General features: G+C 40.4%; 9 protein-coding genes across 17 annotated transcripts; 6 read left to right on the top strand and 3 right to left on the bottom strand.

Moving 5' to 3' along the window:
- The first annotated feature begins 50264 nt into the window (after positions 1-50264).
- On the top strand, positions 50265-118544 carry LOC121187582 (galactosylgalactosylxylosylprotein 3-beta-glucuronosyltransferase 1). Of its 2 annotated transcripts, XM_041046890.1 has the most exons (9): positions 50265-50704; positions 84286-84518; positions 101559-101732; positions 104726-104868; positions 107496-107567; positions 107673-108184; positions 114224-114520; positions 117329-117437; positions 117753-118544. In XM_041046890.1, the coding sequence occupies exons 4-8, from the start codon at positions 104757-104759 to the stop codon at positions 117413-117415; spliced, it is 1080 nt and encodes a 359-aa protein (XP_040902824.1). In that variant the 5' UTR covers positions 50265-50704; positions 84286-84518; positions 101559-101732; positions 104726-104756; the 3' UTR covers positions 117416-117437; positions 117753-118544. The 2 variants fall into 2 exon arrangements, with proteins under 2 accessions (XP_040902824.1, XP_040902826.1); XM_041046892.1 differs by lacking the exon at positions 107496-107567.
- A 2865-nt stretch (positions 118545-121409) lies between these two features.
- LOC121187581 (beta-galactosidase-1-like protein 2) lies at positions 121410-140566 on the bottom strand. 2 transcript variants are annotated; one of them, XM_041046888.1, is made up of 19 exons: positions 140150-140566; positions 139338-139523; positions 139025-139093; positions 138500-138595; positions 137606-137714; positions 136983-137075; positions 136705-136786; positions 136289-136353; positions 135830-135914; positions 131931-132074; positions 131044-131124; positions 128568-128674; positions 126787-126933; positions 126299-126370; positions 125862-125940; positions 125619-125706; positions 124397-124511; positions 123385-123501; positions 121410-122290 (listed from the first exon to the last, which is right to left on the bottom strand). In XM_041046888.1, exons 1-19 carry the CDS (start codon positions 140251-140253, stop codon positions 122204-122206), a joined length of 1926 nt encoding a protein of 641 aa, XP_040902822.1. In that variant the 5' UTR covers positions 140254-140566; the 3' UTR covers positions 121410-122203. The 2 variants fall into 2 exon arrangements, with proteins under 2 accessions (XP_040902822.1, XP_040902823.1); XM_041046889.1 differs by lacking the exon at positions 140150-140566 and adding an exon at positions 139868-139933.
- Positions 140567-142111: 1545 nt separating this feature from the next.
- On the top strand, positions 142112-147317 carry glb1l2 (galactosidase beta 1 like 2). The gene is made up of 18 exons (XM_041046625.1): positions 142112-142293; positions 142532-142600; positions 142712-142807; positions 142894-143002; positions 143116-143208; positions 143319-143400; positions 143540-143604; positions 143774-143858; positions 144063-144200; positions 144318-144398; positions 144556-144662; positions 145248-145394; positions 145511-145582; positions 145775-145853; positions 146157-146244; positions 146618-146732; positions 146984-147100; positions 147207-147317. Exons 1-18 carry the CDS (start codon positions 142130-142132, stop codon positions 147315-147317), a joined length of 1818 nt encoding a protein of 605 aa, XP_040902559.1. The 5' UTR covers positions 142112-142129.
- Positions 147318-148053: 736 nt separating this feature from the next.
- ilvbl (ilvB (bacterial acetolactate synthase)-like) lies at positions 148054-155217 on the top strand. Its single transcript, XM_041047246.1, has 14 exons — positions 148054-148460; positions 148922-149123; positions 149456-149583; positions 149764-150014; positions 150396-150495; positions 150667-150764; positions 150913-151049; positions 151201-151335; positions 151762-151876; positions 152087-152256; positions 153011-153081; positions 153182-153253; positions 153444-153549; positions 153702-155217. Exons 1-14 carry the CDS (start codon positions 148347-148349, stop codon positions 153878-153880), a joined length of 1878 nt encoding a protein of 625 aa, XP_040903180.1. The 5' UTR covers positions 148054-148346; the 3' UTR covers positions 153881-155217.
- Positions 155218-157147: 1930 nt separating this feature from the next.
- On the top strand, positions 157148-166913 carry fam118b (family with sequence similarity 118 member B). 4 transcript variants are annotated; one of them, XM_041045847.1, is made up of 8 exons: positions 157148-157699; positions 158361-158450; positions 158708-158960; positions 163270-163497; positions 164315-164443; positions 164668-164965; positions 166030-166095; positions 166390-166913. In XM_041045847.1, exons 2-8 carry the CDS (start codon positions 158368-158370, stop codon positions 166401-166403), a joined length of 1071 nt encoding a protein of 356 aa, XP_040901781.1. In that variant the 5' UTR covers positions 157148-157699; positions 158361-158367; the 3' UTR covers positions 166404-166913. The 4 variants fall into 4 exon arrangements, with proteins under 4 accessions (XP_040901781.1, XP_040901779.1, XP_040901780.1 ...); XM_041045845.1 differs by having other exon boundaries at positions 158651-158960; XM_041045846.1 differs by lacking the exon at positions 157148-157699 and having other exon boundaries at positions 157742-158450; positions 158651-158960.
- Positions 166914-167323: 410 nt separating this feature from the next.
- Positions 167324-173724, bottom strand: srpra (SRP receptor subunit alpha). 2 transcript variants are annotated; one of them, XM_041045843.1, is made up of 15 exons: positions 173656-173724; positions 173388-173525; positions 172995-173078; positions 172686-172849; positions 172239-172402; positions 171978-172140; positions 171611-171761; positions 171361-171479; positions 171150-171271; positions 170966-171052; positions 170251-170423; positions 169760-169973; positions 169492-169655; positions 168841-168939; positions 167324-168680 (listed from the first exon to the last, which is right to left on the bottom strand). In XM_041045843.1, exons 2-15 carry the CDS (start codon positions 173508-173510, stop codon positions 168552-168554), a joined length of 1956 nt encoding a protein of 651 aa, XP_040901777.1. In that variant the 5' UTR covers positions 173511-173525; positions 173656-173724; the 3' UTR covers positions 167324-168551. The 2 variants fall into 2 exon arrangements, with proteins under 2 accessions (XP_040901777.1, XP_040901778.1); XM_041045844.1 differs by having other exon boundaries at positions 173666-173723.
- A 744-nt stretch (positions 173725-174468) lies between these two features.
- LOC121187458 (toll-interleukin 1 receptor (TIR) domain containing adaptor protein) lies at positions 174469-177405 on the top strand. Its single transcript, XM_041046712.1, has 3 exons — positions 174469-174826; positions 175048-175641; positions 175814-177405. The coding sequence occupies exons 1-3, from the start codon at positions 174820-174822 to the stop codon at positions 175993-175995; spliced, it is 783 nt and encodes a 260-aa protein (XP_040902646.1). The 5' UTR covers positions 174469-174819; the 3' UTR covers positions 175996-177405.
- Positions 177406-180756: 3351 nt separating this feature from the next.
- On the top strand, positions 180757-202335 carry st3gal4 (ST3 beta-galactoside alpha-2,3-sialyltransferase 4). 2 transcript variants are annotated; one of them, XM_041045810.1, is made up of 12 exons: positions 180757-181101; positions 186054-186121; positions 188635-188706; positions 189607-189688; positions 190013-190102; positions 191423-191520; positions 192009-192072; positions 193566-193661; positions 195506-195695; positions 196178-196315; positions 201233-201385; positions 202216-202335. In XM_041045810.1, the coding sequence occupies exons 3-12, from the start codon at positions 188685-188687 to the stop codon at positions 202303-202305; spliced, it is 1023 nt and encodes a 340-aa protein (XP_040901744.1). In that variant the 5' UTR covers positions 180757-181101; positions 186054-186121; positions 188635-188684; the 3' UTR covers positions 202306-202335. The 2 variants fall into 2 exon arrangements, with proteins under 2 accessions (XP_040901744.1, XP_040901745.1); XM_041045811.1 differs by having other exon boundaries at positions 187731-188706.
- Positions 202336-227966: 25631 nt separating this feature from the next.
- kcnj5 (potassium inwardly rectifying channel subfamily J member 5) lies at positions 227967-244353 on the bottom strand. Of its 2 annotated transcripts, XM_041047120.1 has the most exons (4): positions 244345-244353; positions 240970-241044; positions 237842-238706; positions 227967-230095 (listed from the first exon to the last, which is right to left on the bottom strand). In XM_041047120.1, exons 2-4 carry the CDS (start codon positions 241030-241032, stop codon positions 229710-229712), a joined length of 1314 nt encoding a protein of 437 aa, XP_040903054.1. In that variant the 5' UTR covers positions 241033-241044; positions 244345-244353; the 3' UTR covers positions 227967-229709. The 2 variants fall into 2 exon arrangements, with proteins under 2 accessions (XP_040903054.1, XP_040903053.1); XM_041047119.1 differs by lacking the exon at positions 244345-244353 and having other exon boundaries at positions 237842-238715; positions 240970-241032.
- Between the last annotated feature and the right edge of the window lie 16114 nt (positions 244354-260467).

Here is a 260467-nt window from a genome sequence, read left to right as displayed (position 1 = left end):
TTTATTTTTAGCAAATGATAAAAAGCCAGATAAAAGCAGAGAAACTGGAGAGGGATTTAAGCCGTGATTTAAATGCATCATCTGTGTGCAGTAGTTATTTTCATAATATTTCTGTAAGCTCAGTTGAACCATCACCACTCTCCTAATGAGCAGCTAATGAGTGTGAAACAGAGTGTGGAGTGCCAGATGCAGTGCCCCTTTAACCTAATAACTCATAATTATGGTTCATACTGTAAATTACTGCATCACATAAACTCATGATAAGTATCAATAAGATGCCTTAAGGACTTTTCTACCCCACTTTGTCAATTAGCATACCTGATTTCACAACTGGATTCTCTTTCATGCAGTCAGTTTGGCATCAGTGTGCTGTTTTCACAGCAATAATGTAACACCAAAGACATTTATGAGGCTGAATGGAAATCCAGTGTCCACACAACATTAACTTGATATCTGGGGACATATGGTGCCTTCAAATTACAGTTTGTCTGTCATATATCAATACACCATTAGGGTGTGTTCAGCCTGGCATTAATTTTGACAATCATTAATTAAGGAATCAAAAAAAACCCCAAACTTTTCAGTGTTGCCACAAGTAGAAAGGGATTGAAAGATAGAACGTGATACAGGAACCCTGGGTTATCATGACAGCATTCATCTGGTTTTTTTTTCCTGTATTTCAGTACAGAAATATAGCACTTTCTGCACACCACAGGGTATGAAATCAAAGCACAACAAAAGCACTTTGGTTAGGGTTAGTGAAAGATTGTGGTTTTGGTTAAATATAAATAACCATGTCTGAAGTCACTGTGGATTTTTTTAATGTTTTAAACAAGACCACGATTTTTCTCTAAACCTTATCCAAGTGGTGTGAGTGCCTAAAAACAACTGTAAGACAGTTTAATAATGCTGTAGTCTCTACAAGTGGACTTTGTACTGCAAGATCTGATATTTTGCTGGAAAACAAATACGTTGTCTGCAAACATTTTACTCTCAGTATCAACATATTTTCAACTTGCCAAATATGTAAATTAACATTTCCTTATTATGTTTATAGAAAACATAATCTGGCTGTAATCACATTTCGTACAAAACATATTTGCTGTTCCAGTTTAGTTGTATAAAAAAGTCATTTTTAGAAGTCAGGGGTGAAAAAAAAATGAAATAAATGATGAGGATGTGTTTTATGATGCAGTGCGGTCCAACTAAATGCAGTTTTACCATCATATCACAAATTAATATTGTCCACTTTCATGTAGTTTGCATTTAACTGTTGTGCTGTGCTTTATTGTAACTTCCTTAAAGTCAAAAATGGGCAAGATTTGCCATATTTATATATACACTGGCCTAAAGAGCAACTTCTGCTGTTTTTGCTGATCATTTTTTGGAGCTTTTAGACAGTACAGTCTCTTTTTATTTGGATTCAGCCATGATAAATCATGTAAAATGTGTTTACTAGTTTGTATTGTTTAGGGTTCTGTATTTTGTTTATCTGCTGTTGGTTCAAGACGGAATAATCAGCATTTGCCGTTTTGTGTTTCTCTTTAACTAAGACATAATATATGGATTATTCCTCATGTTTGAATGCCACCTATTTGATCCTTTCAGTAAAGCTGGATGAAACAAGCACAAGGGATTACTTGCAGGTCCAGTATGACCCAGGTCTTGTTGACGGTCATTACAGCTGTCGGGTCTGGCGGTTGTCGACCTTTTCAGATTTTCAGAACTTCTATTAAAGCTTTCTGTGTGAGTCATTTCAGGACATTTACTGGGATTTAAGTCTGCTGGCGCTGTCATTTGCAAACTGAGCCCTCTTCAGCGAGAGCGTTAAGCTGCTGCGAGGGGAGCATCTGCACAAACACGGGGGGGTGGGAATGGGGGCTGCTTACACGTATGTGCTGCAAGACATTAATGGGAGTCATGTCCTCACCTTATTGCGTCTGACCTGAGGGCTTATCAGGGACCTGTGGTGATGCAGGGTCACCACGGTGAAGGCTGCCTCTTTAGGTTTCATTCAACTGATTTTCTGTTTTCAGCTGTGCGAGCACATTTGTCTTCAAATGTGCCTCCCATTGTCGGGTGGGCACCCAGTTAGCCATTTAAGCAGAAGCTGTAAATGCCAGCAAAAAAAAAAAAAAAAAAAAAAAAAACCAGAGCAACAAAAAAAAAAAAATGGCTCCTGTTTGTGAATGGCTCCAGCCAAGCCACTGCAAACCTCTGATAAACCTTTAATGGCCTTTGTGTTGGTGTGTTTGCAATCGCTGGGGCACACCTACACATTCACCCGCATTAAGGAGCACTTTATGAGTGTTTACTTTGGCTGATAACCTTCATGATGTCTGGATAGTTAATGCCTCTCAGCCATTCTGAAAAACCACTCTCTTTCTGTTGTTTTCTCTGTCATCCTGCCATTCTCTTTGGCCCCTCATTTTGCTTCTGATTACGGGTAACACTTTGAGGCTATTAATACCACAACATAATAACAAGGGAAGGAGATTGAGATTCAAGGTCACGAGATAAATAAGGAAGCAAACAAGGACAACAAGCAGAAGAGACAACATTTGACCCAGCCATGCCTGGGCTCCTTTTAAAGGCAGGCACAACTCTGAAAATATACAGTACAAATTATGCTATACATTACAATTAAATGAAAAAGTGTATGTTAAGGATAATATTTATGGTGCACCATATACTTTATTTTTATGTCACTTTATGTAAGTCAAATCAGTGCTTACTTGTCATCGTTATCTTGCCCTGAATTTGTCTGACGTGGCGATTTTATCGTTAACATGAGCAGCATTCACTCCACATCTCAGCTTGACACATTTTCCATTTCTCTCTGTGTTACAGCTGCACAGCCAGTCAAAAAAAGGAGGCATTTTCAATATCAGCTGCAACAGGCCACAAGTTTGATGTAGATCTATTTTCTAATCAGGTGAAGGCCCACGTTGTCAAGCTTGCGCCCATGGACACAGCTTTCACTCTATGGTAATATCAATTCAGATAGTAAGAGATTTTCCACTTATCAGAGTGCACAGCCTAATAAGTCAGTTTGTACCTCATTTACTCACCAGAATAGATTTTATTTTCCTGTAGTTATTCAAAATATCTTTATTTCACAGATATGACAGATTTTTGGTGAATGCATCACAGTATAATTCTGTTGTTATTTAGCATTTATGTCAGGGAAGTGTGAAATGGTTATTTCATGGATCACAACTCCTCAGTGTTCTATTGCACGGTGGTGCCTACCATCGCACTTAAGTAGGAGAAAACTGATTTCCTTAATGGGGATGGGGGTTTAGAGAAACCAGATTTCCCAGATAGATCTCCTCAGGAGAAAGCCAATATTTTGGCTGTGCATCGGCATAACCAGGTTTCTCATTGGCTTTTCAGATGTGAGCATGTGTATTGCAAAGACTTCACACAGGGAAATTATAATTGTGACAGCAGTGCAGCAGGATAAAAGGAGAGATCGCAGCATGTAGCCCAACAAAAACTGAAACTAACACAACGTAGCCCCTAGAAGTCCATTTAAACTGCTGACTGTGAAATTCAGACCCTGAGAGCTGAGTCCATCCTGATACACACTCACACACTCTCTCTCTCACACACACACACACACACACACAAAACAAAATAAAAAACATCAGGAAGCAGCTTCTTGTATCACAAATAGAATCAAATGCTTCCACAATTTTGGTGGTCCAACATTTTTTTGATTGGACCACTATCATCGTCAGTAAGCTTAAGAAACCATGTCCAGATATAGGAACATCAGCTCTTGTGTCCTCACTGAGCTCTTAAAAAGCAAACCCATTAAGCATGAAAGAGAAGAGAAAGCGCCCATCACCTTCAAGAAAGGCAGGCGTGACAAAAGACGATCAATACAAAACAAATGGCGCTGGGGCAGGGACCTCAGATCACGCTCTTTTTGACAAATGAGCCCGGCTTTGTAAAACAGACAGTCAAAACAAATACTCTACCTTCTGCCTTGGGCACCGCAATTCTGGAGGTAAGTGACATTCCTCGGAATGAGCGGAGACAAAACAAAAGAACAAAAGATAAATGTGTTATTGCACAGAAGAGAGAGCTTGGCATGCTCACAGCTAAATGTAACTCTCGACAGGAGGTAGTAATGGAGAAGACAAGTTTTTTTTTTTTTTTAAGACACAAGATCTCCAGTACAGAATTAGTCCACACTGGACAGAGTAAAAACAATCACCTCCTGGGTCATTTGTGCTTGTTTTTAGTTATGACAGCTTTTAAAACCAAAGCAAAATTACTATCATTTGAACATCTTCATTTGGATATCTCTTGTATATATACAAAGCAAGGGGTAACACATCTCTTCACAACTGAATCTGTTCCTTGAGGCTTTGAGGGATCCTCCGGCATGTTTGTCACTGTCCTCGCTGCCTCCTTCTTTCAAAGCCAAATAAAAATAAACCAAAACAGCTGGTCAGAGGGATGACATTGCCACAAGCTGCCTGATTTTGTTCCCCCCATTCGATCTCTTTGGTGTTTTGCTACAATTCCTCCACAATCCTTTACACAGAGAGCAATAAATTCTGTGCTGTCAGTCAGGCAGTGTGACACTCAAGGTGACTGACGGAGAACAAACTGCATTACTTGGGAACTAAACAGTGTATTGACAAAGAGCGCATTCTTCCAGGTGCTGCAGACACGGACATAAACCTAATCTCATCATCAACTAGTCCCTCGGCTTGTCCGTGATAAAATTAGTACAGGGACATTGAATGTAATGTGTTGATAGGCTTATTTGTCACTTTAATGAGGTTGGATGCAGGAAATTTGCGAATGTTTATTGTTGCATGCAAGCTCTCGTGTTGACACTTCTGTCTCTTTTCTTTCTCTCTTGTGCCTCTGTAGATTTCAGAGATGTATGCATCTGACAGGTGTTGTTGTTTAACGGCGTATCTATTTTTAAAGCAGTTAAGGTCAGGGATTTAGTCGTTCTACCGTTCCTCTTCATCTCGAGAGGACAGGGACAGATTGGCCATCTTAAGCAATACATGTATAAATCACTTACTAATTTGATTTATACTGGATAAAAGCTATTTAACATGTTAAAGTCCTCTAATTGTCTGCCTCTCAAGCATCTGTGACTGGTACCCAGAGGGCCAGCAAACACCTCCTATCTTCCAACAACACCATCTCATAATGGACTTTTAATGGTAGTATAATAGCTTTTATGGAGTAATGAATTTACTGTAATTGTTACCCTGGGTGGCAAGAAAACAGCAGCACAGTACAGGAAACCATTTCAGTTGGTCCCCCTTCACAGTCGCATTTGTATTCTTACTTTTGCAAAACAGACAGGCAGCAGTTTAAACAGAAAACACTCTGCTGCATGTACTGTATGGCGTAAATATATAATAATATAACAAGTAAACTAAAATAATGCAGGTCGTCTTTAACAAATATCATCCATGATCGATGTCAAACAATAAAACGGTGACATGCTGCTATGGGTATATTTGGAAGAGAAACCTGAAAATAAATTTAGGTACATTTTTTTTCTTTAATGTCAATGTAACAGTCCCCTAAAGTTACAGTAACAGCTGCATATGATTTTGTTGATCTTTTTAATTATGTCATCCTTAGTTAGTTCTGTAATGTTATGTAAAATATAATGTATGTTGCTGTAATGTCAGCCAGAGTGGAGAATTGCATACAACCTGAAATATCATCTCTTTGCAGTAAGTTGCAGAGCACCATGGTGCCTCATATTAGTGTCTCCTACCAGGTTGGCTGGTCCTGATTAGAGTGCTGCTGGTTTCCACACTGACTCTGTTAATCCGTGTGATGAGACAGATGCTGTGAGAGCTGATTATGTATCCCCAGTGGCCACATAATACAGTCTGCTGAGCCTGAAGGGGTTGAAGTGGTCACCTGCTTTGACTTCAGTAGCAGGATTTGGCCGCAGATAATTTCAACAGAGATTAAATCCATCTTTGGATTAGCCCTTTATAATGCAAAAATGATATTTTCATAAGGCTGCTGCTGGTGTATTTTAGTAGATGTACAGCAACACATGAAATGAGAAAGCAACACTAGAAAGAAGTTGAAAATTTGTTAGGAATGTGTGCAATTTAAACATGAATCAGAGAAATATGCAACTAAATGTTAAAAAAAAGTCTCAATATTTTACTGTACATGTCTGTAGAGACTCTGAAATTTTACCTCGGGGAATAAAGTTTGAGTTTCCTAAAACGACACTGTAGTAATTGTTTCCTTCATTGAGAACATATTGTAGTGATCAGAACATAATGCAGCGTAGAGTGAACAAGAGAGTAACTCCACTGGGAGAATTAGTATACTGCATGATGAGGCTTCGCTTCTATTATAAAAAAAGAAAGAGTTCCTTAGTAGGTAAGGAGGCTGGAGTGGGTGTGCTCTGAAACACAACTGAAAATTTAGTGTTTAGTTCAGAGCTCTGACGACCAGCTGTGCACCCATCTGGTTAATAGGCAAAAGGATTTTATTTTCTAGCTGGCTGCTTCGTTTTCACAAAACACATAAATGGAAGCAGGAAGCTTTAACCGGGTGAGGCACTCTGTTGCATGGTGGGGGTACACCGCCCTAACCCATACTGCATCTATACATACAGCGAATGCAGGTTTAGATGCAATGGCAGCTGGGACTCCACCTGTCAGTGATATGCATACATATTCATACATTTTTAATGAGTGAATAATTAATAAATGTTACAAAGTCTGACAAGTCTTTAAATTGAATTGATGGGAATCCTCAATGATGCAACAACACTCTCTATATTTTTGCGAAAATGTAAAACAATTGTGCAAAGCAAGAAATAATGGCATACAGTACAATCTGCAGCCCGTGGCAGGTGAAATATCTGTCATAATATAAATTTACCTGACTGACATACTGCATACATACATACATGATCAACAGCGGGAACTAAATATTGTGAGTGGGGTGAATGGGGATAATTTTGCAGTAGTGAATGGTCTTGGAAACTCATCTTTGAACTGCAATAATAGTAAATCAGGAAGTTGTAAGTGCACTTATAAACAGATTAAACAAATACAGTCTCTAGTCAAACAGATTTGCCTAAAGCCCAACAATGCAATCTCAAATCAATATGTGTAGATTCGGATTTGATTTATCATCAATAGTACACATAATACCCTATTTAATGTTTACTTAAAGTTTACTTCTCATCACAGTGTTTTTGTCTGTATGGTCCAAATAACTCATTATTGCAATGACACCTTTAATTTGCAGTTGGAAATTCTAACAGATTGTCACTAACCTCAAGAATTTAGCAGGGTGAGATGAGCATATGCTTGAAATTGATCCCTCCTAAAAATACTTTCATGAAGAGCAGGGCCACAAATGTTCTTATTTGTTGAACAACTTTTTTTTGGCACTAAAAAAAGGAACTTGTAGGATGCAGCATTTTAAAATGTATTCTTTAGGTAAGACAAGCTCCTGCCTGCAAGAGAAGGATTTTTTTGTAATGCGTGAGTTACATGGCGTTTTGAAAAACACAAAACTGAATGAATGACTAAAAGAAGTACTTCAACAAATACTTAGCAGTTTGACAGCTGCTGTGAGGCCCACACAGTTAGTGTAAGTACAAGGTGTAGCAAGACAACGCTTATCATTTCAGATCCTACACGCACGGCCAAATAGTTCGTCTGTGTAACATCTCTTTCATTTGCAAAACATTATAACATTTGCACAGGACCTTCTCTGACAGAGTAACTGACAAAACATTCATAATATTCCCACACCCCCAAACTAATTAAAATATGTGCTGTCTTTTGTGCTGCCTTCAATGACTCCAGTGACAGCATCTCATACTAATCAACCTTTGTAGTAATTATGAACAAAGTCGGGAAGAAAATGTGATTATACATGCTCCACTTTGCAGGCTTCTGATGTCAGGACAACAAACTTTCAATGACATGCAGTGTTTATGTTAACTTATAGATGCCCTGGTGTGACAAAATATTAAATATCTGGCAAAATATTAAATCTTAACTGTCAATATTTTCCCTTGTATGTTAACATACACGGAAACATGGTTAAAAAAAAATGTCTATGGGTTTGCGTGACGTACAGTGTGTGCATACGGTATACATGTATACATGTATGCATGTATGCATAGACCCCCACACCACCATGTGTTTTCCCAATGGAAAACATTCGAAGCTGAAGTGTGTGGAACATCTGCCTGTATCACACAGCTGTACCCTGTGGTATTACAGCACTCCATGAGGCTTAACACCCTCACCTCAGCTAGTTTACTTTCTCTCAATGTTGACCCACCTGAGCCTCATCTGGTCTAATGTAACCTCAATGTCAGCAATTTGTTTGTAATCTCAGTTACGCCATAAAAACTTTGTGTAACAGATTTTTTAATTACTGTGCATCCAATATTCATGTCAGTTAATTATCATAATAGAGAGAAGTAGAGCAGTGGGTTTCTGTGGGAAATATTTTACACGTAGTTGCACTGGATGGCTACATACGTGATATCTTGCTAAAAGACTAAGGCTAAAGCTGCATGTCACAGGCAAAAAGTCAGCAACCTCGCCTGATCCAGAGACCCATGTATGAGAATGGATAAATAAAGGAGCGGCTTTGGTATTGTATTGCAGTGTTAGTTGATGTCAGTGTTATACACATGATATGTATGATCTGACTTGGATTTCATTCTAACATAATCCTGTTTGGCTGTTTAGTTTACTTGCTCAGACATGAGAGACTTCTGCTCACTTATGTAAGAATTATGCTTTAAAAAATGACCAAATGCTTTGAATTCCCTACCATTTCAGTTCATACTTTGACGGGTTTCTTCTACAAGGATCATGCATATTGTAGTATTTAGACCCATCTGCCGTGCCATAGTGAGGGACACAACATGATTTCCCAGAAACAGAGTTAAAATAATTAAACCTGATACTCATACCATAAATCTATTGGGTCGTTCTCACTATAGAGTTCTGTGTTTCTGTCTTAGGAGACAGTATGGATACAGACCGAAGAAAAAAACTGAAACTGCGACACACTTTGCAAATATCTGCAAGAAACGTCAAAATGAAATCTGCCACTTATCGAGTCACTAATAATAAGAGACCCACCTTTGTCACTTAACACCACAGCACAGGCAATGGATCTTGGATTTATCTTATATTTATTAACGTTATTTTCAGTGCTGATGCTGTCTCTTCAAACACACACAAACACAAAAATCAAACAGCTGTTGAAAGGTATATTGTGTATGAGAAGATATTTGACTTCAGCTTCAGTATCTTCTAAAAGACTCAGACACTTACAAGCTGCACTTGAATTAACAACACTGTACCAACAATGGCATGAGCAGTTACTTAAATTAATGTTAATATGAAATCCATTAATTAGATAAACTGCGTTTCCTATCTGAGTCAGATTCATTTGTTTCACTTACACGACTGTGGAGAGAGAAAACCGTGAGCAGAACATTCGCACAACTCACAGCCCGACAGCAGCTTCTAATTTAAAACTCAATTCACCGACTGCACTGAAGCGTTGCTGTACTTGTCAACAAAAGGTGAGCAGTGCATATTTTTAGGGCTGGAACTTTTCCTCTCAAATCATCATCTTTGGTGTTTTCCCCCTCTAATATTATTGATAAAGCTTGGCACACTCAGGCAGCTGCTTTTTAAGAAATTGCTGCTTTTGAAGTAGAGCTTGTTGATATTGATTAGATTGGATATTGACTGGCTCACCAATTTCCTCTGGTCCTTCATATAAAAACTTGATTACCACACAGGCAATCATCGTCTGGCCTGATTGGATCAGGTCCTGCTAACCGCCCCTGTCTCTCTCTCTGTGCCCCTCCTCTCTGTTCTCTATCAGGCCAATTGATTTCTTTGTCTCCACATCCTCTGGACCCCTCCGTGTGCCTCAGACCAGAAAGCAATGTATTAAGTGCTTGTTTGGATCAATCTAATGTGCAGTGATAGCACATTTACAAACTGCTGACTGGCCAGCAAAACTCATTAATTCACCATACACTGTTTTCTGAAGAGCCCAGTGCTTCATTATATACATGTAACATCCACAAACTGGACACCTGCGAAGCCTACTGATGCAGTTTCAGTGCTGGGAGAACATATTAATGTTCAGAGGGTAATTAAGGGATTAGACTTGAATTTTCCAACCATGTGTGGAAATGTATTTTTTGACTCAAAGCGAGTACAGTTTACAGCACATGCACAAAAATAGAATACAGAACAACACAGTGCACACGTGTGTCTTAGCCACTGACATGAGATAAAAGAAAAAAAAATCTCTGGCTTTGTATGATTCATGCTTCTGATGGGGGAAAAAGGCTTTTATTCTACGTACTTTTGATATTGTTTTCCAATTTCGAATGGTCAGTGCTATCACTTGCTCCCACCACAACACATGGAAAATTAAGTGCTTGTCAGATCATTTAACACTGTCTAAAACAGCCAGGTGGTGTAACTGAGGGATAATTTGTCTGACAATTTTTGTAACTTTCTGAAACCACCCGCTCACTTTACACAGCAACTGGCTGAGTGCTCTGAGGTGTGAAAGTAAACAGGGATTGAACTTTTCTCTCAAGCTCCCTTTTAGCATTCTTCACACAACTTTTCACTTTTCATCTCTTCAGCCTAATCCAACATCATGAATGCCTCCGAGGAGAGACTGTCTGAACGTGTGTGCCGCTTTCCCCATTTGTACCATTCATACAAAACAAGAATAACAGGCATGCAAAGGGCAGAATTCTTGAAGAAAGACCGAAAAAGCAACGAGATGCAGCCAGGAGGAAGCTGTTGAATGCGGCCATTCAGAAAATAAATTAACCCTTTTGCCTTCAAATCTGGTCCAATGACATGCCATGCAACTTGGTTTGTCTGAATCAAACTGAACCCTTAACATGTGGAAGGTTCAATCCCCCACTGAGCAAGTTGCAATTGCAATAACAGGTTGCAAGCTAGAATCCTTGCTAACCTGCAACCTGCAAACATCACCAGTTGTCTTTATTAATATTCACAACCAAGTGGGAGAAACCAGCTACTGGCCCAGATCTTTCTATTGGGGTTAAATAGGTACTTTACCTTTGCATCACCTATGCACTCAAAGCAGATTTTAAAAGCAAAAAATTCAGATCACACTGTGAGCTTGATGATTTGATCAGAGACAGTATAAAATAAAATACAGACCATATACCGGGATTTGACTGTCACCTTTGGCCCGCACCAAGACATTCATTGTCTTAGTGTTTTCATTTGGCTTTCATTTGGATTAGCCTCAGTCAATATCTATCCATCAAGCACAGTATCTTGGATACCACTGATCAGGATCACAGGGATAATACTTTGGGTGAGTGATGCAGCTTGCTCCGTTTTTGCTGAGAGTTTTGAGAATTACACCAACTGGACCAAAAGGGTCACTTCAAAATTGATTTAATTGCTGTTCTTCACAGACAATAGCCCACTCTGCTGATTGGCTATTCTCAACGCCTAACGAAAGGATGCATCATCACTCCCTCCTCAGGGTCAGTGTGTTTAGCACTGATCTGAACAGAAGGGTCACATGGTCTGTAAAAACTGAGTGATTTTTATCACCTTTACCTGGTAATACAGTATATTATTTTAAAAAGTGTAAACATAAAATATAAACATGCAATTTTTTTCATTCCCTGAAAAATATTCATTTCATATATTATTTGTTTCCTTTTTGTCCAAATATTCAAACAATTTTCCATATAATGCTTAAAGTGACCACACAACAAGCAAAACCTATGTTATAGACAGCTTCAGGGTAAAGCTACAACATAATTTTATTTAATTGTTGTTGTGGGAAAATCTTTTACATTCCAATTCCAGTGACTTTGATATTTTAAGATGAACTGGGACATGCATGTTTGTATGAAGGTTAAGAAAGTGATCATGGATCTTGTGAAGCACATCAGAAATAATGCAATTTTAAAAAGCAGAATTCATTGAATAGTCTCACAGTTCTCAGAAATGTTTTCAGCAACGCTTGCAGAACCTGTTGAACAGAATTCACTCACTATGGGTTTCAAAACCATTTTAGTAGCGGCAACAGCAGTGACCTCTGTGCTCATCTATCAGCTGAAAGCATGTTGTCCTATAATGCACTATATACAAGCTAAAAGACGGTGCCCTTTGAGGTTGTGCTTGGTGCTTAATAAACAGCTTCTGTGACCCAGTATTGCTTTTAAATGCTCAATTAAACACTTTGGTGAGACATACAATGAAAAGATTAATTTTCTTTACCATGGTAACCAAAGCAGCACGCAGTATTACCCGAGAGACCTTCCATTACTAGTTTATCCCGAATAAAGAATATATCAGCAAGTGAAAATAGCATCATACATGCACACAATTATTGTGCTTCCTGTATTTCATCTCTCCTGAAACAGAGGGACACTTTATCTCACTTAGTCTTCACATTAAGAAGACCTACTTGTGCTGAAGGTGAAAAAGCTCGTGGAAGCATTATTATTTAAAGCTTGTATAAGAACTGAAATAGAAATAAGGATTCCTTTTTCATTTAGGTCGTCAGGTATGTAGAAATACCAAGTGAAAGACAAGTGACTTAGTTTGTCTTAGCTACTGTTACTACACTTGTCAAAGTTAACACTTAACAAAGCTAACACAGATTTTCCACTTGAGATTCTTAGTAATTCCTGAAACAACGGGTCAAATGTTTTACAAAAGCAGGCTTTTCATTTGTAGGCTACAACCATCGATACTGCTGGCTGAATTGGATTTGCTGTTTTAGTGTTGAAGATGCAGCTCCTCTCTGCTCAATAACCGTTGCTCTATTTTGACACAACTGATAGCCTTTACTCTGCTTTCAAACCATCTCTCTTTTATGTTATCTGTCTTTAGTCATTTAGATGGAGGTAGATGCTAATCTTTTTCTTTGCGTTTTTTGTTGCTGTGCATTTATCTGCTAATGTACATATACAAAGTTACATACAGATGAGTGCTGGTCATTAGAATGGGTTTAAGGCTCCCCTTTCCACCTCCTCCAGTAAGAAGTATGTCACAGAGGAAGACAGTGGTGAACCCATGGTCAGCTGTGTTACTGTCAGTGGAAACCATCATTGTACTTGAAGTACAGTGAGGCAAAGGTCAAGCAGGATAGTTGATCTGGGCTGAGATTTGTTCTTCTACCAAGGCTTTTATTCAGAGGGTGCACAAGTGCTTCAGTAATTGGTGTATATTTCGAGTTTGGTGTCCCTGTTGGACTCAACCTATGAATCAGCGTCCAAGTGATGGAGATAATATACTGTATGCAGTTCTTGTGTTGAGCTGCCTCTCTGTGTGCAGCCACAGATCTGAACATTAATAGATATGTTAATCATTTCACGTGGAGATTGAAATCAGGATGAGAAACAAACACTGAAAGGGATTTTCAAGGTGCTGCATCTCCCAGTGTTCAGTTTGTAGTATCCTCCACCATCTTTATCACCACATCAGGCGATATCTCACTGCCTTTACAGCTGGTGTGAAATCTTTCTGATACCAGCACAGACGGCTCCTGATACCAGTTCTGCAGTGACACTTTTCAAGTTGAATGAAGATGTGCTGTATGTCATAATCTAATGGTACAGCATAAATGGACACAATAGCATCAACAGCTGTACTTGTTGTACAGTCAATCCTGCAGCCTGGTAAGAAAAGACATTTGTTCAAGCTTATAATGTTTTGTCAGAGAGGTGTTAATTCAACTTGCCCTTTGAAGTTCTTGTTTCCATGGCTTTTGTATTGCATTGTATTTTATTGTGTTCACCCTTTGTGGGTGCTGCACAGACACACATTTTATAACCTTTCCATAAATTTGAAAACTGGTGCAATGGTCTCAGCCCTAAAGCCTTCCCTTAGTCACTGCCCTGCATTCAACCATAACAGAAGCTATCTGTAAATCCACAGTTTTTGGTTTGATTAGAATGGATTCATGATTTTATGTGGCTTTTATGTCCTTGAGGCACTTTTAATGTTGGCCATCAGTGATGATTGTATAAAAGGAAAGATGTAGATAATGTGCGTCACTGTCTAGACAGGAAGAAACACAAATAGCGACTCTGAGAATTGTACAGAAATGTTCTTAAACAGATGGAGCTAAAAGAGAGAGGGTCAAAGAGTAGCTATAATTCCTGTCCATTATTTATTTTAGCTAGTGGGTGGAAACAGCGATTTTTGCATAGTGTAATGCAGTATAGTGTTCAGCTGACACTCTATGTTGTAAAAATGTGAGGCCTTTGTTGCATTGTTGTTGTATGTAATGGTATTGGGTGCTCACACAGTGACTATTTCAAGTGTCAAGATGTGGGTCACTTGACTCATCTAGGAAAATATATCATATCCTGTGTCAGCTTGTTTAAATTGGCTCCCTGTAAAAATCCAGAATAGAATTTAATATCTTGCTCCTCACCTACAAAACACTCAATAATCAGGCAATATGATATCTTACAGAGCTCATAGTACCCTATTACCCCTCTAGAACACTGCGCTCCCAGAATGCCTAGACTGCCGGGGGACTTCCCATGATGCACCGAGATCCTTTCCCCTCCTCTCCCTGTCCATCTGTACACATTTAAATGCCATTAATGCATCTTATTAGACACAGATCCTGGTTATCCTTGAGGTTTCTACCTGTTAAAAGGGAATTTTTCCTCACCTTTGTCACCAAGTGCTTGCTCATGAGGGAATGTTGGGTCTCCGTAAATAAAATTATAAAGAGCACAGTCTAGACTTGCTCTCTATGAAAAGTGCCAAGAGATAGCGTCTATTGTGATTTGGGACTATATAAATAAAACTGACTTTACTTGACTTGATTCATGTGATGCTCAAGACAGCTGGGCTGAAATAGTATTTTTTTTTTCTTTTTTTTGCAAAATGCTATTTCAGCCCAGTCCAGTTGAAACTAGGGCTTTTAGCAGCTATGAAAGACAGAAAATGATCAGGTGAAGAGATAAACGCACAAAGACACATACCATCCAGATAAAAACGCATGTAATTTCTAGCCAGTCAGATCTTGTCCAAACATGAAATGCCTCCAAAGGTCACTGAAGTGATCTGGCTAATCATATTCATGATACAGACTGACCATCACCCCCTGATGAGTGGAAAATGGTTTGCACCCTCCGCCTTTTTCGACTGGTGCCAATCAAAAGAAATTACAGGCGAGATAAACCTGCAAGAGTGGAAATTGAAAAGAAGTGTGTTTTGATTGAATATGCCCATCCCAATTACAATGTACCTCTCAGGCATCCGAGTTCTCATTATTTCACCATCAGAGTGTGTTTCTTCATCAAGGGAGGCGAGTCAAGTGTTGCAGTGAACGCTTGAATTTCATTAGGGGGCTTATTTTTTTGCTCATCCAATTTTCAAGCCCGTAGTGTAGTTTCCAGAATGGAAATCCAGTAGTCAGGTAGGGGGAGGTTTACCTTACCAGGCTCATTGATCCTTTTCAGTTTGTTCCCAGCTGTGAATCCAGTCGTGCAAGGCATGCTTGTTGCTATAGAGTTCCTAGAGAATCTGAGAGGGAAATATGGCCCAGCAAATTCTAAAGGACTGTACAGATATGGAAATTTTTATAGTCCATGCGCTGCACATTTTTAGAGTAATAATGTTTTTCACTAAGAAGTTCTCATTCTAAAAAAAAAAGTATAAAAAGAAGGAACTCTTGCACACTGCCTGACAAAGACTGAAATTTAGCTTATTTAATGCATTTCGTGTTCGCAGTGTGTGCAAGTTTCTGATTTTTATCAAATTTCATTCACAGTTGAGAATTAGATTACGTGCAATGACAGCTGAAATTAAGTTGTTTAATTTTAATTCTAATCTAAAATCTTTCCACAAGAATTATTGTTAAGTTAACTGAGAAAGGAACAGGCTGAAACCCAGGATCTACTGCATGACAGACATTTTTCCGTGTTTAAAAGCAAGCATTTGTAGGTATAATTTTTTCTTCTTGAGGTCAGGCAGATATCAAAGGCTCATGTTTCCTCATATAAAAGACAAACGGACTCACTGGTACAGGACCTGTGAGGCCTCTGATAATGTGTCCCACACAATGGTGAGAGCAAAAAGCATCATTCGAGACCTCTCTGCCCTCCATTCAGGAACATTTTTCACAAATACTGCATCTGTGAATTCTCTTGCATTATCAAGGACCTCTCTACAATTTTTCCACTGCCTCTTTGTTCCGCTGCCATCTGGTCGGAGGATTCGCAGCCAGGATGAGCAACGGTTTCTTTGCCAGGCTGTCAAACTCCTAAACCCCCAACTATCTGTGCTGTCTGCCCTTTCCATGTCCCCTAAGAAGGTTTGTTATTGTGTTTTCAGATCCTGTTTTTACCGTGGTGCACTTGGTGAGGTTTTATCCAGTTGATTTTATCAGGGTGCACTTCTTGCCCATTTCTTTTTGCTTTTGTTTCACTGTGTGAGTCTATACATAGAGTGTATATCTGTTTATATACAGTGTTTCAACTCTGCAAATTTGTCTCTATACTACTAATTTGCAACAACAAAAGTTTTACCATAGTTCATAAATCTCACAAGCTGAAAATTGGCAATACTTGACATTTCTGTTAAATGTTTTTTCTACAATATTCGATTGAGATTAAGATAAGATCGTGGTCTTGTTTAAAACCAACAAAATGTCAGTGGCTTGAGGTATGAGGCACAACATACTTTAATTTAATTATAATTATTTAATTAATAATCTTTTCTCAGGCTTAACCAACATGCTTTAATTGCCTAAACCTAATCACACATGGTAACTCAGGATGTAAAGTGCAGTCTCCTGGTGTCAAAGTCCTGCAATTTGTTCAGAAATTCTCCACAAATTCTGTGTGGCACAGAAATGTCGCACCTTGTTTCCTGAAGACAACTTTCCCACCAAATACAACCATCATCAGCGTTACTTTTCCCTCACAGTGGATTGAAAAACAGCTTAATATTGTATAAATGTAATTTTAAAGACTTTAAAATAAATTTTTATATTTTAGCATCCAATGTAAAGCAAATGCTCAGAGTTGAAGCCTCCACTTTGTAACATATTTATTTGTGGTTCAGCCTGCAGGATGAGCTTCAGTTGTTTACAATGGTTTGAAGCTATTATTTATAACCCATATTCTATGACACTAGATGCTAGAGATAATTATCCAGCCTAGTATTACAAGGACGTTGGTGAGTCATTTCACTTTGATGACCTCCCATATTTATTTCAGCCCAAATAAACCCAAACACACAGAGGAGGACCAAAAACAACTGCAGGAGGATACGTAAAGAATGAATGAAGCAAAAAAATAAATCAAAGGACAAAGCCTCTTGTAAGACAGTGCACTTTTCTTTATCTACAGAACTTAGTAGACAACAGCCCATCCAAAACAATGAAGTACTGTAGTACACAATCTATGGAGCTAGTGAGTAACATAATATCATAACTGACAGGAATTATGATCAAAACTATGAAAACATGATTCTGTTTGAAAAGAAAATTACAATTAAAATTTCTGAGGCTGTTGTGTTTTGCTCCACTCTTGCTAAAGGAAAAGGCCTCTGATTAAGCCAGCTGCCGAGGAGCATTTCATCTGTCCTTACTGTTACTGTAAACCCACCAATGGAGCTAATAGACAACTCAGTCACCCATTGCTTTAAAGGTTCATCATATGCTGGCCAAATACATTTATTTATCTAGACTACTACATTACCATGATAAAGAAAAATCTTTATTTGGCAGAATAGGGAGGTTTATAGGATTATTGACGTTGGGATGATATTTCATCTGTCATCAGGCCAGATTGTCCTTATTGTGAGATGCGCTGGTAAAAAGGACTGTGGGTAGATTTACACCCTGCCCTGTGTATAAGAAACAAATATAGAGAAGAACTGAGTTGCTGCCTTCACTCTTTTGTTCTTGTCAGTGTGGGAGTTTGAATGTCTTCAATTTACTCCCAGAAATAGTCAGCGACAGTCTGTTATACAGCCAAATGGCTTTTTTGAAACATTTTGTTCAGAACAAACTGCAATACAAGTGAACTGACATTGCTGACAGTTTGTCTATTGCATATTTTACCCAGTGAGGACGACAGTGGAGATCAAATCTCAGATTGCTTATTGACTCATGTACCATGAATTTAAACCACGATGCATTTCAGGCCACTGTGTTGGTTTTCAGTTGTTGGGAGGGGGTGAAGGTCATCGAGTTGCAAAGTTTAAGTCTCATTTAAATCAGAAAAACAAAAACACACAGTACCTTCCTCCCACTGGACTGGGATGGGACAATAGTACAGATGTTAGTCTCCTAAGGCCAAAGCCAAACAAGTGTGGGGCTGTCTGATTTAGGGTTTGCACAAAATGGCAGTTTCATGATACCAAATTAATGGAGTGAGTGAACCACCTTGGTCTCCCAGTGATTCCAATAAGACAAAGCAGTCAAGTGAGAAAAGTAACACAGCTGGTAACATAAACACGCTGAGGAAGGAGTTTCAGCCCCCTGACCTGAGGGATGTTCAGTGTTTACCAATTGCAGCAACGGATTACATATACAGTAACGGACGTACAGTGAACTAAGCGGTAAAATTGGTGAATGTGATATATTGGATTACCCTAAAACTAAATCAGATTAAAATTATAGTGATCAATAAAAAGGGATTAACTATACAGATATTACTTCATTGCAGGGGATAATATGTTGTGCTTAATTATACCAACAATGACATTGTACACTTGCCATTTTCAAATATGTGACTGAGGGCTTTTTGTTGCTCTATACCAGATGTCGATTCATACACTGTGTTACTTGCTGTATGAGTGCAATTTTCCTTGAATTAAAGTACCAATATGGGCCACCACATTCCATATGTTATTTCTTAATTTTGAGAAAGCAATAAAAGTCTGTTCACTACATCTGACATTAAGTTTGGATTTTAAAAAAAATGAAAGGAAATGTGGCGAGTTTGCAGACTGATAAGTTCAGTCAGTCGAAAGGCTCTTAATGAAATAACGGATGCCAACTGGCACAGGATGAGTACACACTTTTAGAGATACAGTGGTGTGATGCACTGCCAGACCCATCCTTCTGTAGTTCTGATGAACAGAATACCTCTGTGTGCTCCACCACAGGCAGCCGGTTGGCGTTTTAGGAACATGCAGGCTGACAGCTAATGTTTCATATTGTAGTCTTTAATGAGGAAAATGTTTCATTGTAGTTTCCGTCATCACGGTTTTCATTCTAAACAACATTAAAATAGTAATAAGTCGAGCCGAGTTTGAATGAACAATTCTGTGAAGATCTTTTCCTGAACCTTTCAATACATTGATCCGTACAGACTCTGAGAAGAGCAGGGCCACAGTTCTGTCAAAAAGCACTTTCTTAGATGTCCTGCTGACTCAGCTGGATTCTCGTCAGGGTTGTAACCTTTTTTCTTTGTCTGCAGGAATTCATCTCTCACTGGGAACTGTTAACTAAAACAAATACTGAAAAAATATATTTTAAAAGGGCACGTCCCTAGAAATGCCAAGGGGTTCTGGGAGCACACACTGCTTCCCAGGGAGAAATCTTTAACAATTGACTCACAAACTAAATTTCCAATGAGTTTAGTGCAGTGGCATACAGTACATTACCCTTCAAGAGAAAAAAAATGCATTTTTGATGTGCATTATATGAAAGAACTACTTTGAAAAACATATTTAGAATGAAACAAAATACAATATGCTGTAAGTAATAAGAACATGAAAAAACATCTTTTTGTTTCTTCAACATCAGATGAAGGAGCATTCAGAACATATTCAGGTCAAATTTCCTTTTCACCCACAGATGCACTGGCCCATACTGAAGTGGTGAAATGTAGAGTCTTGAATGGTGTAAAAATCTGACCACTAAATGAGGTTTGTCACATCGTCTCTATCAGAAGGATAGAAATGTGTTGTAAATCATCTTGCAAATCTCATTTTCCATTTTTGTCCAATTTGATCTGTTTAAAAGACAGGTAAGACACATTCAAGCAACAGCCTGCAAAACAATTTACAGACTAAGCTTTTAGCTGATCATTTTACAAATGTAGTTTATGTGTTTCAGTCAGGCAGTTAGGACTACAATCCAAAGGGAGTCACAAGTGTGTACCAATCTATTCAGATTCAAATATTGATTAACTTTGTTAAAGATACATCAAATTTCTTAGTTTGTTTTTATGATGGAGCCAGCAGAGAGGATGAGGCTGTATATAATGTGATTTTACATCCCGCGAACCTCATAACGTAACATAGGTACGTGACAGCCTTTGACCTACACAGCTAAAAGCAGCTTTCACGTTCAAGGTTGTGGGGGTCAAAATCTGAATGGTTTAGTGGCTCAGCATATAGCAGAGCTAAAAGGAGTTTCCTTTTTTCCTCTGGCAATCAAGATTTTTTTTTTTTTCTCTAATTTATGCTCTTATCATTCCTCATCGCCCTTTCAGTCACAGCCACTTAATCACACCCACAAGGTTTGACTGAGCGGCTGAAGTCCTTGGGCAGGACAAAAAATATTTTTGTCACTTTGAAATTGACTGCTACAAACCTGGGATTTCTGCCTGTCTCCCTGCCTGCCTGTCTCCCTGTCTGCCTGTCTCCCTGCCTGCCTGTCTGCATCCATATTCCAGGTCCTCAGTGCTTTGGGCCTGTAGATTAGTCCTTGGGAGTCTGCTGCTCTTTCTGCTGCTGCTATGATTATCATCATTCAGTCCTACAGACTATCTGCTTTCATTATAAGGCCTCATCAGAACACGATGTTGTGTACTAAAGCGCCATGGCGCCCATTACCGAGTGGGCCACACTGGAACACGCAGTCTTAAAAATATGCATCAAATATCTCTCTGCTAATATAATATGATTCATTTCCACCCATACAGTCGAGAATGCAAGGCGCTGCGCCAAGAGGATAATATCAGCAGTGTGCCTGCATTCACATAATTGACAAGATCATCAAAAACATATTCAGTGACTCTTCCAGGACAATTGTTTGTTCTCAGTATTGCATTTTCTGACATTAAGGACGGCGGGGGGTGGGGTTGGGGGGGGGGGGGGGGGGTTCATTGAAGCCTTAAGCAATCTACGATATATTATCCTGGCACTGGTATGCACTCTGCTTTCCAACATAACAAAGATGTTTCTTCACAGATGTAATGTGTTTCTGGAAACAGAACAGGAAGAAATCAAGCACATGATTGTCTTGTACCATGAATGCCCATTCAGGCAACAGCATACTGATTGTATTATTATTATTATTAGATGAAAAGCAGTGAAGTGTATATTGATGGTTTGCGGACGCAGAGTTGTGCGGTCAACAGCATCAGGACAAGATGCACAATCAACAACCAATCTAAGCAGTGAAGTGTGAGCCTTCATGACAGTTTTCTTTGAATGGAAGGACCATCAACGTACGAAACTGAAGAATATTGAACGGCCTGTTAAGAACCGCAGACGTCATTCAATCATGAAAGAGACCAAGTATGCCTGAGGGAAAAGTACCACACGCTCCTGCACCCCCGCTATCCTGCTCCAAATGAACTGAAAACTTTCCTTTTAGTGATGTTCATCGGTGCATAATGAAAACCATCTTCACCACATGGAACAAGAAGTTCAGTGGACTGAATATACAGCTTGTAAAGCCAGTGCACAAATGCAGCATATGAAATATGAATCAAGAAAGGACACATCTACATGTGTTTTGTCTTAAGGAAAATGTCTACTTTGATAGATTTGAGTCCTCATAAATAACTAGGGAGCTTATACAGGCTTTTACTTCTTCTGCCTCGCCCGTTGTTGTGTCTTAATAAATGAAAGTAATCTTGTTGAAGCAGGAGAAAGCTTCAGACATTCCTGCACAACACTGAATATTTCATTAGGGTTTCCAGTGTTACCATGCAGCAGCTAATGATGAGCCAAGCCTCCCCTAAGCCTCTTCCATCCCCAAAAAATACTTTCACTTCAGTTTCTCTCGGCGTCCGGGGAATAATAAGAGAGCATCATTACGGCCCAATAAGCTACAGCACCAGAGAGCTTAGTGGTACTGGCCCACCATTCTTTGCTGCTTTGCTTATGAGTGCCTTGCATGCAAACAGGATGTTTGGGTGTTGGTACATCATTAGAGGTGTATTTGCCTGTTTTAACATGAAAAAAAAATTAATAAATGGACTTTGAAATGTAAGAATCATTACATAAGCCATCCCTAAAAAGCTGCCTAAACGTGGCTGTAGATAGACAGTTGGACAGATGGATTGATACCTAGAGGGACAGACAGCAAATTGTCTGTCTCTCCAGTACCAAATTTTGTTTCTATGTAAATGTCAACTTAAATTCTGCATTGCACAAGAATATCAGTCGTAAAATTAATTCATTTTGGGTAAATAGTAATTAGAAGTTTCATTTTCTCCATGTTTTCTCTGTGCTAGAAAAAGGTTGACGATTCAGACAAAAAAGAAATAAAGGGGAACAATCTACAACAGCCACCATCTGTCAAGTTTCCCAGCCTTGGGCCTTTTTTCTACAAGAAGCGATGGGACCATGGTTTTTCCTCAGACACTTGGTCTTGTGTGACTGTTTTGTCCCAAGGCTCTTGAACATTCACATCCTCTTGGTTGTGAGTTTCTCTCAGCGTTTCTCCGGACTGTAATAATATTCAGGCCCTTGTGGTCCTTGTTGGAAACAATCCTCTTTCAGAATCCACTTTGCACTCCTGCCACTGCGTTTCTACACTTTCTGCAGCGGTGGGGCCCGGTGCCCCGCTGACAGGTCTCGACCCATCGCCTGACCACGTGCTGTGGTCAGGATCTGAGCGGCGTGGGCAGTTCAGGGACCGAGCACGCCGCATTTCTATTTTCTGTCAGAAAGATTAAGATCATTGAAGATGATGTTGGCACAAAATCGTTTTGTGGCAGACTTAGCATATAAATGGAAAAAAGATGCAATCGCCAACAACTAAAGAGTCCATTGTAACTGCCTGATAGATTATGCTACACAGCATGCACAAGAGGAAAAATGCCCTTCGTTGGCCTTTGTATGCTGTTCGGCAATTAAAACATTAATCTTCTGAAGTCTCCAAATGGTGAAAATTTCACTTTCCTGCAGCAGGCATTTAAGAGACTGTTGCTGCTGTTCCCTCTGTTGACCTCTCTATTGGTTGCAAGTTGCCAATTTGCAGTCTTTAAAGGCAATGTTTCTCTAGAAAGCAGAGTGCCTTACAGTCAAGTGTGAAATTTAAAAAGATTAAGAATCTGTAAAGCTTTGAGAGAGCACATTTTTACCTTCACCAGGGCTGCGCAATCGTCTGGATATATTTCAGTCATAAAACATGGTTGGAAGTTTTAAATCTGCAACTGGATGAAAAGTCTAGCTTTTCAGTCTGTAACCAAGACTGTGATCTTACCTAATAAATAAAGAAAATAAACTGGGACTTGTATCTGAACACACAATTTTAAAGAGACAACAAAGGCAGCAAAAAGCTAAGGACTGAGAAAACCAGAAGAGCACCGTATCATTCTGGACCTTTTAATGTAAACCATAACAATGTGAACCAAATGCCAAGTGAGTCATCTCAGGAAGCTGCCACCTTTGGATGGCATATGATGGCACCTTTCAGGAATGCCGTTACAGTCATTCATTGTGCGTTACTGTAGCTGTCAAATGGCAATATCGTAGAGCTCGGATGTTTTCACCTTTTGTTGCTTTGCGAAGGCATTTGAAGTCACTCCTTTCTCTTCCACCTGTAGACAGAAATCAGTGGGAAATTTATTGGTGCTTTAAAACAGCAGCAGGCAGGTCAGTGTGGCTCTCTTTGATGTGTAGATATTTCACCTGCTCATGCTCCAGCTCTGTGTGTGTGTGTGCATATCTGTATGTATGTGTGCAAGCACTGGCTTAAGGCTGTCACCAGAGGCTGTGCCTGAGACACGGTTACCATGGTAACACATTCTCCAATTTGATGACAGGCATGAAAGGCATGTTAAGAGATTGAATGTTTCTGTAAGGGCGGACACACACATGTAAGTTTCACCCCAGAGAGAGCAAGCGAGGGAGATTTGTGAGTGTGTGTATTTCCAAATGCAGTGCATGGTAGCCTTTTCCAACCTATGTGCATTTTTTTGGTTAGCACAAATGCTAATTTTGCACATTTATTTAAAGCTCCATTGAGATTGCTATGTTTATAATACAACACAATGCACCTTCACTGTGTGCAGTGTATGTGTAATGAGTCACTGTGATACAAAAAAAAAAAAAAAAATGTGCATCTCATCACAGCCAAAAAAAATGTGGGCACATCCACACTGAAATCAGATCAATGAAGGCCATGAATAATTATTCACTTTGATTAAGGCTTAGTCAATATGCATTTGCATTTCAGAGTGCCTTTTTGTGTGGCTCACCAAACTGAACTGTTACATTTTCATAACAATCGAAGAGCAAAAACTGAAAATAGCCAAAAAAAAAAAGTTATGATTAAAGTTTTAGAAACATGGAAAGGATGCATGCAACAAATTTGCAGCTTGAATTTTTATATATGGATATTTCTGCTTTCTTGCTGTCAAATTAAGGACAAAGACTCAACAGACAGAAAAAGATAAAAGACAAGAAGATTGTCCTGCATATTTAAGTAATGTCTGCTCCTAGATCTTCACATTTATTTCATGACAATTTGAACCAATCTTAAAAAATCCGACACCCTGACAGCGAAAAATCCCTTTAAGTGCCTATCTTAGTTCAAACTTAAAGGTGCAATATGTAAGTTCTTGCTATTGCTACATTGCCAGTATAGGCATTAGCAGCTGTTTACTTACTTTTCAAATTCAGGTGAAGTTTGATGCTGAGCTCACAACATTTCTTCTAGACTGGTAAGTAAATAGGTGTTAATGCTAATGTTGGCTTTGTAGCAACAGCAAAAACTTACATATAGCACCTTTAAAAAGTCTGGAAGAGTAGATTTGAAAAGACTTCTGAAATATAAAGAGTCAGCACTTACAGGACACCATTTGAAATTAGTAATAGCTTGAAAAGAAGGAGCCAGGAAGATGGAGCTTATTGTCATCTCAGGTGGGCTGCATGACTGGCATGGGAATTTGAATCACTCCGGATATGAATATGAATATGCAAGCAGATATGTAAATTTGGGATGCTAATTTGAGATCTATGAAGTTGCTGTCTGTGCTTTGGAGAAAGCCGAGGTTCAACTGGGTTTTAAAACCTCAGCTATAGGCCACAGTCTGTTTCTCAATTATTCACGTCAGCTCATAAAGCTGCATCTCACATCACTGCGTTTCACAAGGAGCAGCTAAATCACTGGCCATACACAAACACTGAGTGTGTGTGTGTGTGTGTGTGTGCGTGTGTGTGTGTGTGCGCGCACATGTCCATACTCACATACATAGGGTTGGCTGAGCTTGTAAATTCACATTCTGACAAGGGCGCTCAAGAAACAGAGACAGCGGTGGGAGTCTGAGACAGCCTTCTTTCTGTATCAAGGTTAATTCAAGGCATTACAAGTGCAGTGCTGAATAAAGTTGCACACAAATCAAACCCAGTGTGTTCAAATGGGTGGTCTTTAGAGGCACACAGCTACGCCCCGTGTCAAACTTAACTAAAAGGAGGTCATTCTCAAGCTATAATTACTTCACTCCGCTCAGAGACCTCTGCAAAGAACCGGAGACCTTCAGTCTTCCGGCTTTTATGAAAATGTACATTTTTATGAAATGAAAATTGTTATGTTTTAAACCACTCATTGTTTGGAATTGTGTCAGACCTCTCAAGGGCATTTATCTCCACCTATTGTATGTAACAGGAAAAATACCTGGTTTGAAATAGTCTGCAGTGCATTAACGGATAACACAGAGCTGATTTCAGTTTCATGTGAGGAGGAAATACAATAAATGTGCTGTTCAGTGAGAGGCTGACAGTTGCAACCGTGCAGTCTATGGCTGACAACAGTGAAAGCAAAGGACTTCTTGGAGGAAAAACAAACCTTGCTACATTTAGATTTTGCGAGAGCATTAATGGAGATGCAGATTATGATCACTCTAATAATTAGGTTTGAGCTTAGATTCAGTATTGATCTGTTCTGTGTCTCGGTGGAAAACAGTGGAAGGCTGTGTTTGTACCCGACAGCTCTGCAAGTATGTCATGAACAAACAGAAATGCTTGGAAAATGTACAACTTCCCAGAAGTGATACATACATCATACACTGCTTCAAGCTTCTCAGATGTGAAGATTTGCCGCTTTTCTCTCGTTTATTTCATTGTAACGAAAAAGCTTTTGGTTTAGGATTGGTTGGTTACCTGATGGTGTCACCTTGGGCCCCTGGGAAATTATGATGAGCAATTTTCACTGTTAATTGTACAATCAATTACTGGCAAAATAAATAGAACTGATCAATAATGAAGATGAAGCCAGAGAAAATACCACTTTTAAATTAGTTCCTGTTTGATTTGTATATCCTCTCTTCCTCCTGATTACCTGCATGTCCCTTGTTTTGTTGATACTGCACATCACAATAATCATACTCTGTGCTATGTGGGCTACTATTTATACTTCTTTTCTGAGAAAATTGGGCATCAGTCATGTTCTTTAGAGGCATCACTGCTGGGAAGTGATTTTATGGTTACATCGGTAAGCAGCAGCCAAGAGAAATGACTGTTTGATACCTTATGGTAATACATTTACATTACCAAACAGTGTCTTTACAGTTCCTTTATATTTCCACATCGAAGTGGCATGTTAAAAGGAGCATGGATGACACATTCAGCGCTCCATCTTTCACACATGAGAAGCAAGTCTCCTCTTGGGCTTCATTCTCCCTAAGGATGTCACAGCCTTACAGTGGAGTCACTTGAACACGTCTTGAACACACAGGTAAAAATAGTAACTGTAATAGTAACTGTAGGCTCCTGTATCCTGTGTCGTTTCAAGCCACATAATTTCTCTACTGACTAACTCCTAACCCTAACCAAAAATAATGACCTTAAATAACACACAATTAGTTTAAAATATGAGTAAATGAGCTTTTCTCAAAAAATTACAACTTAATACCCAAAATAATACAACTTCTTCTCATCACTCCATCCTTATAATTAATTTGATCTTCACATTGGTCCTAACACTCAAAAAGAGACCATGAAATAATATAGTTTAAACTGTCAATATCTGTATGGCTGTACACGTCTGGGTTAAGTGGTTAAAAAATGTTTTTACACTGAGTAATCTAGGTGAAATTACCCTTTATTCTTGGCTGCTGTGGTGTAGTGTTGTTGTATACGATACAGTACGGTTCATATACTAATGTACTGACCTGAATCTGTGGATTGTGAAACACTGAATCATTCATCAGTGTCTGACCTCAGTGAGGCTGGACACAGTGATGTATGGAGCCTGTCTCGTGTCCCTCCCCTTTTAGATGAAAGAGTTTAAAACATTTAGCTGTGCTGTATCTCACTTTCTCCTTTTATATATGTCTGTTTTGTTTCCTCCATAGGTCATGATTTTCTGGCTTTTCCTAAAGGTTTTTGTTTTTTTTAGTGTTTAATGCCTAATATAGTTCTAGTAAATGTGGCATCTAATTAACTGTCAGGACTTTGCCAGAGAGAAATGATGGATAATGTGGAAGGGTTGTATTAATAAAACCCAGCCAAGCAGAGTAAAACGTAGACAGGGGAATAGGGACGCCTGGGCTCTGGGGTACTATTGCATGCAGTGGGGCTTTGCAGATGGAGGCGTGTGTGTTTCAAGTTTAAATGGAGTTAGTCGTTGTGTGAAAGGATACTCGCTCACTCCTGGGGTGTAGCGACTGGGGAAGAGTTTAACAGCGGTGTGCAGTCACTGTCATGCTGCAGAGTCATCTGTGATTTACAGTGTAATTGGTGCATAATTTGCCAGCTGGTACATGTTTAATTTGATAAATTATGTTTCCAACACAAGAAGTGAGAGTTGAATCAAATTTTCTTTTGTCATCATTGTTTGCGCCTCTCCTTTGCCCGGTAATTTTGATGAAATTTACTCTGTAATTCTATTTCAGAAGTTAAAAAAAAGAAGAAAAAAAAGATCTGGATTAGACATTAGAGCAGCCACATCTTATGGTAACTCTTATAACAATATGCACTCTTGACAAACATCTTTGAGTTTAATATTACACCCACATTGCCCCTCTTGTTTGAACAGGAGCTCTGTGCCTGTAAGGAGTCCACACAGGACACTGATAACAGCTGAGTAATAAATCAGTTTAAAATGTGGTGATTCTTCCATGTAAGGCACCACACAACGCCCAAACAATGGCAGGAATATGCTGTGCTGCTGTAAGGTTACCTGTGGAGCTGTTTGCCACCACTGAGCTCGGCTGTAAACAGCAAAGTACAAAGTCAAATCACAATACAGTAGCAAAACATTTCACTGCCTCAGCTGGCGACAAAGTTTACAGCCACAAACAGGAAAAAACTCTTTGTCACCCAGCTTAGAACTTTTGAAAGGAGCAGAGAGGGGACGGTGCTCTTGGCTCGTACATTGGTGTGTGTGTATGGGTGTGTGTGTGTGTGTGTGTGTGTGTGTGTGTGTGTGTGTATGGGTGTGTGTGTGTGTGTGTGTGTATGGGTGTGTGTGTGTGTGTGTGTGTGTGTGTGTGTGTGTGTGTGTATGGGTGTGTGTGTGTGTGTGTGTGTGTGTGTGTGTGTGTGTGTGTGTGTGTGTGTGTGTATGGGTGTGTGTGTGTATGAATGTGTCGCTTTTGAGGAGAAATTGGTGCAGCTGGGTTTGATAAGAGTGCAATCCATGCCCCTGGAGCTGTCACAGACCCGGCTTTCATTTAACATGCCCTTTCCGGCGTGAATCAGTCTGTCTCGTGTCACCGAGCTTGACGCCCACATCTTCTTCTCACCCTTTTCCATTCCTCGTGTCTCCCTTTTCTTCTCTGTCACGTCCTCTCTGTGTCCCCCTCTGTGATGTTGCACCCTCCCCCCTCTCCACCACCACCACCGCCGCCATCAGTACCACCACCAAGTCTGATTCACTGTCCATCAGGTCCATCTGCTGCTTCCTCGCCAACCGTTTCTGGGTATTTCAGCTCGCGGCATACCAACACATTTGGGACAGGGGTTAGAAAAAAGGTCTAAGTTGCTGTGGGGGCTAAAGAGGGGGAGGGTTGACTAGTGGAATTAATTTCTTGAAAGATCCACGGCTGACAAATGTAACAGGGACTGACTAAAACTGAGAAGATCATGAAGAGAATTAATTTAAGGGTTTTTTTGTGGCCCTCCTCCGCTCAGGTTAATGTTGCCACCTTAAAGTTAAGCTGTCAGATATCAGCCTGTGCAAATAAGTTATCATGCTCTTAATGTGTACACTAAGTATGACAAAGATGCTGTAATGCAAAACGTCTCATTGCTGTACAGTATTGAGAGGCAAGATGGATAGGACAAGTCATGGTACAATGATTCAGCATTAAAAGTCATGTCATCAGTCCTCGGGGTAATGAATAGTGAAATCCATTTCCATGATAGAGCTATAAATGTCTTCTCCTTTCCAGCTCTGGTGCCTCCCTCCTATAATTCATCTCTCACCTAGGGATGTATGCTGACATGTACATGCATGAACTATGTCATGGTCAGTTTGGATGAAAATCACGAGCCTTCCTAATCTTTGTAACTCTCCAATTTCATTGAACTGATATTTAACAGTGACACTAGTTAGCGAATGAAAATGCCCATTGTTAATCTTACCACCATCTCTTTTATTGTAGAAGAAAAACCCAGTGCAGCATAGTAATGAGTATGACGATTTGGGGAAACAGGGAGCTCTTTTACCAAGATTTAATAAAATATACTCAGAAAAGAAGGGATATTGGAAATGAAAAGATGATCTTGACCTAAACTTTTGGAGTTTCTATGAGAGTTGAGGGCAACATGCACAGTAAGAAGCCATATGCTCGGCATGAACATGCAATACACTAAAGGTTTTAAAGCAGCCCTGAGGTTGTGTTTATACTAGCCACTACTTATAATCTCTAATGACTCTTTAATTGACCTTTATTTAGCACTTCCAAAAAGGAAATGATAAATTAAGGTGTGGGACTTGAGAAACCTTGGTTTCAGAGTGAGGATTAAACAGACACACAGCAGCATCAGCACTGGCACAGAGGATGTTGCAACAGAGAGAAATGTTTACTCCAGCATATCCACTGAACGCACTTCATACACTTTTAAGAGCCCATTGTCCTCTGAGATTTTCTTCCTGGACGATGAACTGGAAAGTGCCATGTTATATAAATAACCTGAAATTATATAGCTAAGACTTGATTTTAGCCAAATACGTGAGATTCGAAGTTTATTCAGGTGCCTTTATTTGGATTTTCCACACAGTTAAAGTTAGTGAATTCTCTTATAATAAAGATTATTGATTTCCAGCAGAGAAATCTTATTATCAGGCAAGTCCCAGCAAGGCATGTTTATCTCTGTATACAAGCATGTAGCATGTTAAGGCAATTAAAATGGTTCTGCGAATGCATGAAAATAACTGCAACTAATGATTAATTTATTGATTACTCTGTCAGTTCTTGATTAATCGATTAATCATTTAGTCTATCAAACATAGACTCAAAATAGTTGACTAATCATTGTTCTAGTACTATTTTAGTAGCAACTGGTGCATTAAACTACATCATTAATTCGAGCCAATCACATTATAGATACTAATTAAAAGATGAGAAGTCCAGTTGTTTTACACCCAATCTAAAAAATCTGGATGAATCTGAATAATTCAAAAAATGATATTCAGTGTCCATTCCTGCCCATTTTTCATTAAGAAAAGGGAAGTGAGCACTACTGGTGAAGTGTGAGCTTAATGAGCTGTTAGTTTGGAGCATACCTGTAGGCAGATGTGACAGGCATGGGTATAATGCCTGTAAAAATGTCCGCTAATGTCTGCTTCTAAATTGTCCTGCTGGTTTAGATTTTCTAAAAAATAATACACTGAAAAGAAAGCTGAGAAAAATACATTCATATTACTGGTATAATGAAAACTTCCTCTTTTCTTCATGTGCTTATTATCATTATCATTAAGTGTAGCGGCAGTGCTATGGAAGCTGCATAAACTGACACATCATCTGGACGTCTGGCCGGCCGCTGGTCCCCCCTCCCCCCAGATGTTGAGCCATATGTGTTGTATCACCAGAGCGGGGATAAAACCTCAGGATTTGACAGTATTAAACTTGTTTTATCTCAGCTTTGCTGGGAGATTATGCTTCACAGAAGACACTCACCATCTGTCTGTTAGGCCAGAAAATAGAGGACATTTCCCTACATCTTTATGCATGAAGGGATAGATGTCGCACAACAACTGCAGAGCTAACACTAGCTACGACCCACCTCCTGGGTCAGGAGGTGCAGCGTGGTCAGAAATATAGCTACTCTAGGCCTTTATGTGCTGGGGCCATACAGACACATTGAGACTGTGTAGTTCACTTGTCTGACTCATAATCAGTTTACAGAACAACACAGGTCTCAGGGTTGTGTGAACACATTTGTCAGTATTTTTAGATCAACAGCCTCTCAACAGAGAGGCAACTTCAGAAATCAAACAAGCAAATAATGAATCACAGATAATGAAGCCATACTGAAGCTGATTTATAAAGCCCTTGTTTTGACTGCAATTATTTGATTTTTTTATTCATACATTTATTCATTTATTTTTTGCTGTACTTTGACATTCTATTTTAATCTTTACAATTAGTCTTCTGACTTACGTCGCTTTGATGATCTTGAAACCTGTTACACACAACGCCCCACAACTGCCAGCAACGCTCAATAAAATCCACACAAACTGCTCAACTTTCATTCTGCTGTGCTTGTAGAAATAAAATCCCGACTTGCAACTTTGTTGGCATAGCGGATGCCAACAAGGTAACTCTTGATTAAATATTCATCCTGGTTCCCTCAGATCCCCTGTCTGGTGCCATTCCAACAGAAACTGTCACAATTTATTCAGTCCTTCATTCATTATCTGCTGCCCTCGCAATATCACTAACTCTCCCGCCATTTCAGACCCTGCCACTCCCAGCTGCTCTGCAATAACCCTGGCTTTCCCGCCTTGCAGCCACCTGATTCTTCCCCCCGCCTACCCGCTCACCTGTTCAAATCCCCTTATCAGCTCCTCGTGTATATACCGTTCCTTCATTCCTGCCAGCCTGTTCCTGACCTTTAGACTGCTTTTGGGTTTTTGGATTTTCCGGCTGATTACCTGGTTTGACCCCTTGCCTGTCAAGAAAGGTTTTTGACGTGTCTTCACAGCACTAAGCACAGGGCTGTGACATTTGGATTTCCCTTTGGTACAAAAATGAACAGAAACCAACTCATGTTTTAGTTTTATTTTTACATTTTTATGTCATTATGTTTATTTTCACATGTGCTTGTGATTAAAAGTGAATCACTGGAGCATTTGTCATGGTCCTGGCTCCCATGAAACTGTAAAAAACAGTTGTCGCACACAAAGGTTACCTTTATTCATCTGAGGTTTCTGCATTTATCAGGCACTGATGATATGTTTGTAATCAGCAGCCACTTTTGCAAATCCTATCCCACCCTTTGAGCTGCTGAATGATGAGTGTGCTTACCTCTCTCTCTCTCTCTCTGACGGAAGAGTTCAGCCCCTGCATCTTTCAGTCCCTCTAGACCGTATTAGCTTGGAAAATGGTCATTCTCCTCAAATGCAGGGTGCAGAGGTGAGTGAGCAGCAAATGACTTGGAATTTTCTTCAATATCCTGTTTGAAGGAACCTCAGTCATCACTGGCCATTACCTGGTGAGAGCAAGGAGAGCAGGGAAGTCATGGACAGGGCAAAGTGAAGTACCACAGATATTTGTGTCATCCATCTTTGTGTTGGAATCACATACAGTCCACACTTAGTAAACACTTAATACAGTGATGTACTGCACAAAGTTGAATTCTTGACTGTGCGAAAAGGTCAAAAGTTCAATTAAATGTGATGCTTCTTCATACTTAGTGGTACAGATGATGCATTTATGAAATCACTTTAAGGCCATTGCCTAAATCTGTCTAAAATGTTTCAGTATGTTCTCTGTTTTGAGCCGAAAACATTTGTATTTTTAAGCCATCAAGTTAGCATGAAAGCTTTTAGAGGACAGAACTATCTACCATTCTGGAAATTACTATATTGTTATTCCAGCATCAAAATTTGTTTTAGATATCCATGGTTCCCGGAGCATGAATCCTTCTGTGCTTGGAGATTTCTTGAGTTTTCCTCTAGTGCCAACATGAGGTTGACACTTTGACACTTGACACTTGACACTCAGGATAATCTAATTGCTTTGGTGATCCTTACTTTCCATCTGGCACAATCATGTCTAAATTTTAACTTGTCCAAAACTTAAAATTTAAAATACAAAACTAATGACATCCCCATCAGCCCCAGCTGTGGTATAACTGAAGCAGTCCACTCTTAAGTACTCATCCATCTGGGATCCTCAGGGTGCTCACAGAGAAGGGATTCACTCCATCTTTCAGCAAAGATGGGAAACAAAGTGCTGGTAAAGAACAAAGTAAAAGAATCCCACCGTGGTGCATTGGTGAGCATGGTGGTTGTAGCAAATATCTCTCCACATCAAAACACTTCAGTTCTTGTCCTGTTTTTAATAGAAATCATATTTTTACTATCATACTTTCATATGGTCACACACTGCATGTTTGAGAAATTGGGCAAGTTAGACGGACAGAGCATGTTCCTTTTTTTAACAATAATGTCTTATTTTATGATTATATTATTGTTTGATTACATAACAACCTGCTCTGCTGAAGTAGACAAAATGCCCTCAAGCCTTTTTCTAATGTTTTCTTTTACAGAATACAGATGAGCTGTTGGGGAAGAGGAGGTAGCAGGAGCTGAGCTCCCTTAGCGCTATCAAGATGTCTTTTTGTGGGATGTGTGTAAATCTCATTTGCACAGGAGGGGGGGCATTTCTGGTGGGGTGCAGAAATTAAACATCTTGAACTAGGCCTCTTTTGAATGGGATGCTCTGAAAGCTCAAAGACAAAATCAAATCTTTGCCTGCTCTATCCTGATTTCAAATGCAAGCACTGGAGTCATGACGCTAGCCCCTCGGAAACATGCAAATTAGACTGCACAGGCTCATATAATCTGATAAACATCCTCTATTGAATACCAAGTGCCTAAACACAATTTCTGCAGGAAATTATATTGCTGATGAGCAGGAGATATGTCGTTATAAATGGAGGTATAAAAGCCCATCAGGGATCTGCAGTCACAGTCTTATTGTCTTTGAAAAATATCCTCATTGCGGCACATCCCCTTGTTGTGGAATTACGAAAAAAAACAATTTTACCCTCTAATTAGCCAAATATTCTGACCCAGATATGATCGACTGGATTTGGAAATAGAAGACGATATGCTTGCAGGCACCGTGTCTCCGAGGGCTATCTTATCTGTGAAAGCAGAATCCCAATAGAGTCGACCCACAATCAGCTCTCTCTCCTCCCCAGACAGATCATAACCAAACTGTGCTGTCTGCTGAAATCCAACTACCAAAGTCCTTGAAAGCAGAGCGGGAACCAGGAAAAGGAATTAAAGCCTAAAATTAGCTTCAGCTAATCGCGTCACTAGATTCAGTGGTAAATTAAAGATGGGGAAAGTTGTGTTAAGAGGGCAGCTTTGGCAATTGGTGATCTCTATTTTTAAAACAAGGGATAGAGTAAATTATTTATATCCCAGCATGTGTATCTGGAGCAAGTGGTTCTTAGCTGCAGTTTTCACCTTGGAAGTGATGATGAGGATTTGTTCTTTGCCGTATCGATCCGGTCAGAGATGCAGATCACATTTTGAAGGAGTGGCTGCTTGGATAAGGGCTAAGGGGGCTGATAAGTGTGACTGCCGGCTGACATTGGCTGTGCGGACTGTATCTGAACTCATTAGACTAATGAATGTGGGAGGGGGCAGTGCGAGATGCTTTGGGAGGAGAGGAAAGGAGAAGGCCGGACAGACTGACCTCTTTGAAGATTGAGGAAAGTGAAGTATGAGAGACCCAGGTTAGCTGTGTCAGCAGCTTCTGCAGCACAGCCTGGATCTAGCCGGAGTGTTGGGCCTGAAGGCAGATGTGTATGAAATGATCAAGCTGTGATAACACTTTAAAATGCTGTTCAGGATGGAGTTTTGAAATGAGATGTGCACTTATAATGAGCAGCTGTGTGCGTGCATACGTTGTTGTTTTTTCTAATTCTACATTTACTGAATGCTCCACCTTGCAACTTTTTACACAGATTTTATTTATATATGACTAAACCCCCTATTTCTGTAAAATATTCTGTCAGTTGCATTTGAGATTTTTCACACAATCTTTATACTTTGTGCTTTGGATGAAGGCAGGACTTTGTTTTCAGTTATGAAACTGACGAAAGTCACAGCAACAGAAGGTACGAAGAGATGAAAGTAAAGATCTTGTCTGCCTGTTTACTGCAGCAGACAAAACCCATTACAAACACTCAAATGAGCATCTGGGTTTCTCTTTGTAACGAACAATTCTGGACTTTACAGATGCTGCCGACTTAAGTTTAAGACTGAATCTGTTTGAAGACAGATAGCTTTTCAAGTTGAAGTGCTCTGATGACAGAACTGATGTGTGGGAGGGTGAGGCTGATATACTATATATAATTAAATAAAGAGATTGACAGTTTGGGAAATACGCTGATTCACTTTCTTGCTGAGAGTTAGATGAGAAAATCCAAATCACTCTCAGTCTTTAGGATAAATATAAAGCTATAGCCAGCAGGTGATGAGCTTAGCTTAGCATTAGACTGGAAACAACTAGCCTGGCTCTGTCTAAAGGTAACACAAGCCCAGTCCTGCAGTCCTTATGTTAAGCTAAGCTAACTAGCTGTAAGAGGTTGCTTCATTCACTTATACATTTCTAACACAAAATATAAGCTACCATTTGAAACAACATAAACATATTCCATGACTGAAAAGGAGCAGTGACCCCTTCTCAAAAGAAACAGCACAAATGGTCCATCACATATGGTCTTTAGTGTGTGTGTGTGTGTGTGTGTGTGTGTGTGTGTGTGTGTGTGTGTGCCTCAATGAACACATCAAAACACACACACACAACCAATGACAAAAGTCTAAACACAAACACAGAAACAGAAAGTCAGTTAAAAGAGAAGGTCCTACACCATTAATAAACAGCAGGGATTAAATTTACTGCCTGATAAAGAGAGAGGCTTTCTTTTCAGTCTGAGACATTATAATATACTCACAGACAAGCTCATAAATGCATACACACGCATTGTAAATACTAACACACTGTATAAAGGCACTTTGAGGCTTTGAGCAAAGGTGAGGCAAAGGAGTCCTGGGAGGTTTGACTGGCCGTCCTGCCAAAGGCCTGAATAGGAAATTGCTTCCACAGGGGGAAAATGACAGCGAGTCTCCTACTGAAAAGGCACACGCTGCTGGGGAGAAATGCAGCAGAGACCAAAGGAGAAATGAGGGTCAATGAAAACATCCCACGGGCTGATATTTTCTGGTTCAGTAGCAAAACTGCACTTCACCAGTAATTTCACTGAAAGAGCTGATAGCAAAAGTAGTCCTCATGTTGTTTATAGTTTTTGTTTGGTCCTTTTTAGAGTACAAAACTTTGCACTTTTCAGCTATAATGAAAAAAAAAACAAACAAACACACGGCTTTCCAGGCAGACCAGAAGAAGTACAACCAGCAATCACTTGGACTAATGCCTAAATGCATTTGTTTGGTATCTTCCACTACTTTCAATAAAATATCTTTGTTTTTCTCCTTGCATGCTAACCACTGCATTCTCCTGAGTACAAAAGACAATTATTTGATAATAGCTGCAGGGGAAAAAAAGGTCATAAACAATTCATGGAGAGGGACTTAAAGGTAAAAGGTAAGGTAAACAAAAGTGAGGTGCATAAACAAACAGCAGTAATCTCTGTTTAAAAATACATATGACAAGAGGAGAGAGTTTCACAGAGAGAAATTTGCAACCTCTCTACAGAGAGACGCTGACACACGTGAGCGCCCGCTGAAATGACTTGATCAACAAATCTCACTCTTTGTTTCCTCTGCCAATCCAGCAATGTCCCTCAAGCCCCACAAAGATGAATATCCTGCACTATTTCCAACACAACATACATTTATCCAGATAAAGTTCTTCAGCCAGCAGAAACCCCTGAGTACAAGAGCCCCACGCAATGTGATCTTTGTTATAGATCAGGTTTGGTACATTTGACTTTATTGCTCTATTTCCCTGAACACGGTGGAATGTTTCACTTAGTAGCTTGGTAGAGTCTGCAGTGTATATTGCGTGTATATAGTCTTAGTGGAAAGTAAAACGAAATCATCGACCATAAAAGCAACCTCTTTGAAATTAAGTTGCTATACAACCAAACAGCAACAGCAAATACGTTTTACATTTTCTATAGACATGATGAGGATATGTTGTGTTTGGCGAGTTGATAATACTTCAATACTGAAGGTATCAGTAAAATGTTCACAGACAACAGGCAGGTATTTGTTTTCATAAAAATATCCAATCTTACAATATTCACTTGTAGTGATTACAGCATTATTAAACTGTCTTATGGTTGTGTTTAGACTGTTTAGATTTAGATTGTGGTTTAATACAGAAAACATTCACAGTGACTTCAGACACATGTTTAATAAACGTCATCTTTTTTTTTTTTTTTTTTATTACTTCTCAGGGTGCAGGGGCTTGGCTACAGTGTGTAGGGATACCTGCAGGTCACTGAAAAAGACATAACATTAAAACATTAATTTGGTCATTTGTCCGTTTGTGCATCTTTCACATTACTGTTTAGTTTCATAGACAAATAACATAATACATTCTGCCATAGTTCTGTTTTCCAGTGGTTCCCTTTTATTTAGTTTTAGTCTTGTTTTTTCAACAAATATTTTTCACCCTAATTCTCATGGAGATAAAGGACCACTGCAGTGGACAAAGAGATCACCAATGCAGCCTATGTTTCTTGTGAAATTAAGATCATATGATGTGATGTATTGAACATCATTACTTTTTTATTTCTAATTGTTCTGTCATATCCACGGCAAACCTGTCTGTGTGTTCAGTTGTACTGGTGTAGTGATCAGTTAAAGCATGCAACAGAGTAGGGGCTGCATACCTCGCCTGCTACCACTGTGACCTGGACCTGGATAAGGGGCTGAAAGATGGATGGATAGACGGATGAATTATTTAGTTCTATAACCGTGTTGTAACTGCACTGGTCCAATGAAATAATGGCCACGCATCATACAGATGTCCTTGAAAAGTTTATCTCTCTCTCGTGCTTTCTTCAGCAGACACAGTGAAAACTACAAGAAAATAAAGGACAGTCTTTTAAAAGTCTCTCAAGCGAGTGTCCGCCAATAAACAGGCCCAAAACAAGTTAGCACAACAGAAATGTGGTGAAATCAAATAAAGCGTATCACATTATCCATGTAAAGGCCCATCAACAACATTATACGCAACATAAAACACATGAAAGACAGTTACTGTGTGAGCCTCTTGGACCACATGCAGAACAAGGTTATTTTGGAGCCTTATGTCTTCCCTCTGGATCCATGTTGCTTCTGAACCATAATGCCACAGTCATCCTCTTACTAAACTCTGGTCACGTGACCCGTCACACTCTACATTAAAATAAAATCTTACATAAAGAGCACAACATTTTTAATCATACATTATTGTTAAGGTGATATTTTTTTTTCTCAATGTTACTTTTTCAACATCTTTTTTATTAAATTTTTAATGATTTTTTAAAAGGCTGTATGAAGCCAAATAATCATGAATTTATGACAGAAATCTATAAATTAAATATCTAAATGAAACATGTCTCTGAGACAGTTACACGTGTACTTTTGTGTGTACCTTGTAGCAGGTACTCCAGGTAACTGTAAAAGCTTTGACACTTTGCACCTGCAAGGTAGACCTGTACTTAAGAGTTGATCAGTGGCAAACAAAGAAGCAGAGAAATCAATGCAACAATAACACCAGCTTCACTCCTTGACCAAATCAATGTTAGCCTGAGATGGTTTTTCTTTCCACGATTTATTGAAGCAATTCACCCCCTTATGAGTGAGGAAATGTGGTTTGTCCTTAGGCTCCATTCATCACATGGTGTGCACCGGCCTCTCCACCTGTATGTCAACTCCACAAAATCCCCACCACACTCATTTATTGTGTGTTTTTTCTTTTTTTGGTCTTTATTTAACAAGAATATGATGAGCTCACCCCAGTGGAGCAACTGTAGATTTATTACACTCGCAGTATTCTTGAAGCACAGGAGAGAAATACTCATTCTTTTTCAGAATTTTCTGGCAGGTTTGACAATTTGAAATGGTGATCATTTCATCAAAACTCTTTTTTTTTTTTTTAAATAAAGGATAAACCTCATACTGGGAGCTTTGTTGTGTTCTGTTTCTTTGCATACTGCATGCTGTTGTCTTCCCATTTCGCTTGCCTCTGTCACTGAACTCTGGTGTTTTATATCGTACACACAAAAGTGCTGCAAACAGCTGTGTTGCATGAATAAATAAGAAGTTGGGCACAGCTGCATGTTGATTTGCTTTCCTGGACTCCACAGCATTTCTATACTGGCTTGGCACCACTGTTTTCATTTTGCTTACACGCTCACACACACACACACACACACACACACACACACACACACACACACAAGCATGCTTTGCTTTTGTGTGAGAATCACATTGGTGGTAGTCCAAATCATTTTCAGCATACATTCATACAGTAAATACACAGTCAAAGCAAATGACTATAACAATATTTGTGGATATAAAAGAGCTGAACCTGTGTTGTTTTCTGCCTAAAATAACATTGCTATTACTGAGTGCTGCACAGACAGAGGAAAGGCTGTCAATTTCAAAATAATACATGACACTTTGTGATGTGAGAAAATAAAGTGGAGACTCTTTACAGAAATCCTCACTGTTCAATGGTGAAAAAATCTTTTACTTTACAATGTACTGTACAAATTCTGCTGTACAAGTGAAAGCCCTGCATTCAAAATCCTAGAAACTAAATGTACTTAAAGCATCAGCCTGCAGAAAATCAATGAAAAAGTAAAGGTAAAACATAATGACTTTATGATTTCTCTGTTTTAATTTGCTGCCCTGTGTGAAGCCCTGTCTAACGTGGGTTTTGAAAAGTGCACTATAGATAACGATTGTTGTTGTCATTCTCATTAACACACCAGAATCTCAGACTGAAGTGATGGCGGTCAGATGGTGACAATAAACAAGAAAGTATGGAATAAATAAAACAGCGTCTCTTGTACTTTAGTTGTTTTTTATTATTTTTTATGATGAGTATGATGATGTGTCAGTGAGCTTGATACCATGCCCGCAGTGATGGCAGCACGTCTCCAAAACACAAGGTATTGTGTAAAATGTTGCACAGTGGGTAAACTGGCAGCATTGCTGGCAGTTGTGCATCCAACGTGCATGCATCACTTACAAAGGTTTTCTGGTTCTTCCACAAATATAAATACTGCTGTAAGACAGTATATATATATTTGTGGAAGAGCCACAAATATATATATACTGTTGTAGGACAACTGTTCCTACCAATAAGCAGCTTGTCGTTCAACACTGTATCAGTGAAAGAACGTGAGAAGCGTTGTGTGCATCTTGGCCTCTCAGGGGACGCTGCAGCTTAAGGCAATGTTAATGCTCCACTGACATCAAACTTCAATCTCTTTGAAAGAGTAAATGCACAACTGATTGGTGAGCAAAACCTAGAATAAAATGAGAGTCATCTAAAAGCAGAGAGAGTTGCGGGCATTGCATTGCATTATGTTTAGAGGTTATAAAACTGGGCTTGTTATCAGAGAGTAACAGATTCAAATTCCGGGACCACCTGGGAAAATGCATTAAAAAAAAAAAAAAAAAGGAAAAGAAAGAATATAGGCTCCCCATCTCCCATGTACTGCTGAGGTGCCCTTGATCAAAACACAAAACAGCCCTCCGCTCCAGTGGAGCTGCTGAGCTGGTCCACTGTGGAAGAATGTGGTTGCAGTGGGAAACCCCCAGACATGCTGTTTGCCTTGAATACATGTAACGCTGCGAATATGAACCAGGGAATTACAGGAAAAACGCCTGCATGATCACGTGACTCTGGTAAAGGTCAAAAATAAAGGTGAACAAAAAAATTATTTATTTATGACTGTCATGCGTGTGCTGTGAAATGATGTCCCGGGCATTTCTCACATGCTGCTTGATGTGGCATTTCACTTCATCGGCATGTTTTAAACACAAACAGGATCTTGTCGAGAGACATCAGACTACTTTATGTGAAACTTGGCTTCATGTCAATAATGTATCGTATTCAATGTAGAGTCAGATGCATCATTTATTTAAGTGCTGAAACATTAATATCTCTCCCTGAACAATTGATCCTCTCATCAATAAAGTGGATTGAATTACCTATTTAACCTTGCCATCAGTAAAACCCACAGCAGAAAAAAACAGGAGCTCAGAAACAAACTGATTCATTTTTACATCTGGTAGCTGCATTCACTGAAGTAACCGTTTACAGTCTGTTTCTGTTGAAAAATCCACAAACACAGTTTCAGCTATTTGGAAAACAGGTCGGACTTCCAAGGTCATTACGCAGTATTACTGCACAAATCCCAGACTATTAAAGGACATTGGGGGATTAGTGTTGAGATTTTGGATGGGAATATACAGCATAACATACGTCGAATAGAGTCGTCCAATCAGACACCGGCGAATGCACATAATTCCTCATCTGCCCACAGTGCACTTCTGTCTTCTGTCTGAAATGAGTTGAGCTTTGATCTCCCGATGAAACAAAACTGCTGGCCATATTCAATATTTCATATTTTGTTTGTGCATATATGAAAATCTGTTTGTGTGTGTATGAAAGGTTGGGAGGTAAAAGAAAGAGAGAGAGGGCCAAAAAGCCCTGTGCCATTGTTTGTTTGAAGCCAGTGCTTCATTGATTACCTCACCGGTTTCAAGGTAGCTGAGGATTTTCCTTTTCCTGCATTTTCTCACAGCGCTTTCTCCAGGTGTCTGAGAGCACTCCAGAAACCTCATCGATAAATCTGAAACAAACCAGCCCTGCAAGCAAATCGTGGGCCTCGCAAGGCAAAACTGCAAACTCTGTTCAAATGCAGTGGGTTGAATGTTACTTTATGCTGCTGCTGCTGTTAGCAGAAATGAAAATAATAAACATTCACATACAGTAATACATACTGTATGCTGCACAGAACATACTGTTGAAGGCTAAAAAAAATAATGAGTCTATAAAAATATGAAATATTATTAGAAGTAATTTGGTTATATACAACAAACCTAAATGTCTTAAACAGATTAATGTAAAGACAAAAAATAAATAAATAATTTTGGTACTAAAGTGATGACAGTCAGTTTACTATTACTCATTTCTCATGCACCAGCTAAAAACCAAAGTATTCATCTCATCCAACAATTATATAAAGAGAATAACTGTTTTATTATAATTTATAATAATCCCTCTAATCTCACTTAATATCATAGCGTATAAATGTATACTTGACAAAACTGTGATTATATGTTAAAGGGAGATTAATACATAATTAATACAAATTAACTACAAAAATGATGGATGTAGAGAAAAACAGGTTAAGATTATTCTTCTGTTAGAAGAACTAATGCAAAGTAGGAACTGTTCGTCTTTGCTAACTTTCATCATTTGTTGGATGGATAGAGAAGATTAATTCCACCCCATCTGTTTTCTAAACACCTATGAAACGCTAAATCTCTCAAACAGGAGATGGGTGTATCACACTTATGTATGGAAGAAAAAAAAAATCAAAGCATGGCTTTGCTGACAAACACAGATGGAAAAGTGCTGCCTTTGGATTCATCTATTAGGGAGGGAGGTCGTTATGCAGTGAAAAATCGACACTAAAGAGAAATTGCCTTTTCAAAACAGAGCGGTCTGGGTTGGATTTTCCAGATATGCTAAGCAGGCACGGGGTCATTGAATAGATCATCTAATATATGCAGCGAATGTGCCGCTGAGTTCAGTTTTGAGTCATTTTGCCTGTTTACAGCTCCACTTCTAAAACCGCCAGCCACAGATAATCGTATTTTTCTTGGACTCGAACCATTTGCCAATGCATGCTGATGAAACTACACCTACTATTCAATGGGTAGAAACAACATCATCTCGTCCTATGCCGCCACCTGAAATCACACCTTTCAGCACTTCCGAACTCTCACACATCAGCCAACATTTTCTTCGAAAAATGAACAGCATCAAAACACAGCGCCGGGTGAGCGCAGTTGCAAGTAAACACCCATTTGTGTGGTGATACATAATTCCAGGAAATTTAGCGTGTGAATCTGAGATGAAGTGTACATGCTTCTGTCCTCATTAATGATGCGGTGTGAAAAAACAAACTGTGCACGCAGGTCATGTAATGGGAGCTGGAATAAAAAGAAACAGAAGATTGTGTGAGAGAACATGTACATAATCAGTGAGAAGTTTAGGGAACATATTCTCATCCATATACAAAAATGCATGCAGATGTGAAAAATAAATGTATATTTTAAGACAGTGAGTGAACTTGACCATTTGTAAAGGTCAGCCAGTCCAAACAAAAAGAACAACCTCATTGCTAAGTAGCAATTATTATTATTATTATAGTTAATCATAAATAATAATTATTATAATTATTTATAGGGTCTGATTTATCAAAGTTAATTTTAAAAACAGTGTGAGCGCTGTGAGAAACCTGTCAGAGGAAGGGGAAGGGTTAAGGGAGCTGTCAATGTAAGATGTCAGTGGGGTTAGAAATATTGTAGCTTTCTGAACAGTCAGTGGGAATCTGCAACTTCTGCTCTGGTTGAAGACTGAGAATTGAAAAGGTCACAAGCCCGTGGCAGCTCAGAGACCCCAGACTGTGCTCTTCTTAACGTGATCTCATGGGACTGTATGTGAACAGAACACCACTTTTGCGTGTCATGTCTACGCATTTTAAGCTATTCACGTGTCATTTAACCTCATTTTGGTTCGGGTTAGGGCTGGCTGAGAGGGAGGGGCTTATTAAGTAGAGAACTGACTTGGCATGAAATGACCCATGTGAAAAACCAAAAAATGCGTAGCGATAATATACAAAACGACTTAAGGAAATTGCGTGTGTTATTCATACACCATTTAGTGAGACCAGGCTGGTCTTGTGTGTTTGGGGCAGCATGTGTGTTGTCACACCAAAGACTACTGCATGTACATAAACAAACGTGCCTTCTCAAAACCATTGTGGCTAAACGCTAAAGTCTAAATACCAATATGACGGCAATATGACGGGACAGACTTTTTCACTAGAGTGGTTTCTTCCAGTGACAATGGCAGTTTACAGTCCAGCTGTAGTACAGAATGTTTTGTAGAATAAGTGTTTAAGTGCTGACTTTATACAGTTGTCACTGTGGGTTTTGCAAGTCAACCACATCATTATTTAATGGCAAAACGTAAGTGTTTTCCCATGAAAAAAAAAGCCATATATTCCCGGGAAGATTATGGGAAAACATTCCTCCCTAATTTTCTTGTAGTAAGCAACAGTAGATTCACTGAAAAAAGCTTTGTTGGTCAAGAAAACCAGGCTGCAGGTGAACTCATTATCACTTTCCAGATTTTACTTTGTCATTTTGTCCAATGAAAACTAGAAAACTAGAAATTACTTGAAAAATCTGCAAATTCATCATCTCTATGTTTTCTATTACAATAATTAAAACTATTAATTGCCTAATGCTATAATATACCTGCTACTATTCAACTGTGTGGTGTACTTGAGACCTTCATTACACCAGCCAGAATGGAGTGACTCAAGTTCTTCACAGTGTGAAGTGCAGCCGCAACTACAACACAAAAATACCTAGTAAAATAACTAGTAAGATTTATGGAAGAAACCCACTAGATTGAAATTAGTGCTGGTGAGAAAGGGCATGGTCGGCATGTGGTTGGTTGGTAACAGACACATGCAGGATTTTAATCTCGACTGGTGCGTGTCAGGAGCTCAGCCCTCTTACAGATGCAGGAGTGTCAATCAGTGATTTGTAGCTGTCTAAGGATTTGCCCTTGAATCACAGGTGTCAGGCGGCTGTTTGTTGATCCGTCTGAGTCGCTTCTGTGCCGAGGACCCTGTCCAACTGACGGCCTAATTCAATGTAAATACAGTCCCTCCTCAGCCTCCCTGCTGTCGCCAAAGACAGCTGTTCATCGGGTATACTTGGCCTCCCGCCACTCCCCTCTGAGCTTTTGAAAACACTCTAAACTACATTTGTCCCATGAATGAAACCATTAAAGGATGATTCGGGTAATTTTCAACAACACTCTTATTTTCGTGTCTTTTCTCCATTCATTTGATTGTGGTCAAAAGGTTACGACTTGTTTTATAGTGGAGCCTCACTTACATCCAGTTTAGCACTTAGGTCCGATCAGCAAACAGACTGTTAAAATTCACTCATGTCATAATATGAACCAATGGGTTTGGAAAAGTAATTCATAAATAACTGGGCTGAAATGACCTGTTTTAGTGTCTCTGAGGATGCATCTGTTCTTCCTTTATCCACTGAAGTTTACACAAAAGAGAAAAAGTTTTAAAAAGAAAATGTCCAAATCGATAATAATGAGATTTGTATTTCAACAAACACACTGTTTAATTCATTCCTTGCATTTTACATCTATATTTTTGGTTCTGGAGAGTATACGAAAAAATAAGTCACCCTTCAAAGACATATCCAAATCTTAAAAAGCCCACTGTGCATACCTACATTAGCTAAGCTTTGATGGACAAGGAGAGCTTTGGCGAACAATCAATCGCAGTCAATGTCAATATCAGAAACATGTCTAATTTCTATTTGTCTTATTTTCTTGCCTTACAATCTGATCCTTCAGCTGTTACTGATACTAAGGCTGTTTTTGTAGCTTTCCTGTCAGTGATGCAGGTAATTCTTAATTGTGTTCTTGTCTTGAACTCATTGTAAATCCTTCATCTTCATGTAAATGTTTATTGGTGAAGTGTGAAATATACAGTATGTAGGTCAAAACACACAATAAAACACATCAGCGACTGACTTGACAAAATGTGATGAAACTGATATAAAATGTTATAGTCAAAACATGTTGTTTTAATGTTTCAGTGACATACTGTTTGTGTTCGGGAAATTTGTGTCAACACGTTAAGTATCATGTGCGCACCCTAAGCTAATGCTGCCAAAATCTCATAACCACACACCCAACTGACATCATTTTCCTGCATAACAGTGAAGTAAATATGATGGCAATAAACCAGCTGCCCACAGATGCACTACACCCGTCTGGACAAAAACTGTGAGCAAGACTCAGAAAGGCCCTCCCAGGACAGAAGTAAAGGACTAGACATTTAACTTTTAATGCTCTGCTTTCATTTGCTTCTGCTACTAATGAAACTTTTTACTATGCAGAGGTCAAAGCAGCTATTTCTTTTATGGACAACACTAATATTTTAGTCAAATGATAAGGTTTACTCTCATTTCCACAGCTGCTCTCTAATTTCAGCCCCAGGAAGGACTCATTTGTTACCAGGAAATGGGGCCAGTGCACCTTCACTATCTATCAGTCTTGGGGACTACCTGTGGGGGTCACCTGGCAACACACTCACCTCCAAGTAATGATACAGCCCAAGGCCGTAGACACAGTGAAGCTATAACGCAGCCTGTTACTGGGCAGGCCACCTGCCCATGGATCAGTTTAATGTTCCCTATAACCATCACATACAAGCCAGTGTCATTCATCCACACCGGGAAGGATTTGTTGAAGAGATGTCTGGTTCAGAGACACGTATGAGTCAGACATTTTGGAAAACAACGACAAGCTGCCACACTCTGCGCATATTTACTGTTTTACTGGTCACAAACATGCATATTTGCTCTCTCTTGTATGCAGCTCGGTGAAATAGCATAATTGTGTCTGACACAGGCCTGACACTTCGCTTATTCCATTTTCACTTCTCTTCCCTGGTAAGTGTGTACCTCTAGGCCATCCTGCAAGACACGAAAAAAACACAGTTGTGTGAAAGCGTTGTGCACCATGGACTGAATTCAGAAAACGTTTGACGACTCTCTCTCTCTTTTTTTGAAAAATGAACACTGTAAAGACAAAACAGGGAGCATCTCCTCACACTGATGTGGTTCTTTTCAGGTTGCCATGCATGTTGGCAGCTTTTGTTGGATGTGGTTTTCCAGTTCAGCAGGACAGTGCTGCAAATAAAAGCTTGTTTTTGAGCATTTAGTCTTGTGTTGGTATTCAACTTGCAATGATAATAATATCATCATTAGGATTAATTTATGAGTAATATGGGAAAATAACGGTAGAAAAAAGTGGCTTCTGCCTTTACATATTTCAGAGCACATTCCTCAAGCAAACTGTTGCAGCTGGAATCATCAATCTGTCTCTGGCACACTGATAACACTTTGTAAACGAAGCATGCTCTGTTTCAGTGACACTGACTTCTATTTCAAAATTGATTTTTAGTGGATTGGAGAAGATGATAACTCTACTTATCATCCAGCAAAGAAATGCATTTGTGCTACAACTCCCAAAGAGAGTCTAGTTTTGCCAGGCAAAGTATAAATTACATCGTCTGGATGCATCTCCCAACTTCAAAGTATGTCCGACCGTTAGCTGTCAATGGACCCCCAATGAAGCCAGTGGGGTCTGCCCACCGGGCCTGGCTCCAGCACCGACAGCATATCGGGGCCCCTTCCATCTGCTGCCCTTGTCCTGTGCGTGTGTGTGTGTCATCATCATCTGCTGAACTCCAATGTCTTTCTGCTTTCCTCTTATTAAGCCTGAAAAGACGCACCAGATGGCTTGTGGGAAAAATTCATACTCCTCCAAAAAGGCAAGCGGCACCACCCACAGTCATGGTAGAGCTCTGAAAGATTTAAGACATACATGGCATAGTTTTAACTCACATGACTATATAAAGACCCAACTGGTTCATGCTTGACTTGTACAAACAGCGTATGTCCCCAGAACGGATTGACAGCAGCAGATAAATCACACCACCCAGTCTTAAGATGGATTCTTGATATATTGACCCAACACGTGACCTTGACTTTGTGGTTACATGGTCAGAACAGGCACTGTGTGTCTGTAATCATGTTCTGTTCGCAAACTGAATAGTTGAGTCAAGTTTATTTATAGTCCTTTACACAGGCATGTTTCAAAGGATTCATACATCAAACACACTCACAATGATGGGTCATCTGGAGTCTCCAGTACACCTGACCTGCCTATGAGAGTATGAAAACAGTACACAAAGAGGAAATCAAATCCAATATAGAGAGTGAAATGCATTGAATCCTTTGCCTTGTACGTCTAACCTGAATCTTCTTCAGTGCTTTACTACTGTTTCACAATAACAAATGTCAGTGCCAATGCCATCAACTTTCCAAACATACAAACATTAAAAAAAACTGTCAAATTTCCAAAGACAACACCCTGACCACATGTGACTCTAAACGGTCCCTTGACCCTCAAAACCCTGTTTTCTTTTTTTTTTTCTACCCGTGATGAAGCTGCCCTGCAACACTTGACTTTCCAGTAAATTGCTCTGTCGAATGCTTGTGTCACACACTCGTGTTTTTTGATTCAGCACCTTGAGTCATGAGGGCCCGAGCCGACTGACGGACCAAAGCTCAAAATACTGCATAACAGTTTGCAGCGAAATGTAGCATGCAGCCGTTAGATCATCTGAGGGCTTTTCTATCCAGGCTTACAGACACGCACACACAATCATATTAGTGGCTGCGCTCTTAACAGCAATTTAGTGATTTCAGTTCCCTCTTGGCTGCCATCTGCTTTTTCTTTTTCACCATGCCGTTAGGGCAAAATGCAAACTAGTCTGTAAGGTTTAATATATCAGACATAATTGAAAATGAAAATGTGTATGAGTTTGTTCATTTTTCGTGCATGTCACACACTCAGTAAAATGATGTCTTTGTCTCTGTCTCTCACCTCCTGGTCTTGTTTTTCCTAGTATAATGTCCAGAACCACGGGTCCCCTGAGCACAACCACCTCTTCCTGTTCCAGCCCTCCCGGATGAGCTCCTCGGAGAGCCAGGTCCGGTCTCCAGGCTCAGGGGAGGTGAGCTGGCTTTTGGGTGATGTTTTTTTCTGATCCTCACACCAGACACTGTCTCACCCCCACAACAGACAGGCTCTTTATTCAGTGACGCCAGAAATTAGATGGTGCACTTTTAAGGTGGATGGAAATGTTTTGCAGTAGAACTGGCATTGGGGGTAGTCTCTGCCGATCACTGGAGCCACGGTAGCATCTGGAGGTATACTGCGCGTTGTGGACTTTCTGTTATCCATAACCAAATGACTCTTTCTCTGTGCATGCACAATTTTGTTCATTCCACTCAATTTCCACAATATGATTCTGCATGTGTGCTATTGTGCAGCCAGTCATGCATGAGGGAATGCTTTATCTGTGACACAATTGCAACTCTTCCAGAACGAATTCACCGCTGCCAAAACCAGCATATGCTCTTGCCTTACGCAGGGATTCTGCATACGACCAAGCTATTGTCTTTAAACATCTTTATCAGGAATGAAGCATCTGTACAGTGAGGTTGTGTGTGCGACTGCAAACTGCAAAGAAGACTGACGGAGGAGAGTAAAGCTTGTACAGTACGCCAGTTATTTACGCACTATTAACTGAATGTAAAGAAAACAGAGACTTCAGATCTCTTAACTGGACTCTCTTCATGTCTTTCACCACATCTTCTTCAACACCTCCTCTCCACCTCCCTGCTCTCCCTCCCCGAGCAACTCCCCCCCCTTTCTTTCTTTCTTTCTCTCTCCCCCTCTCTCCTTTCAGTGCTGCAGCCCACCCTGCTCCGAGCTTTAATGGTACATGCCATTAGAAAGCCCATCTCTGGAAGGGAGGAGGGGAGGGTGGTCTCAATCCCAGCTAAGAGGCTACTTTAGTCCCCCAACATAAGCACATTCACAGATGTCTCTGCACACGTAGAGCTGTCTCACCCGTCACGACAGAGCAGCCTGCTTCAGTGTGAACCAACGAGGCACGGACAGAGAGAAGCAGAGAGGGACGGGGAGATACAAAGAGAGGTAGAGAGGAGAAGGAAGGCAGGGATAGCAAGAGAAAGAAAGAGGTGAAGAGCCACGGAGCAAAACACATACATCGCTGCCACTCTGACGTCTCCCCTCATGCGCCTGTTTCAGCGTGTGTGAGCGCAAGAAGAGCAGAGAGGGACTGGAGGAAAATAAATCCCGGGAGCTTGTGTCCTCTCTTTGCTTTATCTCCCCTTCTTTTTTCTTTTTTTTAATCTCCATCATCCAAGGCATAAAGGCGGGTGTCAGCTGGCACAGCAGAATAAAAGAAGGGGATGCTTTGAATGCTGCCTCTCTTTCGACAGGGGACAAGGAAGAGGAAGGGGGGGGACAAGACACAGCAGGGACAAAAACAGGATTTCTAGAATGAATGGGAGTCCTTCTGCCGCATGCGCTGGGAATAGCAGTCTCACACTGAAGTCTCTGAATGAGGTAAAAATAATGATACCACTTTATCTTCCTTTTTTCTCCTCTGTGTCTGATTGGCCGGTAGGGTCAGATTTAGCTCTGAGAGGCACTTGAAAGCATGCACATGAGCTTGAAAGAGATGAACCAATTTCCATGCTGATCAGGTTTGGAACAGCAGCGGGGAGATTGCCATCTTTGTCCCTGGGTTGCTGTGTACAGCAGCACGGTGGAAGTGAGAGGGAAAATCTATGCATGTTGCATGCCGCAGAGAGACAGTGTGAGCTGGGGGTAGAGGAAGAGTCAGTGTCGGCCTGATGAAAAGAATTGCTGATAATCCTCATGAGTGTTTGAGTGCTGAGAAAGCAGAAGGGGCATGGATATACATATATATATTTTTTTTTTCCCCTTATAACTGACCAGCAGAGCTGTTGCCACACAAGGTTCAATTAGAAATGAGATTCTCTGAGTTCAGCTGATAAATGCAAATTAAATTCACTTTTTCATAAAATATGAATTTGATATTCTATGGTGCACATTAAAAAAATCCTGTTAAAGAAATTAAATATATATATAAACACTCAAAAAAATGGGGGTTGGGTGGTTGAGGGATAGAACAAAATGCAGTGCGTGTTTTCCAAAGCAAAGTCTGACAGAGCACTTCCACTGGTGACCCTGGGGAGCCGTACACTACCTTCCAGACAGAAACTAACAACTTGCCCACAGAGGCGAGCGAAAATGGGGCATCGGTTTGAGAAAAGGGAAGCTTGAGTTGGAGTTAAGTGGGCTGTATGTTCTCATTTCTGACATTTACCTTAGAAACCCCGGCTCCGTGAGAGAGGACACAGTGCTAGTGGTTGTTCTCTTGACCAGCACAGGTGCACAAGCAACTTTGCGCCTTAATCTTGCAAAGAAAAAAAACAAAAACAACAACAGTGCATTGTATCAACCCACTTTCCACTAATAACACAATGATGACATAGTTTGCCTGTTATGATCATTTGCATGTCCATTGCATAACTATAAAAACATAGGAAACATTGTTACAGTGTTGTTACAGGGGCAACAGTGGCATCCGTCTTACGGAGCATGTGAAACAGACATTGGCAACATCAAAATTGCAGGGTTCAGCATTTAATTATACGTATTCCTTTAGTTAGTAGGGACTCAGTGGAAAATCTTACACAGTGTGGTTATGGTGCCAAAGGTTAGTCCTAAGTCCTTGTTCATGCGTCAACACCCGTCAACCTGACTCTCACTGGAAGTTCTGACTGGTCCAGTCACAGCACGCTGACACCCATCATGACATCAGGCATATGGGGGGGGGGGGGAAATGCTTCTGCTCAAGCTCACATTTTCACAAGCAAGTCATTGTGTCTGAGAAAAGGGGGCATCCAAAAAGAGAAAGGAACAGAGGCAATATTGTTGCTATCATTGTGTGTGTGTGTGTGTGTGTGTGTGTGTGTGTGTGTTCATAAGTAGTATTAGCAGTACTAAAATACCATTAAACAGCTGTTTGATATGATAATGTGTATTTGTGGCATTACAGGGTGAAAACCTCTGGTCACAGCAGGGCTGTATGTGCATTAATCCACACTGGGAAATACAAATCAAAACACAATGGTGTGTTTTATTCCTCTATAGCCAAATGAATTGACAATTTGTGGTGTTCCCTCTCTAAACTTCCTCATTTGTTTCACAGTCTATATACATGATGGCGGCAACACCTGGCACCCGTTCCGCAGCCTGTAGTGTACGCTCACATGCAATGAAGCCGCGTGTGTTCCCAGCTGTTTCACGCAAGGGTGTTAGCGTGCTTCTATAGCTCTGCACTCTCTGGCCATGTACATATTTAGTTTCTGCTCAGTCTGGCAACGTCAGCAAATAGCATCCAGATCTCATTTATGGAAGCGGACGGCTTGTCATTTCATTCTGTGTTCATGGGTGCCCCTCTCGCCTTGGCCATACAAAACACAAAGTGCTGAGGGGCTAGAAATAGGCCAGAACAGAATAGATCTAGTGACACCACCTTATACAAGGCATACTTTTAACTTGTTTTTTAACTTGTGATTTACTTTTTTATGGTTTCCTGATGTGTTACAACCATTAAAATTCTGAATGAAAATAACATTTGGTTGTGAATCCACAACTCCTGGAAGCTTGTATGCTTTGGCAGCATTTTCTTTACAGAGGTGTTACAGCATTTTATCTCTATAATCAATTAGGAAAAGCCCTGTCTCTCCACTTTGTGGAAGAAGGTCAAAAAACATTGTGACTGGAGAGCTTTTTGTAAAGTGGAAAAGCCCACAACTTCTCATTAATAAAGCTTTTGACTTTACAATAGTCATTCAAATGTGCAGTAGTAAATGCTCTGAACTCAGAAAAGCAAAGTGAGATGCACCTCCACACATTGCCATTTCTCCACAAAACGTCCCTTTAAAATGGTTCATAACAGCATATTATAAAGTCTTAATAAATGACTGACTGATATTTAGAAACGCCATTAGTGACAGTAAGCATTCTTATTAATGTCTTACACCTACTATCTAGGCCTTCAGAAATGTTCAGGTCTTTGAGAGTTGGAATTAGTAGGAAGTGGAGAAAACTTCCTTCCCTGAGTATTTACATTAAGACAGATAGCATGCACAGAAAGATCACAGCTAGAAAGCAATCAGGTTAAGTCGTTTATGTGGTTTATGAAAAGGTGTAAAATGCCACTCTGCTACCAACTGAAATTTCAATGGGTCTGGGCTTGTTTATTTGGATTTATGTATTTATATGGAGCATTTTTATTATTTTTGGGCATTTTAACTATAATCAGAATATTAGGCTTCATATAAATGCATCTCTTGATACATTATACAGTGAAGGTTTGAGCATATATATTATCTTGTAAGAATGCACATGTTGCATGTTCATGAGTAGAGTACACATGTTCATCACTGGTAGCTCAGCTGCATTTCACACATCACTGCACAGTGCAATAATGTGTATGAAGCCTGACAAGACGGAGGGATTAGGCTTCGCACAAATGTTCTGAAAGCTATTCACAAAGCTGCGGAGGTTTCGAAACAGAGGGCAGCATGTGGGTGCCTGTAAAGCATGTCTGCCTACACTGAGAGCTCACAGATGCAGGTTTTTGAACCCCACTCCACTTGGCAAAATTCATTTGTGTTTGATGTCTGTTCAGTGTGTGCTGTAGGTTTCTCTTTGAAGGTGACTGAGCTTATCTGCAGATTCAGTCATGGAGCTGACCAGCCTTAGGCAAAAAAATAAATCATCACCTTTATCACATACAATAGATATGAACAACCCACAGTATGGTCTATAGGTAAATAAAACTAGAGTAGTGCTTACATACACAGCTTTCCCATCTTGCTATTGTAAATATAGGCTTTGGAAAAGCACTCTGAACCTGAAGAACCACTTTGCACATGCATCATGATCAAAACGTGGCACAGAGAGCCAAAACCACTGCAGGATTGGGAATTCAGTATCAGCCCATGTAGGGGGAAAAAAAAAAAAAACAAGTGCGGTGATTACCTGAGGGACATTCTCCCAGGTAATTCACAAGTGTCATGTGCTGTGGTTTGCATGTATTACACATAAGCAGCAAGAATCGTACAGAAAGTACCTGTTTGTAATTTGCATTTTTGCACGCAGAGAAACAACAGCATTCTAAAGTACTATTCTTCCTGTGGCAAATTATGAGAGTGGTGTACTAGATGTATTAAGAGTAAGAGTCCGACAACACCACCTTGGGAATTTCACCCTTGTGGCTGAGGCTTATCAGCAGTCAGTGAGTGCAAGAAAAGTTAGGAACACCATACTCATAGACACAGCAAGCGGTGACATGCGAAGGAACCTTAAACCCCAAGAACACACAGCATATGAGGAGGACACCACCACCCAGGACACCGCCTTTGGGTGTCAGCACATAGCTGTCAAAAGCCAGTATGTCGGCCAATAACAAAAGCAAAGAAAAAAAACAAAAAAAAAAAAAAACAGCAAAATTAGTAAACAATCATAATTAGGAAATAACTAGGCAGAATATATAAAATTTGTTATATCCATGATCTCAGCCAAAAGGCACAGGAAACACTGGACTACAAAGCTCTCTGGCCAGAGATACTAAATTAAACAAGGAATAGGAAACAAGAAAAAGAAAATAAACCACTACCAACAACAAACAAAAAAAAGAAAGAAACAAAAACAAAGCTAAAGTGACTTCACCCACTTTTCTCACACACACACTCTCTCTCTCACACACACACACACACACACACACACACTCGCACACCTGTACAGGCACACAGTTCGAGAAACCGACTGTCAGTGTGGTTACTCAGTGTTGGCCACCGCGGAGCCAGGCGGTCACTTTTACACCCAGTCAGACCAAAAAATAACAACAGAGAAGAGAAAGCGGCAACCGGCAGCGATACAGCTAGCAGCTAGCTGTTAGCTGTAGGAGGTAGCAGCACGCACCACTAGCAGCGGCAACAGAAGACAACAGGTCGGCAGAGGAGCCGAACAACACCTGCGAAGCAGCCACCACACGCTGAGCGCCGGCGAAACAGTCACCGGCGAAGCAACAGTGTTCCTTTTACTTACCTTTATTGTCCAGGTGAACCCCAGCCGTGTGTCCATATCAGCGGGCGTCTTCCTCTAGGAGGACGAGTGAGGAGGACCGGGATTAGCCGCCGCCGCAGACGAAGCAATAAACAGGCGCCGGGACGCGACCACAGCCCGAACAAAGAGCGATTCCGCCAGTCACCACGGCTCCACCAGAGCCTGGTAAAACAATAGTAGATAAAGGGCTTAGCAATAACGTTACCTAAAATTTAATAAAAAAAAATACATAAATAAACATACACTGGCGCTACGAAACGTCTACCTGCACTCGGACACGAGAGGAGATATAGTACCCAGGAAGTGAGCGGGCCTCGAGCCAAGAAATGAGAGACCTAAGAAAAAAACAAACCTCTTTATATATCCTCGCCCCCTACTCTGATAGGCCAATTAGCCTGGCAGCCACCACATACTAGACTCACCTGCATTAGGCTACACAGCAGCATAGCGCGCCACTACATTCCATCAGTTGTGCATGGTGAAGTATTTGCTGATTTGTACATAACCATACATCCAAGCTGTTGTGTTTCCTACAGTATGAAGGGACACTTCAGTATAGTTTACAGTAAGAGATTATCCTCCACCTCAGCCTGCAAATAGCTTTGATGATAAACTATTTTTCATATGTTATTTCATTTTTTTAAGATGGTAAACACCAGAATCATAGAGAAAGGAGCCAGATCTGCGTGAATACTGCAAGAAAAAAGGTTGTTTGTAACAATGGTGTTTGCTCTTTGGCACTAAATGTAAGTTGCTCTGGTTTGCGGCGTCAAAAACTGAAGTCTAAATTGTGTGAAAATATGTGATGGCATGGTTTGACTATGGTCCATGACGGTCCCAAAGGCAGGTGCTTAAAACACACTGGACACATGCCCTTTTTAATGAACAGCTAAGAAGCAAAGCTCCAGCAAAATGAAGACTAAGAGCAATCTGTTGGGCCTTGAAGCAGTGGTGTTGTACCTCCGTGGATTACACTCCATGGGGCACTTAAAATCTGTCTGGCTGCCCATTAAGACAGCCACTATCCTGGCTCATTAATGTCCTGCAGAGGAATTAAAATAAACTGTGCTCCACAGACTCGTGCTGGCAGAGGCTCCCTGCCTTCTCTCCAGCAGCTTTTCTCCCTCCAGAGACAGCAGTTGTTTGCCTGAGGTACATCAGAGCAGCTTGGAGTGACCAGCAACACAGAATAATTAGATGTTCAATTCCTCCAAACTGCTTTAGCTGTTGAATTCATCTTGACTTGTTTCAGCCATTTCAGCAAAGGTTGCCAAATATAATCACTGCACAGGATATCAACACTCACTTAAATGGAAAAACAGGTTTGAACACGGACGATTGTAGGAGGAGGATGGGGAAGAGTCCTGGAAGTAGCCAAGCAAAGAGAGTCCGCTGAAATCAAAGGAATGGCGTTTGCTTGAGGTGTGATTAAAGCTGGATTTTAGCTGGATTTCATTTGTTGTTTGCAGTTTTTTTTCTCCAAATAATGTTGTATTCCAGATAGAAGGAAATGTCTGTCGTGTTGTGTTGATTGTGCATCCCAGAGGAAGCTATTTTGGATTGTTAGTGTAATGATACTGACCAATACCTTTTACAATCCTAGTCAAACTGCAGGAGGCACTCGTGAAAGCTCTTCACATGTTTACATTATTATTACTTTACATTGCTGTTCAAGCCAAGAGAGGAGACGCTTGGGTTTGATTGTACTTGGATGCTGAACAAGTTGGTCTGAGTGTCGATGAAATGAACAGCATCATTTTCTGCGTCACAGGGATTTGCTGCTCGGGCTCGTAATGCTGTTTACTGGTTCAATCAGAAATCCTGCATGATTCAAATAAGTTTCCCCTTTTTCTTAATGAATTTTTTTTTTCTGGCATAATCTCATTATGTGTATTTGTGGTTACCCACGGTCCCTGGGGGCAGTACTGTTGTGTTAGAAAAAAGAGGGTATTAGGGACAGCTGGCAGTGTGGTATCAGTTGTGTTCATATTCATCAGGCCTGTTAGAGATAAGGAGACAGAGCAGAGATACTACTGGGGGCGTATGGTATGTGCAGTGACATAGCATACAGTATATAGGGACACACAAGGGCAGCACCCCCCCACGAACACACACATAAATGAGCAGTCTACAACGTTTACATGCACAAACAGTAAGCAAAGCTTCTGACCCAGCCCTCGAGCTTTACCTCCCCCACTGTCAGACCATATTCTGCCTCACACAGTGACCAAGAGTAGAGTGGAAATCACCTCTTTTCTCTCCCCTTTTTCTCGCCTATCTTCAGATATTTTCTTTGAGTGTTACAATTACATAACATAAGAGAGCGAACAGGAAGAGCCCCGCTCCGTCCTTCATGGCAAAATGAGCTTAACCTATAATCAGCGTGGCGGACATTGCACAGCTCGTGTCTTTGGCAGAGTGTTCAGCTCAGGGAGAGAGGAGGGGTTGCATGCAGCTCAGAGTGAGGCTATAGTAGACTATATGTTCTGTCTAAGAGTAGGTGTGTGAGGTGAGGAGGCAGAGATGATCATTTCACATAATACACAGGTTCCCTTATCATTACACAGTGAGAATCTATGCAGACATAAAAATTAATATGACCGAACGCTGTCATTTGCTCAGGCCATAACCAGATGTGTCATTTGGAGAAAAAAGTCACCAAACATGTTATTTTCAACCTGGAGACAATTGTTGATGTGTTATGCTTACCAAAGTAAGAGTCTGTTTACAGCTGAGGCTACCAAGCATGAATGATTTTGCCTGTGAATCGTCCATATATGCTCTTTATTCTGTCTGAAAAATATCCAGTTCCTTCCAGGGGTCGCCGCTGTAATTGCTCACAGATTGGACAAAAGTGATAGCAAACACACGTCGCAACAAAAAAAAGAAAGAAAGAAAGAAAAAAATGCACAAACAAGCTCATTCTATTACCCTCATAAAAGAAATCCTTGAGGATTTGTTGTAAATCCCTCGGCTTTAACGAGACCTAAGTGTCTGTCCACCTCTGTCGGAGGAAAGGATCACCTTAAGTACATGCTGGGAGATTATTTCAGTAACCTCTCAAAGACAAAGACATCACCATCACCTTGTGGTGTTCAGTGAACCGAATACAAGTGAATACAAGCATCAAAAGCTCAAGTCAATGTACGTAATGTGAAATCTAATGAATGAAAAGACAAAACTCCAGCCAGAAAACTCTGTTTTTTTAAACCCTTATGTGTTTTTTTAATTACAAGTTAATTCTACTTGACCCAAGAACTGTCTGAAGTCACCGGGCCTTTGATTGATTACACAACATATAATAGCATGAAGGCGAATACTTCTGAGTTCTGCGCTATTCTGCTTCTTCTCTGTGTAATGCCACATGAGGCTGCTACAGTATGTTTAGAACAAACTGACATGTCCGCCAACATCTTTCTCCAGGTCATCTTTGTTCATACTCATCTGTTGTGGGAGGACTCCATGCTGAGTTCAAGCTGTGCTGGCTTGTGTTGGTGAAAATTCACAGTACTTGGCCACAGTGTTAGAGAACTTGCACAGGAATTTTTTGTACTGACGGTGTCAACTTTTGATGTTTCACCTTTGTTTCCCCTCCTGTCTCAGAGCAGTACAGCAGCACAGACTTGCCACTTCTGCATACTGTAGAGCTGCTCTTTGTTTTCATGGTGTATTGTGTAAATGTTGAGATTTCAGAGTTATGCAATCTTCAAAAGACATCATGCTCATTATTAAGCAGAGCCTTGATGTGTTTTGGGAATCCAGTGCTGTGCTGACAGTGCACCTACTGATTAAGCCTCACTTCTGCTGATCCTCATAAGAAGAGCTGTTCTGGCGTTATTAGCAAATAGGACTTTTGTCTGTCCAATGTAAATTGTGTCTCTTGGCTGGATGGAAATCAGTACTTATGATTTGAAAGTGGTGTGATTGAGATGCTGAATGAGGTCCACCATATTCTTCTTGAAAGTTCTGATGCTGATTGCTACAAAACCTGGCAAACTGTTAGAGGAACAAGTGAGGTAATAGAGCACATCCTTAACTTAACTTTTACTTTTAATACATTGATTGAATGACTTCTTGAGGATGTTCATGAGATTTAAGGTAGTTTATAGAATGATCCAACAGATCCAACACAACTGTGCACCCTCTGCCCTTGCATCTCAGTGTTATGTAACCTGATGCTGTGGACCTCTGCAAACAACTGATGATTCAGTTCAATTTATTTATATAGCACCAAATCATAACACACATTATCTCAAGGCACTTTAGAGAGCAAGGTCAAGACTTTACAATATTAAAGAAAGAAATCTAACAGTTCGCACCATGAGCAAGCACCTGGCGACAGTGGTAAGGGAAAATTCCCTTTTGACAGGAAGAAACCTTTGACAGAACCAGACTCAGGGTCGAGGCCGTCTGCCCTGACCAGTTGGGGAGAGGGGGAGAAAGAAGAGAGAGAGAGAGAGACCAGGAACAGCTATTTAAGCTGTTGTGTTTAAGTACTGTCAGACTGGCTGCTTTAATGATAATAAAAAATATTGATACTTATATTTATAGGGGTTATTAGCAATAGTGTTATTAGCAATAACAGCAACACCTTCCCTCCTCATCAGTTTGTCCCCTCTTGTTTCTGTGGATTTGCCTTCTTCGATGTTTTGCTCATGAAAAAGTTCCTTTGTTTCAAAAAAAAAAAAATGAACCTAGTAATTGGACTCTCCCTGAATCTGAACTCTGAGAACCACAAGTAAGCCTGTATTTTGACAGCAAAGGGTTCTATTAGGATAATAAGCTACTATGAGGTCTTTAAGATGAGCTCAAGCTGGGGTGGAGCTTGGTCCATTTGTATGTAAGAAGAAGGATTTTGAATCCTATTCTGGATTTCACAGGGAGCCAGTGAAGACGGGGGTGAAACATGATCTCTTTTTCTAGTTTCTGTCAAGTTTTGAGACAAAGAACATGTCTAGGGTGAAAAGTATCAGTCCTAGCATCGGGCCCTGTGGAACTCCATGGGTAGCTTTTGTGTGCATAGAAGAGTTATTGCCAACATGAACAAACTGGAATCTATCCAATAAAGATGACTTAAACCACCATGGTGTGCTTCCTTTAATCCCAATGACATGTTCCAGCCTGTGTAATAAAATCTTGTGACTGATGATGTCAAATGCAGCACTCAGGACAAGTATAGTCCCGAAACAGAAGAAATGCCAGGGGTGGCTTCCATTTTCTAAATGACATTCTAGATATGAGACCAATCTGATTTACTAATCTACCCCACAGAAACACTATTAAAACCATGACTTTATCCATAGATGCTGAATGTGCTGAATTCATTTTCTGCCACGGTGCAGTCATCCTTGTTACACAGTATGAAATAGGATTGGCACAGAAAGGGCTGTCTGGTTCTCCTATTCGGAGTTACTGGAGGTAATTTAGGCAGCAGTTGGGACTGTTTTGACTGAGTGAGATGGATAAACACTCATTTGCAGAAGGGAATTACTCTAGATTAAATATTAATAAGTGTTTTTCCTTCTGTGTTGTATTTACATTTTCAGACCAGCAAAACCAACATAGAAAAAGACTGAAATAAGGGCAAATACATAAGGAAATTATTTATATTCCACTTCACCGTTCTGCTAGTCCATGTTTAGTATTTCCAAACACCCAACTTCTGTCAGAGCCACAAATTAGGGAAATGAATTGTCTGAAAGTTTAATGCTTTAAGCTGAGTGACTGACAGAAGTGAGAGGTGGAAGAATTGAATGTGCAAAAGAAGCCTCAGCATTTCTGCATTTCAGAGCTGCCAAACAGTGTCATGCTGAGGAGGGAGAGATGACAGGCCTTAGCTAGCATGTTGTTATTGTTCTTGTCGTTCCTTGCATGAAATTTCATGTGCAGTAGGCGCCAATTAACTCTCGCTCACAGTGATGCATCTCTGAATCACACTGGCAATTCAGGCAGCGTGTCTCTGGTTCCCTCATGAATGCTGAGAAGTTGTCGCTAATGTGCCATTAAAATGTGGGTTCAAACCGGTCCAGTCAGTTCTGCTTTCCCTAGACTTCTCCTAACAAGAACTATATTTTCTGACAAATCCTTTTGATCTCCTTAGTACCAGAGGAGGGGGAAACCTCTTTGATGTGGCTTGTAGTATGTGGCTGTCAGAAAGCCAACTAATTGTCAAAACAGATTTAATGTCAAAAGTTTTAAAGGACAAGGTGACCTGTTGGAGGATCTACCGTGCACATTTATCGCCTCTATGCTTTGGGCTCTAATTAATAGTTTTATAAGAGCAGTGAGCAGGAAGCCTGACCTTGCACCAGTATTAATTTGTTAAGCTTCTTGGCTATAAAAATAATTACCGTGAACAAACTGTAAAATACAGATACAAAATAAAGAGCTTAAACTGTTCATGCTCATAATCATTGTCAGAATCATTCCATAAGTGATGTGTCTGCAAACCAAAGAAGATTGGCAAGTTATGAGAAAGGGGGACTGTAATGATTGTTATGTCTTTTTAAGGTGTATTGATATGTTCATTTTTATTTCACAGCATGAGGGAAAAACCGGCAGATGCCCACCCTCATTCTTCTATGCTTAATGCTAACCAGCGGGTTTAATGTGGAGTTTACATATGCAGTCCTGAGGCCTAAAGCATGATGCCCCTCAGGCTACAGCTACGGAGCCTGTCCGTGAATATTATCCGAGAATATGTGAAAATTATTAGGGCAGAAGTTGAGCAATGACTTGTGCATTCATAGTATGCTATCTGTAGTTTGTATCAGCTGGGCATTGGTGACTCCTCATAGGATCTTTATATTCATATTAAGGAAAATCATTTGAATGCCCAGTGCATAGCTGGGGTATGGGATCTCTTCTTGAAGCACTGACATGCTGCCTCTGGATTGCTATTAAAACGGGCTACATGATTGCAATGAAAGGCAACAATTAAATTTAAAACCAGCCATTTGTTTTGCCACCAATAATGAAATCTAGTCCATTAACTATGGATTATGCTTCCTTCATTTGTTTGTTTTTCTTGGTTTGTGTTTTTATTGGATTATCCTCTCAACCATTTTAGGCCCACTAAATATTTCAGAAACCACTGATCAGGTTGAACACACTGAGAGGATTCATATCATTGCTAAAGTGCAGTATTTTCAGACTTGCACCGATCCGACCCAGGACCAGTGCATTCCAGGTCGAAACGCAATGGCATAACTATTCGCTATTGAGTGTTTCAAGCACAGTAATTTCTCCGTTAGACAGGTGATTTTTGAATGGCTCTGTCTAGTTTTGTTTTAACAGATCAACAGAACAGTGCACTGAGGGACCTATTATATTGTCTCCTCTCAAAACTCTAGTAGAGTTTGAGAGGATTTCAATGAGAATGTATCAGTATCGTCGTCATTTTGTTCCCATGAGACACTCAAATGAAGTCTTGTTTATGTCTGCCTCATCTTTATAAAGTACAGAGGGAACCAAGTAAAGGTACGCTGCCAGAGACACTTGTTCCAAATTACTACTGCTGCAGACGTTGCTGAGTAGATAAAGTGGTAGTTCGATTAAACCATCTAGGTATCTCAGACAGTGTAATAATTATTTGTGCTGCTGGTGAGGCATCTGTGTGATGGGCTGGTTTGTTAGAAGTGCTGTGTGGTGATCAAAGTGGCTTAGTGAAACTGGCATAGGCAGCATTTGTTGCTTGGCCTTAGGCGGAGTGCTCTCTGTAGCCAGCCACAGTTTGACGGTGTCCAGTGCTCTCACATCTGTTGTCCTGACATGACTCATGTCCACAACAAGTACGTGTGACTTAAAACTGGACTGCAGTGGTTCCTTTTCCTATTTTTACCTCACTAATACCCCCTTTTGTTCTCAGTTTAAATATAGCAGTCAAGTTTGGCATGATATTACCTCATAAAATGTGGTAAGGGTGAATGTTAGTTCAAGCTTTTTGGGATTTAATGAAGAGAACAAAAGAAGACATGAAAGCACATCACTGTGGCAGTGCAAACACAGACACAGTGAGACACCTAGTTAATTATTCTTCTGAGAGTTGGAGTGAGAATTCTTTGCAATCAAGCATGTGTCCATGTGTGTGTGTGTGTCTGTGCGTGTGTGAGTGCATGCAGGTTTTGTGCTTGTCTTTTGCCTGCATGGACACCACATCACCTCAGCGTAGCGTCATCGCTAAAGTTAACTGTAGACAGAACAATGTTCACACTGAGAATAGGAGTTGAGTTTTAATACACAGTGGGCTGAGGCCCGAAACAAATGCCCTTGTGTGATTGATTACACGCTACAAGCTAATGAGATAAACAGAGCCTGAATCGATTCAGTCGGGGGAGGAATCATGCCAGAGGGTTATATGCAGCCGTGTGCAATGGCTTTATTGACACACTCATATTCAAAGACCCAGTGAAAGAGACCAAGCTGTGCTTTTGGCTGAGAACAGAGCTGTATCCTCTTCCGCTGCATGGAGCTGCTTCGCCCACCACTGCAATCAGGGTCAATGCTGCTCAAATCAAACGCCAGCGATGGGACCCGACAAGTTGAGTATTCACCTCTTAACAATCACTGCTAAGAAAACGCTTTTCTAGTGAAAGACAAACAAGACAGGGACTGTGAAGCAGGCAGTCTTGCATTAACAGATGGACCTGGGAAAGCACCTTCAACTGCAGATTGTGACAGAGCGAATAACAGTACGAGCGTGGATGACCATCGGCCCAATTTAGGGACTATCTGGTGAAGCCGCCGCAGTCCTTCGCTCACTGGCCGATGACAGAGGCAGTGATATTCCAAGTGCTGCGGTTAAACAATTAAAACCTTCACGCTTCATCAAGATGACTGTAAGAGGATAAGGAGGGATGGACGGCACATGTGATGCTGAGCACGTCTGAGCTCCAGGCGGTGATTTAGGATGAATGAAGGGCTGAGAAAGCACAGGAAAGGTGAATATCTGTTCAGAAATATTACATTGCAATTTTGTTCCCCTGTTGAGGTTTATAAATGAATTTTGTGCTCGGGCTCATCATAATAATTGTGTTCTTGTGTATTAGTCGTATCTTGCAATAACATCTCTAACCACTTACAGTTTCAAAAGAAACTAATTTGCTTCTTTCAGGCACTGGCTCTAAACCCTTGTGTAAGACCCTCTTATCCTGCAAAAGAGTCGTATTTTGATCGTGTTGTATCTTTATTTCAGCCAGCACTGATTTATTTATGTATTTAGAACCAGGATTCACCACAGTGAATTTTAAGCCCCCTGATGATCTCTGATAAGCATGACAGCAGGAAAATACGACCGGGCTCCTGGAAAGACATTCAGAGGAAGTGTGTTTAATTGATTGCTTTATGATTGTGTCACTCAAGTTTTGTCTGCACACCAAAGAACTCAAGGGGGTGAGTCATCAGTCAGGGGTGGGGGGGGGGGGGTTGACTGTTTAGCCATTTTTTTCACACAGAGGACAGAGGAACGAGAGTGTCTCTGTTGCTTATGTGCCGCTAAAGACTTAGAGGGGAAAATAGTAAATTTCATCAGTGTCCAATTGCATAAAAATTCATTTGTTGTAGTGTTTGATCATGGGCCTCTGGGCAGGAAGGCAACAGGGGAGCTGTTGCGTCGAAATTCTTCCACAGACAAGCATTTAGCAGAAAGAGAGTGGCCTCTTTTTATGCGATTCCAGATTTGCCCTACAAGGGTGACATTTCCCTTAGCTGCAAAGGATTTAGTGTGTGTGTGTGTTTGTGTGTGTGTGTGTGTGTGTGTGTGTGTGTGTGTGTGTGTGTGTGTGTGTGTGTGTGTGTGTGTGTCCATTAGTCTTCATATTTTTACATGCTTTTTATGCCATTCCTAAAATTAACTTGAGAGGCTTTTATTTAATATACAAGCACAAAATGCTGGATCTCTGACTGTAAATTAGGCTTAATCAAAGTTAAATATGTAAAACAGTTAAATGGCAAAATCACTACAACAATTTACACCTGCTGCCTTTCATTTTTTTTTTTTTTTTTTTTTGTCTGGTCCAACATGTAAAACAGTGCACACGTGAAGACAGACTGAGTGGAGTATAATCAGGCTATCAGCATTATTAATGAAATCTTTAATCAGACCCACAGTACACAGTTCATTTGCTATAATGAAAAAACCTAAATAGTGAGTTTCTATTCAGTGATAGTGACAGAATATAACATAATCCTTTACTGGTCCCATAATTCATTCATTCAAAACAAGCATTTTTCTAAAAAGTTGTAAGTTTGTATAAGTGCACGAGAAAGGAGAAATTCAAATCTACAAGATATTAAAAAAAACATTTTTTTCATTTATTATTTGTTTATTGTTTTTTTTTTCCATTCTCATATGCCCATTTTCAGGCCATGTGTTTACATTTAAAAAGAAAAGGGAACCCAGACGATGATTAAACAGCATTTGGTGAAAATTACACCCCAATATGACAAAAGTTGTCTATTCCACAGTTCATTGACTGTACACCGAGTTCACAACAACAGTGACACTGGTAATAATCACCTGTAATCGATAGGCTCTGTCTAAATGTGGTTTCTAACATGCTGAATTCAAACACAGAGAGGGAAAACAAGCTTTTACACCTTGTACAAAGCGGGGGAAAAGGATGAAAATCAATATGGCTCCAGCCATGACATACTGCAAATGAAAAGCATGCATGCCATGATAATGGATATGGATTTCTGGATGTGTGGCTCATGTTTTTATTCTCATGCAGTGCTAAAATCTTTATATATAGTGCTACAAAAGATGAGTGATGAGTGCACAGAACAGAGCCCGTCTATTGTGTCTTCCTCTACAAGGTGTTCAATCAGTGGGTAAAGGGCAGAGAAATGGTCTCTGTAGTTTAGATGTCATTTTTAAGTGGACCACTCCTTTAATCTTGTGCAGCTTCACATGAAGAACTGTACGTGGGATTTTCTCACATTTAAAGGACCACTGTCAGAGCTGCCTGTTGCTACACTTGTATAATTAGAGGCTGTCAGCGGCCAACTCAGGTAAAGACAGAATATAGATTAACTTTAGACTTTTGTTTAAACGGTGGGTGAGACATCACAAGAAGGCCGAGCACAGAGAATAGAGAGAGAAAGAGCAGCATTACAATGTTTACCATGCTGAGAGAAGCAGGATACCAGCCTTGAGATGTCTCACATTGTTTGTAATCAGTAAGACACCCGCTCTGCATCTGGCTTCCTGGTGCGCCTTTATGTGTGTGTGTGTGTGTGTGTGTGTGTGAGCCTTTCATGGAGATGTGTTTGTAAGCGTGTCTGTGAGGGTCACACAGACAAACACACATATCCCTGATATATTTGTCTGGTGAACAGGTTGTGTGATATTTGTGGCTGTCTAGGATGCTGTTACCGGGGTGATAACCTGTGGTTGTCATAGAAGCTGTCGTACAATGAAGGTGAATCTGGACAGATAAAGAAATGTGGGACAACCATAATTTTTAATTATCCTTACGTCATAAGGTAGATAACTTTTGTAGTCATTTTTCAATTTATTTTAGTCATCCTCACAATATTTTCAGAGCAGCAATAACAATGTATCGGTGATAGATATTTATGGAACCTAGCTGGCTATAAATATGGGTCACACCTGCTCTTATTTATGTGGCTGGGCAACAGATGTTGTTGTTGCGGTTATGAGTGTCAATATTTCCTGTTACCTGTTACTGTTTTGTACAGTATGTACTATATATATATATTTTTTTTATCTATGCCTTATTATAATATTATAGTTTTTCAGGTGATGGTCCTATTGGAGCAGCTGGCCAATGCAATAATTGCATCACAAACAAAACACACAAACAGCTCAAGTAAGCAAGTAACAACTTCATGATACATGAAGTAATAAGATCTATGATTTAAAGCCAAGCGCTGCGCAGGCTCAGGTGCAAATGGAAGAACAATTAAAGGGAACTGATGAAATATTTTCAGAATTTTTGCCCCATCTTGTAAATATCTCAGTGATTTCAGAGTCAGTCGCCTCTGTTTTATCCCTCGACTGCTAAAGATGGTTCCTCCAGTCCAAAACTTTGCCATTAAAATGTACCATTACTGAAACAAGCAAAGGGAAGACATCAGGAGACATCAGGAGACATGAAGCTACAGCTGCTTAACTGACTCCGTGTTAACATTTTGGTTGAGACTTTGGTTAGTGAGGCTGCACTCAGCGATAGTGGTGTGCTGCGTCAGCCACAGGGCTAAATCTAAGAAGGTTTAAGCCATTTAAATAAAGAGGAAAGGCTATCCTTTAAAGTGTGGCTGGTGTTAAGCCTCACACAAATCTGATAAGTACACTGTGCCCGAAGTAGCTTCGCATAAACCGATCTTACAGCAGCAGGCGGGCACGATGGAAAATGCTCCAGTGTCTTATGATTTTCTTGAGCAAGAACATAAGAAGAAAGAAGTGCCAGGAATTATAATACAAAGACAGTATTGATCATTAAGTCAGTGCAACATTTTAGAGACGCCCTGTCATCACTGAAGACATGCAACAGCATTTTGCTTCGCTAACCACCCAGTCAATAAAGTCCCATTCATATTGTTCTTTATTGTTTGTCAACGGGCAGTCAGCATAATTAGGGTTGTTGAGATGTCATTGGGATCCAACCAGCAGAACATTTTCAGCAAGATTGTAGATTAGCTTTAAACACACAAATGAGAGGTTAAAGGTCTCCTACATGTCTTAAATGTTGTCAAACCATTTCATTTTTGACAGTTTAGACTTTTAAAAATTAGAAATTTGAATCTGCAAATAGTTGTTTCCATTTTGTGTGATCTTGTTTTTGTAACCCTTCTATTTCATAATTGTGCAATCATGAGTCACTTACACCTACACAAAAGTGATCAAAAATAACTATACTGAAATAATAAAATTAAAGTTGGCATGCAAAATGTGCACCTACATCTCAATCAAGACAAAGAGAAATTAATAAGCCTTGGTATTTATTCTGCCAGCAGTGCCTGAATCCAAATATATCGTACGAGCATTCACAGCAGAGGATATCCCTTTATCAAAAATCCCTGATGGTGCAAGGGAAGAAGAAAGACAAAGACAGAACATTTTCCTCTGGCTCAGATTAGCACACACAGCACGTAGCCTACAGAGATACAAACACTGAGTTTTCTCGCTGCCGAATTATGACAAGAAATGTTAACTCAAATCTACTAGCCCAAGGTAACGTCTCAAGGTTAAGAGATGCCATGCATGATGTCTTTATTCTGTGAAAGGAGACTTGCTTCTTAAGACCACCTGAGCCGTTTTTCTTTTCTCCAGGGCACCAGCCTACATCTCATCCAGCCTTACAATGAAACCAGCAAACCTAAACTCGTTGGTATGGGCCTTCGTTCTGCCTGAAGGCACTGAGGTTGATTCAAGACACAGTGTCAGTTGCAGAGCCCCGCTCTCACCCCTGCCAGTTGGAGGTCATTGTGAACACGCAGGTGTTTTCTCACATGGTATCACCTTGACACAGGCACCCGTGATAACGCTGGTCTGTAATGTAATTGCAACATAGTCTGGTTTAGGAAGATGGAACTGATGCGGGGGCTGGGCTGTCAGGATGAACGGACAAGAAGCAATACGCCCAGACTCTATTACTGTTAATTGAACTGGAGAAAAAGAGGGATGGGGAAGACAGAGAGGGAAGAGGGGAAGATAGATAGATAGAGAGAGAGAGAGAGAGAGAGAGAGAGAGAGAGAGAGAGACAGGGGCAGAGGGAGAGAAGTGGAGAACCTGCCATAATAGTAACCTTATCTCCAGATGAACCTTAGCTGGTGCGTGAGAGGTTAATTCAATGTCGTGCCAGCGAGAGGGACAGGGTCCATTCCTCTGTCTCATTTGGGAGATAGGAGTAAGATAGTATCTTGCTGCATTTGGGGAGAAAAAAAGCAATTTGTGGAGCTAATTGTAGATGCATGAAATCCAAAAGAAAGCTTGTGCATTTCAGCTTGAAAACGAAGTGCCATCCATGGTAATCCTCTGTCTCAGAAGTTTCAGAATAACAAGCTCATGAAAATTAATATAATTTTTTTCACAGCTTTCCTTTTTTAAAATATATATTAAGGGATTGTCATGCTGTCTATAGATTATGCTGCATTAATCCAAAGTACATTTACAATACCAGCATTAATTTCCCAAAGGTGTGAGACACAAGGGCATGAGCAGGGATGTTCAGCAACTCCAGCTCTGAAAGAAAGAGAGGACATGAGAGGCTCATTTGTGCTCCTCTGTTCCTGTGAGACTAGACTCCTGGTGTGTTAGGATTTCTGCTACTGCTGCAGCCACAAACACACATCTGGTCTCCATGTTTTGTTTTTTTATTAGAAGTGCTGTGTCAGAGTTGTGCATCAACAGTATGTAGCATCGACTTATTTGTGACACTCAAGCTTTGTGACCAAGAGACTAGATGTCTGCATAAGTTTGAAATACCCAAGTCTGAGCTGTCACAAAGTTTCCATCCATGGACATGAGTCTGACAGATTCTGTAAGTTTGTTGGGGTTTTTTTTCCCATAATTTTTTTCTGCTTGTGTTGCCTTCACAGTTATTTTGAGGGGCATTTTCCTGAGAAAATTCATTCCCCTCAACAGCTGACATACGTTCAGAGCTGCTACAGACTACTCAAAGACACAAAATACTTCCACAGTATGTATACGTCTGGAAACCTTCCATGCAAAACAGAGGTATCTGACAGAACTTAAAAATCAGCCAGCATGATTGTTTTCCCATTGTAGGTTTCATGATTTACAGTTTTCTTCACAACATTAATTCTAATTTATTGGCTTCCATTGGATTCCACTTCTTCTAACAAGTGGACCCTGCTGCACAAATATCACCCGAGGATGAATCATCAGCGACACAGGGTAGCACAGCCTGTGTTTTGCTTTTCCTCAGACAAATACATGAAAATTTACACAGGTGAACACTGATGAATGTATCACTTGGGCTGACATGTCTTATTTGTGGAGGTGGACAAAGTAAAAGCAGTGAAAAGTGGCTTACGAGAACACTCTGCAGCCACCATGGAGCAGTAAATGTCTATAAATGTGCTTTTAAATAACAAATACAACACACAGACTTACGTTTAATCAACCAAAAATACAAGCTGAGCCATATCCCAACCTGAGCTCTGACTGAACTTGGACTGAGTGTCAGGGCTGCAGTGGCTGCCCAGCAAGAGTTGTCTGTCTTTAATTCTGTACATCCACAGAAAGTGATAGATGGCAGAGTAAGGACAGAAGCTCTTGCTCCATTCATCAAAACCAGACAACCTCTTCGGGCTTGGTGGCCCCTGTGACAAATGAGGACCAAAGTTCCTGCTGGAGGGGGTGAACAGGGTAGGAGCTTTGGAGGAAGTCCCAGCTTGGCCAGAAAGGACAGAGACTACTTATTCTTGATCCACATGTTCTCCCCTGGCTGCTTATTATGACCAGAGTTCATAAAACGCTTCTGAAGCTTTTGTCTTGAGCGACGAATTGCATGACAAATTGCTCTTTGCACTTTAAGCTGGGTTCAATAAGGCCCCAAATTGGTACTTAAAAGTGTGCAGTGAGAATGAGACAGATGCTGCTGAAGGAGGCTGTGGAGACTTGTGTCGACGTAAATCACTTTTTTTGCATTAGGAACCGCGAGGAGGCAGGCAGCAGGGAGAAGCAATTCTATTTGAAGCCCCGTATCAACTGGAGGCTTGAATGCATATTGTTAGAAGTCCGTTGAAAGGGGAGGAGAGTGTGCTGGTCGGAGAGGAGAAAAGACACATTAACTTGAACGTCTCAGCCAAGAAACGGGAATAATGCACATTCCTTTCAAAAGTCCTCTGAAAAATGACTGCATTTCTAAACAACCTAATCCACCTATTATGTGTGTGTGTTCACTGAACGGTCACAGTTTTGAGCTGCGGTGGAGCCACACTTAAACCTTCACTCAAAAATAATAATTGTATATATATATATATATATATATATATATATATATATATATTTATACCCTCAGAAGACAGCTTACAGTATTGAATTAACTGCTACACCTAGTAAAACAGATTATTCTTAACAGTTATGTAACGGCTTCACAGAGCCCATAAATACATTTGAGAAAAAAGGCGATCATTCAGGGGACTTTATGGCTCTCTTTACCGCCAGACAAATGTGGTTCTGCCCAGAATTTCAAGTGTAGTGTACAGTGTGTTGTTGAAACAATAGCGGTAGGAGCAGCTGAGGTGTTGCCTTAGTACTCCAATCCACAGAGCACTTTCCAGTAAATTACTGCTTGACACAGGGAGAATGAGAACCATAATGACTGCAATGTATGATGTTTAATTCAGTCGTCCTTTACGTGGGGACGAAGACAGGCATGAATCTCTGTGATCTCAGTGTTTGGATTATGTTCTGAGAGATATAGCAGAACAGAAACAGGGCAACAGTCTCCTTCATCATGACTTTGGGCTACATATCATATTCAAGGGCACCTTGGCTGATGATTGATGAGGCAGTAGCCAGTTTATTTGTCTTCCTCACCGTTTATTATTACAGATACTGGAAGGAAGTCATGTGTTAGACACATTTTCTGTTCTTCAAACCTTTTTACATTCAAAACCAACTAAACTGAAGGTTTCCACTGCCGTGGCAATTTTAAAAATACTTAATGTGTGGCCCACGTCTATTGCTTAGTAGTTACCTGTGCAGCTTTACCTTGTGACTGCATCTCCATTATGTCCCTAGTAAGCTAATTGCTCATCTCACAAACCCGCATCTATTACATTCACATCTATATCCGTTTTCTATTTTGATTTATCAGCTCAAGGAGCTGTCTGTTCATTTGCTCACAGGTTAGCTGTTGTTGACCTTAGCTATCCGTAGTTACCTCAAAGCTGCATTAATCAATATGTCTGCCTTTATAGCTTTCTATATGATCAGCTACATTCACCAGCGAGTTGTCTTCTTTTGTTTGTCTGGCACAGGCAGTGAGACAGACAATGTTTAGCATATCATCACACAGTCAGACAGGTTAGGAAAGTCGTGTGTGATGGATTTATCATGGCTTCAGACAGGAACTGCTGAGATGCAGCCACACAGTATGTGTAAAACTGAAACAAAAAAAAAAAGAAAAAGCCCCATAAAGCAGCTGTCTTATACAGTAACTCTCAGTTATTTTGGTGGGGAAACTTTTCACATTATTAGTCTTTTTTTTCCACGTTCATCTTAAAACTACTGATTAATGCAAGTTTGACTTTAAATTTGAGGAGTAAACTTCTCAGTGTCCCAGCTTCACAAAGTCTGAGCTGATCAGCCTCCATTTACATGTCAAGAGAGAGGGACTGTGTACACACACACACACTGACACCCACACAAGGACATACACAAGCACATGCACGTACGTACACACTTTGTGTTGGCTTAATTATGAACTGACTTTGACTCTGATTTTAATTTCACAGCTTAAACCATCCATGCCCCAAATGCAAAGGAATCCATAAAACTCTTAAACTTCCCAGGATAATTCTTATCACCAGTGGCTGTGAGATGTGTCTCAGTATAGTTTAGAGGATTTTTTTTTTTTGCCCTGCATTTGTTTTAGGAAGACTGATTTGCAAATCTTGTTTGGTTTGATGTTTGCACATGTTATTGATTTTTGCTGAGTGCTTAGGGTGGTAAATAATCACAGTGGATATACTGCCTTGATGCAAGTTTAGCTTTGTTTACTGAGGCAGAGCTGTTTAATTGCACTTTGTGCTTGGAGCTCAAAGCAGTGCGGCTTCATATGGAAATGTATTGGATTTGAAAAAAATGCATTGCTTAGTTGAATTTATTGCTCGGCTTTTGATTGAAAAAGATTATTAAGAAACTGCAGTGTCATTAACAATGCATTGCACTGCATTTACTTCACACAGCCTCTCTGAGCATAATGATGCACTTTAGTTTCAAAGTAAACTGGAACCAACAGTGATCATGAGTCCTCTTTGAATCAACCTAAGGCCCTTTAAACACTTCAGTGTGTAAAGATTCTGTTTGGAAACATTACAGTTTTGTGCTTTTGCATCAGTACAAGCATGATAATGTCTCTCAATGTGTTCAAACTGAATATGAAGCAAATTGTCATCTTGTTTTTTTTTTTTGCTTAGAGTGCAGCCACGAACGACCAAAGGCTGAGACTGTATATTAGCTGTAGTTAGCTGACAACATGCACTGACACCGTGTACAGTGTTCCTGTGCATGTGTGTGCTACAGTTCACAGTCGGAGTGATTTTAAGTGTACCTGAAACTTCAGTAGTCTTCCTTGTTTTCCTGCAGACACTTTCATTTTCACTCTTGTTGTCTCATGTCTTCACAGTAACTCTCTATGTCTTCGTGTTGTCTTTAATTTTCACTTGTATTCAGTCTGAAGACACTTTGTAGAGACAGGTTTGAAATCAAAACTAATAACTACACTAACCTTGCACCCGCTGCCTGTCAGTTGTTTTCACAGTGTTCAAGGTAAAATATTCAAAGTTGCAAATACTTGGAAATGTGAATTTGACAGAACAGTGCCTGCATCTCCCAAACTCAAGCATATGTGTCATAGGAGAGATAGTGCTGTACTGTATCGGATGGAGTGCACTCGTTACAGACTGATAAATGTTTCTGCTTTGTGTGCAGGCACAAACATGTCAGAAATGCAGGCCATCACAGTTGCCCCCTTTGAGATCAGATAAAAGAGTAAGCTTCAGACCTCCATGTCCTCTGATTCAATGTCAGTCATTCACTCTGAGGCCAGTTTTTTTTTCTGTGGTAATGCTGTGGAGAATTTTAGGTCTCATACCCACTACTGCAGTACATCCTATCAGTCACTTCATAAAGCTTTTTTTTCCTTTGCCTTGAGCAAGTGTTAGGCATGGTTGAGTGTCCACAGGGAGCCTCGGTGAACACGTAGTCTCAGCGTGACAGGTCAGTTCCAAAATAGAGGATACTCCTACAACAGTTAACCACTGAAAACATACCTGTGTACCTCCAATAACACAGCAGACATCTGTGAATAAATCTTTAGTGCATGTCCATATACTGTATGTACTCTTACTGTACACCAATTCACACACATTCAGACACATTTGGATGAAGCTAAACAGAGGAAAATGCTTTAGTGCCTAGTGGATAGGTAATTGGATTCCGCAAGATAATCAAAACTGGAATCTCTCCTGCCATTAATCTGTTCCTTGAAACATACAGATCACAGGATTTATCTTTTATGACATCAACGGTTTGCAAATAGATAATGCTATACCTTTGAAATACGTCCAACAAGCTCCACTTTTTATCCCTGTCAGCAATTAGTCCACACTTCTACTTCGAATGTTTGTAATGTGATCTGCTACGTCGGCATATCCCTCCCTTCATTAGAGCGGCTGTCTCACAAAATACTTGCAATTAGAAGGGGGATTTTCTTAATGGCAGGAAAACTCATCCAGCAAGTGAGACAGAGAGGCAGTTTCTTCCTGTGGACTGAGCTGACATATTGCTGCTCTGCAGCAATTAAGTGGAAGGAACAAAGAAACCGATACAGTGTCATTTTCCCATGCAGACTCTCCAGGAAACTGGCAAAGGAAAGGCACTTTTAGGGCCAAATGATGGCCTGTCTCCTGGGTTTGATCACTTTAAGCTTGGCTGTAATGGCTCGTAGTCCAGAGATCTCCCATTTGACAAAAACCTTTATGTTAATGCCAAGAGCAAAGGTCTGTACTGGCAGTCTCAGGAGTGTATCAAATCAATTAACAGATCTTTCAACATTCACCACAGGGTGCATTTTTTATGATTTGTTTAAAGATTTTATGGAGTAGAAGCCTTGTTATGAAATGATAAAATCCATCTGACAGGTTTGCAGCAGACTTTTTAAAAGACTTTCAGCAAATAGAGCCTGAGGGGAGCATAAAATGTGCTGGACTCCGCATTTTAAAAAGTTTCGGGGTGAAATAGACACTATAGCCTCTCCCAGTCCTGTCGAATCAGCTATCAGATAAATGAACCCGTGCTGTGCCTTCAAATCTATTGGTATGGATTCCACCACATCCTTTCTGCAGAGTGTGATGTTTCCCCTGCTCCTCTGCCAATGGATAGAAAATGTGTCCTTCGTCAAGTGACCGTGCTGCTGTATCAAATCAAGATGAAATGCTACTGTAATTCTCAGCAACTTCAGCTCCTGACACCCACTGCAGTCACCAGCAATGGCACCGCGTTGTTGTGACTGTGGAGGAAGCATCGTGTAATAGGAATGCAGAGGTCAAAATCCCCTGATCGAATGTGAAGTAGTGCCTGAAAGAGCACTGAGTGAACCAGACAGTGCTCTGTCAGGCCTGCTGACGGCAGATGGGGGAAGATGCCTCGTCATTTGTCTATGTTCTGATCTGATCTGTCAGTACAGATTCATCTAGTGAGAAATACTCTGTCCGCTCATGCAGTTTCTGTCATAAAGTACTGCTTCTGTCTTGAAACTCTGAGTTAATAATAAAAGTTAGTTAGTTAGTTAGTTAGATACATACATACATGCATACATACATGCATACATACATACATACATAGATGGATGTTGATGCAGCTAAGCATTACATAAAGCCTGTCGTTATATTTAAACCTGGTGTAGGAGTCATTATGCTGCTCACACCACTGCTTGTCAGACGATGCCGTGAGGGAACTGTTAACCACGTCTTTATCCAAACGTGACGGGTTGTCCAAGCTATGCAGCAGCACCGATCCAACAAGGGCATCCATGTTCTTCTTAAGATTACTTAAGCCCCCAGTTTTATGGGTAGTGGAGCCCTTCAATTTCCCCAAGCCCCTGCAATTATGCAGACTCAGAGTATGAACCATGTGATTGTGTTCTACAGCAGAAGGTATATTACCTTTTTAGGGTGTCAAGGAGAGTACCCCGGGGAGCAACGTATAATTGCAGCTTGCGCAGGATTCAATTGTTCGACCATGTTAGAGGGATTTTTGTATTGTTTGCATGACCGGCGGTCACAGTCGTGTACAGACTGTCAGTGTGCTATGGAGGGGACATGTAGGTAATATGATACATGATTAGAGGTCAGTTCTAATGTAGAGGCATTCACTATAGTGTCAGTCTGTTGGTTGGTCAGTCCACCACTTTGTTCCAGACTGATATATCTAAAAAAATATTGGATGGATTCCCATTAAAATTTGACCAGAGGATGAACCTTACTGAGTCAGTGATTCCCTGACATTCCCTCCAGCAACAACATACAGTTGACATTTGTGGTTCATTTCCTTGACAGCTATTAGATGGACTGCCATGAAATTTAGTAGAACAATTCAAGGTCCCCAGAGGATGAATTCTAATGACTTTGGTGAACTCCTGACTATCCATCTAGCGCCACCATCAGTTCATAGTTCATTTGCTAGAGGACTCCTGAACTCTCAAATCCAGGCTGGCACATAACACAAAAAGGACATGAAGAATAAAGATCGGCACATTAGCGTGCTGACATTCAAATTTAGCTCAAATGCTGTGCCTAAGTACAACTTCACAGAGCTGCCAGCACGGCTGTATAGATTCTTGGTTTTGTTTTAGCCACAGGGCAAGTTATACATCAAGTATGAGTTCAAGTGTTATAATTAAGAGCGTGGATAAGGAGTGATGAATTATAATGGCTGCCTTTGTGTTAAATGCATCATTAAAAACAGCGATCTTTCATGCCGGTAAGTGACCTGCGGTCCTACAGTCTCAGTCCTTATGATGTTCACTAAAGCACTGAAGTCAGCAAAGGTGTTGTGAATGATAATCACATAGAGTACGATGCTGCGAAAGGATAAACCAGATGAGATAAACTGATAAGTATTGCAAGCAGCATAGGTGTGTTGTCTTTCTACAGCAACTACCACAGTTGTGACAATAGCAGCTCATGAACATTCAGTGCAGGAAGGCGAATAAACCACAAGCCTGGCTTGTGTCATCACCTTCAAACTTTCCCGAAGTGTCTGGTGACGCTCGTTTGTGCTGCTCACATTCTGATGGCTTAAATGCCTCGAACGGAACATGAGAAGCAAAGCTGCAGAAGGCAAACAACAGCAGTTACCTACCTACTAGCCAAGAGAGAAAATGACTCCCTCCTTGACTATCTCTGGTATCAATTGAACCCTTGCAGAAACTGAAAATGACCCTGGGAGGCTGAGCGACAGCTGTGAAGATGAAAGGCATCTAGTGAAAGGTTGTGGTTGCTTCACTTTGGGAGTGAGTGCACTATTAGTGTAATGGTACTCAAAACATCAACACCGGTCTGTCATATCAGCCATTCCAAGGGTAAAAGGATGTAGTGAAGTACACAGCAGCTATAAGCCAACTTTGTGAACAGTTTTTATTCACACAAGCTCAGTGAAGTGGTTGTTTGTCATTAAAAGCAATAGATATTTCTTAAAAAAAAAAAAAAAAAAAAAAAAAAAACGTAAATAAATGAACAGGAATAGCTCTTGGCAGTATTTGTGACAATATTTCAGAGTAGTGCTGCGTTCCAACAGGACAGGACCAGAAGCTATTATCTATTTATACCCCAGAGACCAACTGAGATTCCCCCAGCAGCACCTTCAGGCTGCCAGTGTTATTCCTGTACAGCTCCGGAGCTCTGGCTGAGGCTGGAAATTCTTCACAGGGATCAGTGTATTCCTGAAATGGTGTCTCTGTGTGTGTGTGTGTCTGTGTGTGTGTGTATGTGTGTATGTGTGGCAGGGGGAAGAGAGGTAATAGTATAGGGGGATTGCCTGAAAAGCCACAACCTTCTCCTGTCCTCTGTCTCTGTCAGAAGTTTTCCCTGAGGGGGTTTAACAGGTAATATCAAGGGGAGGCTGTTCAAAAGTATTTTCCAAACTCCTGGAGGATGGAGTTGCTCTTAACTACTGCTGCAAACCACAAAAAAGGGGTGGTGGGGGGGGGGGGGGGTGGTCAGATCTTAAGGAACTGTTTTACAATTTGACTACATTTAGATCGATCAAAAGTACATAAATACATAATAAATGTCACACCAGATTCAACAATGAACTACCATCATAGAACCTGACAAATTTAGTTTTCTGAAGGTGGGGTATGTGTTTCAGGAGACGTGCAAGACTGACCTCTGCATATACCCTAAATACTGGCTAGGTTTTTTTTTTTTTTTTTTTTTTTTTTGCAGTGTGGTAGTTGCATCGTTGCAGTGTTGCATACCAACACTGTGGCCATAACTGGGCAAGTTTAATAGCTCTGGCTCTAAGCCAGGACATCGAGGAGTCTGAACCACATGAATCGATGCAGCTGCAATATTGCTGGTCACAAGGCTGGCACCATGCAACAAGGCAGAAAGTTAATATTTTGTGAATTTAAATAAATTATCAGTGGAATTATCACTGCTCAGACTGTTGGGTGAGGATGCCATTTGGTATCTACACTGGACTTTGTTGAAATTTTGCCATGTTAGCGCCTATTTTATTTATACTACTCATAAATGTGTATAAATGTGTAACAGAATGGGTAACAAAGAAGACAGGCTGGAAGGAGAGGGTTCTCAATCCTAAGTCTGTGTGTGTTGAATGCATTTTCTCAATGAAATGCAACTGCACAAGATCTATTAAAGCCTCAGTGACTGGCCTTTTTATATTTTCATATTAACTGCCAGCAAGTTCTAAACAGGTCTGTCTTAATATGGTGGATAACATGGCATCGGACAGTGATGGGGTAGGACAATGCCGTGAGGTAAATAAATAGTTCTCTTGATTTAACCTGTGCCAAGCTTTTCTAACACGCCATCAGTCCCAGCTGCCGTGCGTCACCATGGCAACCGATGGCCAGGCTGAGCTCAGCACACTACAATTTTGGTCTTGAGAAATAAAAAAAAAAAAAACAACAACAACACATAAACGGGAGAGCAAACAAAGACTGCTCTCCTGAGCTGTGATGAGAAAACGTGGCTCGGTATTGACACCAGCCGGCGTATTGTCACACGTATGCAAATCATCTCGCTTGTGTGAAGTCTGCAGTGTATCTATCATCCACATCTTGTGCTATTTCACTGTGTCAGTGCACATAGTGTGCAATTAAATTGTATACCTCACAGAATGCACGAGGGCGTCAGAAGATTATTGCTGTAAAATCTTTCAAATAAATCACCTTGGAGATAATTACATCACATCATCGCCATTAAGCCTCTGACATTTCCTTTAATCTTTAATGTGAGTATAATGAAAGGCTAACGTTAAATTCAACGTACTTCTACCCAGCTGATAATCAACTAAATGGGTAATTATGATTTAACTGTAGGGCTGTGAGTTCTGGGGGCTGGAGGGTGACCTACGCGCTTGATGATTGTTCTTGTAAAAGGACATCCTGTGCTCTGTGGCTTGGCCTTCATTGAGCTGTCAGGAGCTGTGGGGGATGCAGCGCTGTCAGCCTGCCTGCCCACCTCCACCATCCACGGGATCGATCACTCCTAGAGAAACCTAACCACCACAGCTCCTCCAATTACTGCTGATGGGTCACATCTTTCTATCAGCATAGGCGTCAGAGCCATACGGTGCCTGTTAGAGCCAGGAACAGAAAGAGAGAGAGAAAGGATGGAGTGGCAAGCCTGCGGTGGAAAAGAGAGGCAGAGAGAGAAAGAAAGAAAGAAAGAAAGAAAGAAAGAAAAAGAAAGAAAGAGTAAGAAGGGATGTGGTGAAAAGCATGCGCAGCTGGTGAAACCTTCCATGTTGAACTTTGCCAAGACGGATGCTGAACTTAGACCCGCCTGTGCATTATTAATATTGACCACTTACACGAGAATAAAGAAGCATTTACTCACCAACTGACATGCCTGAATTAATCATAGAGCCATACTCAAAGGCACAATGAATTCTCTTTCATGACAAACCTGGCAATTTTCACTTAAATGACAGATGTCTTCAGAATAAAAAAGGCCACCAGCCCTGTCAGTATCTCTGGCATTATCTGACACACCATCAAACATTCAGCAGAGGACAGACTTTGTTGTTTGTTGTTTTTTTGTTTTTTTTTTTGTTTTTTTTGGTTTTGTTTTTTTGGTTTTTGTTTTCCTCAGCAGAACATTTTCCACTCAAAAATGAACATACATATGTCTGGAGGCATTGCTGCAGTGGAGTCCAGTAAAGGTCTGACCCTCCAGTGATACAAAGATACACATAAAACACAGTTGCCATAGTGAATTCTGCAGAAACTAAGCATGTGGTTGCTTTTCTTGCTTTGGGCAATGAACCTGTATGTGTATATTGTTGTGGGTCTATATATTTTAACTGTGTGTGTGTGTGTGTGTGTTTTATACTTCTGTCCCAGACATTGCTCCCAGTGGGTCCATCAGGTGGAAGCAGAATTAGAAAGGATTGTCCCTGCAGGGCTCACATAGCTTCTCCTTCAGAGTCTCTGTTAGATAGTAAAATGTACAAAAACCCATGCAGCAGTCAGTACACAAACCCTGAACATGAATCACAATCAAACTGCATCAAGGTAGAGATGTTTACTGGCACATTTTTACACTTTATATATAGAGAGGGAGCACATACAGCATGTGTGAAAGTGAGTGGAGGTCACTCTCTATATGTGATGGCTTACATTAGCAGGTTTCAAGTCAATCAATACCAACACCGCCCTGTCTGGTCTCTGCCTCCATACAGTTCTCTGGCTTCATGTTTCGTCCTCTATCCGTCACTGTCAGATGCACAGACTGTCGTGGTCAGCCCACGTTCCAGCCACCACAGCCCTCTGCACAGTATGAACTTGTCGGAAGGTGTGTGAATGTGTGTCTGCACCCACGCACATACACCAGAATGGCGGCTGAACAGTGTCAGAGCTGCCTGCTGCAGTCCACTCACTCTGAAGTCTGGGGTTCGTGTGCTGTGACTCCACATCAAGTCCTGAGGGAGTTTCTGTGCATTGCATTTATTTAATAACACATGAAATGCATCACTGTGTTGTTCAGTGAAAACCTTGCAGCTCCACAATGTGAACTTTTCGGGGAGCTAAGAGAAATCGAGAAAACTGAACTTGCACTCCACCAGTTTGCACTTCTGCAACTTTGTTGGACTCATGACTGACAGTTTAAAAAAAAAAACACGATAACAATGGATGCAGCGGACCAGAAATATCATATTATTTATTCTGTGCATTCTTCAGCCTTTTCAAAACCCTGATGCCTACATTACCCACAGTGCAACTCAGTGCAAACTGTTTGGCTAAGACATTCCAGTGTGTGATACTAATAACAGCTAATGTAGCTTTGAGCCTCTAGCAGAGATACAGAGATTTATTTAGCTCACTTCTGTCTAATGTCACACCCCCAGTCTTTAGACTCAACCGACACCGACTTGAGTGACATCATTTAAGGCCATTTACTGGACTTTGCGAGTCCCCCTCCTGAAGCCACTTTACTTTAAAGGGTATTAAAGAAAACAAGATTTGTCCTGGATTTTGTGCCCAGAAGTGTTACTTAAATACTATAAAGGAATGATTCTAGTCCTTTCCATGGTTTCTTTTCTTTTTAGATCGATATGGATTTCTATTTTGAGCAGCCATTGTCACCTGTAGAGGGTTTTGTTCAACAATACTGCCAGCCAATCACAGTTGTAGTTCATGAATAATAATGTCATTACATAAATGAGCCTCAAACAAACAGTCTTTAATTGCACAGAGGGCAAAAAGGCAAGTCGGAGGATTTGGAGTAACTGAAACAAATGTCTGCATAAAACATTCCAAAGACTTCAATGCCATCAGTCTATCTTGAAAACTATCACTATCCTTTGCTTTCACCGTATCACACCTCCTATCAGTGGCCAATTTATATTCGGTGTAGTAACCATAGCTACGCATCCATGGCACAAAAGACACATTTTGGGTTAGCGCCGGGTTTTATCGCTGAGCTTTTAACCCCCAGTGAGAACAGACACAGCTTGAGCTCCTCGGCCTCCTTTGGTTGCTCCGCAGTTTAAGTCGACAATTATTGCTCTCTGAGCTTTTTCCATCTCCGCACTGAAATGACCTGCTGAAATGACCTTTCAAATATTTTTTTTAAGACACACGTTTTGAGCTTCTTTGACTTAAACCCTGTTCTGTTTATTCTATGCTGTTCTGTTTCATTTGGATTTTGATCTTTTTAATTCAATATACAATGTTATTTATAATATACATCTTTAAAACTGTTTACTTTTTAGCTTGATCTTGCTAAAGGTGTGGGGATACATGAATAATAGTTGGGCCTTGAGCTTTGATACCCAGTAAAGATAATCAGATGTGAAGTGGAAGAAAAAAAACTGCACTTGCACCAACAAGTCATGCAGCTATTCAAAGACTTTTTAAAATACAGTATATTTGAAGTTAACAAGAAATTTCTCACTTAATACCCACTTTAATGTTTGAGATACTTCAAGATGAGCTGAATATAATTTACACATTAAGATATTATTTTGAATTTCAATATAACATATTTATGTATAATATGTGTAATTACAGAATGTGTAGTCAGTAAGACACAAAAGCTACTTTAGATATATATTTAATTTTATTTGATATAATGACAAATTATGGTAACTAGAGCATTAATATGTTTACGTGTAGCACAAAAACTCAACCAACCAACGTTTTACATTAAAACATGTTAATTTAGGGTAGCCTAATTCACATGCCAGTGATGTTTCTCTGATTTCCTTCAGTCTGTCTTTATGCATAAAGTAAACAGTTGTTTTCTGTACAGATCCTTCTGACAATAGGCTTTTAGTCTTTCAGCATTTCACTGCTGGACAAATCGCAGTGAAATGCATGATGCACTAAATAACGACACACTAACATACAAGTAGGGACAGCAACTGCATGGAAATGGAAATGGAAGTGATCCTGCAGGGTTTTTTTTGGTTTGTTTTTTCCCTCACTTAGCTCTGGCTCTCTGTTTCCAGCTTGGTTTTGTTGTTTGTTGCAATTTGGCAACTCTGAGAATGTTTAAAATCCTGGGGCTCAGGTCGAGTATCTGCGAGTCAGCTGGATCTACAGAAGGGACATTCCCCATGGTTTTGAGATAATTACTTTCTTCTCTTATGACAACCCCATTGAATTTAGATTAGGCCAAATACAAACCTCTGACACCGCATGCCCTATGCATTGCATCTTGTCAATAGACTGTTAATGTGGCCGACCCGTCTCATTTTTCCTCGCGTGGCATCAGCTGGTCTCCCTCTACAAGCGCGGCTGTTGCCCACAGGCGAGTAGAACCAACACTGTGGCAGATGAGGCCGACAGAGGAAGTCTCATCAATAATGGAGAGTGGTAGCTGGGGGAGTCGTGCAGAGGAATTGTGGTGGAGTGAGTGAGAAGTGCAGCTGGTGTGTTTGTCTCACTTCTTCCAAATGGCCATTTTGAAATGATGCTCCCCAGAGGGCATGCATAAGAGGAAGGTGGCTATTAATAGCTGATAGGGTGAATAAGTTGTCAAACTGCTGTTTAGATATGCGCCGTATTGTAGCATTCATGGACATTTTTCTTAGCTGGTCTGTCATTTTTCCCCAGAGATTAGGACAAACAAACTAATTAATAACACAGAAAAATATATCATTTTTTATTTATATAATTTTTTTTCTTTGTGGTTGTCATACTGCATGATGAAAATGTGAAATAGCCAAATAACTATGCAGCTGATGTCATGGGTGTAGACCTAAAAGGCACACCCTGTGGAAGCAAAAACAAAAAATCTCATCAATTTCCTGTCTGTCGAGCACTAAGTGTAACTTAACCTCAGAGAAACAGATTCACACAATGATTATCTCTCCTGACAGCTGTCCAGATGCAAACAGAAATTCTGTCACCGAGGCACCGTGAATGACCCAGGGGCTGTTATAGTATGGCAGCGTCTCCTCCCAGCTGCCATCCTGCTCATTCCCTTTCTTCAATGCCCCTCATTGTATTAGGAAGAGGAGGCCCATTCTTACTCACATCTCTCGTGCTCCTGTTTCTCCAAGGGCCGGCCCTGAGGAAGTGAGGCTTGTTGGGAGAGTCTGGATGTCACCAGTGACACAGCTTCCACAGCGTTTGACCACCTTCAGCTGCACACATCTCCGCTTCCCAGACGGCACCAATTAAGGCCGGCTTGAGACGAAGAGTTGTGACAGTATCCGACGACAGCGACGCAAAGAGGAAAGGAATACACTGGAGGAGGGGCCTGTGCTTGCTGCAGACGGGCAGAGGACTGCTTGTGAGTATCCTATTGTTCTCATTGTTGTGGGGGAACACATTTCCATACAACTGACCAGGGCAATGCTGCCAATTCTCATGCATTTGATGTTTTTTTTCGTGTACAGAAATGGGGTTCATAGCCAGAATAATAGAATAAAAGTAAGATATTGATTTCACTATAGGAACAGTGAATTTCTATCCAGGGATATTTTTCAGATGTATCAGGACTTTTTATCTCTGTGTAAACTGTGTGAGGCACAGACAGCCGGGCTGACCTTGACAATCTTGCTTTGTTCTCTTTTTTTCACTGTCACTTACATCCCACATGAACAAACACACAGCTGCCTTATTTGCTTTTTTTTCCTACAAGGCAGCTAAATTTAAAACTCCCTGAGCATCAAAGGATGTGGTTAAAGGTAAAAGAGGGATGCAGGTGATAGTGCCTCCACCCAACATCTTTCTTCCACTCTGTCTCACTCTATCATGGCTGTCTTCCTACTTTCTGTCTCACTTCCTGTCCAATAGATGTTCCATTTTCACCAGGATATCTAGTAGAGGAATTAGGTGGAGGACAGGGGCAAAATGATCTGACAGATCCACTTATCCCTGCTGTCTACGTTCCCCCCCGGCCTCTGATATTATTAGAGGTTGCTATATATGTAGGCATAGTGCACGGGAGCATTGGGGAGAAAGTCATGGAAGGAAGGGGGACGGGGAAGGGGCAGTGTGAGAGCTCAAGAGCCGATACCGCTGATGACAAAGCCAAGGAAATAATCTTAAGACATGGAGGCAGCGAATGATGATGATGATAGTGAGATGGGGGAGAGAGAAGGAGGTTTGGCTTTTGAATAGCTTGCAGGCTCTGTTGTCTCCTCACCATTGAAGAAAATATCATGATTTCTCACTGGCAAGCCAAGGGTAAGATTAATCTAAACCTTATATTCTCATATTGCCTTCTGTGAAAAAAATAAACACAGCTGATATAAGACAGGTTAGCACACAGATCTATAGGACTTACATAAACCGCAGTGCCCCAGGATCGTACCACCGGTCGATAGCAGAGCTCAACACTGTACCAAATATTAAACTTCCATGCCTGATATTCAGATGAAGAATTCCTATTTGACAAAAAAAAAAATCACTGCTCTCAGACAGTGATTAACAATATGTGAAGCTTGTTTTTGTTGAGACTGTGGCAGGGAGGGGATGATTCAACTCTCACGTTTGAGGCCGGAGTTTGTAATGTTGTTTTGTTGGGTTGCATTTTATTGCAACGGTTGCGTTACATTAAACGATATCCTCGCATGCAATATCCCCACAGGCTGCCAAGCAAACTGTTTGCTCATATGTGGCTCTGAAATGTGAGAAAAGACACATTTCTGTAACGTCTTCATGATCATGGTTTTATTTACAGTCTCTTCACCAAGCTTAGAGCAAATAGCATATGTTATGTAATAATTTAGATAGCACTCACAACCCCTTTAATTGGTGCGAGCTGAATTAGCACTGACTAATCAACATAGCAGTCTCTCGTCATAGATTTATAGACAGCCATGATTGCTGCCAGGGTGAAATTAACTCTTTCAGCCTCTAGGGAAATGTTGAAAGATGACTGGCTGAAACACACTTCCACTGTCACACACACACACATGTATATGCAGATGAGACTTGTCTGTTCCTTCTGGCTGTCTCTGTAGAGCTGTCACACATGCTGCGTCCTGGAGCACCAGGAGACCGGGGTTGACTTGAATTAAACTGAGAGGATGTCCTTTCCAGATCTGCAGAGGGCCACAGAGACACATCCGCCCCCAGAGAGAGCCAGTCAAAGAGACAGAGGGAAAGAGAGAGAGAGAGGGAGATGAATGGAGGAAGAGAAGAAAAAGAAGGGAGGTTGGAGATGGGGTGGAGAAGAGGAGGAAGTTAATAAAAAAAGAGGCAGGGAGAAATTGTCTGTGAGAGAGAGGGATGGAAGATGAGGTGGAGAAGGAGGACACTAGAATAAAAAAGAACAAGGGAAGATAAAATTGTGTGTGTGTGTGTGTGTGTGTGTGTGTGTGTGTGCGTGTGTGTGTGTGTGTGTGTGTGTGTGTGTGTATGACACAGTTTGACAGAGAAAAAAGAGGGAGGATGAGAGAGAGAGCTCAGAGAAGCTAAGGCCACCAGACAGACACACCTAGAATATAATTCCTCTTTTCCCTCTGCTCTGACCAACACCGGCTAAGACTCATACAGATAAGGTTAAATATATGCGTTCAAAAAGTATTAGTGCTTGTCAAAAATGCAACTTAAATGCTGTATCTACTGTATGTCATCAGATGAACAAGGTGTTCAGACTGTGTAATCTAAAATCTGTAGTGTTGTGTATAGAGACCTGAAATGTTCAGAATTAAATGGATAAATGAGAAATAATGAAATTGTGACATAAACAATGATGTGAACGAATGCAGACCTGAATATATGGCGTGAATATAAACTGTCACACAATCCAGTGCATTTTTAGCAGTGCTGTAATTATTGGACTGTGCTGAATTATTTTTTCACCCCACTAATCTCGTGACTGGATCTGTGATCTGACAGGTGATGTCAAACCAGATTTAGCTTTTCCCTATCTTAACATTCCTGTAAATGGAATATCTTGTGTTTTCAAAGCAAGACATTTTATGATCTCACCTTTGGCTGTAAGACATAGTGGTTTATACTGTATGACACCTCGCATGACTCCTTTGCTATACAGTTACAAGCACGTGGCACAGTCTCAGCTCATATGGTTGTGGGCTTTGTATAGCAGTGTGAAAGCAGAAAATATATACTATAGTCAGCAAATTGCACACAGAGGAGAGAAAATTCAGATGTTGTACTCCACGTTGAACAGAACAACAACAACACTGTACTGTATGTGCTAATCTGCCTCAGTCTTTATCACAGCAGCAGCATTCAGACTAATCTCCTAAACAGAGGTACACTATACCAGGGTCTAGGCAGTGTATATTTAAAACCGATTACAGTAATGTATATCCTGACCCCAGGCTGCCGAGCAGATTCAGAATAGACCACCGTTTTCTATATCCCACCTCCAGGCATTGTTATTAACAGTGAGTGCATTTCCCCATTCTGTTCTAGCGTCCTGTGTCTCTCCCTTGCCCTCGATGATAAACATTCTAGAGACCCAGGTTTTTGTAGAACATGAAATTGGAACATAAATTATTAACTGAGAATGCGCCTTTTCCAAAAAAAGCATCCATTGTATTTTCTCCTTATGCCTGCAAACTAGGCAATCCTTGAACTTCCTGCCTAGATTTCAGCGCTCAGTGATGCAGGGTGAGCTTGTTACTCTTAACACAGGGAAGACACTGCTCATCATTGTCACTCCACCAAATCTGCTGTAAGCTCTTCGCCGCATTTCTTCTGCTCTTTGTCGCACAAGCTCTTTGTTCTGTAATGACACAAACCTGCTATGAAAGAAATTCTACAGGCGGCGTTTTCTCATTTCAATTTCAGGGCATTAGCTGCTGAATCATTCTCAGATTAATGATGAAATTCCAAGCATGACGCACAATCATTGTGTGTGATTACTTACACGGAGGGAAAATGAACAGTTCAAAGATAATAATGCACACATTTGGTGGTTTTAGGAAGTGCTTGAATGCATCAGTATTTACTTGGTTTTTCCGCCTACACTACAATTACATCTGTGCCCTTGGTAGTTTTCTGTAGTGTTAATTCTTACAAGCAAAGCAAGCACACAAATGGCTGACCTAAAAATCTGTGGTGAAAAAGTAGCTGCCATGAAAGTGCTTCGTGAAGGAGTTTTTATGCTTTTTAGTTTATCTTAGTTATTTCTAAATGGTTTTATACTAAGGCAGACTCTTGAACGTGTAATTAAACCTCCCACTAATTGCTAACACTGGAAAAATAAAAAATAAAAATCCACGACTGTCACTGGAACATGCTAAACAGAAAATGTGTATAAAAACATGAAAAATAGTTTAATTTTAATTTGATATTTAATTTAATTTCAGTTATGTTGAATCATCTTGTAAGAGCTGAGGAATGTACTGTGTGCAACAGCAGCTTTCAACTGCTCTAAGCTGGGATGCAAAATGTAGAGATTGTGCACAAGGACACAGATTTCCCAGACATGCATAATGTCATATTGTAAGGTTACAAGGAGGAAAAAGTATTGTGCCATGATGCAACTGTTTGCAATCCCATTGTTATCATGAGAAATGTCTCGTAACGTTTCCCTCTTGAACGCTGAATTATTCAGTGCACAGCAACCTGGTTTTTGGAGTGTAAACCATTCATGGAGGAGTTGTATGGCACAGTTACTGTAACAAACACATCAGATGCAGGATGCATGCAGACAGTGTGCCAAATCATGGTGAAAAACACGTATTTTTTAGCACACAAAAGGGCAAAAGGAGCACAGCCGATCATTGAAAGTTCAGTGTTTGAACAACTCCATTGCACCTAAACCAGCATGACCCAAATAACTGCTTCAGTCTCACTGACATTTTGGGATTTATCCATGTGCCAGCTGGCTGCAGCGCTGTATGGTACCTGCACACAGTGAGCTCCTGCAAGATTAGATAACTAGGATTGCTCTAAGACTCAGCCAGGTCCCGGGGAATTGTGAAAGTTGGTGTTGAGTTGTCTGATGAAACCCACACACGTACAGGCAACATACAGCCATACGTATACACACACAAAAAAAATACAAGAATAAATAGAAAAGCACACAAACACACACACACACACACACACACACACTCACTCACCGGGAGATGCTGAAGACTTTTAAACTTAAATTGCCCCGAAGCTCATCAGACCACATCAGTGTGCGAATGTGTGTATAAGTGTGTCATTGGACAGCCCCAGGCCAGGCCCAAATAGCACCAATTAACAGGACAACAGCCTCGACTAAAGCACAACCCCCCCAGATTTGTACCATCTCCATTGGGAGGCAAAGAGGGATATGCCAACACTGTCTCGCCCTGCAGCTATACAGCCCCAACAAACCCCTCTCAGGCAATCTTAGTGCTCTATTTTGCAGCCTAGCATATGGCCACTGTATACAATGTTTAGGGTTTGAGATAAAAAATTTTATTCAGTAAAAAAAATTATAGTCTGTCAACAGCCTGTTTAAGTCCCACCAGGTTAGATTTAAGTCTGAAAAACACTTATAGTAGGTGGAAATCAGCGAACTGTAGGGAGCAGACGATGGTGCAACTCACTGTGACTCAAAGCACCTCATCTAAGCAACTATTTAAATGAGTCATTGTACATATAAAACTGCATGGACTATTACCTTCAGCTGGAGATCCACAAAGAGATTTTAGACTGCAGCTGCAGCGCTAGGCCAGTTTTAATTTTATTCTGAGATTTGTATAATGCAAGTCAGACAGTTTCACAGAATTTAAAACTGACTTGTTTCAAGCCTAAAAAACCTATTTTTTTTCATGTCTGCGGACCCTTGGGGTGCCAGGGTGAACACAGTAGGGTCACAAAAGTTTTTTTTGTTGTTGTATTGTATTGCTGCAGAACACTTTAAGCAGTTAAAATAATATTTTTTTGTGATGTAAAAATCTTGTTTCTGTGTTGCTTTACCCTAAAAAATATGACCTGGTCACTGTGTTGGTGATATTAGCCTGTTGGAGAAGCTAACATTTATGTTGCCCTTTGAAACCGTGTAAAAGAGGTTCTTATGTAATATATCCTCTGGAAGTGACAGTGTCTATCCTTTGTGCATTATGTGAATCTAACCTTATATTGCTTCAAAACTTACATAAAATACAAGCATTATTCTCCCAGTATTTATCTTCCTGTAAAAAAAAAAGGTGACAGTTCAGTTATTTCGTTGACAAACATGCCACAATATACAACAAACTAAATGTTTATTGTTTGCATTTAGTTGGATCCCACTATTCCCATTGTGACAGAGACCTAGTCCATCCCAAACCTAGACACGAGGCTCGCAGTTGTATCCTCTGTACAAAATTAGCCAACAGACCCCCCCACCCCCTCCCCCAAGACTGACTCAGAGCCAAGACCTGTGTTTCCATGGAAACTATTAGTGACCTTCTGACCAATGGCAGCAAATGACAAAAGAGCAAAGCACGGTTCATAATTTGTAGTTTGCACGAAGTTCCCAGTGATGAAAAGGGACAGAGTTTTTAGAGACTATCGGACACTGTCTGGCATTTGCCTGAAGAAACGATCCTGAGCCTGACTGATGAGAAGCACTGAGACCTGCTACATTAATAAACCACAGCATTTCAACTCTGCTACTGGTCTGTGCCAAAATGAGACTTTATGGTGCTGGAAGCCTTTTGTACCGACACACACGTTGATGAATTTCACAGAAAAATGTACTGTACTGCAACTGTTGAATCCTTGCAACTAAGCTGAGCTGCCTTTGGTCAGCCATGTTTTTTAGTTTGGAAAAAGTCTTGATTTACGCAGACTTCATGGCAAATTTGTCTTATTAACAAAGTCAAGACGTGACTATAAGTTAGAGCTGTCTTATATTTACTGTTCAAGAAAAAAAATGTCAGCTGAGCTTTGCCACACATCAAGTAAAATAAAAACTGTGGGCAGGTTTTGTGAAGCTAAATTATACTAACATAGCTGATTTTTATTCCAGGCAGCAGTGAACATTCATCCACCAGGTGTAGTGCCTCTGGGCCGAGTAACACCTTGTTTTGGCCTGTAATTGCAGTGCCCCCCCGCTGGGGCCAATCAGTGCACTTTTGAAAATATCCTTGGAACCTAACACTGAGATGCAATTTTTTCCAGTTCTGTCAAATACATATTTCAGTGTCTGCTGATTGTTTGTGCATGCACAAGCAAAGAAGGAAACAAACAAACAAATGAACAGATGAAGATTAGTAGTTGTTCTCTGATTGATCAAAGGAGCAAGGTTAATAACAAACAGCGACATTTAAGCATTCTGAGCTTGTCAACTGTGACAAAACAAAGTGAAACATATATACAGACACACATTCACCTGTTTTTGGGAGTGGTTAATATAGAGACAGACAAACACACACACATAGAAATGAAACCATTTGCAGAAGGAATCAGTATGAAGCTGCTTCCTCATGTAGGATTACCATTTGTGTGACCCACTCCAGCCTCAACTTAGAGCTGCATAAAAATCTGTCTGTGTTGGTCTCAGTCAGATGGAGGGGCTAATCAATAGTGAGCTGGTGAAAATCCTTTCAAAATGCTCAACCAGAGGTTATTCCATAATGCAGCAGTGTTAGACAGTGGAAGGGTCATTTCTCTGCCCACTGGCATCTCTAAATGCTCAAGACAATCTGAGCATGAGAAAGGCGAGTAAAGCATATTTGACTCAAAATCACATTAAAGGTCTGTCCGCAAATTTTCAAAAAAGGACATGATGCTTTTTTTGTTGAAAAGCTGTTGCCGCAACTTTGGCTTTGCACCTTGAATGATTACACTGGAAACCATTTTCTTCTCCTATTGCTTCTCTTCTGTTGTCAAATTCATTTCAAGATATTAAAAAAAAGTCACATCTACAATATTAGTAAGAAACACACTCAGTTCAATCATCCATAAACTAACAGAATGATTATCAATGAAAGCTGTAAATCACACTATTCTGAAATATAATGAGAATATACAGTAGCTAACATAGTTTGCTGGAGTGGAAACCCTTTCCAACTCTATGATGTAGCACATAATTCGAGTAAACATAGTGACATTATTACATGATTACAGCTAGATGAATGGTTGTGTTAAGCCAATGACCTTTCCTCTTGCTTAATGTTTATACTCCATCCATCCAACTAGAAATCCTTGCACTGCGATAAAGGTCAAAGGGCCGGAGGGGTCACTCAAACTTCAGGGATACATTAATCAAACTCATGATGATGTATCACCTCCAAGGGGGGGTTACACAAACATGCCAGTATCATTAGTAACCAACAAAGAAATCAGACTTTCTGAATTTCAGTACATGACAAATTTTCTGTGTAAGAATAGGGCCTCACTTAAGGCTGAAAATATAATAATTATGATAATCTGTAGGCAGACTGAGATGTTATTCATGAGATGTAATATACATGCATTGGCATCTCATGTCGAGTAGCGAAAGCAGCCAAAAACCGAATTAGTATCACTGTGCTTTAACACGAGGAGCTGTTTGGGGGATTCACTCTGCAATAATATGGGTCTTCAAACTGAATGGACTGAGTGAGTAAAAAAATAGCCTTTGATTTGTGCAATCAGCAGTGCAAGAAAGCACAGGCTAAGAACAGAGTGACTGAATGCAGCTCTGGAAACATCTGATTGTAGCTCAGTCCCACCCACAATCTCCCCTCTAACTTTGTTATTGTCCAAACCTCCCTTCCTGTGGACTTTTACAGATGAATGGCCTAATTGGAGCCATTTCCACATATAATGTGGCATCCCCAAGGGGGCTCATTATAGACACGGGCCCGATGAACCTCAGCTATTCTTCAGCCACCCGCTCATCAGAGTCCAATGGTTCAGTCCGGTGACAGCTATAGTAGGATTTCCATCAGTCTACAGGCTATTGATCAACATAAGGAGGGAGGAAAGTCACGCTGGCTTTGGTGTGTGACTGTGTTGGTGTGTCTGTGCGTGTCTTTGTCCCCGATGGGCACAGCACTGGGCACTGCAGGAATGCAAGCACAGCTATGCCTAAGTACAACCTCACAGACTTTTATCTAACAAAACAAGACTCTTAGTCTTGTTAGATAACATTTTCTGTTTGATGTCGTAATGAAAATGTTTGACATTAAATTAGGTTTTCGTGTCTTTGAAGTCCTGTCCCTCATTATTATTATCACAACGTCATAGTACAGTATGTACTTCATGGACACTTGGCACAGCATCCATGAAACTGAAAACCTCACATGGATTTGGTGACAGCGTTGCCTGTGAGGACGTGCCATCAGTCACCACCGTGCTCTTTATCTCAGCAAAGTCAGTGACACCTCTGTAATGTAGCATCAGCATACATGTACTTGTTGTGTCAACACTGTTCTGGTGGTGTCATCTTTCTGTGCTCCCGAGAGCTCTTTGAATGTGACTGCACATAACCGCATACTAGCAAAGTAGAGGGGACAAATAATAATAGTAAGTGATAAGCAATGATTTGAGAGGCCAGCAGAGAGCTTAGGTTGAAAATGTCAAAGGTGCCATGTTTTTACATCGAGCTGGAAACGTTGCTAACTTGTGTCTTCATTAAATCTGCATTCAGCATCATCTCTTACCTGACATTTTACCTCAGATCTTTAAATGTCAGTGCTTTTATGTGGTATTCGAGGAATACCATTTGTATGAACATGGTGTATCAGTTACTTGTTACTACTACTACAGGAGTAGTAATAGTACAGTAATATTGTGGCTAATATATGGAAACAGATACTGACATGTAAGGTCAGTAATTATCAGAAAACATTTAAAACATTTCTGATTTTTTGGCTGCTATTAAATGTCTTTTTTGTTTTAAATGTTTGGACTATACAACGTAATGTGTTAGCGCAGGATTGTAAGCACATCATCTGTGACACGTAAGGTGCTTTTAGGATATGACTGTGCCCATAGTGCGTCAGGCACTAGCAAATGAAATGATTTGCACGTGCAGTAAGCATGGGAAATAATAATAATAATGATGTATCCGCTAATTACCAAAGCTATTAAATGAGTCTCCACCACAAATTACCTGTCTCCTGGGGGCCGTGTTTTACTGGCAGGTTCAAAGCTAATGACAGCATGTCATAGAGGGAAATCATATATACCTACACTCTGACTAATTATGTAATTAAGAAAACACCAGAGATGGACATGAGCAAACTGGCAGCTGCGTTGAGTCCATAATTGTTACTTGCCAAGTTCATCTGCCTCTACATCAAACGTATCTTTAAAACCTCTTCTTATCGCAGGGAACGTTTCGCTAAGCACGCACACTGTCCTCCAGCAGTTCCCTGCTTCACATTCACACATGCACTTACACCGCACTACTACACACCCTTGACACCTCAGAGCCACCCAGTTTTCTCATGTTGGTCACAGAACTCAACTCCATTTTCCCCACTGGCTTTTCTCTCCGACCCGAGGCTGCTGGTGTCCCCCATATGTCATTTTTCATATCATCATCATTTTCAAGTCTCAAAGCCAAGTCTCTTGGCTGTAAGTATGATTTATGTCTCATTAACTGAATTCAGTTCATTCAATTGTGTTTTAAATTTCCAAGTTCCTTCACATGCCAAGTGTTTCTGATCCATTGTCAAACAAGCAGTGAGTTTTCTTGGCAGATTCTCTCCTTAAGGAAAGCCTTCACTCGTCTCTTCATTTTTCATCTCTATTTAAACCAATTATTTTCCAGTCCAAACAAAACTCTCAGCTGCACTGTCACTGCATTGGATCAAATCCCCCAGGTTTAATTAGTGATGATCAGATTCATAATTATATATATTTCCCCTCCACAAGGGCATATAATTGGGGGACTTTGACGTCGGGGAATCTTTCATCGGAGAAATCCATGGTCTAACCCTCATTAAGGAACTCAGAACTCAGCAGAACTCGCATGTTGAAGTCTGAGAGCGAGAAGGTGTAGCAGGGAGTCGAACACCTATACACCCGCTCAGGAAGCGGGCTTTAATTAGCTAATGAATCTGGGAGCTTCCTCTGCCAACCTTTGACCTTATGCTGAGGCATAATAAGTCTGTTCATGGTGCGAGGCATGTCACATGAGGTTGAAATCAATGCCCTGTACACCAAAACCACATTTAATGAGATAAACGCTGTGCTGTCCCTTTTATTGTGAGAAACTGTTAAAGTCCATGAATCATTTCTGGAGACTCTCCAAAGGTTGTACTGTATTGATTTAATGTCATTTGCAACAAAAGGCTCTGCTTCATGATTGATGCTGTTTGTCATGTTGGCGACACACAAAGGATTCAAAGACATCTTATAATATACTGTATAACCAAATCTCTAATGGCAGCAGTAAAAAAAAACATCTGAACCATGAATATGTTATTATTTAATTTCCTTGTTGCTACAGGGTACATTACTAATAAGAAGTGGCTTTGGTGACCAGTCACCGGCTGCATTGTAAAATTTAAAAAATGTGTGGGGGTGAGCTGATAGAGTAGAAAAAAGAAAGCTGCAGAGAGCTAGATAAGAGTATCCATCATATCTCTATACTTACATTACATAAGGACAGCTAGGACAGCCAGGGAAGTTTTGTCACTATTTACTGGCTGGGATCAGTTGTCAGGCATCAAGCACAGTCTTCTGCAAGTTACTGCTCTCAGCCAAGAAATAGTCCAGCACATAAACCCACTCAAAATGGCAAACTGTGGTTTTACAGTTTGGTAAGTCTTCAATATTATGTGTTAATCAAGTTTCATAGGTGCTTGTGGGCAAATTCCATTTCCTTTAGATAGAGCCAAGTTACAACACGCTGCTGACTGTAGCTTCATATATACTATACAGACATGAGAGTGGTATCAATCTTCTCATCTAACTCTCCACAGGAAATCAAAAAACCAAACTGTAGTTTGAACGTGCAAAAGTGTGAATCTAAGATGGTGCTTTCTTTTGATGTACCGTAATTGTATAATTTCAAGATGTCCAATATATACACCTTAGTTTTCAAGTAGATCTACAAGATCTACTACAAAAGACTACAATCTTTGATAATTAGGTACAGTTTCTAGCACTTACAATGAGAAGAAACTATGAGACTGTACTGTTATTCATACTGTCACTCCCTGTGGTCTCCCCAAGATGACATCCCCCCTGACTCCATTCTGATCAGAGCCAAGCTCGGCTGACCCAACATGGCAGGTCCAGGTCTCGTGGCAGCCTCTCTGCAGTCCTGGCGGAGCTCCTTTAGTTGGCTGAGCCAGCTGTGAGAGGCTACATCTTGCTCCCAGGTCCAGCTCTGGAAACGTGCCCTGGGTGAGCCCAACCATAAATTAGTCAGGATAAGTTAAGGGCACACTACGCTAGGCTATCCCCTGAGATCATCAGTAGAAGAGATCCTGCCTGAAGGTTGACGCTCTTAAATCTTTTATCATTGCTGAGGCAGCCTGATCCAGGCGTGGACTGGGGCCATCAATCAGGGCCAATGCTCACAGCTAATGGCTAACTCAAGCTTTCCTGAAAATAAAAGACCCATCGTCATCTAAATCAAACAGGAGAAACATGCTGCCACAGTCTCTGGCTGATTTTTGTAAACAGCGTTTACAGTGATTGGTCTAACTACTGACACAAAAAGAGAAAATATGTTTGATTCAGGTCGACATGTCGCTTATACCAATTAATCATGCTTCCAACACTTTTTAATTATATAATACTGAATTAACCATTACCATTAGAGTCAGTTCCAGTCAGCATGATTTAAGGGTTTACTTAAGTTAAGAATATGACATGACTGTAAACAACATAGCTGTCTTTCCTCTCTCAGGCAACCACACAGTAGCTGCCTTCCCTGCATTTCTATTATTAGCTTGACTCAATGCAGGCACTTGTTTCATGAGGAGAGGATCAAATTTTGAAGAGAGTCGCTCCATGGCAGGTGTGAATTGGATTGATGGGACAAGTAACACAAAACTAGCATGAAGGCGACCTTTCGTTGAACCCAAACCTTGAATATGAATGACAGCACAGCAAGCACAAGTGAGAGCTAGAACATCTTCCCATTCCTATCATTTAAAGGGAGGAAATGGCCCCTCCTACACAAGCCACATGAAGATCCTTGATAGTTTTATGCCTTTTTTAATTCCAAGAACTTTAAACACCCTCGTTAATAGTTTGAAAAGCAAAATAACTGCCAGCTCTGCTCAAGCTTTCGTATTAAAATTTTATTGAAAAGTTGTACAGTGTGTCATCAGTTCCTCCTCTGACCACAAATGAGTTTAATTAGTTTGTGAGGAAAAGACACTCAAAAAAAAAAAGATTCAATCTGATTCAAGCCTCAGCACTCCCTGGTCTTAAAACACAAGACTGCTCTCGACTACGCCAAAGAGGCAGCCTCTAATTGTTTGTCTACTATATTTTACAGTTTGCTAGAGTAGAAAGACAAAGTAATAAACTAAATAAAGTAATTAGAGAGTTATTGCCATCTGCAATTTAGAATGTAGAAAGACAGGTATAGTCTAAACTGACTGACTATAAACTGCGTAGCATTTCGATTTTTCTGGTCAATTAGTAGTTGTTAGTTCAAGCATTAGTCGACTATTTGTCACACATTTATGATATTTATTTGATCATATAAATAAATATTTTTTGGGGGGGGGGCATCAGAAGACGGTTTGAGTTCCAGAGCTGAGAAAGAATGTGAAGAGTAACAATGATAATGCTGTTCTACAGAACAGAAAAATACAAATGTGCTTTTAAAATATAAAATTCTTCAAGTGCACACACAAAGCGAGCTGCCTGTTAATGACACTGGCAAAAGTAGTAATGATTCTTCGCTTATTTATTTTTTTGTTTTTCCTGTGACCAACCGACCAATCCAAACTTGTTGACTAAGACTCTTCTCATCGACTAACATTTGGTTGGCTTTTAAGGGTCAGCCTTAGGAACATTGTAAGTAATCAGTTTGCATTAAATTTGTCAGTGCCACCAAGCCAAACGCCCGTACATTTATTAAACTTTGTGATAATGTTATGTTGATTCTGTGCCTTTAAATCCAAATCCAGGACTATGTGAGAAACAGATCACCTGCTATTGGCTTACTGTACTTCAAAAGCAATTAAGCCTGTTAAAATCAATGCCCACAGAATCAGAATTCACTTTTAATGACACCTCTAGGCGAAGCTGCTTTTTGGGCTGTGACAGTAACATCAATAATGATATATTGCAGAGACTTGTCTTCTAAGTTTCCCTAGATAGCCCTGAAAACTGTTCTGGGCTTTACCAAGTTGGTCGGAGACCAATGAATTCATAAACGAAAGCGAATGATTGGACATACCAGGACACACTATCTCCAGAGAGCCTTTCCTCCCTGCCGACTGCAGAGTACATCAAAATGATGCCATGGCAAAGCAAGCAAGGAAAAGATGATGTTATTATTGGTCCTTGGGAAATAGGAGATGGTCAGGGCCAAGGGAGCTCAGAAGTCAACCACGAACTTGATTATGAACTTGTAAACTTGCCCCTGCTTCGTCTTTGAAGGTTCAGCTTTACAAATCTGAAGGAGAGGGGGAAGAAGGAGAAGAAAGAGGGAGACTGTGTGAGCCAGCAGTGCTGACCTGATGGCTCTCATATACTTCTCACTGAGAGGGACGATGTAATGACTTATCAAAGTTTACTGTCTGATGCTTATTAAAGTATTTTTATGGCCCAAGCAACAGTAATGCATTTCAACAAACAGCACATCTTTAAACATTTTATTTTAAAATACATATAACCTTGTTTCTCTGGAGACTGATGCTACTTGGGTTTAAAATGTTCCTGTTTTAAGTAGTTAGAATTTACTTTATTTACTTTCACTACAATTACTGTAAGAGGATTTTAGATGTTAAAGTGTGCACTGCAGGAAGGCTGTTTTAAATGCAAAAAGCTTTCACCCAGTTCCTTTAAAAAAATGTCCTTCGCAAAAGTCATCTCAGTTACAGAAAGGCTATGAGATAAGATTTCCAGATATTCAGAGATCTGAGGAAATAAAACCATATAAGTCGTATACAGGAACAATATGGGAATTACTGTCTGAGCTCAGTAAAAGCATCCATGAGTAGACTGCTTATGATAATCATAAGATCAATGATCATAAAAAGAGACAGCCTGCTGTGTAAAACATGGTCTTAAAAAAGTGAGAACATTAGACCCATCATTTTTTTATCTCATACAGTACCATTTTCACTGACACACTCAAACCAACTAGCGAAACGTATTGTTTTCACCCCCCCGATTCACCTTTTTGGGGGGTAATGGTGTTAGTTCAATAATCAGTACAACAATTTTCACACGTGGCATTGTTGCTGTGATTCTTTATTAATCAGCGGCAGGTGTTCCCTTCACAGCTGGTTAACTCGTGCTGATGTGAAAGGCTGTCAAGCTTCATTGTGTGCCATTGGCTGCTGCACTGTGTGGTGTGGGACTGACTTTCCGTGTTTCTGTATTCTTGCCACATCACACAGTTCAGATGCCACAGACACAAACAGGACACCTGGGTGCTCGTGGGTTACCGAGGCCTTCGCTGCCAGTCCCTTTTCACACATCTGCTGATGTTACCTATTTGTTACGATTTTACAGCCCAATGACAGCAGAGATGGAGGAGCGTTCTGCATCAGTGTAAAACAGATTAGAATAAAACTGATGAGAAGGTATTGAAGAAACAGATGCAGTATTGTTTATGTCTTTTATATCTTTATCATCCACTTTAAGTGAGGAAAACATGCTTTATGGTAAATTTTGAGTCTACAGCCACACTAGCGGCTCTGTGACAGCAAAGAAGTGCTGTGAGCTAAATGTTAATGCTTGCACGGTAACGAGTTTATTTACATTATACTGAGCGGTCACCAAAATTATTACAATATACTCTCTAAAACCCTGCACTAGCATAAAAACAGAAAGTAGATAAGTAATTTCAAGTTGAATCTTTCTTTAAAAAAATAACCAGAGACATTAATCATGTTTGGCTTAACTCAGCAACAACTCTGTGCCAAAGATGAAGATCAGGACTTTTTATTGGCTGCATTCATATCACAAAACACCCATTTTTCAGTACTGCATATGCTATACACAATGAAATTATGAGTTCCAGCTCCCTTCTGCTGGCAGTGCTTGTTTTTGTTTTTCCAAATATTTTCTTTCAAAAGTGTTTAGCTCTGAGACGATGCATTGGCCTGTTGGAGGGTCTGAGATTTTGGCAGGTTGTTGTACTATTCTGTGTTTTCCTTCTGTTTAGCTCCATCACAGGCCATAGAAAAGAGGAGTGTGTTACACAGAAATCAGAGCGACAACATTGTCATTGCCAGCTTGCATGCATGACAGTACCTGGCAGCAATTGTAAAGCCTTTCTATAGCTGCTGTTTAGTTATTCTATTTGTTTATTTATTTATTTGTCACCACAGCTTGTCGCTGTCATAAAAAATAAAATAAAAAAACAAATACAGCAGAAGCTGCAGTAACCCACGAAGAACATTTCTCGTATTCATCTTTTGCTCCTTTCTTCCCACCCCCTGATGTCACCCCTCAGAAGCATGATCCTTCAGCTTGAGAAATTGGACAACGAGTCGGGGCAATCTGAAAATAGATTGTTCTGAAATTTAGTGCACATCAAGCACAAACACCCCCTACTGCATTGCTGGGTCACAGGCAATTTGCCTTTTTTGTACAACAGTGTGACTCAGTAGAAATGATTCTGGGACTCCTGCTGTTTATTCCCCAAAACATACATATTTGCAGTTTAGATGATTTTCTATCACAAAGCCCCGAAAAAAAAACTGTCTTAGACCATCCAGTTCTGGAGCTGATGCAGCGTGCAGGCATCACTGGCTGAGTGAAGCATAAGCCTCCATAGAAGCAACGTTCCCTCAGATGTATTTGAATAAGACATGATGCCAGTTTATTTTTATAACATCCCCCACCCCAGACTGTTGGCAAGCAGTGGAGTTGTGACTAACCCTCTTCCAGTTTTCACATTAGACATAAAAAAAAAAAAGAAAAATATGGAGTGTATGTCTGTGCACTGCAGATTGTTGTCAATGAGGTAAAATCACATATAAATGCACACATTATTAAACATTCGACATAAACTGAGACACTGCACTGTAAAGCACACCAGATTCCTTCTGTGAATCTGAATAATGTGCAGCAAAATTAGAGTTATTTACATTATACTGATGTGTTTCTGCTCTGCTGCACTTTGAGCCCCAGCTCTTTCTTTGATGTTAAATAATACATAGACGTCACACAGAGCCACACCGCTCATGAAGGTGTCTATGGCCAAGAAACTCTGTAAGGCATTTGACTGGTAGACCCTATCTACAGAAGCACTCGCAGTCTGTCAACACTGAATAATCTTCACTGAAATGTCCTTATCTTCCAGGTCTGGACTTGGAGTTGCCTGTCTGCGTGAGTAGACACGGCAAAGGAAGAGGAAAAGGAAATGGTCGGCTGACGCGTCATGGAGGATGTCACCGTTACGTAGCTGGTCCAGTGTGCGGTGTGGCCTTCCCAGATGCGCATCACCAGTGGTGCCATGATCCAGTTATAACTGTGGGTAAGTATCCAGAGCTTTTTTGTTTCCCATTCATATGATTATATTAACCATGTGAAAGCAATTTTACTAAAGGGGCATTCCACTGATTTTACACATCAAGGTGAATTTACTGGTCACAAGGTGTATATTCATTCTGTGACAACAGTTTTATAAGGATTTTTGTGGCTCTGGACGAGCTTTGTCAATCGATCAATTAGTCAATAACCTACATGATGATGTCATAGCAATATCGTCCACATTATCTCAGCTTTGGAGTAGAGACTAGGAAATTTCAGAGAGCTTACGTTACAAAGGCGTGGACATTCACTTGGCAGGAAAGGTCTAACAAGAGATGCTATTGAGTTGCATAATGGGAAATGTAGGATCCAGCACTTTTTTGGAGCTTGACCGATAAAGGTGACTAGAAGGTCAGGTGTCAGGAAGTTTCTCATAAATCCTCCAACTTTCAGGAAGTGTAATATTAAATTAGTACCTCTTACTTCCCAGTACTAAGGGCATGTTTACAAGGTCAAGAAATCCATTTCACTTAAAATGTAAGCAATAGCAATGCTGTCTCATGGGTAGATGTTCAGCATTGGGGGGGATTGTGCTCCCTGAATGCCTTCCAGATTACATGGCAATTTACAGACAAGAAGTATTTTTCCTTTAAGAAATTACTGTATTTGCTGCTGATCCAGAGTAGACATTTCTTGTTTTCACTTTTGAGCCTTTGTAAACGTGTAAAGTAAATGTAATTCAGGTTACGATGAAAAGGTCTAAAAGGCTTATTTTTCTTCATCTGTAGCATTTACATGATCAAACCTTTTTCTTTAACAAAGCACAAAGATTAAATTTTTTTTCATGTGGTGCTGGAAGATTAGGCACCTTCAAAACATGGCTCAAAGGAAGGCATTCATTGGGTTTATCACTGAAATTCCCACCATTCGTTCAAGAACTTGGCATGTGGGTAATGTCATTTTCTGTATAACTCATTGTACTCCTATATAAGCATGCAGAGCCATGCACAGTAATATTTTTCCATGGAGGACTTTGCTGTAAATCACCTCTCTGCTGAAAAAAAAAATACAGCTTTAAAACTCTGCAGAACCAATTACTTATCAGTAGAAACCACTTATGGTGTACGGTTTGTATCAGAACTATTCACACTTGAAGCCTGATGGCTCGGGCATTAATGGTGTATTTATTTACAGAGCTCAATAAACATAATTGGCATGTGCAATTATATCAAGCCTCAATATACCATGCCACCATCCCCAGCAGTGGGAGCAAGATCACTGTGGAAAACGCGATGACTTGTTTCCTCAAGTGTAAAGCTGAGAATAATACACCTGTGCACCTGTGCACCTGAGCATGTAGATGAGCTCTGCAGGCATGAAATACAGGGAGTGGAAGCTGAAATATAATGTAATCTGAAGCAAGAGAATTCTTATACTTTGTAATAATGTTTGTTGAGAGTGTGTCGGAGGTATTGATTCAGGTTCAGTGTTCATTTTCAAGGTTTGAATGAAAGTTCGGTAGCCTATAAGCTGTTTGAGTGGCGTTCAAAGTGCTCATGTTATTACATGCTTCTTTATTTAATATCTCAATACAAACAATGTTGAATCATTGTCCATTAGCTGGACAATTACTTATTTATTTATTTATAACAACAGCAACTTCACAACAAAAAAAAAAAGTTTTTTTGTTGTGAAAAAGTTTCTACTAGTTTAATTAGCTACATTGCCACAGTTGACAAAGCCTGTTGTTACAGCTGGCAAAATCATGACAATCCTCCATCATCTACTTCCATCTGTAAACAAAAGTTACAGATTCTGTTGAGGTAAATCTGCCAGGCTAGGACAGAGAGACGGAAATGGTGTACGGCTCAGCCACTGTTTCCATTTCTATTTCAAATTCCACCATTAAGAGAGGGAAAGAAAACAGGTTCAAATAAACAGCACAGATTTAAAAATAAAAAAAAAGAGCACTGCAAATGTTCTATGAGATATGGCAACACATGCAGTTTACACAGTATGTTTGTCAGACCTAAAAATAAATAAATAACTAAATAAATAAAAATAAAAAAAGCAAGGTGTCAGACCTTAACCTTGATTGATTCAAAAGTACATTACATCAGTTCCTAAGGAGGATTTTATGTTTTAAATCAAATTGTTGCATAGCATAAAGAGGAGATCACTTTAAAGAAGCTAACAGTGATGTTATTTCAGTTAATGCCTGGTTAATTTCTTTCATGCTGTAATTAGATTTTTCAAAAGGATACAAAGCTGAACCAAATGATCTGTACTCAGCGGGAAGGGCACATTTGCCAAACAGCCAACCCGCAGTCTGGTGACATCGTTTCCTGCCATTTGGCTGGTGAATAGTTGCAGCACTGGGCATGAAGTCACGTCCCCGTCCTCAGCGATGGCACCAATGAGCTCACAGGGTTGGCAGAGAGGACGAGCGCCTGCTCTGTGGCCTCATCCAGTGGCTTTGACCCTCCCTTCGTTGGCTGACTCTCTTAGTTACAGCTCAAAAGCAAACCTTTTTTTTCTTTAAACTTCTGTATAGCTGTAACAGCATTTACCTGTTTAACTGTCTCATTCTTAATATATTGTGGTAAGGCTGTAATGCAACTGCTTCCGTGACAGAATAATCTTTTAACAGACCGAGTAGAATATCACTCAATTTCTGCGTCACTGGCGAGCTTCTTTTTCATTTTCAGTGTCGTTTAGGTCCTTATGAATGTGGGTGTCCCCCAGTGCCTAATACGGTGGGTCTAGGGCAGTTAATAATAATTAGGGTTCTGACAATGTGCCTCCCATTTTCAGGTAATTGAGATTCCGCAACTTACTGTATGTGCGTGACTCAGAATGTTTAATGAGTCTGGTTTGACTTATTTGTGTGAAACACACAGACATTTTCATGGCAGTTTTTCAAAGTGCCTTGACATGAAACTCCTGCATGTCATGAAATGCAGAATGATAATACATCAATCTTTTTTTCTCCTCCAGGTAATGCCGAGCCAAATAACCAATCCTGGAGATGCCGAAGAGAAGAGATATTCTTGCCATCGTGTTGATCGTGTTACCTTGGACTCTGCTCATCACTGTTTGGCACCAAAGCGCTATAGCTCCACTCCTCGCCATCCGCAAGGGTACGCACTGCACCACACTTCACTGGCAATATCAAACCTGAAGTGGGTCCTTGAATCTAACACTGCACTTCAGGTTTAGACAACAGGCCATTCATTTAGAGGCACTCACTGGCCATGACCATCAGCTTCATCACAACTCAATAACACTTGCCCAGTCATTGCAAACCTCATAAGTGTGGATTATTTATAAGTTACCATCGCATACAGACTTTCATACATTTAGGGCATATTTTTATATCATATATTCAGTCTGTAATTGTTCAGCTGTGTCTAATCTGCATTTGTTTTTCTTCTTCCAATAATAATAATAACCCTGTACAGTATTATGAAACACACGTCTTTCAACAGCATTCACATCTTATCCACTCGCATGCCTTGACCCCTCTGTCCACATTTTCTTCTTTGTGTGACGACCACTCACCAGTTCTTTTACCCATTTAGGTTTAGACATGTTCCCAACTTGTGATATTAATTTCAGAGTTTGTTAATCAGCAATTTGAGATGATACATGTGTCTGCTTGATTAGCTTCATGGAATATCCTGAGTCCACATATAATATCACATGTGCACACCAGTCTGAGTCATTAATACGCACTCATGAGCCTTCCAGTCGTCCCCCAGAGACCACAAACCAACAGTGCGAAATGTCAAGTGTGCTGCAGAGTAAACAAACCCGAATTAGAGCGACAGCAAATCAATAGAGCTCTTTGCCCTCTTCTTATAATGTAATGAATCCACATACAGGGGTTAACAAACCAAACAGGTTTACACACATGACCTGAGGCAGTCTGGACTGAAGATTATTTCGGAATTATTTTAAATATTTTAAGAAACATTATCTACTTTCTCTTCACCAAATATCTAAATTTTATGGTAAAGGAGTCACAATTAAATGCATAAAGTCATTTTATTGTCTAATGGGATTTGGTAAAGACACGATGAAGTGCAAAGGAAAAAAAAAAAATTTTGCCAGAGTTATCTGACCCAGCTCTGCCCACTGGCATCCTTTTGTGTGCGCTTAAAAGAGAAGCTAGAGGTTTTTTTGGCAGCATACTCACTGGCAGCCTCTGTTGAACATCTGGCCATCAGCAGATTGTGTTAATCTATGTGCTGCAGAAAAATCCTCTTTATGTTGGAGGTGCAAATGGAGCTCGGGCAGAACAGTGACAAAGATTGCCATTAGCTGTCGCACAATGAAAAGAAATTAACAACGTTAATGATTCTATAATCATATTCTATCCATCACGCCCAAACTATTGGGGCCAGCCTTTATCGCTGGACAGCCTTTATCACACACTGATTGATTGACTACTGTTTACATGCAAGTCTTGAGTAAGTGAGTACATTCTTCAAAATGAGCCTTACCTTCGTACACATGGAAAGAAATAAACATAAATGTTATTCTTGTGTCATGCAGAATAACATTTACCACAGTAGTGCCCCAGGTGCTGGGATCTTTGATAATCCTGTGCAGTGACTGACAAATAGCCAACATGACCACAAAGGATGACTAATAAGAGAGTCTCACCTGAGCATACTAACTTTTACACACTGATCCTCCTGTATGCTACTCTGAAACAACATCCAGTGGAAAAGCAATACTTAACATAACCTCTTCCACTCCGACTCATTTTTAATACGCCCTGAAAATCGAGCTTTTGGTGACCTCTGTCTGCTTAGCTGTGCTGATGTACAGGTGCACTCCTAACACCTAAAACGAGCCCTAAAATGAAAATGAAATCGTTATAGGTCCTGAACCACACACTGACTTTATGCATACACAAGTGTTGTCTGCCTAAAGCAAAAATCATTTTCTGAGTCTGAAAACTGTCTGCAGCTTTGTCAGCATGGGTCACAGATGCAATGGGGATACATACAGAAAAAACAAGAATTGCTGCTTCCAAGTGTGAAAATTATACAGTTTTTCATAGCCATGTCTGAGCAGATCTCAAAAAAACGCACTTTTAGAAACTGCTATACAACTTTACTATATTATTCTAAATCCTTTAAGATCTATTTCAGTTTACATTTTTGTATCGTATTTCAAATATGCATAAATGTGTAGCAACCAGAAATGCATAGATGAAGGTTTAAGGTTTAAGTAAATTCTTAACCCTTTTCCATGGGGTTATCTATGAGCCAGGACATCTTGGCAGCAGAGCTCTTACCTGTTTCTGCTTGTTTTCGGTAACAGCTGAAAAAAATGTCCAACATTAAGTTATTGCTACTTTCAAACTGCAAGACCCAGCTCACAGCAATCCTAGCAATTTAATACACGCTTAGGCATCTCTGAAGCAAAATGCATGTTAATGGCGAATACTAGGACAATAATTCAGCAAAACACAGTAACTCACGGCTATGTTTACCACAGGGAAGTAACATAGCATGCTATAGAAATGGAGGGGGGGAAAGGCAGAGGATTAGAAAATCTGTGGTGGAGTCTGAATATAAAAAGAGGGCATGTCCACTGGATCAGCATAGCCACATCTTTCTTTCATTATGAAGAAAAACCCAAAGGCATCGCTGGGGGAATAGTGAGTCTCATCTCTCCCCTCCTTCGCCTTGCGCTGTCTCTCTGTCCATCAGCTGTGTTATCCTCTCACGGTGCTTGCTTTCACTTTTTGCAGCCTGTCACCACCTAGTAAAAGAGATCTTTATCATTCCAGAGAGGCTTGCAGTCCGCCACCACCGGCTCTCAGGTACACTTTACCCCCATTGGGTTTAAGTCACCTGAGGCAAATATACAAAGGGCAGCCCAAGGTAGCACTAATGCCTTACATGTCTTCTTATCCCCAAATCTGCAGATGATGGTGTTGAGGGCAAGAGAGAGGCGGGTGTCCAGGCGCAGGACTCCAAGGAATACTGTGCCTCAGATAAGGACATTGTGGAGGTGGTGAGGACAGAGTATGTGTATACACGGCCTCCACCCTGGTCAGATGTGCTGCCTACCATCCACATCATCACCCCCACATATAGTCGACCGGTCCAGAAAGCAGAGCTGACACGGCTGGCAAACACCTTCCTCCATGTCCCCAACCTGCACTGGATCCTGGTGGAGGACTCCCAGAGGAGGACGCCTCTTGTTACGCGGCTCCTGCGAGAAACAGGGCTTAACTACACACACCTCAATGTAGAGACGCCCAGGAACTATAAGCTGCGGGGTGACACTCGGGACCCCAGAATCCCCAGGGGCACCATGCAGAGGAATCTGGCCCTGCGGTGGCTGAGGGAAACCTTCAACGCCAACAGCAGTCAGGCTGGAATCGTCTACTTTGCTGACGATGACAACACATACAGCCTGGAGCTGTTTGAGGAGGTTAGTGCTGATATACAACATTACTGCTGCTGCACCATCACTCATGATCGTGTCATAAACTCTCATTAATTGTAATTCACTTATTTATCAGCAATGACATAAATGCTTGGAACAGAAGAGTAAAGCAGGAAATATTACACACTGTAAACCAAGTATTATTTTACTAACACAGATCAATTGTGACAATTAAAGGTGGCTCTTCACTGACATCCAGGGGCAGCTGCTGGAAAATACGTTGGTAAACGTATGCTTTTTTTTTTTTTGTATTTATTTTTTAAGGAAAATTCTATATTGACATTTCACCGACAAATTTGACAAGAGTCACAACCTCCTACAAACGGACTTGGATGAAGTGGTGTCACACTACTATTTTGGTTTTATTTTGGGGAAGACTCACAAACAGATTGTAAGAAAAGGCACAGGAATATTGCTTGACCTATATAAAATGTTTCTCAGTGCAGTGCTTTGGTGAGTGGACGTTTGCAATTTTATACCAACAGCAAACACTGGTTGGTGCATACATATAGCTGACATTGTCCTTATAGATTTTGTGGAACGACATTTAGAAACGGAAGTTCTGCCCAGATTCTTGCCATAACCCAGTCACCTTTAACTTTAACCTTTAACTTCTAATGTCACACTTTATGTTAAACCTAATAATCTAAAGTCGACACATATCTAAACCATTTGTGATCTTACTCCAAAACGTAGCTCTCCTGTTCGCTGCCAACTCCGCACCACAAAATCCACCTTTCAAATGTTACACCACTGATGTCCACTTGAGCTTCAGAGAAACAAAACCACGCGCACAGCAAACACTGAGTAATTCAGGGACCCTGGGAGATTGAACCATCCCCAGTTGAGACACAACTGAGGCCGACTGGCTCTGCCTGTTTGAAGAGCTTGAAAGCTCAGTAGCCGTTCGTCTAACAGAGGAGTGACTGGCATCGATCAATAAATAGGAGAGGACAGGATACATAGGTTGTACGAACGGTTGAGGTGGATGAAATGTTAAATTGTGACCATGAATTTTTACTGTACAGCATAAATATTTGTTTAAAAAGGGGATATTGCCACTAAAAATTACATGTTTTCTTGTGGAACCATCCCTATGACTTTAGTGAATATATATATGAAGTAGAACAGACAGTATTTTCTAGGGCACTTCCCAACTACATACTGTAGGCGTTTGTGGTAAATCATGTAGGGGGTGGGGGGATTGACCAATAAATTCTCTGTTACTTGCAGCATTTTTTAGCTCTTAACAAGCACAGTCTGAAGCTAGTGGAGAGAAGTTTGGGCGTGTAATCAGTACATCTGAGGCCATCCGTCTTAACATCAGTTGAATTACCTGAGAGGACACGGTCTGGGTCCTCTGGGTATTAGCCTCAAGTCTTGTTAGTAGTGCAGACAGGGTCCGTAGTAAATGGAGCGCCGGGTATTGACGGGGCTTGTCATTACCTTTCTCTGGGAATCAGCCGAAGTGCTCCGTCTCCCTCTGAGGCCCTCCATCACCTCCAGCAGGCCTATTTATGGGTCAGAGTAACGGCCCTAAGAGGGAGCGAGGCGGAGACGGTGAGACGGAAAAAGAATGAGAGTAAAAGAGAAGGTGACAGCCAGCTAGACAGAAAGCAGACAGCTGATTGCAACTACTGTACAGTTTGCTGACACCACAGTAAAAATTCAGTAGTTTGCTGACACCGTAGCGAATATTCAGTGTCTGGCGTATAAGTGACTCCTTAAGTGTGGAAAGAGTAATGTGCAGTGCTCCATGTGTTAAAAATAGGCTTATCATTTTTCTCCTGGTGCATCTAAAGTGAGCTCACTCTTTGTTTTTGAGCAATCACAATACATGTCCAAATCTAACTATAAAAAAGTAGCTAGAGCTAGTTACATGCTAATGAACTGTGCGCATAAAAACAAATGAAATATTGGATGATTGAAGAACAACAACAAAACCTCTTTAAAAAGTAAAACCAGGTGAGACCAGAGACAGTTGTAGCCCAGGCAAAACATTTTCCCTCAGAGCAAATATGTATTGCTTTCAGCAAAAACATTAAAATATTGTTTAGTAGTATTGTTTTCAGATAGGGTAGTAAAAACAATTTAAATGAAATAACGTCACAGTCAAAATCTGTGCTTGTCCTCCGTGTAATAATTGTATTTTAGGTTTACAGCTCACAGCTTGTGATGCTGTATATGGGTTGACAGTAATGAACAGGGGTAGTCGGTGTAAAAGCAGAATGCATCACTTTCATGTAACAGACGAGCAACTACGTGGTGTCACTGTCATGTAGTGTAAAATCAGGGGCAGCTCCTCAGAAAGTGGAAGCTGCTCTGATTCTTCTACCCAGGTGAAGTAAAAACAGCAGAATACTGAGTACACACAGACACACACAAAAAAAACAGTACAACTAAATTATTCTGACTCTGCTGCTTTGTCACATTAGGTGTCTGTTCTCACCTTTCATGGCAGTGACGCAGGAAGACTACAGCAGCTGGGAATAAAGCTGCCTCATAAATCTCATGAATTTTGTTTGGAAGAATTCAAGGTGTTACAAGCTTCTAATACAACAGTTTTTTTGTCCTCCTTGCTAACATAAGCCTACAGTAAAGTGTCCCTCTGTCCCTATAGAATAAATTAAGCATGCTATGAGTCAAGCCTGTGTCTATATCACATAAAGAAAGAAATTCATGAGTCATGTTTGATTATACTTCCAAAGCATATTCTAGCACAGTTATGAAATAATTGCATTGTCGGTTGTGAGCATAAAAATGCTCATTTTTACCACAAATGTATTTAGTATAATGATGGAAGATTTCCATTGAAATGATATAACTCTGTGTCATTGCTCACAGCTTTTTGAGTCATATTTAAATGGAATGGACAACAACTGAAAAATGGACAACTAAAGTTTTATATAAAGGACAATGGGGGGAAAAAAAAAAAAATTTAAGTCACACTGACAAAACCTGTACTAGTTGGGAATTAACATTACATTTTTGCTGCTGACACACTAATTAAGCCTAAAAGTAGGTGGCATTAAAAAGACTTAATTGCTAACCACGCTCGTCCACAGCTCTTTTACAGCGGCAGAGACGTACAGTACAGAGCAGCAGGAGTTCACCTCAGCTGCCACAGCCTGACACAGACACAGTAGTCTTCAGATCCCTTCATATAATAGTCTGCAGCTGCAAAAAAAAATAAAATCCTGACTGGAATCATTGTAATTGAACTTCCATCACAGCCGGTGCCACCTATTCATACTTACAGCCTCCATCTTTCATTCCAGAAACACTTATCAGTGCCTTTATTAAATGCACTCTTTTTTAAGTCATCTTAATGAAAACTAAGAAAAAAACCCTTCATGAAAAATTCATTTCCCACAGTAGAAGTACATCCCTGTAAAGAACTCTATGAATTATTGAGACCTCAGAAGAAATGTTTATGTTTCCTTCCCAAACCACAAAGTTCAAAGTTGCACATGATGAATCTTACAGAAGCTTCATTAGTAACAAGAATATCATGATTTAAGCTATATTACAACAGTAGGACAAGCAAACTACTGAAAAGTTATTGAATTTATGTTAATAGAGGCACTTTAGGGCTGGGACAAATGACTGTTTTCATTATTGATTTATTTCCCCATTATTTTGTAGATCAGAGGTCTTCAACAAGAGGTCCGTGACACCTAGGGGGTCCGCGGAGGTACTGCAGGGGGGTCGTGAAATTTTAGGTTGATTAGACAATTTTTTATGTCTTCTTTATTCCCCCCCCACCCCACCCCCCCACAAATTTAAATGTCTTTAAAAACACGTTAACATGAATTGAACATGGGGACAATTGAACAAGTGTCTTGTTTTGTTTGACCATACGTCAAAATACTCAAAACAATGTAGTTTACAATTATATATGACAAAAAAAAGCAGGAAATAATTTCACTATTTGTGCTTTAAAAATGTAATATTATTTTTGTAATTTTTTGTTTCACCTCTAATGTTCTTAATATATTAACTGATGGTAAGAAAATATATTATACATAATATATTACTGATATAACACTGTGCTCTACTTATTATATGTTCAAAAGAAACTTAATTTGAAATACAGATAGAGAGACAACTGGCTGCTTTTGCGAGCACACTGTGTTCATCAGCTTTGATTTGCTTACTAAGTGTTGTAAAAATACACTTTTAATTAAAATAATGTAAACAATTAAATAAAGTTTAAGTTCAAATCCTAAAATCTAGCTAACTTCAGCACTTTTCTGGTGTTTAGACACATACTGTAATCCCCACACTGTTTGATCTTCTCTCCACCCTGAAGGGCTGATTAATGTACCTGGATGCCTGCCTTCGTTCCTCTGTTGAAATTTGTGATTTCTTTTCTTTGTATTGCCTCTCTGACTACTCTGAAACACGGTCACATCGTCTCTGTGGGCCTCACTCTAAGTGGAGCAGGAACTAGAGCTTAAACGCACACACAGGCACGCAGAAAGAAACTGAAGCAACAGTGAACACACAACTCTGCACAAACACATCACATTCATCAGAACGGGCCAAGAGGAAATTTGTTGCGTGTTCATTTGTTTGGCTGCCAGCAGAAGAGGGATTTGTGCTGCTTTAGGCCTACTCCGGCTGATATTCCCACCAGAGGCAGCAGGCGGAACACTCATTTTCACATTTTCAGTATAGATGGGAAAGTGACAAGCCTCTTGACATAGCCTGCAGAGAGCCTGATTTATGCCTCCTTTTGATTTAAGTCAAACCTGCATCTGCAAGAGAGGCAGGCAGGTGACGTTTGAGCAAAATCTTGGATAGATTCAGTCATGGCCTGGCTACGAAATACCTGGCAACAGTTGAGACAGCCTAGAGGACGGTACTCAGAGGAGCTCCTCAGCATCCAACTGGAGTTTATTTTTAACCATACCCAGGTGTTAATGCAGGGAGAAAAAAACAACAACCACTGCATTGCTGACAAAGCACGTGAAGGACATACAACAGAGAAAAAAAAGAATGTGATGAGAGAGAAATCACGTGGACACGTGCACATAAGCACTTGATCTCTCTTCGGTTCCATTAACACCCAGTACTCATTAAGACCTACCATCCTGCCAAATCTTATCTGGCACTGTCGTTTTCCCTAAAGCTCAAATCTGTGGATTCCCATAAGCCCCCAGCCTGCTTCATGCTGTTCAAATTCTGCTACTCTCTGATCCCTTCAACTGACCACACAGCAGCTCATCAGATCACACACCAATCTAACACAACTGCTCATGTGCAAAGGGAAATTTGCATGTGATTTGCACAAAATGCGTCCGCACGCATGCTCTCATATGCATGTAAGCACTCTAGCCTATAGACACGAGCTGGATACTGTACACACGCACTTGCACACACCTTTATTTAAAATATAAATAAATAAAACTCACCACCAGTGAGCTACCAGTATCATTACATCAGCTACATTGAATTTGATTAAACACTTCCTCTTCCCTCATTATAAAAACGTGCCTTTTATGACTGCAGCAGCTCTTGCAAATGTTACTCACTGAGAAGCAGACAAAGAAAAGGGCGGCAAGATCGTTTGATGCTGGAAGATTAAAGGACAAAAAAAAAAAAAAAGAAGAGGAAGATGGCGGTTCTCTACCTTGAAGAATCTCCTCAGCCAACCAGCGACCAGAGCCACTTGCTCTAATGGCTTGGCTCCTTCAAACCCTCTTGGCACTGTCCGCGTTTACTCTCTTTAGCGATGGTTGTGTGTAATTATCTCATTGTAGGGCAGCTGTTGAACAACGTGTGTGATCTGCCTTCATCTAACAGTGTGTCAGTTTCACAGGGCACAATGGCTGGGTCAACATTCACCATCTTTCACAATGAATAATAGCAGCGGCTCTAAAAACCTTCAGTCCATGCTCTGCTGTAACGCTGGCAGCTGACGGCCAAATACTGTGTCTCACTGTCATGTACACTTTTTCAGATGACTAATCCGCTGTCTTCCCTCCTCCTTTTTTTTTTTTGCTTCTCTCCTCTCGCTAGATGAGATCGACTAGGAAGGTTTCAGTGTGGCCTGTGGCCTTTGTGGGCGGCCTACGGTACGAGTCCCCCAAGGTCAACGCAGCTGGAAAGGTCTACGGCTGGAAGACGGTGTTCGACCCCCATCGGCCCTTTGCCATCGACATGGCTGGCTTCGCCATCAACCTGAGACTCATCCTCTTCAAGCCACAGGCGTATTTTAAGCTTCGTGGGGTGAAAGGAGGCTACCAGGAAAGTAGTTTGCTCCGGGAACTTGTCACACTCAACGACCTGGAGCCTAAAGCAGCCAATTGCACTAAGGTAATTTAATCTTTTTTATGTTTACTACTAAGCAGCTTGACTGGAGCAGTTTGTAGTTCGAGGATTTGCAAAGCTGTTTGTGTGGATGGTAAAACCTGGTTTTGAAGGAATCAACCCTTTGGGGCCAGTGGTATGAACCACTATTGGACCCTCCTATTGCCAAACGGTAACTTAGGTCACAGATAAATCTGAGTTGTACGCAAGGAGTTCCTACCTCTGTAAGAAAGAAGCAAAAAACAAAGTTCTGATACACAAATCTGATGGTGAAATAATTTGACATCTTTGGACCTCAAACAGTTTTATAGATGAAATCCTTGCGGTTTTGTGAAGAATGGGTCGCATGCCTCTAACAGCAAATTTTATTTGAAAGCCTGTGTTTTGAATGTTAAGTCTTAATCAGTGAATAAGTAGCTATAGCTACATGTAGTGGAGAAAAAATACAGCAATATTTTAATTTGAGATGTAGTGGCGCAGAGGTATAATGTAGCAAAGCAGAAGTATCTCAAGGTTGGACTGAAGTACAGCACTTGGGTAAATGTATTAAATTCCTTTCCGCCACTAGTTGTGGGATACTAATATCATAACTTGTATATCAGTGACATTATCTTGAAAACATCTTATTAACTCTGTTATATTTATGAGGACGGAGCCATCTTAATAAAATATATTTCACCAATAGTTCAGAATCACAGGAAAGAAAGTGGAAAAAAAAATCCACAATCTATTTTTCACAGTGCTGAAAGCAGGCCCCCTACTGAATTTCACCCTCAGCAACAGAGATAATTATTATGTTTTCATAAGTTATGTAATAGACAAAGTTGTAGCTTTATGTCACTGCAAGCACGCTGCCTTGGTGGTGAAAGAATCAGTGCTACTCATACACAAAAACACAATGGGGGGTGTGTGAAACTGTGACTTCCCATAAACAAATGAATCAAGAATGTAGCAAAAATTATTTCCAGCAATTACATGTAGTAAAAAGGACTAATTTGACATTAGGAAAATAGGCTTATTTGCTTATTTAATGAGAGTTAAATAGCCTTTCGAGGTGCTATTACGGAGATTTTGGTACATTTGGAAAGAGCAAGGCTGGCTGGTTCCCCTGTTTCAAGTCTTTGTGCTAGGCTAAGCTAACTGGTGCCTGGTTGTAGTTGCAGATTTACCATACAGACATGAGAGTGGCACCAATCTTCTAAGTCTTGGCAAGAAAGCAAGTAAGCATTTTACCAAAATGTTGAACTGGTCCTTTAAAGGAAGACAACATTACATTGAACCATGGCACTTTTCACTATGACTGGGAGAAACGTCCTTGCAACATTACATAATTTGTGTTGTTCAGCAGCAAATGAGGTTCTTTTCTTTTGATCACTGATCAGGAAAAAAAAAATTGCAACACATTGATGAGGCTACTGATTTGCACATCCTCCCCTATGTTCCTCTTCAACATCTACCAGGCAAGAAATCCATGTAGTTCTTGGTCTAAATACCATGAAATATACATATATAATTTTCAGTTAGTCAGAATGTAAACTACTGTAAATTTGCTGCTGAAAAGCTGGTTCTCATTGATTATACAGTATATCTCACCCTGCCCACATGCACCCTTGCACACACTCACACACATATGCACTTGATCGCAGAAGCAGCAGAATCGTTCTTCTCCATGCCCACTCCACCATTCCTGCTTATGGCCCTTGGTCAGGGTCACTTCTCTAAACCTCTCTCTGGGCAAAGAGGAGTCAGCCAGAGGGCTGCAGCTAACCAGTATCCACACCGCGATCATCCTTACACACACACACACACACACACACAAAAATGAGAGATAGAAAGAAGGGAGAGGAAGGGAGAGAGAGAGAGAGACACTTTCAGCCAGCTTTTTCTCCTGCTCTCCTCTAGCCATTCAGACGGGTAAATGAAAAGAGGGGATTCAGGGTAACGGCTGAGAGAGCGGAATTGGAGTTTTTTGCAGGAGTGGGGGCATGGGGGGCAGTAGGGACGTCACACTGATTACAGATGAGCGCAGGGATGGAGAGAAGGGGAGGCAGGGAAAGGGGAAAGAAAAAAATGGAAAGTCGTGCATGGGCATCTCTCTTTCTTTTAATCTACCACTTCAGATGCCAGAGTGACTATTAACCTCCCCCTACACCTGAGCAAAGTGGGAGTGGGCTCCTGGCACATTTCAAACACACCCTATGCATAATTCATGAATGCTGCCATGGCAAGATGAAAGGAAGGAGGGTTCCAACACAGAGGAGAGAGGGGAAAATGAGCTTGACACTTTTAGGTTTACCGCCCCCCTCCCCCCGTTCCCCTTGCTATCCTTTTCCTAGATGTTTGTCCAGTCTCTGGGGCCAAATCAACCCAGTGTGAACACTTGATGGCACAATAGCATACCCAGAAGAAATCTGCAAAGAACTGTGCTGCTACTGCAAAGACAAAGAGCTTTAGAATTATTTTCAGCTGTCATTTGAAGGTTGCCATGATCCTATGGTCAGGAGAGTTCTTCACACAGGCTGAGCTGAGAGGGCTGTGTCACGTTATTATATGTAAGATGACAAACTCCTGCAGTCCCTCTTCATTCCCTACTAATGCTGGGTTCATGCTCAAGTAGCTCTCTACACGAAGACAGACCCTGTGGCGGTGCGGTGCACTTTATGTTCTGTTGGAGCTTTGACCGGAGCTGAATGTTTTGAAGAACATGAGGCAGAGTAGGATCTCAAAGGGAGGGCAGACTGAGTGAGTGCATTAAGGGAACAGCATGTTACTAATGTTACTGTTGTTTGTCTTTCCACGCGGCTTTCTCACCAGATACTCGTTTGGCACACGAGAACAGAGAAGCCTGTCCTTGTGAACGAAGGGAAAAAAGGATTCACAGACCCCAATGTGGAGATTTGACCATTTTCCCCTCAAGACCAAGGTAAATAATTATGCTTTATGAAGTTTGAAACACCTTCAATTACTGAGCTGAACTCTCTTTTCTCCACCAATTTCATTTTTGAGAGAAATGAATTTACAGAGAGAAATGGAAATGTGACCTCGTCTAGTCTGAATACAGAAAGAGCAGGTGTTTCTAATATTTCCTAATAGCTTGTGCATTTATTTTTTAATGTGCTTTCAGTTAGGTGCAAATAAATCAGATGTTGCCTGTTATTAAATGAAATGAACAGGTTCAATGAACATAAGTGAAGCCTTAGTGCTCTTTCTCAGCATATCTTAATCCTTTCCGTTGCAGGTGGAAGGCCTTGGACCTGCGGAGGAAGAAAATGGCCGAGTCGTTTGATAAGTGCAGCCAGCGCTCATGTCTTAATCATCAGAAAAAAAAAAAGAAAAAAAAGGAAGTGGGGGCCTTTGAAGGGGGATTTAATCCTCTTGACTCAATCTGACATTTTTCAAGTGTGAACTAAAACAGTACAAATCATCAGTATCATATTAAAGCACAGAGTAATAAGAGGTGGCGGTCATTGGTCAGGATCGAAGTGCAGAGGAGACCACATAAGGGACGCCTCACAAGGGGTCGGCACAGACAGTCGTGACCTGCACCGTAGGCCGAGGACAACCGAACAAAAGAGACAGCACAACATGAAAGACATACAGCCAGCGGATTCAACCAAACAAGCAGGTCAAAGAATATCCTTCACCTAAATACAAAAAAAGATACAAAAAAAAACACAAAGGAAATAAAACACATCTTGCGTGGACATGTCTGCTGCACATGGTACAAAAGAGAAATTCCTCTTGGATTTAAGGACATGGCCTACATCATCAGCCTGGATGAAAACACGCCTCCAAGGACAAATGTGTCTCATGTGGGTTTTCCTTTGAGCAAACACAAACATAGCAAGGGAAGGAATGTTCTTTTGATAACTATGAAATGTTTGCTTTAATTTTATTTAATTGGTTTGTGTGTTTTGCAAGCACTTGACTTACTTGCTAGTTCAATACTACTGACTCTTACCTACATTTACTCTTGGGTTATCATTGTTCATTTTATAAGTGTCATTATAACTCACACATTTAAGCCACCCCGTACACTTGAAGAGAGACTGCTATTTGAAATATTTCCCTTATTTGTGCTTTGGGAGCTGAGGCGTGAAACATCGAAATCCTAACACTCTTCTTAGCACTTAAAAAATAGAAAAATAAAAAATACACAAACAATGTTCCTTTGTGGCAACATAGTGTAAATAGTAACTCAACATGAGAACAATCAGAGGATTAATGACAAATTTTGACAAAAGCATTGTAATTACTGTATTTATATGTAAAGATAAACAAAAAAGACAAAAAACAACGTCTCTTCTCCCCCTCCCCACCGGTGAATTCCTCACACTGACGCACGACAAGACACAGGTTCACTCTAGGTTCAACACATGGGAAGAGTAATAGCACATCTCCACTTTCATTTGGTAATAAACACTCCCAGTTTGTGACACATTCATGAGACATAGACAAGAACATCCAATCAACTACACGAAAGATGCCACAGCATCGAAGCCCAAGAATCTGGTTTTACTAGGCTCGTCGGTCCCGCTCCCCTCTGAAAAATACACTTTATATCATAACTTTAGACGCTCAGGCTTTTAATACGACTCACTTTCCAACAGCTGGTGTATGTTATGAATAATAGATTAAGGATAATTTATGCATGGCTCCAAAATAATTTTTATTTTATTTTATTTTATTTTTTTATAAAAACATCCACTTGTGAAATTAGACTACACATGCTACTCTGACAGCAGGTGAAAGAAAAGCACAACTAAAGTAAAGATCTTATTTTTGCTAATGATTTGGTAGCAACGTCTCCGTCTTCAGTATCATGGACCGATGTGGGAATCTCCTCGTTTCTTTTTGTGTTAGCATCCATCTGTTGTACATTAACCGGATCACAGAAGGGAGTCACTGCAGCTCTAACAACCGACATCAGTAGCTTTGACGCTGTACGCCTGAACACTGTAACAAAGTTATTCTACACCTCGTATAACAGAATCTCTCCTCTACTTGATAAATCATCCGTCTAGTGCAATGCACAGCGGTGGCTCTTATCTAACATTGCCCGGCAGAAGTAGCTGGAGATAATTCAAACACTGAGCCTCTGTACTGGTGCCAGATTATCTCTGTGTACCCCCCACCCACCCCCGCCATCCCCCATCCCCTCCACCCCCACCCCTTTCAACACACACACAACCCAAAATACAATGCGGCAGTATGAAAACTTACAAAGACGTTAAAGCCTCTTGGGCTCATCAGCCGGAGAAACCACATTATTACATATTTCACTTGGAATATGATAAGAAACACATTCAGACAATGGCTGTATTGTATCTCTCATCAAACTGGCTGTTTTCATTGACTGCATGATATTACGCTGCACAGGGTTCGGCCATGGAGATTACAGACTATCTTTGGATTTGTTCTATTCTTCAACTCGCCTCCCATTATTTATTAAAGATCAAATTTAATATATTTACGTATTTATTTCAAGTGTGGATGTGCAATTAAGTCATAGCAGTGTTTGCCCTTAGAACTGTATTTTCCAGCTGCTCTCTAAAACAGCATGAACACATTACGTTATACTGTAACACACGGATGGGTTATCATAGAGATAAATAACAGGTTAGCGCTACCCACAGGCAGACACACACACACCGTCTACTTTATAGCACTGCTGTGGACCTAAGTTCTACTTGAGTGGTTATCATCAGCTTTTAATCTAAATGAAGGATGAATCCATCTGAACTGTTTTTCACACTGAAACAAAAATAATTAAGTGTTGTAACCAAAATAGAAAAAAAATGCAAGTGTGCAAGAAACTTAATTTGAACACTGTCCTATAAAAAGCTGCAGAACTTGTTTTCAGGAAGTTTTCCTGAATGTTGCCGTGTATAATTTACTTTTCAAGTGAAACGAAATTCCCGCTCTCAGATAATCCGAAGTGTTGCTCTGGTAAAGATGCAGGCAAAACAAACGTCCTGTGGCGTTCAGATCAACATGCAGTTGGATTGGCTAAATGAGATTATGTGATGTTACCCTCTGTAGTATGTCCCGAAGCAGAAGAGCAATTCAAAGGGCTTCACCTCGAAAGCTGTCTCCTATTCCGACAGATAACGTATCAAGCAATATCTAATACTCGCAAAGAATTACTCTACTAGAACCAACCTACCTATACATTAACTTTAGCAGTATAGGTTATCCAGTATTTAATGTCAGTTAATGAGCATTACCCTCTGAGGGCTTCTCTAAGGCACAAAACACATAACACACAAGTCCTCTCTTTTCCTCATCCCCACTGCCATCTTCCAGCCTCATGTGATTCACATTTTATGCATGTGACTCTTAAGGTTGTTAATTTGCCACAGCAGTTCTGTCTCAGAGAAAGATGTTAGTTGAATCAAGAGAAATAAAACAACTGAGAAGAACCTCGTCTGGTCCCGAGTATTCTGTCCAGCGGACGTCTTTACTCTCTGTGTTGTATAATATGTGTTTGTAACCTGAGATCTAACACATTTGGCCTGGTTTATGTAAATATACATATATACATACATAGGAAAGTTTGTTTCAGGGTTAGTAGCATTCATGCAGTTTAAAATAAGGGGAAATACGTTACTATGCAAAACTAACCAACATCATTTGTTCCGTTGTATGATGTTTTGCAATTTGTGTTAAATCTCATTAAAAATCTTCCCAGGTTACATGAGTTTTCAACAGCATTTCATCAAGTGTCAAGTCAGATGTGTCGAACATATTTTATTCTTTTACGTTTTAATGTAAAAGGGTCATTCAATAGCCACTATGTGGTGGGAACCATTTTAATTTAGTGATGCATAAATCTCCAGTACGCAAACACTTCAGTGTAACAGCTGGTTTAACCGACTCCAGCATTTCAGCACCACAGGAAACCTGACAACCTATCAATTTATAGATTACCTATACTTATTATACCATTTATGCTTAAACTGCCAGGTCTTCAAATGTGACAACACAGCTTCACCGTGCCATCAATCTTTGAAGAAAGTAACTGCAGCAGGTTAGTACCACACACAACAGATGGGTTTTCAAAAAAAATGATCTTCAAACACGACTCGTGAGCTTGACTCCTCCACAGGAGCTCACAGCACATCACAAGAAGGTAAATTTGAAAAGCGACCAGTGCCATGTCAAACAAGATCTCAGTCTGCAGGATAAATAAAGCAGTTCACAAGCTTCCTTGGCTTTGGATACTGACACAGAGGTCATACCAGTCTTTATTCACATATCCTTTTTATACAGCCTGGATGTAATTTATAAATTAATTCTGTGAGAAGAGGATATTTTCTAGCACTTCATTATAATCAAGATCATTCTCTGTCCCGCTCCCCTGGTCTCCAAAGGTACAGTGTATGAGCAGAGGTTAAGTTGGTACTATGCTAAATTGAATAAAAAAGATTGGACAGAATGTTGTAAATACAGTCACTAAATGAGAAATTATTGTGAGGAAGCTGGTTACACTGCCGCGTCTGCGTTTTCTGGTAGTACACAAAATGTCATGTTTACTGACGTGTCACTTTTGAGTGCTGCTGGTCACGGCTGGGTGTCCGTGTCTGTGTCGATGAAACTCACGGCCTGTCGCCTCTGTCCCATCATCCCCTCTACATTCTCCTCCTCCTCCTCCTCTCTGCACCCTCCCTCCCCTCTGACCTCCTGTCCTCACTGGACATCGACAGCCATGCCATAGTCAGGGCTGCTGGCGAACTGGATCTTACCATCTGTTTCCTGCTCTTCAAACACTATGACCTGTGATGAAGGAAAAAGCACCAGCTTAGCGAGGTCATGAAAGTACAGTGAGAGTGGGTGGTTGAGCACCAATGTCAATATATGCACACTCACAGAAAAGAAAAGCTGAAAAAGGCAAGAAAGGCAGAGATACAGTGGATGTAGCTTCGGGGCCTTTTCCAGAAAGTGCTGCAGAGGTCAACAACATCAAAGCTACCGGGTGATGATTATCAGCAGCTGTAACACTGGAACTGCTGACCTGTGATATGCTTTTACTCTGCTGTACTAATGGAGGTGAGGAGCACATGACTAAAGGAGCTAGACACCTCTCAGGAGACACGTACATCCACCATGGCTGCACAATCCCTTGAATTTGTTATTTCATTAGTAAAAAACATGAATACACATGCAACTGAAATGTTAATTGAAAACCTTTGGTCGTTCACCAGTGAGGATTTGATGCTTTGCTCAGTTTTATATTATTGCAAACGGAATATTGTGGGAGTTTTGGACTGTTGAGCAGACAAAATGAGACATTTTAAGTTGTCACCTTGGACTCAGGGAAACAGCCATTTTCTGACATTTTAATCAAAAAACAACTAATTGATTCATTGAGAAAACGTTCAGGAGATTAATCAGTGAAAAAAAGTTATTGTCAAATGCAGCCCCACATGTGGCCAAATTTCATTTCTATTTCAGGGAAGCCTTTTTTCATAGTGATCCAAACATGTCATATACCAACTTTGGCCAAGATTGGATTTAATTGGTAGAAATGCTACAAAATGTTTTGAAAAAGAAAAAAAAGAAAGAAGTCTATGTGCATGTGGACATGAGCATGGCCTATGAGAATACACAGTTGTATCAAGGAGTCCAGGAAAAAAGAGCAACACATTAACTGCGCTGAGCAGACGACAGATATCCATCTTCAGGGAGCTGAACAAGCACACGCCAAAGAGATAAGATGAATGTGTGACGTATCAGACTGGAAAAACGTTTGAATGTAACCACAGCTAATGTTAAGATTAGGGCATCAATGCTAAAATATGCTACAATGACTTTGATAAAAGTGACCTTTAAATGGAAAGCACATGCAAATACAGATAGGACAGAAGTACCTGGTTGTCCCCCCTGTGAAGCCAGGGGCCTGGGACGTAGAGAGTTTGCTGCGGGCCGATGGACCAGTACCGTCCAAGATTCTTGCCATTGATAAAGACGACACCTTTAATCCATCCCTGTAAACACAACCAATTACTGTTCACCATAGCTACTAGCAGGTTCAGGTCCAATTAAATGTTGATGAGCACCAACAACACATGAAAGCCTTCCCCAGTAATATGATGTGCTCAGTACATCCCAGGTTGTAATTACAGCTCTTAGATTCTCTACATCCAGCACTGGAAACGTGGGAAAGTTACAATCTGAGCAACAATAAATAAATCTGCTAGTATAACAGGAGGGAAATTATCAGTCAAGAAGCACTTGACTTATTCAATCAATAACTGCGTGGTGTACAACTGCATGAGAATGGGATCATCTCCGCAACATATTTTTCTCTGAAGAGCCTTTCAAGATCAAGATGCACTCACTATCAGACTAAATGAAATTTACATATTTATATAATATTGTATAAATATGTGTATATCCAATAAATTGTGAATGAGCTGGTACTCAGTGAAGCTTCTCAAAGAGCCCTGGGGACATAATCAAATATTTCAGTGTTTTAGATGGAGGTGTGATAACTAATGACATGGTAACTGTATATAAAGAGGATCAAATAAAAGATGTGAACACATTCACTCTGAATCTGAATTTCTGGTGTCTAAGTTTCTGTCAGATCTACAAAGGACAGTTTCCTGTGTCTGAGAGTTGAAGAACCTTTAAAAAGACCTTTTTAAACTTTTTTTTTATTGTGAATCACTGAGAGGTTGGGCAAAATATCACAAACACCAGCTAACATAATTGTAATGTTATCCAATAATAATATCCCTGTAACAAAAACTGTTATTTTGAAGATTTCAGTGTTCTATTGTTGAATAAATTGTTGAATAAACTTAACGTCAGGTTTTGAGGCTGCAGTTTGCAGTGCTGCTGTACTGCATTAGAAGTTCAGCAGGCTGTCCAACTTACAGGGAGTTTGATGAAGGTGTCTCTGGGAAAACTGTTCACATAGAGTCTGGCCTGGAAAAATGCTGGGAAAGAGGGCCGCTGACGCATTGACATCCAGTGGGCTGAATTCTCAAGTCTGTCAAAGGAGAATACATTACAGATTACACTTTTCACAATATGTTCCAATACGATAAAAGCACACTTTTCTTTTGTCTTGACTTTTAGGAGGCCTGTTTGGTAGCCAGCAGTGTATCATGTCTTCCCTACAGTATTTATTTGCCTGCAGTAAATGTCAAGTTTGGACATGGATGGCAGGGGAAATATTCAGATTCACTGTCTTTTTGTTTTGACTATAGGTTATACTTTGCCTCTAAGTAAATTCAAAAGGTTGCCATGGTATAAGACCAAAATTTCCCTCCTCAGTTATTTTAGTGTTCATTCATATGGGGCTTCAGGCTCTGACATTTTCAGGATGGTGCTGAGGTAAAGAAATTGCACTTTTGCAGTACATGGGAGAGAGAGACCTGAAAATAGATGGAAATTATATCTGGATATCTGAGTAAGTGCAAATTTAAACTCCGAAAAACACTAAGAGATCAGATAATCCTAGTGACCGTGATGTTTGCTATCAAATATGAGTTGCCTACAGGAGGTAATCAGTGTAAGAAAACACCTAAAAATATGGAATTAATGACATGGGTGCCCCACCATGTTTAATAGTTTGCAACAGATGTTTTGCATCTAAGACAGCCGTTGGCATGAAACACATCTGAGGCTGAATATTTTTTGAGTTTTTTGTGACCAGCACATTTGTAATGTATGAAGTGGTTCTTTGAGCCCTTAGAAATGGAATATTAATTGCATCACAGTGCTTTGAAATCTTACATTTCAAGCTGTCATACGCATGCTGCTAACTAAACTACATCCCGTGCTCATGTGGCGTTTGCTTTATCGCATCCAGAGAGCTAAAATGTTCTCTATCACGTTGGGCCTCTTGAAAAGTTCCAACAGATCTTAAATGACTCCAGCCGTGTAATCTACCTACTGTACTGCTTATAATTTAAGATGTTTAACATGAGACACTGAATTGGAAGGCTGTGTTTTGATTCCTCAATTTTGCCATCATGTTCCCACTGTAATTGTGTTAAGAAGGGAGATAATCAGATGGATTAAATCAGAGGCAAGCTGGTTTAAATGACGCAAACAGGGAGGGGAAACTGGATAATAATCGAAAGACACAAACCTGTTGACAAAGCTTGGCTTCATATCCAGACTATGAATAACGAAGTCTCGGAGGAGCCGCTTGTTTAACTCAATATCTCCAATCAGACCTGAAAGGTGAGTCAGAGCTGCTTTCAGTTTTCTTGTAGATCTTAAGACACTGTTAATAAGCTTCTCTTTAGGTCTCCAGTGAAAAACATCATTTGGAAAGACTTGTGCTGACTGGAACATTTACAAATCCATCAGTTTGTGAAACAATATGTACCTTTGCGCTGCTCATCCAGGGTTTTCCCATAATTCACTCTCCCACAGTTCTCCACCAGTAAACTCAGAGTTCTTCTTCCCTTCAGAGGGAAAAATACATTAAAGATGAGAGGCATTACTCTGATTCAGCAATTACGCTCAATGGAAAGAATAATCCTAAGTAAATAAATCCTTTTATCTGGTCTGATTTGAGTAACTGATCGAGGCTGATCTGTTTCCACAGTTTTCTGAAAGACTGAATTTGACTATTCAAATTTGTTAAGATAAACATTCGTTTGATGATTTGCTGTTGGACCTTTCTGCCAAAAACATCTATCAGCATCCCCTGAAGGCTTCACACGCACCATGTTAAATATTAACAACTGTATCCTTTTGAAAGAAGACGGCAGTGGGTCTAAATTACATACAGAGACACACACACACACACACACAAGGTACCTTCCCATCAGGGAGTGCTAGTTCTTGTGTCTCATAATCCAGGACACCGACAAAAAGTTTGTCCACAAAAACCTACAAAGAAAGAGAAAGTTAAATGCTATTAAATTTTAAGTTAAATTCCTATTGGAAACACACAACAAAGAGAGAGAAACGGCTCAACAGAGCAGCAAACTCGTTCCCAGCAGCAGTGAGAAACACTTTTAAAATGCATGTCAATGAAATACACATTTCTGTGAAGTTTGTCTCCATACTGAGTCTTTCACTTCAGTTTTGGACTTCAACTTTTGAGAACTGAGTAGTCATGTAACTGTGAGGCATCAATACCAAAGCAACCGGCTGCAGCCTGAGCCTGTTAATTGTACTCCACAAGTACAGAGGTGTGATTTCTAACAAGCAGACTGCAGCTTTCTCACAAACATTCTCACAAAGAAAAGTGTAAATGCGTGATCGTGGATGCATTATGTCGGCAACTGTCTTCCTGTCCTCACCAGTGCCCTGTCTCTGATGTTGTTCTGCGAGTTGAGGGCTCCTCCACTGGTGATGGTGGTCGCATACAGCGTGTAGCCGTATGACTGGCCATTTTTATTGTTGACAGGGAGATTCTCCATGTTCACCGGCCTCTCTGACTTAAAAGGCTAAAGAAAAAAGCAAAAGAAGGGTTTAAGACAGATAATTGAGGTTTATTGTTCATACAATGACACCTCTAAAAACCGGTGCTAAAATGTGCTGCTGAAATTCAGATTTTTAGAAATGCTTTGTGAAATGGTCACATACACGTTTGCTGTAATTAAAGTAAATCTTAAAGCAGCTCTCAGATGAGATCTCACGACTTCTGCCACACAACCTCCTCCTCACAGGATGGCTACAGCCAAAGTGATGATATATCAAACCCAATGAAGCTCTCCAGTCTGCCGTTCAATTGTTTTATTCAGAGACATTCTTTTTGCATACCCTTGGGAGGTGCTTTATGCGCTCTTCACAAGACAATAAGCGCTCCCCGCTATGACACGATTAACTACCTACCTCCAAACACACAGATACAATATCAAACTCAGACATCCCATTCAGTCTGTCTGAAGCCACTGAAGAGAAAACGCTCTTTTCAAACAAGGGCGTGTGGCTGGTCAGGGGCAAAGTAATTGTCGTCTCAGAGGGAAGCAAATTGTTGCAACGGGGAGTGAATAATTAATGTTGTAAGCAACTGCCAGACGTGCTACATCTGGTTTGAATATCAATGCCACTGAAGAGCACGGTGCACAGGGCTAAACTACATTGGTGGACATGAAAGTAAGCAGCACATGATGACACCATCCAAACACGTTGTTTAACTAGTCTTTTTTTTTTTTTCGTTTCTTGTCTGGCAAAGAGAAATTCTCTCTTCATACTTTATTTCCACAACAACCTGCTTTAAACCTGCACACAGTCGATTATTGCTGGTCCCTGAGCAGGACACTGGTGCAGTGGGGAGAGGATGTCTTGCTCAGGAGCACCTCGACAACAGATGTTCATTAAGTGAGGAGTGCTATTCATTCATTTCCCCCTGGTGATGGAAAATGGTTGCAATCTCACTCTCAAATTTTCAGAGCTTCAAGTTGACACCATGATGTTTTCTATTTGAGGTAATCAAGTGAAAGCTCTGAGACATCTCGCAATCATAAAATCACTTGTTCAAACATTTTGAAAGATAAAAGAAAGACAGAAACAACACTGCCAACAGGTATAAGAACACCTGTGACTACAGTGCTGTTATCATCTAATGCTGGAGATGTTTCTATCATTTGCTGATGTTGATTGATATTTAAAAACAAAAACAAACAAAAAAAAATAGCTAGCAAGGCTGCAAACAAATTATAATAGGTACTGGTAACAGGTAGTTGGCAGATTCAATGTGTGATAATTAAGGCGAACAGAAATTCTGCATTGAGTAGGCAGATATGATAAAGAGTTTGTGCTGCTGTAACTGTGGCTACTGTAAATACACCTGTCCTCAGGCAAGGATTGTCTTAGGAAATCACAGCTGGGAGCCTCATGTACAATGAAAGGCTCTTAGAGCAGGACGCTACATTTTAAAGCAGTACACTCACCTCCACATAATTAACAGCTACTTTTTTGATTGGCTTATATGGATTAGTTATGTATTAAGTATTTTGCGTGTTATTGTTGTCTGTAAACAACCTTGCAGCTCTGTTTTGAGAAGTGCTACACGGATGGTGTTTATTATTGTTTTTGTGCCTGGAACTTTGGCACTCTCTGTGCTCCTGTAGCATACCTTGTCAGTGAAATGCAGACTGTCCCATAGAGACAGGTGCTGCTGGATGACAACGGGCTGGTATGCTCTCCTCTCCCGGAGAGAGGGCAGTTCAGGGAGAGGCTGAGCTGAAAAACAAGGAGGAAAAAATGAGGCTAGGAAAATGAGGTTCCTCTCTACCTCAATTTATGTTCATTTTCCATATCCTTTAATTACCCATGGCTCCAAACTAACATTCCCTGGGTATTTAACAGGGCTGTCACCTTTTATTTGAAATTCAAATATTAGTTTGAATTCAAAATTTACAGTCCGCAACAGACCGTTTGAAGTAATTTACTTGGTGATCCAGCAGAGGGCGCTCTAAAGCTTTTACTATCAGCTTGACCTATGGCGTACCCTGTTGACCTGTTATCGGTAAACCAAGCAAATAATGTTGTTTGAAGAGAAAATGGAGGACAATAGCAACCATGAGGGGGTTGCACATTCGAATCCATTCGAACAAACTGCATGTCATTTCAAATTCATTTACACTTGATTTTTTGAAGAAAGCGACAGCTCTACTACTAAAAACAATACATATGCAAATTCAGTCAGGTAGACTAGCCCGTGGATGCAGAGAAGGGATGTACTGTACAGATTTCTGATCTTTAGAAAATCTCTAAAAACTTGCCAAGGCTAAAAAGCTATACACCTTAAAATACACACCTTTGCAGCTAGACACCTACATAACTGAATAAAACAGAGAGAGAAAGCAATTTCTTGCAAAATTGACTTTGATTTGCCTACAGCTTGTAATAAATGAAGAAGGATGTTTCATATAACTACTGGTCTGCTAAAGTTTAACCTGCAACATTTTACTCGAGCACAAACAGCTACTAGACCTCTTTCTGCATAGTGCTTTAATAGACAGTGGCCTATTAAACTACAGCCTGACGGTCCCATTCTGCATCCCCTTGTAGAAGTCCTCACATTTTCCAACCTGTGAATCACTCAGTACCAATCATAAAAATAACCTGTCCCTTGGAAACTGCTTGTAAGGCTCCTTGGGTGAGCCATTTTCCCTCCACAGCAGCATCCAGTTTGTGCTCTATGTTACAAAAATCTCTTTACAACGATTAACAGTGGTTGCCCATGCCCTCTAACTGCTTTTAAAGGTGTTAAAGCATGCAGAGACACCAGCCGTCCCTCTGGAAAAGGCTTGACAGCACTTCCTTATCACCAAGTGGTAACAGCTGGATCACTTAAGGAAAGCTTGGAGGATTATGGCCAACACCTTCCTCCTAAATGGCTCTCTAAACGCTTTCCATCCAATGTCTTTGGTATTGTTTATGATGCGAGGGAAAGAGTGTGAAATGAAGAGACACTTATATGGAGCTATGTTGCAGATTTTGAATTTTTTTTGCACACAACAAAGCCCATATTATCCCAAATTATCCATATAATCCTTTTCAGAGAAGACCGTGGCGATATCTTGCAGGCAAGGAGAAACATGCTGGTGGGGTTCAAATTTGCTCACACTTGACATTTTGACTTTCTTCTCAGACAACTGTTGACTGATGATTACAAGTATTAATACTTTTGAAAGCTAAAATGCTTCAAGATAAACTGGTTACATTTACACAGTGAGCACAGACAGTCTGTGTGGAGTTAAGATGCACGTGGAGCTTGTTCAATATTACATTTTTGTTTTTTGCAATTTCTGGCAGCTTTGAAATAATGAGAAAACCCCAAAGCATGTATGTCACAAGTCTATTTTAAAAGACATGTTGATGTTGTTGTCAAATATCAGTGTTAGACCTTTGACAGATGAGCCTGAATCCATGCCAAGTTATGCAAAAAAAACAACACCACAGGGCAAAGAGTAACACAATGTACAAGATTTGACAACCAAACAATAATAAAATATCAAGCTGATCTAATTAAAAAATTAGGTCATGTGTTTGTGGTTGCTATAGAACACAAAGCGTTCTCCGACTCACTCTCATATCCAGGCCACTGCTCATTGTTCAGCAGGCTACAAAACATAAGGATGAATCACGCACAGGCAGCCTTTCAAACTATCTTCAATCACCAAACGCTGGACGAACTATTACTTTGTTGTTGTGTTGGATTTGATCCCAGACTGCCAAAAGCTACATTTCCAGCACTGGCCACAAAACACTTGAGACTTCTGCCCCCAACCACAGAAGCCTTGTTTTACAAATACAGATAACAGTATAAGCCATAAACACGACACGAGGCCTAGTATGTAGTTTTCACAGAGGACCGTGACAGAGGTTCTTTGACTTAGACAGAAATCTCACACACACGCACAAACACACACAAAAAAATCCCAGTCTAACCCGAGCTAGTAATCATATGCAAAGTTATCCTGCTTTAGCCAACAGAGAACAGGTTCTACAAGGAGAATTAACTTAAGTGGGGAGATGAAAGGAAAGGGAGAGAAAGAAAGACAGAAGATGTGGGGCCCGTCTCAGCAACAACACACAACACTCACTGTGGTAGTGGCTGAATAAATTCCTCAGAAGATGGTACTTGGTGGTGTAATCCCCAGCCTCGGATAATGGAGCATCGTAATCTGAAAGATAATGCGCTATCAGAACAGCAGGCTCGTGAGCCAGAGAGAGGAAAGGGATGCCTCTTACCGCGGCAGATGCTTTCACCGTGCTCCCCTATCAAACATCTTGAGACGGCAACGGGCCGAGACACGTTTTGGGTTATCTTGACAGAAATTGCAGCCTTTTTGAGGCAAAAAGGTAAAAGGCATTCAGGAGTAAACACAATTACAAAGAGTGCTGAAGGTCAGAGGTGGCGTTCCTTACTATGGAACACTTTTCAGCATTCTCCGGTTTCCTGAAGAACGAGGTCATTACAATGTTAAGTACCCTCGGGGACAATATAAAACCCATTGTACCGTCTTTAATTTACATTTCCCATGCATTTTATTAGGTAATGAATTCATTAGTGTGCACTGCACATTCAAATGTCTAAGCAGCTCAAGGTCAGAGACTGAGGCGTATGGATAGCACCATCTACGGATGTTTAAAAGATCCTAATCATGTTTTAATCTACCTATCCTACTCACATTTGTTTCAGGTGGTACATTGTACATTTTGATACAGGATCAATGGGCTTTAACAATTAGAATTAACCCCAGCACAAGTGCCAGTAATGGTGAATATGTACCTTGCTATTAAAATGCAGTTTGTGTTGAGTCTTTGCAGCATGAACCTAGTTTAACTCTGACCAATCAACCCAGTATATAACAATAACAACAACAACAACAACAACAACAACAACAACAACAATAATAATAATAATAATAATAATAATTTTATTCAAATGTTACAAAATGCTGGTCAAAAATAGATTTTTCACACATACCATAGCTCGTCACCATAGGTTTAGGTGCTGGCATTCCAATGGCAAATGCCCCGTTCATGAAGCCAAAGTTTGTCCCTCCATGGAACATGTAGAGATTGATGGACATGTCCAATTTAAGGATTTCTGTGACCACAGGTATCATGTCTGTCACGAAAGTGAAAGAAAGAAACAAATCCCCTTCAATACATAATGTGTCTAAATTTGCTGCATTATTTTGATTTGAACGGTGAGTAAAGCCAGGAATAATGAATACAAAGCTAAACGTTCAGACCCATGAGTAACAAGAAGGGGAAAAAAAATAACCTTTAACCACAGCCACTGTTTAAATAATCCTATTGCCCTCAATTCCACTGCAATTAAAGCATGGATGGACCTCAGTCACACATCCTATTAGAGGTTACTATAATTCATTACGGGGAAATACTCACACCCATAAAAAAATTGCCTACCTCCCTGCACCAATTACTTACCTGCAGTCAACACGGCAGAGTAAATAATTAAGTATTTAAAATGCACTAGCAGTCAAATTGGACTGACTCTAATGATGTGAATCAAGGGCATGAGCCTTAGCGAGTAACAACGGAGCAGGGTGAGTGACAGAGGCGGACTCGGTTGGTTTCATGGTGGTGGCACTAGCTGTGACCGACTGCTGGGTGTGTTGCAGTCTACAGAGCACTGAACTGTCAAGGACATGAATCCCCTCTGAATATTCCAGTGTTCATTTCATAGCTGTGACGTTTTCTGCATGGTGAGGGCCTTTTTTTCCCTTTCTTTCTCCTTTTCCCTTTCTCACTGGGGAGAAAATACATAAAGAAGTGAGACTGCTGGCCCTCTTTCATTTTCAGAACACTTTTTGTGATGATGTGGAGGCTGCTGGGAAATGACAGAAAGTAAAAAGGAGGCTCGAGGCTCTGCACTGTGTGTTTGAAAGAAGATGTTTCTGACAGCACTCGAGACGGTGATAGTAGGGTGTGTGACTGCCATTAATCTTTTCAATTGTGAAACAGGTGCTATCATTTATGTCATGACTGTGCATTATACCAAAAATATCACCCTCCAGGCTGCAGTGGACCGTGTTATATGGCTTGTATGTTGGATATACTGTAGAGTACACACGAGTTAGCCACTGGCTAGTTTGCATGAGTGATATACTAGAACTCAATTAAGGGACAAAGTGATCATTCAAAAAAGAATTAACTGCTAATTTTGAGGATAACTGCTTATTATTTATCAAGAAAAAACAAGCACAACATTCACTGGATACAGTTCGTCAGATACTGAAAGTCATCTAAGTACGATATTTAAAAGTAAGTACTTAAAGTAACCTGTGAAGCTTTTGGCCACTGATGACATTATGGAACAGTGTTTCAAGAGTGGATCCAGTGGAAATCAAGTTTAATTTTTCTTAATTCCAGAGAAACAAAAACGCGGCTTTTACACATTTTGTTCTGTTGTTGTAAGGAAATACGATTTTTAGGACACAACTGCAACCAGAATTGTCTTTAGACACTACAGTGTGTATGTGTGTGTGTGTGTGTGTGTGTATATATATATATATATATATATATATATATATAACACACACACACACACAACACTGTGAAATTCGGCTTTTTAATTTTGATATTGTAAGTAAATTTAGCTCAAAATAGTTGTAATTTGTATGATTTTGAATGCAGGACGTCTCCTTGTACACAAACTATTGTTACATTGTTGTTTTATTACTTTTATTTTTGCAAAGGATCTGAGTCTTTTTTTCCCGCCACTGCACACAGGGAGATGTGATGCGCAATTTTTGTGTGCAGTGTGCATCTGTGTGTATGTGTAGATGTAGCAGATGGGTGCATGTGGATACAGAGGAAGTGCAAGGGCATGAGATGAATGAGACTCCTACAAAGTGTAACACCTCACATCTGAGTTCAGCACAGTCAGTGAGAATCAGTGGAGCACATCTTTGAACAATCCTGTACAAGGAGCTGTTTGAAAATCTGGCCTCTGAACATCAAATATATGGCCCAGAGACAAAGTAAAGCGGATGGGACACACACACTGGTTTGTGATACTTGGCTCACAACCTACTGTGCATGACAAGCAGGGGTCAACCAACTATCGGACTGGCTGATTATCAAATCGGATATTAAGCATTTTTACGATCATCTGAACTGTTTTTTTTTTTGTTTGTTTGTTTAATTATTCCTAAAAATGCGCTACTTTGGCTCTGTTGCAGCCACTTTTCTCTGTCTGTAGTTACCACCTCCCAGTGGTCTCTAGTGATGTCCCTGATTGGTTACACGTCATGAACACTGAAAGCTACTGTGCCACAGACGGAAACAGAGGAGCACATCTGCAGACCGGAGCAGCTCCAGTTAGAGAGTGGTCTGCACTTTGTTAACTCTAACAAGATAATAGTTTATTTATGTAGTGATAGCTTTATCTTTGAGTAACACTGGTCCCTGCACTTTATGTTTTAAGATAATGCTGAAAAGTTCTCTTTTAATTATAAATATGCTTAAAGGCATTTCAACAAAAGTTGTGTGTCTGAATTTGTGTTATTCTAAATTTTGACACCAAGATTTTCACTTTTCATTTTTACTGCAAACGTACACTACCAGTCAAAGGTTTCGGAACACCCACATTTTCCCAGATTTATTGAAATTTAAGCAGCTCAAATCCAGTGAAAAACCTTAAACGGTACAAAGTAAAGCAGCAAACTGCCCAAGGTAAGGAGAAAGAAAAATTTTAAGGTCACTAAAAACTGAAAACTCTTGTAAATTTCATAGAAAACAGGCCTTTTTTTTTCAGGGATTAAGAAATTGGTTAAATTACAGCTTTCCTGTAGCAATAGAAGTAAATGAAGCCTTGAAAGTTAAACAATTCCTACTAAACCCTCTGATGCATTATTAGGACAATACTGTAGTGCAAGAAGTTGTACTGCATACTGTCATCAGACAGGTAAGAAACAGGTGAGTAACAAAGGAAGACAGACTGGTTGGTCAGTGGTTCATCCTACAGAAAGATAATGACCAAGAATATCAGAAGAAAAGAACTCTGACGGCTTCACATGATGAAGACCAGAACAGTCTCCAGACTTAAACACCACAGAGCCGGTTTGGGATGAAGGTGAAAGCAAATTAACCTACAAGTGCAACACATTTGTATAAACTTTATTTGCTCTATGCTTTAATGTGAGAGTACATTGATACATTACGCTGTGTAAGTTTCAACTGGAAAAATGGAGGTGTTAGAAAACTTTTAACTGGTAGTGTGTATATCGGTTCCAAACATCTGTTATCAGTCTCCTTGATTACTAATAACTGCTATCAACATCGGGCCTGAAACACAAACGTATCGGTCAGCCCATAATGAAAAGTACATAAATCTCTGACAAAGCCACAAAACAAGGAATAAATGGCCATATGGTGAGCTGTACATCCCAGCTGCACTGAGTGGGCTCTGTGCCTTTTGTGAAGGAACCACAGTGTTGGAGAAACAGTTTAACACTCAGCCTGGAGAGTCTATCTTACACAACCCCCACAGCAGTGAGTTTGTCCTTACGCTGTCTTTCCCCTGGCACAGAGTCTATTTTATTCTCAGCTAAAGAGGTCTGTCTTAAGCCTTTCTTACCCTGAGGCTACGGGACTCTGTCTTATCCTCAAGACAGTGTGTTTTACCTTGAGAGATTCTGTATTGGCTTGCGGCACAAAACCTGTCTTACTCCAGTCTCAAATTAGCCAGTATTATCGACCCTCTGCACAGAAAGACACTGTTTCAACAAAGAATCCATCAGTAGAAATCCTGTCTTACCCTCATGTGAACACTTGTCTTACTCTTTATCAGGAATCCCGTATGTGTCGGCAAAGAAGTGTTTCTTACCTTTGGCAAAGCAAAGTAAGTCTTACCCTCAGCTGAATATACATGATGAAGGTTTCCCCAAAGGTCGAACCAGCCAGACCAGTACTCCATCACCATCTTAGGCTTCTGGGGCTTGGGGAAGAAGAAATGGTTTGGTGTTGCAGTAGTTTTGAGAAGCAACACACACTCAATTAAACACAAGATATATCTGACCTTTCAGTCTCTCACTGTATCTACCTTTCTGCACAGACCATTAATAAATTATCCTAAAGATTAAAGAAATTCTTTCAGGTCTCCAACGTTTCCTTTCAAGGTAGGTAAGTAGCCCTAGATTTACACTTCAATGTATGTGTCTGTCTTATGTCTTTTCATTGGAAACAGCAAGGGTTGCTAATGATGCGTCTATCGAGTTTAGTTTGATTAGATCAGGAAATTAGCAATACACTGATTCATAAATCTACAAACGTGAAAAAAGCAGCGGGCAGTGGAACACAAATAGGACTCACTTGTATTTCATCCAGATACCTGATGTCATTCGGGTTCAGTTTCTGAAAATTGATGGTTTCTAGTACTTCAGACAAAAAAAAAAGAAGTACAATATTATGGTTTAAAAAAAACACAAAAGGTTACAAACATCACTTCACACTAATACTATACATAACAGTGTACATTCAAAAAGTGCAAGTTTTTGGTGCTACAGTACACAGAATCCTTTGTGTGGAGAAAGAGGTTCTGAACTGCCGCAGCCTGACACTGGCCCACACCAGACCTCGTCTTTGTGTGTAAAATCACTGCACACCAACCACCATATTGAATATGTGTGAGCGTGTTTGTTTGGGTGTGTGCATGTGTGTGTGTGTGTGTGTGTGTGTGTGTGTGTATATAGACAGGCTTGTTTGTCTGTCAGCCTATCTGACAATACCTCCTTTCACTCCTCCAAGCTTTAGTCCTTCCTTGTTGTCTGAGGTCAGCAGCAGCTCTGTGATGCCCCTTGACAATAACGCCTGGAGAGAAGTGGGATTATGGAGGCAACTAAACATAACAGTGAAGGCTCTTTCTGAAATATAGTTGTTGAATTTTACTGAAACAGAGCAAAGAGTGAGTGAGTTAAGGACAGCAGGGAGAACAAAGCAAATAAGTGCATTTATGCACTCTCATCTAAGAGCGATCCGTTAATATTGAAATAATTCTGTTTCTTACCTCTTTGATGAAGGGCATGTATTCTTTATCTTTAGCATAGGAGCCATATTCATTCTCCACTTGAAATGCGATAATTGGGCCACCCTTGGAGTACTGCGCATTAATTAGCCAGTGAATAGAGGACACATATTAGGGCTTGGCACCAGTTTTTGACCATTCCTGCCTACTCTCAATACAGCTGACTTTGAGAAACACTGTGAAATGGAAATCAGAGCTTGTTCAATGATGCATGGAGCTGATACAAAGAAAATATGGCTGAGAGGACACAAGTTGAACAATTCAAGTGCTTATAATGCATACTAACAATGATAACCATATGGTCAGCAGCAGCTAGTGATTGCACAGTGTTTTGGAGGTGGCAACACAGCAAAACTATGATTAAACTATGTTTGATCTCAGAGGGATTTGGATTGCTTTTTGAACTGCATGAATTCTGACATTTGCTGAACATATGAATCAACCACCAACACACAAAGGGTTTCAATGAAATGCCTCTTCCATTTTGAGCATGTGTGTATTTTCATATTTTAGTTTTGTTTGTTATTTCGCATGTCTTTCTTACACTGTGTGCTTCGGTCCAATTAATTTTCAATTCATTCTGATAGCGCTAAAATGGAAAGTACCTGATGCGGAACAACTTTCTTGATGAGCTGATCAAAGAAGGAGTTGACTGCATCAGTGAATCTGGGATAGGTTGTTCTCAGTTTCATGTTTTGATCCCGTAGCAGCCAACTGGAAAGAAACCACAACAAAACTTTTAAAATGTCCAAAAAGCAACATATCGAACAGGTTCTTCAAAGTGCTCTGCTGTGAACTCTCTTTAGGTTTTAAACTATCAAAGGTAATCACACCAACCTGAGCATGACTATCATAAAATGCGGTGCTGAGGAAGTCGTGCTTCGCTGCGTGCCCCTTGAAAGTCTCTGTTTTGATGATTATCAAATAAATATTACCTCAACCTCACATTCCCTGAAGGCAAAACGACAAAAAAAATACCTACTTCCAGTCTTTTTCCCCTCCAACATTCATCCCCATTATCTTCCTGAATCTATTTTGATTACAGAACTAAACAAATTCATAATTTCAGGGAGATGTGCCTGTCAGATTTAATTACGATTCTCTCTAATACCTCACAAAAATTCTGATAACACTAAGAGTGGTATTAAACGTATATGACGTATTGCCCATAATATGTCTTGTCATGTTGTCTTTAAATCATATAAAAGACAAATGCCTTATTGTACAGCATGCAACAACACATCTGGCAAAACACTTCAAATAATTCACATACTTAAACTATGAATTATGTCCAAGGGTTTAATGGATTGAGCCTGCAGCAAAATACTGCTAACTAACAGATTACTGACTGAAAAATTCACTTCCAAAACAAATTGAAGGGATTAACTCTGAGGCCCACTTGCTGTTTTAAAATAATGCATTACAATGTTACTGTGACTGAGAGGCACACACAAAATATTTGCACAAGTAACATGTAGTTGTGGCTCTGTGACTTTTACCTGGGTAATCCTCCTAAATCCCACTCAGCACAGATGTAGGGCCCTGGACGTAGAATCACCCAGAGGTCCAAGCTGGCAGCAAGACGCAGATAGGCTCTGAGAGAAGGACACAAAATTAGCAAAAAGTGTTCTCCTTATGGTTTGTTTATTATCTATACTGTCAATTTAAAATGCACACAAATGATCACTTTCAATTCAAAATGTTAAGAAAAACAAATACACCTTAAAATACTGTTTTGTTTTTCAGATCACATTTTTGCGAAAATGTTGGATTATTGAACTACATTTACCAGTAATCAAAACAGTTGATGGACAAATGCCATCGTAATCAATAAATCAGCCATCCCTGACACTGATAGTGCACAAGTAATTAATCAGAAACGTTTCATGAGGGTAAACATACGCCCTCTCATTAGTATCAGATGATTCAAGGCTGTGCCGAAGCTAAGGCTTTTCTGCAGTGCAACAATGCCATCTGCAGGAGTTCACCTGCTCTCCAACAGTCTCCCCTCCTTCATTCCTTACTCTAAATCCAGCTGATCCTCAAAGTTGAACACCCCTCGCTCAGGCTCATGCAGGTTCCATGGCACATATCTGCATAAAGAAATATAACATGAATATAAAATATAAGTGTTGTTTTCTTTTAGCATTTTAATGCCCTTATGTTTTCTTATAAAAGCAGTTTATAAAACTGTGACCCACGAATTTTGGCTGCTTTACTTTGCTTTACTCAGATTTTATGTCCATGGTGCAGTAAAATAAATATCTGACGGTGGTCTAGTGCTTTGAGGTTCAGTTCAGTACATTCAACCAGCCGCCAGCTACAGAGGGAGCCTACGTTGTGAGAGTATTGAGGCCACAGGCCTTCATCTTCAGCAGCCTGTCCTCCCAGTAGGCTCTGGGGACACGGAAGTAATGGATGGAGCCTCCCAGGACGCGGAAGGGTTTTGTCTCCAGAGTGAACTGAGACGAGTTGGCCCTCAGACCCTCCAAACGGCTCATTCTTCTCGCCTCAGGGTGATTCCTGAGGGGGCAAAATAAAATTCACAGCTGAAAAAGAACTTGTTGAACTGGTGCAACTGGATTAATGAAGATACTGGAGACATAGCTCTGTGATGAGAAGCAAGTATTCCCCTGGAGGAAAATATTTAGGCCTGACTGCATTTCAGAAACTCCTTCATGAAATTATAGTGGCAAAAAATAGGTGTTAGCCTGGGTGTGTTATCGCTGCATGAGAGGCACACCCTGCTATCCATTGTTTCTGATCGGTTCAACGTGTTACAGTGCTCTCCGATACTAAACATGCCTGTAATTCACCAGACTGATACAATAACAGGATGGAAAGGAAAGGTTTAAATTGAGACTTACATGGTGAGCTGAAACTCAAACCTCAAACGCGGACAAAACTTAAGTCTGTCTAACAAACTGTCAAGTAGCTCAGCTTAGTCATGTTCAATGTCCACAGGCCTGCAGGTGAGCCAGGTGAAAGTTCACAGGTAGCTCCATGTGTTCTTTGCAACCGAGTTTAGAGTTTGACTTTTGAAATTTCAGTGGGCGGGGTTTCCATTCACAAATTCATCCCCACGCATGCCTCGTTTAGAGTTGACGGCTTAAGTTAGACACTGACAGCTGGTTCAGAGTTTACCTTACCTTGTAAACTGATACGCTATTATGGCTCCGACAGCGATACACAGCAGGAGAAAGTATCTTTGCTTTAGGGACAGACGAACACCAAACACTGACGAGCTTTCCATTGGCAACAACCGCACGACTTCAGTAACCGCAGCACCGTGAATGTTTCCTCTGATAATGCGAGTTAATGAGCATGTCAGCAGTCCTCTGTCTTCAGATAACCTCCTCTCTCCTTTCCAGTCCGGCTGACCGACTTCAGTCCTGTTAAACGAGTCTGTCACTTAATGCAAATCCAGGTTCGCAAAACCTGTAACACTGAAGTTGAGCTACCCCATATTCACATAACGCCACGAAATCGTACTTCCGGGGTTAATATTATAAAATTGAACTTATTGTCCTTCTGTGGTGGCTAATGTAAGCTGTATTTTTCAGAAGAAGTTGACGGTACTTGTCCTAAAGTAAAAAACCAACACACGGCTGCTCTGTACTACAACTCTCCGCGTTAAGGGACCGTCAAAAAGCTACGCTGCTGAAAGAAAACGCAGAACATGAAAACACATCCCCAACTTTTTTTTACTTTTTAGATAAATAAAGATCAGTTGCTTCTATCAAGCGATGTCATTGCCAAAAAAGTCACTCACAAATCATTTTATTCTTTTTCTTTTTCATGAATGTATTTAGATTTATTTTTATTTTTATTTTTTCCTAATGCATCTCCCAGGTTGCTCCTTTTTAGTGACTGCACTGGTCCTTTTAAAAGGATTTAACATGTCCTACACCTCCTTTAGATCTCATCCATCAAATGTCCAGGATGCTTCCCAACCAGGTGCAAAATGAAATTTGGTCTTGTATGTCTTATTTTCACCTTTTTATTAGTCATTCTTCTTTTTTGCACATCCCTCTCCCTCCAATCCTTTTCGGGTTTGATGTGTCCTGTCTTTATACTGTATTTGCAAATGGCTTTTTGTGTACATGTTATTACTGAATATTTCTCTCCAAAAATAAAAAGAAAGTTGTAAGTAGTTTTTTTGAACCCTCTCTACTGATGACATTGTGGAAAGCCCTGTCTAACTATAGAATATTATATCAGAAAATGTGGTTGCCTGTCATAGAATTTTTTTTTTTTTTTTGCAGAACTCTTAATCTTGGATTTGACCTTTAATCTTATTAATGATCATTAAATGTATTGAGATGCTTTCAGAGGCTGACAAAATCCAAAAATATCCCAACTGGGACAGACAGGACAAATTATAGATAGCTAATATGACACACACACACACACACACACACACACACACACACACACACACACACACTCATTCATGACCACACAGTCCCTTGCTTGTTGCTAGGCTGTGACTAACTTTAGGACCACTAGAGGGCATGAGTAGACTCTAGGTGGCGGTTGTAAACTATACCATGAGGCCAACATTACTGTGTACTGCGTAATGCAATGCAGTGCCTCACTTCTCTGACTGAGTGCCACAGGGAGAGAGAGAGAGTGAGAGAGAGACAGACAGAGACAGAGCACCATTATATATTTGTTGTGAAACAACAATAGTTTCCCTTATCCACAGGGTTTGAGGCCTCCCAGCACCGTCCTCCTTTCAAAGGCTCTATGGTAAGCTCAGCTTCAAGGTTCAGCTTTCACAGTGTTTTTGATGTAATTAGGATTTTCTGTAATTCTGCATTTGGGACTTTCATGATAACTCTTGGTAAGGTTTTGTTTTTCTTGTGCTTTTTAAAGTTGATTTATTTCATACAATCCATTTTCATTGCACTACAATACATACTGTACAATATATCATAGATTCATCATTTGAAGTAACTTGCTGTAATGCTTTATTATGGTAATTCTTGTTATAGTAATATGTTTTTTATTTATATACTTTTAAATATAGTAATCCAACATAGATGATCTGTTTCACAGGGATGGACATTTTTCCATTGTATTTTATGTAACAGTTCCCCATTAGACGCCACCCCAAAGTGAGGAGAATGAGTCGTTCGGAGGGTCTGAGGGCCGACTCATCTCAGTTCACTCTGAAGGGAGAGTCCTTTTGCATCCTGGGAGGCTCCATCCATTATTTCCGTGTCCCCAGAGCCTATTGGGAGGATAGGCTGCTGAAGATGAAGGCCTGTGGCCTCAATACCCTCACAACGTAGGCTCCCACTGCGACTTGACTGTGCCTCACATTGCAGGACTTTCACTGTTCATTTCCTGGAGGAGGTCAAACACAGAGCAGATTAAATCAAATCAAATGTGCTTGTATAAAATGCCTTATGAAACGGTTCACTTTGAAATGAAATAGAAACAAATCAAATACCAAAAGCTTTTACAAGCCACTGGACTGTACTATTGCTTATTTTCTGTAATCTTTTTCTTATTTGCTTTTTCAGATATGTGCCATGGAACCTGCATGAGCCTGAGAGGGGAACGTTCAACTTTCAGGATCAGCTGGACCTCAGGTAAGGCTTCCTTTGTCTTTTTATTCATCTTTGTTGAACCATTAAATATTGAGAAATGCAGAATGGTTATTATTGTTTTAATCAAGCAGAAGGTGTCTCTCCTTTTCTCAGGGCCTATATCAGTTTAGCAGCAGAGATGGGTCTCTGGGTCATCCTGCGGCCTGGACCTTACATCTGCGCTGAATGGGACTTGGGCGGGTTGCCTAGGTAACACAGTCTGGCCATTCCTTACAAAAACATCCATATATTGTATGAGAGGAATACCACCAAAGTTGTTCTTGTGTTTCTTTCAGCTGGTTGTTACAGGATAAAGACATGCAGTTGAGGACAATTTATCCTGGATTTGTAGATGCTGTCAACCTCTACTTTGACAAGCTTGTCTCAGTTGTCAAACCTCTGATGGTCAGTCCAACTTGCTGTTTTCATTATGTGCTCTATTTTTCCAAGAATAATAGAATAATATTTTATCAATGGTGAGACAAGAGTGTATTTTTCCATGTTTGTTTTTCATTAAGTTTGAAGAGGGAGGCCCAATCATTGCAGTGCAAGTTGAGAACGAGTATGGATCGTATGCAAAAGATGAGAAATACATGCCATTTATAAAGAACGTGAGTTTATTAATGTCTGCTTTTGTGTCTGAAATGTTTATATTACATTGTAGAGCAGATATTTCAGCATCCTCCTTGCATGTGACATTTTCCTCTTCCTTTGACTGCAGTGTCTCCAGTCCAGAGGGATCAATGAGCTCCTGCTGACTTCAGACAACTGGGAGGGCTTGAGATATGGAGGAGCGGAGGGAGGTAATGAAGATATCAGATGTTAAACAAAAAAAAAAAAACATATTACAACATTAACTTTGATGGCTTTTTCATTTTTATCTTTTAATTTTGCCCTTGAGACTGCATGATGTTTGAGGATGTTATATATTTCCTTTTTCAGTTCTAAAAACAATAAACCTTCAGAGACTGTCATTTGGAGCCATCCAACACTTGGCTGACATGCAGGTAAGTGACTGTAACATTTGTTTAGTTAGCTCTACTTTTGCATATGTAAGAGCATCAGCTATGAACCAGAAGGGAAAATATTCCATATTGGGTTTTTTTTTTTTTTGTTTTTTTGTTAAAGCCCATTACAGCAAGATGTGTATTTAATACAGGCATGTGTTCTGTGTAGCCCCAGAAACCTCTAATGGTGATGGAGTATTGGTCTGGGTGGTTTGATGTCTGGGGTGAGCACCACCACGTGTTCCATGCTGAGGGTATGGAAACACTTTTCAACAATTGTTTTTCCAGTGATAAAGTGTAATTTACTTAAGCTGACAGGGAAAAGCATTACTTCTTTTCTTAACTCATTCACTACCGCACATTTCTCTTTGGTTCACATTGTCTATTATTACATGCTTTGCTTATTAAATACCATAGGATGGAACTTACTGAGTGATTTGTGTGCTTCCCCTCTGCAGACATGCTGGCTGTGGTGTCAGAGATCCTACAGAGAGGTGTCTCCATCAATCTGTACATGTTTCATGGTGGAACCAGCTTTGGCTTCATGAACGGAGCAATGGACTTTGGCACCTACAAACCTCAGGTCACCAGTTATGGTTGGTAGGAATCACCTTTTGCCACTAGAACAAAGATCCTTTCAGATCTTTGATTAATATGTATTCTCTCAAGAAATGCATTGTCTCATACAGTTTTTGTAAATGTTTTCATTGCAGATTATGATGCTCCCTTGTCTGAGGCTGGAGACTGCACCCCAAAATACCAGCTGTTGAGGAATTTATTCAGCCAGTACCACTGTGCGCTCTTTTCAAGCTTCCATATGCACTGATTGCATGACAGATTTTATGAGAAGCCATATGCACGCAGCAGTTCAATTGATGACTTCATTACCCCGAGTAATTGAATCTGTCATAATTAGCCCTAATTAAATGTTTTTGCTAACTCGTGTTCCAGCTGGGCCTCTTCCTGAAGTGCCCTCTCCTCAGGTGAGGAGAGCATACGACCCGGTTGTCATCCAGCAGCACCTGTCACTGTGGGACAGCCTGCACTTCACCGACAAGGTAAGCTGCAGATACCGAGCACCTGTCTGGTGTGACAGTTGATTCTGTAACCTACAGAATGGAAAATGTTTCCAAATAGACCACACTGTCCCCGCTGGGATGAGAGCAAAATGTAAGCTGTGGTGAGCCTCAGACAGACAGAATATCGTTGTTATCGGCCTGTGTGTCTGCTGCTGTGTCTCACACTGGTCTAGAGATCTGGCAACGTGCTGCTTCTACTCATGACAGATGTCTCACACCTGGCAGCTCAGATTTAGTCATATGCTGAGGTGTCAACATGCCTGTTTATTTTGATTTTTAAAAAAAAAAAAACAACTGTCTGTCAACTGTCTATACTGTTCGGTCAATGCTCTTATTCCAAGTGTGTCACTGTGTTATGCATACATACATATTGTTTACACTGTCAGTCAGTGAGAATGCAACATGCTAACCTCAACAGTGACTGTATCATGTCCTCCCTATAGAACTACACAGATACAGATTTAGTTCATTAGATTCATGTCATTGTTTCCAGAAATCTGATAATTAATGTGTTCTGCCAGATTCTTGTATCTGATATGTTGGGTTGTTTGACTGTTCATCCAGCCATACAGGTCAGAGAGGCCAGTGAACATGGAGAATCTACCTGTCAACAATAACAATGGTCAGTCATATGGTTACACACTGTATGAAACCACCATCAGCAGTGGAGGAAACCTCAACTCCAGGAACAACATCAGAGACAGAGCACTGGTGGGAACATACACCCAGAGACTGACTCACATACTGTACATGCATAATATAGTTTCAGAATGTTATATAATCTGGTTATTTATAATTCTGTCATTGTGACTCTTAATGTTCTGTAGGTTTTTGTGGACAGGCAATGTGTTGGTAGTTTGGACTACAAGACTCATGAGCTGACTCTTCCCGAAGGAAAGGTGACTGTTTTTTGCTTCTGTTCTTAGATGAACATGCCATCCTGCCTATAGCCCGTATGCTTACCTTCTCATAAGACTCCTTACGTCTAAACGATCCCAGAAATATTTTTTATGAAGAATTTTAAACTTTGCCTGTGGAGGGAAGGAATTTTCAACACAGTATAGTTGGTTTCCGTGTTTTGTGCTTTAAAGGGGGAGAGGATGTTGAGTTTACTTGTGGAGAACTGTGGAAGAGTGAACTACGGGAAAGTTCTGGATGAGCAGCGCAAAGGTATTCTACCTACACCTTAGCAGTGTTTATTGCTTTTACACCAGTTCAGCCATCTGAATCTATAACGACTCTAATGCATTTCTTGTGTGAGCATTACAACATTGTACCAGCCAAAGGAAGAATCAGAACAGTTCAGATAATGTTACTAGGACAGTAAAAAAATATATTCTCTCAATGTTACTATGTAGACTTTTTCTTTTTTGTGCACCATCTACTGTATGTAGGATGAAGCACACCGAAAAGCATGTGTCTGTGAGTGCTGTTCATCTGCATTTCTAATTTCTGCCTCATACTCTATGACAGGTATTGTGGGAGACATTCTGTTGAATCACTCCCCTCTGAGAGGATTTACTATCTTCTGCTTAGATATGAAGCCAGGCTTTATGAAAAGGTTGGTTAGCTGAATTTTATTTTTCATACTGTGGAAATGGCCAGATGTCTAACCCTCCTCGTGGACACAGTTAGTGAATAGCACCCCATAAATTGTAGGAAATCACTAACTCATGTATGCAAGACAGAATAGATTAGTGCACCACAACAGAACAACTTCATATAAAAAAAGTACTGCATTAATTAAAGCCCAATAAACACCTCAAATTAACAGTAAGAGTATCCCATGATCTATTTTTTCCCACCTGTCTACATTTCACAAAATATTATTTATCATGATTTGCCAAATCTTTCTCACTACACTATCTCCCGATTGATTTTAGTTTTACATGATTACAGTGAGTGTTTCAAATGATTGTTTGATCTTGTTTCAGATTAGTAAATTCAGGTAATTGGAAGTCTGACTTCAGGTCGCCCTCCATTCCAGGGTTTTTCCAGGCCAGACTCCATGTGGATGGGCCCCCCAGAGACACCTTCATCAGACTCCCTGTGAGTAAAACAACTATATTTCATGGTAAACATCATTTATTAGAGCTGGGGATTGCTGTAACACTAATGTACTGTTTCATATTCATTTTATTTTACTACAGTACTCTGCATGTATGTTTAATACAAGCATCATGCACCGTAGTATTTTGGTTGAGCCTGCTAAACTGTCACAAAAAGCTCAGAAGCCGTGTTAATACTGTAGTTTCCAAACACACATTCCACATTGTCACTTATTGATCATATATCCACAGGGATGGGGTAAAGGAGCTGTGTTTGTCAATGGGCAGAACCTTGGACGGCATTGGTTCATCGGTCCTCAGCAGTTCCTTTACCTCCCAGGACCTTGGCTCAGGAGTGGAGAGAATCAGGTAAACCCATGTTGAAACGTGATGGTGTTTGAACTCATTATGGTAAAATTTGCTTCTGCTTTCTATTTTCCTTTAGATAATCTGTGTGTTTTGTGTTCTCGTGCAGATCATCGTTTTTGAAGAACAAAAAGCGGATGACAAAATACTGTTTGCTGAAAATCCTGATCATGGAAAGACAATTGATGTTTACAAACTCCCATTTTGCACACTGCTGTGAAAATAATGTAAAGCAACAGCACACATGCAAAAAAAAAAACAAAAACACACACATAGGGGGACAGTCCACTGAGACTAGCGCTTACTGTCTGTGATTTAAATACCTTCCAAAGACTGCATATAAAAAAAGATACCTACACAATTAATGCACTAACCATTACAGTTTCAGAGGCTATAGTGCTGCTGTAAGTTTAATTTTTCATTTAAGGGTTTATTGAAATGATTCTGTTGCATTATGTATTTTACCCACAAACAATAAAATTCATAAATGAACACCTTCTGATTTATCTTGTCTTCTCTTGTGTGAACTTTGCTCTGATTAAACAGCGCAGTTTGAACCTTTGACAGCGGGACACACCCTCACGGGCTTCTCATTGGACCAAAAGCTTGTCCTTTACATTCGACGCTCACATATTCAGGAAAGACACCTGACTCTCACACAGACTTCTCAACGACTTTGAAAACAAAGCCTAGTAACCGGAAAGAAAACCGCCATTCGCTTCACAATAAAGGACACGTTTGCTGAACTTGAAAAATGTAGACCAAATTTGCGAAAATAATGATGACTTAATAGTAATCTTTTATAGCCTTTGTGAAGACACGAATATCTGTATGCATATAGTTGTGAATGTATTCCGTGAAAACTAAACATAGCGATTTACTTTGAAAATCAAATCCGGAAGTGCAAATGTAGTTCTGCCTAGCTTGACCTATAAAATATATCCGCTGATGTTCCTGTGTCCGCACATCGGGAAGAGCTCTCGGTTATTTTCAAGTTGCAGAAGAGTCGGCCACATGCCCTTCAAAGCCTTTTCTCAGGAACTTTACATTAACTAGTATCACAGTGAATGTACTGATAATAATTACGACTTTTGACATGGGTGTATAGCAGTTGTAGGAGCAGCTCCACAGTATCTTAGCCTAGCCTGAACCAGTGAGCTGCTGAACTGGATGAGTTTAGAGTAGGTTTGGACATTAAGTTTAGCTAAGTTGTGTTTTTACTACTAAAGGTTTGCTTCAGCATCCTAACATGGAGTCACTCGGAGTCATTGGCACTGTTCTGGGATGCTCTGCGGGCATTGCGCTTGGTGGGCTTGTGTTTGCTGCCTACAAACTTGGCTTACTCTACCAGTTGTTTCACAAGGTAGGTTTCCTCAACATGCTTATTATAAACTCCATATTTTTTCTATTCCTTCCTCCACATGCATTTTGCTTTATGACAGCATATTGTAAAGATTAGTTATAGCAAGGCCCACCTGTGCTTTGTAGGTTGCAGGTAAACTTTGACCAACCTTGTGGTTTTGTAGCACAAAGGCTATCACAACACCCAGGCTGTTAGTGGGATTACACAAAGCCCAGAGGCACATCGCCACCTCAAGCCTCACAATATCTGGTTATTGTGAAATATGAAAGGACTCTGGAGTGAAGAGATAGTGAGACAGGTGACCTTTAGAGGGGCCATCAACTCACACTGACAGTTGTTTATCTATGACAGAACCTTTTTTTCTAGATTGCCACAGTGTCCATTCTGTTACTGTGAAGTACCAGGAATAATCTGAATATTATGTTCTCTGGCTTAACTTTTATTCTGTTCTCTAATTTCAGACTGAAACAAAGAGCCCACGTCATGGTGGCGAGAGCGTGGCAGAGGTCCTCCGTGCCCATGGGGTCAAGTATGTCTTCACTCTCGTTGGTGGACACATCTCACCTATCCTGGTGGCTTGCGAGAAGGTGGGCATCCGCATTGTGGACACCAGACATGAGGCCACTGCTGTCTTCGCTGCTGATGCTGTGGCGAGACTCTCAGGTGCAGAAAATACATGACCCTCAGTCTTATTTGAGCTCATATCACGTTACCAGCAGTCACAGAGAATAATGGAATTGGGTGTGTTGTAGCCTTGTCAAGGTGTGCCTTGGTAGAGGGCTTTCCTGCTGCAGACAGCATGACAAGTGTAACTAACAGCATTGATAGAGGCTGGAATACAGTTAGGTGTGCCTGCATTTTGGCCCTGGTATTGCAAACAGTCTAGCATAGCATTAGATTTAGATAGAACTGTCTGAGTGTCTTGTTGTACTGAGTCAGTCGTGGATGTGTGTTTTGGAGCCGGTTGATAGCCATTTTGATTGTCTTTCCACCAGGCACTGTTGGTGTAGCAGCAGTGACAGCTGGCCCAGGCCTCACCAACACAGTGACAGCGGTGAAGAATGCTCAGATGGCTGAATCTCCATTGCTGCTGATTGGGGGAGCTGCTGGTACACTGCTGCAGGTGGAGTGGATTCAAATACTGATGCAAATATGATGTGATTGTGCAGGTAAAATAAAACCAAAAATCAAAATAGTTGTCAGTTTGGAGCAGGGGGTTCAGCTGTTGGCAGTACACAGTACAGGTTACATCTGTTCTCAGCTTCGGTTTCTAACCTCTCCGTCAACTGTGTTTGTGGCACAGGGCAGAGGAGCGCTGCAAGATATCGACCAGATGTCTCTGTTCAAGCCGCTGTGCAAGTTCTGTGCCTCCATCAGGACTGTCAGAGAGATCGTGCCTACGGTCAGGAAGGCCCTGGCCATCGCCCAGTCTGGAACTCCTGGTCCTGTTTTCATAGAGTTCCCCATAGACACGCTCTACCCCTACCACCTGGTGTCCAAAGAGTTTGCGGTTAAGAACCCTCCCAAAGGCCTGATGGGAAAGATTGTCTCATGGTATGTTATCAGCTTGTCTTGTTGACACTGAACATGTGTAATAAAAAATGATAAATGAAAAGTTTGACTCCAAAATAATAGAAAATTACACTTAAATGCACAACAAAAATGTGCAACTTTATAGTTGCATTGATATAGAAAGAAATAATACATTATTAAACACAAAGAAATAGCCTGCAGGGCGTCCTAGGAGCCCACAAGTCTTGAACACATACCTTGTAACTTTACCATCTTTGCTTCAACTTGGATCTTTTACACAACCGTTAACTTTTAGCACTTCACTTCCTCCTTGCGAATCATGTCACCCTTCATGCTCAAATAAAGACAAAATGCAGTATTACATATGAAACGATTTCATGTGATGGTGTGATTTCCTGTAAGGTACCTCAATAACCACCTCATGAACCTGTTTGCTGGAGCCTGGGAGACCAGAGATGTGTCTCCGCTTCCTGTTGACATCCCACAAGCTACAGATGATCAGGTAAGACTTTTAATATTAAAGATTTGATGCCACTTATATCTTCATGCCGGTGTAACATTTTTAGTGAAAATACCTCAATCAGACATGCCTCTCATTGTGTGTGGTATAAAGAAGCCCAAACCAGTGTTTTAAATGTTTTTTTTTTTCTTTTTTTCTTTCAATACAAATCAGGTACAAAGGTGCATAGAGCTGGTGAGTCGAGCCAAGAAACCTGTTATTCTGCTGGGCAGCCAAGCAACACTACCCCCAACGCCAGCCGATGACATCAGGTAAAGGACAATGTCTAGAGGGACAATATAAAATAATCCAGTTCTTACATGACCTGAGTTTTCCTTTCAGTGTTCCAAGAGCATTGAGGAATTGATTTGTTTCTTTGCAATACTCAACAGGTCAAAAATGTTTTCCTGCTTTTTACAGGAAGGCACTGGAGGCTCTGGGGATCCCCTGTTTCCTTGGGGGCATGTCTCGTGGCATGCTAGGTAAAGACAGTCCCATCCACATCAGACAGAACAGGAGAGATGCTCTGAAGGAAGCCGACTTGGTGCTTTTAGCAGGTCAGGGAATATTTGAATCTTCATTTAATAATTCAATAACTATTTTAAAACTTTTTTGAGGTTTCTGCTGTTTCTGATGGCTGATATAACAAACTGCGCAGGCTATCCAGAGTTCCTAGAGAAATGTTAACGTTGTGCGTTCTGTTTGCAGGCACCGTGTGTGACTTCCGCCTCAGCTATGGCAGAGTTCTCAACAGACGAAGCAAGATCATCGCTGTCAACAGAGATAAGACACAGCTGCTGAAAAACTCAGATATGTTCTGGAAACCAACTATAGCAATTCAGGGTATGTTGACAAGCAGCCATCATCATCATCCAGGTTTATAATTAAAGTAACAGTGTGGCTTGTGACTACAAAAGAACAATATCCGAACAAGCGGGAAACACCTGTTTTGACACTGACATTGCTTTTGGTGAACTTGCTAATGAGCTAACTAGCTAATAACCGCCTTAATTGAAGTGAGCCTGGGCTTCTGATGAGCTCATTAGGAGGAGGAGGGTTTTCTGGTGCTGCAATAATTGTTGGGGTTTGTATTGTCTGCATTGCGGGGAATATGGAAGCAGGCCAGTATTGTTAGAAAATCAGATGAAATCATTTCACGAGTTGGATGTAATTGTGCCACAAGCCTGATGTGGCCCACAGGCCTTGAGCTTGACATATGTACGTAAAACTCTATTTGAAGTGTAAACTGTAAATATTGGTCTATTTTAGGTGACGCTGGGTCATTCTTGGTGCGGCTTTCTAAAGGCCTGAAGGGCCATCGCTGTCCAGAGGAATGGCCTCAGAGCCTCAAAGCAGGAGATGTGACCAAAGAAAATGCAAACAGGTACACAGAGGTGATGATCCCCGGTCCCTGTTCTGTGTCTCAGTATGTCTTAACTTAAAGTTAAAAGGTTCAAATTAGTAAAATATTTAAAAACAAGAAAGGAAAGAAACACAGTTTCATTAATGGTTAATGTTAATGTAAATGCAGCTGCTGCTCTGTCATTACAAAATAATTTCTCCTTCACGTAAACCAGAGTTTTATTTCTTCCAGGGCTAAGGCTGATGAGAAGACAGAACACCACTTAAATCCACTGAAGGTCCTCCACCATGTGGATCAGCTGATGGCAGAGGACAGCATCATCGTTGCAGATGGGGGTGATTTTGTTGGAAGTGCTGCTTATATCATGAGACCAAGAGGACCTTTGCGCTGGCTAGATCCAGGTCAGATCAAGTGTTTATGAAAAACTGTTGTTATCAAAACAATCTAAACTGTTTGGTTAATTGAATGTCATAGAAGAGGCCTTGTAATTTCATAAATATGAAAATTTAATAATTCAGTGTTTCCCATATATAGGCTTTACCTGGTTGGCCTGCCCAGGTACATAAAATTACTCGATTTCAACTTAGCTAAATCTTACTTATTCCTTATGCCTTATTCCACTCTTTTCAAAATAACTCACTTATCCTCACATCTGTCTGAGATGTGTCCACTTCAGTAACTACTTGTGGTGGTGCAGCGTGTGACCAATGTATATGCAGAGACCTATGCAGTTTAGATTGAGCGAGTGTGAACCCAGGTTATTGTCAGTAGCTACAATTTATTAATTGTTCCCTAAACACCTCAAATGAAGGATATCGATAGATGCTATCTAGGCATCTGCACACGGAGAAGCCTATAGTCCCCCCCTCAAATTCTCAGCCTGTGAGAAACACTGTAATTTCAAAGGAGTGACTTTGTCAACTTTAGTTGTTTGTAGATTTGTTGCTTTTTTGTCTGCATGTAATGAGGTTACAGGAGTGCAAAGGAAACTGTTCTGTAGTAGCCAAGTCAATTTATGTTATCCAAAATCCAAAAACAAGTTTGTGCTACATAACTACAAGTCATGTCTTGTCCATATTATAACAATATATTCTGAAGTTAACAATGCTTTATTTTCAGTCATAGCTATAACTTTCCTGGTCCTTGTTCCTACAGGAGCCTTTGGGACCCTGGGAGTTGGAGGAGGATTTGCGCTGGGGGCAAAACTGTGCCGGCCTGAATCTGAGGTATAGTTTTTATTCAGGTCTTTCTGAAGGCAGTTTTCTGATCCTCTATTGATGAGTGTTCAGTCTTTATGAATGACTTGTTACTTTGTGTGCTTTTCAGGTATGGATAGTTTATGGTGATGGCTCCTTAGGATACAGTGTTGCAGAGTTTGACACGTTCACTAGACACAAGGTAAAATCACCCACACAATTAGAAGCACCTTTAACACTAAATTAGCTTTTAAAATGTATTTATGCCCCCGTTATAGGCTTCATAGGCGCTAGCAAATGATTTACCTAACTTTGTGTTGTTCTTGTAGCAACAACATGCAAGTTTCTATATTGCATGTTGCATAAATTGCACTTTGTTCTTTTTGTCTCAGACTCCAGTTATAGCTGTGGTGGGAAATGATGCCTGTTGGAGTCAGATCTCCAGAGAGCAGGTTCCCATCCTTGGCAGCAACGTGGCGTGTGGCCTTGCATTTACAGGTGGGTTTTCTCCACAACACATTGCATGCTTGTTGTGCTTGTAGAATATGCACAGATAATATCCCACACATTGAACAGAAATAGTTCATCTTCATTTCTAATGTCTGGGAAGTTGCTAATGGGCAGATTGTATTTTCTCCTCCTCTTTGTAGATTATCACACAGTGGCAGATGGTTATGGTGGTAAGGGCTACCTTATAGGGCGTGAGGACGAGGACAGGCTAAGCGACATCATCGGACAGGCTCAGAAGGAGACCAAGGAGGGCAAGGCTACACTTCTCAATGTTCTGATAGGCAAGACCAACTTTAGAGAGGGCTCTATCTCTGTTTAGAGCAGCAGTGCATTCTTCTTCCTTTAACTTTGGCTGCCTTCCCAGAGTTTTACTGTCAAACGCTATGTAGGATTTCAGCTAATAATATTGTCAAGCCAAGCCCTGACCAGACCTCCAGACCTCTGCTAATCCTTTGTGCCCTTAAAGCCATATAAAAGGAAATGTCTACAGTATGCTGATCTCCCATATGACTTCAGCTATCACTCACTTCTCTCATCAGATTAGTCACAAATGATTTGTGACTAGCAACACATCTGCAAACAGCAGTCAGGACTATAATAATAATAATAATAATAATAATAACAATTATTATTATTATTATTAGTATTAGTATTATTCATAGCCACTTAATTTATAACTCTATATATACCTGACCTTTTGTTGCGTAGGCTACTTTCAGGGTCATATTGTGTTCTTTGAAAGACAATTGCTGCATTTTAAGAAGGGATAGACAGAAAAGTAAGAAAATCTTGCTTTGTTTTGAGATTTTACCTTTAACCAGCCTATTATAACTTGAATAGGTATTTCTTGTAAATAAACCTGTGACAGAAAAGCACTCTGCTTGAGAGAGAACAGTGCTTTAAAGGGGCAATGTGTAAGAAAAGGCCAACTGTCAAATCCACACTCCAAACAAATAGGGGGCAGCATATTACCAGAAAGCTGAGTTGTCCAAGTCTACTAGCATCTACTACTTCTTCGTCCACTCATGTTGGATTATAGGCAGACTGTGAGCTAGAGTGTCTCACTATCACCTCTTGAGGTACAAAGTGGTATTATAAGACAGGATGAGCTGTGGCTAGCTGGTCAGTATGCTAACTTCATTAGATATATCTGGAATACAGTACATAAACATCTTTGACATAACATCAGAACTGTTATTTCTCCATGTTCTGTTGAATATCTTTGCTCATTTTTAAACTAAAATACCTACATATTGCCCCTTTAAGTTCTCGAACGTAACCAGTATGCCTTTTCTCCTTGCCTTTTTACAAGGACATATGAAATCTTACCGCTGTGAAAAGCTTTATCGGTTGGGATAAAAATTTGTTAAATGGGAAATAATTTTTGAATGTTAAAGATTGACAAATGGTATGCCTTTTAATGTTAGATTATCCTACTACATTGATATGTATAGGTTGAAAATTGTCTGCTGATTCAGTTATGTATTTAAATGATATTTAATACTAACCTGTATGCAGTGATGTGGGCTATCATTTAAAATATGCCTAAACATAACATTTATTGCACTATGATCATAACTTATTTACACAGTAGGTGAACATGTGTGGGTCATCTCACTCCAAATGTTAATTTGGATTAATTCTCAAATAAACTGAAAAAAGGAAGTGGTTAATGAGTGAGCTTTTGAATGATCTAACAACTCAATGATCACAACCATATAATCTAACCATAACTTTCATTACTTTCTATATATCTAGTCCTACGGTTGCAGTATTTATAGTTCAATATTAATTATTGTTAATTACTGTTATAACATAGCTACCAATATGTAAGTTTTTGGTTTAAACTGACAAAAATGCTCAGATTTGATTCTCTTCTTTCTATACTCGGCAGAAGTGGAGTTAATCTATAGACAGGAAGGAAACTCATGCATTTGATGCATTGGGGAAGTTTTCTGAGTTTTCTGTTTGGCTTGAAGAAAAGTAGACCTTCATACCACTTATATTCTGTGCAACATAAGCATTATAGCTGTTTTATATTACTATATTGCTCCGTGCTACTAGAGGATGTCTGTATATACATTTTAAAGTTTGGACTTTCTATTCTTATCAGTGGCACCACTTGTAGATTTTCATGAGCTACAGTAGGTTATCTGTTTTATAGTTGTCTAATGCACTAGTATGTCTAATTTATTTTAGAAATATGGCAACGTGTACTCATACCACCTGCAACTGCACCCACAGTGCAAGTAGGCCCACAAACCCAGGGTAAATATTTTACATACTAATTAACTATCAGCACCCAGTTAGTCTCAGTTGTAGGGTCCATAAAAATGTCTTCTGGATTTGTTATGATCTAACACTGCTAGTGTTGTGCATGGACTGCCGGCTGTACCACCAGCACAGTGTTTCAAAATGGTTTCATACGTTGCCTCAACTTTGTGAAGTCACATACAAGCAGTATATATTATCTCCACATCAGTTATCAATGAAATACTCAACACAAGATCAGTGGACAACACACTAGAGCATTTAAGTTACAAATTCTTTTGTCATGAGGGGCTGTGACTTTTGCCCTTAATACTTCAAAGTGCAGTTTTCATTTTAAACAGGAGATGGCAGGCTAGGCTGGTAGTTTTGCTGAAGTTGTCTAAGCTGACGTGTTCCTGTTTAGAATAAGATATTGGGGGAAACATATGCATTAGGGGAAAACCAACTGGCCATCTGTGAAAACATCTGCTGTTGGGAGTATCAGTGAATGCCAGCTTCACTACAACAGGGTTTATAGGTGTACTCTGAATCTTAGCTGTGACTTTTAATTAAATAAGTATAAATATGCATGTGGGCCTTGCTGAGGTTTGTGATACGGTATAATTGTAGTTTTATTACATACTATGATAATCATATCGTTTAATCATGAGGCCTTGAACACAAAGACGTGATTTCTGATGTTTTATGAATATTACATATTTGATACCACTGATTTTTGAGTGATGCTAAATTAGAAAGTGAAATGTGACATGCCGGTGCTGCAAAGGGCTGTAATCTGCGCACTAACATAAAAGATGCAACAGCTTATGGTGTAAACAACAGTTTACAGTACTGTTGACTGCTGTCTAGCCTCTTGACCTTGTCTGACGTCACCCAATCGGAGAGGATCTGGGTTTTGCTGCATTCAAGTGCTCTTTGTAAATCAATTAAATGATATCGATACACTTTGTGATGCAACGGATGGCCAAAAACTATAATGTGTGCATTGAACTATTCAAGATGGTACTACCATCCAACAACTATTTAATATGGTACTACTCATACTTCGAAACTCTACTGCATACTGTGAGCAGATTCAACTTATTTACATGGCATAGCAGAATGACTCAAAATAATGCTTCAGTTATTAAAGGCAAAAGCATTAGAAAAAACTTTTTAATGCCATAAGTGCACCCTATTGCTGTTTCTTGTTGATATTTATTTTATTCAGTTTTGCTGATGAACGAGTCTGCTAAGATGTGCCGGTTTTTCCGTGGGATACAAGAAAGGCTAAAGTGAGTTATTCGTAGAGCACCTGAAGGCATCACAAGACCGGGCGCACATCACTGCAGGCGGTGACTTCAACCTCTCCCGTTAAACTTAAACACAGTCGAGCAATGTTTAGAAGAGTTGCCGGGAGAGTCAGGAGCATTTCTGGTGTACGGCGGTACCTGTGGGGGAAGTAACTGACAGCACTTTTAGCTAAAGAGATCGGTTAACAGTGGCTATATACCGCTTTCGTTACTCTAACGTTACCTCCAGAATGACCAGTTAAACAGAGGCAGTTTATGGCTTTTAACAGTCTCTAGAGACTGCTAACTTAACTTAAAGTAAGAAACAAACTAACGTTAGCTTAAACGCGAGGTGTTTGTTAACGTTAGTTGGGTATAGTTGCTTCGTTATTCTTTGGTGATACTGTACCGACGCTGACGTTGACTTATCATTAGGTTAGCATTAGTTTACATTGTCGAAAAAGCTACAAGCTGTGAAGATAAGTCGATTTCCAAAGTATTTAACGTGGCTCACGTTAATACTAAATTGATTTCGAATCAAAAGGATTTCCACTTGAACAGGAAGAAACAGTGGACATTAACTTACCTACATCAAGGTAAGGCAACAATGGTGATGCTAGTAAACGTTGCCTTGTAACGTTATCATCGATGTTACGATTTACCTTTTTGGTGAAATATTACTGGTAGTTGTCTCCTCAAAAGTTAGTGTTATCATTAAAACTTACAGTGGGTTAAACACAAACAAGGACTTCCACCATATGGCTTGTTGTTGGACCGGTAGGGCACCGACTTAACTTAGAATTAAGAGAATAAAGAAGAAAAAAAACAGCAGCTGTTAAACAAAAACTAGCTAATTTCACGTGGTCTGTTGAAAGTTTCTCTGAACAACATCCTTGCTGTAGTTATGTCATCAGACAAGATGTGTTGCCAGGAAATAATTTATAAATTGTTTCCTGTTTGTAAATTGATAAGGACAGAGATAAACAAGACAGCATTTCATTTGATATGAGATTTTCTTTCTTTTTTTTTATCTGGGAGGCATATGTCATTTTATAATTCGCTGACATGATCCCGTATGATCAGAGTGTTAAGAGTGAAGCTTCACAAACAACAGGCATCCAACAGATGTATTTGACAGCTTTAGTACTCAGGACTGTGGAATTGTGTTGCCTGTAGTTTTCCAACATGGTGATCTCTGAGCCTATTTTACCAAGCCTTTCGAGAGTTAGTATGCGGTTGATCATCTTTCTGTTCCAGGAGCTGAATGGCTTCCGCTGTAGCAGTGAAAACTGAGAAGCGACCTGCAGCTGATTCTCAGGATGCAGACTCAAATGCAAAAAAGCCCAGGTAAGCTGACATGCTGCTTCAGAGCCAGCTGCTCACTATGCTCATAACTAATTCATTGGTTTTGTCAACAGAGCTTATTAAAATCTTTTCTTTCCTGAGTTTCTGACTTTTTGCCAGTGCTAAAGAAAAGTAGGTTTTAGTGTCACACTGCATTCTAGTGTGCTTGAAAATGGTTTGTTTAACCTTCATGCTGTTGGAAGGATTTGGGAAGCACCTTCTTTGGAACCGTCATCACTCAATCTCTGCCTGCCCCAAAGGAAACTGCTGCCCAGCCTGAAGACCAAGCGAGCCCCCGAGCTTGTCCTGGTGATCGGCACAGGGGTGAGCTCCGCGGTGGCCCCTCAGGTCCCTGCGCTCCGCTCCTGGAAAGGCCTCATTCAAGCCTTACTTGATGCAGCCAATGACTTTGACCTACTAGAGGAAGAGGAGAGTCGGCGTTTCCAGAAGCACATGCAGGAAGATAAGAATTTGGTGCATGTGGCCCATGACCTCATTCAAAAACTTTCTCCGGTAAGATTGCCTGAGCCTGCTTCCTTGCCTTTCCTTCCTACACCGCCCTCTTGCACATGCACAAACACATGGCAGACAGACTGCCAGCTCACTGTCCTTTCCTCAGCCAGGGACATTTTGTTTCAACTTCCATGGATTGAGATAAGACATCTTAGCCTTATCTCATTAAAAGACCTACAGCTAATGACACAAGAGTGTTTTTGGGACTTGTTCTTAGACATTTTGGTCAATCCAGACAAACTCCTTACTTCGTTGATGTTGGATCAATCAAACAAGCAATGAGCAGGATGTGTTTTCTGTTTCACATTTACTGTATTGGTGTTTAAAGAAACCACCAGTGCTTTCTACAGAGCCCCCTAAAAACACCCTGATGAAGACAGACTAGCTGAACCACATTAGTGTTTTCTTTTTTAACCCTCCATCACCCTCTTTAATCAAGGTTTACAGCACGATGCCATTATATATACAGCACACAAACCTGCATTGCACTGGTTTTCTATGCATCAGCGCACTGTAGTGCATAGCTACGATTACAGGGTTGTTTGGGTTGTCTGGCCACTGATACTTTGGTTTCATCAACAAACCACTGCCTACATTGGTAAGAACTTCCCAAAACTGTGTATAGTGAAGCACACAGCAAGTGTGACGATTATTCAGTTTCGTCTTCAGCTTGGTACCTGTTTGATCTCAGTAATAACGTCTGCATCAAAACTCAGATGTCAGTCCTTAGGTTCCCAAGCAGAAATCATATTTGAGACTTCTGCTTTAATATAAGAGACAGTGTGGACACACCCCGAATATGCTATAAGCAAAGAAGGCTGCAGGACCGATCATACTAGTAAAATAATACTCAGCATAATACTAGTTTCAATTAATACCTCTGTGCAGTCTCCCTAGAATTAGTTCATTTTTGTATCATAAATGAAATCCATTGTATCACAGCAAGCATTTGTCATTTCAAGACTGCATTACACTGTGTGACAGCAGAGAGGACAGAAACAAAAATCAAATTTGCCTAAGAGAGAAGGACTAACACAAAAAAAGCTTCAGGGAAATTAAATAAACAAGAGGATGATAAATCAGAATGAAGGAAATGTCACTTCAACACCAGTTGTGATAATACCCTTGTGTTCATTTTCTGATTTTCAGATAACTCAGGTCTTTCTTTTGGACAGGTCTGTTCAGGATCAGGCCTGGCAGATGGGAGCCTTGATACCGTTTGCCTCCTGTGTTAGTCATGTCTCATCGCACCTTTGACATTGATAAAACACGCTTTGTTTCAGCCCTCAGCCTGTTGTCACAAAGGGAACAAACAGTGCTTTTATGGCTTTATCCATCGTGTTTATTTCAATCCACAGTCGTGCAGACACCAGCTCACTGCTGTTGGCTACAGTCACAGCAGGATCGACCATGCCGAGGAAAAAAAACAAGCATAGAATAATGTGAACCAGCACCCCCCTCCCCTCACCACGGATTTTCCATTCAGACAGAGTTAAGGCACCCCTCCAAACAGCAAGCATACTGTAAGTTACAGCAGAGGACACAGATGTGTAGCTATTTTATTCAGAAAGCCACCTGAAAACATATTTCCCTTATTACAGTTAAGCATACATGTTAGCACTAGACCTAAGCTGATGCAGCTGCTTTGACTGGCCTCTGGCTTAAGAAGAAGGAATTTCTCCATGTGTCAATGATAGTGTTTGCCCCAAGACATAGAACTAAATCCTACATAGAATTCACTTATTCATAGACTACCTCTAATCACGGGGCAGTCCACATGGAGACTGTGAATTCATTGAACCACTAAACTCAGAATTTCATTATGAGGCATCTAGTAAAAATTGCCCCACTATCAGAATATCCGAAGAAAATGGAGGTATATGTGGGTGTGAGACGTGCCCTCAGATCCAGTTAATTCCTGAAACAGTGGGGTTGTTTGAGTTTAACCCACTTTTCATGGAATTGTGTATCTGATGGATTATGGTGGGCTGCAGGCAAACAGTGTCGGGTAATGAGGGTAATCTGAAGTTAAAACTCAAAGAGAATGTTTTTGTCATAAATCCTTTTACACCTTTGACCTTGGGAAAAACAAGGCTGATTACAACTTTGCTGACTAGTTTATTTATTCAAGCGAGAAATGTAAACGGGGTCAGTGGAGGACACGTGATCATTTGCTGATAGTCATTTTGGTGATGATCTTTGGTTTTTGAATGAAATTTTTAATTAGGATTTCAATACTTGAGACTGACTTTATACTGAAGCTGGTTATTAAGATATATCAAAGATATATCAAAGCCCTGCTGTGTATCTTGCTACAAAATTAAACTGCTCATTTTTTTTTCCCAAGTCAGTTGCCAGTGTGAAATGAACCACAGCTGTTTGTGGATAAAGATCAGGCATTCTGGTCTTTGACTCACTATATTGTGGGGATTTTCCAGTAGCAATAAACTCAGCATGTCTTGTTAATACTGTTACACCTATTGTATATTGGACTAACGGTACACATGTTCACAGTCGGGCAGTCCAGAGCTTGCATAATACTCAGAATAGAAATATTTATGAAAAACAATCGAATAAGTTCAGGATGAGTATTTAGAAAGCGGAGTTGTTTAGTGGTACTTCATCTGGTTACATAAGTCCTGAGACAGTCCAAGGACACAGCGATCAGGATGGGTGCTACAGACACTAGATGTGGATAATGAGCTTCTTCCTGTGGAAAGGACTCCCAGTGTTTAGCCCATTAGAGCTGTAATCTCTGGAAGCCAGCAGAGCATTTCCCTGTACTAAGATCACCTTGGTCACTGCATCTATCTCACTACCCATCGCTATTCTTAGCTGCCAGACTCTTCCTGCCTTTTTCCTTTTCTTTTTTTTTTTTTTTTTACAACAGGCTCTGGCAGGTAAGGAGAGCTTTAGACTGTGCAGTCACAGCCCATAATCTCTTAGCCAATTCATGTGGTATGAGGGTTGCTACTTGAAAAGAGCTGTGGACAGGATCAAAGAGGGTGATGGGGTGTTTGATAGTGAAACAAACGACTCCTTTAGCAGATATTTTGAAAACTGGCACCCACTTGACACACCCCTGAAGTCACACTTGAGAGTAAATTAAAGCCTTTAAGATGCCGGGTGGAATTCCTGTGAAGGGCTGTGCAAAGGGAAATTTGTTGAACATGTTAAAATAAATAAAAGCATGCTGATACACTCCTGTTATGTCTAGGGCCTGGAGCATTGGTGGTAGCTATTATGCTATGGTTCCACTCTGCTTTTTTGATACAAAAAAAACAAAAAAAAAAAAACAACATTCAACTGTTGAACAACCTGGCCTCAAACGCACACATTTATTTTAAGACACTTGATTCACACACAGGCAAGTCACATGGTATGATAAGTAAAACTGTGTGCTAAAGAGGGTTCAATCCCATTAAAAGGCTGCTTGTTGTGGGTTAGCGTTGTTGTGGTTAGTGTACTTGACATTATAGATGCAGCAATTTGACGATGATCGAGTGGGTATTTTAATTTTTAACTTGAAAACTTCCCCAAAATACAGTAAAAATGTGGGGGTCTGTCAGGGATGAGTCACATTAAAAAGATATTCATAGCAGAATAAAGATAAAATGATGATAAATGAGTCGCGTATCAATTCCCCCAACACAGTATTGTAGTCATTCAGTGTCCAGTCTGCACAGCATTTTAAACTGGAACCATTATCAGTTATGTTATCATTTAAAAAGTGGGTCAAGAGTGGCCAACCGAGGCAGATCGGACTTCCTCCCTCAGTCCAAAGACATGCAGGTTAGGTTAATTGATTAATGGGTGACTCTAATTGTCTGTGCAAGTGTCAATGTGACTGTGAATGCTTGTCTGCATGTGTCAGGCCTGTGATAGACTGGCAGTTTATCACAGACTATGCTAAAGGATAGCTAATGGGCATTTTCTGTTGCGAAAAGTCAGGGTGGAATGTATGTTGCAGTAACACATGAAATGTATTGTCATTTTCACCAGTGCTCCAGGGCTTCTGTGATTATTATATGTTTATTTTTTATTATATGAGTGTTACTTCCTCTTTGAACACTAGATCACAGTGCTGCTGGTTGTCTGCTTCTTTCCCCTTTCCAGATGTAATCAGATTAATTCAGTGCTGTGTAAAGATGCTGAGCTAAAAGTTGATTATCAAGTACAAACAGGTAGACAGTGGACATGGCCTTCCATCTTGAATTAATCTTCCATCATCATCCAAAATAGCAAAAATTGTGCAGTTCTTCAACACAAAACATCATCATTTATAGTTATCTTTTTGTTTTCTTAACAGAGAACAGGCAATGTACGATCCACATTCTTCAAGGACTGTCTATATGAGGTGTTTGACGATTTGGAGTGCAAGATGGAGCATGCAGGGAAACATCTACTGCGCTCAGTGTTGCAGCTAATGGAGAGCGGTGCACTGGTCCTCACGACTAACTTTGACAACCTGTTGGAGATATATGCGGCTCACCAGGGCACCAAGCTGGAGTCTTTGGACCTGACAGATGAGAAGAAGGTAAACAGTGCTCAGATTATGTTATGGCAGTGATTGATCTTTCCTGCCACAATACATCTGAGTCAGCTTTTTTCAAATTAGTGCAAAGGTCAGTAGAGCGCTTTATGTCAGGCCAAGCTCAGATTGTTTTAAAAGCTTTAAAATTGTGAATTCAAGTTCCATTTGAACAGATTTAATATTAAACATGGGCCTCACTTGCTTGGAGGGGGGAAACCACAGATTAATCCACCTGAACAGTATCTTGTCCTCTGTGCATTTGGTTAAACTGACTTCCTTCACAGTCCGATTTACATTTATGACATTCTCTACCAGCGAAGTTCCTCATAGGCCGGTTTTGGAGAAAAATAGATAATGCTTTGACCTGAAAGAGCCTTTTGTCTCTTGACAGGTGGAGGAAGGTTAAAGTTCTAGCCATTACTCAGCCACTGTCGAATTTTATAGATTGAACAATATTTGCTTTTGGTTTTAAGACTTGGGTGGGTGGGTGAAGAGGAAGCGTGTGTTTTCGAAGTAAACATAGGTTTGTTTCCTTTCTGACCAGTTTCTCCAAGAAATCCCAAGTCATCGAGTCATGATTTTGGTGTCCCGGCTAATTCAAAGTTAGTTTGATTATTTTGTTAAATAGAACACAAATTTGCAAGAACTGATCTGCGTTTTCTGAGAGGCCCATCGCTGTGCCTCTCAGTCCTGGTATTTATGCCTTGTCTCCATCAGGGCTAATATCCTCTCACTGCTGTTCAGTGATTTTACACCCTGCCCAGCCAGAACAGGATTGAGTGCAGTGGACTGTTAAGTGTGTGTGTGTGTGCATGTCTAGGTGTTGGAGTGGGCTCAGGAGAAACGGAGGTTAAGTGTTCTGCATATCCACGGTGTTTACACCAACCCGAGCGGTATCGTACTGCACCCTGCTGGCTACCAGAATGTACTGAGGAACACTGAGGTCATGGTGAGCGCTGAAGTTGTTGCTGATTGGTTATGATGTTTCTACTTTAGTGTCTACTTGATATTTAAATTTATAAATAATATGACGTCAGGGTACTATATTGAAGTACAAGTTGCATTTCTTAGACAGTGCTTTTTATGTCAAACTGCTTCTGTCCCTGCATTGGTTCATTTGAAATAGTAGCTTTTATAAAGAGCGTTAATAGACATCACCGCCGGTTTCAACAGCGTGAGATCCAGAAGCTGTACGAGACCAAATCGTTTGTGTTTCTTGGCTGCGGGCGCACAGTAGACGACACAACCTTCCAGGCTCTGTTCTTGGAGGCAGTCAAACACAAGTCGGACCTGGAGCACTTCATGCTTGTGCGGCGCGAGGACGTGGGTGAGTTCAAGAAGCTGCGCGACAACATGCTGGACAAGGGCATCAAAGTCATCTCCTATGGAGACGAGTATGCCGACCTGCCCGAGTACTTTGAGAGGCTGGCCAATGAGATCTGCAACCGTGATGTGTCTACCAACGGCTGGGGTAAGCAGGATAAAAGCTGATCACAGTTCACTTGGGGGGCTGTTTAGTAGTAGAGGAAGTGTTCTGGAAACTTTGTCTTCTACAAATTACATTTATATACAACTAACAACAAAGCTAGCACTCACAGCACTTGGTTAAGGTTAAGGAAAGATTGTGGTCTGGTTTAAAACACAAAGTTCACAGTGACTTCAGACTCAACATGTTTACTTATGTTTAACCAAAACCATGGTCTTTCCCTAACCCTTAACCAAAGTGATGTCAGTGCCTAAACATGACCACAGACGGGACTCTGGATGCAAACTCCAGTCTCTGGTGTGACACCTTGTACGCTTTGTACACCTACCTTCCACCCCCTGGTGACTCTGCTAATTTGAATAAATGTAGCACATCATGGAAAAAAAAAAGTTGCCTTTCAACAAAATACAGTCATTGAATACGTTGCCACCATGGTGTAATTGGGAAAACAGTTTAATGGCATATGAATGTAATGTCTAGGAGACTGCTGATTCTAAAAGAGTTTTAAGAGTTCATTTTTGCCTTAGCTTCTTGTGATTTTTTTTTTTTTTTTTTTACATTTAAGGGACACTCCACCAATTATTTACATGAAGTTCAGTTTGCTCATCATGAGGAGTAAACTGGAGTACTGTACAGCCTGGGGAAAAAGCTGTATTGTCATCTGTGGCTGTGAAGCAGCTTTCTAAAGTTAGAAAAAAACATCCCTGATGCTGTCATAAGGGGCCAATGAAAGACACTGTTGACGTGCACTATGCGTAATGTACTTTGACCAATACTAAGAATTAAATGTCAGGATAGCTCGGCCTCTGTTGCTTTGATTTTGAGCAGTCCCCCAACTCAATGGGAGAGCAATAGTAAATCACTGGAGAACTAAGGCCATGTTACAGATATGATTTTATAATGATAAATTGTAATCAGTGGTCTGACTGCAATTTAGTCAGACCACAGCATAGCTTTTCTGTTAGCATCTCTCTTTGAGAAGATGATTTAGAGTGTGAGTTGCCTGCATTTTATAACTGTTTTTTTGTTTTTTAATCTTTTATCTACAGGCTCTCCCTCACAAAATGGGGAAGAACAGCAGAATGGCTTTAACACACAGAAAAGCCTCCTTCAAGGTTAGGACTGAATGCTTCTTTTTGACTTCAAGCAGTGGCCACTTGCAAGAGACATTTCCAGAATAACACAATAAAGCCCTGTCCAGGACTCTCTTGTTTTCTTACTGCATGCTGGTAGATAGAAAATCGAAGTCTGTTCTTGATTTTCAGTATCAAAAAGACCTGCTGGTATTTACACAAAGATAAAACTGACTTTGCAGTACTGCATGCATGGCAGTCAGTGGAAACGTTTCAGTTGATGCTCTTTGTTATTCAGCTGCTCACTCAAGTCCATTCCTTCTCTTTTTGCCCCAGACTATCATTCCTGACAGGCACGCAGTCGGGATGAGTATCAGTCATTTTCCTCCACAGCTCCGTCAAGAGATCGGTGTATTTCGAGTAGCACTCAATTATGTTTTCACTCGGTGGATTTAGGAATCCAGAATCATTATGGGCCATGGGAGAACCCAAAAGTTGTTGTCAGTATTTTGCCGATGTCCGTTTTTTTTCCTTTTTATTAGTTTCTATTTAAAAGGGAAAGGAGAAATTTAACGTAACTGAAACGCCAATACCCAACCTCACAGACCCACTGTACTGTATTTAAACACCTTGGAAGCTACATACCAGTTTTAAGAATGCAGATGATACAATGGTATGCTGCTTGGATTTGGACATAAATTAAAGAAGACTGCAGTTAAACAAACTGCATCACCTTCACCTAACTGCCGTGTAATGAGAAGCTCTAGGTGTAAGCTATAACGCACATCACATGCTCTTTACTGAAAAAAAAAAAACTTGATATGTGAGGATTGTCACTGTCATGCTCCACCTTAAAACCAGAAAAAACTTGATTTGCACACTACTGGATGGGGAAGGGGAACGGTGGAAGTAATTCTCTCAGTCACGGATGGTTACTTAGTTTTGCAAACACATCAATGTTCTGATTCTGTCCTGTAATGTACGTTCAGGAGAGTATGTTTTCGTAGCAGAGAGGCTCTGCCAGTAGCAATCACTTTGCCACTCCTGTGCTGAAAATAAAAAAAATGTTCTTTGTAAGCCTTTTTTTGTATTTTTAATACTTGCATGTGTTTTCTGATATAGTATTTATAAGTACTATTTTCAAAATAAAGCTTTTGGTATCCCATGTGTCCTGTCCTGTTTGCATGCCTAATGATGACCATACTGGAGCAGGCTGTAATGGGGCTACAGACCATGAGCCTCTGCAACATATGACAGAACAAGTTTCAAGTTCCATTTTACAGGCTGTCATAGCATATAGCAGCTTTATTTAGAAATGTTTACATTCTCATAAATTCGCTCAAATTGTTGTGTCACTCCTGATTCTCTCATATTGCACTACCATAAATTAAAAGGGGGCTAAGGAATATTTAAGACTTATATTTACTGACTTATAAGTGAAGAATAAATCAGGGAAAACATAAATATAAGGCCCATAGAACTTGAACTGACCACACATAAAGTGGAGTCTAAAATCTGCAGACAACCTGTAAGAACTAAAAAAAAAAAAAATTACAAAATATCTTTCTGCTTCTCATTAAATTCATCATTATTTTTTTTTTTTCTTTTTCATAAACTGAGATGATCATAGTCTCCATCATGTGATGCAAATGTGTTAACAGTGTGTTAGGTGGGTGAGGAGCTCCGGAAAATGACGTTCATTGAACATATTCACCTGAAACTAGTGTACCACAGTTGTTAGCGCAATCAGTAGATGTTAATATTCCCCATGTTACAGAGAACCAGCCTCAACTGAGCCAGGACTTTTCTACTCCATGAGTAGTTTTTTCTATTTTTAAACAGCGGAGTACAACACCCACTGACCTGATACTCAATGAACTCTATGGCCGACTGTAAACAGATTCAGACTCCTCCTCCAGACTAGGAGTGGTTTCTGAAATCTTGTGGTACTCTTGATGGATAACCACCCATGTAGTAAAAGTGTTAACTAATAAGACAGGAGACATATAGGCACTATGGTCACTAAGCTTTCCTCAGGAACCTTGTTCATAAAGAGGGGAAAACTGACTGACAAGATGCCAGATGGGGGATTTGTTTTGTAAATCTTTACTGTGTAAACCAGTAGACCGAAGACATTTACAGCCTACAGAACCATTTAGTCAGCTAAAATGTCGTTTGAATGCAACTTAACTGTTTGAAAACTCAGGTTGATCTGAAGTACTTCTCAATTTGGCCCAAAAGTTTAGAGATGATGCAAAGGGAGGCTCCTCTGGCTTCATTGCAAAAATGATCTGTCTTTCAAAGTGCACACTTGTCCTTTACTAGGAGAATAAAGTCCTGTGCATGACATGAGTTCTTCATTTGATGCAAAGTAGAGAGGGCAGGACAGGAGGATGAGAAAACGCAGGCTAGCAGGGCTGGAACATCTCACGGCAATGTGGCAAAGGTATTGTTGGCTTTGTTTGCGACGATGAATAAACAGAAGAACATGCGGCCGCTTAAGCCTTCATCAGGGCGCTGACTACAGCGCGGGCGTTGAGGCTGCGCAGGTCGTTGTAGGTCTGCCCTGTGCCCACAAACACAATGGGCTGGCCTGTGATGTACGTCATGGAGATGGCAGCACCAACCTGCAAAGAAGGAGAGCTATCTATCAGCTTTCTGACTGCTAATAATTCATAAGACATGAAACAGCCACAGGCACTTTATTAACTGCATAGAAAGATCACATAGGACCCACATCAGTTGATTAAAAACAGAGAGGATCTTAAGGACAACACGTCAAAATACCTTGTCATCGATGGTGTCAAACTTAGTGAGAACGATTCCATCAATCAGCCGAGGCTTGTCAGACATGGAGTGGTCTGCCAGAGCCTGATTGAACTTTACCTGAGGACATAGGGAAGAGAGAGAGATGAGTCATTCAGAGGAAAAAAAAAAAAAAGATTAGGACAGCACCGGTTTGTGTGGAAGAGGAGAAAGCACACACACACTCATCATGGCTTGTTAACATGATGAATGGTTAACGAGATAGCAGATCACTGGAGCAACACTGACCTCTGCTGGAGGGTGTAATCGACAGAAGTCCATTTTATCCTACAGCATTTTCTTATTTATTACAGTTAATGAAAGCAGATTAGCACAGGAGCCTCTGGTTTGCTGCGTTCCAGGTCTGTATACTCATGAAGCTAAAGCTGATTAAAAACCATAAATCCCTGCTTCAGTCAGCACTAAGTTCTGGCAGCTAATCGCATAATAAGGACTCAAATGTTTCATTAGAATTTAGCTGTGAATTTAAGGATTTTGAGAGTTTCTGGAAAACTTTAATTCACACTTAAGTTATCAGTGGATGTGGCTTTCTCCACAGTGTCAGTCATCAATTACATTCCTTGTTAGTGCACGATGTGTCTGAACAAAAGCGAAATTTGTTATTGCTCTTACCAGCTGGTCAACTGCCTCGTTGCCGACCAGAGCTTCCCCAACAAACAGCACTAGGTCGGGCATGTTGACTGCGATGAGTTTAGCCAGGGCTGTCATTAGCGGGACGTTGTCCTGCATACGCCCAGCCGTGTCCACCAGCACCACGTCAAAGGCCTGATTGCGGGCTGAAGAGATGAAATGCAGAAGGTTTAGATGTAACATGGGTGATATTAATCATAACAGAAGCTTAATGGGTTAAATTCCCTCCTCCATTCCTCTGCAACTGTACCATAGGCAATGGCCTCCATGGCAATTCCAGCTGCATCCTTCCCATAGCCCTTCTCATAGAGCTGGACTACTGGTCGCCCTCCGTGCTTCTCTGGAGGATGCAGGGAGTTAAGGCGGCGCTGATGGGTGCGGAGCTGCTCCACTGCGCCGGCACGAAACGTGTCACAGGCTGCGATCAGCACTGTGAAACCATTCTCTATGAGCCAGAAGGAGATCTGAACCAAGACAGATAGGAGTTTAGTTCAAATGAAAAAGTTACACTCTGAAGCAAGATATCCAAGAGCTGGAGCTGGGCAAATACTCAATATCATTAATTATTTTTATTTATTCAAGAACAGGCCTTTTTCAGAACACACATTTTGACTCGTCACAGTAGGAAAAGAACAGGTATAAACAATAAAATTAAAAATTGGTAATGAGTCAACAAACCACAGGAACAATAAGGGAAATTATGGATTTGGGATACGTGTCACTGTCTGTTTAACATCTCACCTTGGCCAGGTTGGTGGACTTTCCAACCCCGTTGACACCACAAAATGTGATGACAAAGGGCCTTCGCTGGCTCTGCGCTTCCATGACATCTCTCAGAATATCCACTCTTCGCTTTGGCTGCAGGATCTGCACCAGGGAGTCCTGCAGGGCCTCCTTTACTGTAGAGGCCACAGCTGCAAACACACACACAGTTTTGTCCACACAGTTATTGCTACTGGACCCTACTTCAGTCAAACACACACTCAGCACTTTATTAGAAACACCTGTGCACCTGCTTATCCATGCATTTATCCAATCAGCCAATCATGTGGCAGCAGAGAAAAATCAGCAGCAATCAGAGCAGCAGCTCTGTGGATGGAAACACCTTGTTGAATGTCTGGTCTTGAAGCACTCCCCTTTACCGTGAATACATGTGTGAGGTGTCTAAGTGCTTAAGTGCTAAGTGCAAATTCCACATTTTGAATCACATCCTATGTGAAACTGAGGGGAGGATCATATTTTAACCAATTTACTGTGGTAATCATACAAACAACATTGGGGAAAATGCATTACTGTAGTGACATTACTGTCCCCATCGTGTAGACTGGGCTCTCACAGAAGGACAAGTGAAGGCAGAGGAAAAGAACACTGTGTTGCACCATATAAACAATAATTTAAGAAAAGGTTGAGGATCTATAGTTGTAGGTACATTAAGTAAACGTGAAAGGTCACTTACTGGTGAATGTGCCCATGACTTTGCCCTCCAGTTTTTTGGCTACAGAGTCACAGAGCTGGGAGGCAATGTCGGCTGCTACATTCTTTGCTACAGGACAATAAAGGAGAAGAATGAATAGCAGACAATTCACTCTCATGTCTTGCAGAATAAAGACAGCAAGCGAGAGAGAAATGCAATAACATACCGATGAGATGGTCCTTCATCTTCTCCAGCACTGGCTCCATGTCCTCGCGGGTCAGGCTCTTGGAGCCTACCAGGCCCTTCAACATCCCAAACATGCCCCCAAAACTGCTACCCTTTTTGGAGCTGAGAATAACAAACAGTGCAGGGTACTTGTTCACATTGCACCTCACATTTGAGACAAATTAATAAGCATTATATCTTTACACTCTTACCTTGTCTTAGTTGTTTCATTAACAACCACTCTCTCATCTTCCTCACCCATTTCCCCTTCCTCACTGGACTCATAGTCCACAGGCAGCAGGTCTCCCTCCATGGAGTCCACCTGCATCCCCTGAAATGCATCCAGGACATTGAGAACTTGGCATTGCGCCCTTAATTTGAGCACTATTAAAGTGACTAATCCAGCTGTCTCTTTAGCTAGAAACCTCTTGAAGGGTGGAATGGAGGGATGTGAGTACATACTGGATCAATTTGCACTTCCTGGTTCTGGTCGCCACCGTTGGGGGAACCGTTTCCATTCCTTTCGCTGTAGTCCAGGTCCTTAGCACTGCTGCCACCCATGTCCCAAACACGTTTTTCTTTCTGCTTCGGTTTCGAAGACTTTGGAGACTTACTATGAGAAGACAGAATACCAAAATTAAGCAATTAGAAATAAGTGATCATACATACTTTACACTAGAAGACTGCCAAAGTTTCTTTGTAAATCTAAAAAGAAGGGATCATTTAAATGATACGTGACAGTGTGTCAAGTGCTCCTTGTGAGACAGTTAAAAAATATCCGTACCGCTGGCATTTATTTTAACATAAACATTAATATCTTTTCTCTTACCTTGTTTTTTCAGTAGCTCCCGCCATGTGTCTGCGGAAGAATTCCTGTTTATTCTTTTGAATGGTCTCTTCAAGACTCAAGGTCTGGTTACCATTCTCAGCCATCTTCTGCCCAGAGGATGCAGCCTTGCCTTGGTCACCTTTGGCAGGCTCAGCTGCAGGTGCTGGAGAGGATTGCAATATCAAATTAAGTCAGAACTGAGACTGAAATTTTGTGACACTATTCCTTTAGAAAGAGAATTAGTAAGAAAAATGCACATACCCTCCTTTTTGGTATTTTTATTCTTCTTGCCACCCTGTTCCTTGCCTTTGTCCCCACCCTTTGTGTCAATCATTGACTTCACAGTTTTTTGGGATTTCTCTGACTCCTTAAAGGACCGCATGTGGCCACCAAGGCTCCGAGCTTTGCTGCTCTCCTCCGCCTCTCTTATGGTAAACATTTTGTATAAGTACGCATAAACAGGATGAGAAAGGTTTTGGTTAATGAAGCATCTTTGTTTTTCTGTTTTCTTTTAGCTGAACTGGTCACTGGTCTGTTTTTTTTTTTTTTAATTTGTTCTGCAAACATTGAAACAAGCATCCTATTATCTTGATGCACTTGCCTTCAAATGAAATGAACTCCTAATTGAATTTATATATCTAGAAATGACTGGTTCGATTATTAAATGAAACTGAAACCACCCTCAGGAGTGAAACTGTCCATCTTTACCTCAGAAGCTTCTTGAAGACATCCTCGAATTCAAAGTTGTTGTTGAGGAGCTTCAAAGCCCCCTTTTGCTCCAGCTCATTCTTATAACGATCCCTAAAATGGAGCTGAACATCATCTATGAACTTATCCACATACGTCAGCGTCAGGATCTTTTGAAAACCCACCTGGCAAGAGACAGGGGAAAAAGAGAGGAGTAATGATTATAATAAACGCACAACAATAACAACATAAATATTGGTCACAGATTTGTAGCCCACACCACAGGTGTGTTTGATTTTAATTTATTTAGTGTGCAGTTGAGAGACTTACCACAAAAATCAGCTCAAACTCGTTGTCGAGCTTGTATTTAAGACTCAGGGCCTCATGAGTGAATGAATTGTTCCCACCTCGCTCCTGAAACATCACACACATCGTTGGCATGTCAACGGGGGCGAAGCACACGTGTAACTAGCTTCTCCGGCTAGCCCTATGTCTTCATAACAATGTTATAAACGTCAAACTACAACATAATTCAACCTGAAATCAGCATAACGTAATTTTTAGCTACTGACACTGGAAAATTCGCTTGTTTGGTACACTAACGATGCGCAATAAGCTAACCTTTGCTACCCGTTAGCGCTAGCGTTAGCTGTCCGAAACACACCGAGACTTAAATAAACACAGGCAACTGTCACAGGATTTTGACCCGTCGTTATGTCTCACCTGAAGGATCACGGAGCGGATCAACGCGTTGACAGGCCCCGTGAAGGATTCAGTGACCCCGGCTCCCTGAAAACACCACAACACTATACCCCCTTTGCTGAAGATGGTGAAGAAATCTAGCATCTTGCCACCACGTATCTGGATTAAAAACACATATACAGAGTGAGGGGGAGGGAGGGGGAAAGTGAAAACAGAGCCCTGCGGTTAACAAATGTTCCTATAAACCTCTGACGTACTACTGCCAATCGTTCAAACAATTCACTCTTACCAGATAATACCTCAAATGATAATAAATTCCACCACCAGCGCAAAACAGTTTCAGACACGTCAGATGCACAGCCGGGAAATGACGCTCACTTCCGGCGATTAAGTTCAGCTGAATTTCGCGCCTGCGCAGTTTGCTTGGTGAGCAGGCGGTTTGCATGGGAAGAGCATTTTAACATTCTTCACTCTTTAGAAATAACGTTTTACTTTAATCCAGTCTGCTGAGTAAATGCAGATACGCACATTTACTCAACAACGGCACAAATTTGACTTTATCTTTTCTATTGCCTGCTACTTTCTTCTGCTTCACTACATGCCAGTGGGAAATTGACCTTTACTACCCCATCTAATTTAAAATGATGAAAATTTAGCCCCGTTAGGTCCACTACATCAGCAACAACTGTGTACATTTGTTCAGTTCTGAGTATTTATATATGGGATAATTTAGCTGATGTTAAGCTACTTTTACAGCATTTTGAACACAAAACTTCTTGAGTACTGCTGTATTTCTACTTTTAGTGAACTACAAGATCTGATCATTCCTCCACCACAGGAATAAGCTGTGGTGGTGGTCGGTTACTCAGTTGTTCTCTCCCCCCTCAGGTTTTTTTTTTTTTTTTTGTGTTTCATTTCATAGACATGTTTTTGTAGACATTTTGTAGGTCCATTTTGTTTGTCATTTTTTTTCCACATTCCACTTGATCTTTGGAAAAAAAATATGAATTAGGGATAGAGAAAAAAAAGACTATTACCATTCAGATCACAAAGCACTTTTATTCAAAACTATGATTTTTTCTTTTAGTTGAAAATCATCTGGACTCAGGTATATTGAAATTCATTTAGTTGCCTTTAATTTACTTGTCCACAAATGTACTTTTGACAAAGGGTTAACTCAGCGAGGCATAAAGTTTGAGACACTTTGCATTTCAAATTTAACTGCACATGTTGAGGCTGAGTTACTTCCTCTTTTGTTCTGGTGATGTCAGTGACATTCAACAAAGATTTCACTTCATCTTTGTTGAGTAAAATTACTGTAAATGGATTGTGACACGTTGTTGCAACAGCTTCTATCGCTGAGAGTATACGGGGTAAAGAAAATCCATTAAACATTTGTTTACCAGAAGGATTTTTTTTTTTAGAGGAGTTGAACAGACATGACGATGTTAACATGCACGGTAAGTTGAGCTTTCATTTTCAAGGCATTTTTCTAATGTAAGCCTTATATTTATCAGTTTGTTTTATCTCTTTTTGTATTTTATCTGTGACTAATGTATAAATCCTCACTCTTTTTCTTGAGTTGTTGAATTTAGAAAAGCAGTACAGTCCTGTAGAATACATGCAAATTGTTCACTCAGATTGATGACTGTGCTGCATGATGTAATGTTTCTGATTCCAGGTTGGTTCCAAAAACTCTTGAACTCAAGAGCAGTTTTACCAACACAACATGAACACAAAGCTAAAGTGACAACTCCATCAACATCATCTTCATTTACATCATCCTCCTGTTCTTCGTCATCATCAGTGGGGACAGTCCCTTCTAAACCAATAAAGCTACAGTCTGCTCTGAGCTCACATCTGAGATGGAGACGAAAATATGACTTGCTTGTGTGCCACAGCGTTGCCGACAGTGACATTGAAGAGGCTAAACGCCTGGTCTCTTTCTTGGAGGCTTCACCTCGCAGCCTTAGGTGCTTTCTATGGCAGAGGGACGTCTGTCTAGGAGGTGCAGTTTTCACAGAATTCTGCCAGGCTGTGCGGGAGAGCCACTTACAGGCTCTTCTAATCACTCCTAACTTTCTGCAGGAAGATTGGTGCAAGTATATGATGCACCAGGTTCTGGCTGAGGGACCTATGTCCAATCGACTGATTCCTCTGATACAGAATCTGTCCCCCTCTCAGTACCCTCAGGAACTGAAGTTCTACTTCTACATCAACCTGAGCAGTAACACCGACCAAGGTTATAGGCTCATCAACAAGACTGTGCTCAAGTGTGAGTTATGGAATAAATTATGTTTGCTGGTCAAACTCCATTCACAATCTTTCCATCATTTTTTTTCTCCTGACATGCCAAATTAGCATTTTGGATCTTGTAATCTGCAACAAAAGCAGGCCACCTGGAGGAGAACCCATTTTTAATACTATCCACTTGTTTTCTTCTCCAGACCTGGAAGACCTGGTTAAAAACGAAAAGGCACATGACTGCAACGTGGACAGCTCCAGCAATGGAATAAGTGGGGAAGGCAGCTCACAAGGAGATGAGCTGATCTCAAACAATGACCCCGCTGAGGCTTCAGGTTGGCTGGGAGTGATGCAGAAGACAGATAAAAGCTCTGATGACATTTGATAATCCTCAACAATAATTAAAGAACATCATGAAGGACAAGAGGCTCTGAGTGGAAGAACACTGCTGCTATTGGTTTGATTTAACTTTATCACATCATGTTGTGATTAAATGGAAAGTCAAGCTATAGTGTTGTTGCTTAGACTTTATTTTTGCACAGTCACTCACCACGGAATATGTGGGAAGGATGTTTATGCGGTGAAGAGGCAATATTGTTTTTCCAAGCAACATAGGGCTTTTTTTGTGTAACAGGTCTAGAGAAGTACAGTGTTTACTGAAGTAGTTTGCAATTGCAAACTGCTGTTTAACTGCTGTTAATGAGCACATGTTGTGGGAATTTGTGTTCATAGTCTTCGCTTCTAACCTGTAATTAAGTTAAGTCGCAGCCCATAATATATGGCCCTGAAGCACCATATATGCATAGGATCCTCCCTTTGCCAGAGTGAGAAATGACAGTGTGCTGTAATAGGATGAATACACGTAAACTGTGGTACAGTGTTTACCACCAGGTGGTGCATTTTTCCTGTACAATCCAGTTGAGAGTGCTAGAGAGGGCTGTCAGTCATGAAGGCATTACCCCAGGAACACTAGTTATCTTGAATGAGTGTGAGCTAATATGGGAGCGAAAGTGAGGAACAGAGAAGATGAGAGTAAAAGGGAAATACCCAGCTAAAACAAACTGCTGACAGTGACATGACCTTTTTACTGAAGTGGGCATACTAACAGTAAAGGATATGTAATTCCATTTGAGACAAGGCACAGCTTGCAAGATATCAGAGTGATGGTTCTGGTCTGCTCATATTAATATATCTGACTCAGTGGTTTAAGCTCAGCTAGTTGGAACAAAGTCTGAATATGTCAAAGATTTGGAAGGAACACCCTTTCTCCTCCATCCAAAGAAAAAACCTTCAGTCTGCTGTTAGGTAGGCTATGATTTAATGTCCTTGGCAGTACCTTCCCCTGTTAATCAAGCATGCTGGCAGTGCTTCACTTCAGACAGTTGGCATTTGGACCACTCACTGTAGAATATCAGGTATTCATTGAATCAACTAGAGCATGACATTTGTGATCCTATAATCTTATTTTTTTGACATAAACAAGTTTTTTTCCCCCGTTTCACATGAAGCACCATCTGCCTTCAAGAAGTGGTGCATGTTCTCTTTTTCTGACTTTTTTAATGCTATGTCACCCTACCACTACCCATCCCCCTAAATAACAGCAGACATTTAGCACCACATTAAAATACCCTTGATAATCGCCTCTTTTGTGGCAAGCCAACATTGTAACATAAAAATTTAGACTAATCTCTGAAAGGCACAGATGTTCTACAGGGCTTTTGTTGTTACCATAACAAATCCTCCTCCAGATGACACGCTCACACACACACACAAAGATACGTGAATGCTTATTGACTTCAGAGAAAAGCAGTTTCACTTTGCAAATACATAAATTGTGCACGACGAAAAGTCCCATCTTTTATGCCATTGATAGTCATAAGACATAAGTATCAGCATTAATCTACAGATTTACAGTCTTCCATGTTCAGCTCACAATCTCTTTTTTACTGTATTTGTATTTACATATTTGGACAAAATAGGACAGAGCTCATTGTCCAGTGATATTAATTTCATAGACAAACACTGTGACAAAGTGTATTTGTTAACAAACTTGTTTTCCATCATGGGGATAAACTTCATTTAACAGCTATTCTGACTATTACTTATAAACTATTCCTTATAACATTGCTGACAAAAAGAAGAGACTGAAGTGGATTTTAAAAATTAAAACTAACCAAAGTTCTCCTTATTTTTAGGAGGACACAAAATTTCACAAGCAATTGGGTTTAGATTCCAACATTATAAGGTGCTGTGGGTGGATTATTACTGTTGAACAGAGTAAGGATAGCTATTTCCTACTATTTACAGTCTTTACGCTAAGCTAAACTAAGCTATGCTATCCATCTGCTGGCTGTAGCCTCGCATGTGCCATACAGACATAAGAATGTTATTGATCCTCTGATCTAATGCTAAGAAAACTAATTAGTGTATTTCCCAAATCTATTCCTCTAAATTACAATAACTCAACTCCAAAAGTCAGCCGATGGTGTAATGTTGGCATTAACCTAATTTAAAATTTAGTATCCCTGCCACTTAAATTGCCTAATCAAGACAAGTTTCTTTAATTAGAGGAGCCATTCATACTTAAGCAATAACAATATAAATGCAACACATACTATAAAATTCATAAAGTGCTTGTCAAGTAATTTATTGATAGGCAAAACAAGATGAAAATGTTGAGTGGTTGAAGTGATAGAAACTAGGCTACAATGTCTGTGGTTTTGTGTGACCAAGATGAGACTAAAATGTTGAGGTTCAAAATAGCTGACACCATTAACACTAGTCAACACTCACACACACTTGGAAGGACCTTGAGCAGAAAATGCAAAGTGTCAGCATCCCAGTACTTTCATCATGAAGCAAGAAGCAAAAGAAAGGAGAGAGTGCAGGTCACAGGGTAGCATGGTGGCGTGCTTTGGACCACCAACGGCATGGAAAAGCTCTCAGCTGTTAGTCGCATATGGTGGTCTCTCCTGGGTGCGGTGGTACTGACCTGGACGTTTCTGTCTGTGGTGAGTAAATTCAGCTTTGCCGTGCTGCAGTGAAGCACCAGCTGGGTTAATTAAAGGCGAGCTGGAGATCCAAACATTTTATTGGGTTTCTAGTGAGTGTAGGCCATGTCTCAAATGAGACATGCGAAGGCTGTAATGTCAAATGCAAGAGCTCAATTATACACACAAACTGTTGGATGAGTTCGAAATCTATGTGTGTGCACTGCTGAATGCTGAGTCAGACAAGATTTATGAACACTATAATTTGATAATAAAATGCTTTAGAACAGTTAGCAGGCTTTTAAAGGAATGACACGCCCTTTGAGCTCTCTCAGATTATTTACAGAACCCTGACACTGTCCTTGGTCCACAGCCAGCAAACATTTATTCATTGTGTAATCTTCAGGTTTACATTTGTACAAAACAATTTTGTTGCCAGCAGATACATTAGAGTAGATATTTAGAGAGTGGTTATAACAAAATCTACCAAAAGGGTATATGGTTATGGTAAATACATGTATTTCTCTGGTAAATATATCCTCTGTATGAGCCTGACAGAAGCTCACATTTATCCTATCGCTCAGTTTCAGCCTGTTATCTCCTTTACAAAAACAAATTTACAAAATCATTGCCAACAGCAACAGGACTCTCCAGATGTCGGTCCCTCTGGGAGCAATATGCAGTCAGACTAAAGAGAGATGGGGCCGATCATCATAATTATCAGAAGATCACTGACATGGAAATGTTCAGTAACCTGTGTGCTTCAACACCGGCGCCATAATTTTCAACCCACAGACAGGTTCCATTCCTACAGCCATGATATTTGGATGTGTCTGGAACTGCCTGGATTAGACTTAATTAATGTTGAACTTTGGAGAGCACATCACATTAATGCTTCCCTGTGGGCACCTACGAAAAAAAAAAAACCCAAAACTTGTCTATCTAATGCTCAAGGTGCTCCCCGAACAAACAGTCATGCTCCAACCGGTTCTAAAAGTAGATGACTTAGCATAATAAAGGAGCCACACATGTTCTTGGTATACCTCAGGAACCACTGCTCTGCATGCAGCACCTCCCTTCCTAACAGATAAACTACTGCTAAGACACAGATACAGACAAAACAAAACAGCAGGAATAGATGATAAAGCTTGGTAACCATGGGCAACAAGTTTTCAGTGTGAAAGTATGTGGCTAGGAAAAACTGAGAAAATTTCCCTCAATACAGACCATTCAAAAACACAAAAAGTATCGATGTCAGGTGAGTATTAAAAGTCAGTTCTTGGTTAATATTTAACAAAGGTTCCTTAAACAGGACCTCAAATAAAGTAACATAAAAGCTTAGTTTGAGTATTTTTTCATACGTGAGAAGATCGAAGCTGCAGTCACTCCTGTCCCCAGTGGTGGAAACTTAGTACATTTACTCAAGTACTGTACTTAAGTACAGTTTTGAGGTGCTTGCACTTTGCTCCAGTAATTCCACTTTATGCTGCTTTATCCTTCTACGCCACTACACTTCAGAGGTAAATATTGTTCTTTTAAATCCACTAAACTTATCTGACACCTTTACAGACTGTAATTATGACAACAAAATGTAACTAACAAATAAATTGCGATGTATTATTACTCCCCAGAGGTGTTTATTTTTAGTAAAAAATTTTAGTAAAACTTAGCAGCTGCAACTTTAAAGTGATGTTTACATACTAATGCATATATAATTCTCAAACGGGTGTTTCTGCATAAGTCTTTTAACCTTTGGTACTTAAAGTGAGTTTTGACTCTAATACTTTTATTTTAATACACTTTTTAACTTTCATACTTACACTTTGGTAAAGCTACTTTAATTAGGCCTCAGTAAAAGATCTGAGCACTTCCTCCACCACTGTGTTTCCCAGTGTATGTTCAATTCAGAGCTTTATAAACAATCACAGCCAACAGCAAAACTTTCCAGATGTTGTCCCTTCTGGGAAAAAAAAAAGTTGGAAAGTTTGAAGCGGACTGAAGACGCGCAGGGCTAATAATGAAATATGCTGCAGGTCACAGGGGGCATTCCGATAACCCCTCTTCCTGCCACCATACAGCCATGTAGTTTCCGTTTATACTTTTTTAATCGTATTTGGATCAGTTCGGTTCCAGGCAGCGGCCAGTGCGCGTACCCACATGCGCATGCGTCACTGAATAGAGGGAAGGGGGACGCGCTGTAACAGCACGAAAGCGACCAAGCGAACCGCTACATCTACCAGAGACCTTGATTCCAACCAGACAAACGCTAAACTATCGTTTCTTTTCGCATATCCGCTATTCAGTCGGGTGAACATTGATGGTATCACTACATCACTGCCTTGTTTTTTCCTGTGTGCGCGCCCTGCGGACAAGCCGTATTTGCCTTTTTTCCCACGCAGTGAATTGTCACCAGAACCAACGGCAACTTGGTTGCAACATCACTGTGCAGTACAACAGGCTCGCTCCACGGATTAAACCTCCTGTGTCGAGCAGCACTGCTGGTAAGTAAGACTGTTAAAACCCCCTTTGGAGCTAACAGAGAAGCCTGGGTGGGTCAGGAGTTCTGGACATTCTTGCAGGGAGGCATAAAAGAACATTTCCGTTGCAACTGACCTCATCACAAGATGTAAAATTGAATTTGGCTGGTACGAGTCTTGATTTGTACATTTGTGGCAGTGCGATTACTTTACTATCTTTTTTCTTTTCGTTTGATAGACTTTAGACGAGGATGGAAACAAAGGGAGGATCACTTGTGAAGGATAATGGCAAATATTACTGACTTTATTCAACCACAGACAGTTATTACGTTCCCTGTGATCAGTGGCATTGACCCAAACTTGAAGCTGAATTACAGTTACAGTCTGGCAGCAAACCAGGGCCTTACTGGGAAATATTTCTGGTCGGTGCTGATTGTTCAGAGCTCAGGGAGCTGCTTTGGTACTGTTGCATTAAGATTAGTAACATCGGTCGTCGCCAAGAAATCGAAATTGTTTTTATTTATTTATATATATTCATGTTTACTTATTTTTTCCTTGTTTATTTGGACAAACCCAGGTGTTTTTTTACATTTTACAACACTGTTTCATGCACATACATGAATATAGTTTAACAGTTAATTTGAAAAAAAAAAAAAAAGTCTTTATTTGTAGTCACTAATATTGCCTTTAATGAGGCCATACTTTCACATGACAACCTGAATGTAACTGACAGACCATGTTTTGCTCTCACTGCGGCATATTCACTATGCTATGAAGAACTTGTGCTTGAATCCATCAGATCTAGCTGTAAAAACATGATAGCTGTGTTGAACATGCCCTCTGACCGTTATTTAGGCAAATTCAATAGGCACATATTAAGGTGAATAGCCTGTGTGCAGTTTAGATTACCATCACATACAAGAATAAATGAGAACAGCTAAAAAGGGATATGATGATAAATGGGGTTTCATTTTCCATATATATATTAGTTAGGTATCAATCTCCAAAGGTATAAAAAAAAAAAAGCAGGGGTAATTTAAGAGCCCTTGCCCCAAAGAAGACACAGACTGCTCTAACAGATAAGACTAGTCATATAACTAGAGTACATCACTACAGTTGAACCTGATAACTTTAAGTTATAAAGTCCTCTTATATTATGAAGTCCTTGTTCCTGACTGGCCCTGTGCCACTGATATTCACAGCTGGATCAGGACAGTGTACACACAAAAACACACTGAACCAAAGTTACAGGGGGAGAAAGCAAATCTTGTTTGAACTTGTCTGTGGGAGGTGTGTCTTTATGGTAGACATTTGGAAAATTGGCCACACTGGCATCTGCCATCACCGCACAGGGTACAGAAATTTGACTGAGCTCATACTGTCCTAAATTTAGCAACTTCTAGCAAATACAGCCCGAACACCATGATATGCCCTTTTCAGTAATGACTCACTCCTAGTATTGATCAATGCGGCTTGAAAAATATGAACACACATCTGCCCTCAAAACCTTCAGGGAATTGTGCTCATTCTCTGGTAGACTGGTGTCTGCAATGACAGCCCACAGGGCTCAATGAGTCCTTGAGTAGGGTTTTCATGGATTCATCAAATTAAAAATGTATTGTAGTTGTCGAGCTTAGTCAAATTTAGCCCAGAGAGAGGACAGAATCTATAAAGCTGAAAAGCTTAAGTTCTAAATATTACAGAACCTCAAGGTCCTGTTTTGTAGAAAGGTTTAAATAATTAATTTAAATAACTTTATTGTCAGAAATGTCAGAAATGTGCTTACCTTGCCCACATCAGTAAGACAAAGAATTGTTATTCTATTTAGAAGTTTCTCATCTCCACTTTTATCTACTGGTAACAAAAAAAACCAATTCCTGGGACCACATATTAACCAAAAAATACTCAGAAGTGGTTTTTGACATAATGAAAAAGAAATCGGTGTGCTTTAAATCTATTCAGTTAAATATAGATTTGATAAGAGTGCCCACCTTATGAAATGGCCTTCCAAAGGAACTTTTATCACTGTTCTCTTTACGAAAGCCACTAACTTGGTAATTAAGTTAACAAGCAAAGGGAAAGTTTTATTCTTCTTATGTAGCAGAGTGCAATATATGGCCATCTGCGTTTTTTTCACCGAACCTTGTCATCGTGGTGAGATATCTTCATCCTTGTTCTTCGTGCACAAATAGAGATAGTCCATTGCAAATATTTACCTACAGATTCGATGCACTGTGTGATTAATTGCAGATGGGAAGGACTACAAAGCCCAATGAAAACTAATTGCAGTTGAGTATGTTAGTGTGGGAAAAATCCGGGATGACCTACTGGAAATTGTCAGCTGCTGCCAAGATACAACTGAGCAAACTTTCTCTTCCATAGAACTTTAGAGCAGACCTATGTCCAAAGTAGTGAGTAAGACGAGTGTAGTCAGTGACAAAAGACCATGCGTGTATGTTAGATTTTTTATATTAAATGTTATTTTATCTCACTTGTCCAGTGTCGTATCCACCATCTTTGCAAATATCCCCAAACATCAAGACCCACAATTCATTTAATTTTAACATCAAGAAGAGTGCCATGTTGCTATCATTAAAAAGACTTGACTACAAGAATGAATCATATGTCGCTGACCAGGAAAGCTTGACTGTGGACGATGTTAACTGATGTGTGTGTATCAACATGGAGTCCCTGTTGTGAAGCATTAACTTTGAGTGTTTCCCTATGTTCTGAGGCAATCACCGTTAGCCATCGTGAGCAACAGAATAATTCTGCTTCTATAACTCCAAATATTATAATACAGTATAATTATCATTTGCAAATGAAATTACAAACTCCAATGGACTAGTATTTAGTCACTGTTGTGATTCACAACTGTTGTGATTCACAACCATGAGTATTTAAGAATAGCAGGAAGAGTAAAATAGGAAAAAAAAGCAGTTTGGTCCATTAGAAAATGCTTTGTCTATATATGGAAATGTTTCGGGATGTAAAAGCTTTCAATGTGGAAAACTAATAATAAGTAGTCTGAAATCTAGGAATGTGGAAGTTGACAAAGAGGATTGGGGTACTGGAGAGAAGCCACATCCCAGAACCAAAATTGTCCTCACCATGACTGCCACAAAAAAACCCTGCAGGGATTCACCACATCTTATTTAATATACATTCTGCATACTTATGGCTCCCCGAAGGTGCCTTTTCACATGCAGATGCTTTTGGGGACCAGAAAGGGTTGATAATAGCCTGCAATTTCTTTGAAAGCTTTCCTTCATAAAAGAGGTCAAAATGTTACAAATGGGCACCAGATTTAGCTCTTCTGACTGGATTAAATTCTGGGATTATGTGTTTTAGAAGTGATTTACTGTTGTGAGCATAATACACACGTGATTTTCTTTGGTGAGTGCGTCTCTGGTTGAGAGACATCAGCTGGTAGGTGAAAGGGATTTAGAGAGGGTCATTTAGAGTCATCATTTATGTCTGTGCTGACTGCATTGCAAGGACGTTTACCCATCCGGAATCAAACCAAGAAATCTCACAATAAATCTGTTTGGCCTTGTAATCTATGTTCAGAGATTATTGATGGTACCAGGACATATTGTCATGTCTGTGTTTGATGATGATTTTCTCACAATACAAATACAAAATATACAAATTTCATACGTTAATCTGTAATATTGATCAGTATGAAAAATCACAGTTTTACATCCTTACTAAAATCTACAATAACACAACACAGCACACCTTAAGTACAGAGCTCATACTAATACCAAGTGTGTTGACATAAATATGTAAGTGTAAAAATGAGCTTAATTAATGACAACATTAGTTTAAGTTTCTGTTAATGCTAAGTACCCACAGTATTGGCCTTCTCAGCCCTCACCTTCCTTAGGAATTTGGGAGGAAGGAGCTTTAACCGATAACTCACTGACAACATTTTACCAGGGAGTGCTTTTGCCGGAATTACTCCCTCTGTCCTATTCCGTGGTTACTGCCTGACTCATCTTTAATCACTACAGTGTGTGACTAAGCTCTTTAAAGGGTCTGTCTGCATTTCTCTTTTGATCAATGCTTAGACTTGTAGCAATGCTTTAAAAACATCTGTGGCCAAGGGCACTTCTGACAGGATTAAATCATATTCTGCTGCTGCTCTGCTGGTCCCTCACATCTTGAGGATTTTTGCCCGTGTCAGTTAGCCGGCCAGTGTGCCTCGCGATATTGCACAGTGCAGTGCTTGACCCTCCCTCTGCTCTCCCAGCCAAACCTCCCTCCCCCTCTCCCCCACTCACTGTATCACACAGTCAGCCATTGTGCTGCTCTGCTCTTGTGTTGCCTGTGGTGTCTGTGAGGAAGTCCTGTGCTTTCTGTGTCTTCTGTGTTTCACGCCCCTGGGAGCTACAGTATGTCCAGCTGTTGTAGCTCTTTCAGTCATGCCCCAAAGGTGAATGGGTGTTAATGGGAATATAGAGCTATATTCTGGGCTGGAAGTAATGATTATTTTCATAACTGATTGAGTTATTTAGTCTATGAAAATGGTGAAAAATAACAGAGTCCAAGGTGAGATAGCGTCTTAAAATTACTTACTTTTTATAACCAACAGTCCACCAGTTTATGGGGATATAAAACTGTGAATAACAGAAAATCTAATCATTTGAGAGGCATCTTTGCTTAATATATGACACAAAATTGTTTAATCTTATGCCAGTCACTTAATCCATAAAAATAATTTTAGTATTAGCTATAGTATATGCTATAAAACCAAGACTGGAAAAAAGATTATCCATATCAAAGACTACATCTAAGGATGGCATTTCAGCCATTCATGCATGTTAGAAATGACTTCCTGATTAGAGCTGTAGTTTTATTTTAGTGCCCATATTAAATGCAGAGACAAATAGAAGACACAAAATAACAAGTCAATTGTGCAAATATTCTCCAATTGTGTTTGTATGTCTGATTATTTTTTGTTTTTACTACAGGAAGAGGTCCAGACCCATTAATTCAGAACCACTGAGCACGCAATCTTTTGAAATGAAAGAGGGAAAAGGTGAGTTTTTTTATTTTCTTTTTTTGATAGTTGGCCACTTTACAACTCTCTGGGAATCTCACTTACTCTCAGTTATTTTGTGGAAACGCTGGCATCAGTTTGCAGTATTTAAGCATGTGTTAATCCAGAAGCTCTTCATAATTGTTTAATGTGTGTTTTTTCAACGGAGTGATGGATTGTTTTAGTTTGTAAAATGTAAGAAAACAGTGAAAATGCCCGTGAAATTTTCCAAAGCCCAAGGTGACACATCTGGATTGTTTGTTTTGTCTGACTAGCAGTCCAAAACCCAAACACATTCATTTCACAATGATACTGAACTGAGTACAGCGAATATATTTTCTGAAGAAACTGTGAGTGAGTGCTGGGACCTGTCACCTCTGCTGCTGCTGCTAAGTGCAGACACAGGAATATCTCTGCCTGTGCTTAGCAGGGATTGAACTCAGAACCTTCTAATTATGAGACTACAGTGCAAACATGTCAGATTCACAATTTTAAAAAGAATTGTGCTTTTAGCTGTGTCAGCAGGAGTAATTGAGCTACTGTACATACCGTTTGTTTACCCCATTGTAAAACAGGACAATATGCAGGCTGAAGACAGCAAACCTATTCAGTCCATTTCTGTTATTACACCAAAGGTGCCAGGAATATGTGTTTATCTAAATAGGACTGAACTCTCGACCCGCTATTTCCTGACAGCCAGCCATGTCTACTTCAAGTAGACTGCATCTCAAGTTTGCATTCTCTAAAAATGAAGTGTGATTGCCATAAATGGAAGTCATGACAATCTGAAAGTTGTTACCAGTCAATAGAACAGAACAAATGAACAGAGTTGTCAGGAGCATATGTTTGCCCTTGCAGGATTGAACTTCAGAGTGCAGTGCTTCCCACTGAGGAAACACAACCTACAGCTAACACAATCTCAAGTTCACATTTTAATTGCCCACGGACTTGCGTTTTTTTGCTGTGTGTAAACACCTTATAGCTGTGTGAGCCACACAGCTGGAAGTTGTGTCTAATCAACCAACTCCGCTTATTAGAAACACTGTTCTAATAAGACAAGTGCCTCAGGCATGGACTGAACCCATTGAATTATTGATTTGCGGTGGGATCCAACTCCAAACCTTTTGACCCTAACACAGATCCCCACCAGTGCTAAGCAGTGCTAACTATGCCAGAGCAATAGGCTTTGAAATGTGATTAGGTTTTAGCAGATCCCTCATACTGTATTTGCAAATTAATAAATGCATATACACACAAATATTCCACAAACACCAAAAGTAAGAGCACACATTCCCGCAAATATCTCTTAATAATTAATTGATTAGGATTAATTAATTTTCTGTCAGTTGAGGAATATTTTGATCAGCTAATTAGAATAATGCAGGCCCTACAGTTCAGCACTACAATGGACACAGGAACAGGGAGGTTTGGTACAGCCTTTGTATCCTAAAGGAAAAAAAAACAGGATAAATTGGAAGGTCACTTCTGGTCATTTAGTGCTTTTCGTCATTTCCTAAACAACAGTCTGAGGACACAAACACAGCCTCATATCCAGCTGATAAGCTGAGTGTTATATGTTATGTTGTGAAATGACTATTTTGTTTTACAGGGAGGGGCTTGAGGATTCACATTCTGTGGAGTAAAGTCTGCAGAACGTCCCTGTGGTGGTGTTAATCGATCCTGTGGTTTCCACTCCTTGGCTGTCTCCAAGTTTGGGCGTGCATGATTTAGTTGTAGATTTACAGCAGTATTACATTACTGTTGTTGCAATGTTGCAAGTACATGTGCATGCACGCACATCTTAAAATAGATATTCAGCTGTGCACTCCCTCACTTTGGTATTGATTTTCAGGGATGTGTTGGTTCTGAAGCACTGTCAGGCATGTTCAGTACAACCATTCGCTCGTACAGATGGCTCTGGCTTGCAGATCACGAATCAGGAAGATTGCAGATGAGATGGGCATTGTGAATTAAAGAGTCAGATGTGCAGCGTCAAATGCCTTTTAATCTGCTTTAAGATGGAATCTGAACTCTCCAAAACACAGTGGAACAAAGCACACACTGCTGAGGCTGATGTGATGCTGTTTGATCGCATATTTCCTTCAATTCAGGGACCAAGTGGGAGTCTAGCATGAGCCTCTTAAACTGATCAGCCTTCATCTGACACCCCCCCCCCCACATCTTCCTCTTTCTCTTGTTCTTTCTTTTTTTTTTTTCACCTTGGTGTCTCTGTCGTCTGCTCTGTCCACGCTCCCCTTGTGTTTTTGCTTCTTTGCATTCATTTGTTTCTCTGCCACTCCCATTTTATCCATCCTCACTGGAGCCCAAGCCTAGTCAGGGTGGGGTGTGGGAGGGCAGGGGAGTATTTCTTCTATGACTAGATGAACCTCTGCATCATCATTTACACATCATTTAGAGCAGTTCCACTTTAAACCCTTCTCGGAAGGGGAGGGTTGCTATTCACTTTAAAAGAAGTGCTAATTGGTCTTCCTCTTTTCTGTACCCATCACTAGGATGACCTCATACACTGCGTAGACATGAGAGAGTCAAGGAGTACGTGAAAATGTCCCAGAAGACAACTAAAAGTAAGCTCTTTAGCTGACATCTGTGCATGTATTTATTTATTTTTTTTGTCAGATGTTACAGATTTGTTCTGAGTTGTTGTGGGCACACAGCAGATTACTTGAATGTAGACATTTTTCAGTCTTGTCATCACTCTGTCTCCAGAAATTCACTTCTGCCAGCTAAAACATACACATAACCTCCTGCAAGACCACATCTTGATGTTTTCACACTTTGGTTTGGTATGGATTAAACAAACTAGATATATAGCATGTTGATTTTGTTGTCTTTGGACTGAGCCAGGATAGATGTTTTCCCCCTGTTTCCAGTCCTTGTGCTCAGTAACTGGCTATCAGCTGTAGCTTCACATTGAGTGGACACACACACTCATCACTGTATGAGTTTACATCAGTGGAAAAAAATAGAGATGAGTGTCTTGAGGGTGATTTAATGACAATATGGTTAAATTTCCTGGCTTTGGATAACTTTCTTTTTTTCTTTTTGACTGGTATTTGACTGGTATTTGAAGAAGAAAACTTTTTAACCTTTGTACCTGTGCCTTGTTTCTGAATAGTAAGAGTCCATGGTTGGAAAGCTATTAATGTGCATTTCAGTTTCATTTTTCAGTACCCATGTTGGGCCTGAAACTACACCTACAAGACCAGGTGCCACTCTACACCAATTCTAGAGTGGCACCTTTTTCTAAAGATGTTTTGTTTTTTTGTTTTTTTAAATCAACAAGTACACGTCATTCCTTTAAAGGAACAGATTATTTTATATAAGATCCATGAAATCTTGGAATCTCATTTTAAGGTGTTGAGACTTTGAAGCCAGCACGTTTTGTACCTGAAATTTGATGATGCTATTTTATTTATTTTTAATTCTTGTATGTTTGCCTCTGTTTTTGTCTTTGTTGACTCCAGCATGGTGCCTTAGGCTTCTCCCAGTTCTCTTCTTCTTCATCTCTTTTGCCACATACTACTGTTCCAATGCCATACTTCAGAGGTAATTACACAAACGTTTCCCTCTTTCTTCTCTCTGTCTCCATTGCTCCAGTATTGAGGTCATATAATCACAGAAATGCCCATTTCTGGTAAAAAACAAAAAAAAGTAAGCTCATGAGGTCTGTGCAGTGCTGAGTCACTTAAAGTTAAGAACACATACCACATTTTGATCATCCAGTGGTCTGAGCTTCTGGTCAATTTAGGCCCTCACACATGCCCATTTCTTGCACTTTGTGAGTGTTCTGGACCCAGTTCCTGGCAGACTGTGTTTTTATGGATTCAGCAGTAGTTTTCATGCCAGTTGTGGTGATTGTCTGTCTTTCAGCTATGGAGGCACCAGCAAGCCTCTGAACAGTAGCAAGACTCTGTGTGGTGGCTGGCTAACCCAGAAGAAGTGGGAGAGCCTTAACTTTAAGTGAGTAATGGCATGTGTTTTTTTTTCTTTTCTTTTTTTTTTAACACAAACTGGAAGGAGTGGATGGCTTATTAAAGGAGGAAGGTATGCCAGCAATCTAAAAACAAATTTTAGTGAGAAAGAACAGGACTTCATTATGAAAAATATTTTTTCCATCTTTAATCATTACCTTAAGTTTCAGTAACTCCAGTGGAATGTATTGATGAAATGGTTGAAAAGGGCACTATAAAAACCAAGATTGGCTAAAAAGAAGAATGAGCTCTTGATAAAGTTTTTGGAGGCAGACATAGCTTGTTTGTCCTCCTCAGGTTCTGCCTTGTTAAGTAATCATTGTTCCACAGCCCTGAACCCCTAATCATATATATTTTCTCTCTTGCTCTATTATCAGTTTATTCAGCTGTATATTTACTGGTCTTTTGTGTGCTCGGTTCTGTTACCAAGTAGTGATATGGTCTCCATCTGTGGTTTATCCTAACTTCCTCCAGGGTCACAGTTTATTTCTTCAGCCCAGCAGACCTTCCACTGCCTGCCCTTTAACCTTCGAAACAGTCAGGATCCATAATCCCTGTGTTTAGTCCTATAAAAGAACTGGATTTGCATTAGGCTTCTCGACGGTACTTCTTGAATTTTCACATCAGTCATTACAGTCACAGGGAGGCCTTCCAGGCAAACACAGTGACATTTCTCTAATTAAACCCCTCCCTGGAGGTTTATCCTGATCTCCTGTGGAGAGCTAGCTGGCACACGAAGGTAATAAACGTCTGAGAGACTCTCTGTCAGAGACAGTAGGTCATAAACAGCTGGAGTCTGAAGCCAGTGGACACAGGAAAGCAACTGTTTCACGTATTACAACCTGCCATATTTGTCTCACTCCACAGGCTCTGTGAACGTTATTGTTTTCTTTTCCCTCTCCTCAGCAGAGAAATGCCAACAGAGGATTTTAATGAGGGAAATTTCTATTGAATGACATCACATAAATGGCTGGTTTGCTTATAATGAGTCTGGTTTACCTGCTTAATAGATACCAGAACATTTGGGAAAGTTAAGGCATCAGTCAAACATATCAAGCAGTTTTCCATGTGCCAGTATGAACGCTGTACTGTTTGGCAGTACACTTGGTATTATCCATTGTGTGGTTTGAGAGTCATTATAGCCAAAAAAATAAAGTAGTGTTCTTCATCCTCGCTGCCTTATGCCTCATTCATATCCTGCCCTCGTCTCTCGGCCACAAACCCTCATGTAATGTAATATATCTATACAATTAAACCCTGTGTGCTGCAGTATTATGTTGTAATGCCAGCTCTGATATTTCTCATGCAGCATTAGCAGACGAACGCAGCTCTTCCTGAAACTAGAGGATTTCTTCTGGCGGGAGCATCTGTCAAAGCTGGCATTACCTTATGGCATTAAGGGCAGTGGTATGTTGATTTCACATTATCCTCTACTCTCTCTGCTCAGTTTACTCAGCACATCCTGGTATTATGGGTTGTTTTATGAAGGTGTGTGATTTATATTTTTTTTCATACTGTATAGGAGTAGGTGCCGTATAGATGTACGAATGTTAACACCAGCTTTGACCTTCACTTTAGATTTTAATACTCACTTCTACTAAGCTCTTTTAATATTTTATGATTGAAGTTATGACCAAACCTGACAATGAAATCTGTGATAATCTTCTGTTATAAAGGCATAGTGCTTTAATAATATCACAAACTGTCATTGTGGGTTTTGGTTATGCATCTATATGTGATCAGGATTGCAGATTATATTTATGGCATGTAGGTCTTTGATCCCATAAAACAATTTAAACACCACATACCAACCTTTTATGTGAACTGCACTTCTGTATTGAAAGTTTTAAAAACCACACCTTTTCAACTGCTCCATTTCTTGTTTTCGTTCCCAGAACTGCTGCTACTGAAAGTTCTTGCTGTAACTGCAAATTACCAGGTGCCAGCCAACATTGAAAAGTAAGTGTGAGCGCACATGAGCAAGTTTTGTCACAAGATGCTGAAGACCAACGTTTTATTGCTGTAGCCCAAGTTTTGATTTATTTTTTAGCTATTGTTGTCTTATATTTGTGTCTTATATTACTAATTATTAAATATTTAGTCCATCGCGCAGTACAAAAGGAAATGTCCTGTTCCAGTTGTGTTACACATATACATTTTTAGTCCTAAATGACTTTCTTTACTGTCATTATGGGTACTTGGGTGAAGCTACTTGTACCAAGCCACATGCCTATTCCTCGTAACAGTCAAGAAAGCAGAGTTGAGTTTTATTGCTGTAATAATGAACAAATTGCCTGGCCTGGCCTGGCCTGGCCTGGCATGGCATTGTCATGTATCTGGAGAGGTGGTATTTTATCTCTAATTGTACAAAACATTAAAACAGCCATCATGGGACCTTGCTGTAAAAAAGCAAAACGTTGACTCAAAATTTCAAGGCCACAAACTTTTGGTTTAAAGTTTAACTTAAGGTTTAGCCTTTAATTTTATCCAGTTTAGAATTTTCACATCTGTCAACTTATTCCAAATTTCATCAACATATTATATCACAACTCAGAATTAGCATTTCTGTTAATTTACTCTAAGTTAAAGAAGCAGAAATCCATACTCCATACTGTATCCACTTGAAATTCTTTGTTTACAAATGAGATCAGATTTTTTAACTGTATGATTTGTTGTGTCAAGCTTTATCCCTCATGACAGCTTTTGCTTTCCTGTCAGTAGTCACAATAAGCTTGGGAACAACATTCCTCAGTGTTCCTTACATAAAAGCGGCACAGGAAGTGTCTGAAATAGACCTCCATTCGCAGTGGTTTGCTTTGTTCTAAGTTTTTGTCAGACACCATCTGACTCCTCTGAAACACATAGTACAAAAACACTTGTAACGTCCTCTGACGTGGCTTTTTTCTTTATGAGACACAATAAGAATTTTAACCTTAATGCAATGTGTTCTGGGAAGTGTATATAAATCAGCTAACAATATTTCTAAATAACTTAGTTTGATTAGTTAAGTTAATTAAACAATCCCTTGGACTTTTAGTTGACTGAACTCATGATTTTAAGTTCTGAAAGTGACAATTAAACAATTTAAACCTGAAACAGACCAACGTACCTAATTACATTGAGTTAATGATAAAAAACAAAACGTCTATTTACTATAACTCATGAGATTCTACGATAAGAATTATTTTTCTTGCAATACCTTACTAAAGAACTTGAGTTAACAGAACTGAAGTTATCAGGACCCCCTCACTTTTGTTGAAGAGATTAGATTAATATGTTGGCGCAATTTCACATTTTGCTTGAAAAGGCAGATAGTTCACATTTCTAAGGCCTTGTCTTTTATGCTAAAGAATATAAGTTTCAGTTTTTAGTTCAGTGCTGTGGGAGGGGTGGATGAACATAAATGTGCCACATTTCAAGTGCGTGTATGTGTTTATGTTGTTTATCCACAGGCTTGAGTGCAGAACCTGTGTGGTTATAGGCAATGGCTTTGCTATCAAAAACAGCTCCTTGGGAAGCATCATCAACAAATACGACGTGGTCATTCGGTAAGCAAGGATAACACAATAACACTGCATATTTTATCAGTGAAATCACATATGCTTAATGTTCCTGTTTTTACTATTTAATTCATTACACATAGGGAAGAGGAATAAAATAGGGTAGGCGTGAATATTTGGGGGAACTACCTTCATGTTTGAGAATAGTTCAGACTGAGAAATTAGGAACAGACGGATCCTTGCTAGATGGTGAGTGTTGATTTTCCCCCACGACTTAAAGCAGGATATAAATTCACTTGGCCGATGGCTAATGTAGGACAGTGTCCAAGTGTGACCATCTGACCCTGACATAGAGTTGTCCTGTCAACAATTAGCAAACCTTCGGGTCAAATCAAGTTCTTTAAAGGAGGCAAGAAAGCATTAGTTTACTCAGGGACAAAGGCACTGTCAGGCATCTGACTTTACAGCCTTGGAATGAACACATGCATTCTGAGTTTTTATAAGCCTCTTTCAAACAGCCAGACTTTGGCCTGGCCACAATGCATTTTTCTCCCCCTCATCAACCCCCAGTCCTTCTCCCTCCTCACATCTCTCACTCTCTTCTCAGAAGCTAATCGTTCCCTGGCCATGTAGAGTAAGGTTATTGACATTCAGAATTCAATACATGCCTGAGAGTTTGACGTCATCAGGCTGGTTCTGTCGTTGAAACACAGCTAGACTCTGTTAAAGCCTGTTGAGATTTAAGTCTTCAAAGTCATTGGCCAAACAAGGTCTCAGTCTGCGCTACTGTGTTAATTATTTAGTCAAGGAATGAGAATTTATGATGTGGCTGTGTCAAGAATTTGTTAAAAGTACCAAAGCAAGCATGTTTCCAGAATGAAGCACAAATCTAATTTTAAGCCAGTTAGAGTATCACTTTAAGGCAGCTGTCGGAGGTGACACAACACATATGGAAAGCTTAACACAACTCTGTGTGTCATGCAGAAATACAGCAAACACTGCAGAAATGGCAGCCTTTATGTATCAGAGTCACACGGGTGGCGGAGTGAAGTCACAGAGAAAACAATGCTTTTAGACTTAAATTAAAATCAGTCTTAGTTAAAATCATGGTATATGTAAAACGGTAAGTAAGAGATGTTTGTTATTACTCCAAATGAATGGCTTGCTGGTTGGCTAACCAATGAGCCAACTTGGTTAGCCGGTACATCCCTTTGTTGTTGGGTGTCATTTGCTATAACTGAAACCATAATTTTGGTTAAACGATACCACAGCTTCCATGAAAATGAACAAGCCCGACAGTGCAGGTACATATGCATATGCATATTCGTAACTTTGTTTGTATTCACAAACACTCTCTTTTAAAATCATTTTTGCTGACTTTTTTATTTGTATCTCTTCTGTATGAAAGTTTGTACACTTTTCAGTGTGTCTGAACTAGCAGCCCTTTGACCTGCCCATGACCCACAACTTTTGTCTACTGGTGACGTTTAACCATTATTGAACTGTGGGCTTATGGGAACGTCTTTCCTTTAAAGGCCACTACAAACAACAATATTTATTATAGGTGACATTAGCGTGTGAAACACGTACTGTTAATCAAGGCTCTGATTTTTATATTGTTACAAATGTCAGTGGGATTTTAAATGAGCTAAAAAAAGAACTTGAAAGTTCTGGTTTTAACCCATGTCTGTATGTTCTTTCCGTCAGGGATAAATATTTGAAATTATTTAAGTAAAAAGGTTATTTAGGCTTTAGGAGGCTCACACTGATATTTGTTGAAGTCACACTTCCTGTATCTCTACAGTTAAGGTGGCATGCAAAAATGGAAATCCCCAATAAAGCAAACCTGAAAGTTCTTGTCCCTGAATGTTGTGTCATGTCCCCTGCCTCAGGTTGAATAATGCCCCAGTGAGAGGCTATGAGGAGGACGTGGGGAACAAGACCACCATGAGGTTCTTCTACCCCGAATCAGCCTCCTACAACCCTGGACTGCACAATGACCCCAGCACGCTCATGGTCCTGGTGCCTTTCAAACAGCAAGATCTCCGGTGGCTCAAAGAAATCCTCTATAATGAGAAGAGGGTACAGGATATGTGTGAGAATGCACTCTCTCACACACAGACACACACACATGCTTCCCGTATCACTCTGTCTCACTTTTGTCCTCTCCCACACATAAACACACTCCTTTTAACTTCTTTCCCAGCCCTCGCCAACCATCCATGTCAGGAACAAATACTTGAAAGGTTCGACTTCACTGATGCCAGTGCCCTTTAGAGTTAAATGTAGTTTCCATCGCAGACATCCTTCACACTGTTGCTCCAGGCACCTCCGGGCTCCTGCTGCTAATAGTTGCAGGGTCATTACCCACTAATTTGCACATCGATTTAGTTGCCTCAAGACATGAGGGAGTCATAGGTTCAGTTGCACCTCTGTTTGTGTAAATGAAGTCCGTGTGCCAACCAAAAATAGAGATATTCTACTCTCTTTCTGTTCTTTCGTTCCTTTCAGGCGCACAACATCGTGGGTCTTATTGTTCTCTATTGTTTATGTGTTCTTTCCAGGTCAGAAAAGGCTTTTGGAAGCCCCCTCCCCAAATCTGGTTGGGTGATGTCAGTACAATCAGAGTGCTGGACCCCCACTTCTTACACCAGACTGCAGACAGACTACTCCGGATTCCTCTGCACCCCAAGAGTAAACAGGTGAGAGATTGCTTCCACGTCACTGTTTCATGAATCATGAATCTGCAGACAATTGTAGAAGTTCTGGTTCAGGTCCAAACCAATTTATTTTCCTGTCCTTAATTCGAACCAATCAAATCTCTGACTCAGTCTTTCAGTCTAAAACTGATCTATAAATGTGGTGGTCATGCTCTTTCTCTGTTGCAGCTCATTAACAGTGACCATTTTTGGCATCCTCAACTGCAATTTTCCCACTCTCTCTTGTTTGTTCCCTTTCTCACATACCTCCCTTTTTTCTCCTTTTGCCCTTCACTGCTTTCCACATGAATGTTAACGAGGCTGGATGGAGCATCCACTGATTAGCCACAGCTCTTCGAGTGATACGTCTTGAGCGCTGTGATAAACAGTTTACTGGAAGAGGCATTTCTCTTGAAATGTAGCCGGGTCAGTAGCGATTTTGTGGATCCAATTACTGCAAAACATGATGAAGATTAGCTTCTGCTTGGCATTCTGGCATCTCATTACAAGATAAGCTACTCGATTCTTCTAGGCTGCACAGTGAATCCCTGGGAAATAATTGGCTTTTGAAGGAAAGCCAAAATATTGTATAAATTTCAACCAGACGTTCTGTTTTTAGAATAAGAACAGTTCCCAATGTTCCCTCTCTGCAAAGCTGATTGTTGCTGTTTTCTCAGGAAAATGTCCAGATCTTGTCCCTGATTTTTCACAGTTTCAAGGTTTAGTTGATCTTCATCGAGAATGTTTTGTGACTTTTGGCTCAGTTAAATGAAAATGAAAGTAAAGGGTAAAGTGAAGCAAAGAGAAGGTGACTTCATCTAAATACAGCAAAAGTGGAAACATAACTTTAAACTGACACATGAAACTTATTTGAAGAAGAGTGATTGTGCAATGAGGAAACATGACACAACTTTTTGTGTTTGTGTTATGTGTTTTCGTTTCACAAATTGGACCTTGACTCACTCCCTCTTTGGCTGAGGCATTTGAATTTTGAAACACCCTGGGATTTTGACTTGAACCATTACTCATGTAGAATGAAGTTTTTCTTGGCTCATTGCATCCCATCTGCCAAGTGGGGCTTGTTGTGTGTGTTTGGTGGGGATTGTCTCTGACGTGGGCCCGAGCCAAGTTTTGTTTTGGTTCTGCTTGTTCTCCTCTCCTGAGCCCTTTTTGTCAAAGAGTGACGGGGGTGTTACCCTTTTGGACTGCAATACAAACACGACTGGCTGGTGCGTTAGAAGAGCGAGCAGTGGGAAGGCAGTGATCCTACAGGCGACCAGCGGGCTTACCCGACAGGAGCTCTGCAGCATCTGCACAGGCTGTATTGTGAAAGGTTTCAGGGGGGAGAGTAAGGTGGGCAGGAGGCAGGAGAAAGATGGTGAGGTGAAGTGTTGGGAGGACTGGGACCTACAGGTAGTACAATTTTACTAGCTTCAACAGCATTAAGACATCTGACACTGCATTAGCTTCATTCAGGGCTGCAAATACATATAGTTTTTTTTTTTTCTTAAACAATAGGAATTTAACATGCTTAACACGCTAGATATCCCTCACCATCCTCGCTGTCAGTCTACTTCTGTTTCCTTTTTCTGTCTTTGTTCTGACTATAGCAGATTTTCACTCTGCACATGCCACACCCTTCTTCAGAAAGCCAAAGCCTCTCATTTCCTTCCGTCCTTTGTTTGCACCCAACATCACAGGCTCGCATGTACACACAGCAAATATTCCTAGGTTCGCTCTTGTCTCCCCAGACACAGGATTGTGTTAAGCTCTCCTAGGTCTGGCTTGCAGTGGTGACAGTATGCAGCCGGCCCTTGACCACCCCCCCCCGCCCCCCCACCCTCACCAAGGCTCCACAGGCCTGCGTCCAAACTATGCACCAGGCTGCTGCAGAGCTCTGGTGTTCGCCTGTGTGCTGGCCACCACATGAGGCTAATACACACAGAATGTTAGATGAGTCCCATTGTGGGGTTCTCATTCATTTCTGAATTAAATAAAAAAAAAAAAAGACAGTCATGCTCAAGTCACATTGATTTGTTTGGATGTTTCAGAGAGGACAGAAGAGTACAGAAAAGAGGTTTCAGTTTCTTATCAGGACTGTCATGGTCACATCAACTTCTGAATCATTGCAATAGATTCAGTAGACCTCTCTTGAGGTAAGATTTTACCATGAGTGCAGTTTATGCCCACGGCGCTCAAACGCAGATAAGCACACACTGCCATACACACACCCATTTATACACTCGTAATATTTCTTTCGTACATTTCTTATCAGTGAAGCCAGAAGTAGGGAGCCCAAGATAAGTAGACCTGATCCAAAATGCAGTCGACCCAAACAGAGAGAGAATACCAACACCTGCAGCAGCACAATGCGCTATCAATTAACCCAATTAGATAACAAGCAGCTGAGGTGGAAGAAATTAATAATAATGATGATGATGTCCTAAGAAGGAATGTAAAGCCACTAAAATAATTTGTTTATGTTTCAAAGATAGATTTATATGAATAACAGTAAAAAGAAAAGTCTTATTTCCACCTCCTGCACCATTAATAAAACACTCCAATATATGACATGAGTTCAGTATGATAATTGCCTACGTGATGTGAGTTCAGCACTATTCATCATTCAACTTTCAAGGTTTATTTATTTACAGATCTGTCTGACCCTTCAGTAACCTTTGATCGAACTCAAACACCTGTTTGCTTTCTGAGAAGAAAAAAACAATGAGCCTGTATTAAAGTATAAAGTAAAACTAGGAAATGATGAAAATGAACAAAAAGGCAAAATAAACATTTTGAATAAGTAAAAGTAAATAAAAAGAATGACAAACCTGAAATTCAAATGATAAAAGAGAAAAAAGTATGTTTTTGCTTTAGAGAGCGTGCTGCCCTGTCATTTGGCTACAGTGTCAAAAGCCACTTCTTTGCAGCAGCATTTTTCAAGATTCCATTCAAATATAAATAATCTATATACATAATTTTATCTGGCTTTATAGTCATTTGACTAGTTTTGGTAAAAATCAATCGTTTAGGCAGTCAATAAGCTCTAGCTAGAGAATATATGAGAAGTAAACCCTTGTAAACACTGGTACATGCACCAATGATAAACTGGACAGTAGTTATTTTCTTGCAGACAGGGCTCTACCAGAGGAAACTTGATGATAACATGGAAAGTTGCAGAGGAGACACATATGAAAAGGCTACCGCAAAGAGTACAGCACTTTAAAAGGGATTGAAAGACAACGTTTCTTCGTTCCCCAGGTCATGTGGAAATGATTCTCCTTTTTGCCTCTGTGAACATGGATAATCATTGACAGAGTCATATGGGAAATGGCAAACAACGCAGGGAAATCTCTGCGTTAAGCACGAGCCCACCAAGGGCAACACAACAAACATGTCTCAACTCGTTAAATCTTGGATTAGTTTTATTTCTTCTTTTTTCCTCAAACAAGCAAAAAAGATGTCAGTGGGGTCAGATACTGTCCCTTTTATTTTTTCCTGTTTTCCAAAAAAGCAGATCACAAGTGACAAGCACAAAAAATGCAGAAAAATGTATTTTAGCACTTCTATAGCAAAGGTTTGTTCAAGGAGGGCAACTCAGGACACTGCCACTTTCTCCTCATAAGGAACTTAGACCTATATCTTTCAACTTCATCTCCTATCTCTTTGTAGCTCTTATCCTGAACAGTCACTTTAGAAACATATCAAGAGAGCTAATCATCATTGCTGATAATAGACATTCAACCCCTCTTTGGCTCTTTGACTTTGGCATGTATAGAGATTCCTACATTCATACAACATCACAATCCAGATGTGAAGACCTCTCCACATCAACCCAGGGATGTAACTTATTTGTTTTCTCTCAGTCATGTAAGAGATTTTAACTTTATCATAAGGAGAGGTTAGCTGATGTCATCAAATGCAGCTGTGAGGTGTCTTTTTAATGGCATCCAAAGTCTATTCTCATATCTCTGATGTCAGATTTCCACAGAGCTGCGCCAGTGAGAAATTTGCTTCTGTCAAAGACTTCTCTTAATTTTTTTTGAAAATAGAATATGAAGACATATTTCAGCTGAAATTGAACCAATTTCTCAAGTATTTTGACCAAAAACATCGTGGGAAATTGGCCTGAAGTTGTTACTTGTTACTTGTTACTGGCATCAGCAGTAATTTTCTTCAGCTGAGGCTGTACTAACAGTAAACAGAGTAAGCTGTTGCAAAACACCCAGTTTGCAGGGGGAGACTTGCTTAAGTGCAGTAACTTTTCAGCGTCAGGTGATCTCTGCACAGGATGTTGTAGTTCCTCTGAAACTAGCATGAAATTTGATGTTTTACGTTACGTAACACTGATCTAGCAGAGAAATGGTAAGTGCATTCAACCTGTGTGGGAACAACAAGCAGATGTCACCAAGAAATGTAGAACAAATACAGCACTGCTGAGATTAGAAAGAATTCTGCACGTGGAAAGGCTTGTGTTGATGAACTGCATGTGAGGGCCTTGGACAGCTGCTGGCCTCTCTTACCATCTAGTGGTGAAGTGAGAGGCTACAGTTCAGTCATGGTATTAATGCCTTGATAGAAGAGACTGTAAAACACTGGACATTTTACTGCAAGAGCTGCTTAATTCAGCTGGACTTTTCTAATGTTAGCTTAATGTGTTCAAACTCAGTGAGTGGAGTTTTATGTGATTCTGCTGTCCCTTTTTGTTAGCAGAAATATGAGCAGAAAAATTCCCGTGAATTTTGATGCAGTCTTTGTGACACTGTCAACCCATTCTTTGAGGGCATTGGCTGCCTGCCTGTGGGTCTTTTTACATGCTGCCACTGGGATGACAGAAATTTTTAAATCATACACATAAGAGCTTATAAAGGATTTTCAAAATAATTGCAGTGAACTGTCATCCAGTTTTGTCTTTTACAGAATCCAGTGCATCCTACCACGGGTATCCTTGCTGTGTTTGTTGCTCTCAACTACTGTGATGTGGTCCATGTTGCTGGTTTTGGATACCCAAACTCAAAGAGCCAAAAGCAACCTATCCATTACTATGGATATGACACCATGAGGTCCATGAAGGTGGGTAGCATTCACTTTCCATCTGTGGTAATTAGGGCTGAACGATTTATCGTTTTTTGATCGAAATTGCGCTTTCAGACAAGGCGATCATGTGATCGCCAAAGCTGCGGTTTATTGCAGTGGTCCTGACTGACCCAGGATCTGCTGTGCCAACTGTTTTACACATACATGCCGTCTCCCTACCTGCCCAGCTCACCAATCAGAAGCGGCATGCTGACAGGTCACGCTAGCCAATCAGTATAACCTGCTCCACCTGCTGCTTAATTACTAAAAATGGCTTTAGCTGGGCCAGAAGCGGAGTTACAGGATTTAATCCCCAATAAAAAACAAAACAAAACACGTCGGTCATTTGGAAGTATTTCGGGTTTAAGGCTGCAGACGTGCACCTGAAACAGGTACTGTGCAAAACCTTGTAACATCCAGCGGAAACAGCGAGTTTATACCGGCACTTGAAAAATCACCACAGGCGTTTGCATGACGGAAAAGTTCGGTGAGAAGTCTAGCGAAAATAGAAAAATAACTGCCACTGGTCAAGGACTTTATAGAATGTACATACATGTTTCTTACATACATTTGAAATCAATTCTTAACTTTAGTTTTCAGTCTTGCATTAGAGTAATGGCGTTTAATGTTTCCATGGTATGATGTAATTTTCTGTCATGTTTGTAAATGTTACTGTACATTGTGATTGTTGTACTGAAGCTTGATTTGAAGAAAATCGTGAGTCAAATCAAAATCGCAATTAGATCTTTTCCTAAAATCGTTCAGCCCTAGTGGTAATACACATGCTTTCAGTTCTTTAAATACTGATGCACGTCTTTCTGTTGCAGAATTCTTACCATGACCTCAATCATGAAGCTGAAGCCTTAAAAAGACTGGAGGATTCAGGAGCTATTTTGTACCTGCATCCACATTTATGATACACACACTCTTCCAGTTTGATTCAACCCCCCCTCACCAAATTGTATCTGAATTTGGTTTGGGTCATCTGATTCAAATCAGAGCTTAATGTGCCTTCTGCATTGGGATAAAAGACATTTTACTGGTACATTAAGTTGTCAGTTGGTGACATGATTGTCACCGATTTTAGCTCTTAAGAGCATTTACTTCCCTGGCACCTTATATTCTGTCGAACTGAAAGACATGAAAAGCTGTTTAACTGCTTTTTAAATGGATGTCCTTTCATTTATCAAGTGGAGTTTTGCTTTAATTTTGAAGGTATGTAACTTGTAACTTGGGCAAACTGTTATTTGAGTAACGATTTTAAAAGTTAAATGTTTGCATTAAGACTTTAAAAGTTTGCAAGATAGCCTCTATTCATGGGGTGACCTAGTTGTCTGTTTGTTGCGTCTGATTATGTGGGATTTTGGATAATTCCAGTGCAGTGGTGTTGTTTTTAGGGTCATGTGACAGTATGCACGTATAAATGCCACATGGTAGGAATCAAGGATTTCAGTTCTACGGCTCAGGTGCTTTTGTTCATGCACATCAGTGAGCTGTAAAACGAATCAGTATGATTTCTTATACACTTACCATGGTTTGAGATTCATTTTTAATTCTATCAAGTCAGATATATTCTTTCTTCTGAACTCTGTCGGTTTTATGCTTAAAAAAAGGTGTTAGGTGTTCAAACCTAAGGTGATTTCTTATGAACTTCACTTTCAGCACACATCTTAGTTTAAGTGAAATGAAAATTAACTGATCAAACCTCATTCACACAGGGGGATTACGTTCACGTGACTTTTAGATTTTTTTCAGACTGGAAATACAATTTGTATTTTTTACAATTAGTAGATTAGATTACTATTGTTTTTAATTTATTTAATTCTTTCCAGAAACAAGCAACTGGAAAATTTTATACTGTTAATAATGAAATAAATTTTTAATTAAAAGGTAATCACAATGATTCTCATTTACTATCCATGCAATATAACTCATTTTTTGTCAACTTACAGTTGAATACACGTTATGGGAATTACTACACTTTAAAGGGTTGACCTGCATTGAGCTGTTTGACAGACATGAATATGATATTACGTTTCACCACTAGATGGCAGACAATCTCTGTTGCATGCATATTGTGCAGTAGGTACTGCACTGCACATGGTGCAGTCATGCAGCAGTCCATCTTAAAGTGCCTGGGGTAATGGTAACAGCCCCAGCACTAACACATGTGCTAGAGAACACACGTACAGTATGAACATCTGGAAGACCAGAAAGTTCCACAATGCTAATAACTGAGAATGACTAACATACATTTGCCACTAGCGACGGATGCTGATGGTGGTTTCTAGTTTCTGTGCACTCGGCCCTCTATTATTGTTGACATGAATGGACTTGTGCCCTTGGCATTTATAAACCAGGCGTGCTCATATGGTGGTATGACAGGGTCCAGTTTATCAGCTGAAATCAGAGTGACAGTAGACATTTGTTGTGCTTTCAATCAAATTTATTGCAGTAGATGCTGTAATACTGCCACAACAGCAGCTACTAATAATGACAATAACAGCTTACTTATTGTACCACATGCCTGATGTTCTGGCATGAATCTCAAATGATGTGTGCTTGAATGCAGTGTGGTATCTTTTGAATAGTGATGTAGACCTTCTCCTCAAGGTCAGAGTATAACAAAGGCACTTTTGTCGTGTAAGTAAGAAGCACTTTGTTGGTGTCTGCTATTGTGCTAGCAAATCTTGCAGAGAGATGTTTTTAATGCCATGTACTAATTCTGCTGTGGTACATTTGCTCAGCTGTATGTTCCATTTTAAATCTGTGTGTTTTGCCTGCATATTGCTGATACTGAGGGCAATCCTATTTACAGCAGGGTAGAGACCACACTCATACACCTACCCTCTTATTCAGTTCACTGGAATTGTCAATGGTTAGCGCTAACTGATTTTCTTGCCACTGAAAGCCAATCTGACAGCAAACAAAATGTCCTTTTCAGCCCATTTAAAGCTCATCATTTCAGTTCTGAGAGCTGCCCATTATGTGTGGAGGGGACATTGTCTGTTAGTGTAAAACCATCCATTTTCAACCCCTCCTCGTGCATTCAGACATGTTTAAAAAAAGTTTCACATTCATTCACATTCACAGGATTACACGCCTACTGTACGTGCACGTTTCTACTCAGATGCACAAGCACCTTAACTGTATTGTCTCCTCAAAATGTATGCAAGCGATCCTTTTAGTAAATTATCTGGACTGTTGATATGCATTTGTTTTCTCAACAACACAAGGGAAGTGTTGAAGAAAGAGCACCGTCATGCCACGCTTGATGAGCTGTGTTCACTTCCCTTACACAACAGGGAGTTACATAATTGAACAGGATTTGTGTGAATCTGCGGGATGTTTATATGACAACTGCAAATCAGGTCAGACTTTTCAGGAGAATCTATTGTACTATAAGCACACCTTTGAACCCCCAAGTGCATCTGTGTGCTGCAGAACAAACATGTTATGTGCCGTACAGTGCTGTCAACCAAAGCGTCTTGCGATACAGTGAGTGCATATGTTTTTAGCACTGGTAGCTCCTGTGTGAATTAAAGTCATAACCCCGGCGCTGATCACACTGTGCTGTACCAACTGAGCCCTACAAGCCCATTTATGCATGTTACAGTGACCAAATGAGCCCATAGTGTCTCTAAATAATAAGATTCATTTGAAATGCATAGCTTTGAACTTTCAGGCAGACCCCACGAAACTATGACCATAAATGTATTGGCTCAGATTTTACAATGCAGTAATTTCATAGAAAAATACATGGTCCATGATGATTGCTGTGCCACTGTGTAAGTGCAGCCTCATGCAGGCAGAAGCTCTGACAGTGTGAATGTTATTACAGGATATCTCATTACACCATCTGCTCTCTGCACAGTGTTCTCAGCCCGCCGGTGCAACATCTTACTTTAAAGCAGTTGTTTTCTACTTGAAAGTCGTGATTCTCTGATAGATCACAAGATGATTTTGCACATGCTGCACTCTAAGGTGGGAATGGGAATCTAATACAGGTTTTTGTTTCATTATATAGCTTCTTAAAGAAATGAATATGCAATAAAAAATAAAATAATAATAAGGAAAAGAAAAAAATCATATTTATGCTGGTGACTGTTGTACCAGGGGGATGACAAGCTGGAATACTTTATTTCAAGGTGCCACAAGTCCAAAAAAGCACCAGAGTCATTGTTGGTGTTGGCTTTTTCCCTTATGTGAGCGCAGCACAGCAATCTAGTGAAGACACCTGAGGCCTCCTTTATTCTCAACATTGTTAAAAAAAAAAATGAAGACACGCAATTTGGCTCTACGGCGTGTCTGTGTAAGAAGCCCAGCGGACAGTTTGTGTGGGAAGAGGTACAGTATGTAGCCGGCTACCTAGAGAGAGGGCATCTGGCTTGGCTCACTGATAACTCCCCCACAGCCCAGAGAGCTGCCGTGAGTCAGGTGCTCATGCAAACACAACACTACCATGGGAACCAGGAAAATGAGTGGGAAATAAGAAGAGTGAGGGAGAAAAAAAAAATGATAAGCGGCTTTTCTCCAGTGTGAGTTTTGCTAGTTGTGCTTTTCCTTCATAAAGCCCCTTTTCCCGAGTCTCATGTGGGCACTGCCTCCATGTGATGTCGGATTTTCGGTATGATTTCCATCCATTCCTCCCTACAGAGAGGCCTCGGGCTAAGAAAAAAAAGAAAAATGTGTGATGCACAGTTTTCTTGAAATGGACAACTGTCAAAAATAGCAACAGACAAAAAAACCCCCCCAAAAAATAGAAACAGACTAATTCACACCACTTTATGCTAAGTGGTTCCACGATGTATCTGTTGCATAACTCAAAAGGTCAGCCAACTCAGCTGATTTAAAGGCTAACATGCCATCACTGTTTCCTCACAGGCAGCCAAAGGAACATTTTGTGTTAGTTCAGTTTTTGTTTTTTGCTGTGAACTCATTAAAAAATGACACAATATTATGATTTCAGCATAAATTGGCTGCTGAAATAAAAAGTCGGGTTAGAATGAAGGTTTTATTATCAGGTTTTATGAAGGTTATGTTCTGTTTTTCTCTCAGTCAACTCTCTTACTAAGATTTTAAATTAATGCGGAGCAAAAACTGAAGGAAACAGGACCTGTTTTGAGTCCAAGATGAGCCACAAGTCTGTTAGAGCATGACACGTTTCAAGTCTTCCAAAGAAAACTGCAAATCAAAAGGTCATTGCAGTGACATGGCAGTGAAACAAGAGGATTTCAACATTTTCCTCTTATTGCTGTTTTAATAGTGTTATTTGGAAAGGTCCTTTTCTATGGTTTTAAAGTTGGGAAACAAGAAAACACAGATGTATATATATCTGCAGCTGAGATACTAGTTAGTCAAATTAATAATCTCATGCCTACAGCTCTTTCAGAGATGACCAGTAGGTCCCATAAATGTGTCTACTTTTCTTAAGTGGCCCATAGCAAACCAAAAGGTGGCAGATAATATTTACGGGCACACAGTCTCAGAACAGACAATGAGTCATTCACAATGACTGCATACTCTACAGACTGTTTCTTACTACTACAAAGTCTTCACAAGAACCTCCATCACAGATTTGTGTGGTGGTGTGACCAGTTAGGCAAAATAAACCTATAAACAAAGCCAGTGTTGGTCGGGCATGACTAGTATCATAGTGTGGTGAGATATGGTTGCACGGTTCAGTGGCATACGCACATACAGTATATACACACTGTGTGTTACACGGACATCTGGTCTATGAAGTGTTTTGTGTTGGGGTGCTCTCTGAACTATAACCATGAATAACACGCTAATTTCAGAATTATCTTCATTATTTTGAAAAATAAAAAACAAAAACTACAAAACGTCTGTATGATCATCATTAACTAAAATCAGGAACTATAAGTTGTGCTACAAGTCCACCTTTTATTCCTGTTTAGTGATTTTCAGAATTCACCCAAAGTCAGGTCCAGATATTAAGTCCACAGCTCTGGCAGAAACATGAGATGGGATATTATTTAAGCAACAAATATCAAAAATTTATGACATAGACTGTCTGATGGTAGTGACGCAAACAGGCATGTCAGGAGCCACAGCCATGGCAGAATAGGGGACTGCAGGTCAGAGAACAGTGAGCTGTTTTCCTAACCGCTGAAGTAGCCCCTTTCTAAATGCCCCCCAGATGCATCAGTGAATATAAATTACACTGTCTGTGTTTTCTGTGTGCTTGGATGTACTGATTTGTTCTGATCCTATGTGCAGACCTCCAGGTTGTTTGTATCGCTAAGCCATTTAAGACAGTTATCCCGCTCTACACATCGAGTGTGACTTGACAATCCTGTCCTCCTTCTGCTGTGCCAAAGAGGGAGGAGTTTAATCCTGGCACCACTCTGTCTCTTAGTCTGTTGGTACATCTGTCTGCATGTCCTGGAGGACTGGATGTCTGGAGGCGACAGTGTGTACTGTTCCTCTATAACACAGGACCCACTATTTTACTTTTATTTTGTGTTACTGGTGGCAGAGGGCCTAATATGTGCTGTACAACCTCAATGCTGCAGCAGGCAACTTCACACTATAGCAGCAGAGTGATTCAGATATACAGTGAGGTGTGTGTGTGTGCATGTGGGTGGTTGGGTTTGTGGGGTGGGGGCATAGGGAACATATCCCCTCCAACATTAAAACATTAAAGTTTGGCATGAACAGACTCCAAAGCAGAATAAGGCCTTTAATCTTAAAGACCTAGAAAACCTGTCATAAACAGTATATTTCTACAAAAGTAAAAATTCATGACTAAACTAAATTAAGTTCAAGAAAAAAAATCTTTTAGTGTGTTGTTTAATCTGTAAGTTTGATGCTCAAAAACTCAGCTTGTCTCCATTAGGATGATGTGGATCCTTCAATCATTTGATTGACTAGTGTGACAAGTTAGAAGATTATAAACACACACGTGTCATACGTTGGTGAATAACAGTTCTTAAAGGTGCCGTATGCAATTATTTTTGTTTAAAGCATTTTAAAATTAACTCACCTGCAGAATACTCAGAAATAACGGTTTTGACCTAATGTCAAAGGCTTCTATGTGTTGTGTTGCAGAGATATCTACTGAAGTTAGCATGTTAACCAGCTAGCCTGGCCCATCCTGTATTGTAAGGCAAAGCAAGGTTAGTTTAATTATACAGCACCATTGAGACTCAAGGCAATTCAAAGTGCTTTTCAAAAATATTTAATGAGACATTAGGAAGACATTAAAATTACAATAAAAACTGGGGCATGTATTTTATCTTGATGCACATATGTTTATTTGCAAATTGTTCATGTATTATATACTGTAAACAATTTGAGTAAACATTCTCAGTGAGGAAACGTCTCCCCATGTCACACTCGCAAAGTAGTGGTGCAAACCCCACTACTGTGATCAGAGTTGGGTTCAAATTTTGCTAAATCCTGGAAATAGGTGACATCAACTTTTTCAACCGGCTCTCTTCCAACCAGCGAGAAATAAAGAAACAGAAATATAGGACTGTCCAGACTTTGACAGAAAAATAGTTAGAAGCTGGTTAAGAAAACATCTTTTCTGAATATTTTACCAAGTATGTTTTAAGTATATTTTACCTCATGTAAAGACAAACACCCTTCCCTTGTAGTGTGCTAATGACCCAGAGTAAAGAGGATGAGCGAGTGCCAGTGAGTAGAGCTGTCAACCATGCAGATGAAAAGTAAACAAATTGAATCAATGAATGAACAAATGAATGAATGATTTTTAAGAGGTCAAGAAAACCTAAATATTATTATTTTTGTCAAAGAGTTCATATTGTTTTTTTCAGTTCTTCATTAGATCAGCACACTGTAGCACTGAGGCTGGGGCAACTTTATTTTTACCAAGTCTAACTTAATAGGTCAAGATTTCTTCCATGCAGTACAGAGATGGCCTTTTTACCCCATTGAAACCAGACAAACCATAATGGTAGAGGACCCAAGACATCAGTTGGATCCAATGTTCAGACCTTCCACCTCCACAATAGTCAATAAAATATTAGCATGAGAGGTATAGGAGTACATTATAAGTTGACATATTGCAGGACAGACGCTGCCTCCTCCTCCCTCTGGAGAAGAGAGAGATGGATATAGGGTTCGATTTGAGCTCATTATTGATCTTTATCATATCTAGTTTTATACAACACCACTGTTTATTACAGCTCATCGGATCTGACAGCAGAACTGCCAGCAGGGTTTTCACCTTATTAACTAATGTATTCTTTTACTACTGCATTACTTTGTATTATAAATATATGCCACATTTACACGTGACTGATGGGGTGACACCAGCAGGGTGCCACCAGACAGACCCTTATGTTTCTTGTTCCTCCGTGGCACACTAAGAGTATTTGTTCTTCAATAAAATTGTTTGCTGACACATGGGAGCACTTCACTTATCAGGTCATGTTGACTGTAAATCCAGACGAATGGTTGGTGAAGAGTGATGATGGGATCCGTCATGCTGCGCAGGATCTCACTGTTATTGTTATATACAGATAAATAAAACTCTGCATGCGTGTTAATATTGTAAGCTTGAGGCAAACATTAGGGTTTTTTTTTTTTTCAGTACATCTTTTTTCTGCCTCTGTCTTTCTCAGGGAAATAGACTCAGAGCTCCTATGTATAATTGTGCGGCATATTGCACTCTTATGGGAAAATGTTTTTTTGGCTTGTGCACTTACATAATAATGTGTTGTCGCTTTTTCAATATCCAATCGACTTTTTTGGAGTAAGCGGAAACCTGTCAACCACCTCTCGATGTGGTAATGCCCACCCACGTTATCAAGAGGTCAATTCTCTCTTTCTCCCTCTCTGTGTCTGCTTGTAATACAGAGGCTTGAATAATGACCATACAACACAATGTAAAAATACAGCCAGAAGTGTATGGTTTCATAATGCCTCAAAATTATTATTATTTTTTTTTCCCAGTCTAAATGATATTCATAGATGAATACTCTGAGTGTGGCAAAAGAGCTCCTTTACAGAATCCACTTGTCAGCACTGTCACGGTAATGGGAGTGTCTATTTTGTATACAGGTTTTGTGATGTTTTGGTGATTGACAGTGCAAATGTCATAAGTACACTTTTTTTTTTACTTTAAATGAACTTTTGGTCTTACAGATGACACACTGGGTGAAATGACATATACAAAAAGAGGGAGTAAAGAGGTCTTACCCTGCCCCAGAGAGCATAAAATTCTAATTCGTAATAGCAGCACAAGCATGTGTTATTGAGCATCCAAGAAAAGCCACTGTCTCTATGAATTTATTTTCCATATTCCTCTCTCAGTTTTGCCGCATACACATGGAGAACAAGACTCCCACTGTACTGTACAGTAAGCTCAGTTTTTGCCATGTGAGGCTAACCTGAGACTGATTCAAACCCTTCTTCTCCCTGAGCCCATAAATGACAGTGATAGATGATGCTGTCATTAGAAGCAGTGGAGCTCATCTTCTGGCCCTACTTGCTGATTTCTGTGAACTTAACCCCTTTTTTTAGCCTGTTCCATAAAAGGCACAGGCAGTTTTGAAGAAACCACCGCAACCCCCCCCCCCCCCCCTCCCCTCCAAGTGAAGGCTGCTCTGTAGTCTTTTGTTTTATACTAGCAGGCATGAGGGTGACAGTCTGAGCTGAAGCACATCATATATATTCTCCTATGTGATTATGCAGGAGTCAGAGGAAAAGTAGAAGGAAACTAGTCTGAGCCAAACATGATTAAATAAGAGTCAGGGTCCAGGGGGTAACATCAATATGCTCAGCAGAGAGAGAGGGCCACACATACTTGGCTCGGACAAGTAATCCATTCACCTCTGAGTGCTATTTCTATTCTTCCTTCCTGCAGATTATTCAAAAGGAGACCATATCTGACACACCTGAATTTATTTCATCCTGTTCAAGGGGGAGAAAAGGCGCTACAGTAAACAGATGAGGGACAGGACCTTGATTATCTGGCCCTATGCTAAAGCTGGCTTGTGGCAATGAAAAGGACCTTGGCGAGAAACTGTCTTCGTGGTTTATACGTGAAACGATCCACATGAGAGAGAGACACACACACACAGAGTGAGAGAGAGAGTGAGAGAGAGAGAGAGACTGTAGCAAGCTGGAGAATATATATAACTTCTTATATATATAACTTCTTATCTCAAGGTACCAAATTGAATAAAGCTTTAAGCCGGCATTGCTTTACATCTCGGTGGCTTTAAAAAAAATAACCCCTTGGGCCTCACTAAGTTAATAAGATCTAAGAGATCTCTAATGTAATGCAACGTGTTGTGCCCATGTAACCATGACCAAAAGCATGGCAACAATAAATAATGTTGTGGGTGTCTACAAAACAGCTTTTGCATATGGGGTTATTCCAGGTCATGATGCAAGGGTGACTTTCTCTTGTCAGTTGCCAGTGAATCCAGTGGACCCATGTTTCTCGTATCCTATTTTATAGCTCAGAGAATTCCTAAAATCTGCTAACTTCTCCGCCAAACTGCAGCTGAAAGTGACTTTTCTTGATCTCCCGTCTTCGTTTTATGTTTGTTAGAGCTGTACGGATGGATGTGAATTTCTGCATGTGATCAGTGCAACTCCACAAACATTTCCATATTTCTACAGAGCAGCTTAAAGTTAGAATTGCTTCCTTAGTTATCAAAGAAATGAGCAAGTCGAATGTAGAGTTAAAGTTCTTCTGTCCATCTGGTGAATAAAATGTAATAACTTGTTACAGCACACTGTGCACAAAAAGTTATTACATAATATATTCACCATTTTTATTATAGCATAGGCAGATTATTACAATATCATTTTTATTACATTTTTTTATTACATTATACTCACTGATTGCATTATCTGCAGACATTATGAGTTTTTTATGTGCCTTGATGAACGTCTGGGCTGCATCCTTGGTGAGGAAGGAGCAAGTCTTGTTGCTGATGTTGTACAGGAGGAATTTGCCAAAGCAGGATGCTGATTGGATGTTTGCTGAGAATGACAGTTGGTCATCTTGGATTGCACTCAGTTTCCCCGCTTCCCCAGTTGGCATTACGGTATTACCTCAGTATTATCGGTGGTGATGGACAGATCTTGGCGTGGGAATCCTGTCCCTTGAGAGACCACACGCTTGGTCTTCTTCAGGTAGAGGCCAGGTTTTGATGGTGTCTTGACACGCGCTGCGAGATACGGGCCATGCAAGCGGTGATGTGTGTCGGACGGTGGGAAGTAACAAGGATAGCTGGATGTCATTGGCATATCAGTGGCAGGGGAAGCCATGAGAGTATATGACAACGCCAAGTGTCCTTGTGACCTTTCAAGTAGGATGCAAACAGACAGAGTGCAAAACCTGAGACAACCAAACCCTTTAAGGGTCATCCACTCACAGTGTGCAGACTGACAAGGGTTTGCACTTTTATGGCAACACACACAGACAGACACACAAGTAAGATGATAAGATTTACCTGGATTGGAAGCCAAGTACAGAGTGTACCAGCTGTCAGTTAGTTGTTAGAGCTCTTTTCTATGTGAGTTGGCAGTTTTATAATTAAGTTGTCACCGGTCTCTGTCAGTTTTAAAGTCCTTGTCGCTGGTGTGTCAGGCTTGTCAGTGTTTGAGTCACAGTCAGTTGTAAAGTCAACCCTTTTTCACCAACTACCCTACATGACACACACACACACGCAAACACACACACACACACACACACACACTGGTCAGCAGGTTTAAGCTTAGAATAATATTGGTTTTATTTCTCTAAATGACTCTCAGATACAGTCGGAAAGTGGAAAAGTTGTATTTGTTTCTGTAACCATTTATCTCAACCATATCACCATCACCACAAGAAAATCCTAAAATATTATCTGGGACACTGTATTGGGCTACAATTATTTTGTACACTTAGTTATCTTGGTCTGCAGAGCCCCAAAGTCGAAGCGTCATTGATCATGTATATCTAAAGTGTGCAGTGGCAGTCCAGTGCTGTTTTGTATTCAGTACCGAGCTACCATAGTGGCATCCCAGGGGCTGTTTTCTCAATAAGATTCTGACACAAGTTGAGTGGTCTGTGTGGAGCTGCAAATGTCACTTTTGCCTCCCATTTAGCCTCTTCTAAACTCTATCAGTCTTAACCTTTTGTTCTCTTTCCTTCACTCTGACACCTGCTTTCTTGTTTGTGTGTGTGTGTGTGTGTGTGTGTGTGTGTGTGTGTGTATTGGTCTCAGAGGAGTGAGTTAACCCAGGGGCACAGAGGCGAGGAGGAGCAGCTGGAGATCCACTCTCCCTTGGTTCCTGTCCCAATTAATTAGCATGGACTTAGACATATGCATAAACACACACATATTGGTGCACACACACACAAACACACTCACGTTACATATACAGTAGATAATAGAGTATATGGTCTGACTGCTGGGATTCTAAAGTCAACATTTTTCTCAGCTTAAGGGCTGAAAACAGCTCATGAAACATCTATATAGTTCATTATTTAGGCAGTAGGAGTTTATTTTCTCCTTCTCTGAACACCAGACCAGTGGGGTTAATGCATCAAGACAATTCATGAATCCAGTTTTTTGAGACAGAATTGGTCAATGAAAGCTTGTAGCTCTAGGCCTTTGTTTTGCTACTCACAGAGCTGAGCAGTCTCACTTTCTTAATTAAAGAAATATCTCTGAAATATGGTCTTTTTTATGCTCTGCTGCCTTCAAGACGGTTCTCCATGCCTTTATCTCAACTGGTCCAAAATGCAGCTTCAAGGCTTAACCAATTCAAGGAAACATTATATTTATCACTCCTATCTTGGCCTCCTTTCACTGGCTACTGATTAATGTTAGAGTCATTTTTTAAAAAATTGATTACCCTCAAGGCAAAGCCAGGCTTGGCTCTGAGCTATATAACCCAGGCGCGTAAATTCTGTGGGGGATGGGGGGCAGATTACACCCTAAAGCCAACAGAAGGGCAAATTTGCCCCCCTCCCCAACCCACGTTTTAGCATCTAAAGATTACTTGAAACATGTCGGAGACAGGAGTCAGAGATACGGGTGCATCAGATCTGAACAAATTTCTGTGTGAAATTCATTAAAAGTGGTACAGCTGTAATTAGTGTGTGTGTGTCTTAGCATGAACAACTCACCCCTCTTTTGCTAGCTACTTTCCCAATCACTTATCTAATGCTAGCGACCCCCTCTCTATATTAACTTTTTGTTTTATATTTCAAGGCACCAAATGAAACTCTGACAGCAGGTTTGCATTCCACTCATACTCACCAAAAAACATGTTAGCGAACTATTGATTCTCATTTAAAAGAATCTTCTCCACACCACCTCTGCATTTTTCCATGAAGGAGCATGAGTAGTCATTAGTAATAGAAATCTCAGTACCACTTCCAGGACCAGGCTCATTAAAGAAGCATCGCCTGAAGTAATGACCATGTTGGCACATGCTATCTGCATCAAATAAGGGTACTTTCCTTTTCCTCTGCAATTGATATTGCACTGAATCCCACTGCTTTTTTCCTCCTTGGCAGCTGCCTAAGGTGTCTGACAGTCTGTGTTACAGCAGTGTCCTTAGTTTAGTTTTTCACAGCACGCTGGCAACCTGACTAGACTCTGTCCTGTAAAAACAGATACATAAAGCTGAGAGAATCAGTGACAGCTCTTCAGTAGGTAGGCCTGACCAAACTTTACCTGGCAGTGAGAAATTAATACTTCAAACATGAATTTCAATTTTACAGTTGGGTACAACTAAATATTGCAGATGCAGAACCAATGGAGTTCATTTAAGAAGAGTTTTTTTAAAAATGCATTCTTAATACAGCATGTTTGAACATCTTATGCTTTTGCAGTAAATAGCTGTAGAGGATATTATTAATTTAGGCCGGGAGAATAATATTCAGACTAAAGCTATGGTGTTGAATATATTTGCAATTATATTAGACAGTCCAAATGTGTCAAAAAGATTGTCAAACGCTTTTTCTTTTCACTGATCTGTGCACACATCTCAACCTGCAATTACTTTTTAGTTTTAAATAGGTAAAGTATGCATTCAGAAGTAATCAACTGTAACTGATGGGAAAAATTGGCAGTGATGCATTTCAGACATTCCATATTTCTGTTTGGGCTCAATATAAGCTACCAGCTGTCTGCATGTGATTGACAGCTGTCGGAGAGAGACAGAACTGAACGGAAAGAGAGAAAGAGAGAGAAAGAGAGAGAGAGAGAGAGAGAGAGAGAGAGAGAGAGAGAGAGAGACGGAGAGAGAGGCTGACTGTGGACATAAGAAGGATAAACTAAAATTGAGAGGTAGATGAAAACGGAGAAAATATATGTTGACCATGAACACATGAGGTGTGTGAGATGAGGATGGAGTGGAGGAAGGAATCAGGGTTATTAGACAGGCTCCCTGCAGCGACGCAGGGCCAAAGGAGCCCCTTAACCTCAGCTCAGCTCACTATATCAAAACATTGGCTAATAAAAAACTCAGCCGCAGGGGCATATTATGTTCTGATAGCCCTACATCAAAGGCCTGCTGTCAGCTGTAGCTGGTTTATTCATTAATTAGAGTCGGAATGGGAGGACCACTATTAGAAAAATAGAGATAGGCTGTCATATTCTTTGGCCAATTGACTTTGTGAGAGGGATGCTGGTGTCAGAAGAATCACCGAATTTAAAATGTGAATGAGTTGAGGCTGTTGGGCTCCAGTCCACATAATGATAATGTCATGGGGTGGGGTGGGGGTAGGTAGCCTTTTTCTGTGCTGTTCAACTGAGCTATTTCAGTGCAGTTCAACTCAGTAACAGCAGGAGGTTTGTTGGATGGGAACCAAGCAGTCAGTTATCTATTTAAAATAAGACAGTAGCTTCTTAATGGGGATATACCACTTATTGTTCATTTGCTTATTACCTTAGAAAGCAGTTACTCTACATTATTAAAACATTTTAATGTCAGTTTTACTCAAACACAGCTGTCAGGCTGAGCGGAGGAATCAGTGAGACAGGCAGTTACTCTGAACTAAAGAGAGAGGAGTGGAGTGTCAGTGTCGTGCTGTGCACAGTAAACTACACAAGACTGACTGTAACTGTCAGTAGAATTTCTATTCACCAATCCCTTCTGAAACCTCTCTGCCTCTCACTTTCTCCCCATCATTTTCCAGAATTTCCTAGACAACAGAGAGGCATAGAGCTCAATTTCCCTTGTTCATAGAAGAATTACATTTCAGGTTTCATGATTTATTTGTGTACTGTATATTTGAACCAAAGTCAAATGAAATAGTACATAAATACCAAACACCTCCTCATCCCAAAACAGAAATCGTTTACTGGAAGAAACTTAAAATAAAAAAAAATAAATAAATGTGAAACTTTTAACCCTGAGGCAACAGAGTGCCTGTCCTTCAGTTAAATTCAAGGCCTGGCATTGCCACTCATCTTGATGAGCTGTCTGTCACAAAGTGGAATCTATGCTGAAGCAGCTAACTGTACTGTATGAACTGTATCATAACAGGCCATGAAGAAACATTAGCCAGATGCAGACCATCTGCAGGGTAACAGAAAAAGCGAAGCAGATATTTTTTTAAATGAATTTTTCCAGCCACATTTGTGATTGCTGTATTGATGTTTCTTGCAGTTGTTTTTTTTTTTTTTTTGCTCTTAAATCAGGCTTATGTTTCTTGGATATATACAGCCCATGCCATACACCCACTGAAAAAAGCAGTGTAAAAGCCAATTTGCAGTCAAAGGCACAGACTTGAGCCTACACAGTGTCAGGCTGATGACACGTTAATTTATTATGTTGATGTGAAAAACTGTAGCTTCAGCACTACTAACTAATGTCACCCCCAAATATACATCATTTTATCCATGAAGCCGCTGCATTCTTAAAATATGGTACATTTGTATTCAACGCAACAAGAATCTGAATAGATTTGTTCAGAAATTACGTTTCTTGGACCATGAAGCCTTCACAACACATATATCACACCAGCGCTATAAGTGGCCATGAATTTCAGCCATTCGGAGCTGGCACGTTGAGTGAAGCAGACTGTGCTGATGGAGCATATTACCTTTTAAAATGGAAGGAGCTGAGACAGTTATGTGATGATTATGTCTGTGCCAGCAGGAAGGTGTCTGGTGTGGTCTCTGATCAGCTCAAAACTGAATTTACTTCCTTACAGCATGAAACAGTTCCCAAAAACAAAACCCTCAAGAACAAGTTTTACATCATGATATTAGGTACTTCTTTGAATATAATACCTGAATGGATTTTATACTGATTGCAGATGAAAGCCTCGCTTGTAGATCATGCTCAATGCACCACATGTTCAGTGCCACATTGGACTAAAGTCACTCGTCTTGCTGTTGGGGAAAAAGCAGGCAATAGGCACAACGTGAACGAACACTGTGCTGCAGAAGGGGTGTACGGAGCAAAGGTCATGCTTTTCCTAAAGTAAGTTGGCCTTTGCTCAGTAGTCTTTAAAGAAATGTGCTATTTCCCACAAGTCTTCAAGTCCAGTCATACAGTGTCACAAAAATGTGTCGCACACTGTCACCAACGTCTCACATGGGCTCGTCAAGTCACATGACATTTTCCTGATGATTCTGACATAGCACAGATGGCTGACAGCCCCTTCACCCTCAACATCTACCCAGCGGGGACATGTACAGATAAAGAATGACATTAGCAAGAGCCCTCAAGAGGTCAGATGGAGCATTAATGTTTTGCAAAATCATGTGATGCCATTGTTGCTTTGTCATCACTGTGAATGCTACCTTAATGGAGCACTGAAGCTGAGGCAATTAACTGTTAGACATTGTCTTTTACTGGAGATTAATTAGAAAAATTTCTAGTTGAATGGCCATAAGATGGTCCCAGATGCATAACATACGACGGCAGAGGAAAACACGAGGCCTTTGCTCTTTGATGAATAAACGGAATGGTTGAATAAATCTTAGTGAAAAGCAGTTCTCCATTTCTAATTTAGGAGAGCTTGTCCCTCAGGAGGACTGCCTGTGTAATAGCTGAGAATACCCAGAATACAAGGAGCCATCCAGTCCTAATTAAAGACCTTTTACAGCTGAGTCCTCACATAAATACATGCGCAGACACACATATACATGCAGCCATGCACAAGACAGACACATACAAACAGAGACAAGCTGGCTGCCATGAGTGGCACACATGTATAAGGACAAAACAAAATGTGAAAACACTAAAAACACCACTTTTCTGTCTCAAATTTAGCACATTTTTAAATACTACAATGACTGTTCTGAGCTGTTTTCCAATTTCACATCAGTTGGAGGACCCATCATCTCAGCCTCATTAGAAATGTTACACAAACAGAAATCTAATCACAGCATTTGTGCTCCTATCCCATCATTTTTTTAACCGTTTTCAATTCACTTTCTCATTTTAAGGACTTTTTCTTGTTGAGAGTTAGACCACAAGAATGATCATATTTGTACAGTAACTATGAAGCAGACACCAGCAGCCAGTTAGCTTAGCTTAGAACAAAGACTGAAACCTGGCTCTGTCCAAAATGACAATGCTGTAGCTGTTTCCCGACTGTTTCCTGTCTTGGTGCTAAGCTAAGCTGAACAGCTGCTGGCGGTAGCTTTATTTTTAGGGTACAAATATAAGAGTGGAATAAGTCTTGTCTAATCCTAAGAGGAAAAAAAATTGATTTTACAGACCATCACAAGTTTAGCAGAAAGGCACATCAAGAGGACTGAAGGATTCACTAAACATTATTCATCATCTCCTGAGAGCCATCAAAAGATTGCTGTCATGGGATTTTTGCTTGATTAGGTGGTGTAGTGTGTGGCCACAGACGATATGAGGGATGAGGTTTCATTATGCAACAAATGTGAAAACTTGGACCTGCATGACCTGATAGGCCCGCATGTGCCTCAATCTGCTGAGCCACCAGGAAATGGCCCTTGAAGATTTTTAAGGACCTTTTTTTTTTAAACATAAATTGTATCTATCTCATTTGATATTCACGATTACAAAATGCGCCACACCAATATATGATAACATTGGAAAGTAATCAAATTGTGACCATCGTCCAAGAATCAGTACCAGGGAAATCACTACTCGAGGCTAAAACTACTCTCTAAAACCACAGCAATCCCAAAGTGTGTTCTCTCATTGTACCAGCATTTGCTGATAAAAAGGGCATCAATAAAAAGCACCATTAACTTTCATAATATGATATAGTTTGGAATAATATGTAATAGCTGGGAAACAGCCATTACTGTACTAAAACTGAGAAACATGATAAAAAAAAATGAATGGCCAGAGATTGCATTGTTTGGCATATACAGATGTCATTAAAATCCAGTTTAGAAACAGTTAACTGCACCATGGGACTTTGAAAAATGTTTGAAAGGTTGTCATTGTGAGAATGGCCTTCTTCCTTTTACATGAGGCTCACTGTTTCACATGGCCTCAGGTATCTCAAGTATCCTTTTTTGAACAAAGCTTTCAGTTAGAAGAGGTTGGCTGCTTGACACCTATGTGTTCAACTGTAAGGCTGCTCTTTTCAGTTACACAAGATGAACAACAAAAGTGTGGTGTGAACACATTTTACCACCTTTTTGAAAAAGCTCTGACAGAAAACACTACTCCACTCCAAAGATGTAAGTTGTGATTAGCTTTGACCCGCTGGGACATAACTCTACTCCTTTAATGGATTTAGAAGCAGGATCCACATAATAAACATTTATTGGATTAACTGAAAAGAAAATGGCTTATTTGTAAGTAAATATACAAGCTGCTAGGTGCACACACATAACTTCTAATGCTACACAATTTCTGAAACCATTTTAATTCAGTTATTCTGTAATGCTAAACCTTTATCTGACAAACCCGGAACAGATATTTTCAGACTACAAGCCAAGGTGCATTAGGCTACAGGTTTTCTGATCCTTGAACCTGGTGGCACTTGTCCTATAATACAAATTTTTGTTTGCTTATTTTGTCCATAGTTAACACAAAAAAGATGTCACCTTTTGTTCATGTGATTAATTCAGGATTTTTTTTTATACTTTCTTCTTCCCAAGATTCCTTTTTTTCAGACTAATCCAGATGCTTACAGAGAATTGATGGCAGAGCTTTAGAAGCTTACTACTGAAAATAACTTCCATTGATTTTCGGAATACCATGAGCTCCTCTTAATTAGAAAGAGTGAACAGCTCTTCCTGTCTTCCTTCAACTCACACCTCATCCTGTTAAGTTTTTATGGATGATTTTAATGATACCGGTGATGTTTTTCGGCTGTTGTCCTTGTTTGTTTGCACTGCTCTTTTAGCCTAGATAGCAAGTAGCAACACTGATGGAAAACTGCACTGAAAATAAGATTATTTTTAAGTAAAAAAAACAAACAAACAAAAAAAACTACTGATTGAAACTTTTACTTTTTCCCATGAAATCCTGACATGACTTAACAGCCTGAACTGGATCGTAGTATTAGCATAAAATGTGTGTGAGCCTGATTGTGACTCTCCAGGACAGGCAGTACAGTCCTGACAGGAAACACATTTCGTATCAGCATTTGAGAGAGCACAGTCACGCGAGAGTTTTCTTCCTCTGGGGGCCTGCCAAGTGTCAAATTAAGATGCACTTTGGCAACTAATAAACATGAGAACTCCCCTCACTCTTCACACCCATATCCATGTGAACCAGCCTTATGCAACTCCATAAGCATTTTAACAATAGGATCACAATAGAGTGAAGAAAAAATAGAAGCTGGGAAAAAAAGGGATTTGGGGTAAAGATTATGGACTTGGCAGAGCGTGTGGTGGAGGCTGTCAGATATGCCTTCCAGAAGCTAGGTGCTCATTAGCATACTTCATTCGTCTAAATATAGTCCTAATCCAATGCTGAAGGGCAAACAAACAAATCACAGCATGTGCGGGGGGGGGGGGGGGGGCACATTACTGATTTTTCACCCATGATATATTTCATCATGGCAACAACATGCCATGCATCTGTAGAAAAATCATCAAATACCTGCCTCTGATGCTTGACATACAGTTTATGGCCCTTTTGGAAACGTTTACTATGCTGGTTGTGACAGAGCACACTGCAAATGACTGCAGGCTGCAGTGATGCCAGGGGAATCTGCTAAAAGGTCACAGGCAAAACAACTAGCTTGGCTGGAGGGAGGACATGCAGTGACAAGGAAGCACGTGTTGAAGATGCATAAAGCTTCTGGGGCTTCAGGAGTCTTTGAGACTCTTTGGCATAGTGTGCATACAGGAAGCAGAGAGGTAGAGAGCGTTTCCATCAGTGGTGTGCTCTGAGTGGCCTGCTGTCAAAGCATGTGAGACATCAGCAACGTATGTGTAGTGCTGTATATGCTTGATGTGATTATATTATGACTCATAAAGGATGACTGCCTTATGCATGAAGAGTTATAGTACGAGGCAGTTCACAGATGCATGTAAATGCCAGAACCCAAAGGAGACAATAGCTCTGGTTGAGAATGCTTCAGTTCTGTACAATTCAACACAGCATAGTTTAGTTCACATCTATTAATATTTGATATTTCTCTCAAAACCCAAACAGCCCACAGAAGTTTAAGTGAGGCAGAGTTCGTACTGTACAAGAGATGTGATTTTGGTGGTATGAGTAATAACTGAGCACATCTTTTAAGAGGCAAGGATTTGTGGTGGTACACTCACTCTGTCAGCTGCTAGAGTGCTCTATTTTGTTACACAGACTTTAGGCAAAAGCATTAAATGGGTGCTATTTTGGAGCTTGTGGAGAAAATGAAAATTTACAATTGTAATTTTGGGTGTATGACAAAGCAAAGGGATGTAGACTGCTTGATCCTGATCCATTGTTTTAGACTTGGTGACAGACTCTCTCAAGATACTTTTGGTACATTCAGATTCTCTTGCAAATGCTGTCAGCATCGTTTTAAGCTGCCTATTGATTTAAATGATGTGAGTTTTACAGTTGCATCCGTGCTTGTGTGTGTGTGTGCTGTGGTGATTTATTTGTCCTGAAACCAGTTAGTCATCCACAGGTAGGTGAGAACCGGACAGCACTCTTTCCTGTTCTAGTATTGTTTTGGTGCGTGGGAGGGAGAGAAGTCATCAGGGTTACCTACTCAATGAGAGATGGATAGAAAGAGGGAGAGAGAGGGAGTGGAAGAGAGAAATGAAAAGATAAATATAGAGAGTACAAACTTATCTCTGCATGAGGTAATTTGGTTTCCCACAGTTGCCTCTTAGAGACAAGCTGGTAAACTGCAGAGTATGCAGTCTAAAGCTATTTCATTTGATTTAAAGTGCAGGTTTACTGTATAGGCTACACAGTGTTATCTCCATTAAATACACATAAAACCACTTATACTGTATTTCATGTGATTTGACGATTTCTTCACATAAACCCAGTGTTTGTTTTTCCTGCAGCTTCAGTTTTATACATTACCCTCTCTGCAAGGAGTAATGAAATCATGAACAAACAAAATATAATTTAATTTGTATGATTTTCACAGCAAAGGAGGCTGCTTCACTGATTTGGGTATTGATTCAGACACTGTTTCTGGTGTTACTGAATCAATAAACCTTTAAAGCATCTAAAGGCATTGACCTGCTCTTATTGTCTGGGTTTTGCATTCTTAACATATAGAAAATGTTGCATCTACCCTAAATGGCAGACAGTTTAAACACTGCTATAAACCTTACTCCCGGCACGCAAAGCAGGCCTTTGCGGAGGCTTTAAATCCTGTTAGAACAAAGTGCTTCTTGGTAACAGAGCTCCCAGACAAAGCTAACCGATGCCTTCATTTGGAACCATTGTGTGGAACTATTGATTTATCTCTATCATTGATGTAGGATCTCTCACATCTCGCAGACTTCTCTCGCTTTCTCCTACTATTTCAAAGGTTCTCAAGTGGGCTTAAATCCACCAGTTCAAAGCTATGAATCAGTTCCAGCTTATTTTTTTCCCCTGCATTTACCAGTGCAATATTTAGATAAGAGACAGAGAAAAGTGTTTTATGTCATGACTGGCTGAAGGAAAGTAGGAAGTAGGAAAACAATGGTCTCAAGATGATGCAGTTGCAGACAGTTTCAAAATAAAACTGAGTGGAAACCAAAAGGTCACTTGTTTAAATCCATACTTCATGCTGCTAAGAGAGGTTCAAATCTGGGTGGGCTACAGAAACAGTGAGAAAATAATAGAACTATATGAATCATTACTTACGGTATAAAACACTGCAGTGCTTCTCATTAAAGTTTTTCCTTGAATACAGTCTATAAGGGGGAAAGTCATCTTCCAACTTGCCATCTGTCATGACTAGCCCTTAAGGGGGCTGTTTTCTGAGTCCCTGTTTTGTTTGGAACCCTTTTTTGGACTCTTGGACTCTTGTTTGGTTTGTTAAGTTTTGTTCATAGTTCCTGTTTTATTTTGAAATCATGGCCCTTGTGTGTCTTGTCTTGTTCTACTTCCTGTCTTTGTCTTGTTTCCCTCCATTTGTGATTGTCTGCCCCGCCCTAATTGGTTTCACCTGTTGCCCATTGTCTTGTGTATTTAAGTCTCGTCGTTTGCCTGTGTTCTGGTTGGTTCGTCTGTTTCCATGTCAGTGTCCATGCTCCAGTCTGCACCACGTCAAGTCCCTGTGTTTGTTCATGTTCCTGTGTCTTGCGTTTTCCCCCTCATGGACTTACCTTGGTTTCCTGTTTTCATGTAAGAACTTTTGTATTTTCGATTTGTTTTGTTCCTGAGTATTTTTCTCCCCTGTGGATGATTTTTGGTTAATTAAAAGACTTTTAGTTGTCCCATTCTGCCTGTCTTGAGAGTTTTTGCGTTTGGGTCCAAGTCCTTGCCCCCCACCGTTTTTCCCTGTACTTACCCCTGTACTTTCCCCTGTTCTTACTAAGAACCGCCAGACTCCCCAAAAAAGTAAACAATAAGCTTAACCTCAACATCCAAATGTTTTCTGCATTGCTCTGTGCTGTGCTATGGTGATGAGTCAGTAAGCTCCTGAAGTGGCAGCGGACCTCCTCTCTCAGAAGCTCTACATTCAGTTCATGTTTCACTGCAGTATTAATGTAGAAGTAATGGCTGACTATGATGCTAAAAGGTCAGTGTTAATTAATCCAACTCTGTATGCTCTGTTGGCTCGTGCAGTTTTAAACGAGGCCTGGGGTGACAGAATTTGCTTAGAGAGATTAGAAAAGAAATTACAGATCCACAAGTTTGTGACATGAATCGTGGCAAATTATTTTATTTCCTTCACAGTTCCTTTTCTTTTTAGAAAATATGCTTATTGACCTTCGTGCTGTGTGTAAGGAGGAGTTAACATTGTCATTTTTATATATTTTTGTCTGAATTACACAAGCAAGATACAAAATGATGCTTAGGGAACTAGAGGTGCTAGCAGATGGATTTTGTTGCCTTCACACAGAGTCAGGCTAGCTGTTTCTCCCCGTTTACAGCCTTCATGCTGAGCTAAATTAACCTGCTGCTGGCTATAACTTCATAATTAGCATGCACTTATGAGAGTTGTATCAATCTTCTCATCTGACTCTAACTCATAGATTTTACATCCTTAAATGTTCTTGTGCTCTCAGTGTTGCCTTTCCTGCTGCTGGTAGAGCTCAGCCAGCCAATTTGAAGCCACAGCCACTCTACAGCCATAGAAATCCTCATCAAAGGCTGCCATCGCCCAAACACATCAAAGGGCAGACCTCTGTCTCCTGGCTGGGAAAAGGCAAAGGTTTCTCTCTCTCTCTCTGTGAGTGCATCTGTCTGCCTGTTCCATTCAAAACTCAGGAAAGAGATCCTTTATCAAGCTGCTTTTTACACACAAGCCAGCAGACCTGCCTGGCAGTGCTCGTGGTTTTCTCTTTTCAAAAGTCTTGCCACAACCTGCAAAGTTTCAGCATGACGAGGAAGTCTAAGAAATGTGTGCTGAGGCTGTGTGCTGTGTTTGACATATGGTTGTATGCTAGCATGCAATGTTTCTGCTTAACTGACCTGTTCCAAACACATTTTCACCATGACCAAACAGCAGACTGACAAACGTCACCTCACAGCTTCTTGTGATTGGCTCACTTGCTCTGTGTGAAGCTGCATTACATAAGGTTTAGTAACATGTTCGCTGCTGGATTCTGGAGGCTTACAGCTTTTGTTCAGAGTAACAGTGCAGAGAAAAATTCCCAGGAAACCCACCAGGTCTTGTGGGTTTGACACAGAGCTGCACATGAAGATGCATGTGCAAAAGGGGCTTCAGCATCTCTGCATCAGTACCTTACAAGTGGTGGTGAAATTACAAGGTTCAGAAAGAGAAAGAAAGAAATGACACACATAAAGCCTTCTTTTTTTTACCAGTGGGAGCTGTAAGTGAATGAAGACAGGGGAACTATTACAGAACCACATAAGAAGAGATTTGAATGCTTAATAAGCTATAATTGCAGCAGGGAGTCACAGTTGCTAAAGAAGGGACAATGGGGTTAGGAGATTTCCTTTTTGTCTTGCTCTGGATGGTGAACCCCCCCCCCCCCCCCCCCCCCAAAAAAAAATCCCCCCCCAAAAAACCGGCAATCGATTAGAAAGAAAAAAAAAAAAGAAAAGTAGTTGTTCACTTTGTTTGCTTGTGTCTGTGTCTGTCAGTGTGTGTGTTCCTTCTGTGTGGGAGTTGTTTGACAGGGTCAGCTTGTTTGTAAGAGAAAAATCAGGGGAGTCCAAGTTGGATGGAGCAAGAATATAGAAAGAGCTCATTCTAGTGTGTTGTACCAGAGTAAAATTCCTCCCACTTGCTCTTTTTTTTTCCCTGTGTGACTGTAATTCTTTTTCTTACGCCGGATGTTTTATTCTGACTACACAGTTGTTAATGGCCTATGTGCTTCCTTCTTCGTCACAAGCATGCATTATTTAAAGGAGGAGGAGGGAAGCGTATTAGCTAGCTGCGGAAAAAGGAAGAACAATAGGTAGTTACTCTGTTGGTGTGGTGCCATTCATCAGCTTTAGCAGTTTTTATTTTTCTTTGTTCTCTTCCTTCCATAATTTCCTTGCTGTAAAACGGGCACAGCAAAAGCTTACATACATAATTTTGTGTTTTGTTTTGTGTTTGTTGGCATTGCCATTGTGCGTATGTGTGCGCTGTTGGCCTGAGGATGTGATGACTGATTGTCTCTCCCCCTCTATTTCTCTCTCTATTTCTCTCTCTCTCTCTCTCTCTCTCTCTCTCTCACACACACACACACACACACACACACACACACACACACACACACACACACACACACACACACACACACACCACACACACACACACCCACCCACCCATGCTCACCCACATGCACCTGCCTTGCAGTACCTATTTCAATGCACCATTCAATGGATGCATTATATTCATCATCGTACATTATTCAGATTTGAATCAGGGACTGTCAGCTTGCTGACGATCCGGCTTCCAAATTTAATAGCTCAGACAAGAATAGCCTTGACAGGACATTGCTGTGATTCAGTGAATTTCTATGACACTGGCCACCAAATGTAACACCATGTTTCATTTTCTGACTGGTTGTACTCTCTAGACGCTGGGTAAATGTGATTACCCCGGTGACTTCTGCAGTGTTTTCTCTGTCACTAGTTAATAGCTGTGGTGGCCTTCTTAATCAGTCTGCCAACTATTTTCTGTGATTGTGTCTTTCCGCTTGTGTGTGTGTGTGTGTGTGTGTGTGTGTGTGTGTGTGTGTGTGTGTGTGTCTGTGTCTGTGTGTGTGTGTCTGTGTGTGTGTGTGTGTGAATGTAATTGCAGTCTCCTAACACACAAAGCTGACTCAGGGATGCTGTTTAGGTCCTGAAAAACTCCAGCAGCCACAATCATGTTAATCCATGGGAAACCATTGGTTATTTTCCTTTATAGGCTTGGAAAAATACTGTCAGATTTCATTGTTCAGCACAGGGAGGGTTTGGGTTACTGCTGAGATGTATCCAGACTTTTCTGCTGTACAATTTTAATTCATTAATTAAAATTCAGATGTAGAAAGTGGGCACCAAAGTTCTTGATGTTATCCCTGTTTGCTTGTTTAGCATGCATGAAGCTGTTTTAGCCTCAAGCTTCAGTGCAAGATTCCTCTGTGCTGATAATTAGAGGTTGATTAAGTCTCCTTTTCATGATTTGATGCACAGCTAATCCAGTTTTCAGGTAGTTTGTGTGTAAGACATAGTTGTTTCACCCAGAGCCATGGGTTAAATCTGTCATTTCGTCACACCACAGCTGATAGAGTGCAGCATCATGCTAAATTAAGGTACTCTCCAATCCAATCCTTGGTTGCAGTTATGCGCAAAACAACTACACACTCTTGCATACACGCTCTCATATACTCGGTCATGCATGCCCACATTATCTAACAGGAACATGTTGTTCTTTCGGCCATATTATGTTTATTCCCATGAGAACACACAGAAAACAGATGACATTCCAGCAATGAAAGATGATCTCTCTCTAATGACAAACGTATCATTTAGCAAATGGAATACACAGTAAGATGCTCTAATGTCACTGTGAAAATAAATACACTGATTGGACAAGCATTTAAAAAAAAAAACTGAAATTGGGGAGTGGGAGATTTTAAAGTATCAGGAATCTAATTTTTCTTTCAACAATGATAATTGGATATTAATACATTATCTGGTAATATATTGTAGAAATCTCATCATTTGCATGCCTAGAAAATACCCTGTTCTTCTTACTGTATGAAACTTACTCAGCAATGTAGGGGCGCAGGGGTTGATTCATGCATGCAAGCTCTGACATGTGTACTTTCAAAGAAAAGTCAAAAAACACTGTAGGCTATGGCCCTCACAGGAAAAGTGTCAGCTTCCAAAACAGTAGTCACAAGGGCCATAAACTATATCAAGCAAAAGACCCAGGGGCAGTTTGTGGAACAAGGCCAGAGTGCAGATTGTACCAAGTGTGTGTGGACAAAGAAGACCTTCAAATCATAAGGTGAAATCTAAAGGTGAAGGTCAGAGGAAATAGTTACAAAGACAGCAAATGCTGCAGGTGATGGGCTGTTCCTATCATCAGTAGCTTTTCTACAACTGCAAACATACCAAGGCTGAGTATCTTTTGAATATTTAAAATAAAAAGAAAACAAACATAAAAGGATACACGGGGCATTTCATTTTGCTTGTGAAGCATTTGAAATATTCATTTGTGCGTTGTATAAAAATCAAGAACATTTCAAACAGCAGTTGAGCATACATATTTCATATAAATATTTGAATGACACTTTTAACTAGGACTGCATCAGCCAGTAGCGGTGGCTAGGTGGGTGGTTAGGTCAGTGTGGAGTCACCTCATGGGCAAATTGTGCTTTACGTACCAAGAAAAGGGCTTGGAATTAATGTTTTAGTTGCTAAAAGGGAATTAAATCTTTAATCTGCCAAGGCAATTTTCAAAATAGTCAGTAGCATGTTACCAGTAGCTTTTACCAGCAGTTGACTGGTTCTTTTTTTGTTGTTGTTAATTTCAAACCCTGAAAATGAGTATAAAATGAGGTACTTGCTGGTTTCTTTTGGGTCAAGGCTCCAAGTGTGTTAGGGGAGACAATCAGACACACACAGTGAGAGTATTTACCACAGTACAAGCATGAGGAAGATGTGAACAAAAAAAACAAAACTGGATTGTGGTTGCCAGTAAAGGTTGCCTTTTATAGAACAATTTCCTATGTCTTCTCTTGCCTAAGCGAACTAGAGGCCTTAGACATTTCCTCCTAGATGAATGTGGTTTCAGACACAGACTAACAACAACACTGACAGAGAAAGGAAATAATAATCTCCCACATTTAAAAAAAAAAAAAAAAAAAAGATCAGTAACAAGGTTCCATTACCACGCAGAAGCTGCTGTCAGACACATTAGTTGAGTTATGAGACCGATACTCTGCTTAAATGAAGGTGAATCAACACACTCTAAAATGAAATATTGGAGTATCCATAATAAGCCCATGGTACTCTGTCATGGCTACCAGTTTTGGCTCAAGTTACTGTTATACAACTTGAACCGTTATAGCAGTAATTGGTCGTTACAATTATAAAAAGACAATCTGAACCAACAACCTTTAAGTGTAGATATAGATACTGTATGTGTGTGTCTGTGTATGTGTACTTACATGTCTACAAAACCAATCTATACTATAGATTGACACTCTAGTAGAGGAGTATTGCATGAGTTGGGGGCCGGAGACGGATGTTGTATCTCCAAGCACTGCAATGGAACAAGCTGGCCATTGACTAAATGAAGCATCATATTGTCCTGTCTTCTTGTCCAGTCTTTCCTGGGTTTTTTAGCTGAAGTGGCCAATCAATCAGGCAGTCCATCAGCAAGGGGTGGCTCCTCTAAAGCAGCGGCTGAGCCATTGGTCTCTCCCCTGTCAACCTCTGAATCTCTCTCCTCCTTTTCTTCATCCTGGCTTAGTGGGTCCTGTTTGGACAGGCGATCCAGGGGGTCAAAAGTATGAATTTTAGGTTCTGGACTGAGGAGCGAAAGCTGAGGCAAAAGTGGCTCCTCCCGAAGCTTAGCAGCTAGCTCCTTCGCACTGCAGGTGGGAGTGTTGGTCTCGTAGACATCGTGGAAGTTGTTGTAGTCTACCTCGTAGAAGCCCTTCTCCAACGAGAGAACCGGTGTGAAGCGGTAGCCCCAAAGCACCTCTGTGTCCAAGTAGGAACTCCGTGCCTGACATGTCATCCCTGTCACAAATAGGCATATGTGTCCACATGCACACAAACAGACACACAATATACACATATACACGAGGAATGAAAGCAGACAAGGACGCACACAATCATAGTGGAAAGGTAAACAAACACACAGGGATGGAAAGAGGTGTAGGGAGAAAGAGAGACAACATCAGTAAATTATTCATGGTTATACAGGAACTACAAACAGAAAGGACCAAGACCTGCACAGTGTTTCCTCTAAACTTCCATCATGTTTGTGAAAGCAATGCATGTTGGAAACGCCACTGATCTGAACAGAAACGTCTGTTTTTATTTATTTTTGTCTACAAAGTATGAGCTGTTTTGGCTGATAAAACATATGCAGGATTTGCACACAATTGAAAAAAAGTAGGGGAAGATGTGTTAGTTTTTATGTTCTGAGGTATGTGTTTTCATGTAAGCAAGTCAGAAAAAAAAAATTCCACATCTGGCTGCCCAGTCTTACAACTGCAGCTTGGCCACAGTTAATGTAAATGCTACAAGCACAGCTTTACTGTAAAGTTTTACTAATAAACCGTATTGGTTGTGTCTAATATAAATTCTGACACATTACACAACAACCTATTTTTATAAAAGTGTTGGTTTGTAGGTGTCACGCAGGTGTGAGGTTTTGATTTAAAGCAGTAAAATCACACTTGTAACTAATAGCTTGAACGGATCAGTTCCATTAAGTGTCCCGGCATCTTGTGAGTAGTTGTTCACTTACTCTGCCAGCACAAACATACCAGAGACACTTAAACAGAACACAGTCATTACTACTGTCAATAGTTATACCTTTGCACTTCCTGCAGTAACAATATGTTAGCGAAGGAGGTGAGATAGTTAGATTTAGGCTACAGCTAATGACTTATTGTGACACAAACATAAATAGGAATTACAAAACACACAATTAATCACAAATGAGACAGTCCAATTGTATGAATCTTAGGTTGAGTAACAAGGTTGAAAAAAAGAGATGCTCTCATTAGCAGTTAGCAAGCTAGCCATCATCTTTCCTTCTTTGGGATTCAACATTAGCATAAATAACGGAAATAAATGTTTATGACAACATATACCCTGCCCTGTAACACTAAAACCAACTGTGCTTGGGGAAAGGTTGTAAAGAAATGGACACAAAAAAAGCTATACAACACAAAACTATCTAACCAGTCTGTCATAGCCTACATACATAACATAATGACCTATACAATAATAAGCTTCTTAAGGAGATGTGTTACTGTTATTTTCCATCTCTCACTCACTGCTGTCTGCTTTTATAACTCTCCGTGGCATTTAGCTAATTACTTAGCGAAGTGGCCACAAGCTAACGAAGGCAACAGCATATTACAGCCACCTTTCAAGCCTACAGGCACGGAGTATCGGATACTCAAAAGACAGATTTTAGCTGGAGTGCCACTTTAAACTGCAAGTATCTAACTCGCCATAGATGACTTAGTCACCCAGCTGTTGAGTTACATAATGAGCTGTTTCCCTTATGCATAACATCACCCATAACAACAAGCATGTGCTCTAAAATAGATGTACAGTAGATGCCAAATTTGATATGGTGTCTAATGTCACGGTGAGAGGAGGGGCTTTTGCACCCTTTCGTCAGCTTTCCCTGTGGATATGAGTGGCCTAGTTTCCACATTTAACTTGTGAAATGTTTGTTATTTCTGTGACTGGATCATCAAAGAAGTATAGTGTCTTTCACTTCTTAATGAGAAGGCTTTCTATAGTGTCTATTAGGTTTGCTGGCATATTCTTTGATCTGTTGGTTTTAAATTCTTAGTTTAGCTAATACTTTGCAGTCGAAATACATTAAGTTGTGTTGTGAAGCTCTATTAGTGTCATGTCACATTAGCATCTTAAAGATGCTGCATCCAGTTTTGTCATTTTTATGAAGGTTTTATCTCAATTCAAGAGTCCATTTGCCTTTGACTTCAAATTTCTAGATGTGCTATGGAAGACAGGGACTATGTATTTTACTGATACACTGGTATCAGTGAATCAGTATGGATTTATTAAAATGGACAATTTATACATGTGACTGAATCAATTCACAAATGAACAAATGGGAAAGTACTGCCCCCTCACGTTCCTATGTCCCTATTTCCTGCTGCTAAGTTCTTGGCTCCAGAACAGTGAAATGGCTTTTTCCTAGCATATTTTGTAAACAATACCTGTACCTTTTTTTTTAAAAAATATATTTTATGCATTCTCTAGAATTTTCTGCTGCAGGCTGCTGCATGCGTAGGAGACACTCTTGCTATGGTGTGTTCATGTGCTTCAAGATTTGTTTTGCAGAATTCACATTACTGTTTTCACAACACTGTGTGCTCCCTGTGTGATTTTAAGGTTTTAAATGTACAGACCTTCACACCAAACTAATATTAATAAAACAAGAACTATGGCAGTTTAACTAAAATGCATGCAAAAGCACCCAGATAATCTTTGAGCATAAATGATGCTTAAGTGAACAAGAGGAAACAATGAATCTGTAACAAACAGACTTTTCTAGCAACAGACATTCTGACCTATCAAATACAGGTGTATTTAATGAGTTTAAACATGTCTCCTTTCCATTTGGGTGTGTCAGCTTCAGGGTCTGTGCTTACTGGCACACCAAAATGGAAAAGGCTCATCACTGATGTTGTTAGTTGCATATGTGGTTTAACAATGTTGACATGCCAAAATGTCAGAACGTCATTGCAGGTGTGACTGCCGCAATCACATGCTGCTGCTGCTGTCATTGCCGCCGCTGCTGCTTTTCCTGTGGCACAGCATGAGGGCTTATGGCCTACACCCCTAGCATCCACCTGTAGACTCTGTAGTCCCCCTGTGGGCAAATTGTTTTGTCATCACCACCCCAGTCTCTGCTGTGCTTAACTGGATATATTTATAAGTCTTGACACGTTTTGGATTCATGTAATATTCTGTTCCAGGTCAGCTCGCTGACCAAATTGTGCTGCTGCTATGAAAATTGTCTGCTCAGGAAAAAGACCAATTTTGTATCAGAGCACACCCAACATATGACTGTTCATTGTTGTAGATAAGAGATGTGGTTTATGTCAAATGGAAAAGGGATGATTTGAGAAAACACGACAGGACAAATGTATGACAAGGTTACAAATTGTATTGTCCTTGTGTTTTGTGGCGAATTTTAGTTTTCCCCTCTTCGTGTGCACGTCCTGTGCTGACTGAACTTAGCTTGTAACCTGTTTACTGGCTAACTTGATTCAGAGATGCTCAGTGCTTGTCTTGTGACTTTTTTTTTTGGTCTGTGGACAAATGAAATCTGGTGAGGAACAACCCTCCTACCTCAACTACAAGGACAGTCTGGGAGGACAAAGGGCAAACAATGACACTAAAGAAGTGTGCACTTGTCTCGATATTTGGCTGAAAAGATGCTTTACCAAACAAAACTTGCTGTTCAATTATTTATTATGAAATAGCAGTTACCAAAACTACAGCTGTAACACATATAACCTGCAGGTGATTTAAGTATAGAAACTGCAGAAGCCATTTCTAATTGCCTCTAGATGGCATCTGGAGTTGCTGCTGTTGTTACTTTCCTTGCCAGTAGGTGGGGCAGGCTACTGGAGGGTCAAAACTTCTGGAAATTGGGTCATGTAACGGGAGACTGGTTAGGCCTGGTTTTGATAATACTTCTATTTGAAAAGACTTTTTGCTTAATATGCATTCTGGTAAGTGAGACCTCTGGTTGGCCCAGATATAATATAGTGATAACCACTTTTGTCTAAGGTCAAACCACTACTAGTAACCATTACTAAAACTTACTTTTGGACCCTGCTGCAGGTGTCTGCTTTCCTGTATTTTCCTGGAAAGTATAAAACAAAAAACACCACAGCAGACACTCTTGTTTACTCATCAACGATAGTGATGCAAGATGCTTTCTGGATTCTGAGAAATGGCACAAAGCAGGCTTATTTTATATATAAATAATGTACTGTAAAAGAATCAGGGCACAAAGCAGCTTTAAATCCACTATCTTCAGAGCTACTTCGATAATGAAAACAAGGATTGTTGTTGGCAACACCGACGCATATGACTGGGCCTCTGGCACAGCAGAATAAGTGCCAGAAACGTTGCAGCATGATCAGTTTTTGTTTGGAGCAAAATGTTATGGTTAACTTTACAAGTCTAAAGGGTCAAAACAATCAGTTCAGGTTTTATGATGAAAAATATATGAAAAACATACAGACAGGGTAGATAAACATTGTAAGTTTTGAGATCCCTCAGCTATTTCTAGATAGCTGTGATAACAGAGAATTCAATTTAGTTGCTGCTTAGCTGCCCATAGATGATTAAGAACACTTTCTATCTAATAAATGTATTACCACTTTTGAAATGTTTAAAAACAGGAGATGTTTAATTTTCTTGTTATAACATAAACCTCCACTGGGCCCCGTAGTGCACTTTTGGCAGTCTATTATTACATTTCTTGAATTTGTAATTGATTTCTGAAATTGTACTTTAATAAAATCTTTGAGAAGGTATAAGTGAAAAGGCAGAATTCAGCAAATTGTTAATGAAATAAAAATATTCAGGAGGGCTGTTTAATTAAATCTGTGAGATGACAGTAAAATTATTTAATTGCATCCTAGGAAATCTGAAATTTGTAATCCAACTACTGCAAATATGGTGTTGTGGAAACCAGCGTGGAAATCTGCCATTTATTTGAATCTCCTCCAAACAGAAATGTGTCAGCTGGCAGTAAATGTGATTCCACTGAGGTTAGCCTGATTTTGATATTCATAAATATAATATGCATGATTCTGATTTTTAATTGCATTTTGTTGGCATCAGGAGACCATGTTTGACATTATCATGGGCTGCTTCTATCTGATGTGCGTTCATTAGTGAAACTATGCTGTGTCGTCAAGTAGGAGGCAAGAACATTCTTTAGTTTGTTTTACTTTTTATCACAAATGCTTTGGGAGCGCATGAGAAACAAATGTTATAAGTGATTTCCAGAGCCTGGCTCATAATCACAATTATGCTGAAAACCACAGGCTGGTTGTCAAACAAACAACTGATGGTTGTGTATTAAAGAGAAGCCATTTCACCCTCTTATTTGTCATTTCCAAAGTCTGTGACAGAATCCACGTTTAGTTCAAGTGAGCTTTTGCTCTATAGTATATATCCTTTGCAGTTCATCAATGGAGATCATCACTTGCTGATTTGAATTGTTTATCAGATCATTCCCTGCTTGATATGAAACCATAATTGTTTATTCTTTTATTTTTTATTTTATTGCAAACATGTAGTAAATGCACTGTATGCCTCCCTTGGCACTACGCCTAGATTTTTTTTTAGAATATTAAAATACTACCCTGTTGGAACAGAAAAAAAAAAAAAATTTTTTTGCATACCACAGCACCGGCTATCCATTCACCGATACCTAACTACTCTGACAGCACATTCATCACTTTTAAAATAGTGAGTGAGGGTGCTTAGTCAGCTAAATATTTGAATGTTTTTGACCTTACAGCCTTATACCTCAATTAAAAAGACATGATTATTTTAAATCAGTACCTACATTTTGCAGTTTTAAAGCCTCATGTTCCATTTGGAGTTGACATATCATTTGATTCTCTGTCACTTTTGTAATGTGGTTTTGTAATGTAACATATTGGGAAATCAACCAAGGAAGTGACTCAAATATAAATAATAAAAATATAACAACACAAGGACAAATATAAATAATGTCCATATGTAGGGCTAGATTGTTAATTTCTTTGTCTGTGTTTTAAGACCACAAAAGGAATATACATTTGTTCATACAAAGCTCATATAACAACTAAAACCTGAAATATTTTCTAAAAGGAAAGAAAAAAAGATTAAAAGGAAATTTGAATTTTGCAATTGTATTTTTACACATTCAGCAGTGGGATCAGTGGGACCCCAAACAATGAAGAAGTAAAGCCATTGTTAACAGAACACAGGTATTAATCAAACCCCGACAGTTTTGGTTCCTGGTATTTTCTGGCTGGCACAGTCGTGACTAAGGTTTCAGCTTGTGAGTCGGGTGCAGAGCTGACAGTATTTAGAAGAAGCTAATGAGAAAACTTGAACACAAATGTTGTCATGGGAAAAACTATAAAAAGATTAAAAATAACAAGCTATCCTTTTATTCCCGGGCTTATGGCACGTGACTTGTTCAGTAAGTCTCATTGGGGTTAACGGGGGACAGAAGTGTGGGGGCTCGTGGATGGTTAGATTGGTCCGTTGCCTTGTGGTCAAGGACGGTGATGACATAACCTCTGCATGATGCCATGGCCTCTGCTGGCGAACCGAGAGGTGATTTAATGCCTGAGTCAAGTATCCAGCAGCGTGAGCAGGAAGCATGATGACTACTGGTGTTTTGGAGGGAGGAAAAATCAAATAAATAAAAAATTCGAAAGTGAAATAAAGTAGAAATGTCCAGATGCATGCAAAGTCATGCCTGATCACATTAAGGAGCTTGCTGGTTTGTACGAGTCTTTAAAAAGACAAGTGTGTCCATGAGTTTAAAAGCTCAACCAGTGTGTCTCATTTACTGATGCAAAGTTAAATGATATCTAACGAAGTAAATTAGAGACACGTACTGTACTGTATGATGCATTGTATTTCAAATGAGTGGATTATAATTAGTCCTTGAACAAAGGCCAACAAACAATGCAGCTTAGGCATACAAACAATAACTGATTTAGCAAAGGCCCCACAGAAAACATTAGAACAGCAAATTAACAGCTAGTGCTGGACCATCATTCTGTAAAGGTTTTTTGTATTCATCACATTAAAATGGTGAATAAAAAGGAGACTGATACTCTGAGTCTGATTGCTGAGTTGAAGGTAAGGCCTCGAACACAGCCTCATGCTGGGAAATTGGAGCTTGGTGGAACTTTACAGAAACACCTGGTCACGTCTGCCTCAGAAATGTAACCAGCCTGGAGCACTTTTCAGGACTGCTTGGCCTTTACCATAAACACAGACCTGCAGTGTGGGTAGCTACACTTCATTCATTTTGAAATAAACAGTATCAAAGACATAACCTTGAAGTAGCAACAGTGGAAATGCGGGCTGCAGTGAGTACAGAGAAACATTTGCAAGGCGGTTGTAGCGTGATGAGCTTTCAATCATTTGCCTCAGCTGAAGTAACAAATTCTTGGAAATGTGTAGAAAAAAAAACTTGTTGACGAACACAAAATTGTGGTTGTAGGATTAATGAAAGAAACAATCGCCACCTTCCTCCAAAAAAAAAAAGAAAAAGCATTTGTCAGCTGTTACAGCTGTTATGAAATCATTAAAAAATGATAAAATTCTCATTAAAACCTGTACTAACTTTGAACTGTAATGCATTAATGTTATTTATGTCCCACTTAGAGAGTCGATTATCTGTTCATGTTAGTCGCTCTGTCTTTCCATCGATTACAGTATTATCTTTTGCAATCTGCAGCACTCACAGGTACTCACTCCTGCTTCTGCTCTCTTTTAAGCAGTGCATATTTCCATGTGTGGCTCTTCTGCCTTTCCATCCATTTATCCATCCACCCATCCCACCCACTCAGATTGCTTCCTGCATCCAACAGTTCGTCAGTCTGTCTCCCTCTATTCATCTATCTGTCAGCTATGTGTCCTCCCGTTCCACCTTTCTCCCTCTATTTGTCTTTATCTCTTCCCGTAACTCTCACCCACCCCACCCCCCACCCCCCATTCCACCCTTTTTCATACCTGTGGCCTCCACCATTCCCTCAAGGATAACCACGATCTCAAACTCCTCCTTCTCCATTTGCGCCAGTGACATCTCCCAGAAGGGGCTCTTCTCGTTGATCTCGTGGGAGATGATGAGCGGTGACACCAGGAACAGCCGGTCGTCTCCCGTGTCAAAGCCAATGTTGATGTCGGTCTGGTTGAGCGGGATGAACTCCCCCTCCTTGGTCTGCTGCGAGCGGATCAGCTTTGCTCTGATCGATGCCTCTACGATGTGAGAGTTCCTCAGGTCCCCCACCCGAAACATCAGGCACATCTTGTTGTCTCGCACCGATATAACAGCATTGTGTGAGAACATGAGGGTCTCGGCGCGGTTCTTTGGCTGTGAGATCTTGACAAACATGCAGCCCACCATCATGGCATTAACAATGGAACCCAAGATGGCCTGCACCAAAAGCAGTATGATACCTTCAGGGCATTTTTCTGTGATCACGCGATAACCGTACCCAATGGTGGTCTCCGTTTCAATGGAGAAGAGGAAGGCTGAGACAAAACTGTTGAGGTTCTCCACACACGGAGTCCAGCCCTCCTCGTCAGCATGCACCAGATCCCCGCGGATGAGCGCTATCAGCCACCACAGAAAGCCAAAGAAAAGCCAGTTGACTACATAGACCAAAGTGAAAATGAAGAGACTAAGACGCCAGCGTAGATCCACCAGCGTAGTGAACAAGTCACTGAGGTAACGGTAGGTCTCTTGCACATTTCCATGATGGACGTTGCACTTGCCATCCTTCTGCACGTATCGTTGACGTGGTTTCTTCACAGGGTCAGAAATCAAGTGGGTTCGCTCTGTTGAGATCTGAGCCTCCCTTAAGTGCTTGGGAAGCTTCTTCACCTATGTGGAACAGGAAAGATACAGAAGGAGAGAGGCAAAATAAGGATAAAGAGGTGAAAGATTACGTGAGAGCAGATAAAGAGAGGGGAAGAGAGCAAGAAAATAGTGACAGTTTGGGTTTTTCTCCACACAGATGTACTTTACAGTAGCTTCACTGATTTATACTGGAGAATGTAAGTGTTAGCCTGCTTTATGTGACTTTCCATCAGCCTTTGCAAAACCACACTGTGCTGCAGGCAGAAAGGCTAATAAAATTAAGAACTGTTATAAAGTCACTGCTCTGTGCTACTCCACATTGACATTGTAGATGTCAGCGTATGTACGCATATACAGGGAGAAAGAGAAACAGAGTAAGGACATAACAAGAACACAAGGACACCCAGGTCTTTGTTTATGTTGGCCCAGCTCCAGCGAGGCGATCTGGCTCCACAGCTGTGCCCTGCCTCTCTCCCTGTCCCCTGTGTTCCCTCCCCTCGCACCCTATGGGACATTGGCAGGCCTGGATAGGAACAGATCTTCTATCTTTCCCCAACAGACCCTTGTGGCATCCTTAAAAAGAGTGGCATATGCCTGGGCACATAAGTTACAACATCTATAAACTGGCTTTCATGCACATACATGTAGAATTCCAATGTTATATGTTTTACATAGTTTCAGAAAATTTAGGGGCCCAGAAAAACACTGGGATTCCTACAGGGGCTCCCTAGAATTTGTACATTTGCTTGACCCTCTTCTTGACACACATGTATCCGTCCCATGACGAAAAGACACACACATACAGAAGGACAAAGATGTAAGGTACCTTTCGGGCGGACCAAGGACACGTTGGCAGCACACTGACACTTTCCAATCTGACCTGATAATTGAAATGCATTGTGCCGAAGCAACAAAACAGCTCCTCTGCCCTCTGAATCTCTCACCACTAATCAACACCTGCGATCCATCTCTCTCTAAAGTCATCCTCACATCACTAGGAAAGTTACCTCCTTTTGTGCTGTGCGTTTCTCCGCTCTATCACAAAGCCGATCACACTCACAGTTCAGCCAGAGAAGGACATAATCTAAGGCACTACAATATCCTTGCAGTAGCTTCGATTGTGGAGCCTGGATAATAAAATCTGTCAGACAGGTTTATTCAGGGTAGTTTCATTGAGATGTCAGGTGCTGTTTCACTGCTGTCCTACGTACATGCACATTCAGTGCACATTGAGTTTGCAGATATCGATTTGAAGTGATCCTTGTTTAAGGAACGTTTTGACAAAGAAGAATTGAAAGACAATGCTTATTGACCTGCATTGCAATTAGTGGCTTGATGACAATGCGCTCACTAAATGTCAGCGGGCTCCCTTATTAACAACTGTACTCTGGGATATTGGTTCAAATATATATTCTGAACACAGTCAGTCAAACTTTCCACTGACAAGATGAGTTAATGTAGACAGGTGCTTTTAAAACTGTTGTTAATCGGTGCTACTGCACTTGTAAATTGAAGACAGCCAAAAATAGGGCCATTCATTTCTACACTTTGGGCCGGGGATAATTGAGTGATAGATGAAGCTGTCACAAGCTGTGCCTCCCAATCTTTGGCCTTTGTAGTCAATATGGTCCCTAGGGGTGATGGTCCATAAACAAATTCATTAGTCCTCCCTGCGTGGCAGTAGTAAGTGGTGGGTGTTTTCTCTCATTGAGCCTTTCTGGTCACGCTTGGGTTGACAGCAAGAGTTCAAATCAGCTGGAGAATCAGGACAGATAGCCAGTGCAGTTCCACGAACCATTATTGGAATCGAGTCGGGTGTCTTAGCTGTCACCCTCTTTTCTCACTGCCAAGGAAACTGAACTATATATTTATCTGAACTAGAGAAACAGATTTAGTTGTGCTTTGTGGGGCTTCATCTATAATCTATACCTCTGATTTAATCTTTATGTACACAGCATATCTCCTGCATATCTAAGAGCCTTTTTATCCTCCTCATAACCACCATTCTCGAAAGCCATCGGCCTGGTTTTCTTTCTCACATACGTACAGTAGCTCTGTCCTTACAAATCTCTCTATCTTCTCCATCTCATTTTTATTTATCCACTTTCTCCACCACCACCACACCACCTTTATCTCACTTAAGCTGCTTTCACACATAACACTGCAGCCCTGAATGTATAGTATGTCTTCTATCTCACACGCCTTCTTTTTTTTCCCTCTTTTGGAAAGACAGTTGGAATCATTGCAGCATTTGACCAGTAATGGCTGTGCAGTTTACCTGTGCAGGTGTGACTCCTATCTCCATGTTGTGGTCCATGAGGACTCGAGAATCTCCTGCCATCCTCAGCTGAAGCTCAACACCTGCAAGACATGAGAAAGTACATTAGTGAATTAAATGTAGGCTTCAAAACATACATTAAAATTAAAATATTGTGGTCATTTTCTTGGCAATTGCAGCAGAAGGAAGAGCTTCAATTAATTCACCAACATTAAAATCAACCAATACAACAGAGAATAAAGGTCAAAGCTACTGTGCCCTCTGACCACAATGTACAAGCTTCATCCTTTAGGCCTTTCAATCTTTCAACCCTCAGATATCTAAATTATACATCTGCTCTGAAAAGTACATACATTCTACCTGTCATTTAAATTGTTCCAATTTGCCAATACGTCAATATTTGTCAGCTGGTGTAATTAGAACCCACAGAAACCCACAAGGGCGGTTTGAACTACAGGCTTAAAAAGGTCAGATTTTCGACAGGGTAAGATGTTTGCATGTGTATTGGATTTAATATGTTGTCTAAGTGGTGTGTGTGTGTGTGAAGGTTTTTTTCATACATGCATACCCTTCAAAACAGATAGAAACTGTGGTTACTGACTATGGCATCTCATGTGTAAAGTCAAGGATAGTAGGATAGTATTTAACCTGTGAAGAGTTTAATTTGTAATCCATTTTTTCCCCCCAAAATTTGGTAAAATCTGTGCTGTTAGCAGCTGATCCAACAATAAAAGCAAACTGCCACTCTTTTAGACATACTAGAATTCCTCTTTTACTGCTCTTTTCAGTGGATTAGGAAAATAAGCATAACGCATAAAATCATTAGCATATGAATTATAATAATATGCTATAAGATTAGTGGTAGCTGGACCATCCATAATGTGGAGGTCAGTCAAAATCATGGATGTTATTTCTCTCAAAGCTCATATTATGACTAAATCCTGTCTAGTACCAACTAATACTGACTATTATCCAGATTCAAATAGAGCAGCTTCTTTCATCCATCAAAAGGGACCATTGCTAAATGTCATCAAACTTTCATGCTTTTAATATAAGTGAAAATGTTCACCTCCACCGACATAGCAATGGTTGGGTCACCTCATAAATCAACCTGCTGTGTTTATGGTTTCTTTTCTTTCTTTCTTTTTTCTTTTTCAAATGAAGTACAGTGAAATATATAAACATCTACTTGATGGATTGGTGGGAAATTTTGTGGTTCCGAGAGGATGAATCCTTGCGATTCACTGACAAGATTTTTATTTATTTATTTATTTTAAATTGGAATAGATCCAAAACTATTATGGAAATTTGCTTCACATATTCACACACATTTTATCTTTGATCCCCCAATACTCTTATGACTAGTATGCTAGTAAGCTCTAAACCAAGATCACATGAAAACATCAACATGTTAGCATTGCCACTGTGAGCTCGTTAGCACGCTGATGCTAGCATTTTGCTCAAACTGCTGTTGTGCTTAAATACCCAGTCCGGTTATTGTTATTTGCAATTCAGCATCTGCTTGTAGCAACTAAAAGCATATTTAGTGTTTTCTGTGGTTATGTTTTGGCATTCACCACACCAGTTAAAGTTTGGGAACATTTGTGGTCAACACTGAATCACAAAACAGGACATGTGCTTTTGTTGCCTAAACCTAACCACCACACATGGGGACTGGAGAAGTGACAACTTGCATGTGATACAAAAAAGCAGCACTTCCAGGAATTGTTTCCCTCAAAATGTGTTTGGTAAAACAAATCAATTGTAGTTTCTTTTTCTTTTTTTCTTTTGGACACAGGCTTATCATACAAACCCTGAAAACTGGTTACCAGTAATAGATGCATTGACACCTCATAATACACACATATTGTGTTAACTTCATATTAGAAGTTCATATTATTGCAGCTCTCAGCATTCTGTATATTGGGGAAAATACACAAAATGTACAGTACTACTATGATTAACCATAAGACAGAAAAAAATAAATAAATACACAAAGTTGCTGTGCATGCCCCAAATACAGCATATACAGCATTTAGATATAATAAAACAGGATGACAAGGGTGCTGCATTGTCACAGCTGGAAGACTAAAAGTAAAGGATTGGCTGTTAACGTCACAGGGAAGATGACCAAATGTCCACTGTGGGCTAATTTGCCTGTACAATGAAGCAGGCTCAGCTGCACCGTTTTTAACAGCGTCATTTTCCCAAAGAGCAGGCTCGTCATTGCCAGCCTCGTCAGTTGCTTCGGATACATGTGCCCACATGCAGACGAAAGACATGCACACACAACCACACAACTCTCTACATCCAAACACACTGCTCTCACACACTTCTCCACCATAGCCACATCATCCTTCAGATCAGAGGCGGCGATTGCTTTCTTAATAAGCTACAGACCGAGAAATACATAAAGAAAATCCAGTCGCCTCTTTTACTTTACATTTGCTCAAATATAAAATGACTGCACACCTTATCTTTGTGGTTGTTTTTAGCTCCACTGGAGCGGCTAGGTGATGAGCTGAGTGTACAATATGTGTGATGTGATTTTAAAGAGTATTTCTCTGCTCCTGAGCTGTATGGAGAAACAGGTATTTTTAAACATCTGTTATGAGAGGTCCAAAGTGACAGGAGAAGCAGAAAAGGAACACTTTCAATGTCTCCTGAATGATGTGGGATTTAATAACAGCCACTGCTATAGTTATAGAGGGGAGAAGGGTCTGATATAGCCCTAATTTTAGCAGAAATCTTACAACACCTTTTGAGCTCCACAAGAGGCAATTAACTTATAAAGCCCCTGGGTGTTGTTTGAAAATCAACTACTTTTAATTTACTAAACGAACAAGGGATACACGGGACCTTGTAACCAACCAAGTAAGAGAACATGGGTAAATTACTTTTGCCGTTGGTTCCTAGCCTTGACAACATCTGACATTTCTTTGGCAACTGTCTTTGATGTTACTCTGTTTGATCGCTGACAAGCGAGGAGAAGGAGAGCAAAGGCAAGCGCAGAGAAGTGAGAGGACCACGTCACAAATCAGATCCACACAGGAATGTAGTGTTGACATTGATGGTCCAAAGCAAAGGGCGAGAGTGACGTGACAGGCATCTGAGCAGGGAATAGACAGACAGACAGACGGACAGCAGAGGTGTGGGACACACACAAAGCTTCTGGAAAACCTCGCTGAATACATTAGAGGGGTTGCAAGGTCTCGCTTTCTGACTCATTTTAGGTTCTCTCATGAATTAAACATGACTCCCTGGAGATATGTGAACTCCAGACCTGTGTGTATTTTCAGCGAGGCTGTGATTGCGGCGTCTATTCGCCGCAGCAGACTCAACAAGCCCAAATGAGAGGTGTTCGAACATGGATACCAGCTGGGGTGTTTTATCTCTGCGCTTTAAGAGGGTAACAAGCATTTATCTTGTTACTGCGAGAGTGACAGGATGCTTTGGCTGAATTGTGTTTGTGTCCTGATAACAAGAGCACTCATCTGTTGTGCTTAAAGCCAAAGAGGTACTAGTAAACCAGGGAACTTGCTTCCTAAGGGATATCTACAGCACATATATTTTCTTTATTTGCTGACGCTGCACGCTGTAAACAATAATCTGTACAGAGCACGGCAAAATGTGGCTTTTTTCCTTCTAACCTGTGGCAAGCTCTATAATTTTCCCCATGGGGTTGTATTGTACTGAATAACATCGTTCCTTGATTTAATTTTCTAAATTTTCAGAACTTTAGAAACTTCTGTTGTCAGCTCTGTGTGCATGTCTGAAAGGTAAGAGCTGCCATGGAGCGGAGCCAGGAGAGGGTTTTTATCAATACTAATCACTGACCCAATAAAGACCCCGCAACAGATACATTTCCTGAATTATAAATCTCACTTGATCAACATAATTGTAAACTATTTCATTCTGTGAATTGCTTTTTTTTCACATTATATGGAGGTAATCAACTTAGCTTTTCTAGGATGTGGAGAAACACAGTTTCCTGCTTGAAATTTGTACGGATGTGCTTGTTTTGCAAATGCTGCTCACTGCCGTCAGGTACAAGCTTCAAAGCACCAAATTGTTAACTTTCAGGAATAAAAAGATCAGCAGTATTTGGGGAAAAATAAATAAATAAATATAAATATATATATATATATATGTATGTATGTATGTATGTATATGTATATATGCATGTCAGTAACCCTTCTAGGCTCTTACCTGACAATAGTGCTTATGTTTTCACTCTTCCTCTTTTAGGCTGTGACCCCACTGCTGAGCATGACAGAGTTACAAATGGCTGTAAGATATTGCAAACTCAGCAGTACCCCTTAGTTTACAATACAGATTTGACTATTAGGAGGCACTCATCCATAGATTTTGAGGTCATAGCCGGCAGTTTTCTGTTGGCTCATCAAATGCAATGCTGACACTGGACAGACAGAGAAAAATAGGCAGAAAAGAAATAAAGAGGGAGAGAAAAAGAGGAAAAAAGGGAAGAAGAAAGACAAAGTTGCAGCAGAGTTGAGCTTTTAAAAGCACTGAAACAGCAACTATATTTACTGAATCACCGCATCAGATAGATATCTACACTGGTAGAGTCGTTTCAGCTTATCTGCTGCTCTGTTCCTTGGCCATGGAAGCACTAGAACTTTCTATTTCCTTGATTTCCTATGCTCCTTCTCTCCACCCCCTGAGTGAAAGCAAAGAGTCATTGTTACTGGACCTGTCATGATTATGTCCCAGGCTAAGATTGGCGCATAAAATAACATGGCTTCATCCCTATCTCTGCTCACTTATGACACTTTGAGGTCAGGTGGGTCAAATGACTAAAAACGGCCCCAGCTAGTTTGTCTCCAGGCCCAGTGAACACACACACACACACACGTGCGTGAGTGCACACACACCAAGTTCATACCATCCCTCCCTCCCATTTTCCTTTTATGCCCGATAGTGAGCTGAGTGTATCCAGTTGTGTCCTTCTCATGGATGACCTTCTCTGGAGTGACACTACTGTACCGAGACGTTCGACTCACACTCGAGAAACAATTTCCCTAATGATATGTCCAACTCTCTCCCTTTCTCTTTCTCTGTCTCTCTCTCTCTCACTCTTTCTCTTACTCACACACACACACACACACACACACACACATCTTTCTCTCTGTCTCTCTGTCCCGCTTTCAGTCTCCTATATTTTGCACACATCCCTGGAAAAAAAAAGAAGTACAGTTGTTCAAACCAAGAATAGTTATTGCGTGGCTGCATGTTTCAGATCTATCTCTCTCTGCCAATAAGATGGCTTTAAAAAAAAAGAAAAAAGTGAAAGCCAAGATTTCACATCACATTGCTGCTGAAGTGGGAGTGGATGGGATTAAAACCCAACACCTGCTGGAGCCAAATAACACTCTCTTCAACTATGCTGGCCTGGAGCGTGAGAGACGTGATGGAGAGAGATGTGAGATGTGAGAGGCTGGGTGGGTGGGCATGCTCCCCAGCACCCTGTTTCTCCTTCTTATCAGGCGTTTCTGTCAGGCTCTTGCTGTGATCTATGGCTTTAGATCCCAGATTCCCTATGCCACTGCTAGGGAAGAGTAAGCAAAGCAACAAACTGGATTGAGAGAGAAGAATGTGGAGTATAATAATATGCGTCCAGCATGAAATGTAGAATGATTTCACAGAAATATTCTAAGAAACAAATTTGTTGATTGTTTATGAATCGGTTCCGCTTATACAAATCCTCTGCATCAAACTTGATCTTACTATACTGCATGTGGTTCATAAATCTTCTGTCTCTCCTCACTGTGGAGGATAGGGGAGCAGGGGAGGATGGGAGGCCATGAGTGGGGTGGGGCTGGGCTGCAGAGCCAGGCAGCACACGCCGAATGCTGGAGGAGCCAAAGGTCAAATGGTCTTGATTGGAATTCCTGACATGCTTCACTGTGTCCCCGTGCTTGTCCCTTTGAGGAGCCTCCTTCTCTATAGTCAGCACATACCAAGTCAGAATAAAATGAGATTATGACCCTGCAGTTGCATGTTGAAAATCCTCAGACCAGCTTGTTTGGCAAAGCAGCTGAGTAATACACCCTCAGCTCGGTGCATTTTCTGACAAGGTGTCCTTTAGTGACGAGCTTAAACCTCCACTGCTGACAGAGGATGACATGGTGTGAATGAGTCTTAGCTGTGTAAATGTGAAGCAAGTTGGTGTTGAAGAAAAATGCTCATAAATCACTTGATCTTTGAAAAAACACACACACACACAAAAAAAAACCAAACCAAAACAAAACATGTCAAAAAAAAATCCATGCTGGCACTCAGGCCTTATTAACCACACAGCATTTTTCTTTTCCATCTCTGTTAATGAGCTGCAAATGCACAGGGATGTGCTTCCCCTGGGTGATGAATGCTCACGCTTCATGGATGCTTATGCAAAACCTGTGAAAAAAAAAAAAAAAAAAATCCATCCAGATTTCGAGTAGACCTGAATGTGTTCACTTCCTACATCTTAATAATACTGCAGTGATTAGCAACATTTTTTTTTCAAATGTATGTGTGTATCTCTTGAATGTCCTCTGTTTGCGTTGTATGCGGAGCTAAATTGTCCTTGCAGCATATGAATCAGTGTGCACAGTGAATTTAGTGGAGCTGTCAGCGTGTCTGTGCGTCGCTGTAAGAAAATCATATTCATGGGCATCGTGGCCAATTAGTGACTGTGGTTGTAATGTTTTCGTTTATCAATTGTTTAAAAAAACTAAACAATATCCAACACCACCTGCATGCACCAGCAGTGTTATTCACAAGAATGTGCATTATTATATGCAGGCAGGAATCCTGTGACACTATAAACATGAACTCACATGCGATTTAGTTAAACTGGCCTGACCTGAATGCTTATCAGCTGAACACGAGACTGCGCATTGCATCTCAGCCATCGTCTGTCACGCTTAACAAAGGACTCCTCATGAATAGAACGAGGGATCCTCCTTTATTAATCTAACTCCAGATAAAGACTGGTTTTAGCCCCATCGGCTAAGCCAGGAGCAGGAGACACTGTAAAACTTCCATTTCCATATAACCTGCTGTCGACAGATAAAAGCCATTATGAAGATTCTTGGGAGCCAGTTAACCTGGACATGGGATGTATACTGGAATGCATTTTCACAGTAATGCCAAAATGTAATCCCATGTAATCTGTACCAGAAACCAGGCGAATGTTATTCCTTCCAACCTACCACCTTAACAGAAAAAGCATTGCTGCAGATGAGCTCATTGACAGATGCTGAGGGTAAGGTGACCTGACATGGGCAGACTTTTTAACTTATTTGCTGAGAATTTTACAGGTATAGAAGCCTGCGCCATGAAACTCCCAATAGCCATCAAACTGTATTTTCTGCCCTTATCTCTTGTTCATGACAAGAGCATATAAATGCTTTAATGTCCCTTCGTGTTGGTATAGGTGTGTTGGACAAACAGAGAACAAAGAGGTGATCCCTGAAACAGTCATCTCTCTGCCAAGCAGAAGGTGAAGGGTTGTTTGTACTGCATGTAGGCTGAAGCAGCAGCTGCGTGCACTGTATCAACTTAATGTGTGATAGGACGGAAGGAGAAATACACAAGTTCAGAAGTCATTGCTGAAACAGTGAGTGGGCAGTGCCATAAATCTGGTACCTAAGCATCGTAGGTGACACTTTACAACACAGTAGACACAGGAGCTTGAATTTGCATTTGTTACAGATTTATGAGGGCATAAACAGAGTGATTTTCCTGGGGGAATGACAAGATTGTGTAAGAAATGGAAATGTCAAGAGATTGGATTGTATTCATATACAGCTCATAAAGTGCAAGGCTGTGACTTTTAAATTAAACATAAAGTTATTTTTCAGAGAGCCAAGTGTACAAACCAGAGCTCAAGGAGTATAAATACATGACAGCTTATTCAGTAGTGTAGCATAAATAAAAAATTATTTAAAAAAAACATCTGCATATAGGGCTATCAACATCCCTACAAAAATATACAGCATTTGTATGCAGTACTCAGTGCTCACACATTTTCCTGCACACTAAATACAAAAGAAAAAAAAAATCTTCATGCCTGGCTAAGCTCTTGACACAAATGTGCCGCTGCGGTATTAGAGAATGTGGATCTGCTTGAAGAGCAGAGCTTTCCCCACATCCCCTTGAGACACACAGTCTTGACTAAATAAACAGATCCAATTAATTATTCACAGTGTCTTCTCTTTAGAGAGTCTCCTCAGATCCCGCTGAGCATTACATCTACCCTTTGCCCTCTTTTGTCCTTTTGTTAAGGGAGAACAGGACGTGGATAATAACGAGGTACACAGCGCTGAGTTGCAGCTACAATGATAGCGCTGATAATAAGGTCAAAAGGCCATCCATCAAAAACCATTACATCCTTGCAGTTCGCACTTCCCCCTACACTCTTTAAATAGCCAATCACGGTTCAACCAGCTGTGAGCGGGGTTGTGGTAGATTACAGTGATAAAAGTAGCGTGAAGTGTGGAAAATAGGCAGGTTTTATTGTAAAGCCAGTGTTAAGAAGTCACTCTGTCCGACTGGGCTTTCCGATTGTCTTCTGCTCCACAGGGCTTGACTTGAGAATGTGCCATATGTAAAACATGTAGTTAATGTTGACAGCAGAGAAGGCTAGCACTTAGTTATTCCTCCACAGTGTGCCCGATTATTAAAAAAAGATGATCGACTCCACACACTGCCTCGATGCTGTCTTGACATTCCCTGATGACAATACCAGGAAGGACAGGAGCTTTGGGAAGGCTGCGCTCGATTAACGAGGCTGCTGAGCCCACTGCATTGTCATCAAAGTTTTACAGCAACAACTCTCAAGACCAGTGTCCTGCAGTGTGCACTGATCCGGAGCTACAGATGAGGAGAAAACAGGGCTCTACATCAGACATAAAAGCAAGTAGCCCTAATCCTCAGCCCAGAGAGTGTTTCCAGGGAATCAATATAAATGATTTTCTCGCAGTGCTTTTGGTGTAGCCTACAATATTCATGAAAACACTGGCAACAGCTATCACTATCCTGCATCCGTTGCTTTATTGAGTATATGAAAATGTGTAAGAGCTGAAACATGCTGTGCCGTGTGCCAGTGTCACAAGACCCCCCTCCTCCACACACACACACACACACTTACTGTAACACACAGACAGATGCACCTTCACTCCTTCTACTGCTGCTGCGCTTGTAAAACTCCTGCATTGCACTGAGAGAACTACATCACGGCGCACGAGTAGGCACGAACAGCAGGAGTGTTGACAGGCTTTTCTCTGCTTGCGTCAGAAAAATTCATTGGCTTTTTGATTACCCTGCCCCCTCTATGAGGGCAAGGAGATGCATGGTGATGATATATGTATCTCTGCAACAACATAAAATGAAGGAGGTAGGATGCGATGATAAGGGTTGTAGCTGATGGAGGAGATCAATCCAGCCACTTTTCCCATCAGCACTTTCCTTTTCCTGCTCTCCTGCTCTTGTCTTGTTGTTTCTTACATCTTCTCTCTTGCTACCTGTCCTCGTCTCTCTGTTTCTTGCAATCTGACTCTCATAGTTTTTGATCTCTCCTCAAGTAATGCACACTTTTTATTAGGCAGCCTTCTCCAGATGGGATTTGTAGCTGTGCAATGAAACACATAATGCAATCACAGCATGCGATGCCATCCACAGACAAATTGAGCGGAGGCAGCCCGGACGTGGAGCCACAGTCGTAAGCTACCATGCATCAGCGGCTTTAAAACCTTCCCTCTCCTCTTTTGCCTTCCTCTCTCTGTCTCCTCCTCTGCTTTTCTCTTCATCAGCGGTGCACGAGGCTTACCTTCAGGTCTCTGCAGGAGTAGCTGGCAGGCTCCCTTCGAGGCATTTCACAGCTGCTCTTCTCCCCAGGACTGCGCACTCCTTTCCTGGCTTTGTTCAATCAACAACAGCCCTCCTGCCTCTATCCTGCCAACCAGCTCCTTCTGCTCTTCACCGCTCTCTATCTACTCCGGTGTGAGAGGGGGGTCTGTCTGTGCATGTACGTGTGTGTGTGTGTGTGTGTGTGTGAGGGAGAGAGAGAGAGAGAGAGAGAGAGAGAGAGAGAGAGAAAGGCAGAGTGGGTGAGAGAAGAGATGGAAAGGATGTAAATATGCGTGTACTCTCTCTTGCATGCTCCTATCTTCTCACTTCCATACAGAGATTGTACTTCTTGTCTCTCAGGATTTGTCCTTTTTCAGTGTGTATGTTTATGCCTTTTTGTACAGAGCATCAGCATCAGTTTGTGTGTGTGTGTATGTATGTGTGTGTGTGTGTGTGTGTGTGTGTGTGTGTGTGTGTGTGTGTGTACATCTACCACATGGTTCCCTTTCCACTGCTGCAAAGGCAGAGAGAAATATGCCCAGAAAAGTCAAGTACAGTGGTACAGTAAGAGGTAGGAAAAGAGAGATGAGAGTGAGTGTGCGTGTTGGTGGTGCAGACAGGGAAAGAACGATGGTGAAGAGGAGTGTGGTATAATCAATTGCACTAAAAGTGCAGTTGAAAAGAAAGCCCTAAGGGGTTGAGAGAGAGATATATAAAGTGGAAGCAGAGGAAAGAATCTTTGGTAAAGACAGAGAGAGAGAAAGAGACAAAAGAAAGAGCAGAAGAGGAAGAAAGCAACAAAGTAGGAGGAAAGGGTGAAAAGGGTGAGCTGAAGGGGTGCAAGTACGAAGGAAAAGCAGTTAGGTAGAGATAAAAGGGGAGAAGCATTTTGATCCAGAATTTCTCCTCAGAAGGGGCTGACAAATCAAGTTTGGTGTCACTTTCAGTGAATTCTGTTTTGCAGTAAATGTTGTCTCCTGAATAAGCCAAATTCAAAGTACAGTAGATTGATCTCAGCTCGTCCACATTATCATATCATCATGGTGATGAGCAGTGTGCTCATAAGGCAAGGTTCAACTGTAAAATAAATTCACCTAGCTTAGCAGCAGAATGGAGTCCATGGGCTCGTTTATTCCCCATATTTTAAATTCTGTTCAGTAACTGCTGTGTGGAAGTAGGTGATCTATGACTGGGAGGGGCTGCACACGAGAGGACATACAGTGCAGAGACAGAGACAAATCGATGGATACTTGACATTGAGATGTTATTAGGCATAGAGAGAATTTAATGTGGACTCGACATAACAGAGGAGGAGCAATGAGAGTGCGAGCAAAGGGAGAGAAAGATGGGGAGATGATGACAAGTGGGGGAGGAGCAAAGAGAGGAAGCTCTCACTAGAAGGGCTCTTCATGTACTTCCTGCATTGAGTTTGAGAGGAGATTTATGACTGCAACCTCCTTTTGTTCCCGCATGTAGCCCCCCCACCACCTTTACCCCCCTCTCCCCTTAATAACAGTGGATTATGGAACATCAAGGAGTGAGGCTGCAGTAATGAGGATCTTGGGATTTCGCAGAGGGATCCGACCTCTTGGTCATGCTTGTGCTCGCTCCTGAGGTAGAGGTTCTAATCTCAGCGGTGATCATGAAGGTGATCTTAAAGGACCAGTGTCCAGGATTTAGCAGCATCTAGCGGTGTGGTGGCAAATTACAACGAACCGAATACCCCCCTCCTCACCCCTCCCTCTCCAAGCGAGTAGGAGAGGGCGTTCCCCTACGGTGGCCTTCGGGGAACGTAAAAAACGCTACCTCTCTAGAGTCAGTGTTTGGTTTGCCTGTTCTCGGCAACTGTAGAAATAAGATGGTGCAACATGGCGGGATCTGTGGAAGAGAACCCTCTCTGTATGTACAAGAAAAGATAAGTGAACCCTTTGGGGCTGCTTTGCTGCCTCTCACCATAATGGAGGGGAAAATGAATTCCCAAGTTTATCAACGTATCTTATAGGATAGCATCAGGGCAGCTGTGCACCATCTAATACTCAGTGGAAAGTGTGCAATGCAGCGCGACAATGACCCTAAACACTGAAGTAAATCTACCACTGGATGACTTCAAACACAGAAAATCCACCTTTTGGAGCCAGAGCCAAACCTTAACCCATTCATACAAGACATCCTAAGAATATGTCTGAGCTGTAGCCTTTTCCTAGCTCCCTCTAAATGCTGCATGCTGGTCCTTTAATTGTAAAAATTCAGATCCTTGGGCAGCAGCGCTGCACGGATCCTACGTGTGGATCAGCCCCTCGTGGCTCCCAGTGGTTCAGATGCAGGGCATGTGTAATTATTTCCCCTCCTGAGGTTACACCTCTTTCAGCTTTATTGATCAAAGCTGAGCCCCTTCCACCTTATTGCCTCCGATGTTCGTCGTGTGGAGAAATCCATTCAGTTGACTGTAACACCTCACATTAATCACAAATTAATAAAGCTTCTTGGCACATTCATTATTACAAGTGCTCGGAGGAAACTTGTGTATAGTGTAGAACCATTTGCATAAAGATAAAGGAGTGTGGGTAACACAACATAACAGGCCCTTCATTGGTCCTTTAATAGACGATCCATTAGAAGTATCAAACTGTGGATTATTCTGCTGAGGTGAACTGCAGGATGAAGACGTCTAATGCAAATAGTGAAGTGTTATGTATGTTCTGAGTCTGATTTAATATTCATCAATGCAGACATTTCCATATGACATAAACTGAGTTCTGTCTCCTAGGTTCACTGTGGGTATATGCTATTCTTGGTGTTCTTCATGCAGACTGAAAAATAACCATGCAGTGTACACAGCATATTAAACTGTGGCTTAAACCTATACAAACAGTAGAGATTGTAAAAAGGAAATATAAGGCATAAATAATTTATTTGCTGATTTTGCTGTGACAGTTTAGATGTAATTGCATTATTGGGGGTCAGTGTAGGCTCTCATGCAAAATGCTTCAGTCCATCAGCTCTGACTTGTCCACAGAGGCCCACAGTCGATAGTGTGTGTGTGCGTGTGTGTGTCAGACCATGGTCATCAACTGGAGAAATTATCATTTCAGTGGTCATAACTGAGGAGAGAGGAATTAGTTCTCCCTTGCATGGAGTGAGGAGGTGAGAAGGAAGTGTCATTTTTCTTAATCCTCTCTCTGCTCCCTTGGCACTAGTATTCTTTTTTCCTCCAGCAACCCCTTCTCTCCCTCCACCCCCACCCGCACCATTCACTGCCATTCACTCCCACTTTTTGCTCCATCCCTCTTCACTCTCTCTCACCTCCTCCCAGGCTTCATTATCTCTGACTGATCCTCTTGTCAGAGCTTACGGCACCGCGATGAACTGCATTGTTACTAGTGGCTCAGAACAAAAAGGAGAAGGAATGGAAATCAGAGGTCGACCGCAATAAACATATCACTACGCGGGCATAATGGAGAAAGTTGAGTGTCAAGTGTGTGTGTGTGTGTGTGAGACTGTGTGTGAGATTTTCCTTCAAAATTTGTTCCAATGAGTCACGCTTTTGTCTTTAGGACTGAATAGTTTAGCACAATGCAGAAGTTGCAGTTGAGGCTTCTCTTAAGGAGCACTGCTGTATGGTAATATCTGAAATATTTAACTGTTCAACCAAATGCCTGTTTTACATTTGGTGTTGCACAAAGAGCAGAACTGGAGGCCAGACTTTAATAGCATGAAGAAGTGGTGAATGCATGAAGAGGCAAGGTATGTTTGCAATGGAAAATGTGTAAATTATTAAACAATCTATCCGAGCGAGGGGGTATAGCTTTAACTGAAACAAATTGATCAGTGTTAGTATACTGGTCAAACACATCGTTATAGAGAAAAAAAGAGGATTTGGGAGCATCTTGTCGCCTGTTATATACTCCTTATTTATTTATCTATATTTTATTTTAACATGTGCAGAATTGTTTAAAGGGAGGCTTAACTTTAGGGAATGAGTACATCTATTAGTGTTTGAATTATGAATTATGTGAGTGTGAAGATCTACAGTGCAGCACCGTGCTTGTTATATGTGAATACATAATTTAGAGATACTGTACCATGTTTTTATCCTGCGCACAGAATGCAGAAGTATTCACGGAGGAAGTCCTAAAATAAAGCAGATCTCACGCATGATGGAAGATCACATCCAATGATCACTAAACACTTCCTCAAAAACAACATTCAGATTGATGCACTTTTATTCTTTACTGAACATGATCATGTACTGTATGGCAGATCTGATGTGAACCAACTGCAAAGCCTGGACTGTTTCTCACTGGCTCATTGGAATACAGTTTTAATTTACAACATAAGAGTCAAGGGTGAGTTACCACAATTACATTACACAATAGATGAGATATTCTTCACAAATACAGACATCTTCATACGTGTCAATACTGTAGTCATATGTAAAATGGGTGTATTTCATCAAGTTTTCTTCATGGATTTTCTTCAAAATGCAAAGACTGTAAAAATATGAGTATTTTGCTATGTAGAGATCACTGAGTAGATTTCATCTGAAACAGTGAACCATAAATGATCTTAGTCTGAGCACCACCACACAGTCCAGACACAGTGACACACTGTGGAAGAAAGAGGTATAGCACTGAATGAATATACATCACTGATCACTGTGTTTGGAGGAAGTTTGGCTGTTGTAAATGTCTCGCAGGTTTCCTTAAAGCTTTTCTTCTTTAGGAGTAAATCCTTGTACAATAACAAATTCCAGATCTGAGACATTTTGGAAATTTTTGCAATTGAATAAAAACCGCCAAAATAAAAGAACAGTTTATTACTGAATATTGGTGATATTGTCATGGCTGTTTTCTGAGCCCTTGTTTTGTTTGGAACCCTTTTGTGGACTTTTGGACTCTTGTTTAGTTTGTTTTGTTCATAGTTCCTGTTTTATTTTGAAATCATGGCCCTTGTGTATCTTGTCTTGTTCTACTTCCTGTCTTTGTCTTGTTTCCCTCCATTTGTGATTGTCTGCCCCGTCCTAATTGGTTTCACCTGTTGCCCATTGCCTTGTGTATTTAAGTCTGGTCATTTCCCTGTGTTCTGGTTGGTTCGTCTGTTTTCATGTCAGTGTCCATGCTCGAGTCTGTTCATGTTGTTTTTGTTTATGTTCTTGTGTCTTGCGTTTTCCCCCTCGTGGACTTACCTTGGTTTCGTTTCAAATAAGGACTTTTGTATTTTTGGTTTAGTTTTGTTCCTGAGGGTTTGTTTCTCCCATGTGGATTACCTTTGGTTTATTAAAAGACTTTTAGTTCTCTGATTCTGCCTGTCTTTGGGGTTTTTTGCATTTGGGTCCAAGTCCTTGCCCCCCGTGACAGATATACCATCAGAGACTAACAATCTGTACCAGGCTGAAGCTGCATCTTTCTTCAAGAGCTACATGTAAGAAGTAAGCGAAATAATTGGTGGGCAGATTTTCAGCTTGCAGTCTTCCATGAAATCAAGAGCTCAATTCAATCTCAAAATTAATTTTGTTTTGTTTTGTTGTTTATCTTAGTTGTTAGTTGTGAAATCGTTTGCAGCTTTCTCCTGAGTCATATACAAAATCTTGTACGTCCTTCTGGGTTGATGTGCCCTGCCCAGTAGAGCAGACTAACATCAACGATATGACCTTAACAAAGCGCACATTTTTCACTATGACAAGAATAAGAGGAATGTACCTCCAAGGAGACATATGTGTTTTATTTAATTCAGTTATTTTTAAGAAGTAAGTTGGAGAAACATTCCAGCAATCTCAAAAATATAAATCCTTGGAGGTGAATGCCTATCTATAATACAAAATGGTCACTGTCCACTTGACATTCTCAGTCCGTTGACCACTGGCCCATATCCCCTGTAGTCTATGCTATCACTCACTCCAAGGCTATCAATGTCAAAAAGCTTTGGCATCCATTCTTTACGGCAATCTCCTCCTGTAATGGCTGTGTGTTTAAAAAATATAGTCTTCTGGGAACTGCTGTCATGTTGAGTTCTTTCTTAGAGGCAAAGTCTTGTACCGTCTGAGCACCCCTGCAGGCAGAAGGATTGTTGAGATCTCTGGTACCTTCCAGCTCCAAGACACTCATGTGAAGGGCTTAATATGCTAGTTTAGAAACACCTTCTCTAACAGTGCTGTATTTTAATATGCAAGGATATGTGCTGTCAGGCCGTCATAATAACCACTGCAAAGCAGAGATTAGTCTTTGTAATCAAAGGCTCCATATTTTTTTCATTTGGAGAATATCACTGTTTGAGATACAAAAAAAATACTGTGAAAATACATGAAATGTGATACAGTGGCTGTACAGTTGTATCCACAACTGAGAAAAGGTATAATCCCTCAAGCGGAACAACAGGTCAGTGTTCTCATGTAGATTTTGTCTCTGGGTGTCACTTTACATTGTACAAAATTGAATCCATGCTCCTTCCACACATGCCACTGACCATGGCTCAGAGGAGAAGGAGGTGGGGGTGAGAAAAAAAAACAATTGAGATGAGTGATTTTAAGCTTTTAAGAGGAGTTTCGTATTTACTTCCCCTTTCATGGAGTTACTCATTCAGGCTACATGGCTGCTTAATCAAGCTGAAGTCCTTTGAGTGGTGGGTGAAAGACAGGAACACAGGGTAGTTATGTGACCCCTGCCCCCCTCACTCTGCAGTTAGTTGCTTTCATATCAAGTCATGCCATACGTTACAGTAAATCCAGCTGGTGAAATATAAATAAAATGGTACTGTACACACTGTAGTACATCCCAGCTATCTTCTTATGAAGCAGAAACAAGTTATCCCAGTCTTAGGGAGCAAGCAACTCCGGTTATAAAGAGATGAAGTATGGCCCAGTAAAAACATGATTCTATTATTTTTGAAGAAGTTAGCGGACAATCAGTCAAAGTCTAGGTCCTGCAGTGGAAAATCACCACAAACCCTGTTGGCCAGGCTTCTCATCTTTGTCCTCATTCAGCCTTGACAGACAAAGCCCTCGTCCAAAGGCTACTAGTGATATGCACATTGCACCCAAAGGCATCAATACTGGATGCATAGATCCTGAGGTCATTATTATCACAACATCTTGCTTGTTTCTGCATGCCTACATCTCTGAATTTTCCAGACAAGTTGGTCTTGCATAAAAGTATGCTGACAATAAGGCAGCAAAGTGCACAGACATCTTCGGAAAAAAAGGCTTTGCAGCTTGTGTTTGTATTACCACAAGAGGCAAATGCTTTACAAGCACATTGCACAGCTTGGGATTGTAATGCTTGGCATTTAGCACTTTGCCATTTTTAGTCTGAGAAAGATGGATATGGAATATGAATGCTCACTGACATGATGACCCAGCAGAATGGCTGCCACCAGTGTACCCCCACCACCCCCTGTTTCCATTCACACAAACACATGCCACCATCATCGCGAAAGTATGGACCTATTCAGTTCATCTCAAGCAGATCAGGGAAAATGAAGCTGCATGGTGCATGCTATAACTGTGCACGTCTGAATCACAAATCAAAAAGAAAAAAAAAAAAAAAAAAAAAACATTAAAAATGAAAAACAAAGGCTTCATTTCTATTCACAGCAAAATTAATTAAAAGGTTTTAGCCCAATGCTCTGGGCTACAATTCATAATTAATTCTGACTGTAATGGATTTTTTTTTCTGTTATGAAACTACCAGTTGTGATTTGCAACTGAACCAAACAACTGGCTTTTTAAAAAAAAATTCTAAAATATACAAATAAATAAATAAATATAAAAATATAAATGAGCATGAAAGGAGCACCATGAGTAGGTTATGTGAAACCTGAAAAAAAAAAGAGTAAATCAAAACCTCAAAAGCGATGTCTCACCATCAACTACTCACTGACTGACTGATGTGCAAGCGCTCAGGTTGGAGACACAACTGTAGGTCAAGCACAGGGAAGCACAAAGGAGCTAAAGTGAGGCAGGATATGAGCCCTAAAGGGTCATGACAACATATTGAATGTTTAACATCTTCAAAGGAGGACATCGTTCAAGAGACTTAAAAAGAGATCTCTGGTCTTGATTTCACTGCCGAAGAAGTGCTGTCATTTCAAATCAATTTGCTGCTAATGAAAGCAAATGTAAAGAAGTCTTTTACTTCTGTTACTGTTGATCCTGGGGTCTGGAACTGACAGTACAATCCAGTAACTTGTTATCAGGGAAGGTTTTCTTTATGAAGGATGGCTTTGACTTCTGAACCTGCTCTATCCCACTGGTCGGCCCAGAATATACAGTATGATATGTTTGTAGATATGATTCACATTTTCTTTCCAGTCCAGTTTTTGTTTTCAATTCTTTTTGAGCTCTAGCGCAATGTAGGTGACCCCATGACTTTGCAGAATGTATTGAGTACACAATGAAATTGGTTTATTTTTCAGGTTAAGAGACTACTTTCAGCAGCAACAATCAGTATTTTTATATTAACAATGAATCGCACAACTGTGTGAAAGGTGTCACCCATAGGGATGAACCCACAAAGAAAATCACACAGCTCTATATTCCCCTGTTCCTCTTGGCTCTGCAGAGCTTCATGGCGTCTTGCAGCTCAGCTTTTCTGGCCTTCAGCTTTCCTGTTTTGGTTCGCCCTCACCACTCTCACGGTGCTGTTTTCAGATGCAGCAGGCACGTGTTTGAAGGGAAAAAAAAGTAGCTCTGATAAAGTCACAGTGTCTTACTTGCTTACTGAACACATAAAGCTTGAACAAAGTGGAGCATTTAGATGAGCTGTATGTTCCTCTCAGGAGTTGCTCTACAACTCCTGAGCTGTATGTTCCTCTCCGGAGTTGTAGAGCAAAAACAGAGTAAAACAGAGTGTAAATAGTGGACTTCAATTTGCCAGGTGATCAAAAACACAACTTCAAATGAATGCTAATGTCACTCTGTATCTGCTGGACGTGTAAATGACTGTTAGCTAACACATTTGCTCACATTTGCACATTTGCTGATCAACTTATTAGGTGAAAATGTCAGTGTCGTTTATAGCTTGTTGCCCCTATTTACAGGTTTCATTAATTACAAATAAAATGAAGTTAATGATATATATATATATATATATATATATATAATGTGATGGATACATTATATTAAGCATACAAAAGTAAGAGCAACATGTGGGGACAGTTTATTTTATCTGTTTTATTTACTACTTCTCAACTTACAGATAGTGAAGTTTAGCAGGTAATACTGACCCCTGACAACCCCTTGGCCCCAAAGCTGATTGACAGAAACTGATACAGAAACCAACATTATTCATTTGAGTGCCCCAACTGATACAGAGAGAAACTACCATTGTTTACTATCACCACAAAACATCTAGTTATCAAACGCCCTTCAATGCTGAAACATGTATTTCAATTCAATGAAGGCTTATAGTGTGTTTACTTTGTGTCCTAATCAGTTTATCACAAGTACAAAGGTAAACATGAACATCTGTTTTCATGCCACAGTGTCAGCTTATCACCAGAGGTTGCCGCAGTGAATAGAAATAGTTCTCATTAATGTACACTCATTTACCGTGTGGTATTTAATGTTTGGAAATATTTTTCCTGTAACTGCATCAGTCTGCAATGCACACACTGTACATTTATACATTGGTGCAGTATATAATCTCCG

The sequence above is a fragment of the Toxotes jaculatrix genome, chromosome 9 (genome assembly GCF_017976425.1).
Source record: "Toxotes jaculatrix isolate fToxJac2 chromosome 9, fToxJac2.pri, whole genome shotgun sequence".
NCBI lineage: Eukaryota > Metazoa > Chordata > Actinopteri > Toxotidae > Toxotes > Toxotes jaculatrix.
This window is presented reverse-complemented; position numbering and strand designations above follow the sequence as displayed.

What these genes read in the sequence shown, in the direction of transcription:
- LOC121187582 (XM_041046890.1), top strand. Translation starts at nt 104,757, where the DNA reads ATGCCGAAGAGAAGAGATATTCTTGCCATCGTGTTGATCGTGTTACCT. An exon ending in ACTCCTCGCCATCCGCAAGG is followed by an intron (nt 104,869 to 107,495) that starts GTACGCACTGCA and finishes CACTTTTTGCAG; the next exon opens with CCTGTCACCACCTAGTAAAA. An exon ending in GCCTGGAGCTGTTTGAGGAG is followed by an intron (nt 108,185 to 114,223) that starts GTTAGTGCTGAT and finishes TCCTCTCGCTAG; the next exon opens with ATGAGATCGACTAGGAAGGT.
- LOC121187581 (XM_041046888.1), bottom strand. Translation starts at nt 140,253, where the DNA reads ATGGAAAGCTCGTCAGTGTTTGGTGTTCGTCTGTCCCTAAAGCAAAGA. An exon ending in GGCCTCAATACTCTCACAAC is followed by an intron (nt 139,094 to 139,337) that starts GTAGGCTCCCTC and finishes TTCTTTATGCAG; the next exon opens with ATATGTGCCATGGAACCTGC. An exon ending in ACATGCCCTTCATCAAAGAG is followed by an intron (nt 136,787 to 136,982) that starts GTAAGAAACAGA and finishes ACTTCTCTCCAG; the next exon opens with GCGTTATTGTCAAGGGGCAT.
- glb1l2 (XM_041046625.1), top strand. Translation starts at nt 142,130, where the DNA reads ATGAGTCGTTCGGAGGGTCTGAGGGCCGACTCATCTCAGTTCACTCTG. An exon ending in CAGGATCAGCTGGACCTCAG is followed by an intron (nt 142,601 to 142,711) that starts GTAAGGCTTCCT and finishes TCCTTTTCTCAG; the next exon opens with GGCCTATATCAGTTTAGCAG. An exon ending in TCAGGAGTGGAGAGAATCAG is followed by an intron (nt 147,101 to 147,206) that starts GTAAACCCATGT and finishes GTTCTCGTGCAG; the next exon opens with ATCATCGTTTTTGAAGAACA.
- ilvbl (XM_041047246.1), top strand. Translation starts at nt 148,347, where the DNA reads ATGGAGTCACTCGGAGTCATTGGCACTGTTCTGGGATGCTCTGCGGGC. An exon ending in ACCAAAGAAAATGCAAACAG is followed by an intron (nt 151,877 to 152,086) that starts GTACACAGAGGT and finishes TATTTCTTCCAG; the next exon opens with GGCTAAGGCTGATGAGAAGA. An exon ending in ACACGTTCACTAGACACAAG is followed by an intron (nt 153,254 to 153,443) that starts GTAAAATCACCC and finishes TTTTTGTCTCAG; the next exon opens with ACTCCAGTTATAGCTGTGGT.
- fam118b (XM_041045845.1), top strand. Translation starts at nt 158,368, where the DNA reads ATGGCTTCCGCTGTAGCAGTGAAAACTGAGAAGCGACCTGCAGCTGAT. An exon ending in TCATTCAAAAACTTTCTCCG is followed by an intron (nt 158,961 to 163,269) that starts GTAAGATTGCCT and finishes TTTTCTTAACAG; the next exon opens with AGAACAGGCAATGTACGATC. An exon ending in ACCTGACAGATGAGAAGAAG is followed by an intron (nt 163,498 to 164,314) that starts GTAAACAGTGCT and finishes GTGCATGTCTAG; the next exon opens with GTGTTGGAGTGGGCTCAGGA.
- srpra (XM_041045843.1), bottom strand. Translation starts at nt 173,510, where the DNA reads ATGCTAGATTTCTTCACCATCTTCAGCAAAGGGGGTATAGTGTTGTGG. An exon ending in GTCTTCAAGAAGCTTCTGAG is followed by an intron (nt 172,403 to 172,685) that starts GTAAAGATGGAC and finishes GTTTACCATAAG; the next exon opens with AGAGGCGGAGGAGAGCAGCA. An exon ending in AATGAAACAACTAAGACAAG is followed by an intron (nt 171,272 to 171,360) that starts GTAAGAGTGTAA and finishes TGTTATTCTCAG; the next exon opens with CTCCAAAAAGGGTAGCAGTT.
- LOC121187458 (XM_041046712.1), top strand. An exon ending in CAACAAGACTGTGCTCAAGT is followed by an intron (nt 175,642 to 175,813) that starts GTGAGTTATGGA and finishes TTTCTTCTCCAG; the next exon opens with ACCTGGAAGACCTGGTTAAA.
- st3gal4 (XM_041045810.1), top strand. Translation starts at nt 188,685, where the DNA reads ATGTCCCAGAAGACAACTAAAA. An exon ending in TCCAATGCCATACTTCAGAG is followed by an intron (nt 189,689 to 190,012) that starts GTAATTACACAA and finishes TCTGTCTTTCAG; the next exon opens with CTATGGAGGCACCAGCAAGC. An exon ending in GTGCCAGCCAACATTGAAAA is followed by an intron (nt 192,073 to 193,565) that starts GTAAGTGTGAGC and finishes GTTTATCCACAG; the next exon opens with GCTTGAGTGCAGAACCTGTG.
- kcnj5 (XM_041047119.1), bottom strand. Translation starts at nt 241,032, where the DNA reads ATGGCAGGAGATTCTCGAGTCCTCATGGACCACAACATGGAGATAGGA. An exon ending in TAGGAGTCACACCTGCACAG is followed by an intron (nt 238,716 to 240,969) that starts GTAAACTGCACA and finishes TGTTCCACATAG; the next exon opens with GTGAAGAAGCTTCCCAAGCA. An exon ending in GGGAATGGTGGAGGCCACAG is followed by an intron (nt 230,096 to 237,841) that starts GTATGAAAAAGG and finishes TATTTGTGACAG; the next exon opens with GGATGACATGTCAGGCACGG.